The 220615-nt window shown below is 44.6% G+C and overlaps 3 protein-coding genes, 2 non-coding genes and 2 pseudogenes across 32 annotated transcripts; 3 read left to right on the top strand and 4 right to left on the bottom strand.

Annotated features, from left to right (window-relative positions):
* Nucleotides 1-41605: 41605 nt before the first annotated feature.
* On the bottom strand, nucleotides 41606-81785 carry LOC134729774 (uncharacterized). Its single transcript, XM_063601588.1, has 4 exons — nucleotides 81485-81785; nucleotides 64865-65111; nucleotides 64316-64770; nucleotides 41606-44721 (listed from the first exon to the last, which is right to left on the bottom strand). The coding sequence occupies exons 1-4, from the start codon at nucleotides 81783-81785 to the stop codon at nucleotides 44522-44524; spliced, it is 1203 nt and encodes a 400-aa protein (XP_063457658.1). The 3' UTR covers nucleotides 41606-44521.
* On the top strand, nucleotides 64404-102597 carry ZNF41 (zinc finger protein 41). Of its 24 annotated transcripts, none has more exons than XM_055106190.2 (6): nucleotides 64442-64542; nucleotides 79749-79846; nucleotides 81595-81855; nucleotides 92862-93028; nucleotides 93284-93379; nucleotides 99815-102597. In XM_055106190.2, the coding sequence occupies exons 3-6, from the start codon at nucleotides 81794-81796 to the stop codon at nucleotides 101857-101859; spliced, it is 2370 nt and encodes a 789-aa protein (XP_054962165.1). In that variant the 5' UTR covers nucleotides 64442-64542; nucleotides 79749-79846; nucleotides 81595-81793; the 3' UTR covers nucleotides 101860-102597. The 24 variants fall into 24 exon arrangements, with proteins under 24 accessions (XP_008962794.1, XP_034805265.1, XP_057157039.1 ...); XM_057301055.2 differs by having other exon boundaries at nucleotides 81505-81855; nucleotides 92902-93028; XM_063601690.1 differs by having other exon boundaries at nucleotides 81505-81855; nucleotides 92886-93028.
* Nucleotides 71894-72065, bottom strand: LOC112438589 (small nucleolar RNA SNORA51; annotated as a pseudogene).
* Nucleotides 102598-106402: 3805 nt separating the features above from the next.
* On the top strand, nucleotides 106403-120234 carry LOC129395219 (nucleophosmin-like; annotated as a pseudogene).
* Nucleotides 120235-126088: 5854 nt separating this feature from the next.
* Nucleotides 126089-183658, bottom strand: ZNF157 (zinc finger protein 157). Of its 5 annotated transcripts, none has more exons than XM_003812139.5 (5): nucleotides 182796-183658; nucleotides 178548-178734; nucleotides 139027-139153; nucleotides 138654-138749; nucleotides 126089-137049 (listed from the first exon to the last, which is right to left on the bottom strand). In XM_003812139.5, the coding sequence occupies exons 2-5, from the start codon at nucleotides 178617-178619 to the stop codon at nucleotides 135824-135826; spliced, it is 1521 nt and encodes a 506-aa protein (XP_003812187.1). In that variant the 5' UTR covers nucleotides 178620-178734; nucleotides 182796-183658; the 3' UTR covers nucleotides 126089-135823. The 5 variants fall into 5 exon arrangements, 4 of the variants coding, with proteins under 4 accessions (XP_003812187.1, XP_008962780.1, XP_063457758.1 ...); XM_008964532.5 differs by lacking the exon at nucleotides 182796-183658 and adding an exon at nucleotides 182619-182787; XM_063601688.1 differs by lacking the exon at nucleotides 182796-183658 and having other exon boundaries at nucleotides 178548-182066.
* On the bottom strand, nucleotides 160677-160805 carry LOC112438602 (small nucleolar RNA SNORA11). The gene has a single exon (XR_003027006.1). It is a non-coding gene; the product is annotated as a small nucleolar RNA SNORA11 (small nucleolar RNA).
* Nucleotides 183659-197508: 13850 nt separating the features above from the next.
* Nucleotides 197509-197615, top strand: LOC112438510 (U6 spliceosomal RNA). The gene has a single exon (XR_003026926.2). It is a non-coding gene; the product is annotated as a U6 spliceosomal RNA (small nuclear RNA).
* The last annotated feature ends 23000 nt before the right edge of the window (nucleotides 197616-220615 follow it).

The raw sequence follows: 220615 nt of genomic DNA, 5'->3' as shown, positions 1-220615 counted from the left end.
GTACTATGCTATAGAATTTCATCCTCAGCTTTAATATCTAATGAAATGTTACCAATATATTTATGGGGAACAGGTGTGTCTAGTACATTTAGCTTGTTATTTATGGTAGAGAATGAAGGCACCTTAACCATGTTATGGACTCAATGTTTGAGTCCCAAAACTCATATGTGGGAAACTCTAACCCCTAGTGTGGCTATATTTGGAGATAGGGCCTCTAAAGAAGCAATTAAGGTTTAATGAGGTCATAAGAGTGGGATGCCGATCTGAGGGACTGGTGTCCTCATAAAAAAAGACACCAAGACCTCGTCCCCTCTCATGCCCAAAGAAGAGGTCACCTGAGCACACAGCGAGAGAGCAGCCACCTACAAACCCAGACAAGTAGCCTCAGAATAAATCTACCTTGCCTGTACCTGCCTCCAGAACTATGAGAAAATAAATGTCTATTGTTTAAGCCCCCAAGTCTCTGTGTATTTTGTCATGGCAGCCCAAGCAAGTAATACACCATATTTCTTGTTCAAGGATGGGATCTTGTTTAAGGTGGCTCACACCTGTAAACCCAGCACTGTGGGAGGCCAAGGCAGGAGGACTGCTTGAGCCCAGGAGTTCAAGACCAGTCTGGGCAACAAAGTGAAACCCCATCTCTACAAGAAATCAAAAAATTAGCTGGGCATGGTGGCACACACCTGTAGTCCTAGCTACTTGGGAGGCTGAGGCCTGAGGATTGCTTCAGCATGGGAGATTGAGGCTAGAGTGGGCTATGATCAGGCCACTGCACCCCAGCCTGGTGAAAGAGCAAGACCCTGTCTCAAAAACAAAACAAAACAAAACAAAAAAACTGATCTGGGAACGTTTCTTTCCTCTAGATTACACAACATTTTTTGTCTCAGATTCAAGTTCTCAATAACTCCATGATCAAAGATGATGTTATCCAGGGGCATGGAAGGAAAATATTCAAATGTCTTTTATGTTTCCTTGGGAAATCACTAAAAAACAATGTTATTGATATCCGCAAATGCACTCACCTGACAACCTTTGACATTTTATAGGCGATGCCTAATTTTCAAGTCTAAAATTTTTTTTTTTTTGAGATGGAGTTTCGCTCTTATCACCCAGGCTAGAGTGCAGTGGTGCGATCTCGGCTCACTGCAACCTCTGCCTCCCAGGTTCAAGTGATTCTCCTGCCTCAGCCTCCCAAGTAGCTGAGATTACAGGCACCCACCACCACACCCGGCTAATTTTTGTATTTTTGTAGAGACGGGGTTTCACCATGTTGGCCAGGCTGGTCTCGAACTCCTGACCTCAGGTGATCCACTCACCTCGGCCTCCCAAAGTGCTGGGATTACAGGTGTGAGCCACTGCCCCTGGCCTAAGTCTAAACATTACTCTATCTCATGAGCACTCTTTTTCAATACAGAAGGAAAAAGAGATGTCTTGTGGCATAAATGTAGAGTGGGGTGTCTGAAGTTGGGATCAGTCCAGGCAAAAGCTGACAAAAGTCGAGGTTCAGCAGATATGGAAAATAAGATCCTCTTTTCTCCCTCCCTGGTCCCAAGGATGAGAAGGCTGAACTCGGTAGGGACAGAATGAGGGGTCCTAGATCTGTCTTTCACAGCAGGCCTACCCTAGCTCCTCTAAATCTGTGTTTACTCTTTTATCCCAATCTTGTTCCTGAAACAATGTCATTTGTATTATAATATTAGAATGATTTTGATTGATGCTAAAAACATGGTACTGAAGCTATTGAGAATGCCACAGAAGAGTGAGTTTCACTTAAACTTCCTGTTTAAAAAGTGGAGCTCTTGTGAGAAATGACATCTTTTTTTTTTTTTTTTTTTTTGAGACGAAGTCTGGCTCTGTTGCCCAGGCTAGAGTACAGTGGCACAATCTCGGCTCACTGCAACCTCTACCTCCTGGGTTCAAGCAATTCTTCTGCCTCTGCCTCCCAAGTAGCTGGGACTACAGGTGCCTACCACCACTCCCAGCTAATTTTTGTATTTTCAGTAGAGATGGAGTTTCACCATATTGGCCAGGCTGGTCTCGAACTCCTGACGTCAGGTGATCCACCTGCCTTGGCCTCCCAAAGTGCTGGGATTACAGGCGTGAGCCACCGTGCCTGGCCCATGCCTGGCTCTTAATACGAAGTTCTAATTCAGATACAATTCTCAATTTCTAGAGCAATATATATATATTTTTACAACTAGAGGGCAGGTTTTCATGTTTTATCCAACAGTCTGAGTGACTTTGTATTTGTACAAACTAATAGAAAACCAAGCTGAGTTAAATAACTTTTTCCATTTGTATCTTCATTCAAAATGCACACATTTCACAGTAGGCCGAAAGTTTGCAACTTGAGGTGTAATTTAGATATATAATATTAACTTTATATTATATACATAAGTTTGTTGAAACCATGTACTTTTTGAGACAGCGTCTTGCTCTGTCACCCAGGCTGGAGTGTAGTGGCATGATCACGGCTCACTGCAGCCTCAGACTGCTGGGCTCAAGGGATCCTCCCAACTCAGCCTCTGGAGTCTCAGTAGCTGGGACTACAGGCGTGCACAACCAGGCCCAGTTAATTTTTTAATTTTCTGTACAGACGGGGTCTCACTGTGTTGCTCAGGCTGGTCTCAAATTCCTGGGCTCAAGTGATCCTCCCACCTCAGCTTCCCCAAGCGCTGGGATTTCAGGCATGAGCCACCACGCCCAGCTCTGAAACCATGTACCTTGAAGCCAAAGACTCATCCATCTAATCAGGTAGTCACAATGTTTATCATTTCCTTTAAAACCTTACAGCATAGGCAGCAAGATAAAAAGGAGATATTGCAGGTTGGTTTTTCTTTTTTTTTTTTTTTTGAGATGGAGTCTCGCTCTGTCACCCAGGCTGGAGTGCAGTAGCATGATCTCAGCTCACTGAAACCTCTGCTTCCTGGGTTCAAGTGATTCTCCTGCCTCAGCCTCCTGAGTAGCTGAGATTACAGGCACTCAACACCACACGCAGCTAATTTTTGTATTTTTAGTAGAGACGGGGTTTCACCCTGTTGGCCAGGCTGGTCTCGAACTCCTGACCTCAAGTGATCCGCCCGCCTCGGCCTTCCAAAGTGCTGGGAGGTTGGTTTTTCTAACCAGCCGGCTCTGAGATAGAGTTGAGCGCACAGACTGTTTACTTGCTATCAATGCATGTGAAGGAAAGCGGAAGAGGTAGGATTGGACAGAGGGACCATACAGCTATGATACAGTCCCTAGCACAGCCTTGGATGATCCTGCAGGAAAGTTCTGGAGCTACGTTGGTCCATCAGAGATTTCTCGAGCTGGCTGAAGATGACCAGGCCTTCGTATCCCCTCATTGATCAATTGTGGATGTGGACTGCCCTGGGAAGGGTATGCCCTTGCACAAGGAGGCTTTCCGCAGCTGAGGCCACTCCTGAAGGGGCTGGCAATTGAGTGCTATCTGCTCACAGCACTGCCAGTGCTGGGAAAACAAGCCCCTGCTTGAAGTGGGATCCAGGAGGCACATCAGAGTGTCTGCCTCAGGTAGGTTGGTCTTAATTGACACCTGAGGACAACAAGTCATTCTAATTGGGAGTTCCTAACCATGCACAGTGAGCTGACATTTGATTAGAAAGGTCTCACTGTGGGCTGGGCGCAGTGGCTCATGCCTGTAATCCCAGCACTTTGGGAGGCCCAGGCGGGTGGATCACTTGAAGCCAGGAGTTCGAGACCAGCCTGGCCAACGTGGTGAAACCGTCTCTAATAAAAATACAAAAATTAGCCGGGTGTGGTGGCCCATGCTTGTAATCCCAGCTACTCAGGAGGCTGAGGCATGAGAATCACTTGAACCCGGGAGGCAGAGGTTGCAGTGAGCCGAGATCATGCCACTGCACTCCAGCCTGGGTGACAGAGTGAGACTCAGTCTCAAAAAAAAAAGAAAGGTGTCACTGTGGAAGGCTACTAATAGTTGTTTATCTACCATGCAACACTGGAGGCTTTGATAATTTGTAAAATGAGCATTTTAAATGTCTTTTCATTTGCAACATTAGTTTTTGTTATTAGCTTGTGGATGTTAGAAATGGGCTCCCACGGGTCAAATCACTGGGGTTTAAGATCTGTGCACCAACTGAAATATTTAGAGAAATCCTGCACTGGCATGACCCACATAGTAAAGAGATGCCTCCTTAGGCTCTGTGGACATGTGTTTGCATCTCTGGCTGATAGAGAGTGTGTATCCTTAAAGTTAGTAGATACCGCCAAGCTATTTCCAATGACAATACACCTATTGACAGTTCCATCAGACTTTTACATGTTTGACAATCTTTTTTTTTTTGAGACGGAGTCTGGCTCTGTCACCAAGCTAGAGTGCAGTGGTGCGATCTTGGCTCACTGCAACCTCTGACCCCCTGGTTCAAGCTATTCTCCTGCCTCAGCCTCCCGAGTAGCTGGGATTACAGGCGCCTACCACCACGCCCAGCTAATTTTTGTATTTTTAGTAGAGACGGGGTTTTACCATGTTGGCCAGGATGGTCTCAATCTCCTGACATCCTGATCCGCCAGCCTCGGCCTCCCAAAGTGCTAGGATTATGGGCGTGAGCCACCGCGCCTGGCCATGTTTGACAATCTTATTGTGGTTTTAATGTGCAATTTCCTTGTTTCTAGTGAGACAGAGCCCTTTTTCACATGTTTAGATGTCATCTGAACTTCCTTCACTGTGAGTTGCTGATAGTTATTCTTTTCCATTGTGTTTCTTCTTTTTATATTGATTTACAAAACTCCATTATTTACTAAAGGCTTTACAGTTAGTTCTGCCTTTCTTTCTTTCTCTTTTTTTTTTTTTTTTCTGAGACACTGTCTCACTCTGTCATCCAGGTTGGAGTGCAGTGGCGCAGCCATGGTTCACTGCAACCTCTGCCTTACAGGTTCAAGTGATTCTGGTGCCTCAGCCTCCCAAGTAGCTGGGACTACAGGTGCATGCCACTAGGCCCAACTGATTTTTAAATTTTCAGTTGAGATGAGGTCTCACTATGTTGCCCAGGCTGGTCTTGAACTCCTGAGCTCAAGTGATCCCCCCATCTCAGCCTCCCTAAGTGCTGGGATTACAGGCATGAGCCACCATACTGGGCCTAGTTCTGCCTTTCATGTTCAGATCTGTAATATCCTGTGAGTTGATGTTTGGTGGATAGTGTGCAATAGGGAACCAATTTTATTTATTTATTTTTCCCTATAGATATGCAATTGGGCTCAGATTTTTTTTTAGACAGGGTCTCACTCTGTCACCCAGGCTGGAGTGCAGTAGTGCAGTCATAGCTCACTATAACCTTGAACAACTGGGCTCAAGTGACCCTCCCACCTCAGCATCCTGAGTAGCTGGGACTACAGGTACACGCCACCACATCCAGGTAATTTTCTTATTGTTTGTAGAGACAGGGTTTCACCATGTTGCCAAGGCTGGTCTTGAGCTCCTGGCCTCAAACAATCCTCCTGCCCCAGCCTCCCAAAGCACTGGGATTCCAGGCATAAGCCACCTCACCCAGCTCAGAACCACTGTTTTGAAAGGTCTGCCCTTCCCCATTGATCTGTAATAACACCTTGATCATAGACCAAGGGTCCATGCTGGGCATGCTGCTGTGCTTTCCATCCACCTTCATTTATCTGCTTGTCTATCCCTGCAGCAGTACCATGCTGTGCTAAGTTATATGTGCTCTGACATCTGGTGGAACAAGTTCTTCCAAATTTGCTTTTCTTTAAGAAGAACATCTATACAGTGTTCTTTTTTTTGAGACAGAGTCTCGCTCTGTCGCCCAGGCTGGAGTGCAGTAGCGTGATCTTGGCTCACCACAACCTCCGCCTCCTGGGTTCAAGCGATTCTCCTGCCTCAGCCTCCCAAGTAGCTGGGACTACAGGCGCCCACCACCATGCCCGGCTAATTTTTTTTGTGTTTTTGTATTTGTATTATTTTGTATTTGTAGAGATGAGGTTTCACTATGTTGGCCAGGCTGGTCTTGAACTCCTGACCTCATGATCCGTCCACCTCGGCCTCTCAAAGTGCTGGGATTACAGGCATGAGCCACCGCACCCAGCCTTATTTTATTTTATTTTATTTTATTTTTATTTTTTTGAGACAAAGTCTCGCTCTGTCGCTCAGGCTGGAGTGCAGTGGTGCGATCTTGGCTTACTGCAACCTCCGCCATCTGGGTTTAAGAGATCCTTGTGCCTCAGCCTCCCGAGTAGCTGGGACTACAGGCGCCTGCCACCATGCCTGGCTAATTTTTGTATTTTTAGTAGAGACGGGGTTTCACCATGTTGGCCAGGCTGGTCTCAAACTCCTGACCTCAAGTGATCCACCCGCCTCAGCCTCCCAAAGTGCTGGGATTACAGGCGTGAGCCACCGCGCTTAGCACAAAATAAGCATTTTAAAATGCAAAATAAAATATGGTGGAAAAGAGAAGAAATCCCCTATCTTGGAACTAAAGAATGCCTACAAACATACTTATTCTGTATGTCTACATATATGTACATAGGACTTCCATGTCAGCAGGTTTGGCTCAAGGGTTTCCTGGCCCTTCCTTGTACTCACAGTTTAGAGAAGCCCTCCGTGTCTGCAATGGGTTTGATGACTGGGCCCATCCACGGGTACTGAGGAAGGCAATGCCCAGAGGGCAGAGGCCAGTTAAGGTCCAAGGAGATGAGGTCTCCCTGAAGAATAGTTGGAGGACTAAAGAATGAGTGGGGCTTAGCCAAGTGACAGCTGGGGTTGGAGTGATAGTAACAGTTCCAGTTTCCTAAGAAGAGGGGCTTGTGATCTAGATGAGGTTCCTTTTTCTTCGGAGGGTTGGGGAGTTCATGGTATGAAAAGTATCTGAATCTCTAAATATTTGTGGAATAAATGGGTAAATGATCCTTTCATTCAAAATATACTTTAATGACAGAAAGTCATCAGACAGGGTCTTCTCTTCCTTGAAATCAAGATAAAAATAACGGCACTTCATGGTGCAGTGTTTTTCATTTCTTTCTGGAAAAGATATCTGTACCCTCTGCACATAAGTGGGTGCTTCTACTTTTTGGCTACAAGGGTTAAAATGATCAGTTATATACAGGCTAAATAAATTACTTTCTTGTATATTATTTTACACATAAGCACCCACTTATGTTCTAAAAATTCTTTTAATACAGATTTTTAAAAATTGCTCCAAGTGTTTTTAATCTTTTTGATGGACATATATTTACTTCCTGTCTCTTGCCTTTTTGTTGTTGTTTGTTTGTTTTGAGACAGACTGGAGTGCAGTGGCGCGATCTCGGATCACTGCAACCACCGCCTCCCGGGTTCAAGCAATTTTCGTTCCTCAGCCTCCCGAGTAGCTGGGATTACAGGCGCCCGACACCACGCCCAGCTAAGTTTCGTATTTTTGTAGAGAGAGGGTTTCACCATGTTGGCCAGGCTGGTCCCGAACTCCTGACCTCAAATAATCTACCCACCTTGGCCTCCCAAAGTGCTGGGATTAAAGGCATGAGCCACCACACCCAGCCGCTTTTTCAAACTATATTTTCTCTTTCTGAAAAGAGAATATTCAAAATAAAAGAAACACGATAATGGTGTAAAATCTGGGAAATTAAAGAATGGAGCGAAATAAGCCATAATCTCTTTAGTAATAATCATGGTTTACCATTGTGATATATTCCTTTTTAATGCATTTTCCTCTGAAGCCTTTATATGTCTCTATATCTTTTAAATACATTTTAAAATGAGAATAGGAATCTGAGGGGAATAAAAGCTGTAATATAAAATACGCGCAGGCTCATTCACATGATGGAAATGTTTTCCAGAGCCACTGGGTATTCTTAGAAACCATTTCTACCGCCGCCTAGACTAAAAGGAAGTGCAGACACCGTCAGTTGTTAGCTGACCGGCTGCAACTGGAACCTGAGAGCCCTTTGGCTGGAGTGTGGGAGGAGAGGAATTCTCGTTCCTGATTTGCTGATTGGTGTCTGCAGTGTCTTCTGTGTATGCCTGACTGTGGCTCAGAATACAGGGCCCTCTGCTGGGCTATGTGGAAAATTCCATCCAGGGAATTTTCTGGAAAGAACCGAGCCATGGAGAATGTAGGGGAAATATTCTAAGAACTAAAGAAAACAACTAAGTACTCATTTGACTTGATACAAGTTGGAAACTGCTTGGCAGATACAATATTGACGTGGTCAAATTAGAAAGCTCACCCCCCACACACACATCCACCCTCCTTTTTGTTATAAACATCTGAGATGTACTGCTGTGTGAAGTTTATTTTTAAAAGTTAATGACTAAAATGGGCCGGGCACAGTGGCTCACGCCTGTAATCCCAGCACTTTGTGAGGCTGAGGTGGGTGGTGGTGCACACCAGTCATACCAGCTACTCGAGAGGTTGAGAGGTAAGAGAATTGCTTGAACCCTGGAGGCGGAGGTTTCAGTGAGCTGAGATCGTGCCACTGCACTGCATCCTGCTAGACAGAGCGAGACTCTCTTAAAAAGAAAAAAAAGAGTTAATGACTCAAATGGTACAGTTTTATCATCACTCTGGAAAGCAAAACTGTGTAATTTTAAATATTCATACGTTTATTATCTTCAAAATCTAAATGAACTTTTGTTTTTTATTTGTTTTTATTATTATTATTATTATTATTATTATTATTATTATTATTATTTTGGGACAAGATCTCGCTCTGTCACCTAGACTGGAGTGCAGTGGCGCTATCATAGCTCACTGCAGGCTTGAACTCACAGGCTCAAGCCATCCTCTCACCTCATCATCCCCCCCACCAACTGCAGCCCCACCACCACCTCAGCTCCCCCACCAGTAGCTGGGACTACAGGCGTGCACCACCATGCCTGGCTAATATTTTTTATTATCTTTGTAAAGGCGAGGATCTCCCTATGTTGCCCAGGCTGGTCCCAGACTCCTGGGCTCAAGTCATCTTCTGTCCTTGGTCTCCCAAAGTGCTGGGATACACCCATGAGCCACCGCACCCAGCCTGTTTTTTTTTTTAAATATTAAACTTCCTATCCACCTGGAGTAGTGTAAACTTGTTCTGTGATTCGGCAGTTTTCTTCTCAGAATCACTTGTCTCTAGCCACATGTTGGAGCAGAGAATGTCATGAAACCATTGGTTTAGGTGCTGGGTGTAGGCTCATTCTTTGCTCCTCATATAACCTAGTTAGTTAAGATATTAACAAAAGAGAAGAGGGTAATATCTAAATATAGACTTTTATATAATGAGATACTAATACATCCATTAAAACAAATGCACTCACTTGGAAAGATGCCATTATTTTACTGCCAAGTGAATAAAAATAGCTTGCAGAGCAGTAAGTACTCACTGATCTCATTTTCCTTAAAAAAATTATCTTGGTATAAGATCAGCAAAATGTTCCAAAGCACATGCAAAGAATTAAAATTTTGGGGGGCTTAATTCATTGATTTTTTTTCGTGACTTCTAATTTGTCAATTATAAAAATATTTTCCCTGGCTGGGCGTGGTGGCTCATGCCTGTAATCCTGGCACTTTGGGAGGCCAAGGCAGGTGGATTGCCTGAGCTCAGGAGTTTGAGACCATCCTGGGCGACATGGTGAAACCACATCTCTACTAAAAATACAAAAAAAAAAAAATTAGTCAGGCGTGGTGGTGGGCACCTGTAGTCCCAGCTACTTGGGAGGCTGAGGCAGGAGAATTGCTTGAACTCAAGAGGCCAAAGTTGCAGTGAGCCGAGCTTGAGCCACTGCACTCCAGCCTGGGCGACAGAGCGAGACTCCGTTTCCAAATATATATATATATTTTTTTTTCCCCTTGTTTTAACGTAATACTCCCAAGTTTGTTGATTGGTTTTATTTTTTATTTATTTATTTTTTTGTTTTACATTTAAAGCTTCTATCCAGATGAAATTTATTTTGGCATGAGGAGTAAGATAGATATTGAATTTTCTTTTTTATTTCCCCAAGTAACTGCTAGGGGACCCTAGAAATAATTGAAAGTTATTTGAATTTCTCAGGAAAATAGCACTTTGAAGTTCTCAGTTAGTGAAAGCTTTCAAAGGAAGAAAAATTTCAGAACCCTTTAAATATTGCACTTAACTGGGCATGGTGGCTAGCACCTGTAATCTCAGCTACTCCAGAGGCTGAGGTAGGAGGACTGCTTGAACCTGGGAGGCAGAGGTTGCAATGAGCCGAGATCAAGCCACTACGCCAGCCTGGGCAACAGAGGGAGACCCTGTCCGTGAATTAGGTCAGTCTTGCATTGCTATAAAGAAATACCTGAGACTGGGTAATTTATAAAGAAAAGAGGCTTAATTGGCTCACAGTTTTATACAGGACTGTACAGGAAGGAGCCTGGGGAGGCCTCAAGGAGCTTTTACTCATGACGGAAGCCGAAGTGGGAACAGGTATCTCACATGGCAGAGCGAGAGCAAAGGGTGGGGAGGTGCCACACACTTTAAACAACCAAATATCTCGTGAAGTGAACCCACTCACTATAGCGAGGACAGCACCAAGCCATGAAGGATCCGCCCCCATGACCCAATCACCTCCCACCAGGCCCCACCTCAAACATTGAGGATTACAATTCAACATGAGCTTTGGCAAGGACATATATTCAAACTATATCACCCCATCTCTAAAGAAAAATTTGTAAGTAAATAAGTAAAAATAAATATTTGCACTTTTTTTTTAAAGATGCCCAGGCTGGAGTGCAATGGCGTGATCTCGGCTCACTGTAACCTCCGCCTCCCAGGTTCAAGCGATTCTCCTGCCTCAGCCTCCCGAGTAGCTGAGACTAGACTACAGGTGCCCGCCACCACACCCAGCTAATGTTTATACTTTTAATAGAGACGGGGTTTCACCATGTTGGCCAGGATGGTCTCGATCTCTTAACCTCATGATCCGCCCGCCTTGGCCTCCCAAAGTACTGGGATTACAGGCATGAGCCACAGCACCTGGCCGGTTTTTTTTTTGTAGTTTTAGTAGAGACAGGATTTCACCATGTTGGTCAGGCCAGTCTCAAACTCCTGACCTCAGGTGATCCGCCTGCCTCGGCCTCCCAAAGTGCTGGGATTACACATGTGAGCCACTGCGCCCAGCCTTATCTCAACTTTTTATATTGATTACATGGTGAAATGATAACATTTTGGATATAATGGATTAAATAAAATATATTAAATTATTTTTAAAAATCAGTAGTTTGCGGAAAGGCACTTTGAGATCTTGTAAACATTCTGTTCCTCATCAAATTTTCAATGTATTCATTTATTTATATCAGTATGGACTCATGGTTCCCTATTTTATTCTATGAGTTATAGGTTATTTTTTATTTTAAAAAATTTATATTCTTTTCATCACATAAATTGGGATAGCGATGGAGAAGAATGAAGTACTGCAGCAGATCTGAATAGTCATACAAGTGAGTATGTAGAATATATGTTAGTTACCCCAGAGCATGAAGAGTGAAATTCTCATGAGCTAAACATTCACATCATGGATTTTACGGTGTTACTGTAAGTCCACCTAGCATTTCCAGTTGAGCACATCCTTCCTAGGTGAAATGATAGAAAGAATAACAAACCCTTGAGTGCTAGCTCTGTATCAAGTGCTGCCCTAAGCGACTCCACATATGAACTCACCTACATTTCACAGATAAGGAGACAGGCTTGGAGGAAGGCAGTAACTTAGCCAGGAACACAGCACGAGTGTGAGCCAGAGCCAAGATTCTAACCCAGGCAGCGTGGCTCCCACCACCACGTTCTTGCTTGCTGTTCTCTTCTGTGTCCAGAAGATTCCTTCCTGCCCCACCTTGTTCTCACCACTCTCTGGTTAATTCTATGTAGCCATGGTCTAAACCAGTTATACAATCATCCTAGGTGAGCTGCACATTTTTAAAAATTAAACTTTGATTTTGAGATCAGTGTCAATTCCCATGCAATTGCAAGAATAATACAGAGAGATCCTATGTGCCCTTCACCCAGTTTCCTCCAATGGTGACACCTTCCAGAATAACAGCACAATATCACAACCAGGATGTGGCCATTGACACAACCCCGGGATGTCTCCTGCTGCCCTTTCGCAACCACAGCTGCTACACTAGTGCTTGCCGTGTATCCCCTCCAGGTTCCTAATCCCTGACACTAATCTGTTCTCTCTCTAGAATGTTGTCATTTCACGACTGTTATAGAACTTGAATTATACAACATGTGACCTGTTGGATTTGACTTTTTTCACTCAGCATAGTTCCCTGGAGATTCATCCAAGTTGCTGCATGTATCAACATCTTGTACCTTTTTTTTTCTTCTTTTTTTGAAACAGGGTCTCACTCTGTCACTCAGGCTGGAGTGTAGTGGCGCGATCACGGCTCACTGCAACCTCCCCCTCCCGGGCTCAAGTGATCCTCCCACCTCAATCAACCTCCCAGATAGCTGGGACTACAGGTGCAAACCACCACACCAGGGTAATTTTTGTATTTTTTGTAGAGACGGGGTTTTGCCATGTTGCCCAGGCTGGTCTCGAACTCCTGGGCTCAAGTGATCCACCTACCTCAGCCTCCCAAGGTGCTGAGATAACAGGCATGAGCCACTGCACCCAGCCCATCTTATTCCTTTTTCTTGTTGAATAGTATTCCACAGTATGGATGTACCATGGTTTGTTTAACCATCCACCTATTGAAGAATGTCTGGGTTGTTTCCAGTCTTTCATTATTTCTAACATAGCTGCTATGAACATTAATGTACAGGTTTTTATGTGAATATAGGTTTTCATTTCTCTAGGATAACTGCCCAAGAGTGCAATTGCTAGGTTATATGGTAATTGCATGTTTAGTTTGTAAGAAGCTACCAGACTGTCTGGATCATTTTACATTCCCACCTGCCATGCATGAGTGATCCGTTTTCTCTGCATCCTGGCCAGCATCTCGTATTGTCACTGTTTTTTTTTTTAATTTTAGCCATTCTGATATTCATGACTGATAGCTGATTGTGGTTTTAATTTGCATTTTCTTTTCTTTTTCTTTCTTTCTTTTTTTTTTTGAGATGGAGTCTCACCTTGTCACCCAGGCTGGAGTGCAGTGGCGCGATCTCGGCTCACTACAACCTCTGCCTGTTGGGCTCAAGCAATTCTCCTGCCCCAGCTTCCCCAGTAGCTGGGACTACAGGTGCGCACCACCACGCCGGGCTAATTTTTCTATTTTTAGTATAAAAAAAATACAGGGTTTTACTATGTTGGCCAGACTGGTCTCGAACTCCTGAGCTCAGGTGATCTGCCCACGTCAGCCTCCCAAAGTGATGGGATTACAGGCTTGAGCCACCACTCCTGGCCTAATTTGCATTTTCTTAATGGCCAGTGATATTGAACATCTTTTCATGTGGATATTTGCCATCTGTACATCCCATTCAGTGAAATGTCTCTTCGCATCTTTTGCCAATTTTCTAAAGGGATTGTTTGCTTCTTTACTGTTGAGTTTTGAGAGTTCTTTTTATATTGTAGATACTAGCCTTTTGTCGAATATGTCATTTACAAATATTTTCTCGCAGCCTATAGCTTGTCTTTTCACAGAGCAAAAGTTTCTAATGATCAAATTTCCCATTTATGAATTGTGGTTTTTATCTTCTGAATTCTTTTTGCCTAGTCTTAATCCCAAATATATAGTCCTAGGTTTTTCCCTAGAAGCATTATAGTTTTACACTTCACATTTAAGTCAATGATCCATCCATTTGGAGTTAATTTTTGTACTAAGTGTGATTTAGGTCCAGGCTCCTTTTTTGGTTTTTGTTTGTTTGTTTTTGCTATTTGATGTCCTATGGCTCCAGCATTATTTGTTCCACTGAACTGCTTTTGCCCCTTTGTAAAGAATCGGTTGGCAGCCCAGCCCGGGCAACATGGCAAAACCCTGTCTCTACAATAAATACAAAAATTAGCCAGGCACGGTCGTGTGTGCATGTAGTACCAGCAACTTGGGAGGCTGAGGTGGGAGGATCACCTGAGTCCTGGAGGTCGAGGCTGCAGTGAGCCGTGATCATGTCACTGCACTCCAGGCTGGACGACAGAGTGAGACTCAGTTGGTAACCTGGACAACATAGCAAGACCCCATCTCTACCAAAAATTTTTAAAAAATAGCCAGGTGTGCTGCTGAACGCCTGTAGTCCCAGCTATTTGGGAGGATGAGGTGGGAGGATCATCTGAGTCCAGGAGGTCAAGGCTACAGTGAGTTGTGATCATGCCACTGCACTCCAGCCTAGGTGACAGAGTGAGACCCTGTGTCTAACAAAAAAATAAATAAATTAAAAATAAAAATTAAAAAATCAGTTGGACACATTGGTATGGGTCTATTTCTGGGTTCTCTATTCTGTTCCATTGGTCTATGTGTCTATCCCTTCTCCAATACCACACTGTCTTGATTACTGTGGTTTGGGTTTGGTTTGGACAAATGTATAACGCATGTTTCCACCATTATAGTATCATACAGAAGAGTTCCACTGCCCTAGAAGTCCTCCATGCTCTGTTTATTAATCCCTCCCTCCCTCCAGCCCCTAACAACCACTGATCTTTTTTTTTTCTTTTTGAGGCAGGGTCTGACTCTGTCGCCCAGGCTGGAGCACAGTGGCATGATCACAGCTCACTGCAGCCTCCAACTCCTGGGTGCAGGCAGTTCTCCTGCCTTGACCTCCAAAGCTGGGACCACAGGTGTGTGCCACCATACCCAGCTAATTTTTGTATTTTTTTGTAGAGATGGGGTTTCACCATGTTGCCCAGGCTGGTCTGGAACTCCTGTGCTCAAGCAATCCTCCTGCCTTGGCCTCCCAAACTGCTAGGATTACAGGCGTGTGCCACTGTTCCCAGCCTCAACTATATTTTCTAAATGTTTATTTCTAGTGTATAGGAATGCAATGGATTTTGAGATATCTAGTCTGTATTACAGCAACTTTGCTGAAGTCTCTTATTTCTAAAACTTTCTCTGTAGAGTCTTTGATTTTTCTGTATAGACAATCATAACTTCTGAAAATCACAGTATTTTTTCCTTTTTTCCTATCGTTACACCTATTATATCCCCCTTTTTTATTCCTGCCCTAGTTAAGACCTCCAGTAAAATATTGGACAGAATAGGTGATAATGGTTACCCACATGCTTGTCAATTTCTTGGTCTTCATCTTCCTTTCGTCTCCAACCTTTCTTGTGGTATAACTGTCACTCTGCCTCAAGTACACCATTTAGAAGTTAGTTTAGTGATAGTCTGTTGGTAATAAGCTTGCTCTGACTATATTTTCTGAAATGTATTTTGCCTGCATCTTTTGTTGGGTAAATGCATTTTAAAAATCATCTTTATTGGGGTATAATTGACATATGATAAACTATATATATTTAAAGGTTACTCTTTGATAAGTTTGATGTACACATCAGTGAAACCATCACCATAGTCAAGATAGTGAACATGGCCAGGCGTGGTGGCTCATGCCTGTAATCCTAGCACTTTGGGAGGCCAAAGCGGGTGGATCACCTGAGGTCGGGAGTTCAAGACCAGCCTGGCCAACATGGTGAAACCCCATCTCTACTAAAAATACAAAATTAGCCAGGTGTGGTGGCACATGCCTGTAATCCCAGCTACTTGGGAGGCTGAGGCAGGAGAATTGCTTGAACCTGGGAGGCGGAGGTTGCAGTGAGCCAAGATCGCGCCATTGCACTCCAGCCTGGGCAACAAGAACAAAACTCCGTCTCAAAAAAAAAAAAAGAAAAAAAGAAAAGATACCGAGCATATCCTTCACCTCCAAAAGTTTCCTTGGTTCTGTGTAATCCGTTCTGCCCCTTTCTGTCCCCGCTGTCTGCCAGGCAGCCACCAATCTGCTTTCTGTCACCACAGATTCACTGGCACTTTCTAGAATTCTGTATAAATGGAATCATACAGTATGTGCACTTTCTTGTGTGGCTTCTTTCATGCAGCATTACTATTTTGAGATTCATCAATGTCATTGTGTATGTCAATATTCATTCTTTTTTATTGCTTAGTAGTATTTCATTGTATGGCTGTTCCACAGTTTATCCATTCACTTGTTGATGGACATTTGGATCATTTCCCGTTTTCATCTATTACAAATAAAGCTGCTATGAACAATTCATGTAAAGCAGTATATAGTAATTTTATTTATCTGATCATTTTTGTGGATTAACATGTAAGACTACATTTGAAGAACAGTATCTAATATATTAATAACATCTATTCCAACACCATGCACAAATATTTTTTGTTGAATTTTTTTTGTCTTTTTTTTGAAACAGGGTCTCTCCCTGTTGCCTAGGCTAGAGTGCAGTGGTGGGATCATTGCTCACTGTGGCCTCCAACTCCTGGGTTCAAGCAATCCTCCTGCCTCGGCCTCCTGAGTAGCTGGGACTACAGGCCTGTGCCACCATGTCCGGCTTTTATTTTATTTTTTCTTTAGTAGAGACAGAGTCTAATTCTGTCATCCTGGCTGGAGTGCAATGGTGCAATCATAGCTCACTGCAGCCTCAAACTCCTGGGTTCAAGTGATCCTCCCATCTTGGCCTCCCAAGTAGCTGGGACTATAGGTGCACACCACCATGCCCAGCTAATTTTTCAAAACTTTTTGTGGAGACAGGGTTTAACTATGTTGCCTGGGCTTTTTGCTGAAGTTTTTATGATGATGTTACAAAGCAAGTTTAAAAAAAACCTTTTAGGAGTAGCTGATTTTAAAGTCACTAAAATCAGTAACATAAAATGATATTTTTGAAGTGAGGCATGATAGAGGTGATAATATCACTTCCATGGCTCCCAGGACACTGAACTCCTGATTTTTCATACACCTCTCTCTGAGTAGTTCATTCAACATTTTATTCATCAAATAATTATGGAATTGGCCAGGTGCAGTGGCTCAGGCCTGTAATCCCAGCACTTTGGGAGGCCAAGGTGGGAGGATCACTTGAACTCAGGAGTTCAAGACCAGCCTGGGCAACATGGTGGAACCCCATTTCTACAAAAAATTTAAAAATTAGCCTGGCGTGGTGGTGCATACCTGTAGTCCTAGCTACTTGGGAGACTGAGGCTGGAGGATTGCTTGAACCTAGGAGTTGGAGGCTGCAGTGAGCCGTGATTGCATCACTGCATTCCAGCGTGGGTGACAGCGAGACCCCCATCTTAAATAATAATTACAATTATTATTATCATAGAACTATTACTCTGTGCCAGGCACTGTTCTAGGTAGTTGAGTACTTAGCAGTGAACAAATCAGACAGCATTCATGTTCTCACAGATCTAACATTCCTATGGAAAGTTGGCTCCTCTTTGGAATTTTTTTTTTTTTTAAGACAGAGTCTTACTCTGTCGCCCAGGTTGGAATGCAGTGGCATCATCTTGGCTCACTGCAACCTCTGCCGCCTGGGTTCAAGTGACTCTCCTGCCTCAGTCTCCCAAGTAGCTGGGATTATAGGCGCCTGCCACCATGCTTGGCTAATTTTTGTAGTTTTAGTAGAGATGGGTTTCACCATCTTGGCCAGGCTGGTCTTGAACTCCTGACCTCATGATCCACTCACCTTGGCCTCCCAAAGTGCTGAGATTACAGGTGTGAGCCACTGCCATGCCCGGCCTTTTTTTTTTTTTTTTTTTTTTTTTTTTGAGACAGAGTTTCACTCTTGTTGCCCAGGCTGAAGTGCAATGGCGAAATCTCAGCTCACTGCAACCTCCGCCTCCCGGGTTCAAGTGATTCTCCCACCTCAGCCTCCCGAGTAGCTGGGATTACAGGCACATCCCACCATGCCCAACTAATTTTTGTATTTCTAGCAGAGATGCGGTTTCACCGTGTTGGCCAGGCTAGTCTCGAACTCCTGACCTCAAATGACCCGCCCGCCTCAGCCTCCCAAAGTGCTGGGATTACAGGCATGAGCCACTGTGCCTGGCTTGGAATTTTTAAGTAAACTTCTGATACTAAGCACAGCCCTGATACCTGAGGGTTCCCTGGCCTTTGTTTCTTGAGCCTCTGCCTTCTCTCTGCGTGCTTTCATTGGGCAATTACCTCCTTGCTCATTATTTTATTTTATTTTATTTATGAGACAGGGTCTCACTCTGTCATCCAGGCTGAAGTGCAGTGGCACGATCTTGGCTCACTGCAGCCTCGACCTGCCGGGCTCAGGTGATCCTCTCACCTCAGCCTTCCAAGTAGCTGGGACCACAGGCATGCACCACCATGCCCAGCTAAATTTTTGTTATTTTTGTAGAGACACGGTTTTACCATGTTGCCCAGGCTGGTCTCAAACTCCTAGGCTCAAGCGATCCACCTGCCTTGGCCTCCCAAAGTGCTGGGATTAGAGGCGTGAGCCACTGTGTCCAGTGCTTGCTCATTGTTTTAAACTTCTATCTACACACTTCTCACTACCGAACATGTCTTAGGGTTCTGATCTCTCTCCTGTTTCATCCATGGGAATGTCCCACAGATATTTCAAGCTCGATATATCTAGAATGATCTGTCCCCTCTACCTTCCTCTCTCATTTTCCTCCTCTGGTCCTAACACTTAAATAACTCTGAAATGCAAGTACTCCAAACCTAGAAGTTGAACTCTCCTTCCCCCACATTTCATGAAATAACAAGACTTGTGGATTTTACATCCTCAAATGATTCTGTTCTAGTCCCTCTTTTTTTTTTTTTTTTTTTTTGGACGGAGTCTCACTCTGTTGCCTAGGCTGGAGTGCAGTGGCAAGATCTTGGCTCACTGCAACCTCCGCCTCCCGGGTTCAAGTGATTCTCCCACCTCAGCTTCCCAAGTAGCTGGGATTACAGGCACATGCCATCATGCCCGGCTAATTTTTGTATTTTTAGTAGAGACAGGGTTTCACCATGTTGGCCTAGCTGGTCTGGAACTCCTGGGCTCAAGTGATCCACCCACCTAGGCCTCCCAAAGTGCTGGGAGTACAGGCGTGAGCCACCGCGCCTGACCTAGGCCCTCTATTTTGTCCGTCTTTCGTGGCTGTAGTTCAAGTCATATACTCCTAATCTATTCTCCCCCTTTGTTGTGGGTTGAATTGTGTCCCTCCCCCCGCCAAATTCACATGCTGAAGTCCTAATACCCAGTGCCTCAGAATGTGACCTTATTTGGAGATAAGGTCTTTACAGAGGTAACCAAGTTAAAATGAGGTCAGTGGTGTGTGGGCCCTAAACCAATCTGAGTGGTGTCCTTGTAAAAAGGGGAACTTTGTTTTTTCATTTTTTGCCTTTTTTTTTTTGGTGACAGTCTGGCTCTGTCATCCAGGCTGGAGTGCAGTGGCATGATCTCAGCTCACTGCAACCTCTGCCTCCCGGATTCAAGCGATTCTCCTGCCTCAGCCTCCTGAGTAGCTGGGATTACAGGCGTGCGCCACCATGCCTGGCTACTTTTTGTATTTTTAGTAGAGATGGGGTTTCTCCATATTGGCCAGGCTGGTCTCGAACTCCTGACCTCGAGTGATCTGCCCACCTCAACCTCCCAAAGTGCTGGGATTACAGGTGTGAGCCACCACACCTGGCCATAAAAAGGGGAACTTTGGACTCAGAGACACGGACACAGGGAGAATGCCATGCAAAGATGAAGGCAGAGATGGGGTGATGCTTTTATAGGCCACAGAAGGCCAAAGATCGACAGCAACCACCAGCAGCTGGAGGAGAGGCCTGGAACAGCTTCTCCCTCACAGCCCCCAGAAGGAACCAACCCTGCCAACACCTTGATCTCAGACTTGCAGCCTCTAGAACTGTGAGACAGTACATTTTTGTCATGGAAGCCCCAGTTTGTGGTAGGTTGTTATGGCAGCCTGAGCAGATTAATCCATCCTTCTCTGCTGGCTTGTCTCCCAGTCACTCAACACTGTAGCCAGGGAAATCAGATCCAAAGAGAAATATTCCCCTGTTCTCCTGCTGAAACCCACTCAGTGGTTCTTCCTCACCTCCAAAAAGTGGCCCATGCACCTTCAAGTGGAGTCAAAGTGGTTCCTATCCTGGTCCGTCCTAACTGTCCCATCTTTCAAGCCCCCTCCCATTTCAGCCTTTTCACTGATCTGCTTATGGTCTCTTCACCACCTGGTGCTGGTTTATGTCCCTGGGTCTTGATTCCTGCTGGTCTCTCTGTTTGTAAAATTCCTCTGTGTTTCCTTCAATTGGTTCATCCTTATTCCTTCAATGCAACTTTTTAAAAATTTATTTGTAGTAGAGACAGGTTGCTCTGTAGCCCAGGCTGGAGTGCAGTGGTACAATCATAGTTCACTGAAGCCTCAAACTCCTGGGCTAAAGCAATCCTCCCACCTCAGCCCTCAGCCTCCCCAGTAGCTGGGCCCATAGGCATGCACCATCGTGCCCAGCTAAGTTTATATATATAATTTTTTTTCTAGATATGAAGTCTCCCTATGTTGCCCAGGCCGGTCTTGAATGCCTGGGCTCAAGCAATCCTCCCACCTCAGCCTCTCAGAGTGATGGGATTACAGGTATGAGCCACTGAATCTGGCCTCAGTGCTAGTCTCTTTTAGAAATAATGATACGTGGCCAGGTGTGGTGGCTCATGCCTATAATCCCAATACTTTGGGAGGCCGAGGTGGGAGGATCGCTTGAGCCCAGGAGTTTGAGACCAGCCTGAGCAATATGGCGAAGCCCCATCTCTACCAAAAACCAACCAACAAACAAACAAAAAACAAAAAATTAGCCAGGCATGGTGGCGCTTGTATTCCCAGCTACTCAGGAGGCTGAGGTAGGAGGACCACTTGAGCTGGGGGAGGCTGAGGCTGCAGTGAGCCAAGATTGTGCCACTGTGCTCTAGCCTGTGTGACAGGCTGAGACCCTGTCTCAATAAAAAGAAAGGAAATAATGATACTCAATGCTAAAATGGAGTATAATGTAGGATTTTTAGAATAAAACAACTCATTTGGAAAGCAAAACCTCAAGGAGGGTTATGCCCTTATGCCCAGGAATCCTGCTGTGGCCAGATAGTTAAAGGGAAAAATGGAGAAACAAGTCAATGTTTCCAGATGAAATGATGAGCCTTTACTCTTAGCTGCAGCATGAGTGTTCATGTCGTGGCCTGGCCCTGGGCCACTGTGACATGGGGACCTCCAGCACAGAGAAGCCCGCTGTTTCTTTCCTGTGATTCCAGAGCCTCACAAGACAGGCATGGGACTGAGCCCCAGAACAGTGAAACCCCAGACCTGGTGGCAAAGGAGCAGCAGGAGCTGAAAGTGCCCGCTGCAGAGCTGATGGTATGGCACCAACTCAGGGTGTGGGGGGACTGTCTTTCCGTGGGGGTCACACCGAGTGTTACCACCTCCTTCCCTATCAAACACTGGGACAGGCAATATATGTGGGGTGGGACCTTTCTCTTCCTTTCTTGTTGGTTGGGGTGGTGGTGAGTAGGGAAGAACCAAGGAGAGAAGACAAGGATGGAGTGCTTATGTGGCCACATAGGCCCAACTTTGGGCCTACTCTCCACAAGTGAGAGGAGGGGAGAGGCCCCAAGTACCAGCCTGTGACGGGGCTGTGGTCGCTCACACTGTGGTCAAGAAGGCCCAAGGCAGTTAAAATGGAGGCACTTCTGCCAGGCATGTGGGGTCAGACCCACAGGTCTCCGAGGAGCTGGAACAAGGCCTTCATCCTGGCTTCTCTCTGCAGAGAACACCCCTGGGCCTGCTTTCTGACAGAACTTGCCTCAAGGAGGGGGTGGGTGGCAACCCAGCACTTATTTGATGCCTACTGTATGCTAGGCACCATGCCAGCTGCTTTTCTGCAGCTTATCGAATTCGATGTTCACAAGAAGCTTGCAAAAGAGTATATGGCATCTGCCTCCCACGCCTCCTGCCTTGATTCAAGTCTTCATCCCCTCTCACCTGGATTATAATTTTCATTTCCTAACTGTTTTCTTTGCTTCCAGATCTTGGTTTTGTCTATTTGTCTTTATAGACAAAGTTACAGAATTTTTAACTGTATTCAAACACACAAATGGTAGCAAACTGCACTGGCAAGCATGGTACCTGACGGTTGGACCAAAGGCCATGAGGGAAGCTTTGAGGGCCTTTGGCACTGCTAGTCCTTCCTCCTCTGCCCCTTGTTGCCACCTTCAATATCAGTTAAACATGTGTGGGAACAATGTCACTTTTAAGGAGGTTGGGCTCTACCTCATTACCAAGAAGTACCTCAGATTCTGAGGAAAAGCAGAAACTCTCGAGGTGCCAACCTGCTTCATGGGCCTGGCCGGCTCCAGCCTCAGCCCCACAGTTACCTGGATGCTGCCTGGGCCCGGGGCAGGGGAAAAGACAGGAAGACTCTTTCCACTCAGCAGTGCTGGGGAGCTGGAGAGATTGTGGGTCACTGAGATGAGACCTCGAAACTGACAGGCAGAACTCTGGGTAGCTATCAGCCTCTCCTGGGGGTATAACAATCCATAAAGAAAGAGCACCAACTTAGCCTGGCACAGGGGCTCACACCTGCAATCCCGAGGCAGGAGGACCACTTGAAGTCAGGAGTTCAAGACCAGTCTGGTGGCCAAGCATGGTGGCTCATGCCTGCAATCCCAACACTTTGGGAGGCTGAGGCAGGAGGATTGCTTGAGCCTGGGAGTTCAAGACTAGCCTGGGCAACATGGCGAGACCCCATCTAACTTTTTATTTTACAAAAAATAAAAAATTAGTCAGGCATGGTGGTGAATGCCTGTAGTCTCAGCTACTCAAGAGGCTGAGATGGGAGGATCACTTAAGCCTAGGAAGTTCAGGCTGCCGTGAACCATGGTTGTGCCACTGCACTCCAGCCTGGGCAACAGAGCAAGACTCTGTCTCAAAAAAAAAGACCATCCTGGGCAGCATAGCAAGATCTCATCTCTACAAAAGATAAAAAAATTAGCTGGGCATGGTGGCGCACACCTGTAATCCTAGCTATTCAGGAGGCTGAGCTAGGAGGATTGCTTGAGTCCAGGAGTTCCAGGCTGCAGTGAGCTCTGATTGTATCACTGCACTCCAGCCTGAGCAACAAATCAAGACAGAAGAAGGAAGGAAGGAAGAGGAAGGAAGGAGGGGGGAGAGAGGGAGGGAGGGAAGGAAGGAAGGAAGGATCAACTTGATTCACAAATGGATCGAATCAAATACTTTTGCAGAAATCCTAACAAATGACTCACCCAGAATATTTAAACATTGTCATTGGGTTGCAGTGAGGGTGGAAACTTGGTGAAAACTAGCCCTCTAAAGGCAGAAAGATCATAGATGTCCATGTTAGGGCTCCACACCAGTCTGAGCTCCCCCTTAACCCACCTTCGCTCCCTGAGGTCCCCCCTTGCATACACACTGCCAGTGGCCAACCTTCCCAAACACCAGTCTGACCAAACATTTCCTCCGCTCCTCCTGTTGTCCTCTGTGATCCAGCTACTGCCCCCCACCCACCTCCCCTGCTCCCAGGCAGCCTTCTTTGTCTACTTGGCAAATCCCTTCTCACCTCCCACAGCTTAATTCTTTTTTCTCTTTTTCTTTCTTTCTTTTTTTTTTTTTTTGAGACAGAGTATCAGTCTGTCACCCAGGCTGGAGTGCAGTGGCAAGATCTCAGCTCACTGCAACCTCCGCCTCCTTGGTTCAAGCAATTCTCCTGCCTCAGTCTCCCTAGTAGCTGGGATTACAGGTGCCCACCACCACACCCGGCTAATTTTGTATTTTTAGTGGACACGGGGTTTCACCATGTTGACCAGGCTGGTCTCGAACTCCTGAACTCAAGTGATCTGCCCGCCTCAGCCTCCCAAAGTGCTGGGATTACAGGCGTGAACCACAGCACCCAGCCCCACAGCCTAATTCTAAGGTGACTTCTTGGCAGCAGCGTTCCTGGCCCCCTTCTGCCCCTCAGGTGGAGTTGAGCAACTCGCCCCAGCGCTCCCAGCTTTTCTGCATGTGCTGTTGGCAGGCCTCCCAAGGTCCCTGACTGCACTCGGCTGTAATGCCAGCTTCTTTCTTTCCTGCCCTGAACGCCCTCTCACTCCCCTTTCATCCCAAATACCAGGACCAACATCCAGTCCACCCTATGCCTGGTTTTGCATCCTCAGATTCAACCAACCAAAGATAGAAAATATTCAGAAAAAAAATAAAATAAAAATAATACAAATAATACAGTATAACAACTATTTACATAGTATGAGGTATTATAAGTTATCTAGAGATGGTTTAAAGTGTACAAGAGGATATGTGTACATTACATGCAACCACTACACCATTTAATATCTGGGGTGTGAGTATCCGTGGGTTTTGGTATCCGTGGGGGTCCTGGAACCAATTTCTCCTGGATACTGAGGGATGACTGTACTTGGCGAATGTGTGGATAGAAGAATAAATGGAGGCTGGGCTGGTGGCTCACGTCTGTAATCCTAGCACTTCGGGAGGCCGAGGCGGGTGGATTGCCTGAGCTCAGGAGTTTGAGACCAGCCTGGGCAACACGGTGAAACTCCGTCTCTACTAAAATACAAAAAATTAGCCAGGTGTGGCGGCAGGCGCCTGTAATCCCAGCTACTCAGGAGGCTGAGGCAGGAGAATTGCTGGAACCCGGGAGGTGGAGGTTGCAGTGAGCCGAGATCGCACCACTGCACTCCAGCCTGGGTGACAGAGCAAGACTCCGTCTAAAAAATAAAATAAAATAAGAAGAATAAATGGAAAATGTGTATGGATCCTGAGACTTTGTGAAGTTCAGTCATGTGTCCAAGATCTGAGATCTAAGCTTCGTGAATGAATCAGTAGAAACCCCTGGGCTCCAGTGTTGGCAGGTCTCCTCCTCCATGCAGCCCTCCCAGGGAACTGGCTCTGCTTGGGAAGTCTGTGGGGTCCCTGGGGCAGCAGCTGGGTGAGTCCTGGAATCAATCCTCATGTCTGGCTGCCGAGGGGCATCTCCTTCCTTAAAATCATTTGCGGGAGGCTTGGGTCGGGCCGTCCAGTCCTTCCTTAGTCTGGGACTGCAGGAGAAATGGTGGGGACCAAGCACACAGAGGCAGGTAGAGGTGTGGTAAGTGGCGATTCTGGGTGAGACAGGATGCTAATTGGATCCCACTTGGGGTGACTTGATAACGGGTTTGTGGAGGGTCACTGAGGACCCTCCTGGCACCACGAGGATTCACTCAGCCTGGTGGTTGGACTAAGAGAAGGCCCTGTGGCCAGGAGCCCGGTTGGGTTTTGAGGTTATTCTGAAGAGGGGGTGCTGGGTGAGTTGGGGTATTGATGCCCGGCAGCCCAAGCAAAGGGTTCGAAGGACGCGGGGAGGTGGCTGCCTCCCGTCCCCCACAGGCTCCTCTGCCGCCTCCTGAACAGTTTTCCTGCCACGTCGAGGTGCCATGCTCGGGCATTCCCGGGGTCCTGGGCCAGGAAATGGCAGGTCCCTGGATCAGGAGGCCCGAGAGCTCTGGTCCTCGAGTCTCACTTCCTTTGCCCGCAGGAGGGGACTGGAGGGGTGGGGTTGTGCGCCACCCCGATTGCACCCAGATTCGGTCGTTTCCAGAACCTCTTGCCAGGAGCGGGAGACCGGGAACCCCAAAGAGGAGCTCTGGGTCCGGCGAGTCCGGGTGGCGACTCGAGCTGAGCCCCCTCTCCCGCCGCAGCGCTGGGAGGGGCTCCGTCGCCAGCCGTGCCCTCTCGTCCTGCTCACTCACCCGGGCCTAACGACAGCAGCTGGCTCTGCGAGGGGTTCCCCGGGTTGGGGCCCCTAAATTAACACGCGGAGGGCCAGGGGGAGGCAGGGGAAGGGGGGCGGGGCAAAAGCTGCAGGGAAGCAAAACGGAGGAGGAGGTGCAGACAGGAGCGAGGAACGGCGGGCAGCGGGCTCGGCCCAGCTTCACGATGCGAACGGGAGGGGGCGCCAGAGACCGCCAGAGGTCAAGGCCCAGCGCTACTGCGGCACAGGCGCCGCCGCGTAGTCCGCAGTCAGAGGGCGGGGCCCGCCTTCGCAGCCACGGTCACGGTCGTGTTCACCCAGGCTCCGCAACCACCCGCAGCGCTCACGACGTGAAGGAGCAGCCCTTCTCCTTTCCTCTTCCCTCACCTCCTCCATCTTCTCCATCCTCCTCTTCTTTTGACAGATTGATGGATCAGAGATGGATGTGTGTGTGCGCGTACGCGTGTAAAGATACTTATCAAAGCATTATCCTTAAAAAAGGAAACATCTGAAGCCACAGGGAATATGAAATTAAAGAAACTCAGGTAGACAGTCTCTTTAAAAATATTATGGAACCATTTGAAAAATTGTTTATCAATACTATGTAACATCATGGGAAATTATTTTCATGTACTATTAAAGCAAAAAAGGCAGGATACACACACAGAAATCTCCATGTAAAAATGTGAACTATACACAGAACAGGAATGATCATCAAAACTCCCTCCAAGTACGAACAATGGTTTTCTACAGGTGTGGTAATGCCTTTGTAGAATGTGCATAAATTCATATTAAAATAAATGGAAGCCTTTCCTTTTTATAGATAAAGGGAAGCCAGGTACATCCCAGGCTGTGGCCAGGCAGGAAAAGGAGCTGGGCAGGGCTTGAGGAGGGCACGGGGGCTCCTTGGTAAGGCGGTGTCCAGATGTCACCCAGGCCTGTGGGTCTGTCCTACATATCTGTGCTCCCCTTCCCCTAATACCCAGATATCCCTTTTCCTTAACAATCCCCACCCTGATATACACCACAGACCTAAAATCTTAGTCCATATGCCTCTGGAAATAAACTCCTGTCAACATTTGTCTGTTCAAAACAGTTAAGAATCTCTCAATTGATCTAATGAATTGAAGAAATCTATCCCCACATTAGAAACATGCACATGTTGGCCCTGATTTAATTTCCCAGTAACTACAATTTCCCAGTAACTACATATGCATATGTACCGGACAAACAAGGCAGCTTTCCATTCCCAACTCCTCTTCCCTGGCTGATGGTTCTCAGGAGAATCTAGGCATCTGAGCCCTGGCCCCAGCACCCTAATGGAGAGTGCAGGGCACCTGGATAGTGGAGGCAGGCCTAGAAGCTTTTGGTGTAAAAGATGGAATTGAAATAAAAAGACCCACAGGTAACCATGTGTCAAGCACACATCTGGTACCCAATACATCTTTATGGAATAAAATAGACATTAAAATGCTACAGGTATAAGTTAAAATATTGGCAAACTGACTAGCAAGGTTTAGAAATCCACATTTAAGACTGGTCTAGTGGTGATAAATTCCGTCAGCTTTTTCTTGTCGGGGAAAAACTTTAATTTCTCTTTCATTTTTGAAGGATAGCTTTGCTTAAGACACAGGCAGAAAAATATTTCATGACTTCACTTATATGTAGAATATTTTTAAAAGAGCTCAGGCTGGGTACAGTGGCTCACACCTGTAATCCCCACACCTTGGGAGGCCAAGGCAAGAAGATCACTTGAGCCTGAGAGTTTGAGGCTGCAGTGAGCTATGATCACACCATTGCACTCCAGCTTGAGAAAAAAATAATGCTGCTCTGAATGTGGGTGTGCAAATATCACTTCAAGGCCCTGCTTTCAATTCTTTTTTATATATACTCAGAAGTAAAATGGCTGAGTTATATGGTAGTTCTATTTTTAATTTTTTGAGGAAACTCCAAACTATTTCCTATTGGTTGCACATTTTATTTTATGTTTTTAGAGATAGAGTCTGGCTCTGTCGCCCAGGCTGGAGTGCAGTAGCACAATCTTCGCTCACTGCAACCTCTGCCTCCCAGGTTCAAGTGATTCTCCTGCCTCAGCCTCCCGAGTAGTTGGGCTTACAGGCACCCACCACCATGCCTGGCTAGTTTTATGTATTTTTAGCAGAGATGGGGTTTCACCATATTGATCAGGCTGGTCTCAAGCTCCTAACCTCAAATGATCCACCCACCTCAGCCTCCCAAAGTACTGGGATTACAGGCATGACCCACTGCGCCAGCCTGGTTGCACCATTTTACAATCCCACCAACAGTGCACCAGAGTTCCAATTTCTCCATATTCTCGTCAACACTTTATTTTGGGAAAGTTGTTTTCTATGACTTGTCTCCCGCCCCTCTGCCAGTAACAGGAAGTACTAGAGACAGAGGCCCAGCTCTCTCTTCTAGCTCCTTGATCAATGCCAGGCCCTGACTCATCCCTCCATTTATTCCAGTCACAGGGACAAGATGAAAGAGAAAGGACACGTCAGGTGCAGAAAATACAGGAAAAGAGGTCCTAACTGGGGAGAAGAGTGAGGGGAATCAAATGGGGGGAGCTTCCATTTCTCACCTCTATTCCCTCAGTCTCACTTTGAGACAGAATGAGACACTGTCTTGTAAAAAAGTGAGGGAGGGCCAGGCACAGTGGCTCGTACCAGTAATCCCAACACTTTGGGAGCTCTAGGTGGGAGGATCACTTGAACCCAGGAGTTCGAGACCAGCCTGGGCAACATAGTAAGACTTTTTGTCTCTACAAAAAATTTAAAAATTAGTCTGATGTGGTGGTGTGTGGCTGTGGTCTCAGCTACTCAGGAGGCTGAGGTGAAAGGATTCCTTAAGCCCAGAAGGTCAAGGTAGCAGTGAGCCAAGATTGCGCTACTGCACTCCAGCGTGGGCAATAGAACAAGACCCTGTCTCAAATAAAAATAACGCTATGAGCACGGGTGTACAAATATCTCTTCAAGACCCTGCTTTCAATTCTTTTTCTTTTTCTTCTTTTTTTTTTTTTTTTAGACAGGGTTTTACTGTTGCCCAGGCTGGAGTGCAGTAGCAAAATCTTGGCTCACTGCAGCCTCAATCTCCTGAGCTCAAGAGATCCTCCCAAGGCGGGGCGCGGTGGCTCACGCCTATAATCCTAGCACTTTGGGAGGCTGAGGTGGGCGGATCACCTCAGGTCGGGAGTTTGAGACCAGCCTGGCCAACATGGTGAAACCCCGTCTCTACTAAAAATATAAAAATTAGCCAGGTGTGTGGCGCGCACCTGTAATCCCAGCTACTAGGGAGGCTGAGGCACAAGAATCACTTGAACTCAAGAGGCGAGGTTGCGGTGAGCCGAGAGCATGCCACTTCACTCCAGCCTGGGCAACAGAGTGAGACTCTGTCTCAAAAAAAAAAAAAAAAAAAGAGAGAGATCCTCCTGCTTTAGCCTCTGAAGTAGCTGGGACTACAGGCACATACCACCACTCCTGCCAAACTTTTTAATTTTTTTTTGGTAGAGACAGGGTTTCACCATGTTGCCTAGGCTGGTCTTGAATTCCTGGGCTCAAGCGATCCACCCACCGCCTCAGCCTTCCAGGGCACTGGGATTACAGGCATGAGCCACCATGCCAGGCACAATTCTTTTGATGTATACTCAGAAATGAAATTGTTGGATTATATGGTGGTTCTAGTTTTAAGTTTTTGAGGAACCTCTAAACTATTTCATATCAGTTGCACCATTTTACAATCACACCAACAGTGCAGTGCACCAGGGTTCCAATTTCTCTACGTTCTCACCAACACTTGTTATTTTCTATGTTTTTTTTAAATTATAGACATCCTAATGGGTAGACACGTTTTCATGTCAGATCTACCAGCTTGTTGGGTCAGATTGTAAAATATTTCATTAATATTTTTATATTGATTACATGCTGAAATGATGCAATTTAGGAGCTATTGAGTTAAATAAAATATATGATTAAAATTAATTTCACTTGTTTCTTTTTACTTTTTATAAAGTGGTTTCAAGAAAATTTAAAATTACATAGGTGGCTCACGTTATATTTCTATTGGACACTGCTGAGCCTGGCAGTGAAAAATGAAGCAGGTTAAACATAATTATGAGGCCAGGAGCAGTGGCTCATGCCTGTAATCCCAGCACTTTGGGAGGCCAAAGTGGGAGGATCGCTTGAGCCCAGGAATTCAAGACAAAGCTGAGCAACAGAGTGAGACCCCGTCTCTTAAAACAAAAACAAAAACAAAACAAAAACATAATTATGGTTTAAAAATTATGCCTTCAGGCCAGGCGCGGTGGCTCACGCCTGTAATCCCAGCACTTCAGGAGGCCAAGGCGGGCAGATCACTTGAGGCCAGGAGTTCGAAACCAGCCTGGCCAACATGAGGAAACCCCATCTCTACTAAAAATACAAAAATTAGCTGGGCGTGGTGGCACAGGCCTGTAGTCCCAGCTACTCAGTAGGTTGAGGCAAGAGAATCGCTTGAACCCGGGAGGCGGATGTTGCAGTGAGCCGAGATCTCGCCACTGCACTCCAACCTGGGCAAAAGAGTGAGACCCTGTCTCAAAAAAAAAAAAAAAATATATATATATATATATATCCATCCAGTTATAAAACTGTAACCTTTGGTCAACATATGACCAAAGGATTATTGTCGTTGCTGTTGTTGTTATTTTTAGACAGGGTCTCTCCCTCTGTCACCCAGGCTAGGGTGCAGTGGTGTGATCTTGGCTCACCACAACCTCTGCCTCCGGGGCTCAAGTGATCCTCCCACCTCAGCCTCTTGAGTAGCTGGGACTATAGACACACACCACTGCACCCAGCTAATTTTTATATTTGTTTGTGGAGATGGAGTTTCACCATGTTGCCCAGGCTGAACCAAAAGATTATTATATAAAACAGTATATTGATAACTATATGAATCCCAAATTCTACATTATCTTAACAAGGATCAAGAAATGGAGATGGGGAAGGGCAGAGCCACAGTCAGCTGTAGATTAGATTCTTTCTCTCAAATAGATGAACCTCAAGAATGTCATTTCTATCTTAACCATGGCAATTAGAGATCGAAGATCAACAACACATGGGGTTTCACATCCTAATATATTCTGGATCAGAATTTGCTGTACAATGGATGGGTGGGGATACAAGTCCTGGAGGGGACTGGGGCAGCAGGGCTGAATGTCAGGGCAGCCTAGGACATAGGGTGGAAATGTGAGCCAAAGAAAGCTGGAGGCAGGAGAGAAAATGACAAATGTCACTTCTTGGTCCCTTCAGTGACTTCCTCTCAGCCACCTCTCTAGCAGCTGAATGCAGGGGTCTGACTTATCTCCCGCCTTGCTGCCAATAACAGGAAGTACTAGAGACAGAGGCCCAGACCCTCCCTCCCAGCTCCTTGATCAATGCCAGGCCCTGACTCATCCCTCCATTTATTCCGGTCACATTGACAAGCTGGAAGAGAAGGGACACGTCAGGTGCAGAGAACACAGGAAGAGAGGTCCTGACTGGGGAGGAGAGTGAGGGGAATCAAATGGGGGGAGCTTCTATTTCTCACCTCTACTCCCTCCATTTATTTTACCGCCACTTCTGCCCCATCCCCCAGGGAGCCCAGGTCCCCATGGTCCCCGGGCCAGGCAGGCAGGTGGGTTCTGGGGGGAAAAGGCGGCTCTCCCAGCACCTCTGTTATGAGATATGTCTCAGGCCTATGGTAGCTAGAGCTGTAAATCACTCTTCCTACCCTAGTCAGTTAGAAGGATGAAGACAGAGTTGTCTCCACATTGGGCCGGAAGATGCCAAGTCTTCATCCAGTGGTGCTGCCTGACAAATTTGTCCTCCTGCACCCATGTGGGGAGCACATGGTCAGGGCTGAATGCAAATTCCTCACCATCCTGGGTCCAATATAACCAAGTGGAAGTGACTTTTAGCCTAGGCAGTGCCTGGAAGTGACTACAAAGTATATTACACACTTTGAAATTAAATGTATATTTTATTTTTATTTTTATTTATTTATTTTTGAAACAGAGTCTTACTTTGTCATCCAGGCTGGAGTGCAGTGGCACCATCTTGGTTCACTGCAACCTCTGCTTTCTGGGCTCAAGCAATTCTCCTGCCTCAGCCTCCCAAGTAGCTGGGATTACAGGCGCCCGCCACCACGCCCAGCTAATTTTTGTATTTTTAGTAGAGATGGGGTTTCACCATGTTGGCCAGGCTGGTCTCGAACTCCTGGCCTTAAGTGATCTGTCCACCTCAACCTCCCAAAGTGGTGGAATTACAGGCATGAGCCACAGAGCCCAGCCTATTTTTATTTTATTTTTAAATAAATGCTATTGTGTATAGTTGAGGTTTGCAACATAATGTCATGGGATACGTACATGACTAGATACATGTAGATAGTACAATGATTACTATAGCGAAGCAGATTAGCATAGTATCTATCATCTCACAGTTACTTTCTGTGAGGAGAGCAGCTGAAATCCACTTATTTAGCAAAAATCCCTAATACAATTGTATCAACTTTAGTCCTCATGTTCTACATTGGCCTCCAGACTTGTTCATCGTAGGTATCTGCTATTTTGTATCCTCAGACCTTCATCTCCCCTCCAACCCCTACCCATTGTAACCATTTTTCAACCTCTGTCTCAGTTTATTTGAGCTCTTTTAATTTTTATTTATTTATTTATTTGAGACAAGGCCTTGCTCTGTTGCTCAGGATGGAGTGCAGTGGCACAATCACAGCTCACTGCAGCATTGACCTCCTGGGCTCAAGCGATCCTCCCACCTCAGCCTCCTGAGTAGCTGGGACCACAGGTGCATGCTACCACACTCGGATAATTTTTTTAATTCTTTGTAGAGACAGGGTCTCACTATGTTACCCAGGCTGGCTTTGAACTCCTAGGCTCAAGTGATCCTTCCAGCTAGGCCTCCCAAAGTTCTGGGATTACAGGCATGAGCCATCATGCCCGCCCCCGCCTGTTTTTTGTTTGTTTGTTTGTTTTTGTTTTGTTTTGTTTTTAAGACAGGGTTTTACTCTGTCTCACAGTGAACCTGAGAGAGTAGAGGTGAGAAATGGAAGCTCCCCCAATTCAATTCCCCTCACTGTCCTCCCCAGTCAGGACCTCTCTTCCTGTGTTCTCCACACCTGATGTGTCCTTTCTCCTTCATCTTGTCACTGTGACTGGAATAAATGGAGGGATGAGTCAGGGCCTGGCATTGACTAAGGTGCTAGTCAATGGCTGGGCCTCTGTCTCTAGTATTTCCTGTTGCTTGCGGAGGGGCAGGAGACAAGCCACAGAAAATAACAAGTGTTGGTGAGAATGTGGAGAAATTGGAACTCTGGTGCACTTTTGGTGGGACTGTAAAATTGTGCAACTGATAGGAAACAGTTTGGAGCTTCTTCAAAAAAATAAAAATAGATCTACAATATAATTCATCAATTTCACCTCTGAGCATATATCAAAAACATTGAAAGCCGAGTCTTGAAGAGATATTTGCACACTCATGTTCATAGCCGCAGTTTTTTTTCCCAGGCTGAAGTACAATAGCATGATCATGGCTCATTGCAGCCTCAAACTCCCAGGCTCAAGCAATCCTCCAACCTCAGCTTCCCTAGTAGCTGGGACCACAGGCATGCACCAGTGCACTTGACTAATTCTTTCATTTTTCATAGAGACTGAGTCTCGCTATGTTGCCCGGGCGGGTCTCAAACTCCTGGCCTCAAGCAATCCTCCTGCCTTGGTCTTCCAAACTACTAGGATTACAGGCATGAGCCACTGCACCCAGCCTTATAGCAGCATTATCCACAATAGCCATGAGATGGAAGCAATGTCCATCAATGAATGAATAGATAAATAAAAAATGGTTTATCCATACAATGGAATATTCTTCAGCCTTAAAAAGGAGCTATTCTGATGCATGCTACAACATGGATCAACCTTGAGGACATTATGCTAAGTGAAATAAATCAGTCACAAAAAGATAAACACTGGACCGGGCCTGGGAGGCGGGCGGATCACCTAAGGTCAGGAGTTTGAGACCAGCCTGGCCAACATGGTGAAACCCTGTCTCTAAAAAAATACAAAAATTAGCCAGGCTGGTGGCGTGTGCCTGTAGTCTCTGCTACTTGGGAGGCTGAGGCAGGAGAATCACTTGAACCCAGGAGGCGGAGGTTGCAGTGAGCCGAGATCACACCATTGCACTCCAACCTGGGCAACAAGAGCAAAATTCCATCTCAAAAAAAAAAAAAAAAAGCTAAACACTGTATGATTATGATTTCACGTATATAAGGTATCTAAAGTAGTCAAACTCATAGAAGCAGAAAGTAGAATGGTGATTACCAGGGGCCTAGAGGAGGGGAAAGGAGAGTTGTTTAATGGGTGTAGTTTTAGATTTGCAAGATGAAAAAAATACAGATCTGTCACACAACAGTTTGAACATAATAAACATTACTGAACTGTACACTTAAAAATGGCTAAGATAGTAAATTTTATCTTATGTAGTTTTGAGCACAGTAAAAAAGAAAAAAGAAAAAATGATATGATATCTGGGTCTTACTTTTGAATATTTCATTGGGGAAATTGAAGTACAGATAAAACTATTTTAGATATATATTGATAATTATTGAAGCTAAGCGATAAATACATGAGAGGCTATTTTACTAATATTTCTTCTTTCATATAAGTTTGAAAATATTTATAATAAAAATAATAAACACTTTTTAAGGTAGGTTTCAAAATAATACCAGAGATTTTTAGAATAATGTTGGCGAGTTTAGGCATCACTGGAAAGATACACACAAAAACATTAACAATGATGAAGTCTAGGAGGTCAAATTATAAATTATGTTTTTGTATTCTAATTATTTTCAATGACTGGATATTACGTTTTATCATTAGAATTATCGGAGAAAGTAAATGAAGATATATGTCCAAGGATATTTAGTGCAGCTCTTTGAAATAGTAAATAGGGGGAAAATTCAATAGGGGAATGATTCAGTGAATCATGGTGCAGACTTCATGTGCCACGATGGGATAGTATGCAGCTATTTAAATGGGTGGGTCTTGGCTGGGTGCAGTGGCTCAGGCCTGTAATCCCAGCACTTTGGTAGGCTTGAGCCCGGGAGTTCAAGACCAGCCGCATTCCTGAAAAAACAAAAAAAAAGGATGGAGGATGGTTCTTGATACATTTCCCTCCTGAATATTTTTACCAATCTCATTTCTTGCAAGAGTGAGAGGGAGTATTTTCTGACACCCTTGTCAATGTTGTATATTATTGATCTGTCCTAATGGGGAAAAAATACACTTTTGTCTTCTATATAGGATTTTTAAAGGAATCGTTATTGAGCGTGAGCATGATATCAGGTGGAGAAGATAGCCCTACAGCAGGTTGGGCAAAGAGACTGCTGGTGTTTGTGGGGCAGGGAATGGTGTGGTCTTAGGTCTGGGGAGCTCAGTACAGAGAAGTTGCTCTGGTCCCGTCTTCAGGGCCACAGGAAATCAGACTCATTGCAATTTAGGTAAGGATCTGGGGAAACTGAGTAGTTCCTAGATGCACCCCCATTCCTGAGTGTATCATCCAACCTGAGGATGGGCCTAGAGGGGTGATGGTGTCTCTTTTCTCACAGCAGAACCAACCTCCACTGTGCCTCTACTCTGAGCATATGCCATGCTACAAGCCTAACAGTCTCTCCACAAGGGAGGAATTTACTGTTGTCATCAAGCGAAAAGTGACTTTATTGGGGTCACCCTATAGGGTTGCACTATAGGGTGTTGAGCCCCTATACATGTCTTTAATGTATACTGCACACAATCAAACCAAACTTATATTTTTTAAAGCCCTGCTTAGGTGTGGCGAAGAAGGACTTCTTAAAGAAAATTACAAATACACAATGTATAAGGCAAAAATATGACACATATCATTACATCACAGTAGGATTTCTGCTCAGTTAAGGAAATGATAAAGTTAATTGATATACGAAAAATTAGGAGATCTTTTAAGTGTCTAACACCAACCAAGAACAATATTTAGTATGTACAAGGAACTCCTGCAAATCAGCTGCCACAGCAAAAAGCTAGGAACTTCAATAGAAAAATAGGCAAAGCATGCGACATGCGGTTCACAGAGAGATGCTAAGAAACATCTTAGCGGCCGGGTGCAGTGGCTCATGCCTGTAATCCCAGGACTTTGGGAGGCAGTAGTGGGTGGATCACCTGAGGTCAGGAGTTTGAGACCAGCCTGGCCAACATGGTGAAACCCTGTCTCTACTAAAAATATAAAAATTAGCCAGGCATGGTAGTGGGTGCCTGTAATCCCAGCTACTTGGGAGGCTGAGGCAGAAGAATCCCTTGAACCAGGGAGGTGGAGGTTGCAGTGAGCCAAGATCGCGCCACTGCACTGCAGCCTGGGCAACAGAGCAAGACTCTGTCTCAAAAAAACAAATAAATAAAAGGAAACATGATGTAATCAACTTATTTACACCTGCCCCATTACACCTGCCATAAATTGGAGAGCTGGATCATGCCATGTTTTGGCAGGGATGAGGGGACAGAGGAACTTCATGTCCAGTAGTTGAGAGCAGCTCAGACTCCAATAGTTGATCTGTTGGTTTACCTTTTCCTACTCATGCCTGCTCCTGATAAGCTGTGATTCTCTGTATTGCTGTCTTTCCACTTTTTCAGGGCATCAGTTTGCCCTGTGCCCTCAATTCTCTGACAAATCTGGGAAGAGTTGTTTTGTTTCCGTTTGTTCAGCTCTTTTTCTTGTGAGGATGGGAGTGACAACTTCCAAGCTACAAGATAGTGACTGGTGGGCTTCTGGGATATGGGTGCTCTAGGGGTCAGTGGTTAGAGGCCATATGACTAGTGCCTGTGGGGGTAGATTTTGTTCCATGTGGTCTGGGTGGGGCCTTAGTCTTATGAAATCTATGCTTCTTAGTGATTAAGTGTTTGTAATTAAGGGGTTTGGGGATGAAGCAAGTGAGTTTTTGGGGGACAGTAGATGGAAGTGATTATGGATCAGTGTTTGTTAATCAACACCAGATCCTGGGGTCAGTGTTGCTGAGCGTGTGAAGCAGTGATTAGGAGCCTTTGGAAGTCAGAAAACAGGGTGTTCTATGGAGGTGATTTATAGCGTGTGTACTGGGCCAGTGATTCACAGTCCAGAAATGTCAACAATTGCATCTCTAGGAGATAATTATTAAGAAATAGAATATATGACTCTTGAACATCTATAACAACTCCTTCGTGGTGGGTGGAGCAGACTGCGCATTGTAGGATGTTTAGCAGCATCTCTGGCTTCTACAAACTAGATGCTGATAGCACCACCACTCCCTCATTGTGAAAATCAAAACAAACGTCTGCAGATATTCCTGAATGTCCCTTGGGGGGCAAGACCACCCCCTGTTAAGACTCACTGCTAGACTCTCGGCTCAGCCTGGCATGGTGGCTCACACCTGTAATCTCAGCACTTTGGGAGACTGAGGCGGGCAGATCACCTGAGGTCAGGAGTTGGAGACCAGCCTGGCCAACATGGTGAAACCCCGTCTCTACTAAAAATACAAAAATTAGCCAGGTGTGGTGGTGCATGCCTGTAATCCCAGCTACTCGGGAGGCTGATGCAGGAGAATCACTTGAACCCAGGAGGTGGAGGTTGCAGTGAGCCAAGACCGCGCCCCACTGTACTCCAGCCTGAGCAACAGAGCGAGACTTTATCCCATTAAAAAAAAAAAAAAAAGACTCACTGCTTTAGAGAGAAGGCCAAAAGCTCACACTGAATATAAATTATTTAACTCACCTAATAATGAAAGAGGATCTCAGATTGGATATATGAATGAAATAGAGCTATATCCAAGCTTAAGGATGGGAATACTTGTAATGGAGAGGTTGAAAATGAAAAAGTGGGAGACGTTTTCGTAAGCATGTTAGGTCCGGTTATGCAGTTCACTGCTGCCCTACACATTCCAATTTGGGGAAGTGACTGGAGGTTAAAGGTCATGAGAATTCAGTTCTGGAATATAGAGGAAGATAACGGTGGAGTGATGTATTCCAGGAGAGCGTGTGGTTGATGGGAAAGTTTGGAGTCTTCATCATGCTGTTAGCAGGCAGCAGATGTTTCATTTTGAGGATGTCTGTGAAAAGACAAGCATCCTTAGCCATGTGGACTGACTTGATTTTAAAGTGAAGTTTGGGGCTGGTGGCAGGTAAGCTGCTTTCTTCTATTCTTTTTGCTTGTATAAAATAGAAGGCATGGCCGGGCGCGGTGGCTCATGCCTGTAATCCCAGCACTTTAGGAGGCTGAGGCAGGTGGATCGCTTCAGCCCGGTCCAGCCTGGGCAACATAGTGAGACCCCGCCCCGAACCAAATTTTTTTTAATAAAAAGAAAAGAAAAAACATAAGGCAGATTGTGCTCCTGGCATGAGGGAGTAAGGAGGTTGGCAAGTCCTCTCCCTGGAAAGCAACTCTAAAAGCTGGGGAAAAGTGTCAAAAGCAACCCTTTCAGTATTCTGGAATTCAGCTGAACACATAAGTACAAGCTGAGAGGTGTTTTATTCATCAAAACGACTCAACTTTGGCTCAGAACAGTGAGTCTATGGTGGGCTTTTTCCCAGTGTGGCTCCTATCCTTCCTCCAGCTTTGTCAGTGCCATGGTTCAACCAGGACAAGGGAGGCCATGAAAACAACAGGCTTCACTGCCGCTGCTGGAGATGGCTAACCGGATTTGGAGCATGGTCATTTTAAGTAACTGTCTCCACAGCAAGCAAATGGAGAGGGCCAGCAGCACCCTTAGATTCACCTTACAGCCTTTTTGGGGCAAGCAATGGACTGATCTGCTGGGAATTGAACATGGAGATCTGGAATGTAAGCAATCCATGGGGGACTTGACGAAGTCTCCCTCTATTTTGGGCAGACTGGAGACCATGCACATGGGTAGCAGGGATCACAGCAGACCCAAACCACCCCCATATCCGTGACCTTCTGAGCCTGTGGACGCACAGAGGAGACATGAGCAAGCCTGTCAGAAAGTAAAAGCCAGGTCTGGCTTGTAAAAGGCCTGAGGTTTGAATGTGCTCCCCGGGGCAAAGCAAGTCAAAGATGGCTTGACATGATTGAACACAACCTCTGATCAACCTTTGGTTGAACACCAAGCTGTACAGACAGGGGATGACCCCTAGAAAGCCAGCCTTATGGATACAAAACAAGAAAAAATAACTGAGCAGAGACATCAGCAGCTGTACCTTGCAGGGGAGACAGACTTCACAGATTTCATTCAGCTGTAGAATCTGGACAAAATACCAGAACCAGCTATTTCAGGGCTCAGAAAAGTAAATAGCAGGAGGACTGAGGAAGAAGATCAACATTTGCAGTAGCACTGAAATGTAGTATTCATCCTTTTTTCCCCCTCCAGTATTCTCCAGCCTGAACTTAAGGCAGATTGAAGCCCAGAAGTGAGCACTATGGTGCAGACAGAGATCTAGGGAAGCCCTCTAGCTCTGGCTTGAGAAATAGGAAAGAGAACTCCTAGAGCTCAGAGACAGTATGAAAATCCTCCACTATTTTATTTTCTCTTGTCTCCTGTGTCCAGGCCCCTAAGCAATCTCATGGTAGCCTTGGCAGTGGCCAAATGGCACCTCATAGGAGCCACAACTCTGAGGGAGGGGAGCCCTCCTCTGCCATCTGTGGAGCTGTGGTTCCAGGAAGGTGGGGCCTCTTTCCCTCCCAGAAGGGAAGAACTTGGTAAAGTGGCCCCATAAAATTGTTTGTGGCCAGGCATGGTGGCTCATGCCTGTAATTCCAATGACTTGAGAGACTGAGGCAGGAGGATCACTTGAGGCCAGGAGTTGGAGACTAGCCTGGGAAACATAGTGAGACTATCTCTAAAAAAAAGAAAACTGTGGCCAGGCGAGGTGGCTCACGCCTGTAATCCCAGCACTTTGGGAGGCCAAGGCGGGCGGATCACTTGAGGTCAAGAGTTCGAGACTAGCCTGGCCAACATGGTGAAACCCCATCTCTACTAAAAATACAAAAATTAGCCGGGTGTGGTGGCGGATGCCTGTAATCCTAACTACTTGGGAGGCTGAGGCAGAATGGCTTGAACTGGGGAGGCAGAGGTTGCAGTGGGCCAAGATCCTGCCATTGCACTCCAGCCTGGGTGACAGAGTGAGACTGCATCTCAAAAAAATAAAATAAATAAATAAATAAAATAAAAGTTGTACTGGGATGAACCTTTAGGACATTATGCTAAAAGAAATAAGCCAGTCACAGAAAGACAACTACTGTATGATTCTGCTTATACGAAGTACCTAAAGTAGTCAAATTTATGGAGACAGAAAGTAGAATGGTGGTTACCAGGGGCTGGGGAGGGGATATGAATAGTTGTTGTTTAAGGGGTACAGAGTTTCAGTTTTGCAAGATGAAAAAGTTCTGGAGATTGGTTGCACAACAATGTGAACATACTTCATACTACTTAACTGTATACTTAAAAATGGTTAAGATGGTAAATTTTATGTTGTGTATATTTTACCACAATTAAAATGTTTAAAAGATATATTTGCCTGGTAAATTTGATATAGGCCACTATGCTACATACAATACAGTATACAAAGTTCAGTGAGAATTAACTCTAGATTTTAGTCATGATGGAATACTGGAAATACCAATGACAATCTGGGTAGAATTAATGACAGTTTCAATTCCAGCTCTTCCTCTTTCTAGGCATGAGAATATTAAAAAGTTGCTTCATTTTCACTTCATCTTAAAAATAAGTATGAAAATTCTTGTCAGTCAATGCAAAGATATTTTTCGACAAAGAATACTGTATAGAGAAGTTACCAGTAATGTTCTAGACTTAAGGCAAATAATCAACAAAGTTCTCTCACTTTAGAAGAGAAATCTCAAACTAGTAATAAAATAATATCAAGCAGTGACTCCTGCAACATATGCATAAAATTGAATCTAAACGGATGATGACTGGGCATTTGGGTTTGTTGTTGTTGTTTTTTGAGACGGAGTCTTGCTTTGTTGCCCAGGCTGGAGCACAATGGTGCGATCTCTGCTCACTGCAACCTCTGCCTCCCGGGCTCAAGCAATTCTCCTGCCTCAGTCTCCTGAGTAGCTGGGATTACAGGCACCCACCACCACACCCAGCTAATTTTTGTATTTTTAGTAGAGACAGGGTTTCACCATGTTGGCCAGGCTGGTCTCAGACTCCTGACCTCAAATGATCCTCCCGCCTCGGCCTCCCAAAGTGCTGGGATTACAGGCGTGAGCCACTGCGCCTAGCCATGACTGGGCATTTGAAATAAATATTTTCTACCATAAGGAAAAAAACAGTAATAGCTCAGGACTTTATTTTTATTAAAGTAAAATAAAATATAGCTACATAAAGCCGTGTAACACCAAAGTGTAGCTTAACTGGTTCTTACAAGGCAAACACCTTTGTAACAACCACCAAATTCAAGAAAGAACTCTGCCAGCCAACCCAGAAGCCCCATCCAATTTCAACTCACCAACCTTGACCTTGACTTTATAGTAATTACTTCCTTGCATTTCTTTATATCACCCAAGTGTACATCCTCAAACATTATATGTTAGTCTTGCTCATGAAAAAAAAATGATTCGTTTTTTAAGTCTCTTTTACTTTCAAGGTCCTCACTCAAATCTGGATTTTTCACAGCCTGGATTTGGGTGATTGCATGTGCATGGCAATATATTTCTCTGTACTCCATGTTTCCTGCAAATTGGCAGGTCAATGCAGGGGCCAGATCTGGTTCAAGCTTAATTCCTTTAGCAAGACTACATGTGCTCTCATCAGGGGGCACAGAATGTCTGGTTGTCACTCTTGTGATGTTAGCAGCTGAGATGCTTCAATGCCTAGAAGATCCATGAAATTGATTGGTGGTTGCAAAATGGTGATATACAAATTCCAACCAACAATTCTTTTTCATTTATTAATTGCAACACTTTTATAGAGATGCTTTTGTTCATTTATCATTTGGTTACTGATACTACAGTTTATTTAGGAAAGGCAACATAAATGCTTTATTCTTTGTCCCTTTATCAGTTTTCAAGAAAATGATTTGGTTCCCTATCATTCCCCAAAGGTAACTATTTTTAAAAAGATCATTGTGAACTCATGAATTTAAGCGTATTAGGCAGGTTTCAGTCAAATTGCATTTATTAACTTCTTGAAGCTCAAATTATCTCATCTGCGGCCCGTGAGAGACTCCTGGAGTTGGCTCCCACACCCTTTTGACTTGACCCTAATAGATATTAACAGCTTTCTCACTATCTGCTCTTATGACAAGATTCCAGGATTATCTTGTACATTTCCAGTACCAGATCTGGTACTGATTCCTTTTCATGGGAAATGGAATGTCAAGGCCACAATTTGGGTGCCAGGGTTGCTCATTACTGCTGTGTTGGTCGTTGTTTGTAGGCCTCTTCAGCAGACAGAGCTATGAAGTGTGTGTGTGTGTGTGTGTGTGTATGCGCACATTCTTTTTAAAAATAAACTGTTGTGAGATCATATTGATATGTCCAACTCAAATTCAGGAATATAGGTTTTTTTTTCCTTAAGCTCTCTTTTATATTGTATCTGTATTCCATTTCTTTTTTTTTTTTTTTTTTTTTTTGAGACGGAGTCTCGCTCTGTCACTCAGGCTGGAGTGCAGTGGCGTGATCTCAGCTAACTGTAACCTCCGCCTCCCGGGCTCAAGCGATTCTCCTGCCTCAGCCTCCCGAGTAGCTGGGATTACAGGCAGCTGCCACCATGCCTGACTAATTTTTTGTATTTTTAGTTGAGATGGGGTTTCATCATGTTGGCCAGGCTGGTCTCAAACTCCTGACCTCAGGTGATCCACCCGCCTCAGCCTCCCAAAGTACAGGGATTATAGGCATGAGCCACCATACCCGGCCTGCATTCCATTTCTCTCACAACAAAATTACAGGTTCTCAAAGACGCAGGGATGATAGAATTGGAATATCTCATAATTATTAATTTATCCCATTCTGTTGGGGGGTCCCAGGGCCACCCCCCATGTTCAGTGACTTGCTGGAAGAACTCATAGCACTGAGCATAGCATATAATTGTCCTCACAGCTAAGGTTTATGACAGCAAAAGGATATGTGACAGAATCGTCAAGGTAAAAAGACACAGGCAGAATGTGAAGGATGCTGTACACAGGCCTCCTCATGCTGTCTCCCCCTCGCAGGAGGCTTGCACAGAGCTATCCTTCTAGCAACAAAAATCCAGGAACACATGTATAATGCTTCTCCCCAGGGAAGCCCATTAGAGGTTTGGTGCCCAAAGGTTTCACTGGGGGCTGGTCACTAGGCACCCTCTACCTAGTGCTTACCAAAATTCCAGGCTCCCAGAATGAAAGCCGGTGATCAGCAGAAACCACTGTTTGCACAAACAGGTTGGGAAGAGTAAGCCATCCTTATCAGTTAAGGAATTCTGGGAATACTCCCAAAATCCAAGTTCCTAGTTGCCAGCCAAGGGCCAAGCTTGTAAGCAGGACTTTCAAAGGACAATAGTTACAGGACTGCTATGTTAACCCCCTTCTGCTTAGTCCACCCCTTGGTCCTGGCATCTTCACAGCAAAATTATCAGTAGGACCCCATGCAGCCAGTGAGACCACCCTGCAGATTTAACCTCACTTATACCCTCCAGGGGTCCTGGATTTAGCCAGTTAAAACAAATTCCAGGTGGGGCACAGTGGCTCACACCTGTAATCCCAGCACTCTGGGAGGCCAAGGCAGCAGGATTGCTTGAACCCAGGGGTTGGAGGGCAGCCTGGCCAACATAGTGAGACCCCCTGTGATGGTTAATACTGAGTTGTCAACTTGATTGGATTGAGGGATACAAAATATTAATCCTGGGTGTGTCTGTGTGGGTGTTGCCCAAAACAGATTAACATTTGAGTCAGTGGGCTGGAAAAGGCAGATCCACCCTTAATCTGGTGGGCACAATCTAATCAGCTTCCATCAAATATGAAGCGGGCAGAAAAATGAGAAAAGAACAACATGGGCCTAGCCTCCTAGCCTCCATCTTTCTCCTGTGCTGGATGCTTCCTTCCCTTGAACATCGGACTCTAAGTTCTTCAGTTTTGGGATTGAGACTGGCTTTCCTTGTTCCTCAGCTTGCAGACAGCCTATATATATATACATATATCCTATTAGTTCCGTCCCTCTAAGGGAACCCTAATACACCCCCCATCTCTACAAAAAAATAATTTTTTTTTAATTTAGCTGGGCATGGTGGCATGCGCCTGTAGTCCCAGCTACTTGGGAGGCTGAGGTGGGAGGATCACTTGAGCCCAGGAGTTTGAGGCTGCAGTGAGCTGATCACACCACTACACTAAAGCCTGGGCAACAGAGTGAGACACTGTCTCAAAATACACACACACACACACACACACACACACACACACACACACACAGAAAAAAAAATCCATTAACCACAAAAGTTCATCTTTGAAACTCAGGGGGCTTCTTCCTTAAATTTCTGTATTAACCCCTTTTTGCCCAGCCTGCCACATCAATTCAGGCTCAGCACCACTCTGGCCAGTAAACTGAAGCTGATGTCAATGTCTTCCAGGCTGAGGCAGTGTCAGGACAGTTAGGGTGCACATGCAAGTACAATCCCAGAGGGAACACGTGATAGCCCTGGAAACCAAGAGTTTACAATTGTTCAGGTACCCCGAGCAGGGCATACATTAGTCAGACAGGGCAGGTTAACAGGGTTCCCAGTGTGGCCTCCCATGGGGAAAACTCCCACCGAGTCTAATCCAAATAACTCAGTTTGGTCCTTGGTTTCAGCAGGACTGCCCAGAGGTAGTCAGGTTCCCTCAGTTTTGCTTATCCGTGACATCAGTTCATCCCTCTCATGTGTGTGGATGGCATCTGCAGGTGTTCTGCCGGCAAATCACAGGAGCAGGTGCCACCCCTGCTGTGTCATAGTCAGTGCTGTCAGGGGTGATCAGAGGCTCAGCAGCCAATTTACATTCAAAGCACTCACAGCAGCTTGGAAATGAAACATGGGGCATTCTTCTACAGAAAGAGGGGAAAGCTGCCAGGAGCAGTTCTGAAAAAACAAAGATCATTAATACACTCTCTACACCCCGGCACCTCCATAGGCTTTTCTTTTTTCTCCATTGTTACAAAATCAGTGAGTCTCATTCAGTAAGACTTCATGACTTACTGAAGAAATATGACTTCATATTTCCCAATCATTTTACTCTCATCCAGACCATTTGTCTGGAAGGGTTATATGCTAGAAGGAAAGAAACATTTTTCCAGGAAAATATTTTTATGCAATTTAACCAGAAAGACATATCATGCCTAGAAATTGGTCAGGAAGAATCCGGAACTTTCCAATTTTTTCAAAATGGGTTTCCATTAACTTCCCATTCCTTTCCTCCTCATCATTTACCCAGTGAGCAGCCTAGGGAAAAAAAAAATCAATCTCTTGCTGGGGACAGCGGCACTGAATAATCAAACTGTTTCACTAAGATGTGTGCACTAGGAGAAAGGTGAGGGTAGTAGGCTGGGCTCAGTGGCTCACGCCTGTAATTCCAGCACTTTGGGAGGCCAAGGTGGGTGGACTGCTTGAGCTCAGGAGTTCGAGACCAGCCTGGGAAACATGGCGAAACCCCATCTCTTAAAAAAAAAAAAATTATCTGGGTGGCAGGAGCCTGTAGTCCCAGCTACTTGGGAGGCTGAGGTAGGAGGATCACCTGAGCCCGGGAGGTCAAGGCTGCAGTGAGCCATGATCGTGCCACTGCACTCCATCCTGGGTGACAGAGTGAGACCCTGTCTAAAAAAAAAAAAAGAAAAGAAAAAAAGAAAGAAAGAAAGAAAAGAAAGGTGAGGGAAATAGAGTCAGGCTATCAGTCCATTGGCACAAACTGCATCTAATCCTGAAAGCTGAATGATGCAACAAGTCAACAGCAATGAGACATCTCAAAGAGGGGCACCAGTCCAATCTGTGTGAAGTAGGTGAAGGGGTCACATTCTCTGTTATGTGTCCGTCCCCAACCTGAAGCTTTCAAGAGAAATCACAAGTTAAGAATGCATTAGTCTCTGTATCAGAAATCTAGAGCCATTCAGCCACCCAATTTTAGATGGTCTCATGAGAACACACCCTTTCCTGTTGGCATTTTTATGTGACCCAGACAGTCCGGTCAGCATCTGTATTTTCGTCATTTATAGCCCCACAGAGGCTGTCTTAAATGGGCAACAATTCAGAATCTGAGTCCTGTTCTTTGAGATGAGCCTTCAGTTCCGCACAGCTCACCGCAAGGCTGAAACAGCTGCAGAAGACAGCATCAAGTTTCAGCTCAGAGGCAGGCACAGGCAATTAGGATCTGTGAATCTGGGATTTTTAAAAAGCCCCTGGCTTTCCTTCAGTAGCAGCAAAGCTGATACAAGGAAGAGCCAGACAGCTGTATACCAAGCCCAAGTGACAAACAAGACTTTTCTAAAAGTCCTTTTTATCTTGTTCATTTTAGAGGCCAAATAGACCTACTCAAATATATGCACAGCAGGCTGAAAACCATTAGCCTCCATGGGTCAGGCAGTTCATGGCAGCAAGAGCACATTAGCAAACTAAAAGCTGTTTTTGAAAACTCCCAAAGCATGTTTCTACCCGGAGATTGCCTCTCTTTTTATGTTCTCTCCCTTTTTCCAGAGGCTCCAATGGGCAAAAATCAGTGGTTATGGAGACTTGTTCTGTTTCCAACCCTCAAAGAGTTTAAATTGCAATCCACCCACAGGCAGCAAAAAGCAAGGGAGCTCTGATTCCACAAACACTGTTTTTTTTTCTTTGCAGCTTTCCCTATTAGGATGATTTGTCTAACGTTGATGAAATAAAGCAGATAACATTTTACATCAAATTTTATCATACACCCAGATGCGACAGCCACAAAATACAAAGCCTTTGAATAAACATTCCCCTCTGTTTTCCCCAAACCCCTAGCTGTAAAATCAGCATGTTCCACAGTGAGCAGGTCTATACAAAACTACCCCCAAAGTCCCAGGAAGCTGAGAGGCCAAAGAAAGAGGCTGACATATCCAATTTCTTAGAAGGAAACATTTAATAGGGACTTGCAAACAGAAGCCATGTCTGCGTCTCAGGCAGCGGTAAGAGGAGAAAGTGGATCCCTGTGCCATCACCCCCAGACTCAGGGCTTATATACCATAGGGAAGGGGTGATTCAGAAGTGATGTGTAGAATTGAAGAACGATCACATTGAGGTTATTTAGACCTAAGGGCAGGATTTATGGTAAGTATGTGCTCTTACACAAGGAAAGATAGCTAGACTGGAAATCTGAGAGGCCTTCCTGGCACTGGAGTTAATCTGAAGTCAACATCGTGGATTAGCATCCAAGATGGAGTTGCTTTAGTTTCCACACCGCATTTACAAGGTTAACATTACAGCTGCTGGAGATGAAGGTTGCAGTGTAAGGAGGGCTTTGAGTTGCAGAGGCAGCTACTAAGCTGTAGAAAAGGCTAGAGTGGTTTTCTTGTTTGGGGGGAATGTTTTTTACTCTTTCTCCACCTCTGGTTTATCTAAAGCCTTGCTCCAGCCCTGGGAACTGATTTAACTATTTTTCTTCCACTTGGAGGAGCGAGCAATGCAAACTTTGAACGTTCTTGATTCACCCAAAACCTGCCTTCAGAAATTTTCTGACCCTTCCCCCTCCCACCTAGAAGAGAGAGCAACTCCAATGAACTGTTATTGTCTTTTCGTTGGTTTTGTTTTGTTTTGTTTTGTTTTGTTTTGTTTTGTTGAGACAGAATCTCGCTCTGTCGCCCAGGCTGGAGTGCAGTGGCATGATCTCAGCTCACTGCAACCTCCACCTCCTCGGTTCAAGCCATTATCCTGCCTCAGCCTCCTGAGTAGCTGAGACTGCAGGTGCATGCCACCACACCTGGCTAATTTTTGTATTTTTAGTAGAGACAGGATTTCACCACGGTGGCCAGGCTGTTCTCAAACTTGTGACCTCAAGCAATCTGCCTACCTTGGCCTCCCAAAGTGCTGGGATTACAGGCGTGAGCCACTGCACCTGGCCTGTCTTTAGTGCATAGGAAGCTCACTGGGGGGAATGTCTGGGCCCTTTTTCCTCCCAATTGGAGGAGAGAACAAAAACCAAAGTCATCCTTTGAGCTGCACTTCTTCCTATCTTTAGCCAGCATGGCCAAAAGCAGCCAGGAGATCCAGCAAGCCAACTGTCTATGACTGGATTTATCATTTTCAAATGCCACGGGTAACTTCTACCTCTCATAAGAGATAGCAAGCAGGTCAGCTGCTGTTTTACACCATAGGTAACTCCATAGTGACCCAGGCATGATTTACTCATCCATCTTCCCTCTTCTTCCCTCCCAGGAAGGCTCCCACATAGTGCACCCTCCCCCAGCATCAAAAATGCAGCAACAAGCGTGTCATGTTTCTGCTCAGAAAAGCCCATTAGAGACTCAGTGTCAAAGGTTTTTATTGGGAGTTAGGCACTAGGTGCCCTCTGCCTAGCACGCACGCACGAATATTCCAGACTCCTAGAAGAGAGGCAGATGGCCAGCATAAACCAGATTGTCAGCACAACGTAGACACAGTGAGACACCCTTATCAGTTAGGGAAAAGTGGGAACCCTCCAGAAATCCAAGTTCCCAGACACCAGCCAAGGGCAAACCTTGAGAACAAGCTTTTCTCAGCATAACAGTCTCAGGCCTGCTCTGTTAATCCCTTTCTAGGCACCCACGTTATCCAGTCTCTGAATAACAATACTGAAATGCCCTTGCAAAAATTATAACTGAAAAAAATATGACAGTGAAAGAGATCTGAGCTAACCGACCCCATCTTGCCCTTAACCTCCAAACTGCCCTTGTTCATTCCCGGGCATAGGCCAAGCTAACTATAGGAAAAATTTAGTGTATATATATATATTAATTTTTTTTTTTTTGAGACAGGGTCTCACTCTGTCGCCCAGGCTGGAGTGCAATGGTGCGATCTTGGCTCACTGCAACCTCTGCCTCCCGGGTTCAAGCAATTCTCCTGCCTCAGCCTCCTGAGTGGTTGGGATTACAGGCGTGTGCCAACATGCCTGTCTAATTTTTTAATTTTTTGGTAGAGACGGGGTTTCACCATGTTGGCCAGGCTGGTCTCAAACCCCTGACCTCAAGTGATCCACCCACCTCGACCCCTAAAGTGCTGGGATTACAGACATGAGCCACTGTGCCCAGCCTTAGTTTATAGTTCAACTTTGAAACAAAGATGGTAACAGCCCTTTCCCAAAACAAACCCCCTTTTTGCCTGGGGACCAAACAGCCTTTGTAAAACCAACAAATTAGCCACAAGAGTAGAAATTCTGGTTTAGAAGTCATGTGGCCGGAGGTCATAAAATTCCTAACCTCCACAATTGCTCCTTTTGATAACATCACTATTGTAAAACCTAAGATTGGTGCTTGAGATATTTTTCAGACCTGCATTCTTTTCTTTTTTTTTTTTTTAATTCTTTTTTTCGAGACAGGCTCTCACTCTGTCACCCAGGCTGGAATGCAGTGGTGCAATCTCGGCTCACTGCAACCTCGGCTCACTGCAACCTCCGCTTCCTGGGTTCAAGGAGTTCTTATGCCTCAGCCTCCCGAGTAGCTGGGACTACAGGTGTGTACCACCTTGCCCAGCTATTTTTTGTATTTTTAGCAGAGATGGTGTTTTGCCATGTGCCAGGATGGTCTCAAACTTCTGGCCTCAAGTGATCTGCCCGCCTTGGCCTCCCAAAGTGCTGGGATTACAGGCATGCGCCACCACGGCCGGCCCCATTGTTTCATATATTTTATCATTTTTGTAGTTGTTTCAAGTGGAAGAGTAAATCTGGTTCCTGTAACTCTATCTTGGCCAGAAGGAAAAGGAAGTCTGATGTGCTCTTTCAATATGTAGTTTCAATTCTTTTTTAATTCCAGGAAGTTTTCTTGAATTATAGTTTTTAGTATTTGTTTTCATCCTTTTGCCCTTGTTTTCTTCAAGGACTCCTAGGGTATATGAATTGGATCTTCTTTTTATAACTTTGATATTTGCCATTTGTCCTCAAATACTATTCTTTTGCTTTTTAAAAAATGTGTTCATCCTTTCCACCTTCTATTTCTTTTAAGCCATCATGTGTTATGTTTATTTGCTCTGTGTTCCTTGCAGTTTAATTTTCTATTCTGAAAGATTTTTTCTTTTATTTCCAAATATTTTCTGAGATCTATCATAAATTGAGTTTTTCTAGTTCTTATTTATGTTATTCTTTCATTGTCTTGCATCATTTTCTTAATGTTGTTTAGCTTGTTCAAAATAGTTGGCTATAATTTTGATCCATTCTGTGAGCATGTGTTTTCGGCATTCTTTCATTGTGTCCAAGAATGGTATTCTACCCCTTATTCTTTTATTCTTACAGCAATATTGTATGGGATTTGTCCTCTGTATATTCTTCTTTATATCAAATTAGTTTTCCTGAACTTTCAGAAGGAGGTGGGGGTTCAGGGTAGCTTTTCAAATGTCAGAGCTCCCTCTTCTGTTGTTTTTGCATAGTGCTAAAAATTATGGAAGCTTGTTTCTGAGATTCTTGGCTCTGTTTCCCCACTTTTATTTAGACAGTCTCTTCCCTTATCGAGGTAGGCCGAATAATGACTCCCCAAGAGAAATCTCTGGAACCTGTGTATGTTACCATATGATAAAAGGACTTTTGGGGTGTGATTAAGTTGAAGATCTTGAGATGGAGAGATTATTCTAGATTATTAACATAGGCCCTAAATGCAATCACAGGTGTCGTTATAAGAGGGAGGCAGAGGAAGATGACACAAATAGGAGAAGAAAATATGAATACAGAGGCATAGATTCGAGTGTTGTGGTCACAAGCCAAGGAATGCCAGCGGCCACCAGCAGCTGAAAGAGCCAAGGAATGAAGAGAGTACGGCCTTGCCAACACCTTGATCTTGGCCCAGCCATACTGATTTTAGATTTCTGGCCTCTAGAATTGTGAACAAATAAATTTCTGTTGTTTTAAGTCACCAAGTTTGTGGTAATTTGTTACACTAGCAATAGGAAACGTTTGGTAGCGAAAGTGGGGTGTTGCTGTAAAAAATACCCAAAAATGTGGAAGTGGCTTTGGAATAGAGTAATTAGATAATAGGTAGAGTCTGGAAGAATGTTGAGAAACATTATAGAAAACTCCTAGATTACCCAAAACACCCTGTTGGTAGAAATATGGATGTTGAAAGCACTGCTGGTGAGGACTCAGAAGAAGTAAAGAAGATGGTAGAGAAAGTCTATATCATCTTAGAGAAGACATGTATCATCATAAGCATGTTAGTATAAATATGACCATTAAAAGTGCTGCTGGTGAGGGCTAAGAAGGAAAATCTTATTGGAAACTATAGGAAAGGTGATCTTCATTATAAAGTGACAGAAAACTTAGCAATTAAGTTAATTGTGTCCTACAGTTATGCTGAAAGCAGACTTATAAGCAGTGAACTTGCTTATTTAGCTAAGGGGATTTCCAAGCAAAGTGTTGAAGTGCAGCCTGGTTTTTTCTTGCTGCTTATGGTAAAATGTGATGAGAGGAAAGTGATAAACTGAGAGAAGAACTGCTAAGCAAAAATGAATCAGGGCCAGGCGCGGTGGCTCCCGCCTGTAATCCTGACACTTTGGGTGGCCAAGGAGGGAGAATCACTTGAGGTCAGGAGTTCAAGACCAGCCTGGCCATCATGGCAAAACCCCATCTCTAATAAAGATATAAAAATCAGCCGGGTGTGGTGGCACGCACCTGTAATTCCAGTTGCTCTGGAGGCTGAGAATTGCGTGAACCCCGGAGGCAGAGATTGCAGTGAGCCAAGATTGCACCACTGCACTCCAGCCTGGGTGACAGAGTGAGACTCCGTCTCAAAAAAAAAAAAAAAAAAAGGAAAAGAAAAGAAAAGAAGAAAGAAAAAGAAAGAATCAGGAGTTGATAATATGGGAAATTCTTAGCCTATCCAGGTTGCCAAAGCTACTAAAATTAGGACATTTGCTTTTAGGAAAGCATGCTCTGGAGAGAACAAAGGTATGGCTGGGTAACTTTTTGCTACTACCGAAGAGATTAGGCATGTAATTCATGGATCCTCTCAATCTTCACAGCAGAAGCCAGGAGTAGAGATGAGATTAACGAGGAAAAGCCTGTGGCCCTCTTGCCTGATGGTGTGAATCCCTGTGACATATACAGGAGATCCACAAGGTTTTCAAAGAATGTTATGCCAGCAGAAACATTGCCAGCTTATACTGAGAGACAGAGATGGAATGAAATGAAGGAAGGCTTCCAGATTCCAAAAATTCTGCAGGCAATAAAACTACTAAGCTTCAAACCTGAGCTACCCTTCAATAAAAGGGATGGAGTTTTGGGCCCATAGTGTCAATTCATGAACTACTGAGGATTATTTCAAGGCCTTGAACCCTAATGGAATCTCCCCTGCTGGGTTTCAAAGTGGCTTGGTAACTATGACTTCTTAATTCCTTCAATTTTTCTCCCTTTTAGAATGAGAATGTCTATAACTGTTATCTGATGCCTGTCCCATGCTTACATTTTGGGAATAGATAACTCATTTTCTTGTTTCACAAGGTCCACAAATGAAGGGGAATTGTCCCCTGGGTTGCCATAGAGTCTCACTGAAACCTGATTTACATGATAAGATTTGAGACTTCTGAGCTGATGATATTTAGCTAAGATTTTGAACTTGAGTCGATGCTGTAATGAGTTGACACTTTTGAGGGTGTTGGGATAGGGTGAATGTACTTTGTAGGTGGGATGAACATCAATGTTTGGGAACCACAGAGTGGATTGTGTAGGTTGAATAATGACTCCCTAAAAGATATAGTATTTGGCCATAATTTGGCATATTTGGCTATATTATTTGGCCAAAAAAAGGACTTTGCAGATGTGATTAAGTTAAGGAACTTGCCATGAGGAGATCACCTGAATTATCTAGATGAGCCCTAAATGCAATCATAAATGTTCCTATTAGAGAGAGGTAGAAGGAGATGGCACAAAAGAGAAGACAATGTGACTACAGAAGCGGAGGCTGGAGTGATGTGGCCATAAGCCAAGGAATCCTGGCAGCCTCTGGTGGGAGCAGAGCCCTGCTGATACTTGATTTTGGCCCAGTGATATTGATTTCAGACTTCTGGCCTTTATAACCATGAGAAAATAAACTTCTGTTGTTTCAAGCCACCAAGTTTAAGGTATTTTGTTACAGTAGCCAAAGGAAATGTATATGCAAGTTCAAGAGATCTATTGTACAACATGGTGACTATAGTTAATAACAATTGATATGGTTAAGCTTTGTGCCCCCACCTAAATCTCATCTTGAATTGTAATCCCCATAATCCCTATGTGTCAAGGGAGACACCAAGTGGAAGTAATTGAATCATGGGGGCAGTTTCCTCCATGCTGTTCTCATGATAGTGAGTGAGTTCTCACAAGAGCTGATGGTTTTATTATGGGTTCTTCCCACTTCGCTCAGCACTTCTTCTCCCTACCGCCTTGTGAGGAAGGTGCCTTGCTTCCCCTTCACCTTCTGCCATGATTGTAAGTTTTCTGAGGCCTCCCCAGCCATGCGGAACTGTGAGTCAATTAAACCTCTTTCCTTTATAAATTACCCAGTCTCAGGCAGTTCTTTATAGCAGTATGAAAACAGGCTAATATACAATGTATTGTATACATGAAAACTGCTGACAATAGATTTTAAGGGCTCTCACCACAGATAAATATTTGAGGTTATGTATATGTTAATCAGCTTGATTTGGCCATTCTACAATGTATACATATTTCATAACATCATGTTGTGCTCCTGTGATATTATGATTTATAATAAGATATATATATATTTGGTCTTCATCACCTGATATGGTTTGGATCTGTGTCCCTGCCCAAATATCATGTTGAATTGTAATCCTCAGTATTGGAAGAGGGCCCTGGTGGAAGGTGACTGGATCATGGAGACAGTTTCTTATGAATGGCTTAGCACCATCCCCTTGGTGCTAAGTTCTCAAAAGATCTGGTTGTTTAAGTGTGTGGAACCTCCACCCTCTCTCCCTCATGCGCTGGCCATGTAAGACATGCCTGCTTCCCCTTTGACTTCTGCCGTGGTTGTAAGTTTCCTGAGGCCTCCCCAGAAGCAGAAGCCGCTATGCTTCCTGTACAGCCTGTGGAACTGTGAGCCAATTAAACCTCTTTTCTTTATAAATCACCCAGTCTCAGGTATTTCTTTATAGCAGTACAAGAACAGTCTAATACATTCCCCATTTCCTGGCACAGAGTTCCTAAAAGCCTTGGAATCTCCAGAGTGATGAGTGACTTTTTACACTAATGAGATGATGATGACTGGTGGCCCCCAGATAGCCTCAGGATGGTGGATGGTCACCAGAAAGACCAAGGCATGATTACAGGATTGAGACTTGCAGACTCACCATAAACTCTGGGGAGGGGAGAAGGGCAAAATGTTGACTTGATCACCAATGGCCAATTATATAACCAATCATGCCTACATAATGAAGTTTCCATAAAAGCCCAAAAGAACTGGCTTTGGATGAGCTTCCAGATAGTTGAACACAGTGAGATTCCTAGAGGGTGGCATGACTAGAGAGGGCATGGAAGCTCTGCACCCCTTCCCCCCATTCCTCACTCTATGCATCTCTTCCATCTGCTATTCATCTGCATCCTTTGTAATACCCTTGATAATAAATAGGTAAATGTAAGTAATGTTTCCCTAAATTCTAGGAGCTGCTCTAGCAAATTAATTGAACCCAAAGAGGGGGTCATTGATTTATAGCTGGTTGGTCAGACGTGTAGGTCACAACCTGGGACTTACAATTGGCATCTGAAGTGGGGGCAGTCTTGTGGTATTGAGCCCTCTAATGGCAGTATTTTCAGGTAGCGTCAGAATTGAATTGGAGGACACCCAGGTGGTATCCACTGGAGAATCTAATGTCAGAAGTGTTGTGTTGGCTGTGTTAGGGTAAGAGAGACACTGTTTTGGCCAGGCGTGGTGGCTCATGCCTGTAATCCCAGCACTTTGGGAGGCTGAGGTGGGCAGATCATCCGAGGTCAAGAGTTCAAGACTAGCCTGGCCAACATGGTAAAAACCCGTCTCTACAAAAATACAAAAATTAGCCGGGCATGATGGCGGGTGCCTGTAATCCCAGCTACTCAGGAGGCTGAGGCAGGAGAATCGCTTGAACCCAGGAGGTGGAGGTTGTAGTGAGCCAAGATCACGCCACTGCACTCCAGCCTGGGAGACAGAGCAAGACCCCATCTCAAAAAACAAAAAAAAAGAAAAGAAAGAAAGACTGTTTTTTCCCTCTTTATTACCTCTATTAATACCATAAATATATACAATTTTTCTTTGTCAATTAAATAATAATAAAAACAAAACAAAACAAACATGAGAGGCTGGGTGCAGTGGCGAATGCCTATAATCCCAGTAATTTCAAAGGCCCAGGTGGGTGGACTGCTTGAGCCCAGGAGTTTGAGACCAGCCTGGGCAACACAGTGAAACCCCATCTCTACAAAAAAAATACAAAAAATTAGCCAGCTGTGATGGCATGTACCCGTTGTCTCAGCTACTCAGGAAGCTGAGGTGGGAGTATCACTTCAGCCTGGGGAGGATGAGGCTGCAGTGAGCTATGATCGCACCACTGCACTCCAGCCTGGGCAACAGAGCAAGACCATCTCAGAAAACAAAACAAAACAAAAAAAATTACATTTACTATTGCCCTATCTTGCTTAATTTTTGTTTCACTCCCAGCAGTTTCTTAGTGTGGTCTGCTGTCCTAGAAGACAGCCCTGGTATGTCATCATACAGTAAAGAATTAACTTAGGAGGTCTGGGTTGTTTAAACCTTGTGCATTCCAAGGAAAGGTTTGGCCCTTGCCCCAGCTCCTGGGATATAACCTGTAAGTCAGGGGTCCCCAACTGCCAGTCCACAGACCAGTATGAGTCCAAGGCCTGTTAGGAACTGGGCCGCACAGCAGGAGGTGAGAAGCAGGCAAGGGAGCGATACTGCTTGAGCTCCACCTCCTGTCAGATCAGTGGCAGCATTAGATTCTCATAGGAGCACAAACTCTATTGTGAACTGCGCATGCAAGGGATCTAGGTTGCACACTCCTTATGAGAATCTAATGCCTGGCGATCTGAGATGGAACAGTTTCATCCCAAAACCATCCCCCTCCACCCGGCTCCATGTCCATGGAAAGATTGTCTTCCACAAAACTGGTCCCTGGTGCCAAAAAGGTTGGGGACCACTGCTCTAAACCCTTGGAATATACTGCCTGTTAAGAAATCTTTGTTTACTTGAGTGCATGAGCCATGCCAGATAGCTGTGATTTTTGGTGAGTCTTGGGCTGTGCAGTATCAGCATGAACCTTGGAAGGACTGAGTAAGGTCAACCACACAGGTAGTTGGCCATGCCTGAAACTGACTCCAAATAAAAACCACAGACACCGAGGCTAAAGTGAGAGCCCATGGTTGGTAACATTTCATGTATGTTACCCCACATCTTGCTAGGAGAATTAAGCACTGGCCGTATGACTCCACCAAGAAGGGCGAACCCAAAGCTTGATCCTTGTTTCCCCTGGACTCTGCCCTATGTGCCCTTTCCCATTGCTGAATTCTGAGTCCTTCATAGTCAATCAGTGAACCTGAGGTTGGTCCTGGGAACCCCCAAGCACAGTCCGTCTTAAGAGTTCATAGAAGGCTGGGCATGGTGGCTCATACCTGTAATCCTGGCATTTTGGGAAGTTGAGGCAGGAGGATCACTTGAGCTCAGGAGTTCAAGACCAGCCTGGGCAACATAGCTAGACCTTGTCTCCACTAAAAATTTAAGAAATGAGCTCAGTGTGATGGCATGTGCCTGTAGTCTCAGCTATTCGGGAGGCTGCGGGGAGAGGATTGCTTGAGCCTGGGAGGTTGAGGCTTAGGTGAGCCAAGATCATGGCACTGCACTCCGGCCATGATCCAAGAAAAGAAAAGAAAAGAAAAGAAAAGAAAGAAAGAAAAAAGAGTTCCTAGGAATTATTATAGTCTGCTCCAACCCCTTCCAACCTTCCTGCAGACCCCTCTCACTCGTTGCTGAATTTTGCAAAATTCCTCCCAGTTTCAGCTGCTGAATTCAAGTTGGTCTGCCATGCCCATTGGCTGTTTTGGTATTGTGTTCTCAGGTCTGGCAAATACTGCTTACTTCCCCCTGCTTTTTCCTATACAGATAATTGTACCATGAAGTTGTTGTGGCTGTTGGTGACTTGTGCTTACTCATGTGTATTTTGATATTCATGGATATTTCAGCTATCTATTGCTGTGTAAATAAACCACACCAAAACTTAGTGGATTAATAACTATTTTATTGCTCACGAATCTGGGCATGGCTCAGTGGGGATGGCTCGTTTCTTCTTCTTCTTTTTTTTAAGAGGTGGGATCTTGTTCTGTTGACCATTGGAGTACAGTAGTGCGATCATAGCTCACTGCAGCCTCAAAATCCTGGGCACAGCAATCCTCCCACCTCAGCCTCCTGAGTAGCTGGGACTACCAGCATGTGCCACTGTGCCTGACTAATATATTTTAGTAGAGATGAGGTCTTGCTTTGCTACCCAGGCTGGTCTCAAACTCCTTGCTTCACTGCTTCAGATGATCTGCCTGCTTCGGCCTACCAAAGTGCTGGGATTACAGGTGTGAACCACCACGCCCAGACTTGTTTCTTCTCTATATGATGCCTGAAGAAGCTGGAATGGTACTGGAGGATGCAAGATAATTTCATCATACGACTGAGACCTCAGTGCTAGCTGCCAGCTGGGGCCTCAGTTATGTACATGGCCTATATTTAAGAGTCTCATGCTCTACCAACTGAGCTAGCTGGGTGGCTGCCACAGCGCTGCATGACCTATTTTTAAAAAGTGTCTCATCTTCCAGGACCTCTGTCTTCAGAAGGACAGCACGGACCTCTTTACAGGGTATCTTGATTCCCCTCTCACTAAAGCAAAAGTTCAATGTCTTTTAAGGTTGGGCTCAGAAGTCCCAGAATGCCATTTCTACCATACCTTATTGGTCAAATGGAACACAAGGTCAGCCCAGACACAAAGGATGAAAAAATAGGCACCATGTCTTGATGGGAGGGTGGCAAACACATACAGGGTTGGAAATACAGCTGGCAGCCCTATCTGCAGAAAATCTGCCACACTGGGGACACTGTGTCTACTGGCCTCACCGTAAATATTACCCATGGGTTTTGATTTTGTCATCTGGTTGCTCTGTCTGTATGCTGGCATAACAAGAGAGTGAAAACTACGCTGTTGCCATCATGCTTCCAGCGTCTCTTCTAATTAAAAAAAAAAAAATCTCAGAAAAAAAAAGATCTGTTCTTTTCTAAGAACAGAAATTTTGGGTGAGGGCAGAATGAAGAGGTAAAAACATTCTAAATGGTTCATTCTCCTGAGAAATTAGGAGTAAAGGCCAGTAACACACGTGTGTGTGTGTGTGTGTGTGTGTGTGTGTGTGTATGTGCACCCATGTGTGTGCTTAATCTACCAATAGAGAAAATGTGAATTATGCTTATAAGGAATGGAAAGATAATCATCAGAAGAATTGATAAGCAGAGTAGAACTTCCAAATTACTAAGGGAGGGAGAAGGGGAATAAACAGAAGCTTGAGAGAGCCAACAAATGTAAGAAAATTGAAAAGGTGGAAACAATAACAAAATCGAAAAAAGGAAACAAAGTCCGATGGAACACACAAAAACAGGCATATCACTGATAAACTGAATGGATTGGGTTCTCCTATAAGAGAGGGACTGTAACATTGGGTTATAAAACAAAAGTTATGTGTTATTTACTAGAAGCACTTTTTTTTTTTTTTGAGATGGAGTTTTGTTCTTGTTGCCTGGGCTGGAGTGCAATGGCGTGATCTCGGCTCACTGCAACCTCCGCCTCCTGGGTTCAAGCAATTCTCCTGCCTCAGCCTCCCAAATAGCTGGGATTACAGGCATCCGCCACCACGCCCGGCTAATTTTGTATTTTTAGTAGAGACAGGGTTTCTCTATGTTGGTCAGGCTGGTCTCGAACTCCTGACCTCAGGTGATCCACCCACCTCGGCCTCCCAAAGTGCTGGGATTACAGGCATGGGCCACCACGCCCAGCCTAGAAGCACATTTAAAATAAAGAGACTGGGGCTGGGTGTGGTGGCTCATGCCTGTAATCCCAGCACTCTGGGAGGCTGAGGCAGGTGAATCACCTGAGGTCAGGAGTTCGAGACTAGCCTGGCCAACATGGTGAAACCCTGTCTCTACTAGAAATACAAAAATGAGCTGGGCATGGTAGCAGGCACCTGTAATCCCAGCTACTTGGGAGGCTGAGGCAGGAGAATCACTTGAACCCAGGAGGCGGAGGTTGTAGTGAGCTGAGATCACGCCACTGCACTCTAGCCTGGGCAATAGAGTGAGACTCAGTCTAAAAATAACAATAATAATAAAATAAAGAGACTGGAGGGGCAGGGTGGCTCACGCCTGTAATCGCAGGACTTTGAGAGGCCAAGATGGGAGGATCACTTGAAGCCGGGAGTTTGAGACCAGACTGGGACCTCATCTCTATAAAAATAAAAATTAGCCTGGCATGGTGATGTATATCTGTAGTCCCAGCTTCTCAGGAGGCTGAAGCACGAGAATCACTTGAACCCGGGAGGTGGAGGCTGCAGTGAGCTGAGATGTCACCACTGCACTCCAGCCTGGGTGACAGAGCGAGACTCTGTCTCAAAAAAAAAAAAAAAAAAAAAAGAAAACTACTTAAAATGGACAACACTATTTTCCAAAATTTGCCAGAAAACTTTATACTAAACGGTAAAATGTTTACACCATTTCCATGAACACTGGCAACAAGATAGGGATGTTTTCTATCACATCTATTACTCAACATTATTTTGAAGGATTTATCTCAGCATTGTCCAATACAACTGAGGCTCTATTTCAGCATTGTCCAATACAGCATTGTCCATCATTCTGCAATGATGGAAATGTTTCTATATTTAGCATCATCCAGTACAGTAGCCACTAGCCATATGTGGGTACTGAGCACTTGAAATGTGGCTAGGCAACTGACAAACCGAATTTTAAGTTTTATTTAACTTAAATTTAAACAGCAGGCCAGGTGTGGTGGCTCATGCCTGTAATCCCAGCACTTTGGGAGGCCAAGGCAGGTGGATCCCTTAAGGTCAAGAGTCTGAGATCAGTCTGGGCAACATGGTGAAATCAAGTCTCTACAAATACAAAAATTAGCTGGGCGTGGTGGTACATGCCTGTAGTCCCAGCTACTTGGAGGGCTGAGGTGAGGGGATCACCTGAGCCTGGGAGGTAGAGGCTGCAGTGAGTAGAGATCGTGCCACTACACTCCAGCCTAGGTGACAGAGTGAGACCCTGTCTCAAAAAATAATAATAATAAAATAAAATAAATAGCCAATGAGCTTAGACGCTACCTTATTAGACAGCTAATACAGTGAAAAAAGAAGAAATAATCATATCAAATGTCAGATAGGAAATATTATCTATATCTGATACGACTGTACAATTAGAAAACCTAGGAAAAAACTGTAATAAGAAGCTACCAGAATAGGTAGATAGTTTTGATAAGGAGTTGGATACAAGATAAAATTATCACCTGTAGTCCCAGCCATTAGGGAGGCTGAGGTGGGAGGATCACTTGAGTCCAGGAGTTTGACACCAGCCTGGGCAACATAGGGAGAACCTATCTCTACGGAAAAATTTAAAAATTAGCTGGGTCTGGTAGTGCACACCTGTAGTCCCAGCTACTTGGGAGGCTGAGGAAGGAGGATCATTTGAGCCTGGAAGGTTAAGGCTACAGTGAGCTGTGATCATGCCAGTGAACTTCAAGGCAAAATCCTATCTCAAAAAATAAAAATAAAAGAGAAAAGTATAAAAATAGGTTATTCCTATACTAGCAGTAAGCAGATGGGACTAGCAAAAATAAGTCTTAATGACAACAAAAATATAAATATGCAAAAAATAAATTTAACCAAAAAAGATAAAAAGATGATGGATTTATAAGAAAAATTATAAATATCATTGCAGCATATAAGACGTAATCAAACATACACATAAAATCCCTAGATACAAAGAAAGGCTTAATGTAATAAAAACATTAAATCTCCCCAACTATTATATTAATATAAATATAATTCCAATCAAAATAATAATAGTTTATTTTTTTTTTTGAGACAGAGTCTTGCTCTGTCACCCAGGCTGGAGTGCAGTGGCACAATCTTAGCTCATTGCAACCTCTGCCTCCCGGGTTCAAGCAATTCTCCTGCCTTAGCCTCCCGAGTAGCTGGGATTACAGGCGTGCGTCACTGTGCCAATTTTTGTATTATTAGTAGAGATGGGGTTTCACCATGTTGGCCAGGCTGGTCTTAAACTCCTGACCTCAAGTGATCTGCCTGCCTGGGCCTCCCAAAGTGCTGGGATTACAGGTGTGAGCCACCTCACCCAGCAATAGTTGAGGGTTTGCTTTTTTTTTTTTTTTTTTTTGAGAGAGTCTCACTCTGTTGCCCAGGCTGGAGTGCAGTGGCGTGATCTCTACTCATTGCAACCTCCACCTCCTGGGTTCAAGCAATTCTCCTGCCTCAGCCTCCCAAGTAGCTGGGATTACAGGTGCCTGCCACCACGGGTGGCTAATTTTTTTATTTTTTAGTAAAGACAGGGTTTCGCCATGTTGGCCAGGCTGGTCTCCAACTCCTGGCCTCAAGTTATTTGCCCACCTTGGGCTCCCAAAATGCTGGGATTATAGGCATGAGCCACCTCGCCCAGTCACAACAATTTAGTTTTGTTGTGTTTTTGTTTTTTTTTTTTACGGGGGGTGGGGGACGGGTTGGTAGCATTCATTTTGAAACTTGATTAAATGATTTTAAACTTCAGAGAATTCCTAGAAAATAAATTTGCAAGAACAAAAATCCCTTGAAATCAAATAGACTACAGACACAAAATAGAGTTCAGGTCAAGCTAAGCATATTTGTGAACTTATATGACAGAAGCAATATTTAATTCAGTGGTTACAAGGTGGTGTGTTTCATAAATGGTGCCAACTGGCAATACTGAATTTTACCTCATCCTGGTGAGCAGTGCAGGTCAAGAAATCCCCTTACTCCAAAGGGAAAATGGCTTTTCTGGAAAATGGCTTACTGCAAAGAACCATCCTTCCCCATATGACTTAGAAGTCACGGATGTCCCCGTTTACCTATGAGAAGGCCAGACACCCACTCTCCAAATTCCCATTCTAAGCCTAACTGCTTGTCTCCACTGATCAATTGGAACAAAATGCTCTTTAGCCAAACTTGAACCAGGCTTCTTTCCTACAAGCTCCTAACTCTGCTTGCCCCCGAGCCTGGGCAAGCATCAAAAAAAGTCGAAATTCCTCCCCTCCCAATGGACCCTGCTTCTCAGCTTCTCCTGGGAATGGGCGCACCACTGTGGGACAATTTCCTGGCAGACCCCACTGGCCATTCCCCCTTGTTTGTGCAGCTTCCTTTCCACAGGTTCTGCTTATCTCTGCCTGCCTCCTTACCCTCTACAAGAAAAGCCTTTTTCTGTTTGGTTTCAAGATGCTCTCAGGTTTCTGAGATGGGAGCATTCTCCCTTTTGCAATAGTCTGTCTTTCTAATTAAAGTCTCTTTTTATTTGACACAGAAAAAAGTGTGACACAGGCTTCTTGTTCAAGCTTGATCTTGATTTCATACCATATACCAGAGTAAATTCCAACTAGATTAAAGTAGAAAAAATTAAAGCAATAAAAACACTGAAATACATGTTAAGATTATCTTTCTATCTGGAATAGGGAAGTGAAACTAGGCAAGATGGGATATACAAAAGCCATAAAAGAAAGTTTAGACATATCTGATCAGAGGCTACATTTCACTAGTTACATATTACACATAAAATTTTTCTTTCTTTTTTTTTTGAGATGAAGTCTTGCTCTATCACCCAGGCTGGAGTGCAGTGGCCCGAGCTCAGCTCACTGCAATCTCCACTTCCCAAGTTCAAGCGATTCTCCTGCCTCAACCTCCCGAGTAGCTGGGATTACAAGCGCCCAACACCATGCCCGGCAATTTTTTTTTTTTTTTTTTTTTTTTTTTAGTAGAGATACGACGCCCGGCTATTTTTTTTTTTTTTTTTTAGTTGAGATGGGTGCTGGGATTACTGTGCCCAGCCCATATAAAATTTTTCTAATTGCACATTTAAAAAAACATAAAATGCAAAAGACAAAAAGAGTTTAGGGAAAAATACTGCAATGTAACTGACAGATGGTTAATATCCTTAATGGACAAAGATGTTAATATCTCTAATGTAATATCCCTAATGTACAGTGTAACTGACAGACTGTTAATATCCCTAATGTACAATGTAATTTGTACACTGTTTACAAATTGATACGAAAAGGAAAAATCACCCTAAAGAAAACTGGACAAAGGATATGAACATTTGCAAAAGAGAAAAGCCAAATGGCCAATAGACCAAAACAATCCTCAATTGCACAAGTAGTCAGAAAAATACAAAATTAAAGACAGCATCAACATCCAGCGCTGGAGGGGATTTGCCTTAATGAACTTAATGATTTTGCTGGTAGGACTAGGAAACTTTATAATCTTTTGGGGGAAGGAATTTGGCTATATCTATTCAGTAATGAAACCTGCAGTTAATAATAAAACTTCAAAACATAGGAAGCAAAAATTGAATAGCACAAGGAAAACCTGCCAGTACAGTCTCTCTCTCTCCTCTCTCTCTTTCTCCCTGCCACATCACCCCCAGTTGACAAGCTGAAGGGAATTATCAGGAAACACACATTTTAAAAGGCCCAACGCACAAGCTTGAACCAATAGAGCCGCAGAGTACGATAAATCCAACAACTAGAAGATACAGTGTTTTCAATCAAGGCACAGAACCATTTTTGAAAGCTGGCCTCGCACTTGAGCCTTAAGGCAAGTTTCATCAAATTTCAAACTCAACATTCTTGGGCCACAAGGCAAATGGGCTGAGAAATCACTAACACAGGGATTAACTTCTTGTTCGTTTGCGGAAATGCAAAATGGTGTTAAGACCTGTAACATTTTCTGCAGTCCCTCTAAATTCCTTCTTTGAATAATCGATTCCTAGAACAGGACGCGACGGACCAAGCTGGGTCAAACTGCCGACAGCTCCATTGGGCAGCATGTCCACCCCTGATGACCAAATCCCACCAAACGTGCAGCTGGCACTCGGCCGCCTTTGTTTCCTTCCCCTAGAATAAAACTCCGCTGCTTTCCCACGTTCCTGGAGCAGCAGCCGGAATAAAGCGCCCATGGCCTTGCCCTTTGAGTCTCGGAGGATGTTTGCCACTCCGACAATGGACTTTTAAATAATTCAGGGGTCAAAAGGCGTGTGGGGGGGGGGGGAGAAGAGTTACAAATCAGCACTTGAAACCGAACACAAACAAAAATCAAACAAATCCGAACTAATATAACAAATCAAAACTTTGATCTTTAGAAGAAAACTTCAACCTTAATGCTTCCAGGAGGAAAGCAGAAAGGATAATGACTGAATTGTGAAAACGAGCCAAAATGCTCCACCACTGATGTCACACACACCTATGACTCCCTGCCCAGATCCACGGTCCCGGGCGCTGAATCCCCGCAACCCTCTGCGCCCACAGAGGTTAAACTCTCGCTGCCGGCGACTTCCGCTTCCTGGCCTAAATCTGACACGCACGACTCCCCCCGCGGCAACTGCACAGGTTCGGTGACAGCCGAGACGCCGAGTGTTTCCCGCAGCCGGCCGGGGCCCAGGTCGGAGATGTAGCCAGTGGGGCCGCCAGGTGGGCTCCAGACGCGGTGGGCGCGGGGTCCCGGCCGCCGCGGGAGAGGGGTCGCCGCGTCCCACAGAGCAGTGCGGCGGCAGGGGCGGGGGCGGGTGCGTCTCGCGACCTGCTCCTGGGGGTGGGGGCTGGGCGATATTTAAAGAGGCGGAGGCTCCCCGGTAGGGACGGCCTGAGGCCGAGGGCACCCTGAGGGCGGAAGAGGCAAAGCGCCTCGCCCGCCGGGGCCTCGGAGGTGACTAACTACTAGAGGCTGCGGCGGAGGGGAGAAGCCTGGTGGTACATTCCATGGCCCAGTGCCTCGGCCACTGGAAAATCCCACAGGGGTATATCGAGTAGGGGACCGCGGGCTCCGCGGCAGAAATGACCGCCCTTCCAAGATGGCGGCTCCCGTAGAGACACTCCCAAGGAGACAGCCATGTTCCTTGCCTGAGAGTCACTGAAGGAAATTGGAAAGCCCGCCTCTCCTTCGACGCACACGCGCACGCGCACGCGCACGCACGCACCGGCGCGGTGTAAGGGCACCCACCAGGTGTAATTGTGAGCGAGCGGCCGTTTCGGAGCTGACACTAAGCATGTGCAGATCAAGTCCAGAAGCGCCAGGGTTCCTCGAAGCAGTTTTCAGGACTTAAGGCTCTGGGAGTGAGTTTAACAGACGGACTTAGGGCCACTTAAGCATTGAGATAAATATGGAGATGTTATGACATGGATCAAGCATTGAGATAATTATGGGGATGTTATGACATGGATTTTGTACTCGATGATGCTCAGTAGGATGAGTAAGGAGGCTTCTCTGGGGTCATTTATAGGGAGGTGCAGAATGAGTGATTGGGGTTTGTGGGTGAGTGATGGGTCACTAGAGAAAGTTGATGGGTAGCCTGTGGGATGAGTGTTGGGGACACCGGAGTGAATAATAAGGGGGTCTGTGGGGTGAGTGATACAGGGTCTCTAGGGTGAGTGATAAGGTATATGTGAGATGAGTGATGAGAAGTCTGTGGGGGTAAGAAAGGGCTGTGCGGGGTGACTACTGGAGGTCTGTGAGGTGTGGGATGGGGTTTATTGGGTGATTGACCAAGGTTCCTGCTGGGTGAGTGATGCGTTTCTTTGGGACTAGTGATGGGGGGCTGTGGAATCAGATATGCAGCTTCCTGGGGTCAGTGATAGGTGGTCTTTAGGTCTGAGATGAGGTTATTTCAAAAACCTGCTTTTGACTTTGTTGGTCCTCCTGTATCTTTGTTTCTCTGTCATTAATATCTGCCCTTAACTTCGTTATTTCTTTTCTGTTTTTTAATTTTGTTCTCATTTTTAAAGTCCTGAATTTAATGCTTATCTCTTACTATCCAGTCATTTTATTTTATAATATAAACATTCAGTTTATAAATTTTTCTCTAAGAACACTTTAGCTCCGTGTCACATGTTTTGTTGTGGTTGCTGCTGTTCGGTTTTATTTTGTTTTGAGACAGGGTCTCACTCTGTCGCCCAGAGATGGAGTGCAGTGGCACGATCATGGCTCACTGCAGCCTCAACCTCCTGTGCTCAGTCGATCCTCCCAACTTAGCCTCCCAAGTAGCTGGAACTATAGGCATGTGCTGCCACACCCACTAATTTTTTATTTTGTGTAGACACGGGGTCTCACTATGTTGCCCAGGCTGATTTTTGTTTTAAAGATACAAGAATCTCTCTCTGTTGCCTAGGCTGGAGTGCAGTGAAACCATCATGGCTCATTGCAGCCTCAACCTCCTAGGCTCAAGTGACCCTCCCACCTCAGCCTCCCAAGTTGCTAGGACTACAGGCAGGCTTGCCCAGCTAATTTTTAAATTTTTTGTAGAGATTGGGGTCTTGCTATGTTGCCCAGGCTGGTCTTGAACTCCTTGGCCTCAAGCAATCCTCAAGTAGTCCTCCCACCTCATCCTCCCAAAGTGCTGGAACTACAGGCGTGAGCATCCGACCCACAAGTTTTGATATGTAGCATCTCCACTATAGTTTCCTTCTAATGTTTTCTAATTGCAGTTGCAATGTTCACTCTTACCACTGGGTTATTTAGATATGAGATTTTGATTTCCCAAAACGTTGACATTTTTGTTATTGATTTCTAAATTGTGGTTAGAGGCTGTCACCTGAGTGATCATTACGTGCAGGAATGATGCTTTTAAGTTCAATACATACCACCAAACTACTTTCCAAAACTTTTGTAAAATTGGAACTCCCACCAGCAACATATGAAAAGGCTTCTTCCAAAATCCTGTTCCACATTGGATTTTTTTTTAATTTACCCCATTCTGAGGGCCAAACACAAGGGTATCTAGTTTGCCTTGATGTGCATTTTCCTGACAACTAGTGACTGAACATTATTTCATTCTTATTGGCCATTGAAATATGTATTTAAACTTTTTCATATCCTTTGCCCTTTTTTTCCTTTAGGTGGTTTGTCTTTCTTACTAATTTGTGAATATTAACCTATATTGTAACTATATTTCCTCTATCTCTATATTTTGACTTTGAAAGGTGTCTTCACATTTGATTTTTAAAAAATCATCTATTAAGATATATCTGCCTTTTTCCTTTACAGGTTCTGAGTGTCTTGTCTTGCCTAGTGACTTCCTCATTTCATGTTCAAACAAATACGCCTTAAATTTATTTTTAATATATTTATTTCAATTTTTTAAAGTTAAATTTTAATCTAACTGGAATTTATTTTGGTGTATGGTATGAGATGGAATCAGTTCGTATATTCCATTTGGATAGCTAATTTTCCAGCACCAGTCGTTAAATGAATACCCTTTTCTAATTCAATTAAATGTCACTTTTGTCACATAAGTTCCCAAATGTGTATTGTTTTATTTCTGAACTCTGTTTAGTTCTTCTGATATATGTATCTACTCCTTTTTAAAAAATCATATTGACTTTAGAAATAGTTTTAACATCATGTAGAACTAGTCCCCCTTGCTTTCTTTTTGGTTGCTTTAATTAATTTTCTTGTGCGTTTATTATTCTTCTTTTTTTTTTGAGATGGAGTCTTGCTCTGCTGTCACCTAGCCTGGAGTGCAGTGGCGCAATCTTGGCTCACTGCGACCTCCACCTCCCGTGTTCAAGCAATTCTCCTGCCTCAGCCTCCCAAGTAGCTGGGACTATAGGCGCGTGCCACCCTGCCCAGCTAATTTTTGTATTTTTAGTAGAGACGAGGTTTCACCATATTGACCAGACTGGTCTCAAACTCCTGACCTCGTGATCTGCCTGCCTCGGCCTCCCAAAGTGCTGGGATTACAGGCATGAGCCACCGCACCCAGCCTTATTCTTCCATGTAAATGTTAAAACTATTTTATCTAGTTTCAAAAATAACCACTAAAACTATAATTTTTATAGTTTTCTTATGGGTCCAACACCTTTTTTTTTTTTAACAGTTCATTCTTAGATATTTTACCTTTGTTTTTATCATCATTGTGAATAGCATATTTTTTTTCTATTTCCATAGGGAAAATCTATTTTTATAATTTTATTTCATATTCAATCCAATTACCAAATTATCATATGAATGTAGTTGCTTTTTACAGTCTCTTACTTTTCCTAGCTATCGTATTCCATCCAATTAAAAATGATACTGTCTCTTCCTTTCAAATATTTATTCTGATCACCTCATCTTCTGTTGCACTAGTTAGAGCTTTCAGAACAATGTTGAGTGACATTTAATAGAGGGTATTTGCTATCTTGTTGCTAATGTTAATGAAAATAACTTGGGCATTTTTTATTTGAATGTGAAAGGTGTTTATTCATTAATCTATTCAATAAACATTTATTGAATACCTACCCCTTGCCAGACATTGGCTTTGCAACCCTGCTTGGCACTTACTAGCTATGATTTTTTTTTCTAACAGCTTTATTGTATCATTCATCTACCATAAAATTCACCCATTTAAAGCTTACAGTTCAGCAGTTCTTAGCATATTCACTGAATTGTGCAACCATCATCACAATCTAATTTTAGAGTATTTTATCATCCCAAAAGGAAACATCGTACCCATTAGCAATCATTCCTCATTCCCAACCCTCACCCCTAGCCACAGGCAACCACTAATTTACTTCCTGTCTCTATAGATTGGTCTATTCTAGACATTTTATATAAATGGAATCATAAAACGTGGTCTTTTATGATTGTCTTATTTATTTATTTTAGACAGAGTCTCACTCTGTCGCCCAGGCTGGAGTGCAGTGGCCGGATCTCAGTTCACCGCAGCTGCCGCCTCCCGGGTTCAAGCAATTCTCCCTGCCTCAGCCTCCCAAGTAGCTGCGATTACAGGCGCCTGCCACCACGCCCGGCTAGCTTTTGTATTTTTAGTAGAGACATTGGCCAGGCTGGTCTTGAACTCCTGACCTCAGGTGATCCGCCCACCTCAGCCTCCCAAAGTACTGGGACTACAGGCATGATCCACTGTGTGCGGCCATGATTGTTTTCTTTAACTTAGCCTAATGTTTTCAAAGCTCATCCGTGTTATAGTATGTATTAGGACCTTATTCCTTTTATTATTTTGTTTGTTGTGGTACGAACACTTAACATGAAAGCTACCCTCTTAAATTTGGTTTGTTAGTTTGTTTTGTTTTGTTTTGTTTTGTTTTGTTGTGACAGAGTCTCGCTCTGTCACCCAGGCCGGAGTGCAGTGGCATGATCTCGGCTCACTGCAACCTCCACCTCCCAGGTTCAAGCAATTCTCCTGCCTCAGCCTCCCACGTAGCTGGGACTATAGGTGCGTGCCACCACACCTGGCTAATTTTTTGTATTTTTAGTAGAGACAGGATTTCAACATATTGGTCAGGCTTGTCTCGAACTCCTGACCTCAGGTAATCTACCTGCCTCGGCCTCCCAAAGTGCTGGGATTACTGGTGTGAGCCACCGCATGTGGCGTATTCTCTTAAATTTTTAAGTGCACAATACAGTACCGTTAACTATAGGTGCAATATACAGCCAATCTCTAGAACTTCCCTCTTGTATACCTGAAATTTTATACCCATTGAATAGCAACTTCTTATTACCCCCTCCTCTCAGCCCCTGGCAACCACCATTCTACTATCTGTTTCTATCAGTTTATTTTAGAAGTACTTCATGTCTTTTTATTCCTGAATGATATTTCATTGTATGGATACACCACATTTTGTTTATCCATTCATCAGTCGATGGACATTTGGGTTGTTTCCACTTTTTAGCTATTATGAATAATGCTGCTATGAGCATTTGCGTACAAGTTTTTGTATGGACATATGTTTTCATTTCTCTTGGGTGGATACCCAGGAGTGGAATGACTGGTATAAGGAGTGAGGTAGAAATTTACCTCTTCCCTTTTAGGATTTCTTTTTGTCTGGGCCTGAAAGTTAAATTGACATACGACAGATCAACAGAGAAAAGTGTACAGATTTATTTAATACAAGTTTTATGTGGCACAGGAGCCTTCATAAAGAAATGAAGACCCAAAGTAGTAGTTAGAGTCAATCACTTATATACTGGATTGGACAAAGAATACTTAAGTTGTGAAAAAGCAACTCAGTTATAGGGGGAGGCTTAAAACATAAGAGTTTTAAAAAATTTTTTTGGCTTATTTCTCCAAGAAAAAAAGTTATTTTTCATAAGATCTGTACACAATTCTCTTGCTCTCAATTTCCTGGCCTTGATAGTAAGAATGTGGCATTCCAGCTGGGCACGGTGGCTCACGCCTGTAATCCCAGCACTTTGGGAGGCTGAGGTGGGTGGATCACCTGAGGTCAGGAGTTTGAGACCAGCCTGGCCAACATGGTGAAACACCATCTCTATTAAAAATACAAAAACTAGCTGGGCGAGGCGGCGGGCGCCAGTAATCCCAGCTACTTGGGAGGCTGAGGCAGGAGAATCGCTTGAGCCCGGAAGGCAGAGGTTGCAGTGAGCAGAGATCGTGCCACTGCACTCCAGCCTGGGTGACAGAGCGAGACTCAGTCTCCAAAACAAGGCCGGGTGCTGTGGCTCACGCCTGTAATCCCAACACTTTGGGAGGCCGAGGCGTGCGGATCATGAGGTCAGGAGATCGAGACCAGCCTAGCCAACATGGTGAAACCCCATCTCTACTAAAAATACAAAAATTAGCTGGGCGTGGTGGCGCGTGCCTGTAGTCCCAGCTACTCAGGAGGCTGAGGATTCTTCTGCCTCAGTCTCCCAAGTAGCTAGGATTACAGGCACCCACCACCATGCCCAGCTAATTTTTGTACTTTTAGTAGAGACGGGGTTTCACCATGTTGGCCAGGCTGGTCTCGATCTCCTGACCTCAAGCGATCCACCCGCCTCAGCCTCCCAAAGTGCTAGGATTACAGGCATAAGCCACTGCGCCCAGCCTTCTATGTTTAACATTTTGAAGAATTGCCAAACCATTTTCCAAAACGGCTGCACCACTTTATGTCCCAGCAGCAATGTATGAGGGTTCCAGTTTATCACATCCTTGCTAATGCTTATTGTCTTTTTAATTCTAGCCTTCCTAGTAGGTGTGAAGTGGTATCTTGTGGTTTTGATTTCCATTTCTCTAGTGGCCACTGATGTTGAGCATCTTTTCCTGTACTTATTGCCCATCTGTATATCTTCTTTGAAGAAATATCTATTCAAATCCTTGGCCTATTTTTAAATTGAATTGTCTTTGTATTATCAAGTTGTAAGAGTTCTCTAGATAATCTCGATAGAAGTCCCTTGTCACATATGCGATTTGCTGTATTTCCTCTCTTTCTGTGGGTGTTTGTTGTTGTTGTTGTTGTTGTTGTTTGTTTGTTTTTCTGAGACAGAGTCTCGCTCTGTTGCCTAGGCTGGAGCGTAGTGGTGCCATCTCGGCTCACTGCAATCTCTGCCTCCCGGGTTCAAGCAATTCTCGTGCCTCAGCCTCCCAAGTAGCTGGGATTACAGGTGCGCATCACCACACCCAGCTAATTTTTGTATTTTTAGTAGAGACAGGGTTTCGCCACTTCAGCCAGGCTGGTCTCGAGCTCCTGGCCTCAAGTGATCCGCCTGCCTCGACCTCCCAAAGTACTGGGATTACAGATGTGAGCCACTGTGCCCAGCCCAGCCTCTGTGTCCTTTCACTTTCCTGATGGTGTCCTTATAGTTTTCATATGTTCCTATCTTGATTTGTATTTTTCTTAGGAATGGCTCTTGAATTATGTCAGATGCCTTTTTGATGTAATAGCCTAATGGTGTTATTTTCCTAAATTGGTTGTTGTAATGAATGATATTGATATATAATGTGGATCCATCCTTGCCTTCCTGGGATAATTCTGTTGGTCAAAGGCAATTTTCCTTATGAGTCATGGTCAGATTTGAGTTAGTAATGTATTTTTTTCTTTTTCCTCAACTCCATGTCCCCCCATTCACAATTCAGACCAGGACTAGAGCCTGAGCAGAGGTGTATATAGGGTAGGAGCTCTTCTCTTTCTATACAGTCAGTACAAGAACAGAGAAGGCAGGCCCACTTCTTTTTCTATATAGTCAGTGTAAGAACACAGCCTGTGGTAAGCACCAGGAGGCCTGAGTTAGTAATATTTTATTTAGAATTTTTGCCACTATAAAAAATTTGCTTATAGTTTTCTTGTTTTTACTATATTTAACAAGTGTTGGTATTAAGGTTATGCCAGTTATTAAAAGGAAATCAGGAGATTTCCATTTTTTATGTGTTAAAATAGCATAGACATTCTCTTAAGTTCGACTATATACACATTTAGAACTGATGCCTTTTTTAAAATGGCAAATTTTAACTATTTTATTTTCTCTGATTATTGCTCTACAGATTTCTGGTGGGGGGGATTAATTTTGGTAGTGTATGTTTGCTAGAGATGTTATGTTTTTGTGCATCTGTGCATAATGCTTCATTAATTTACCTTGATCATTTCCATACCTGTGGCAATAGCTTCTTTTTTCACTCCTAAAACTGTGTGCATGCTTGTGAGGTGTGTGGGTGTATATATACATATATATATATATTTTTTTTTTTTCCTTTCTCTTTTACCTTGATCAGGGTTCTCATGAATATTTTGTTGTCTTCTTTTAATTTCTTTTTTTTTTTCAACCTCCCGAGTAGCTGGGATTACAGGCGCACACCACCACACTCGGCTAATTTTTTGTATTTTTAGTAGAGACGGGGTTTCACTATGTTGGCCAGACTGGTCTCGAACTTCTGACCTCGTGATCTGCCCGCCTTGGCCTCCCAAAGTGCTGGGATTACAGGCATGAGCTACTGCACCCTGACTTTTTTTTCCCTTTTTTTGAGACAAGGTCTCCCTCTGTCATCCAGGCTGGAATGCAGTGGTGCGATCTCGGCTCACTGCAGCCGGCACCTCCTGGGCTCAAGCAATCCAGCTAATTTTTGTTATTGTTGTCTGTTTGTTTGTTTGTTTGTTTTTTGAGATGGAGTCTCGCTCTGTTGCCCAGGCTAGAATGCAGTGGTGCGATCTCGGCTCACCTCAACCTCTGCCTCCCAGTTTCAAGCAATTCTTCCACCTTAGCCTCCCGAGTAGCTGAGATTACAGGTGTGTGCCACCATGCCTGGCTAATTTTTGTATTTTTAGTAGAGATGGGGTTTCACCATGTTGGCCAGGCTGGTCTGGAACTCTTGACCTCAGATTATCCATCCACCTCAGCCTCCCAAAGTGCTGGGATTACAAGCGTGAGCTACTGCACCTGGCCTTTTTTTTTTTTTTTTTTAATTTCTTGGATTGAACAGCTAGTTCATTTACCTTTAGCTTTTATTTTTAAACATTAAAAATAATTAGGCCAAAATATTCTTTTTTTCCTCTGCAACTCTAGTCAAAGATAAAATATTCTTTAAATATAGCTTTAGCTATGTCTCCAAATTTGTTATGAAGTCTAAAATTGTGTTATCAAATGCCATCTTCAATCCGTATATGTTTAGAGAATGTTTCTTAATTGAAATCTGGATTTGCTAGTTTATCTTTTTATTATCTATTTATGATTTTACAGGATTATAGTCAATATAGCCTGCCAAAACTGTAATTTTTAAATGTATCAAGATTTTTTCTTTGAGTCCAAGTTACATAATTTTTAAAAATTTTTGTAAACTATGCCATGGGTCTAAGAGAAGAGAGTATATTCATTGGGTATAGTTAAGTTATGTGTCTTAAGCCTAGCTTGTTGATTATATTTCTCAAATCTGCTTTACTTGTTTTTTGTTTGTTTGTTTACTTGATCCATTATATCATAGAAGAGATACAATAAAATCTCCTGGCATAATTATGATTTTTCTTAAACTTTTTATTTTAAAATAATTATAAATTCATAGGAAGTTGCAAACATAGCACAGAGCCCTGTATACGCTCACCCAGTTTTCTCCAATGATTACATCTTATAAAATCACAATACAATATAAAAATGTAGAATTTGACATTGGTACAAGGTGTGTGCATAGTTCTTTTTTGTTTTTTGTGGTTTTTTGTTTGTTTGTTTTTTGAGACAGTCTTGCTCTGTTACCCAGGCTGGAGTGCAATGGCGCAATCTCCGCTCACTGCAACCTCCGCTCACTGCAACCTCTGCCTCCTGGGTTCAAGCAATTCTCCTGTCTCGGCCTCCCAAATAGCTGGAATTACAAGCATGGGCCACCATGCCCAGCTAATTTTTGTATTTTTAGTAGAGACGGGGTTTCACCATGTTGGCCAGGCTGGTCTCGAACTCCTGACCTCATGATCCACCTGCTTCGGCCTCCCAAAGTGCTGGGATTACAGGTGTGAGTCACCGCACCCGGCCTAGGGTGTGCATAGTTAGTTCTATGTCGTTTTGTCATGTGCATAGATTCATGTAACAGCCACCACAATCAAGATACAGAACTACTACTCCTTTATAGTCTTTTTTTTTTTTTTCTGTGAGACGGAGTCTCGCTCTGTCGCCCAGGCTGGAGTGCAGTGGCACGATCTCGGCTCACTGCAAGCTCCACCTCCCGGGTTCACACCATTCTCCTGCCACAGCCTCCCGAGTAGCTGGGACTACAGGTACCTGCCACCACCACACCCGGCTAAATTTTTGTATTTTTAGTAGAGACGGGGTTTCACTGTGTTAGCCAGGATGGTCTCAATCTCCTGACCTCGTGATCCACCCGCCTTGGCCTCCCAAAGTGCTGGGATTACAGGCATGAGCAACCGTGCCCGGCCTACTCTTTTTTTTTTTTTTTAGACAGGTTCTCACTGTGTTGCTCAGGCTGAAGTACAGTAGGGCCATCATCACTCACTGCAGCCTCCAACTCTTGGGTTCAAGTGATCCTCCCGCCTTGGCCTCCTGAGTAGCTGAGACTACAGGCGCATGCCACCATGCCTGGCTACTTTCTAAATTTTTTGTAGAGATGGGGGTCTCACCATGTTGCCCAGGCTGGTCTCAAACTCCTGGCCTCAAGCGATCCACCCACCTTGGCCTCCCAAAGTGCTGGGATTACAGGCACAAACCACTGTACCCAGACCTTTTATAGTCTTTACTCCCACTGCCATCCCTAACCCCTGGCAACCAACCATCTGTTTCTCATTTCTCCAGTTTTGCCATTTTGAGAATGTTATATAAATGGAACCATACAGTCTGTGATTTTTTTTTTTTTTGAGATGGAGTTTCACTCTGTCACCCAGGCTAGAGTGCGGTGGCACAATCTTGGCTCACTGCAACCTCCTCCTGGGTTCAAGTGGTTCTCCCGCCTCAGCGTCCTGAGTAGCTGGGATTACAGGTGCCTGCCACCATGCCCAGCTAATTTTTGTATTTTTAGTAGAGATGGGGTTTCACCATGTTGGCCAGGCTGGTCTCAAACTCCTGATCTCAGGTGATCCACACACCTTGGCCTCCCAAAGTGCTGGGATTACAGGCGTGAGCCACCGCGCCTGGCCCAATGTGTGTGATCTTTTCAGGTTGGTTTTTTCACTCAGCATAATGTCCTTGAAAACCATCCAAACTTTTGCTAGAACGATAATTCATTTCTTTTTGTTGCTGAGTAGTATTCCATATTATAGATTTACTACAGTTTGTTTAGCCATTCACCTATTGAGGGCCATTTTGCTGGTTTCCAGTCTGAGGCTATTACATATCAAGCTGTAATGAACAGTCTTGTACAGGTTTTTGTATACACATAAGATTTCCTTTCTCTGGGATGAATGCCCAGAATTGCAATTGCTGGATCAAGTGATAAGTATTTTAGTTTTTAAAGAAGCTGCCAAACTATTTTCCAGAGTGGCTGTACCACTTTACATTCCTGCTGGCAATATGTTAGAGATCTAGTTTATCTGCATCCTCTCCAACATTTGGTAAAGACCAAAATTCAAAGAAAGGAAAATAGTTAAAATGTACCATTTTTAAAAGGTACCAGTTCTAAATGTGTTTATAGCTGAACTTTAAAGAAGATAATATCTATGCCATTTTAACACATAAAAATAAATTTCCTGAGTTCCTTTTGAAAACTGGCATAACCTTAATAGCAACACTTGTTAAATATAATACAAAAACAATTATGATTTTTAAGACTTCATGTGGTTTAATGCATTTGTGCTGGCTTTATTTGTATGCGTTGAATGATCCTGAAGGTTTACGCCAGTTAGTACTTCTTTATTGTTTCTTTTATTATTAAAAGATATTCCCCTTTTTTGTTAATCTGTTGAGTGCTTTGGACCTTAATTTCCCCCACGATAATTGTATTTTCAGACCTCCTTTCATTTTCTTGGTATTTGCCTAGTAAATTGTATAGTTTTAAATCCTCATTGAAATATAACATAATACAGAAAAGTACACACATTGTGCATATTTAGCTTGATGATTTTTTAACAGACCAGACAAACCTGCATAGCCACCACCTAGATGAAGAAATGTTACTAGCTCTCAAGAAGTCATGTTTTTTAGCTGGGTGTGGTGGCATGCACCTGTAGTCCCAGCGACTTAGGAGGCTGAGGCAGGACGATTACTTGAGCTTAGGAGTTTGAGGCTGCAGTGAGCTGTGATCATGCGACTGCACTCCTGGCTGGGTGACAGAGCAGGACCCTGTCTCTAAAAAAAAATTTTTTTTGTAGGCCAGGCGCAGTGGCTTATGCTTGTAATCCCAGCACTTTGGGGGGCCGAGGCGGATGGATCACGAGGTCAGGAGTTCGAGACCAGCCTGACCAATATGGTGAAACCCCGTCTCTACTAAAAATGTAAAAATTAGCCAGGCGTGGTGGCAGACGCCTGTAATCCCAGCTACTCGGGAGGCTGAGGCAGGAGAATTGCCTGAACTCGGGAGGCAGATGTTGCAGTAAGCCAAGATCATGCCACTGCACTCCAGCCTGGGTGACAGGGCAAGATGCCATCTCAAAAAAAACAAAAAAAGTTTTAAAGAAGCCATGTTTCTTTCTTTGGGAGGCTGAGGCAGTCAGATCATGGGGTCAGGAGACTGAGACCATCCTGCCCAACATGGCGAAACCCCATCTCTGCTAAAAATGCAAACATTAGCTGGGCATGGTGGCACACGCCTGTAGTCCCACCTACTTGGGAGGTTGAGGCAGGAGAATCGCTTGAACCCTGGAGGTGGAGGTTGCAGTGAGCCAAGATCTCACCACTGCACACCAGGCTGGAGACAGAGTGAGACTCTGTCTCAAAAAAAAAAAAAAAAAAAAGAAGCCACGTTTTTAAACATAATCATATGGCATTGCTTCATTGCTTTTTTGAGTCTGGCTTCTTTAGTTTAACAGAGTGTTCATGGGATGAGACTTATGCGTGTTGAGTATGGCAATTTATTCTTTCTCACTGCTGTGTAGTATTTCCTTGTATAAATATAACACAACTTGTCTATCCATTCTGATGTTGATGGGCATTTACATAATTTTTAGTTTTGAATAAAGCTACCATGAGCATTATCATCTCTTTTAGTAAACATATATTTGCATTTCTCTTGAGTGAGAGAGAACTGAAGTCAAATAGCAGGGTCATAGGATGTTGCATGTATTCATTAATAGATACTACCAAACAGTTTTTCAAAGTGTATGTACTAGTTTATGATCCTAACAAGCAATCTATGAGTTTTGGCTGCTCCACATCCTTGCCCACTCTTGTTTATTTCCCATCTTTTTCATTTTGGCAATTTCTGGTGGGATTATCTTATTGTAGATATGGAGGATTATGTGGAGGATTATCTTATTGTAGTTTAACTTCTATTTCCTTGCCAACTGGTGAAGTCGAGCATCTTTTTATAAACTTATTTGCTGTTTGGATATTTTCTTTGTGAAATGCCTGTTCCTTTTGCCCTTTTTCTGTGGCTCTTAGTGATTTCTAGACATTCTTGATATATTTGAGATATTAATCATTTGTCAAATATAGGTATTACAATTACCTTCTGCCACTGTAGGATTTGCCTTTACATTTTTAATTTTATCTTCTGATGAACAGAAGTCCTTAATTTTAATGTAGTCCAATTTAGGTATCCTTTATCAGGACTTAATATAAAGCACATTAATTAAGACTATAACACTGGTCCCAGAATAGACAAATAAACCAATGGAAATACAGAGTTCAGGAATGGCCCCCACATATATGATCACAAGGAGACACTACAGAGCAGTGGAGAAAGGATAGTCTTTTCTTTTTTTTTTTTTTCTTTTTTGGAGACAGAGTCTCACTCTATCCCCCCAGGCTGGAGTGCAGTGGTGAGATCTCAGCTCACTGTAACCCCCGCCTCCTGGGTTCAAGCAATTCTCCTGCCTCAGCCTCCCGAGTAGCTACAATTACAGGCGTCTGCCACCATGCCTGGCTAATTTTTGTATTTTCAGTAGAGATAGGGTTTTACCATATTGGCCGGGCTGACCTCGAACTCCTGAGCTCAGGTGATCCACCCACCTCAGTCTCCCAAAGTGTTGGGATTACAGACATGAGCCACTGTGCCCGGCCATGGGTAGGCTTTTCAATAAATGGTGCTGGATCATCTTGCTTCCATATGAAAGAAATGAATCTTGACTCTAACACATACCACATGCTAAAATCCTTCCCAGATGGACTGTGGACCTAAATGTGAAAGCTAAAATGATAAAACTTTTACATGACCCTGAGGTAGGTGAAGGTTTCCTAACAAGCCAACCATTAAGGAAAGAATGATCAACGATATGGTGTGTTTCTATCAAATGCTTCATTTCACATCTTCATCATTTTGTTTTAGACATGTTGCAACTATATTTTGTTTTTTAGCCCAGTCCCATAATCTTTGTCTTTTGTAGCAGAATTCAACTCATTTCAATTTCTTTGCATTATAACATACTTGATTTTATGCCTCCTATTATTTTTTTTCCTTTTTTTCTCCTATTATTTTTTGTTTACTATTTTTTTTTTTTTGAAATAGAGTCTCACTCTGTCCCCCCAGGCTGGAGTGCAGTGGCACGATCTCGGCTCACTGCAACCTCCGCCTCCTGGGTTCAAGCGATTCTCACGCCTTAGCCTCCCGAGTAGCTGGGATTACAGGCGCCTGCCACCACGCCCGGCTAATTTTTGTATTTTTAGTAGAGATAGGGTTTCACCATGTTGACCAGGCTGGTGTCAAACTCCTGACCTCAGGTAATCTGCCTGCCTCAGCCTCCCAAAGTGCTGGGATTACAAGTGTGAGTCACTGTGCCTGGCTGGTCGTGTTTCTCTTTTTTCTTTTTTTTTTTGAGACGGAGTCTCGCTCTGTCACCCAGGCTGGAGTGCAGTGGCACAATCTCAGCTCACTGCAACCTCCGCCTCCTGGGTTCAAGCAATTCCCCTGCCTCAACCTCCTGAGTAGCTGGGATTACAGGCACACACCACCACACGCAGCTAATTTTTGTAATTTTAGTAGAGACGGGGTTTCACCATTTTGGCCAGGATGGGCTTGAACTCCTGACCTCGTGATTCGCCTGCCTCGGCCTCCCAAAGTGCTAGGATTGCAGGTGTGAGCCACTGCGCCCGGCCTCGGTCATGTTTCTCTTTCCTTTTAGGTTTTTATTACTTTTGAATTTTGATTGTTTGGAATTTTGATTATTTTTTAATCAATTTCTGCTAGTAGTTGCGTTTACCTTCCTTACAAATATGATTGTATATATTTTCTATATTACTAAATCCAAATAATATGGTACCAATATCTGCCCATGGAAATTTGTAATTTGCCTTCTCCTCATTTCACTCAGTAAATTTTCCAGGGAATTTGTTTGTTCGTTTGTTTGTGTTTTTTTGAGACAGTCTCTCTCTCTCTCTCACTCAGGCTGGAGTGCAGTGGCACGATCTCAGCTCACTGCAACCTCCGCCTCCCAGGTTCAAGTGATTCTCCTGCCTCAGCCTCCCGAGTAGCTGGGACTACAGGTGCGTGCCACCACGCCTGGCTAATTTTTTATATTTTTAGTGTTTCACAGTGTTAGCCAGGATGGTCTTGATCTCCTGACTTCGTGATCCGCTCGCCTTGGCCTCCCAAAGTGCTGGAATTACAGGCGTGAGTCATGGCACCCGGCCAGGGAATTTTTAAATTTCCACATAGTTAATAGTAACAGCCTTATTTACTACAAATGCCCAATTACATTGTTTTTCTTTATCCAGATATAATTATATATCAATTGCAAGAATCCTTTCTCAAAACTGCTTTCCTGTTTTGACATTTCTGTTTCTATTCCATTTACCATTGTTTAGACTATTCCCTTGAGTGTTCTCCTGAGATTGGAATATTGGCATAAAATGCTAGAAATGCTTTTATATCTAAAATTGTCTTTCTTTTGCTCTGACAAAAGAATGGTATCTAGCTAGGGCAGGTTTAGAATTCTTGGATCTCAGTCCTTCTGTCTCAATGATTTGTAGAGTTTTCTTCTAACATGGCTTCTGTTGTTGCAAATAAATCTAGTGCCATTGTGATCCCTTTTCCTTGTAAATGACGTGTTGGTTCTGCCTGGAAGTGTTGGAAATGTCAGTATCTGAGGTCATCGATTCAGTCCATGAGAGTTTATTGATTGGGGTGCTAAGGTGGTGAATGATTGCAAGTCTGGGATTCACAGGGATTACAAGTCAGTTTTGGGGGGCCTGTAGCAGTCCTGGATTGGGACCTATGGACATTGGTTATTATAGTACTGTGTGAGTTGCTTTGTAATGGACTAGAACTTCTATTACTGAGGGTTTTATGGGAGTCATTGATCCTATTGATGGTGTGCTGCCTGGGTTGGTGATAATTTGAGGAGCCTGTGGAAACCAGTTGATGACACCATTTGGGACACAGTTTTTTGTCAACGGTGTGGGCTATAGGGATTTGGGAGCCTGTGCAGACCTGCAGGTTTTCAGGGCCTGATGGGAAGGGATAAGTATGAGTTTTCATCTTTGACAGAAGAAGATGGGCTCTATCCTTTGCATAGAATGTACACTGAATTACACAGAAGCTCAGTTTATGCTCAAGTGGCATGGTCACCCCTCAGCCAGAGCACTTTGAAGGTAGCAGGAACCACAGTGTTTATTGTGATTCTGCCATGTATAGAGTACCAAATGGCTCAGTAGTTAAGAAAGTATGCTTTGGAGCCAGGCATACCTGGGTTTGAATCCTTGTCCTTCCCCCTTATCTGAGTGATCCTGGGGCAAATTTCTTAATATTTCTGAACAGCTCTATCTGATGGTAAATGGGATTAGTAATAATAGTAATGCCTAGTCCACAGGATGAGTGTGAAAATTAAATGAGGTACCTAATAAAACATGCCTCGCACCTTGTAATAATAGCACTATTTAATATGAGTTGAGCATGTTCCAGGTACCAAGTAGGTGTGCGTAGAAGCATCATTTCATTTAATTCTAACAACCCTATGAGATAGGTATTTTCATCCTGTTATAAGATGAAGAAACTTCACACAAAGTGACTTCCCCAAATTCTAGCTAGAACATAGAAGAGCTTAAATACAAACCTCATTCATTTTACACCAGATCTTGTGAATTTTCCCCATGTTTTGCTTTAATACTTGGTGTGGGTTTTACCGAACTTTTCTCTTCCGCAGCATCCAGCACAGTGAGCGGCCCCTGGGCACCACCAGAAAACATTTGTGGGTGAACGTGGAGTGATGACCATGTGGACACTGTCTTTCCAGGGTTTCTTGGAGCCTCTGCAGAGTCTGGGGGCCAGGCTTCTTAGTGGAAACTGCAGGATCTTCCTTCTGACCCCTGCTTGCCTCGCCCCAGCAGCTCCGGTTGAGTCCACAGATGCCAGCTCAGCTTCCAGCTTGGGGAAGAGTGGGGTTGTCAGCAGGAGAGCCTGAGGGCTGAGGCCCAGCGTGAACATGGCAGCTAATGGGGACTCTCCCCCATGGTCCCCGGCCCTGGCTGCAGAGGGACGTGGCAGCTCATGTGAGGTGAGGAGGGAGAGGACCCCAGAGGCAAGAATTCATTCAGTGAAGAGATACCCTGACCTGTCCCCAGGGCCTAAGGGCAGAAGCAGGTGAGTCAGAGGAAGTGGCAGATTCCGGACCTGCCACCCTGGAGACAGATCAGGGTCCTCTTGCTGAGAGTGAGCACCACTTGGCTGATGAGGCCACATCCAAAGCCCCGTGTGTTTCAGTGGACAGTGTAATGTGGCTGATTACACTAGAGGAGAGGGAGAATGTGGAAGGTGAGCCCTACAGCCTAGGGAGTGGGGGCAGCTCCCTGCAGGGCAAATGAGGGTGAGGTCCAGGTAGAAGCAGCCACTATCCATAGCCAGGGAGCCTCCATCCCCCACCCCAGCACCAACCCTTCCCTCTCCATCGGCTCTTTACAGATGTTGGCTGATCCCCACCAGTGCCCCTTTCCCCCAGGTCTCTGGGGATCTGGCGATTTCTCCTCTATCCTGATTTAGGTAGAGAAAAATCCTTTTTCTTTGGAACTTAGAGACTGGCAGGGTAGTAGGGCCACCACAGTCTCTGGGGCCGTTCTGGCTGTCCCTTCTTTCAAAGATGAATAAAATGGCCGGGCACGGTGGCTCATGCCTGTAATCCCAGCACCTTTGGGAGGCCGAGGTGGGTGGATTGCTTGAGGTCAGGAGTTCAAGACCAGCCTGACCAACATGGCGAACCCCCATCTCTACTAAAAATACAAAAAGTTAGCTGAATGTGGTGGCACATGCCTGTAATCCCAGCTACTTGGGAGGCTGAGGCAGGAGGAGAATGGCTTGAACCTGGGAGGTGGAGGTTGCAGTGAGCTGAGATCATGCCACTGCATTCCAGCCTGAGTGAGACTCAAAAAAAAAAAAAAGATGAATAAAATGCCCCAGAAGACACATGACTCGCCCAGGCCTCTCAAGTTGGCGGTGACAACACTAGACTGGAGCCAGGTCTCCTGACTGTGTCTTCCACCCTCACCGCACCACAGCTGAGATCAGGTTTCCCGCTCAGAGCTCCCTTTCAGATCAGAGTTCCCATTGAGATTCTATAAGCCGAGGAGGACCACGAGCGAGCCAGACCCTGCCCGACAGCTCCCTCCTTTCAGACCTACCTGTGGATGCTGTTGGCTCTGGAAGGGTTCATTATCTCAGGGACTCAGGGTCATGCAGTCATTAGGATAATATTAAACTTTTAAATATTATTTTTTTGGTCATTTTATAACTTCATAATAAAATATTAGAAAGTATACGTTAGCAAATAGAAGAAACTAAAAAGTTACTTGTCGTTCCAACATTACCCAAAGTTAACCAGTGTTAACATTTAGCTGTATTTCCTTTCAGTTGTTTTTTCCTTTGTATGTGCATGTGTGCATGTGTGTGAGTATACGTGTGGGGCCAGAGTGTGCATACATACTATACACATACACATATATAGCTAAAGTTTTAAAACAGAATCATACTCTTTGGTTACCTCATTTTTAACTGGGCAGTTTAACATAATTTGCTAAGCAGCAAGTATTTTTCTTCATACACTTATGATGTCCATAATTTAGCCAGTTCACTATTTTTTAAATTTTATTTATTTATTTTAATGTTTTTTCTCTGAGGCAGTCTCCCTCTGTTGCCCAGGCTAGAGTGCAGTGGTGCAATCTCAGCTTACTGCAGCCTCAACCTCCTGGGCTCAGGCGATCCTCCCACCTTAGCCTCCCAAGTAGCTGGGACTACAGGCACATGGGACCACACCCAGCTGGGCTCAAACTCCTGGGGTCAAGTGATCTTCCTGCCTTGGCCTCCCCGAGTGCTGGAATTACAGGCTTGAGTCACCACCATGCCCTGCATATTTTATTTTTAATTGACGAATAATAATTATGTATATTTATGGTGTACAATGTGATGTTTTGATATTTGTATACATTGTAGAATATTTAAATCAACCTAATTAACATATCCATTACCTCAAAGACTTATTTCTTTGGTGATGTGAACATTTAAAATCTGCTCCCTTTGCAATTTTGAAATAACATTACATCATTATTAACTATAGCCACCAAACTGCAATAGATCTCAAAAACTTATTCCCTCTAACAAAACTTTGTATACTTTGACCAATGTCTCCCCATCCCCCCACAACCAGTCCACTAATAATGTGCATTTAGGGTATTTCAAGTTTTCTATTGTGATTAAAACTGCTATGATAAAATTCCTACATTTAAATCTTTCTGCCAGCTGGGCATGGTGGCTCATGCCTATAATCCCAGCACTTTGGGAGGCCAAGGCGGGCAGATCACTTGAGCTCAGGAGTTTGAGACCAGCTTGGGCAACATAGTAAGACCCTATCTCAACAAAAATACAAAAATTAGCCAGGTGTGGTGGTGTGCACCTGTAGTCGCAGCTACCTGGGAGGCTGAGGTCGGAGAATCATTTGAGCCCAGGAGGTTGAGGCTACAGTGAGCCGAGATCACACCACTGCACTCCAGCCTGGGTGACAGAGCGAGACTCCATCTCAAAATAAATAAATAAGTAAATAAATAAATACATCTTTCTGCCAAGTCATTGAAATTATGTTTTTGAGTCAAAGGTATAGGGGCATTAAATAGCAAGGGAATCAATGCTTGACAGTAGTACACTTCCACCTTGTCTAAGCTCTGCTCAATCATGTCAGTCATGGACCCACAGGTTAGGGCCATGACAATGTGGTCCTCCCCACTCCTGCACATGGCCTCTTGCCCAGCCAATAGTGGGGATTTCTAGACGAATGATTCTGGGCTCTGCAAGGCACATTTCTCCATTCATCTCTTCTTTCCCAACCACAGATCTCTGACCCACCTCAAGAGATGGAAATGACCGAGACCCTGGGGGGAATATTATTTATTGACTTATTTATTGGTTAGGTTCTTGGTTTTTTCATTAAACATCAGGGAGCGGGGTATAGGCAGAGATACCTAGGAACCAATAAAAATATCCCCAGGGTTTGAGGAGCAGCCAGTTGTACCAAGAAACAGTGGCTGAAGATGGAGAAGAAGCAGAGGGATCAGTAAGGTAAAGAGGGCTGGGAGGAGTCACAACGGAATAAGGAACAGGTACCATGGTGCACTTACTAGAGATGAATAGCCAAGGGGTCCAGGGTATAGGTGGAAGAATAATGAAGCAAACAGGACATGAGTCAGACGCTGGAGCCAGAGACCAAGAAACAGTTTCTGAGGCTGGAGAAGTTGTGATCACTGAGGAGCAGGGAAGAGCCGAGGGTTAAAGAACAGTGAGAAGGATCATGAAATAGGAGGAGGTACCAGGAAATAGAGGAACCAAATAGCAGCCAGACAGAGCAGTCAGTATCCAGAGGGGTGAGGAAGCAGAAGAATCAGATAAAATGGAAAAGGCAAACATATCCAAGGAACTGGGTATGAGCCTGAGGGACAAGCAACTTCCCGAGGAACCAGGAAGCAGTTCCTTGGTTTAGAAGAGAGCTTGAGGGCATAGGCAAAAGACAGCGATACCAGGGAACAAGAAATGTGAAATACGACCCAGAGAATGGATTGCAGCCAGAGGAACCGGGAGACAATTGCTGAGGCTGTAGAATGGGCAGAGGGATCAGGGAAGGGACAGAGCCCATGGAACAGGTGGAAAGATGAGAGAAGAGCCTCTGAAGCTGCAGAATGGCCTAGAGTACTGTGGAACACCTGGAGCAAGGAACAGTCACTGAGGCTGGGGGGCAGCCAGAGGGAGCAGCCAAAATGTGCTTGGGGCTGAGGGTCCACCAGAGGCCCCGGGAAGTAACCAGAGGAACTAGGGAACAAGTCAAGTGAGCATTAAACATGTATCCAGTGTGGGTAGCAGCCTGATTGACCAGTGGCCAGCTAGAGAGACTAGAGGAGAGCCAGAAAGAATGGTATAACTGAAGCGAGTTAACAGCCCGAGGGCCCATGCAGTAGTTACTGGGGTGAAGGCACAGTTGGAGAGTCTGGGAAACAGCCAGAGTTCCCAGGACCGTCCTGGTTTGCCTGTGACTGAGGGGACATGGGACTTCCAGTGCTAAAACAGGAACATTCCTGGGCAAACTGAGACACTTGGTCACCCTACCCAGGAAGCAATCAGAGGAACCAGCCAATAGTTAGATGTAATGTTGAGTAATGGAGGCAGTGGAAGTACAGAATCCAGCTGTGGCATAGAACACGCAATAGTGCACTTTAGTGGGTAAGGGCATAAGCTAGCTAGTTAGGTACTACTCAAAGTGTGGTCCACAGACCAGATGCATGAACATCACGGGAGAGCATAGTAGAAATGTATTCGATGGCCAGGCACGGTGGTTCGCACCTGTAATCCCAACACTTTGGGAGGCCAAAGCGGGAGGATTGTTTGAGGCCAGGAGTTCAAGACCAGCCTGGGCAACATGGTGAAACCCCATGTCTACAAAATAAATAAATATATGTGTGTGTATGTGTGTGTGTGTGTGTACACATATATATGTGTGTGTGTGTGTGTGTATATATATATGTGTGTGATATATATATATATATACACATACAAAAAAAAAAATCAGCCGGGTAGGGTGGTACTGAGGTGGGAGGATCATCTGAGCCTGGGAGGTGGAGGCTGCAGTGAGCCGTGATTGTGCCACTGCACTCCAGCCTGGGTGGCAGAGTGACGCCCTGTCTCAGAAACAGGAAGGGAGGAAGAAAAGGAAGGAAAGAATGGAAAGAAAGAAATGTGCTCAAGGAACTGTCCAAGGACAGGGAAGAATCAGGAGACTAGAGATTAGTCAGCAGAATCCAACAGCAGTCAGTCTGTGTGAGCCAGGAACAGCTGGAAGGAACAAGAAAGGCCCTTAGGGACCAGGGAACAGTCAGGTAGACTAGCACACAATCAGAATGGTGCCACAGAACAGGATCAGCTGGAGGGACAACAAAGGGAACACAGGACAGTCAGAACAGGAAACAGGAGGCATGAATAGTTAGAGGGATCCAGGTAGAGTCAAAGAAAGCGATAAAAGAACGGGGGTACTCGGAAGGAACAAGAGACATTTAGAGGGAATAGGAAACAGAGGGACCAAGGAAAAGTCAGAGGGAACAAGAACCAGCAAAGGGAGCAGGGACAGATCTGGGCAGGCAGCAAACAGCTGTACAGGAAGCAGCAAGGGAAGCGGGGAAAGCCAGAGGGAGGGAAGAGCAGTTGCAGGGCCACAGAGAACAGTCCCGGGGAACAGGAAACACTCAGATGGACAGGGAGGAGTAAAAGTAAAAATACAATTTAAAAATTTAAAAATTAGCTGGGCATGGTGGGGTGCACCTGTAGTCTCAGCTATTCAGGAGGCTGAGGCTGGAAGGATCCCTTGAGCCCGGGAGTTTGAGGCTGCAGTGAGCCATGATTGCACCACTGCCCTCCAGCCTGGGCAAAAGTTTTTACAGCTGGGTGCTGTGGCTCATGCCTGTAATCCCAACTACTTAAGAGGTGAAAGGGTTGCTTGAGCCCAGGAGTTTGAGGCCAGCCTGAGCAACACTGTGAGACACCCTCCTGCACCACCATCTCTACAAAAAAGTAAAAATAAAATTTAAAAATTAGCTGGGCATGGTGGTGTGCACCTGTAGTCTCAGCTACTAAGGAGGCTGAGGTGGGAAGGATCCCTTGAGCCCAGGAGTTTGAGGCTGCAGTGAGCCATGATTGCACCACTGCATTCCAGCCTGGGCAACAGAGCAAGATCCTATCTCAAAAAAGTAAAAAAAGAGGCCAGGCACAGTGGCTCACACCTGTAATCCCAGAACTTTGGGAGGCCGACTGGGCAGATCACTTGAGGCCAGGAATTCTAGATGAGCCTGACCAACATGGTGAAACCCCATCTCTACTAAAAATACAAAATTAGCCAGGCACTGTGGCAGGCATCTATAATCCCAGCTACTCAGGAGGCTGAGGCACTAGAATTGCTTGAACCCGGGAGGCAGAGGTTGCAGTGAGCCAAGATTGCACCACTGCACTCCAGCCTGGGCGACAGAGTGAGATTCTGTCTCAAAAAAACAAAGGAAAAAAAGAAAATATCCTGGCCAGGCACGGTGGCTCAAGCCTGTAATCCCAGCACTTTGGGAGGCCGAGCCGGGTGGATCACCTGAGGTCAGGAGTTCGAGACCAGCCTGGCCAACATGGTGAAACCCTGTCTCTACTAAAAATACAAAAATTGGTTAGGCGTGATGGTGGGTGCCTGTAATCCCAGCTACTAGGGAGGCTGAGGCAGGAGGATCACTTGAACCCGGGAGGTAGAGGTTGCAGTGAGCCAAGATCAAGCTACTGCACTCCAGCCTGGGCGACAGAGTTAAGATCCTGTCTCAAAAAAAAAAAAGAAAAGAAAAGATCCTTAATTTTTTTTTACGAAGACAGTTGATACTGTACATATATTGAATACTGATTTTTTTGAATACTGATTTTTTAAAATCACTGTTTTTAAACCTTTTTATCATGAAATATTATACGTATTTTGAATAATGCCACTATAAATATTCTTGAATGCATCTCCTGTTGTACATGTGCACATATTCCACGTGGGCATATATATTTCCATGAGTGGACTCACTGTGTCATATTGCCTGCATGTCTTCAACATTACCAGTTAGGGCCAAAATACTTTCCAGCACAGTTGTAGCAATTCCCACCTCCTCCATCAGCAGTATGAGAGTTCTTGCACCATATTCTCTTCAACACTTGGTATTATCAGTCTTTTTCATTTAAGACTTTCTAGGGGTTGTGTAATGCTATCCTTTGTGGTTTTAATTTGTATTCCCTGGCTACTAAGAAGGTTAAACCTTTTTTTATGTTTATTAAAGCCTTGGATTTCCTCTTTTGTAAAATGAATGCTTCACCCATTTTTCTACTAGGTGGTCTCTTTTTTTCTTATTGGTTTGTACAAGTTCTCTACATCTTCTAGCTGAGCCCTTTGTTGATAATGTATGTTGGAGATATCTTCTACTCTGTGACTTTCCCTTTGTTCTCTTTTAATGCTGTGTTTTAAATGAATAGTAGTTCTAAGCTTTGTTGTAGAAAGACTTATCAATTTTCATGGTTCATGTTTGAGAACTATTTTCCTAATTCAAGGTCATGAAGATAGCCATCTGTATTATCTTCTAAAGGCTTTATAGTTTTTGCCTTTCACATTTAAGTCTATAATACATCTGGAATTTATATATACTTTTGAAATGGGATCTCACTCTGTCACCCAGACTGGAGTACAGTGACACAAACATGGTTCACTGCAGCCTCCACCTTCCAGGCTCAAGAGATCTTCCAGCCTAGCCTCCTGAGTATCTGAGACTGCAGGTGCTTGCCACCCCACTCAGCTAATTTTTATATGTGTGCTATATATTTTATTTTTTTGTAGAGACCGAATCTCGCCATATTGCCCAGGCTGGTTTTAAACCTGGACTCAAGCAATCCTCCTGCCTTGGCCTCCCAAAGTGCTGGGATTACAGGCATGAGCCACTGCACCTGGCCTTGGAATTGATTTTTTTTTTTTTTTTGAGATGGAGTCTCGCTTTTGTCACCCAGGCTGGAGTACAATGGCGTGATCTCAGCTTACTGCAACCTCCGCCTCCCAGGTTCAAACGATGTTATTGTTTTGGCATGTAATGTGAAATAGAGCTCAGATTTTACTTTATTTTTTCTATACACAACCTTGTCTTCTTTTCTTTCTTTCTTTCTTTTTTTTTTTTTTTTTTTTAGATAGGGTCTTGCTTCGTCACCCAGGCTGGAGTGCAGTGGCACAGTCATGGCTCACTGCAGCCTCAGCTTCCCAGGTTCAGGTGATTCTCCCACCTCAGCCTCCTGAGTAGCTGGGACTACAGGCACACGCAACCATGCCTGGCTAATTTTTTGTGTTTTTTGTAGAGATGGGGTTTTGCCATGTTGTCCAGGCTGGTCTCAAACTCCTGAGCTCAAGTGATCCACCTGCCTCAGCCTCCCAAAGTGCTGGGGTTACAGGTGTGAGCCTCCACGCCCAGGCCCTGGCAACATTTGTTGAAAATATTTTTCCTCACTATCTGCCTGGACACCTTTGGCATAAATCAGGTGACTGTATATGTGGGTCTGTTTCTGTACTCTTTTTTTTTTTTTTTTGAGACTGAGTCTCACTCTGTTGTCCAAGCTGGAGTGCAGTGGCCCAGTCTTGGCTCACTGCAACCTCCGCCTTCCAGGTTCTAGTGATCCTCCTGCTTCAGCCTCCCAAGTAACTGAGACTACAGTCACGTGCCACCATGCCCATGTAATTTCTGTATTTCTAGAAGAGACGAGATTTCTCCATGTTGGCCAGGCTGGTCACGAACTCCTGACCTCAAGTGATCCACCTGCCTCAGCCTCCCAAAGTGCTGGGATTACAGGCCTGATCCACTGCACCCGGACTGTACTCTATATTCTGTTGCAATGGATTATTTGTCTATCCTAGCACCAGGACAACAATGTCTTAAATTTCCATTGCTTTGTAAGTCTTGAGGTCTTGTAAAGCATGTCCTCCCACATTGCTTTAACTATTCAAGAGTGTCTTGGCAGGCCGGGCACAGTGGCTCACGCCTACAATCCCAGTGCTTTAGGAGGCTGAGGCAGGTGGATCACTTGAGGCCAGGAGTTCTAGACCAGCCTAGGCAACATAGGGAGACCCCTGTCTCTACAAAATACAAAAAAAAAAACAACAACAACAAAAAACGAAGCAGCGTATGGTGACGTATGCCTGTGGTTGAGGCTGCAGTGGGCTGTGGTTGCGCCACTGCACCCTAGCCTGGGTGACAAAGCGAGACCATGTCTCTGAAAACAAGATACAAAATAATTTTTTTTAAATGCCTTAGCTATTCCTGGCCATTTGCACTTCCACGGAAATTTTAGAATTGGTTTGTCAGATTTTACAAAAATCCTGTTGTGATTTCAATTGGTGGGATGGCATTGAATGTATTGATTTCTGCTTTTTAAAGATTTTTTCTCTTGGGCTTTACTCTATTGTTATTTTTATAATGTCTTTATTTCGATGCTTAATGCATGGAATTTTGGACTTTATTCTTTTGTAATATGAGCACTGGAGACCCTAATTTCCACTTTAGTTACCATTTCTTAATCCAATAAATTCTTACATGTACTGATTACATTGATATTTAGTGTATCTTCTTAGACGATCAGTTATTTTGAACTGTATTTTTAAACTTTAAAATGATGATTTCAGAAAAGTTTCGTCTTATTACTGATTTCTGACTTAAATACACTTGGGTTAGAGATGGTCTGTAAGAGATGGTTTCTGTATCGTCTCTATCTGTGTGCCCTTCCTGGTTCGTCTCATCTGTTTCCCAGCTCTATATGAGAACTCCCAAATCTTACCTCTATAATAGCCCAAAAGCTTATTGTATAACTCCCTGCATGTTTTACCACCTTTATTTCAACATGGACAAAATGTAACATTATGTTTCATTCTCTTCCCCACTCCCTTCCTAATCTACTAGCCCCTCTCAGTATATAACACCACTGTCTGCATGGTTGTACAAAACCGATAACTGAGAATTGCCCTAGAATTCTTTCTTTTTCTCACTCCCATAATTCAGACTCTTTAAAACAGCATGAACACCTTCTTTTTGTTTGTTTGTTTGTTTTTGAGATGGAGTCTCGTTCTGTCGCCCAGGCTGGAGTGCAGTGGCGTGATCTCAGCTCACTGCAACCTCCGCCTCCTGAGTTCAAGCAATTCTCCTGCCTCAGCTTCCCGAGTAGCTGGGATTACAGACACCCGCCGTGCCCAGCTAATTTTTGTATTTTTGGTAGAGACGGGGTTTTTGCCATGTTGGCCGGGCTGGTCTCGAACTCCTGACCTCAGGCGATCCGCCTGCCTCAGCCTCCCAAAGTGGTGGGATTACAGGCATGAGCCACTGCGCCCAGCCAACACCTTCTTTTACTTGCCCATGACAACCACTGCCTTAAGTCCAGATTGTCTTATTCTCTCACATAAACTCTGTAGTGCATCTCCAGACTGATCTGGACTCACCCATTTCAAACATTCCTCGTGATCAATCCTTTTTTTTTTTTAGACGGAGTCTCACTCTGTATCACCCAGGCTGAAGTGCAATGATACAATCTCGGCTCACTGCAACCTCCACCTCCTGGGTTCAAGCAATTCTCCTGTCTCAGCCTCTCAAGTAGCTGGGATTACGGGCGTGCGCCACCACGCCCAGCTAACTTTTGTATTTTTAGTAGAGACGGGGCTTTACCATATTGGTCAGGCTGGTCTCGAACTCCTGACCTCAGGTGATCCACCTGCCTCGGCCTCCCAAAGGGCTGAGATTACAGGAGTGAGCCACCGTGCCCAGCCTGATGTATGTTGAATACTGTTTGAAATCACACAATTACCATCATGTCTTTTCCTGCATATAAATTGCAGTCCATTCTCTATTAGAAAAAAAGACTTGTTCCTTTTTCTGATGCTAGTATATCTCTACTGGATTTTCCTCATAGTCACCTTCTCAATATACTATACAGACTCCTTTCCTTTATATGGTACTACTTGCAGTTCCCAGAATCCACCATGTATTTTTCTATTTTCCTTTCTCCACACTGTTGCTCATGCTTCTCCCTTCTAGATAACTCTCGCCCCACTGTCTCTATGAAATCTAACCTTATACCGCCTATACTTTTCTTCCAAATGCCTAAAGCTCCCTTTGTGTCTTCTGTTGGTTATCCAAGTCTTTAAGTTGCTTTATATTTTACTCAACTCTTTATCACCATTGCCTAGCACATCATCTGACACATAATCGGCCAGTATCTTGTTTTTAAGTTAGCTGGAGGGCTTAAAGAGAGCCCATTTAAAATCCTCATTTTGAAAAGAGAATGAATGAATACATGAATTAATGTAGTACACAACAAATGTCAAGATACTTTAATAAGTTTTTTAGCTCTCACAAAATAAAATACAAAACTAAGTACTTAGTGAAAACCCAATATGATACATTATGGTAAAAAGCATTAAAAACAACTTGCTATCTACCTTCTTCCATCCCCCAGTGCTGACCATGCTGCCTTGAACAGCATTGTGTCGTTACAGGCTTCAGTGTCATTTGAGGACGTGACTGTGGACTTCAGCAGGGAGGAGTGGCAGCACTTGGACCCTGCCCAGAGACGCCTGTACTGGGATGTGACACTAGAGAACTACAGCCACCTGCTCTCAGTGGGTAAGCACGGCCGCCCTATGCATCTGCTAATGAGGGTATTTCCATTCTTGGCTGCTGAATGCTGCCCGACACCTAACCTATGTGATGGTGTCATCCTGGATTTGTCTGGGATTCAGTTCCTTTTCACCTCTGTGATTATTACTCTGTTCCCAGTGAAATGTGTTTACTTTTCTGAAAAGCAAAGGGAAAGTGTCACTGAAAGGCCCCTGAAACCCAATCAGCTGGACCCAATCGTGTATCATGTCCTGTTAACAGGGTACCAAGTTCCCAAGTCAGAGGCTGCCTTCAAGTTGGAGCAAGGAGAGGGGCCATGGATGCTGGAGGGGGAAGCCCCACATCAGAGCTGTTCAGGTGAGTGAGCATGACCCAGACAGATGGGGACATGGAAGTCAGTATCACTTTCCCTAGGAAAGCCCGATGCCTTTGAAACACTCTGAAGATAACCCATCTTGAAAGTTCTAAACTTTTGGAGTCAATTGGAGATAGTTGACAATAGCGCTCAAATACCTAAATGCCATTTCCATGTATGACCCTTGCCACATTATTGTCTTCTTTGATTGGCCTTTTGGCAAGAGAGCTGTCTCTAGTCTCTGTACTCTGTATCACATACCACCCTGTCTTATCTAGGACCTTTTTATTCTTCCTACTCTACCCCTGCCCCCCATCTTAGTCTTTTCTTATACATCCAAGTGTTTTAAAATTTCTGTGGCCCAGGCTGGAGTGCAGTGACATGATCTTGGCTCAATGCAACCTCCACCTCCCAGGTTCAAGCGATCCTCCCACCTCAGCCTCCCAAGTAGTGGGGACTACATGCACATGCCACCTTGCCCAGCTAATGTTTGTATTTTTTGTAGAGACGTGATTTCACCATGTTGGCCAGGCTGGACTCGAACTCCTGGGCTCAACTGATCTGCCTGACTCGGCCTCCCAGAGTGCTGGGATTACAGGTCTTTGCTGGGATTATGGGTCTTTTTTTTTAATTTTAATTTTTATTTTTATTTTTATTTATTTATTTATTTTTTGAGACGGAGTTTCGCTCTTGTTGCCCAGGCTGGAGTGCAATGGCGCGATCTCGTTTCACTGCAACTTCCGCCTCCCAGGTTCAAGCGATTCTCCTGCCTCAGCCTCCCTAGTAGCTGAGATTACAGGCATGCGCCACCACACCCAGCTAATTTTGTATTTTTAGTAGAGATGGGGTTTCTCCATGTTGGTCAGGCTGGTCTCGAACTCCCAACCTCAGGTGATCTGCCCACCTCAGCCTCCCAAAGTGCTGGGATTACAAGCATGAGCCACCGTGCCTGGCCAGGTCTTTTCTTTTATTCCAATTCTCCATATCCATTCTTTATGCCTCCTCCCATGGGCAGCTGATCTAATGTGTTTGAACCTTGAAATTGTGTGATATTCTCTTAAAGCCTGAAGTATTGGTTTATGAGTATGTATTTTTATTATATATTAAACATATTGTACTATGTTTCTCAATTCTGTTCCTTTTCTTTTCACTCATTCCTATGGTCTCTCCATATTTTAGTGTGTTTGTCTGGCTTTGTTCTTCAAATTGCTACATAGTATTTCACGATGTCCCCAGCACCACATCATACTTAACCACTCACCTAGTCATGGAGGCTGAGCATTGTGTCCAAGTCCCATCTAATACAAACAATTCTGCAATCAACTTCTACATAAATGTTTCCTTACAGGGTATGAGAATTTCTCAGGGATGTGTAGAGAAGAGAGGATTTGCGCCTAATCATGGAGTATCTCATCCAGAATAGGACTGAGTACCACCATATTATTCTCAGATTAGCTGCACTGTACAAGTGTTCTGGCTTCCCCAGTGTTTCTGCTAACAATTAGTAGTACCAGAGTTTCTCATTTTTTGGTCAATAGTGGGTATAAAGGGGTAGCTCTCTGTTTTTTTTTTAACCTCGTGATGCAACAGTAGGGTATCTCATTTTTAATTTGGACATTTCATGATTTACCTGATACCTCTTTGAGCTTCCCTCCTATGAATTACCTTGTTCATAACATTGCCCTGGTTTCAATTGTGCCTCCTCAATTGTCTGTTTCTTACTGATCTGCATCCCATTTATTATTTGCCCCTTTTTCAGCCTTCTCTTCCTCATTTTCCCCATAAGCAAGGTTTCCCTAGGGACCTTTTCTCCTGTTCAGTCTTTTTCTTTTCTTTTTTTGTTTTTTGAGACAGAGTCTCACTCTGCCACCCAGGCTGGAATGCAGTGGTGCCATTTCGGCTTACTGCAGCCTGTGCCTCCTGGGTTCAAGCGATTCTCCTGCCTCAGCCTCCTGAGTAGCTGGGATTACAGATGTGCACCACCATACTCTGCTAATTCTTGTATATTTAGTAGAGATGGGGTTTTGCCATGTTGGCCAGGCTGGTCTCAATCTCCTGACCTCAAGTGATCTGCCTGCCTCAGCCTCCCAAAGTGCTGGGATTATAGGTGTGACCCACCGCGCCCGGCCAGCTCCATATTTTCTGCTGCCTGAATTGTAATTATTCTATTCCTGATTTGATTTGCTGATTCCATTGTTTTTACTAGTTCATATTAAATGCTAATGACAGATATCTTTACCTAAAACATTCTATTTCTCTTGTCATGAGCATTATGAAACAAACCTACAATTATTCTCCATTACCTAGTATATGACAATTAAACTCTTCTTTCAAAGAAATAAACAACATGGCCACATATTTCCAGTTCAACTCGTATCTGTATATTTTCTGTAACCTCTGCTCAACTCCATTTTTAATATTTTCTTAATGTTGACCATATCTGATAGTCCTCCCTGAATCTGAGTGTTTATTCTGTGCTCTGTCTATTCAGATGAGACATTTTCCACCTTGTGATCAGTTCTCACCTGTCTCACAAAATGGCTTTTAATTATTCTAGCCTGTATGGCTCTTTCCTTTTTCTCATCCTCCATCCCACAAGAATTCTGAGAAAATCACAGGATTTTAGTGTATAGGGTAACTGAGGCTTTTACCTCTATGTTTTTAGAAAGTCTCCGGAATTAAGAGCCTGTTTCAGGCTGAGTGTGGTAGCTCATGTCTGTAAACCCAGAACTTTGGGAGGCCGAGGCGGGAGGATCACTTGAGGCCAGGAGTTCAAGACCAGCCTGGGCAACACAACAAGATTCCATCTCTATTTCAAAAAAAGAATTTAAGAAAAAAGAGCCTATTTCTTTTTATAGAAAAATCTATTAATTTGACAAATAAGAATTGTATGTATTTATCATGTACAACATGATGTTTTGAAATATGTATACATGAAGAGCCTATTTCTTGTAGTATAACTCAGGGTCTTACCGAGGGAGAAACCACAGACTACTGTGAACAGAGAATGGTTAACATAAAGATTCTTTGCAGCCAGGCGTGGTGGCTCACACCTATAATCCCAGCACTTTGGGAGGACAAGGCAGGTGGATCACCTGAGATCAAGAGTTCAAGACCATCCTGGCCAACATGGTGAAACCCCGTCTCTACTAAAAATACAAAAATTAGCTAGGTGTGGTGGCCCACGCCTGTAATCCCAGTTACTCAGGTGGCTGAAGCAGGAGAATCGCTTGAACCCAGGAGGCAGAGGTTGCAGTGAGCCATGGGACTGGAATAATGAGGGATTTGCTAGCAAAAAAAGAAACTCTGAAGAATAAAGGAATAGCAGATAGAAAGCACAGCAGGTTCTTCTAGGGTTGTGAGCAAGCATCCAAGGAAGAGGCTCCCTACTTCCCAGGGATGAAATTCAGACCTTGTAGGGAGGGCACAACCATGGCTCGAGGCAGGTAGAATACTTGCTGTGGTGCTGTGCTGGTGGAACTTGCTGGAAACCTGCCCTCTAGGATTCCAGGGAAAGCTATTGATGCGGAGGTGACTCACTGGAGCTATTCCACTACAAATCGTCTGAGAGTAAACTGGGGGGTGTTGGGTGCTGCTGACTGTACAGCACTGCGGGGGCCTGCAGGAACTAGGTGCTTGGGAAGCCATATGAGCTGCAGGAGCTGGGTGCTGGAGAAGTCACCCACACTGCAGGAGCCGAGCTCTAGAGAAGACCGTGAGACCTGGGTACTGGGGACACTACATGTGTGTCAGGAGCCAGATGTTGGCAAAGATGCCCACACTACATGAGCCTGGTGCTAGACAGCCTGCCCCTGCTGGATGAGCCTGCTGAGTGAGCCCCCTAGAACCAGGAAGCAAACCCTCCTCATCCTGCAGTGTCTCTCTAGCATCTTACACTGACAAAGTTTAATATCGTGCCAGCTGGCAGAAGAAAAAAATATTTAAAGAGATCGAGATCCACTTTTTAAATTTTTAATTTTTATGGGTACATAGGTATATATATTTATGGGGTACATGGGATATTTGGGAGTTTTGGAGTTTTTTATTTTTGAGACAGAGTCTCGCTGTCACCTAGGCTGGAGTGCAGTGGTACAATCTTGGCTCACTGCAACCTCCACCTCCCGGATTCAAGCAATTCTCCTGCCTCAGCCTCCCGAGTGGCTGGGATTACAGGTGCATGCCACCATGCCTGGCTAATTTTTGTATTTTTAGTAGAGACAGAGTTTTGCCATGTTGGCCAGGCTGGTCTCTAACTCCTGACCTCAGGTGATCCGCCTGCCTTGGCCTCCCAAAGTGCTGGGATTACAGGCACATGCCAACATGCCCAGCTAATTTTTGTATCTTTAGTAGAGACGGGATTTTGCCATGTCTCAAACTCCTGGCCTCAAGTGATCCACCCACCTCAGCCTCCCAAAGTGCTAGGATTACAGACATGAGCCACCGCACCCAGCCTGCATGGGATATTTTGATACAGCATACGATGTGTAATAATCACATCAGGGTAACTGGGGCCAGATCGTTTTTGTTGAGCAGGCAAGGAAGGGTGAATTTGGAACTGAGAGGCAAAACATTGATAACCAGCATACTTATTCTTCAGTTTCCTGAAGTGGAGCATGTAGAAAATATTTAGTAAATGAATTTATTGAATTTGGGGATATAGGCAGAGGAGGAGATTTTTCCTCTTTCAGATGAAATTTTCAAGTGTCTGCTCAGAGGAATTCAAAGGAACATACATTATATTTGGAAAGGGAAGATGACTGCATGAAATGTTAACACTCTCACCCTTTGTGTATTTGTCCTTTCTGTTATAAAACTGTGCCAAACTGAGTATCAATATGAATGGTACAGTGTCTGCTTTACAAATTCATAGCAAACATAAGCTCCCTAGAGGTATACCAAAATTAGAGCTAATATTTAGAAGGACAATACATTTTGGATATGCACAGAGGAACAAAACAAGAGGCTAAATATAGATGTATGTCTTCCCCTACATGATAATTCTGAGGTGAATGGGTCCAGTTCAACAAGTCAACTCTAATCCTGATGGGTCATTCAGGGACCATGTTCTAAGTCACTCCTCTGGCATCTCCTGGGGCATTGTTGTCACCTGCCTGGTTAATGATGGGTCACTGTGGAGTCCAGTGGGAAGAGGGAAGAGGAAATAGAGGACATTTGCCCACTGTCTTAAGGCTGGCCTGCAAGTAGCATATATCACTTCTGCTCATATTCCACTGGTGAGAACATAGCAAGGCCAGTGGATGTAAGGCCCAGCTACATTCTATTCCTGTAAAAGAAGGGGAGAATAGATCTCAGGGGAGGGCCTGCAGATTCTGCCACAGATAGCTTTCCCTTTCCTCTTTTACACGCCTTGTTATAAGCATGTATTCCTGGAACCAATAGAAACTGCAGCTGGGGCCGGCACGGTGGCTCACACCTGTAATTCCAGCACTTTGGGAGCCCGAGGTGGGCAGATCACTTGAGGTCAGGAGTTCAAGACCAGCCTGGCCAACATGGTGAAACCCCGTCTCTACTAAAAATACAAAAATTAGCTGGGCGTGGTGGTGCATGCCTGTAATCCCAGCTACTCGGGAGGCTGAAGCAGGCGAACCACTTGAACCCGGGAGGCGGAGGTTGCAGTGAGCCGAGATCGCACCACCGCACTCCAGCCTAGGTGACAGAGCAAGACTCCATTTCAAAAAAAAGAAAGAAAGAAAGAAAGAAACTTGCAGCTGGTTATAAAGTTGGAGTGCAAATGTCTATTTACTGTTTGTCTACGTCAGGATGGCATGTTGCAACTAGTTTTCCTATAGATATAAAGGAATTGGTGTTTGAGGCATATAGATTTAATGTTCAAATTAACATTAAATTTGAAGGGCTCCACTCATAATGGTATAGAGGGAAAAGCAAGAAGAAGCAGAGAGCTTAGTAAAGTGGTGGAGCTGATATGTATTAAGAACATAAATTCTGAAATATTTCTTCCATGCCAAGCTTCCCCTCACAGGCTGCAGTTTCTTCTGGTTACTCTACTCACAATCCAGGCCTCTTACATAGTGGAGCTGGACTCCCAGAGTTCAAATCCCATCTCTCCCACTTATTTAGCTATTCGATATTCAGCAAGTTGCATGACTTCTCTGTGCCTCTGTTTTCTCAATTGTAAAACAAATGATAATCGTAGCTACCTCATAGGGTTTAGTGAGGATTAAATGAGCTGTTTCATGTAAAGCACTTGTAACAGTCTCTGTGCATCATAAATGGTATACAGTTGTTTTGCATTTATTAAGTGTTCTATAAGAATGTTGTGTTGCTACATTATTACTACTATATTGTCCTATGGGCTCTTCCATTTATCTGTGTTCATCCTGTCTGAACTACATGTCCCCTCTAGCCTCTGCTGATTGTTCTTTGTGTCGTTTTCATTTCTTTCATTTTCTTTTTAGGTGAGGCTATTGGGAAAATGCAGCAACAGGGAATTCCTGGAGGAATTTTCTTCCACTGTGAGAGATTTGATCAACCCATAGGAGAAGATTCATTGTGTTCTATTTTAGAAGAACTGTGGCAAGATAATGACCAGCTAGAGCAACGTCAGGAAAACCAGAATAACCTTTTAAGTCATGTGAAAGTATTGATTAAGGAGAGGGGCTATGAACATAAAAACATTGAAAAAATAATTCATGTGACTACCAAGCTTGTTCCTTCAATTAAAAGACTCCATAACTGTGACACAATTTTGAAGCATACTTTAAACTCACATAATCATAATAGAAACAGTGCAACAAAGAACCTTGGCAAGATTTTTGGAAATGGTAACAATTTCCCCCATAGCCCTTCCTCTACTAAGAATGAGAATGCTAAAACAGGAGCAAATTCCTGTGAACATGATCACTATGAAAAACATCTCAGCCACAAACAAGCTCCCACCCACCATCAGAAAATTCATCCTGAGGAGAAGCTTTATGTGTGTACTGAATGTGTAATGGGCTTCACTCAGAAGTCACATCTGTTTGAGCATCAGAGAATTCATGCTGGAGAAAAGTCCCGTGAATGTGACGAAAGCAACAAAGTCTTCCCCCAGAAACCCCAGGTTGATGTACATCCAAGTGTTTATACAGGAGAAAAACCCTATCTGTGTACTCAATGTGGGAAAGTCTTTACCCTCAAATCAAACCTCATTACACATCAAAAAATTCATACCGGGCAGAAACCCTACAAATGCAGTGAATGTGGAAAAGCCTTTTTCCAGAGATCAGACCTCTTTAGACATCTGAGAATTCATACAGGAGAAAAACCTTATGAATGCAGTGAATGTGGAAAAGGCTTCTCCCAGAACTCAGACCTCAGTATACATCAGAAAACTCATACCGGAGAGAAACACTATGAATGCAATGAATGTGGGAAGGCTTTCACAAGAAAATCAGCACTCAGGATGCATCAGAGAATCCACACGGGAGAGAAACCTTATGTATGCGCTGACTGTGGGAAGGCCTTCATCCAGAAATCACATTTCAACACACATCAGAGAATTCATACTGGAGAAAAGCCGTATGAATGCAGTGACTGTGGGAAATCCTTCACTAAGAAGTCACAACTCCATGTGCATCAAAGAATTCACACCGGAGAGAAACCCTATATATGTACAGAATGTGGAAAGGTCTTCACTCACAGGACAAACCTCACCACACATCAGAAAACTCATACTGGGGAAAAACCCTATATGTGTGCTGAATGTGGAAAGGCTTTTACTGACCAGTCAAATCTCATTAAACACCAGAAAACTCACACTGGAGAGAAACCCTATAAGTGCAACGGCTGTGGAAAAGCCTTCATATGGAAGTCGCGCCTCAAAATACATCAGAAATCTCATATTGGAGAGAGACACTATGAATGCAAGGACTGCGGGAAAGCCTTCATCCAGAAATCAACACTAAGCGTGCATCAGAGAATCCATACAGGAGAGAAACCGTACGTTTGTCCTGAATGCGGGAAGGCCTTTATCCAGAAATCGCACTTCATTGCGCATCATAGAATCCATACTGGAGAGAAGCCTTATGAATGCAGCGACTGTGGGAAATGCTTCACTAAGAAGTCACAACTCCGTGTGCATCAGAAAATCCACACAGGTGAGAAGCCCAATATATGTGCTGAATGTGGAAAGGCCTTCACTGACCGATCAAATCTCATAACACATCAGAAAATCCACACTAGGGAGAAACCCTATGAATGTGGTGACTGCGGGAAAACCTTCACCTGGAAGTCACGCCTCAATATACATCAGAAGTCTCATACTGGAGAAAGACACTATGAATGTAGTAAATGTGGGAAAGCTTTCATCCAGAAAGCCACACTAAGTATGCATCAGATAATTCATACAGGAAAGAAACCTTATGCTTGTACAGAATGTCAGAAGGCCTTTACTGACAGATCGAATCTCATTAAACACCAGAAAACGCATAGTGGAGAAAAACGCTATAAAGCCAGTGACTGAGAAAGTCTTCACCTGGAAATCACAACTGGGTATGCATCAGGTATCTAATAGTAGGGAGGAGGAAGGCCTGTTGCTGCAATCATTGTACAGGGGCAAATGGGTATGAGAGACTGAGGCTTGAGTGAACTGAAGGCAAACAGAGCCAAGTATCCTTCAGTCCACTGGAAAGACAAGTTCCTGCATCACCACAGTGTATATGCAATTCTATGCATAGGAAGAGCCTTTAGAGAAAGCATTTGAGCGAAAGTCATGTTTGGTGACATGATTCATACAGACCTCTTGAGCTCCTGGAAATAGTAGAATTAAGACCTGAGGAGATGACTCGTCATCTCTTATGCTTCACTTTTTGGATAAAGAACTTTTTAAATTCAGTACTGATTGGTTCAGCATATCCTGGGACATAAAAGTACTCACTACTGGGAAAAACTTTTTCAAATTTCTAGGTTGAGGAGAAGAGTTTTCATTGTCCAAACACTGGCAGGGCACTGACATCAAGGCAGAAAACCTACTTGGGAATGCAGATATCTGTTTTTGTGATCATTGGCACTTAAGACATAGAAAAGATTCCCATGAAAAACTTTTTTCTTTTCTCTTCCCTTGGGAAGTCCTCATGGTATATATATTTTAAGTGCAATGGAATTTTTAAATTTAAAGATATAACTTTATGAATTGAGAAATTAGGCCTAGCTCTAGCCTATGTTACAGAAATATAGTCATTGAATGATACAGACATATAAAGGTAGTAGTTGTCTCATTATTAATTCCCTGCTGGGAGAGCAGGTGAGTCATACCCTATAAGAAGTATGCATGCCTTCTAACCTATGTCCCCAAAGCTGTCATTTGCATAAGCTGCAGGCCATAGATTCCTGATTCCCTCAGTAACTGACCCTACGACAATGGAACTGATCCACGGCACTCTAGATTTTCAGGCTAACCCACCAACACCCCTGCTTTCCTTGGGATTTCCTGAAAAAGAATGGTTGAAAAATTGAGTTTCACTTCCTAATATTTTGTTTTTCTTCCTATTTGGTTAAGGTATATTCATTTCCTACATGCACATTAAGGGTAGTTTTGTGTAGACTGCTATGTGATAAAGTCATGTTGCATTGCAATTAGTTATTCTAAGACATAATTACAGTTTATCATAGTTGAATAACTGGAAGACTTCTCAAGAAAGAGCACTGCTCTTTTTTAACACTGATATATAGACACGTTCTCATTTTCCCTTAAACATTTTTTACAATACTCATAAAAAGGAACTTTCTTTCTAGCATGCAATTGTATTTTTATTTTATTTTAAAATCTTTTTATTAAACTATAATGTATACAGAAAATGCATATATCATAAACATACAGCTCAGTGCATTCTCAAAAACTGAACATACTCAGATCAAGAAACAGAACATGACCAGCACCCCAGAAGCCTTCCCCACTTTCCCTTCCAGGCAAGCCCCCAAGGGTATACACTATCCTGGCTTCTCACAGCATAGATTCATTTTGCCTGTTTTGTATTTTATATAAATTGAGTCAATTATATATCATATAATTGAGCCATATACTCTTTAGCATCTGTCTTCTGTCATTCACATTATGTATGTGAGAGTCATCCATATGTTGCATATAGTTGTAGATAATTCATTTTCATTGTCATGTTGTATCCCGTTCTGTGAATATGCTGCAATATAATTTATCCATTCTACTGTTTGTAGACATTTGGGTTGTTTGCAGCTTGGGCTATTAGGAATTGTGTTGCTGTGTATTGGTGAACATATGTATGTATTCCTGTTAGGTATGTACCTAAGTGTATCCATATGTTCAGCTATATGTTATAAAACCAGTTTTCAAGTGGTTGTACCAATGTACACTCCCACCAACCCAGTATGCGAGTTCTAGTGCTCCACATACTTGCCAACATTTGGCATTTTCCATCTTTTTTACTATAGCCATTAGTGGTGGGCACATAGTGATATGTCAGTTTTAGTTTTTGGTTTTATTTTCTTGTCCTCCAAACCATTGTAGTATCTCCCCAGGATAGATGAGTGATGGCTGAGACCTGAGACCTAGGCCTGTTCCTCACATGACTGCACCATTTTACATTCTATCAATGTATGAGGGTTCCGGTTTCTCCACATCCTTACCAACTCTTATTATTATTAGTCTTTTTTATTATAGCTATCCTAGTACATGTGAAGTGATATTGTGATATTAATTTACACTGCCCTAATGATTAATAATATTGATCATCTTTTATTGAGAATCTTTGATGAAGTGTCTGTTTAAATCTTTTGCCCATTATCAGTTGGATTATTTGGGTTTTTTTATTGTTGAGCACTGATAGTTTTTAAAAATATATTCTGGGTGTAACTTCACTATCAGTCCATTATCCTTGCAAAGGTTTTCTCCCAGTCTCTGGATTGTCTTTTCATTCTCTTAAGAGTGTCTTTTGAAGAACAGAACTGCTTATTTTGATGAAGTCCGTTCTTTCCATTTGTTCATTTCTGGGTTGTGCTTTGAGTGCTGTATCTAAGAAATCCTTGCCTAACCAAAGATTACAATGATTTTTTCCTGTGTTTTCTTCTAAAGGTTTAAGTTTTACATCTAGATCTAGCATGTATTTTGAGTTATATGGTGTGAAATATGGATCCAAGTTCTTTTATGTTTTTGTTTTGTTTTGTTTTGTTTTTGCTTATGGATATTCAAATGTTTCCACACCATTTGTTTAAAAATACTACCCTTTCTCAATATTTTGACTTTTGTCAAAAGTCACTTGTCCAGGCCAGACATGGTGGCTCATGCCCTGTAATCCCAGTGTTTTGCAAGGCTGACATGGGGGGATCACTTGAGGCCAGGAGTTCAAGACCAGCTTGGGCAACATGGCAAGATCCTGTCTCTAAAAAAATTTTTTTTTACATTAGCCAGGTGTAGTGGTGCATGCCTATAGTCCCAGTTACTCAGAAGGCTGGGGTGGGAGGATTGCTTGAGCCCAGGAGCTAGAGGCTGCAGGGAGCTATGATCCACACCACTGCACTCCAGCCTGGGTAACAGAGTGAGACCCAGTCTCTTAAAAAAGAAAAACCATCACTTGTCCAGAGGTGGAGCTTCTGGAATGGTAGGGTAAGGAGCTCATCAAAACCCCTCCCCCAAAAGCTTTTTTTAAATGGTCAAAAACTACCAAACCTTGATAAGAATAGTGGGGTCTATGGCATTTAGACTTGGAGCTGCTCCCATCCACAGCTCTGTGGGCATGGTAGCCATGAGGAATGGAAGCCTCACTGTAAATGGAGGGAGCTGACCTGACTCTGAGCTCCAGAGAAAAGCTCCATGCCTAGGGGTATTGTCAAAAACAACAGCAATGTTGGTAGCAAGTAATTGGGGAAGGCCAACCTCACAGCTGCCTGAGGCTGCAACATTGTTTGAGTGAGCAGCAGACCAGACAAAAAATTAAAGGGATATGGAAAATAAGACAGCAGTAGTGGGAATTGATAAGTCCATGCATATGCATGAGGATGTGGAAGGCTGTGTACATGACCACAAAATATCAGGTACCTAGATGAATGTGAGACCCTATACAAGCCGAAATGAATGCCAGCACAGACTTACAAGCAGACCGAACTTAATATGCGTACTCAAACTCACACAGTTATCCCCTTAGTGGAAGCCATACTGGTTTGAGGTGTATAATCACAACTTCTAAGCAATCATTGGATAAAAATAAGCAATGCAGACCCACAGGTGACCCCAAGGAAGCCAGGCATAAAAACGGAAAGAATTATTTAAAAACTAAACAGCCAGGGTGTGGCGGCTCACACCTGTAATCCCAGCACTTTGGGAGGCTGAGGCAGGAGGATCATCTGAGGTCAGGAGTTCAAGACCAGCCTGGCCAACATGGTAAAACCCCATCTCTACTAAAAATATAAAATTAGCCAGGTGTGGTAGCGCATGCCTGTAATTCTAGCTACTTGGGAGGCTGAGGCAGGAGAATCGCTTGAACCTGGGAGGTGGAGGTTGCAGTGAGCTGAAATCGCACCACTGCACTCCAGCCTGGGCAACAAGAGTGAAACTCCGTCTCAAAAAAAAAAAAAAACTAAGCAGAGACATCAGTAACTGCACACTGAGGGATGAAAAACTCTACAGAATTAGTCCCCACGAGTCCCTAAACAAACAAAAAACAACAGCAACCATAATAACTGTGGAGGGTGGGGTCATAATCCAGAATTACTAAAATATCTACAGTGTCAACTTTTTAACAATTATGAGACATGCAAAACAAACAAACTGCACACACAGAGAATTCTGGTCCATACACAGGGGAAAAAAAAATACCAGTCCACTAGAAACTGTCTCTGAGGATGTCCACATGTTGCATTTAATAGTTAAAGACTTGGTGTCTTTATATATTAAATAGCCACGTGTGGTGGTACATGCCTGTGGTCCCAGCTAATCAGGAGGCTGAAGCAAAAGGATCGCTTGAGCCCAGGAATTGGAGACTGCAGTAAGCCATGATAGTGTCACTGCACTCTAGCCTGTGCTACAGAGCAAGACACTGTCTCAAAAATAAAAAATAAAATAAATAAAATATCTAGTTCACCAAAAAAAAAAAGACAGAGAAAGAGAAAGAACAAAAAAGATATGAGAGCTAAGGAAAACAAATCTCAAAATGGCAGATGTAAATCTATCCATATCAATAATTATATTCGAAATAAATGGACTAAATTCCCCAATCAAAAGGCAGAGACTGTCATATTAGGATGAAGACAGGATCCAACCATATGCTACCTGTAAAAGCCACACTTTAGATTCAAAGTTACAAATACGCTGAAAGTAAAATGATGGAAAAATATCTAACATGCAAAGAGTAACATAAATGAGCTGGAGTGGCTATACTGATTTCTGGCAAAATAGAAATTTAGTTGGAAAATGTTACTAAACACAAAAGGGTCATTTTATAATGATACTATGGTCAATTCATCAGAAAAATATTTTTTTAATTTTATATAAATTTATAAAATTGTATATCAATGTATATTTTATTAAAAATATATATTTAATAATATATATTTATAAAACTATATATATATATCTAACAAAGGAGGCTCGAAACACACGGAGCAAAAAACTGACAGAAACAAAGGGAAAAATAGACAATTCAGAAATAGCAGTTGGAGAATTCAATAACCCATTCTCAGGAATTAATAGAACAACTAGAAATAAAATCATCAAGGATATGGAAGACTTGAACAACACTATAAATCTGATGTGACCTAATTGACACCAATAGAACACTGCACTCAACGACAGCAGAATACACATTATTTTCAAATACATATGGAACACGCTCCAGGATAGATCTATGCTAGACCATAAAACATGTTTCAAAACATTTTAAAGGGCTTAAATTCTACAAAATATGTTTTCTGACTATAACAACTAGAAATCCACAAGAGAAGGAAATTGGACAAACCCACAAATATTTAGAAATTAACACGTTTTGTTTTGTTTTGTTTTTTGTTTTTGAGACAGAGTGTCGCTCCATCGGCCAGGCTGGAGTGCAGTGGCATGATCCCAGCTCACTGCAACCTCCGCCACCTGGGCTCAAGCAATTCTCCTGCCCAGCCTCCTGAGTAACCGGGATTACAGGCGCCTGCCACCACACCTGGCTTATTTTTGTATTTTTATTAGAGACGAGTTTTCACCATGTTGGCCAGGCTGGTCTCGAACTCCAGATCTCAGGTGATCCACCCGCCTCGGCCTCCCAAGTAGCTGGGATTACAGGCAGCCACCGGGCCCGGCCAGAAATTAACACATTTCTAAATAAGCCATGAATGGGAAATTAGAAAGTAATGCATGAAAATGAAAACACAACATACCACAATTTATGGGATGCGACTAAAGCAGTACTTAAAGGGAAATGTATAGCTTTAAATGCCTATATTAGAAAAGGAGAGGGTGGCACGGTAGCTCGTGCCTGTAATCCCAGGACTTTGGGAGGTCAAGGCGGGCAGATTGCTTAGGAGTTCGAGATGAGCCTGGCAAGAATGGCAAAACCCCATCTCTATAAAAATTAGCCAGGTGTGGTGGCACGTGCCTGTAGTCCCAGCTACTTGGGATGCTGAAGCGGGAGGATCGCTAGAGCCCAGGAGGCAGAAGTTGCAGTGAGCTGAGATTGTGCCACTGCACTCTAGCCTGGGTGACAGAGCGAGACTCCATCTCAAAAAGAAAGAAAAGAAAAACGGAGAAAGATTTCAAACCAATAGTCTAAGCTCCCACCTTAAAAATGTAGAAATGTAGCAATCTACACTTAAAGCAAGCAGAGGTAAGGAAATGATAAAGATTTGGATGGAAATCATTGCAACGGATAAATTTAAAAAACAATAAAGAAAATTCGTGAAACCAAAAGTTGATTCTTTGAAAAGATCAACACAATTGACAAATATTTAGATGGACCAAGAAGAGAGAAGACACATCACCAAAATTAGGAGGCAAGACCACTGACCCTACAGAAAGGAAAAGGATGACAAGATACTTCTATAAAAACTTTATGCTAATAAATTAGACAACTTGGACAAAATGGGCAAATTTGTAAAAGTGCACCAATTATCAAAACTGACTCAAGAAGTCATAGAAAATATGAATAGAGCCAGGCACGGTGGCTCATGCCTGTAATCCCAGCACTTTGGGAGGCTGAGGTGGGCAGATCACAAGGTCAGGAGATTGAAACCATCCTGGCCAACATGGTGAAACCCCGTCTCTACTAAAAATTAGCTGGGCGTGGTGGCGGGCGCCTGTAATCCCCACTACTCGGGAGGCTGAGGCAGGAGAATCGCTTGAACCTGGGAGGCAGAGGTTGCAGTGAGCCGAGATCTCGCCACTGCACACCAGCCTAGCAACAGACCGAGACTCCATCTCAGAAAATAAAAAAAAAAGACAGAAAGAAAGAAAATATGAAAAGAGTTGTAATAAGTAAGTTAAAATCTGTTCACACAAGAAAAACCCAAAGCCAGATAGTTTAACTGATTAATTTTATTAAACATTTACAGGAGAAATAATACCAACACTCTACAAAATCTTTCAGAAGATAGAGGAGGCGTGAACACTCTCCAACCCTATGAAGCCAGTATTGAGACCTAAGAGACCTCTGAGATGTAAGCCAAACAAACACATCACGAGAAAACTATATAGCAAATTAAATTTAGCAACCTATCAAGAATTATACATCATGACCAAGTGGGGTTTACTCCAGTGATTCAAGGCTGTTTGAATTTTTTTTTTTTTTTTGAGACAGGATCTCCTTCTGTTGCTCAGGCTGGAGTGCAGTGGGGTGATCACTAGGCTTACTGCAGCCTCAACCTCCTGGGTTCAAGTAATCCACCTCAGCCTCCCAAGTAGCTGGGACCACAGGCGCATGCAACCACACTCAGCTGATTTTCGTATTTTTTGTAGAGACAGGGTTTCACCATGTTGTCCAGGCTGGTCTGAATTCCTGAGCTCAAGCAATCCACCTGTTTCAGCCTCCCAAAGTGCTGGAATTACAGGTGTGTGCACCCGGCCAACCTTCAAAATTGAATCAAAGTAGCTTGCACCAATGTGATTCTGTGTGACTGTTCTCTGGAACAGTAGTCGTTTAGCTCCATCCACCTTCCCTCCTATCTAAGTGCATGCCACCACCCCATGGAAGATTCAGTGGACATGGATATGAGCCCCCTGAGCTCCCAGAAGTATCTTTTTGGTTGCAAACTAAAGGCAGACAAAGATTGATCACTTTAAAGTGGATAATGATGAAAATGAGCACCAGTTATCTTTCAGAAAGGACAGTTTAGGGGCGGGTGCAAAGGGTGAATTGCACGTTGCTGAAGCAGAGGCAATGGATATGAAAGCAGTCCAATTAAAAGTAACACTGGTTGGCCAGGCACAATGGCTCACGCCTGTAATCCCAGCACTTTGGAAGGCCGAGGCAGATGGATCCCCTGAGGTGAGGAGTTCAAGACCAGCCTGGCCAACATGGTGAAACCCATCTCTACTAATAATACAAAAATTAGCCAGGCATAGTGGCGGGTGACTGTAATCCCAGCTACTCGGGAGGCTGAGGCGGGAGAATCGCTTGAACCTGGGAGTCAGAGGTTGTAGTGAGCCAAGGTCACGCCACTGCAGTGAGCCAAGGTCACGCCACTGCACTCCAGTCTGTGCGGCAGAGCAAGACTGTCTCTAAAAAAAAAAAAAAGTAACACTGGCAACTTTGCAAATGTTTGTACAGCCAAAAGCTTCTCTTGTGGGCGTGGAAATAACACTGGCTATTGTCTTACAATTGAAGTGTGGTTTAGGGCCTATGCATATTAGTAGCACTTAGAAGCTGTGGAGGAGTCAGATGAAGAGGAGGATGCCAAATCCCTAAGTCTATCTGGAAAGCAATCTGCCCCTGGAAGCAGCAGCAAGTATCCACATAAACTAAAACTTGCTACTGATGAAGATGAATATGATGAGGAAGATGATGAAGATGGTGAACATAATGAGGAAACTGAAGAAAAAGCCCCAGTGGAGAAATCTATACGAGGCACTCCAGCCAAAAATACACAAAAATCAAACGAGATGAAAATGACTCACTACCATCAACACCAAGATCAAAAGTCAAGAATCCTTTCAAAAACAGGAAAAAACCTCCTAAAACATTGAAAGGACCTAGTTCTATAGAAGACATTAAAGCAAAATGTGGCCAGGTGTGGTGGCTCACACCTGTAATCCCAGCACTCGGGGAAGCCAAGACGGGAGGATCGCTTGAGCCCAGGAGTTCAAGGCTGCATTAAGCTATGATCACACCACTGCACTCCAGCCTGGGTGACAGAGTGAGACTTTGTCTCAAAAAAAAAAAAAAATGCAGACTGGGAGAAAACACTGGCAAATCATGTATCTGATAAAGGACTTGTATCCAGAATCTATAAAGAACACAACTCAGGCTGGGCACCGTGGCTCACGCTGTAATCCCAGCACTTTGGGAGGCCAAGGCAGGAGAATCACTTGAGCCCAGGAGATGGAGACCAGCCTGGGCAACATTAGGGAGACCTCATCTCTAATTAAAAGAATTCAAAAAGAAGACAAACAACCCAGTTTAAAAATGGGCAAAAGAGGTTGGGTGTAGGTGTCAGTGTCCCCATGCTGAAGCCAAAGGGATTGCATAGGGTAGGGAAGTGCCAGGTTGCCCCCGCACCCCTCACGGCCACTCTGTCCCAGGCAGATGCTCCTGCTGGCCCCTGCCTGCCTCGCCACCCGCTCAGCTCCAAGCAGGCATGTCTCTGGCCGGGTCAGGTTCCTGCCTGCTAGGGTTCTGCTGAGCGACCCTGGTCTGTCCTACTCCTCTCTGAGCCGAGACTCCTCCTTGGTCACTAGAAGATGAGAATGGTGTGGCATACCTTATACCAGAAGAATAAGAAAATAAAGTGTTTAGTGTGTAGTAGAGAAGAACCAGAAACATACTGAATGCATAAGTTGGGTATTGGTTGAGAAACTGGGGCACATCCATACGGCAGGGGCGCACGGTGACACTAATGAAGAAACATTGCCGGGAGGAAAAACCAAATTACAGAATAGTATGCACAGCAAGACCTCATTTATGTAAAAACACACAGCAAACACAGTTTTTGATGTTTGTTTCTATAAATGCACAGTGAAAGGTCTGGAAGGTCATGTCAGACTGTTAATGGGAAGAGTATGCAAGTGCACTGAGGAAGGAAGTGCTTCTCTTTATATGGTTTTATACTGTTTTATTTTATTTTATTTATTTATTTATTTATTTGTTTATTTATTTATTTTGAGACAGAGTCTCGCTCTGTCACCCAGGTTGGAGTGCAGTGGTGTGATCTCAGCTTACTGCAACCTCCGCCTCCTGGGTTCAAGCAATTCTCCTGCCTCAGCCTCCCAAGTAGCTGGGATTACAGGCATGCACGATAAGGCCCAGCTAATTCTGGTATTTTTAGTAGAGACGGGGTTTCACCATGTTGGCCAGGCTGGTCTCGAACTCCTGACCTCAGATGATCCATCTGCCTCAGCCTCCCAAAGTGCCAGAATTACAGACGTGAGCCACCGCACTTGGCCAATTTCTATACTATTTAAATCCCCCTTTTTGTTACAATGGTTTGTATTTTATTGTTGAAACAAAAAAAAATTAAGAAAATTCCAAAATGTTTTTAAATGGACAAAAATATTGAAAAGACATTTCACCAAAGACAATATACAAATAAACAGATGATACTTTGGGAGGCTGACGCGGGAGGATTGCTCAAGCCCAGGAGTTCGAGACCAGCCTGGGCAACAAAGCGAGACCCTGGCTCTACACAAACTAATTTAAAAATTAGCTGGGCTCGATGGCACAAGCCTGTAGTCCCAGCTACTTGGGAGACTGAGGCAAAAGGATCCCTTGAGCCCAGGAGATCGAGGCTGCAGTAAGCTGTGATGGAGCCACTGCACTCCAGCCTGGGTGACAGAGTGAGACCTCGTTTCAAAACAACAACAACCTATAACACATGAAGAGATGCATAGCATCATAAGTCATTAGGGAAATGCCAATTAAAACCACAATGAGATACCACTTGATATACACTAAAGTAGCTTTAATTAAAAAGTCAGTTATAAGAAATGTTGGCAAGGATGTGGAGAATAAGAAACCTTCATACATTTCTGCTGTGAATGTAAAGTGTAATAGCCACTTTGGAAAAGTTTGGCAGCTTCGTAGAAAATTGATCAAAAATTTGACCAGGCCCAGTGGCTCACACCTGTAATCCCAGCACTTTGGGAGGCCAAGGTGGGTGGATCACCTGAGGTCAGGAGTTCAACACCAGCCTGACCAACATGCTGAAACCCCATCTCTACTAAAAAATACAAAAATTAGCTGAGCGTGGTGGCAGGTGCCTGTAATCCCAGCTACTTGGGAGGCTGAGGCATGAGAATCGCTTGAGCCCAGGAGGCAGAGGTTGCAGTGAGCCAAGATCATGCCACTGCACTCCAGCCTGGGTGACAGAGCGAGACTCTGTCTCAAAAAGCAAAGAAAGTTGATCAAAAATTTACCATATATACAACCCAGCAGTGCTACTCCAAGGTATCTATCCAAAAGAAATGTGACAAATGTTCACACAAACACTTGCACTTGAATCTTCGGAACAGCATTATTCAAACTAGCTAAAAGGAGACAATCCAAAAGCCTGTCAACTGGCAAATGGATAAACAAAATGTGGTACATTTACCAAGAAAAAGGAATAAAATGTTGAGAAATACAACAGGGATGAACCTCAAAAACATACTAAGCAACTAAAAATACAAAAATTAGCCGGGCATGGTAGCGTGCGCCTGTAATCCCAGCTACTCAGGAGGCTGAGGCAGGAAAATTGCTTCAACCTGGGAGGTGGAGGTTGCAGTGAGCCGAGATCGTGCCACTGCACTCCAGCCTGGGTGACAGAGCAAGACTGTCTAAGAAAAAAAAAATCTATAGAGATCTGTAGATTACTGGTTGTCTGAAGGTGGGAATTACAATTAATGGATATTAACTGTAAATTAGCACAAGGTGCCAGGCACAGTAGTTAACGCCTAAAATCTCAGAGTTTGGGAGGCTGAGGTGGGAGGATTACTGGAGCCCAGGTCTTTAAGACCAGACTGGGCAACAAAGCAAGACCCTGTCTCTATAAAAAAAAAAATGTTTTTTAATTAGCTGGGCATGGTGATACATACACGGCTGCTGTCCTGGCTACTCGGGAGGCTGAGGTGGGAGGACTGCTGGAGCCCAGGAGGTTGAGGCTGCAGTGAATCGTGATTGTGCCACTGCACTCCAGCCTGGGTGAGAGACCGAGACCCTGTCTCAAAAAAAAAAAAAAAAAAAAAAAAAAAAAAAAAAAACACACACACACACAAGGGATCTTACTGGGACTATATAAATGTTTTAGAACTTGAATGTAGTGATGGTTGCACAAGTAGGTAAATTTAATAAAGTCAGAGCTGTGTTGGCTGTTGTAGGTCCTTTACATTTCCATATGAATTGTAAAATAAGTTTATCCAATTCTGCAAAAAAAAAAAAAAAAAAAAGGCTGTTGTGATTTTTATTGGGATTGGTTTGAATCCATAGATCAATTGGAGAGATTTGAAATCTTTTTTTGTTTTTGAGACAGGGTCTTGCTCTGTCGCCCAGGCTGGAGTGCAGTGACTTGATCTCAGCTCACTGCAGCCTCAACCTCCTCGGGCTCAGAGGATCTTCCCACCACAGCCTCCTGAGTAGCTGGGATTATAGGCGCAAACCACCATGCCCAGCTAACTTTTGTATTTTTTGTAGAGATGGGGTTTCGCCATGTCGCCCAGGTTGGTCTCAAACTCCTGGGTTCAAGTGATTCACCCACCTCGGCCTTCCAAAATGCTAGGATTACAGGCCACCGCACCTGACCAGAATTGAAATCTTAACAATATTGAGTTTTCTTTTTTATTTTTTTATTTTTTTGAGACGGAGTTTCACTCTTGTTGCCCAGCCTGGAGTGCAATGGTGCAATCTCAGCTCACTGCAACCTCCGCCTCCCGGGATGGAGCAATTCTCATGCCTCGGCCTCCCGAGTAGCTGGGATTACAGGCGCACATGACCACATCCAGCTATTTTTTTTTTTAATTTTTAGTAGAGATGGGGTTTCACTATGTTGGCCAGGCTGGTTTCGAACTCCTGACCTCAGGTGATCCACCCGCCTCGACCTCCCAAAGTGCTGGGATTACAGGCGTGAGCCACTGCACCTGGCCAATATTGAGTTTTCTGACTCATAAATCAGGATACCTCTCCATGTCTTTCTTTTCTGTTTCTGGTTTTTTGTGTGTTTGTTTGTTTGTTTGTTTGTTTGTTTTTGAGACAGTTTCACTCTGTCATTCAGGCTGGAGTACAGTGGCATGATCATAGCTCACTGCAGCCTCCAACTCCTGGGCTCAAGCAATTCTCCTGCCTCAGCCTTGAGAGTAGCTGGGACTACAGGCATGTGCCACTACACCTGGCTAATTTTTTAAAAATTATTTTTTGTGGAGATGGGCATCTCACTATATTGCCCAGGCTGGTCTCAAAATCCTGGCCTCAAGCAATCCTCCCACCTCAGCCTTCCAAAGCACTGGGCTTACAGGTGAGAGCCACTATGCCCAGCCCCCTCTCCATTTCTTTAATTTCTCTCAGTAATACTTTGTATTTTTCAGTGTACACATCTTTCACATATTTTGACAAATTATCCCCTAAATATTTCATATTTTTTATGCTGTTTTACTTGATATTGTTCTATTTCCACTTTATTGTGTGGTATTCATTTTTAAGTTCAATTTCTTATTGTTAATTGCTAGTCTATGGACAATAAATGGATGTTTGTAGTTTATCTTGTGCAAAAGTTAGAGGGAATAATCACCATACAAGACTGTATCCACCTCTGACACCAATTGCAAACTCAAAGGTCTCCAAGACCCTCATATTCAACAATTCACTAGAGGCTAGGCTGGTGGCTCATGCCTGTAATCCCAGCACTTTGGGAGGCCGAGGCTGGTGAATCACCTGAGGTCAGGAGTTCGAGACCAGCCTGGCCAACATGGTGAAACTCCATGTCTACTAAAAATACAAAAATTAGCTGGCGTGGTGGCAGGCGCCTCTAATCCCAGCTACTCAGGAGGTTGGGGCACAAGAATTGCTTGAGCCCGGGAGGCAGAAGTGCGATGAGCTGAGATTGTGCCACTGCACTCCCGCCTGAGCGACAGAGGGGAGACTCTCTCTCTAAAAAAATAAATAAATAAATAAAAAATAAAAAAAACAATGATTCACTAGAAGGACTCACAGAACTCACTGAAAGCCATTATACCCATGGTTTCACTTTATTACAGTGAAAAGATACAGATTAAAATCAGCCAAGGGGTGAAATACACAGGGCAGAGTCCAGGAAGGTAATAAATGCAGAGCCTCCAGTTGTCCTCTTCCGTGGAATCAGAACAGCAATACTGTCTCAGCATTGTTGTGTGACAATAGCATGGAGTGTTACCAATCAGGGAAACTCACTCAAGCCTTGGTGTCCAGGGCTCCATCATGTAGGAAAAATTGACTGTCCACGTGGTTGATTTCAGTTTCCAGCCCTCAGGAGGTCAAGCCCCTACCCTAAATCACATAGCTATTATCTGGCTGGGCTAAATCCCCTACCCTAAATCACATTGCTTCAATCCGACTGGCCCAAGACCCCCAAGCAAACAAAGAGACAGACTCCTATCAAACACAACAGTCCAAGGGCTTAGAGATTACCAACTGGAATCTGATGGCAAAGGCCAGACCTCTCTTCAGATAAAGTTAAATTCCTTAATACACAGGTGACCCCTGGCCTTTGGCCAAGACTCATTCACAGCAAAATGATCGTATTTGTCTGGGCATCTACTTTTGGTATAGCATTTATGTGACATATAATAATAGTAAAAAACTAATTCATCCTATCAAACCATTATATACATCTTCATATTTTTGTACTAATTTTATTTTTTGTTCGTTTTTTGGGTTTTTTTTAATTTCTTTTTTTTTTTTTTTTTTTTTGAGACAGTGTCTCTGTCACCCAGGCTGGAGTGCAGTGGTGCAGCCACGGCTCACTGCAACCTCCGTCTCCCGGGCTCAAGTGATCCTCCCATTTCAGCCTCCAGAGTAGCTGGGACTATAGGTGCATGCTACCACACCCAGCTAATTCTTTGTATTTTTAGTAGAGACAGGGTTGTGCCATGTTGCCCAGGCTGGCCTCAAATTCTTGGATTCAAGCAATCTGCCCGCCTCAGCCTTCCAAAATGCTGGGATTACAGGCGTGAGCCACCAAGCCCGGCTTTTTGAACTAATTTGATTATTCTTCCTCTTTGATCTCCCTCTATTTGTATCTTATGTAAACTTGTACAAAACTATTTAGCAGGCTGGGCGTGGTGGCTCACGCCTGTAATCTCAGCACTTTGGGAGGCCAAGGTGGGCAGATTACCCGAGATCAGGAGTTTGAGACCAGTCTGGTCAACATGGTGAAATTCTACTAAAACACAAAATTAGCCGGGCATGGTGGCATGTGCCTGTAATCCCAGCTACTTGGGAGCCTGAGGTTTGAGAATCGCTTGAACCCAGGAGGTGGAGGTTGCAGTGAGCCAAGATCATGCCGTTGCACTCCAGGCTGAGCGACAGAGCGAGACTCCATCTTAAAAAACAAACAAACAAACAAACAAAAACTGTTTAGCATAGAAATTAGCTGATGGTTAGCCAAAACCAGTTTTTCCACAAGGCAGTCATTTTCTATTAGTATTATATCTTGAAAGGCTTTAACTCAATTTACCAATATGTTTGACCATCAATATAGATATTATAATCTTAGCAACAATGCCAGTGTTACATTATATCATGCTATGGTAGTAAATGTAACCTGCAGAGTAAGAGTCAAAAGATACTGGCACATTACTGGAGTTCCCTTAACAATTGGTCCAGTTCATCTCCCAGAGCAATGCCACTGAGGTTTACAGGCATCGACCTTGTTAGGTTCTAAATGTTGAGGTTAGTTTTCGCAACATACAGTTTCATTGTGGTTTCATTCTTTTTCTTTCTTTCTTTTCTTTTCTTTTTTTTTTTTTTTGAGACGGAGTCTCGCTCTGTCACCCAGGCTGGAGTGCAGTGGCGCAATCTCAGCTCACTGCAAGCTCTGCCTCCCGGGTTCCCGCCATTCTCCTGCCTCAGCCTCCCAAGTAGCTGGGACTACAGGTGCCCGCCACCACGCCCGGCTATTTTTTGTATTTTTAGTAGAGACAGGGTTTCACCGTGTTAGTCAGGATGGTCTTGATCTCCTGACCTTGTGATCCACCCACCTCCGCCTCCCAAAGTGCTGGGATTACAGGCGTGAGCCACTGCGCCCGGCCTTTTTTTTTTTTTTTGAGATGGAGTTTTGCTCTGTTGCCCAGGCTGGAGTGCAGTGGACTCAATCTCAGCTCACTGCAGCCTCGACCTCCTGGGCTCAAGCAATCCTCCCACCTCAGCCTCCTGAGTAACCGGGACTACAGGCATGCACCACCATGCTTGGCTAATTTTCGTAATTTTTGTAAGCAATGGGGTTTTGCCAGGTTTCCCAGACTGGTCTTGAACTCCTGACCTCAAGCAATCCTCCCACCTCAGCCTCCCAAAGTGCTGGGAGTACAGGCTTGAGCCACCGCGCCTGGCCACTTCATTCTTTCAGATATCCGGTATAATTGAGCCAATAAATAAAGTCACCTCTTGTTCTCGGCCTCTTTCAGAGCATCAGTGTAATGACTTTTCCTTATTGCACAACACATTTCTTCATTCTTTTACTCTCAGGTACCATTCCTCTTTCTCTCCATTTATGGCTGAATTTGACCCAACTTTTCCACCTTTGGAAGGGACATTAGGTTCAGCCTCTGTGCTAGTCTAGATTATCAGCAGCAATACCAGTCTAGCAAATGCTTCTGCCTCGGTCTACCCCCATCCATGTAGGGTATAGTTACATAGGTGTGGAACCAGCGGGCTACCTCAATCACTGGGTAACACAGCTGCATGCATTCACTGTTTACCCTAATTTGCCAGATGAGGTGAAGGCGCAGTCTATCATGTTAGGCCCTGTGTTAGGCTGTTCTTGCATTGCTATAAAGAAATACATGAGACTGGGTAATTTATAAAGAAGGGAGGTTTAATTGGCTCACAATTCTGCGGGCTTTTGTTTTGTTTTGACACAAGGTCTCACTCTGTCACCCAGGCTGGAGGGCAGTGGTGAAATCTCGGCTCACTGCAACCTCCAATCCCCGGGTTCAAGCGATCCTCCCACCTCAGCTTCTCAAATACCTGGGACCCAGACGCACACCACCACACCTGGCTATTTTTTTGTATTTTTAATACAGATGGGATCTCACCATGTTGTCCAGGTTGGTTGCGAACTCCTGAGTTCAGGGAATCTGCCCAACCTTGGCTTCCCAAAGTACTGGGATTACAGATGTGAGCCACCGCGCCCAGTCTAGTTCTACAGGCTTTACAGGAAGCATGGTGTTGATGTCTGCTCAGCTTCTGGGGAGGCCTCAGGAAGCTTCCAATCATGGCAGAAGGCAAAGAGGGAGCAGGCGTCTCATCTGGTGGGAGCAGGAGAGCAAGAGACAGCATGGCAGGGGGAGGTGCCACACACTTACCAACCAGATCTCAGGGGAACTCACTCACTATGGTGAGGACAGCACCAAGCCACAAGGAATCCACCTCCATGGTCCAAACACCCCCCACCAGGCCCCACCTCCAATACTGGCAATTACATTTCAACATGAGATTTGAGGCCTGGTGTGGTGGCTCATGCCTGTAATCCCAGCACTTTGAGAGGCCGAGGCGGGTGGATCACTTAAGCCCAAGAGTTCCAGACCAGCCTGGCCAACATAGCAAAACTGCGTCTCTACTGAAAAAACAAAACAAAACAAAACAAAAAACAGATTTGGGCAGGGACAAATATTCAAACTATATCAAGCCCTTAGGAATTCTGACATAAACATGTAAAAGTACAGTTAAAGTTTCTTGCTTAAGGCTCATCCCTGCTTCTGGAAGCTACAGTCGCAGTTCTGGTCCTGAGACTACTGCGTCAGGTAGGGAAAAACAGAAAGATGAGATGGTGTGGGAGGAAACTGTATATTGTACCAGCATCCACTCTGACTTCCTCTTCCCCAGATCCTTCTATAAAGTGAATGAATCCATCTGGTGGAGACCCTCCCTTGGCCCTCCTCATTTTGATGGTGAGCACACAATTGTGAAGGTGTGTACATTAGCCCTTCATGCCTTTATTGCCCCCAGTTTTTTTGTTTGTGTTTTTCTTTTGTTTTTTTTTGTTGTTGTTGTGTTGTTTTGTTTTGTTTTGTTTTTGAGACGGAGTTTGGCTCTGTCACCCAGGCTGGAGTGCAACAGCGTGATATTGTCTTACCACAAACTCTGCCTCCCGGGTTCAAGCGATTCTCCTTTCTCAGCCTCCCAAGTAGCTGGGGGTACAGGCATGTGCCACCATGATCGGCTAATTTTTGTATTTTTAGTAGAGACGGGGTTTCACCCTGTTGGCCAGGCTGGTCTTCAGCTCCTGACCTCAAGCAATCCACCTGCCTTGGCCTCCCAAAGTGCTGGGATTACAGGCGTGAGCCATCACACACAGCCGAGGGTTGTTGATACAGACTGAATTGTGCCCTCCCAAATTCATATGTTGAAGCCCTAACCCTCAATGTGACTGAAAGAGATAGGGTCTTTAAGGAGATAATTAGGGTTAAATTAGGTTAAAAGGGTGGAGCCCTAATCCAATAGGACTGATGTCCTTATAAGACGAAGATTGTGGCAAGCATTCACTTAATTAAACATATATGTACACACGTATATATACATATATACACACATATATACATATATACACACATATATACATATATACATATATACACACATATATACATATATATATACATGTATACACATATATACTATATATACACATATAGATATACATATATACATATATACACATATACATATACATATATACATATATATACACACATATACATATACATATATACATATATATATACACACATATATATTATTTTTTTAAAAGATAGAAAGAAGAGGAAGGCCAGGTGCAGTGTCTCATGCCTGTAATCCCAACACTTTGGGAGACCAAGGTGGGTGGATCACTTGAGGTCAGGAGTTTGAGACCAGCCTGACAAACATGGTGAAACCCGGTGTCTACTAAAAATACAAAATTAGCACCAGGCACGGTGGCTCACGCCTGTAATCCCAGCACTTTGGGAGGCCAAGGCGGGTGGATCACGAGGTCAGGAGTTCAAGACCGGCCTGGCCAAGATGGTGAAACCCCGTCTAACAAAAATTAGCTGGGCATGGTGGCAGGTGCCTGTAATCCCAGCTACTCGGGAGGCTGAGGCAGAGAATTGCTTGAACCTGGGAGGCAGAGGTTGCAGTGAGCTGAGGTCATGCCACTGCACTCCAGCCTGGGCAACAGAGCAAGACTCCATCTCAAAAATAATAATAATAATAATAATAATAATAATACAGAATTAGCTGGATGTGGTGGCACATACCTGTAATCTCAGCTACTCGGGAGACTGAGGCAGGAGAATCGCTTGAACCCGGGGGGTGGAGGTTCCAGTGAGCCAAGATTGTGCTATTGCACTCCAGCATGGGCAACAAGAGTGAAACTCCATCTCAAAAAAAAAAGGAGGAAGATACCACCCCCAAGAGTCTGTGTGTTAGGCCTTTCTTGCATTGCTATAAGGAAACACCTGAGACTGGGTAATTGATAAAGAAAAGAAGTTTAAGCTGGGCATGGTGGCTCATGCCTGTAATCCCAGCACTTTGGAAAGCCAAGGCTGGCAGATTGCTTGAGCTCAGGAGTTCAAGACCAGCCTGGGCAACATGGCAAAACCCTGTCTCTACAAAAAAACACAAACATTAGCCAGGTCGTGCTGGTGCATGCCTGTAATCCCAGCTACTTGACAGGCTGAGGCAGGAGGATTCCTTGAGCCCAAGAGATTGAGGCTGGAGTAAGCTGTGTCCATACCACAGCACTCCAGCCTTGGTGACAGAGCAAGACCCCATCAAAAAAAAAAAAAAAGGAAAGAAGTTTAATTGGCTCACAGTTCTGCAAGCTGTACAGGAAGCATGGTGCTGGCATCTGCTCAGCTTCTGGGGAGGCCTCAGGAAACTTACAATCATGCCAGAAGGTGAAGGGGGAGCAGGTGCAACACAGAGCCAGAGCAGGAGCCAGGTAGGGGGGAAATGCCACACTTTTATTTTTATTTTACTTTATTCTTTTTGAGATGGATTCTCACTCCATTGCCCAAGCTGGAGTGCAGTGGTATGATCTTGGCTCACTGCAACCTCCACCTCCCGGGTTCAAGCGATTCTCCCTGTCTCAGCCTCCTAAGTATCTGGGATTACAGGCACCTGCCACCACACCTGGCTAATTTTTGTATATTTAGTAGAGATGGGGTTTTGCCATGTTGGCCAGGCTGGTCTCAAACTCCTGACCCCAGGTGATCCACCTGCCTCAGCCTCCCAAAGTGCAGGGATTACAGGCGTGAGCCACTGCGCTCAGCCCAGAATCTTCTGTTTGTTTTAGAAACATCAATCCAGGATTTTTAGTTATACTTAGTGGGAGGAACAGGGAAAAACACATCTACCTCATTTTCCCAGAAGTAGAAGTCTTATAAAGTTGATTTGGGTCTTTTACAAACATTTCCCATGTCTCTACTAACTTTGTGAGCATATGCAATAGGTACAATAACTTTTAATATCCTTGTCTGCTAATTTTAACATTTGTGTCAGCTCTGGGTCAGTTTATTGGTTGATAGATTATTCTCAATTGTGTCCTGTTTTCTACTAGGAGGATGAGGCGGGAGGATCACTTGAGTTCGGGAGGTCAAGGCTGCAGTGAGCTGTGATTATGCCACTGCACTCCAGCCTAGGTGACAGACTGAGACTGCATCTCAAAGGAAGGGAAGGGGGAAGGGGGATGGGGGAAGGGGGAAGGGGGAAGGGGGAAGGGGGAAGAGGGAAGGGGGAAGGGAGAAAGAACGAAAGAAAGAAAGAAAGAAAGAAAGAAAGAAAGAAAGAAAGAAACAAAGAAACAAAGAAATTACAAATAAGAAATATGCCAGTGGGTGTTTATTAACAAGAGTTTTCAGTGGAAGTCATCTATGGGCGATATGTCAATGTGTTTATTTCTAAATGGGGAGATTTGTTAGGAGGGGTCATGAATGGGACATTTTGATAGATGTTTTTGAATGGGGTGATTTTTTTTTTCCGCAACAGGTTCATGAATGAAAGATTTGCCAATGGGTAGATATCTCTGAAAGGGGAGATTTGCCAGTCAGGGGGTCATCAATGGGGATATGTCGGTGGGATATTCGTGAAAAGGAAAGGCTCAGAAGCGGCCACAGTAGGCAGAATTCTAAGAATGTGCCCCCCATATCCCTCACCCCTGTATAAACTCCTTGATTGTAGGTAGAATCTGTGAATATGATGAGATCTCACTTGTGGTTATATTACATTATATAAAAAAGGGATCTTGCAGATATAACTAAGGTTGCTCATCAGTTGACCTTAAAATAGGGAGACTATTCAGATGAGCCTAATCTAAGCACATTAGCCCATCATAAAAGCAGAATTTTCTCCTGCTGGTGGCAGAAGAGGAAATCAGAGAGATTGGAAACATGAGAAGCATTTGACACGTCCTAGCTGGCTTTGAAGATGAAGAGGCCCACACGGTAAGAAATTCAGTCACCCTCTAGGAGCAGAAAACAGCCACTGGCTGACAGCCAGCGAGGAAATGGGGACATCAGTCCTACATACTGCAAGGAGCTGAAGTCTGCCAATAACCTGAACAAGGTTAAAAGTGTGTCCTTTCTGAGAACCTCCAGATAAGAGTCCAGCATAGCAAATACTTCGACCTTGGCCTTGTGAGACCATTAGGGAGAGAACCCAATACAACCTGCCAGGACTTCTGACCTACAGAACTGTGAGATAATAAATGGGTATTGTTTTAAGCTGCTAAGTTTGTGGTAATTTGTTATACATCAATAGAAAACTAATACAGCTGGTCAGGCAAGGTGGCTTATGCCTGTAATCCTAGCACTTTGGGAGGCCAAGGAGGGCGGATCACTTGAGGCCAGGAGTTTGAGACCAGCCTGGTCAACATGGCAAAACCCCATATCTACTAAAAATACAAAAATTAGCCAGGCGTGGTGGCGCACCTGTAATCCCAGCTACTGGGGAGGCTGAGACATGAGAATCGCTTGAACCTGGGAGGCAGAGGTGGCAGTGAGCCGAGATTGTGCCACCGCACTCCAGCCTGGGTGACAGAATGAGACTCTGTCTCAAAAAAAAAAAAAAAAAGAAGGAAGGAAAGAAAGAGAAAGAAAGAAGAAAGAAAGAAAGAGAGAAAAAAAGGAAGAAAAGAAAAGAAAGAAAAAGAAAAGATAAGGAAAACTAATACAGTTAGTATTTGCCAGTTGGGTATTTGTAAAAGAGGACATATGTCACACTGAGGAGAGGGGGCTCTTTAAGAGAAATGTTTACCAAGGGCTTAGGGATTTGCAAGTTATCGTCTTGGCAATAGTTGGCAATAGTACAGATCTTTATTTATTTACTTTTTGTAGAGATGGGTATCTCCCTATTGCCCAGGCTGGTTTCCAACTCCTCGCCTCAAGCAATCTTCCCACCTTGGCCTCCCAAAGTGGTGGCATTAGACTGTGCCCAGCCCAGTAGAGATTTTTAAACCTGGAGATTTATCAAGTGAGGACTGCATACTGAGGAACTGTTATGGGTTGAATTGTGTCTCCCCAAAAGATGCATTGAAGTCCTAACCCCCAATACTTTAGAATGTGAAAACAGGCACATTATCATCGGGAGAAACTGTGCTCAGAAGTCTTTGAAATGTCGCAACTTGTCAGTGGGGAGATGTTCATACTAAAAATTAGCGTACAAGCATCATAATAAGAATGAAAACATTACAGGCCGGGCCTGGTGGCTCACGCCTGTAATCCCAGAATTTTGGGAGGCCAAAGCGGGCAGATCACTTGAGGCCAGGAGTCCAACACCAACCTGGACAACATGGCAAAACCCCATCTCTACTAAAAATACAAAAATTAGGCCAGGCGTGGTGACTCACGCCTGTAATCCCAACACTTTGGGAGGCTGAAGTGGGCGGATCACCTGAGGTCAGGAGTTCGAGACCAGCCTGACCAACATGGAGAAACCCCGTCTCTACTAAAAATACAAAATCAGCCAGGCGTGGTGGTGCATGCCTGTAATCCCAGCTACTTGGGAGGCTGAGGCAGGAGAATCACTTGAACCCAGGAGGCTGAAGTTGCAGTGAGCCGAGATTGCGCCATTGCACTCCAGCCTAGGCAACAAGAGCGAAACTCTGTCTCAAAAAATTAAAAAAAAAAAATACAATAATTAGCCGGGCATGGTGGCATATGCCTGTAATCCCAGCTACTCAGGAGGTGAAGGTTGCAGTGAGCCAAGATCGCGCTACTGCACTCCAGCCTGGACGACAGAGCCAGACTCTGTCTCAAAAAAAAAAAAAAAAGAAAGAAAAAGAAAACATTACAAATGAACATATTATATTTGTGACATCTTTGGGAGAGATTCTCAAAATCATTGAGTTAAAGTTGTCAGTGTGAATAAAATTATTGCTACAAATATCATAAGTTGCCATTACTAAAATGTATCACTACTAAGTCATAAATTAAATTATATTTGCCATTACTACTACTAATATAACTAATACAGAGAGCTGGATATGTGCCTAGCATTATTCTAAGCACTGTACATTTATGACTTCATTGTCCCTCAGATTTAGGCATTATTTTTATCCCCATTTTACAGATGCAGAAACTGAGGCATAGAGAGGTAAATATGATTTCCCCAGGGACACATAGCTAAGACAAGGCAGAAACAGAAATGTTTTTCCCTAAAGTTTTATGCAGGCACTAATTAAATTTTTTCTTTTCTTTTCTTTTTTTTGAGACGGAGTCTCGCTCTGTCGCCAGGCTGGAGTACAGTGGCGTGATCTCGGCTCACTGCAACCTCTGCCTCCCGGGTTCAAGCGATTCTCCTGCCTCAGCCTCTTGAGTACCTGGGATTACAGGCATATGCCACCATGCCTGGCTAATTATTGTATTTTTTTTTCTGAGATGGAGTTTCACCCGGCTAATTATGTACTCTTAGTAGAGACGGGGTTGCACCATGTTAGCCAGGATGGTCTCGATCTCTTGACCTCGTGATCCGCCCACCTTGGCCTCCCAAAGTGCTGGGATTACAGGCATGAGCCACCACGCCCTAAATTTTTTTCTTAATGAGGTGGGGTGTGGTGGCTCACACCTGAAATCCCAGCACTTTGGGAGGCCGAGGCAGATGGATCAACTGAGGTCAGGAGTTGGAGACCAGCCTAGCCAACATGGCGAAACCCCGTCTCTACTAAAAAAATACAAAAATTAGCAAGGAGTGGTGGCGTGTGCCTGTAATCCCAGCTACTAGGGAGGCTGAGACAGAATCACTTGAATCCAGGAGGCGGAGGTTGCAGTGGGCCGAGATCCAGCCTGAGCGACAGAGCAAGACTTTATCCCAAAAATTAAAAATAAAAGTAAACAAATAAATAAATAAATTTTTTTCTTAAAGATAATATTACAAAGACTCAACTTTAAAAAATACTGACCTAGTTCAAATCTTTATTTTTATAATTTCCTATTTTTTAAACTTTATTGAGATGTAATTCACACACGTACAATACAATTCATCCATTTAACATCACAATTAAATTAGCTTTAGTACATTCAGAGTTGTGCAACCATTACAATAGAATTTTAGAATATTTTCATCACCCCCAAGAGAAACCCAGTACCTGTGAGCAGTCACTCCATTTCTACCACCTACCCCCACCCGAGTCCTAGACAACCACTAATCTACTTTTTGTTTCCCCAGTTTTGCCTACTCTGGACATTTCATATAAATGGAATTATACAATATGTGTTCTTTCCCAACAGGCTTCTTCATTTAACATGTTTTCAAAATTCATCCACATTGGCAGAATGTATCAGCACCTCGTTTCTTTTTATTACTGATTAATATTTCATTTTATGAACATACCACATTTTGTGTATCATTTCATCAGTTGATGGACATTTGGGTTGTTTCCACTTTTTGGCAAGTAGGAATAGCACTGCTGTGAACATCTGTATTCAGGTTTTTGTGTGGACATATGTTGGCATTTCTCCCACATAGATACCTAAGGATGGAATTGCTGGATCACATGGTACATTTATTTTTAACATTTTCAGAAATTGTCAAGCTGTTTTACAAAACAGCCGCACTATTTTACATCCTACCAGCAATGTAGAAGGTTCCAATTTGTCCACATCCTCTCCAACACTTGTTGTTATCTGTCTTTTGGATTCTAGCCACCTTATGGGTGTGTAGTGTTATTGTGGTTTTGATTTCCATTTACCTGATGGCTAATTACGTTGAGCAGTTTTTTTGTGGGCTTATTGGGCATTTGTATATCATCCATGGAGAAATGTCTATTTGAGTCCTTTGTCCATTTTTATTTATAGTTATTTATTTATTTGAGATGGAGTCTCACTCTGTCAGCCAGGCTGGAGTGCAGTGGCACGATCTCAGCTCACTGCAATCTCTGTCTCCTGGGTTCAATTGATTCTCCTGCCTCAGTCTCCCGAGTAGCTGGGATTACAGGTCCATGCCACCACGCCTGTCTAATTTTTGTATTTTTAATAGAGACGGGGTTTCACCATGTTGGCCAGTCTGGTCTCGAACTCCTGACCTCAAGTTCCACCCACCTTGGCCTCCCAGAGTGCTGGGATTACAGGGATGAGCCACTCCGCCCAGCCTTTGCCCATTTTTTAGTTGGGTTATTTATGGTTTTTTTTTTTAAGCAAAGTTCTTTATGTGTGCTTTTTGTCCCATACCTAAGAAACCATTAAGGCACAGGATTTGAATGCATATCTGGCTCCAGCATTCATGTTCTTAGCCATTACACTACACTGCCTGTCTAGAAACTAAAGGCTGTTAGTAATATTGCACATTACTAACATAAGTTATTATAAGGGTTTCATGTTGTGAACTAAAAAACACCCATGGGGCAGACACCCTATATTCATCCTCCAACATCAGCATGGACTTCTGAAGGATTCTGGGCTGGAACTGTGATGCCATGTATTAGGGAGAAGGAATGAGGCTCGGGCAAGAGCAGGACTGGTCCCCATGCTGCACACCACACACCACTGTGATCTCCATGTGCTTCCTCTCGGCCGTCACGGTCTCTCCCAAACAGAGATTCACACACAGACACCCCTAATGCTGGGAGGTGTTCACTTTAATGAATTTTCTAGCAGGGTGATGGAAGCAAATCTAGTGACTCTTGGGCTATAGATATCCTGCCAGGAGGCCACACCAGGGCTCTAAAGCAGGCAGCGTCTCTGCAGGGACTGTTTCCCCAGGGCATCCACAGCTAAAGAGGTCTACCTGGAAGGAAGGTGCTCCCCCTGCAGCCTGCCATTCCCACTTGCTGTTTAATGCCCCCCCAGCTGCATCCAGGGTATGCAACAATCCTTGGGATGGAGAAACAGTAGGAGACCAGAAAAGAGGCAAGAGGAAGTATGAACATACCCAGGATTGAGGTAGCAAGAGGGAGGGTAAGGTAGCCTATTCCAGGCATTGGGGAGTCACTAGAAGCAGCTCGAACAGTCTGGTTCCAGACAATAGCCAAGGGCTGAGTGAACATGCCAGGACACTAGAAAACAGCCACGGGGACTGAGAAAGAGTCTTGCAGTGACATGAACAGCCAGAGTATAGTCCTTGTAGTTGGGACAGGCAAAGACTCTACAATAGTCAAACAGAAGAGGAAATTGTCACCACATGTCATGCAACAGTGAGAACTACCTTGGAAACAGCCAGAGAAATAAACAAACAGCCGGAGGCTTAAAGGAAAAGTGTCTGGCCTTGAGGAACAGCAGGATTGTTGAACATCTGGAGACCACAAACAGTCCTTGCATTTGGAAGACAGAGGAAAAGGGGATAAGACTCCACAGCCAAAAAGACCAAGGGACAATCCCTGATGCTAAATAAACAGTCAGAAAAATAAGAAAACAGCCTGAAGGCCTGGGGAACTGCCAGAGTTGAAGGAAACATTGCTGAGATTGAAGGAAACATTGCCGAGATTGAAAGAACAGTCAACAAACCAGTGTACGGAGATCAGGGAACAATAACTGCACCTCATAGAGGGTAATCAGAAACTGTATGGTGTCATCACAGAGATCAAAGCCACTATATTGATGACCAATGAGGATTCAACAGACACAGTGTTGGGAGCTATGATAGCATCAGCAGACATGGCTGTGGGAACTCATGAAGGTTAAAGACACTGTACCGGTAGCTAATACAGGATCATCTGAAACCATGTTATACTTTCATGAAGGGTAGGCTCTAATGAACCCCAGGCATTATGCCAGGGCTCATGAGGTCAGCACACTGTACTAAGGGACAATGACACATCAGTGTGGCAGGGATGGGGCTAATACCGCGATGGAGACAAAACCACTTTAGTGGTGGCTAATCAGCAGAGTGACTAAGGGCTAATGTGGGGAGAGCAGACAGGCTGATTTTTTATGAAGATTGAGGACACTGTACTTGTGACCAAGATTAGCAGACACATAGCTGGGCATGATGGCGGGTGCCTGTAATCCCAGCTACTAGGGAGGCTGAGGCAGGAAAACTGCTTGAATCCGGGAGGTGGAGATTGGAGTGAGCCGAGATTGCACCATTGCCCTCTAGCCTGGGCAACAAGAGTGAAATTCCATCTAAAAAAAAAGATTAGCAGACACAGTGGTGACACTAATATAGGGTTGGCAGATACTGTGATTGAGAAACATGAGGCAGACTCCATAGTGGTGTCTAGTAGTCGGCAGACACAGTGTTGAGGCTCATATAATCAGATTAGCAGACATAGTGATGGGCTCCAATGCAGGACAGCGTGTGCTGTGATGGGGCATCATTGCATTCAAAGACATTCTATGCATGGTTGATGGAGGATCACCAGGCAGTGATGGCAGTCAATACAGGGTCAGCAAACACTGTGATTGGGTCTTATGAGAGCCAAAACCACTGTATTCATGGCCAATGGGTGACCAGAAAGCCAAAGCTAATGTGGAATCAGCAGACACTGTACTGGGAGTTCATGGAGGTTAAAGTCTCTGTTCTTATGACTAAGTGGGGATCAGTAGAGTGAGAGTTGCTAAAGTTGGGTCAGCAAAGACATTGTTGGGGCCTCATGGGTGCTGAGGAAACTGTACTGTTGGCTAATGGAGGAGCAACAAACAGTGATAAGGGCTAATCTGGGGTCAGCAGACTCCACCAAGGCCTCAATGGGCCAATGACACAATACTAGTGGCTAATGGGGGGATTCAGCAGACACAATGATTGAACTATGGTAAGGACAAAAATATGGTGATGGGTCCAAAAGCAGGGCATCTGTGCTGTTGGCAAGTAAATCAGAAGACATTCATGTATGGTCAGCAGATATACTCATGGGCTGTAATACATGGGCAGTTGATACACCATTAGGGGCTATTTTTGGGGAAGCAGACACCACTGGGTCCTCAAGCTTAAAAATCTTGCAACCTGGTAATGGGGGATCAAAAGACAGTGACATGGTCATGCGAGTTCTGGAGACATTGTGCTGAGGCCCAAGAGGACCAAAGTCATCATATTGGTAGCTAATTGGGGAACAGCCATTGGGTGCCATTGTGCTGTGCTGAGCCCACTGTGCTGTGCGCTCATGTGGCAAAGACACTGTACCCACAGCTAATAAAAAAATCAGCAGACAGGCCCAGCATGGTGGTTCACACTTGTAATCCCAACACTTTGAGTGGCTGAGGCAGGAGGATCTCGAGTCCAGGAATTTGAGACCAGCCTGGGCAACATAGCAAGATCCTGTCTCTACAAAGAAATTTAAAAATTAGCCAGGCCTGGTGGCGCATGCCTGTAGTCCCAGCTACTTGGGAGGCTGTAGCCAATGGGGAATTAGCAAACAAAATGGTGAAGCTAACATGGAGTCAACAGACACTACATTAGGTCAACAGGAAGACAAAACACAGGGCTGTGAGCTAATCGGAGTCAGCTGTCACCATGCTAAGTCTAAAGGAGGGAAGTAAGACATGATACTGACTTAATGGAAGATCATCAGACACTAAGCTGGGGTTGAAGGTGGGTGATAAGATATGATGTGAGCTAATGGGTGATCACACATCATGCTCTGGCTTAAAGGGGTGGTAAGAACTGCTGTGAATTAATGGAGTGGTTAGTAGACACTGGACTGCTGACTGATGGGGGTAAAAACTACTATGATGGTGGCTACTGGAGGATTGGCAGAGACTATCCTTAGGCTCTTGGGAGTCAAATCTACAGTGCAGTGTTGGCAAGTGAGGGAGCACCACGGATGGTGACGTTAGCTAATGAAAGTCAGTATACCCCAGACTGGGGCCTCAGAACATGTCATTTTCATGGAGCAAGACAATTTCTAAAGCCTTAGGAGGACCAAGTTGCCCACTGCCAAGAGTCTTTTATTTGCTCTAGCGATCAGTATTCCTGTTGTCCTCCCAGGCAGCCCAGACATGACTCCTGAAATGGGAACAGGGGATGTTTTATTGCTTTGTTTTCACATTTCAGTTGAGATATAATTTATATACAATAAAACAAATAAACCTTAAGTTTACCCACTTGATGACTATTGCATTCACACTCCAGTGAAGATATGGAGTATTTCCATCGCCCCAGTAAGTTCCCTCCTACCCCTTACAAGTCAATTTTCACCCCAGAGGCAACAACTATTCTGTTTTGTGTCACTATAAATTATCTTATTTATGGTTGGCATATTCCATAATAAAAATTTAAAAACATCAGCTGGGCGCGGTGGCTCACGCCTGTGATCCTGGCACTTTGGGAGGCCGACGCGGGCGGATCATCTGAGGTCAGGAGTTCGAGACCAGCCTGACCAACATGGTGAAACTCTGTCTTTACTTAAAAGACAAAACATTAGCTGGGTGTGGTGGCACATGCCTGTAATCCCAGCTACTCAGGAGGCTGAGACAGGAGAATCACCTGAACCTGAGAGGCAGAGGTTGCAGTGAGCAGAGATCATGCCATTGCACTCCAACCAGGGCAACAAGAGCAAAACTCCATCTCAAAAAGAAAAAAAAGGCGGGGGGTGGTGAGCTACAGATCGGAAGTATTGATGAAATGGCATCTTGATATACTTAATTAATACTTAATAGAGTGAGGGCATACTGCACAGAAAACACAAAGTGTATTTTATATATATTCAAATATATGCTGTATTGTGGGGTATCTGATGAGTAATTCAAATACCTTGGATCACGATAATCATTAAAGGACACTCAGGAAAAAAGTAAAAAAGTACTTAATTTTTTAATTTTTTTTTGAGATGGAGTCTTGCTGTGTCGCCCAGGTTGGAGTGCAGTGGCACCATCCCAGCTCACTGCAACCTCCGCCTCCCGGGTTCAAGTGATCCTCCTGCCTCAGCCTCCCGAGTAGCTGGCATTACAGGCATGCACCACCAAACCCAGCTAATTTTTACTAGAGACGGGGTTTTACCATGGTGGCCAGACTGGCCTCAAACTCCTGATCTCAAGTGATCCACCCGCCTTGGCCTCCCAAAGTGCTGGGATTACAGGTGTGAGCCACTGTGCCCAGTCAAGTACTTAATTTTTTATCAGTTTACTGTGACATAGTGCTACCAAATATTTAAGGTAAAGGATTCACTTTTACTTGTAAAAAAGTGTGGAGTCCCGATGAGATAAATAAGCAAGAAGGTGGGGAAGAACCATTGTTCTGAGAGACGACTAATCGCAAACAACCTGCTGGCACAACAACCTGTTCCCAAATACCTTGTTCTGTGCAAAGCCCCAGCAGCACAAACTCATTCCTCACATAGTCCCTCCAGCACAACCCTATACAACTTCCCTCCAGCTCTTGCCTCTTTGCAGACAGCCCCTTTCTCTGCTGTGCTGCCCATTGCCTCCTTGCAACCTACTTTCCCTCTAATAGACTTGGTTTCTTTAATTCATGACTGTCTTGGTAAATTCTTTTACCACCCGCGATGCCGGCCCCAGCCAGTGACAAAAGGTACAATGAAAAACATTTTTAGACAAAACTGAGAGGCTCACCAGCAACAGACTCTTACTAAAGGATACTCTATGGAGTATTTTTCAGGCAAAGAAGAAAATGATCCTGGATGAAACGCAGACAGTAATGAAGTGCAACCAAGGTGGTAAATATTTGGGTAAAATGAAATTAAAACTGCCCACATCAAACAAAAATGTTGTGTGGGGAGATGTGTGTGTATGAGAGAGAGACACAAATATTATATGTAAGTATATATATAAACCCCACAACATCATTATATTTTGAAATATATATATGTATACCTGTATAAATGCAAAACTGCTATTAAAAAATTAACTTTCATAGACAATTTCTTGGAGAAAACCACAAAATACTATTGAAGGATAGGAAAGATGAGTTAAAAAATAAAGACAGGCCAGGTGCAGTGGCTCACTCCTGCAATCCCAACACTTTGGGAAGCCGAGGCAGGCGGATCACTTGAGGTCAGGAGTTCGAGACCAGCCTGGCCAACATAGCAAAACCCTATCTCTATTAAAAATACAAAAATTAGGTGGTCGTGGTTGTGTGCACCTATAGTCCCAGCTACTCGGAAGGCTGAGGTACGAGAATCACTTGAACCAGGAGGGAGAGGTTGCAGTGAGCCAAGATTGCACAACTGCACTCCAGCATGGGTGATGGAGTGAGACTCTGTCTCAAATAAATAAATAGGCCAGGCGCAGTAGCTCACGCCTGTAATCCCAGCACTTTGGGAGGCTGAGGTGGGCAGATCACCTGAGGTCAGGAGTTTGAGACCAGCCTGGCCAACATGGTGAAACCCCGTCTCTACTAAAAGTACAAAAATTAGCTGGGTGTGGTCATGCGTGTCTGTAATCCCAGCTACTCGGGAGGCTGAGGCATGAGAATTGCTCCATCCCGGGAGGCGGAGGTTGCAGTGAGCCGAGATCACGCCATTGCACTCCAGCCTGGGCAACAAGAGTGAAACTCCATCTCAAAAAATAAAAATAAAAAAGAAAAGAAAAGAGAGAGAGAGAGAAAGAAAAGAAAAGAAAAGAACAAAAGAAAGAAAGACAAACCACATTCATGGAAGCCAAGGCTCAAAGCCATTTCAGACCTTACAGATTGGCAATAATTTAAAGGACTGATAATAAGTGCTGCTGAATGGCAAAATGAAAACTTTCTCAAACTGCTCATGGGAGTATAAATTAATACAATTTGGAAGGGAAATGTCAATACTTAATAAAGTTAAAAAACCTTCTGTATCAATCAGAGCCCAACTAGGAGACAAAAACCACACTAGTTATTTTAACAGAGAGAACTTATACATAATTTTAACTAGTTATGAGGTTGTAAACCAAATAACTGAAGAGACAGAGAACATTCAAGTTATCAGGGAGGTAGCAACTGCAGAAAACAGCTGGGCTGGCATAACAAAGGGAAGAAGTTGACAATTTTTTGGGAGACAGGGTCTTGCTCTGTTGCCCAGGCTGGAGTGCAGTGGCACAATCATGGCTTACTGCAGCTTCAACCTCCAGTCTCAGACTCCCAAGTACCTGGGACCACAGGTGTGGTCCCATGCCTAGCTGATTTTTGAATTTTTTTTGTAGAGGTAGAGTTTCACCATATTTCCCAGGCTGGTCTTGACTCCTGGGCTCCAGCAATCCACCCACCTTGGCCTCCCAAAGTGTTGGGATTACAGGCATGATCCACTGCACCCAACCATAAATTGAAATTACTAAAACTTAGAAGGGGGAGGAGGGGTCCCATGTGACTAGAATTCACATCTCTAAGGAGGTGACACCAGCCAGCTGATGCTTGTGTCTCAGAGGGGATGGGCTACCATCTGTGAGTGCTGGAAAGCTGAAAACTAGATTAAACTGCTGCTATGACAAGGAACTGCTGGTGTCTGAGTGAAGAAGCAATGCTTAGCGGACACTCCAATGACCAGGAAGCTAATAGGAATAGAAAAAAAAGGAGCAAGTCCCTTCTTCCCTCTCCAGCCCCAAAGTTTATATCTAGTATCTCTTATTGGCAAGGCCCAACAGGGAGCAGTTGACAAAGCCAAAATGTGGTTTGTAAAGTCACAAAGCACAGTCAAGAAGGGTGGGTTTGGAGCTCGGACACAATAGCTTAATAACCAGCACATTGCCTAAATCCTATGACCCATCAGTTCCACTTCTAGATTTAGACACTAAACTCGAAAAAGATACAAATGTCTTTTACTAGGGGAACGGAGAGATAAATGACTAGCCAGACCTATACTTATCAACAAGGACAGATCTTGGAAAGGTAACATTACATGAAAAAAGCAAGCTGCAGAACTTTAAATACAGTGTGAGCCCATTTATGTAAAATTATATAAAGACAATATAGTAGTATGTATTGCACACTTCATGCTATAACAAAAAAATCTCACAGGAGATTGAAATTCTAAATGTTGAAAGGAAAACCTTTAGAGGAAAGTATAGGTGAATATTATCACCTTGAAACTGATAATATTAAAATATAAAACTTTAGCCGGGCACGGTGGCTCACACCTGTAATCCCAACACTTCTGGAGGCCGAGGCGGGTGGATCACCTGAGGTCAGGAGTTAGAGACCAGCCTGGCCAACATGGTGAAACCCCGTCTTTACTAAAAATACAAAAATTAGCCAGGCATGGTGGTGCACACCTGTAATCCCAGCTACTTGGGAGACTGAGGCAGGAGAATCGCTTGAACCTGGGAGGCGAAGGTTGAAATGAGCTGAGGTCATGCCATTGCACTCCAGCCCGGGCCACAGAGTGAGACTCCATCTCAAAAAAATAAAAAATAAATAAATAAAATATAAAACTTCAGCAGAAGAAAACAGATGACAAAATTTAAAAAACCAACGACAGTCTGGGAGAAGATATTTGCAACACATATGACTGAAAAAAAAAGGATTTTTATATTCTCATATGTTAAAAAACAACAACATTTAAACCAAAAAGCAAGAGATGAACAGCCCATTTGAAAACAATGAGCAGAGGACATGAACAGTCAATGCACAGAAGAAAAAACCCAAATAGCCAATCAACAGATAAGATGTTCACACACCACTAATTAGGGAAATCCGAATAAAAACAATGAGCTATCCCCTAAGGGGATCAGGACATATTTTGATACAAATGTAGGTGCCAAATTTTCACAGGCACACTGTGTGCCCTGGTGATCATATGCCCCAAGGAGCTTGATCCAATGGTGAGGGAAGTCTTCAGGGAGAGGCTTTCTTCATTGTACAACGCCAGGACCAGCCTATGTGAGTTCTCTGATGTTCTGTGAGGTGTGCTTTCCGGCAGAAAGCTTTCCCACATTCTTGACACTCAAAGGGTCTCTCTCCTGTGTGAATTCGCTGATGTTCAATGAGGCGTACTTTCACATAGAAGGCATTTCCACATTCATTACATTCATAAGGTTTCTCTCCTGTGTGAGTTCTCCGGTGTTGACAAAGGGATTTCTTCATACTGAAGATTTTCCCACATTCACTGCATTCGTAGGGTTTCTCTCCTGAATGCATCCTCTGATGTTCAATTAGGCGTGCTTTCACATAGAAAGCATTACCACACTCATTACATTCGTAAGGTTTCTCTCCTGTGTGAATTCTCTGATGGATCCCAAGAGATGAGTGCACCCTGAAAGATTTCCCACATTCATTACACTGATAGGGCTTTTCACCTGTGTGAGTTCTTTGATGATTATTGAGAGTCATCTTCATTCGGAAGAATTTCCCACATTCACCACACTCATAGGGTTTCTCACCTGTGTGAATTCTTTGATGCTGATTTAGGGATTTCTTTGCACGGAAGTTTTTCCCACACTCCCCACATTCATAAGGTTTCTCCCCTGTGTGAGTTCTGTGGTGTTGGGTAAGGGATATCTTTACACGAAATGTTTTCCCACATTCACTACATTCATAGGGTTTCTCCCCTGTGTGAGTTCTCTGATGAATTGTGAGGGTTGCCTTCTCAGAAAAGGTTTTCCCACATTCAGTACATTCATAGGGTCTCTCTCCAGTGTGTGTTCTTGTATGTAGGATGAGTTGTGACTTCCTGCCAAAAGATTTCCCACATTCATTACATTCAAAGGGCCTCTCCCCTGTGTGAGTTTTCTGATGAGCAATGAGGTATGATCTTGCACTGAAGGTTTTTGCACATTCACCGCATTCATAGGGTCTCTCTCCTGTGTGTATTCTCAGATGTTCAACAAGGTTTGATTTCCTACAGTAAGCTTTCCCACATTCATGACATTCAAAGTTTTTATCTCCTCTGGGTGTTCTTTTACATCTAACAAAGCCTGTTTTCTCATGGAAGCCTTTCCTGCATCCATTATATTCAACATTTTGATCCAATGTTTGAATCTTCTGATGGTGAAGAAGGTCATTATCATGCCTGAGGGCATTATCCCCAACAGAACCATTGCCACACAGCAGTGAGAGAGATCCTTTAAAAATAAATCACAGCATGTCACTCTTTTATGTAAAATCCCAAACTGGCTTCTCTTGTCACAGTATAAAATTAAACTCCTTAACACAACCTTTAAAACTCTATTCCAGCCAGGCACAGTGGCTCACGCTTGTAATCCCAGCACTTTGGGAGGCCAAGGCGGGCAGATCACTTGAGGTCAGGAGTTTGAGATCAGCCTGCCCAACATGGCAAAACTCCATCTCTACTAAAAATACAAAAATTAGCTGGCCATAATGGTGCCCGCCTGTAATCCCAGCTACTCGGGAGGCTGAGGCAAGAGAATCACTTGAACCCAGGAGGTGGAGGTTACAGTGAGCTGAGATCGCACCACTGTACTCCAGTCTGGGCGACAGAGTGAAACTCCATCAAAAAACAAACAAACAAACAAACAAAAAACCCTCTATTTCCTAAAAATCAGTATCTATCCTTCTTACCTTGCACTGATTTTCTTTTCACCATCAAACATATGATGTATTTGTTTGTTTCTGGTCACTTTCCCCCACTATATTGTAAGCTCCAAGAGAACAGAGATATTATTTTATTCACTACCAGTTTCCCACACCTAGAACATACCCAGCATATAACTGATACTCATTTAAAGTTTCATGGATGACTAAATGAATATATGAATGAATGCCTGATAACAGAAAGCATCCAAGGCAATGGAGGGAAGAAAGAATAAATGTTGCCAGGTGTGGTGGCTCATACCTCTGACCCTAGCACTTCGGGAGGCCATGGCAGGTGGATCACTTGAGCCCAGGAGTTCAAGACCAGCCTGGGCAACATAGTGAGATTCTGTCTCTACAAAAAAAAAAATAATAATAATACAAAAATCAGCCAGGTATGGTGGTGCGCGCCTGTAGTCCCAGCTACTAGGGAGGTTGCCCTGGAAAGGTCGTTTAAACCGGGCAGGTGAGGTTTTAAGTTGAGGTTGAGCCATGATTGCACCACTGCACTCGAGCCTGAGCAACAGAGAGACACTCTGTCTCAAAAAAATAAAAGAATAAATGTTTAAGATGAGGCAGAGATAAATAAGAGTGGTAAATAACTTAAAAATCAAGATAAAGGCTAGGTGCGGTGGCTCACACCTGTAATCCCAGCACTTTGAGAGGCCAAGGCAGGTGGATCACTTGAGGTCAGGAGTTCGTGACCAACCTGGCCAACATGGTGAAACCCTGTCTCTACTAAAAGTACAAAAATTAGCCAGGCGTGGTGGCACGCACCTGTAATCCCAGCTGCTCAGGATGCTGAGGCAGGAGAATCGCTTGAGCCCGGGAGGTGGAGGTTGTGGTGAGCTGAGATCGCACCACTGCACTCCAGCCTGGATGACAGAGTGAGACTCCATCAAAAAAAAAAAAAAAATCAAGATAAAACAGGAGAAAGCACTGAAGTTTAAGTTTGATATTAAGATGTGTGACTTTGGTATCTGAAGCATGTAGACCTTCCGTCCTTATTTTCAAAGAGCTAGGAACTCTAAAAAGAGATTCCTAGAAAGTGTTACACAAGCATACCCTTTGACCTGAATTCCTGGGCTCTTATTTCCCCTATTTTCCATATGTCCAGTTCTTGCCCAGTACTTACCTGAGTAACCATGGCCTGAGGATTCCTCCTCTAATATCCACAGCTCTTCTCCTCGCTCCAACTTGAAGATCATCTCTGGTTTGGCCACGCAGAGGCCTGTTAATGGGAAATGGCACAGGACGTGGGCCAAGTTGTCTGAGCTCTAGGGCCTCTGATGGAGGAGGAAGGTGCATCTTCATGAGCTGCACAAGGAAGGGGGCCCATTTAAACCTTTCATTGGGGAAGTAAGAACGCACACATTTTTTCTGGTGCCCTAAACTGATTACTCATCTGTGACTCTTAATATCATTAAACCCTCGCAAGGCTGCACATGTTACAGCAACCAAGAAAGGAAACACATGCTCTCAGGAGTTACACGGACAATCATCCTCACCCACAGATGCCAGGTTGCTGTAGGTCTCCAGCATCACATCCTTGTGCATGGTCCTCTGAGCAGGGTCCAGTCTGTGCCACTCCTGTCGGGTGAAATCCACAGCCACATCCTCGAATGACACGGACCCCTGTAATAACAATCTCCAATGATCAGAATGGGATGCATGAAAAAGATGTGCAGGAACTAATCTTCTCAATGGAGCCCTGTTGAAAGTTGACTAAATAGAGCTACACTGGATACCTGATTTTGTGTCTCGCTTGATATACTTTTGGGGTGGGGGGTACCCAGAACAGCTCTATTACTGTGTTAATTTATTAATGCATGAAAAAAAGATCACTGCACTCCTGAGTTAACACTATGTGCCTCAGTAAGCATATTTCTGGAAAACCAATGAAAAAACAAACACTATGTGCCTGGACGTGTGCAAGTTGCTGGGTTAAAAAATGAAGAAGGAGGCTGGGCGCAGTGGCTCACGCCTGTAATCCCAGCACTTTGGGAGGCCAAGCTGGGTGGATTGCCTGAGGTCAGGAGTTCAAGACCAGACTGGCCAACAGAGATGGAGTGAAACCCCATCTCTACTAAAAATACAAAAATTAGCTGGGTGTGGTGGTGCACATCTGTAGTCCCAGCTACTCAGGAGGCGGAGGCAGGAGAATCACTTGAACCCAGGAGGCGGAGGTTGCAGTGAGCCAAGATCACACCACTGCACTCCAGCTCGGGCAACAGAGCAAGACTCCGTCTCAAAAAAAAAAAAAGAAGCTGGCTGGGCATGGTGGCTCATGCCTATGATCGTAGCACTTTGGGAGGCCGAGGCAGGCGGATCACTTGAGGTGAGGAGTTCGAGACCAGCCTGGCCAACATGGTGAAACCCTATCTCTACTAAAAATACAAAAAAAAAAAAAAATTAGCCGGGCATGGTGGCAGGTGCCTGCAATCCCAGCTACTTGGGAGCCTGAGGCAGGAGAATCACTTGAACCCGGGAGGTGGAGGTTGCAGTGAGCTGAGATTGCGTCACTGCACTCCAGCCTGGGCGACAGAGAGACCCTGTCTCAAAACAAAGAAACAAAATATATTTATACTTATAAATGATACAGAAGTGCTGTTCTGTGGGAGAAAGGGAGACAGTATTGCTCCCAGGATAACTGCATGAACAGCTGGGATGAGGCTGGAGCCATGTATAGACATTAGCAAAACAGGAGAGACAATGAGTTCATGGAAGAAAAACTGAGATAGACTTTGGAGTGTTTATGGAACATACTGACAGAGATGTCCAGCTGGAGCTCAAGAGAGAAGGCTAGCAGAGCCCAAGGTTTGGGGGGTAAGATCATTCCAGTACTAGCTGAAACCACCAGAATAAATTGGATAGCTAAGAAGGAGCACAGTTTGAGAGAAGCACCAAGTACAGAGTTTGAGGGAACACCAATATGCTATGAAGGTTGCAGAGTAAATTCCTGATATGGTTTGGATCTGTGTCTCCACCCAAATCTCATGTTGAATTGTAATCCCCAGTGTTGGAGGTGGGGCCTGGTGGGAGGGGATTGGATCATGGGGGTGGTTTCTCATGATTTAACACCATCCTCCCTTGGTGCTGTCATCGCCATAGTGAGTTCTCATGAGATCTGGTTGTTTAAGAGTGTGTGGCACCTGTGCCCCAATTCCTACTGCTCTGGCCATGTAAGATGTGCCTGCTGTCCGGGCGCGGTGGCTCATGCCTGTAATCCCAGCACTTTGGGAAGCTGAAGCAGGTGGACAGCTTGAGCCCAGGAATTTGAGCAGACTGGGCAACATGGTGAAATCCTGTCTCTACAAACAAACAAACAAAAATTAGCTGGGCATGGTGGTGCATGCCTATAATCCCAGCTACTTGAGGGGCTGAGGCAGGAGGATCACTTGAGCCCAGGAGGTCGAGACTGCAGTGAGCCAAGATCACACCACTGCACTCCAGCCTGTGTGACAGAGCGAGATCCTATCTTACACACACACACACAAAGATGTGCCTCCGGGCACGGTGGCTCACGCCTGTAATCCCAGCACTTTGGGAGACTGAGGTGGGTGGATCACCTGAGGTCAGGAGTTTCAGACCAGCCTGGCCAACATGGTGAAACCCCATTTCTACTAAAATACAAAAATTAGCGGGGCATGGTGGTGCACACCTGTAATCCCAGCTACTCAGGAGGCTGAGGCAGGAGAATCAGGAATCACTTGAACCCAGGAGGCGGAGGTTGCAATGAGCCGAGATCGTGCCCTTGCACTCTAGCCTGGGTGACAAGAGTGAAACTCCGTCTAAAAAAAAAAAAAAAATTTCTTCCTTCTTCCTCTTTGCCTTCTGCCATGGATTGGAAGTTTCCTGAGGCCTCCCCAGAAGCCGTTATGCTTTTTGTACAGCCTGCAGAACCATGAGCCAATTAAATCTCTTTTCTTTATAAATTACCCAGTCTCAGGTATTTCTTTATAGCAATGCAAGAACAGACTAATACAATTATTAGATGGTAGAAATAGAACCAGGAAAGTGTGGGGTGTTGGAAGGTAGGAGGGGAGACAGTTTCAAGTAACAGTGCCATTTCCAGTTTAAAGTGATAGGTAAGAAATGAGCTGGGTATGGTGGTGCAGGCCTGTAATCCCAGCTACTTGGGAGGCTGAGGCAGGAGAATTGCTTGAACCCGGGAGGTGGAGGTTGCAGTGAGCCAAGCTCCATCTCAAAAAAAAAGAAAAAAAGAAAAGAAAACAAAGAGATATTACTATATACCTCTAACGACATTAAAATGAGAGTAAGAGAATGCCACGAACATTTTTATTCACATAAATTCACCAACTTAGATGAAATGGACCAATTCCATGAAATATACAAAACACCAAAACTTACCCAAAGAGAAACAGACAACTGAATGGAATATCAATTAAAGAAACTGAACTTGTGGTTTAAAACCTTCCAAAAAAGAAATTCCCAGGCCTTGATAGTTTCACTAGTAAATTCTACCAAATATTTAAGGAATACATCAATTCTATACAGTCTTTCCTCTTCCATTTTCTAGACAAGGACACTTCTCATTTTATGAGGCCATCATTATCCTGATTACAAAATCAGACAAAGACATGACAAGAAAAGAAAATTGCAGTCCAATATCCCTTATAAACATAGAAGTAAAAAGCCTCAACAAATATTAGCAAATCAAATCAAGCAACATATGTAAACACATAGCATGATCAGTTGGTGTTTATCCAGAGAACGTGAGGCTGGCTGAACATTTTTAAATCAATCAATATAATCCACCATATTAAGAAACTAAAACAGAAAAACCACACAATCATCAATTGATACAGAAAAGTCATTTGACAAAATTCAACATTCATTCCTGACAAAACCTCTCATCAAAGTAGGAATAGAAGGAAACTTCTTTAACCTGATAAAGATCATCTACCAAAAACCTACAGCTAACATCATATGTAATGAAAAAGACTGAATGCTTTCCCTAGAAGATCAGGAAAAAGGCAAGAGACGTCCACTTTTACGAATCCTATTCGAAATCAAAATCCTATTCAAAGTCCTACTTTAGTGAAATCAGGCAAGAAAAAGGAAATAAAAGGCATATAACTGGTTGGAAAGAATAAATAAAACTGTCTCTGTTCTCACACAATATGATTGTCTATGTAGAAAATCCTAAGGAATCTACAAAGAAGCTCTTAGCAAGACTGCAGGACACAAAGTCAACTCATCGAAGTCAATCATGTTTCGGCCGGGCATAGTGGCTCACGCCTGTAATCCCAGCACTTTGGGAGGCCCAGGCAGGCATATCAGCTGAGGTCAGGAGTTCAAGACCAGCCTAGCCAACATGGCGAAACCCTGTCTCTACTAAAAATTTTTAAAATTAGCCAGGTGTAGTGGTGCGTGCCTGTAATCCCAGCTACTCAGGAGGCTGAGGCAGGAGAATCGCTTCAACTGGGGAGGCCAAAGTTGCATTGAGCCAAGATCACGCCACTGCACTCCAGTCTGGGTGACAGAGTGAGACTCTGTCTCAAAAAAAGAAAAAAAGAGAGAGAGAGAGAGAAAGAAATACAGTAAATATAATATATACCACAGTGATTATAACATAAAATAAAATGAGAGAATTGAGACCAAGCTTAACAGTAACGCGAATAAATACAAATGGGCTTAATTCGCTTATTAAAGGAAAAAGGGAGCCAAATGTGGTGGCTCACACCTATAATCCTAGCACTTTGGGAGGCTGATGTGGGAGGATTGCTTGAGGCCAGGAGTTCAAGACCATCCTGGCCAACGTAGGAAGATACCAACTCTATCTATTTAAAATAATAATAATAATAATATTTTTAATAAAACATTAAAGCAAAGCTATGAGGACACAAAGGCATAAGAATGATACAATGGACTTTGGGGACTGAGAAGAAAGGGTAGGGGGGTAGGGATAAAAGACTACACATTGGGTATACTGCTTGTGTGATGGGTGCACCAAAATCTTTGAAGTCACCACTACAGAACTTCTTCATGTAACCAAACACCAACCATTCCCCAAAACCTATTGAAATAAAAAAGAAACTGAAAAATAAAAATGAAAAAAACCTAAAAATATGTAAAAGCTATGTTTTCCATGTAAAAGCAAAGTACAAAGACAAATGCATTTGATTACTATTACGTATGTCTGGCTGGGCTGTTCTATTGATGGGTCAGCAATATTTAGGTGAGTAATAAAATAAAAACATATACAATCAAAAAAATAAATAAAATAAAAAGGGTTTAATATTGCCTCATAAAGCAAAGCCCAGCACTATGCTGCATACAAGAGACATGATTAAAACACAGTCATGCAAAAGGCTAAAATTAAAGGGTTGGACAAAAATTTACCAAATGCCTAATAAACTTGCACATGTTCCTGATGTGGTTTGGCTCTGTGACCCCATGCAAATCTCATGTTGAATTATGATCTTCAGCGTTGGAGGAGGGGCCTGCTGGGAAGTGATTGGAACATGGGGGTGGATTTCCCCCTTGTTCATTTTTTTTTTTCAAGACAGAGTTTTGCTCTTGTTGCTGAGGCTGGAGTGCAATGGTGCAATCTTGGCTCACTGCAACCTCCACCTCTGAGGTTCAAGCGATTCTCCTGCCTCAGCCTCCTGAGTAGCTGGGATTACAGGCGCATGCCACCATGCCCAGCTAATTTTTTGTATTTTTAGTAGAAATGGGGTTTCACCATGTTGGCCAGGCTGGTCTTGAACTCCTGACCTCAGGTGATCTACCCGCCTCAGCTTCCCAAAGTGCTGGGATTACAGATGTGAGCCACCACGTCCGGCCTCCCCCTTCTTCTTGTGATAGTGATTGAGTTCTCACAAGATCTGGTTGTTTAGTGTGTGGCACTTCCCCCTTTGCTCTCTCTCTCCTGCTGCCATGTGAGACATGCCTTGCTTCCCCTTCACTTTCCACCATAATTGTAAGTTTCCTGAGTCCTCCCCAAAAGCAGAAGCCTGTCCAGCCTGTGGAACCATAAGTCAATTAAACCTCTATTCTTTATAAACTACCCAGGTCGTTCTTTATAGGAGTGTGAGAACAGACTAATACAGTACCCGAAACCTAAAATAAAAGTTAAAAAAAATTTTAAAAAAATAAATAATAAATAAACAAAGTCAAGACAATAGAGAATAAGAATAATATCCAGGGCACTTGGTTAGGAATTAGAGAAAGCCATACCTGAAACCCAAGTCTAGATATCTAGACTGGCGTTATGGTTCACAACATCATATTCAGTCACTCATTTATATATAGATAATGCAGGCTTTTTTCTATGCTTAAGTTCATTGATTCCTTTTTCATCTGCATTCTGCTGTCGAGTCCATTTCTGAGTTTCCATTTTGATTATTGTATTTTTAATTTCTAAAATTTCCATTTGGTTACTTTTTATGGCTGTTTGTTTCAGACAGATTCTCCCTCTGTCTGCCAGGTGCGGTGGCTCAAGCCTGTAATCCCAGCATTTTGGGAGGCCGAGGCAGGCAGATCACCTGAGGTCAGGGGTCTGAGACCAGCCTGGCCAACATGGTGAAATCCCATCTTTACTAAAAATACAAAAATTAGCAGGGCATGGTGGTGCGCGCCTGTAATCCCAGCTACAGGGAGGCCGAGGGGGCAGAATCGATTGAACCTGAGAGATGGAGGTTGCAGTGAGCCGATATCAAGCCACTGCACTCCAGCCTGGGCAACAGAGTGAGACTCTATCTCAAAACAAACAAACAAACAGTCTGGCTCTGCCGCACAGGCTGCAGTGCAGTGGCTCCATCTCAGCTCACTGCAACCTCCACCTCCCAGGTTCAAGCAATTCTCATGCCTCAGCCTCCCAAGTAGCTGGGATTACAGGCGCTTACCACCACACCCAGCTAATTTTTGTATTTTTAGTAGAGACAGGGTTTCACCATGTTGGCCATGCTGGTCTCCAACTCCTGACCTCAAGTGATCTGCCTGCCTCGGCCTCCCAAACTGCTGGGATTATAGGCGTGAGCCTCTGTGCCTGGCAACTTTTTATGTCTTTTATTTCTTTGCTGGGGATTTCTATTTTTTTATGAAAACTTTCTAAAAAAGTTTGTTTTGAGTGTGTTCATAATTGTTGAAGTATTTTTATGATGGCTGCTTTAAAATCCTTGTCAAGTAATTCTAAACTCTGTATCATCTCAGTGCTGGCACCCATTGATTTTTTTCTCATTCAAATTGAAATGTTCCTGGTTCTTGATATAACTTTTGGATTTTTGTATAATGAGTAAACAATATCTTGGTCAGGTGAGGTAGCTCATGCCTGTATCCCAGCACTTTGGGAGGCTGAGGCAGGCAGATCAATTGAGCCCAGGAGTTCGAGACAAGCCTAAGCAACAGAGCAAAACCCAGTCTCTACTAAAAATACAATAAATTAGCCAGGTGTGGTGGTGCACACTTGTAGTCTCAGCTACTTATGAGGCTGACGTGGGAGAATCACCTGAGCCCAGGCAGTCGAGGTTCCAGTGAGCCGAGATCCTGCCACTGCACTCTAACCTGGGTGACAAGAGTGAGACCCCGTGTCAAAAAATAATAATAACTAGATACTGGGGTGTTATAGTACAAGACTCTGGAGCTTATTTTTTTGTTTGTTTTTCGAGACAGAATTTCACTCTTGTTGCCCAGGCTGGAGTGCAGTAGCGTGATCTCGGCTCACTGCAACCTCTGTTTCCTGGGTTCAAGTGAGTCTCCTGCCTCAGCCTCTCTAGTAGCTGGGATTACAGGTGTCTGCCACCACACCCAGCTAATTTTTGTGTGTGTGTGTATTTTCAGTAGAGACAGGGTTTCACCATGTTGGCCAGGCTGGTCTCGAACTCCTGATTTCAGGTGATCCACCTGCCTCGGCCTCCCAAAGTGCTAGGATTACAGGCATGAGCCACTGTGCCCAGTCTGGAGCTTATTTAATCATCCGATTTAATGTACCCTATTCAGGTGATGGTGACACTAAAAGCCCAGACTTCATCACTCTGCAATATACGCATGTAACAAAGCTGTACTTGTATCCTCTAAATCCATACAAAATCTTTAGGCCAGGCACGGTGGCTCATGCCTGTAATCCCAGCACTTTGGGAGGCCGAGACAGGCGGATCACAAGGTCAGGAGATGGAGACCATCCTGGGTAACACGGTGAAACCCCATGTCTACTAAAACTACAAACAAAAATTAGCCGGGCGTGGTGGCGGGCGCCTGTAGACCCAGCTACTCGGGAGGCTGAGGCAAGAGAATGGCGTGAACCCAGGAGGCGGAGCTTGCAGTGAGCTGAGATCACACCACTGCACTCCAGCCTGGGCGACAGAGCGAGATTCCGACTCCAAAAAAAAAAAAAAAATTAAAAAATGTATCAAATGCAAACAATAAAGTAACAGCAACAGCCTATATAAGCTGAAAACTACAAGAATGAAAGAAGAAATAGAAATATTCTCTAATGGGAGACTTTTAACATACCATTCACAGAATGAGACAGATTAAATAGACAAAATATAAGTAATAATATAAAAGACCTAAACCACATAATCAGTAAGGTTGATCTTTTGGATGTATATATATTGAACACCACACCCTGATCATATAGAATATACTTTTTCTCACGTGCACATAAAATATTCACAAAATTTGGTCAAATACTAGGGCACAAAGAAAACAACTTCGGTAGGTTCCTTAAGATACATATGTTACAAACAACATTGATCACAATCAATAAAACAAAATTAATAATTAGAAATTGACAAGCTGCTTCTAAAATTCATATGGAAATTAAAAGGGCCTCGAACAGCCAAAGCAATTTTGAAAAGGAAGAAAAAAGCTAGAGGATTTATATACCTAATTTCAACACTTACTATAAAGCTACCGTTCTCGGTCAGGCATGGTGGCTCTTGCCTGTAATCCCAGCACTTTGAGAGGCCGAAGCGGGAGGACTGCTTGAGCCCAGGAGTTCAAGACCAGCCTGGGCAACATAGTGAGACCCTGTCTCTCCAAATATAAAAAATTAGTGGGTGTGATGGCACACACCTGTGGTCCTAGCTACCTGGGAGGCTGAGGTGGGAGGTTTGCTTGGGGCAGGGAGGTGGAGGCCGCAGTGAACTGTGATTGTGCCACTGCACTCTGGCCTGGGCAACATAGTGAGACCTTGTCTCAAAAAACAAAAAACTGAAGAGCAAGCTAGGACTGACTTAAATACAATAGTGACATACATGACCAACAGAGGTGGTTGATAAATGTGACAAAAATCCAAAGGCCCACTCAAATGGTGAAATTCTTAGGAATAAACTGGGCAGGATCCACCCCTAACATTCCCCAAGCAAGAAAAAAATGAACTGCTGTCACTGCCTACTACCCCTGGTACTACGCGAGAAACACAGTACCTAATCAGGTTACTTGTCATTTGCAGGATGCATGTTCCACATCTGAGAATATTGCTAGCTTCCCTCCATTAAACAGCACAAAAGAAGGCCATATTTACGCAGGCTATGTCTGAATTGCAAAGAGCAGACACTCTCTTGATGCTTTTGAGCCCTTATATAAGATCCACAGGCAGACATGATTTTGAAAATGTCTGCAACTTGTATTTATAGAGACTGGAGATTGTGGCAAAAGCCTGTGAGTGCTACCCAACAGCAATGGCTGAGGTTTTGGATCAGAGAATTTCCAGATGTGGTGGTATGGTGATTTTTTTGTGAATGAAAGATAAAATAATCTTGAAACCTGAAATACCCATAATGTCCTAGGTGATGTCAGAGAAACATTCTAATAAGGAAGGCAATGCCCAGAAGAGTTCCATAATATAATGCAAACAGTTTATACGAGGACATGCTACTGGAGGATTGCAAGGCAGTACTCATCGTATTCAGCATTTCCTCTAAGACCAACTTTGAAACCACCAGAGGAACTGACAGCTCCTACTGCCACATGGATGGCACCCTATGAACAGCTCTCATGACTGAGCACAGGGTCTCATGCCTATAGTCCCAGTACTTTGGGAGGCCGAGATGGGAGGACTGCTTTAGGCCAGGAGTTCAAGACCAGCCTGGAGAACACAGGGAGAACACATCTCTACAAAAAATATAAAAAATTAGCCAGGCACGGTGGCACATGCCTGTAGTTCCAGCTACTCAGGTGGCTGAGGCGGGAGGATCGCCTGAGCCCAGGAGGTCGAGGCTGCAGTGAGCCCTGATAGCACCACTGCTCTCCACCTTGGTTACAGAGCAAGGCTCTGTCTTGAAAAAGAAAGAAGAGAAAAGAAAAGAAACAGAAGATACTACACCAATTTAGACTGCCATGTTACATCTCTTCAGATCAAGGAACACACCTTACAGCGCATAGTATCCAACAATGGGCAAAAAGATAAAACACCAAATGGACATATTATGTTGCATATAATCCTCAGAGTTGTAGTTTTGCACAGAATTGGAATGGACAATTAAAACATCTGTCAAACGCTGGGTGCAGTAGCTCATGCCTATAATCCCAGCACTTTGGGAGGCCGACTTGGGAGGATCCCTTGAGCCCAAGAGTTTGAGACGAGCCTTGGCAACATAGCTAGACCCTGTCTCTAAAATAATAATAATAATAAGAGAGATAGGAAAGGCTGGGCACAGTGGCTCACGCCTGTAATCCCAGCACTTTGGGAGGCCAAGGCAGGCAGGCAGATCACCTGAGGTCAGGAGTTCAAGACCAGCCTGACCAACATGATGAAACACCGTCTCTACTAAAAATATAAAAATTAGCTGGGTGTGGTGGTGCGCGCCTGTAGTCCCAGCTACTTGGGAGGCTGAGGCACGAGAATCACTGAAATCCGGGAGGCAGAGGTTGTGGTGAGCCGAAATTGCGCCACTGCACTCCCGCCTGGGTGACAGAGCAAGACTCTGTCTCAAAAAAAAAAAAGAGAGAACAGAAACTGGGCAATGTGGCTCATGCCTGTAATACCAACACTTTGGGAGGCTGAGGCAGGAGGATCACTTGAGCTCAAGAATCTGAGGCCAGCCTGGGCAACATAGGGAGACCACATCTCTACCAAAAAATACAAAAATTAACTAGGCATGATGGTGTATGCCTGTAATCCTAGCTACTCAGGAGGCTGAAGTGGGAGGATTGCTTCAGCCCTGGAGGCTGAGGTTGCAGTGAGCCAAGGTTACACCACTGCACTGCAGCCTGGGCAACAGACCCAAACCCTGTCTCAAAAAAGAGACAGAGAGAGAGAGAAAGAGAGAGGAGACATGGGCTTAAAGAGCTGGCTTACACACCTTCCCAAGTTTGTGCTCACAGTCAACATGAGCAGAATCAATGGAACGTTCTTGCTAGATAGATTCTGAGATTCCTCCACTTTTCTGAGAGATGAGGTGTAAAGGTGACGGGGGAGGATGCTAATATGACTATACAATTCTCCCCTATATTACCTAAACTTTCTTTCTTACTGCTTGTTGCAATGGTTCCAGGACCAGGGCTACAACTGTGGGTGCTGGAAGCAGAGATGATCCTTAGCAAGAATCTGTAACTATACTTTAAAAATATATATATGCCAAAATTCCTATGGGCCTAATGAGATAGATTGTGCCTTCACCCCATCTGACAAAATTGGGGTTGACAGTGAATCCAGATGCACTGTCTAGTGGTTGAGATACCCCATGAGTTTGGTACCAATATAACCATATGCTATATGAATGGGAAAAGACCAACGGGGAGGCATTTGCTAGACCAATATTGTTGCCAGCAACCTGGACCAGAACAGTGTGTGGGTAGAAATCAGTGACAAATAGAGAGAAATAGAAAGAATAGGCTGGACACGGTGGCTCACACCTGTAATCCCAGCACTTTGGGAGGCCAAGGCGGGCGGATTACCTGAGCTCATGAGTTCGAGACCAGCCTGGCCAACATGGCGAAACCCCGTCTCTACTAAAAAATACAGGCCGGGTGCAGTGGCTCACTCCTGTAATCCCAGCACTTTGAGAGGCTGAGGCGGGCAGATTGCCTGAGGTCAGGAGTTCGAGACCAGCCTGGCCAACATGGTGAAACCCTGTCTCTACTAAAAATACTGGGCATGGTGGCAGGCGCCTGTAATCCCAGCTACTCAGGAGGCTGAGGCAGAAGAATCGCTTGGGCCTGGGAGGCAGGGGTTGCAGTGAACCAAGATCGCACCATTGCATTCCAGCCTGAGTGACAAGAGTGAGACTTCATCTAAAAAAACACACACACACACAAAAATTAGCTGGGTGTGGTGGCATGAGCCTGTAATCCCAGCTACTCGGGAGGCAAAGGCAGGAGAATCGCTTGAACCCAGGAGGTGGAGGTTGCATTGAGACGAGATTGTGCCACTATACTCCAGCCTCCAGCCTGAGAGACAAAGCAAGACTCTCTCTCAAAAAAAAAGAAAAAGAAACAGAAATAAAAAAAGAAATAATAGCTGAAAGTAAAGGAATGAATACATGGGTTATGCAACAAAGGAAATCCACCATCATGGTATTCCACAAAGCATTGCTTCTGACCAAGGAACTTATTTCACAGCAAAAGGAGTGGGGCAATGGGACCATGCTCATGGAATTCACAAGTCTCACCATGTTCCTCACCATGCTTTTTGAAGACTCAGTTACAGTGCCAGCTAGGTGGCAATACCTTGCTGGGCTGGGGCAATGTCCTGCAGGAGTCTGAATATTCTCTGAATCCGCATTTAATATATGGTGTGATTTCTCCCATAGCCAGGATTCACAGGCCCAGGAATCAAGGAGGTAAAAATGCAAATGGCTCCCAGCTACTCAGGAGGCTGAGGCAGGAGAGTCACTTGAACCCAGGTGGAGGAGGTTGCAGTGAGCTGAGATCACGCCAGTGCACTCCAGCCTGGGCAACAGAGCAAGACTCCGTCTCAAAAAAACCACAAAAACAAACAGAAATGCAAATGGCACTACTCACTATTACCCCTAGTAACCTACTAGCAAAATTTTTATTTCCTACCTTCATGATATTATGCTCCACTGGTGTAGGGGTCTCTGTTCCAAAAGGAGGAAAGCTTCCACCAAGAGATACAACAGTGATTTCATTGAACTGGAAGCTAAGACTGCCACACGGCCACTTAAGGCTTCTCATGCCTCTGAAGCAACAGGAAAAGAAGGGAGTTGCTGTATTGGCTGGAGCATCTGATCCTAACTACCAAGATGAAATTGGCTTGCAGCAGGGCACGGTGGCTCACGCCTGTAATCCCAGCAATTTGGGAGGCCAAGGCGGGCAGATCATTTGAGGTCAGGAGTTCTAGGCTACCCTGGCCAACATGGTGAAACTCTGTCTCTACTAAAAATACAAAAATTAGCTGGGCATGGTGGCAGGCACCTGTAGTCCCAGCTACTTGGAAGGCTGAGGCAGGAGAATCGCTTGAACCCAGGAGGCGGAGGTTGCAGTGAGCCGAGATTGTGCCGCTGCACTCCCAGCCTGGGTGACAACAAGACTCCATCTCAAAAAAATAAATAAATAAATAAATAAATAAATAAATAAATAAATAAGGCAGGCATGGTGTCGCATGCCTGTAATCCCAGCTACTTGGGAGGCTGAGGCAGGAGAATCACTTGAACCTGGGAGGCGGAGGTTGTGGTTAACTAAGATCACATCACTGCACTCCAGCCTGGGCAACAGAGTGAGACTCCATCTCAAAAAAAAAAAAAAAAGAAAGAAAAAAAGAAACTGGGTTGCTATTAAACAATGAAGATAAAGAAGAGTAGGCCTGGAACACAGAAGACCCCTTAAAGCACACTACAATGCCCTGTGATTAAAGTCAATTGAAAACTACAACAACCCAATTCAGGCAGGACTAACAGTAGCTGGCTGATAGGGTTTGGCTGTGTCCCCACCCAAATCTCATCTTGAATTGTTGCTCCCACAATTCCCATGTGTTGTGGAAGGGACCCAGTGGGAGGTAATTGAATCATGGAGGCAGGTCTTTCCTGTGCTGTTCTCATGATAGTGAATAAGTCTCACAAGAATGGATGATTTTATAAAGGGGAGTTCCCCTGCACATGCTCTCTTGCCTGCCACCATGTAAGATGTGACTTTGCTCCTCTTTCGCCTTCTGCCATGATTGTGAGGCCTCCTCAGCCATGTGGAACCATGAGCCAACTAAACCTCTTTCCTTTACAAATTACCAAGTCTTGGGTATGTCTTTATTAGCAGCATGAGAACAGACTAATACACCCAGACTCTGCAATAATAAAAGTTTGGGTCACCCCATCGGGTAAAGAAGCAGCTCAGGTGTCTGCTGAGGGCAAAGGGATCTGGAATGGGTAGAAGAAGGCAGTTATAAATACCAGCTATGACCATGTGACCAGCTGCATAAATTACGACTATATATAAATATATAACTTTTTTTTTTTTGAGACGGAGTTTCGCTCTTGTTGCCCAGGTTGGAGTGCAATGGCGCGATCTTGGCTCACTGCAACCTCCGCCTCCTGGGTTCAAGCGATTCTCCTGTCTCAGCCTCCTGAGTAGCTGGGATTACAGGGATGCACCACCACGTGCTGCTAATTTTTTTCTTTTCAGTAGAGACAAGGTTTCACCATGTTGGTCAGATTGCTCTGGAACTCCTGACCTCAGATGATCTGCCCACCTTGGCCTCCCAAAATGCTGGGATTACAGGCATGAGCTACTGCACCCGGCCAATATATCATTTTTTTTAGAGGTAAGGTCTTGCTACGTTACCCAGGCTGGACTGGATCCTCTTCCCTCAGTCGCCCAAGTAGCTGGGACTACAGGCGTGCACCACTGCCCCTGGCTACAGGACTGTAATTTTTATGAGTATTTCTTCCTTATTTTGTTAGGCATATGTGTGTGGATATATAAATATATATGCATATACATCACAAGTATTTGTTTTGTTCCCTCTCTTATCCTCTTATCATCTAACATGAAAACTATTAATACTTAACATTATAGTACAATATTCATTTTTTGAGACAAGGTCTCGCTCTCTCACCCAGGCTGGAGTGCAGTGGCTCAATCACAGCTCACTGCAGCCTCGACCTCCAAAGGCTCAGGCAGTCCTCCCACCTCAGCCTCCTGAGTAGCTGGGACCACAGGCACACGCCACCACACCTGGCTAATTTTTGCACTTTTTGTAGAGATGGGTTTTCACCATGTTGCCCAGGCTAGTCTCAAACTCCTGACCTCAAGTGACCCTCCCACCTCAGCCTCCCAAAGTGCTGGGATTACAGGTGTGAGCCACCACTCCTGGACCTCAATATTTATTTATTTAAGTTACAGGACATCAGGGGAAAGTGTGAGCATCACCCACTGACTTTGTCTCCTCTTCTGAGGAAAAGAAGGTGTTTTTAGTTGTATACTTGAGAATTGCATCATGTTAGGCAGAAGTATGAGCTTGTTATCTTTATTTAGAGATTAAGTATGATTTAAAGAGATATGTATAGGTGCCAAGATAATGAGGGGTGGATTGCAATAATCAATTTGATGTGTCAGTTGGACTGGATATATGCCCCAGTTATTCAATCAAACACTAATCTAGGTGTTGCTGTGAAGGTATTTTGTAGATGTGATTAACATCTACAATTAAGCCAGGCATGGTGACACACACCTGTAGCCCCAGCTATTCAAGACGCCAAGGCAGAAGGATAGCTTGAGCTCAGGAGTTCAAAACCAGCCTGGGCAACATAGCAAGACGCCCATCTCTTGAATAAAAAAATCTAGCCAGGAGCAGTGGCTCGTGCCTATATTCCCAACACTTTGAGAGGCTGAGGCAGGAGGATCTCCTGAGCCAAGGAGTGTGAGCAATGCCTGGGCAACATGGTGATGCCTCCACACCTGTAACCCCAGCACTTTGGGAGGCCAAGGTGGATGGATAGGTTGAGCCCAGGAGTTCAAGACCAGCCTGGGCAACATGGTGAGACCCCGTCTCTACCAACAAAAATACAAAAAATTAGCTGGACATGGTGGTGTGCTCCTGTAGACCCAGCTACGTGGGAGGCTGAGGTGGGAGGATCACTTGAGCCTGGGAAGTCAAGGCTGCAGTGAGCTGAGATCACACCACTGTACTCCATCCAGCCTGAGCAATAGAATGAGATCCTGCCAAAAAAAAGAACAAAACAAAACAAAAAAAACACTGCTGAGGAGGGCTCAGAAGGAGGAAGTAACACAACTAAGAAAGCTTCTATCGTCTTACAGAATACAAACATCATCCTGCACAAAATGTTGGAAATATGAATGTTAAAGGTGCTTCTAGTTTTGACTCAGAAGGAAATGAGGAACATGATATTGGAAACTAGATGAAAAACCATCCTTGTTATATAATGGCAGAAAACTTAACAGAATTTTATTCTGGAAATACCCAGAGGTACTTTCCACACAAATACTTCGGTATTTATTTAGCTGAGAGATTTTCGAGCAACGTGTTTGAAGGGACGGCCTGGTTTTTTCTTACAGCTTTCAGGAAAATGTGAGACATAAGAGATACATTGAGTAAGAAACTGTTAAGCCGAAAGGAACCAGTACTTGATGATTTGGGAGATTCTCAGCCTATCCAGATTGTAAAAGATGCTAAAATTAGAAAATTCACTGTTGGCCAGGTGCAGTGGCTCATGCCTATAATCCCAGCACTGTAGGAGGCCAAGGTAGGAGGATCACTTGAGCTCAAGAGTTCGAGGGGCCAGGCGCGGTGGCTCACGCGTGTAATCCCAGCACTTTGGGAGGTCGAGGTGGGCGGATCACGAGGTCATGAGATCGAGACCATCCTGGCTAACACGGTGAAACCCTGTCTCTACTAAAAATACAAAAAAATTAGCCGGGCGTGGTGGCGGGTGCCTGTAGTCCCAGCTACTCGGGAGGCTGAGGCGGAGAATGGCGTGATTCTGGGAGGCAGAGCTTGCAGTGAGCTGAGATCGTGCCACTGCCCTTCAGCCTGGGCAACAGTGCAAGACCCCATCTCAAAAAAAAAAAAAAAAGAGTTCGAGACCAGCCTGGGCAACAAAGTGAGACCCCGTCTCTACAAAAAATAAACAGAATTAGTTAAGTGCCTGATTGGGGTTGGAACTTTGAGCCCCATACTCAACCTCCTGGGAGGGGAGAGTGGCTGAAGGTTGACTTGATCACCAGTGGTCAGTGGTTTAATGGTTTAATCACTCCAGCCTGGGCGACAGAGCAAGACTTTGTCTAAAAAAAAAAAAAGGGGGGGGGGTGGCGGGGATGGTAGCTCAATCCGGTAGTCCCAGCTATTCGGGAGGCTGAGACAGGAGGACAGCTGGGTTGGAGCCCAGGAGGTTAAGGCTGCAGTGAACGGTGATCATGCCACTGCACTGCAGCCTGGATGACAGAGTGAGACCTTGTCTCAAAAAGAAAAAAAAGAAAGAAAATTCACTGTTGGGAAAGCATGCTCTTTGTGATACTCAAGGATCCGATGACCCATTTCAGCAGAATCAGGAATAGAGATGGGATTATCCAAGAAAGCTCTGTGGACGGCCTTCTTCTCTAATAGGAACACATACAGGAGAGTGACAAGGCTTTTGGGAATGTTATACCAGTACAAACACTGCCAGCTTAAACAGAAAGAAACAGAGAAAAGACAAAATGACAGAAGGCTGTCAGACTTCCAAAACTTTATAGGCAGGAAATGGGCTGATCGAACTATCTGGTTATAAGCATGTGCTACCTGCAACACAAAGGAAGAATGACTCCAAGGGCAGAACCGCAGGTGCAGAGGCATGGGCGAGGCAGAGGCCAAGAGAGCAGAGCAACAGGAGATTTTTTTTTTTTTTTGAGACAGTCTCACTCTATCCCCCAGGCTGCAGTGCAGTGGCAGGATCTCGGCTCACTGCAACTTCCGCCTCCCAGGTTCAAGAGATTCTCCTGCCTCAGCCTCCTGAGAAGCTGGGATTACAGGCGTGCGCCACCATGCCTGGCTAATTTTTGTATTTTTCGTAGAGATGGGGTTTCACCATGTTGGCCAGGCTGGTCTCGAACTCCTGACCTCAGGGATCCACCTGCCTCGGCCTCCCAAAGTGCTAGAATTACAGGCATGAGCCACCATGCCCGGCCTCAACAGGGGATACTTTTCAGGCCTTAATCTAACGATATTTTCCCTACTGGGTTTCAAACTTGATTGGGACCAGTGAACCCTTTATGACTTCCAATTTCTGCCTTTTGGAATGGGAATATCTGTCCTATGCCTGTCCCACCATTGTAGTTTTGGAAACAGATAACTTGTTTTCCAGTTTCACAGATCCACAGGCAGAAACTGATGCCGTAATGCATTAAGACTTTTGGGTATGTTGGGATGGGATGAATGTATTTTGCATGTGGGATGGACATAAATTTGGAGGCTAGAGAACAAACTATAGTGGGTTGAATGGTGCACTCCCCCAAAAGATATATCCACATCCTAACACCCAGGCACGGTGAATGTTACCTGGGTGTTATTTGGAAAAAGGATCTCTGCAGATGTAGTTAAGGATCTGAGTTGAGATCATTCTGGATTAACTGGGTAGCCCCTAAATTCAATGACAAGTGTCTTTTTCCAGAAGAGGAGAGGGGAATGATGCTACACTTCCAGGAAACCATTCAGGTCGCCATCACAGTGGCCAAGAGTAACATCACAGTTGTCATAGTGTCATGGCAGCTGATGATAAACAGCCTACACAGATGGCTGCAGGTTAGGAAGATGACAAAGTGACAGAAGCATCCTCAAACAGTTCTGTTGCTATTAACAGCAATGCAGGTTCAGGGCTGGGCACGGTGGCTCACGCCTGTAATCCCAGCACTTTGGGAGGCCCAGGCAGGTGGATCACGAGCTCAGGAGATCGAGACCATCCTGGCTAACACGGTGAAACCCCGTCTCTACTAAAAATACAAAAAATTAGCTGGGCATGGTGGCGGGTGCCTGTATTCCCAGCTACTTAGGAGGCTGAGGCAGGAGAATGGCGTGAACCTGGGAAGTGGAGCTTGCGGTGAGCTGAGATTGCACCACTGCATTCCAGCCTGGGCGACAGAGCGAGACTCCCTCTCAAAAAAAAAAAAAAAAAAAAAAAAAAAAAAAAATCAATACAGGTTCAGTATCCACAGTCCAAAAATCCAAAATCTTGGCCAGGCGCAGTGGCTCATGCCTGTAATCCCAGCACTTTGGGAGGCCAAGGCGAGTGGATCACCTGAGGTCAGGAGTTCAAGACCAGCCTGGCCAACATGGTGAAACCCAGTCTCTACTAAAAATACAAAATTAGCCGGGTGTGGTGGCACATGCCTGTAGTGCCAGCTACTCAGGAGACTGAGACAGGAGAATTGCTTGAACCCAGGAGGCGGAGGTTGCAGTGAGCCGAGATCGTGCCACTGCACTCCAGCCTGGGCAAGACAGAACAAGACTCTGTCTTTTTCCAGAAGAGGAGAGGGGAAAAAAAATCCAAAATCTGAAATGCTCCAAAATACAAAACCTTTCGAGCACCAACATCATGCTCAAGGGAAATGCTCATTAAAGCATTTTGGATTCAGATTTTCAGATTAGGGATCCCGAATCAGTGAATATAACTCAAACGTTCCAAAATAAGAAAAAAAATCCAAAACACTTCTGGTGCCAAGTATTTCAGATAAGAGAGTAAACCAAAAGATGCAGTAACTAAAAACTGAAACATGAGTTGCAAATGGGAGCCAGTCAGAAAGTTTAGTCACTGTTTCATCCCTCATTTGAACCCAGTAACACTTGTAACACTTTGGAAAACTTTCAGTGCAGAAATGTTGAGTTTTGTGATACACCACCTACCTCTCCTGACACAAAGTCATATATATTAAACAAGAGGAAACAGATCAGGGCATGTCATTGCCTCAAAGGGAGCTTAGAGGAAGGTCAAATCAAAGACCTACCAAGAACCTCACTGTCAGAGTGAACAGACTAAGACTAACCAAAATACTTGAAAAGGTAAGTGGAAGAACAAAGAGATCAAGAGGGAAATTGAGAAGGAAAACTGAAAGAGAAATGCTGTATATCAAAAGAAACAAGAACAATTGACAAAAAGAATGTAAGAACAAAGAAACAGGAAAGGCAGAATATAGGGCAGCTGAAAGACATATGAAACAGACAACTGCATGGAATCACGCAGAGTGCTGCTCATTTCACAAAGACCAGATGAGAGAGAGAGAGAGACAGAGACAGAGAGACAGAGAGAGAAGCTGCCAAAGCTGCTGCTCTGCTAAAAACAGGCAGAAATGGAATTCAAAAGGAAAACTTTTTTTCTTTTGAGACGGAGTTTTGCTCTTGTTGCCCAGGCTGGCGTGCAATGGCGCAATCTGGGCTCACTGCAACCTCCACCTCCCAGATTCAAGTGATTCTCCTGCCTCAGCCTCCCGAGTAGCTGGGATTACAGGCATGCACCACCACACCCAGCTAATTTTGTATTTTTAGTAGAGGGGGTTTCTCCATGTTGGTGAGGCTGGTCTCGAACTCCCGACCTCAGGTGATCCGCCCGCCTCGGCCTCCCAAAGTGCTGGGCATTTTGTGCAGGCATGAGCCACTGTGCACAGCCCAAGAGGAAATCTTATACAAGACAAAGAAGCACTACTGCAGTCATTCAATTCTGTCTTTTTGATGGTTCTCCCTTCACAAATCAGCTTCCCTTTGGAAGCTCCTTAAGAAGCAGCACAGCAGTTTGAGGCACAGATAGGAAGACTGACTATATCCAAGGTATGCTCATCCCGTGGGGACACTGGATCCCTGTTGGGAACAATACTTTATCCATTCCTAGTCATCTGGATATTGACTAGCACTTCCTTATTTAGTAATGCTCCTCCCACACAGGCTTCTTTGAGAATAAAATCATCAGAAAACTCAAATTGTGCACCATCTACCAACTCAGAAAAAAATAGAACCAGCCAGAAAAAGAGTGCTGGAAAAGCATGAAGACATCAAACAGGAAGGGAAGATAGACTGAAGATTCAAGAGGATGGTAAAGATGAAAATACGTGGAATGCAAATTCTACTCAGTGGTAGCGAGACAAATACAGTACAATATGCAATAACCACTGCTTCCTTTTATTTTTCTTTGAGACAGGGTCTCGCTCTGTTGCCCAGGCTGGAGTGCAGTGGCATGATCTTGGGTCACTGCAGCCCCAACCTTCTGGACTCAAGCAATACTCTCACCTCAACCTCCCAAGTAGCTGGTACTACAGGCATGTGCCACTACACCCAGATAATTTTTGTATTTTTAGTAGAGACGGGGTTTTGCCAAGTTGGCCAGGCTGGTCTCAAACTCCTGACCTCAAGTGATCCACCCACCTCGGCCTCCCAAAGTGCTGGGATTACAGGCATGAGCCACTGTGCCCGCCCTTCATCCTGTAGTTTTTAAAATCTTACTTAAAAACTGAATGAGACCAAGGAGGGAGACTGGGGAACATAGGGAGACCTCCTATCTACAAGAAATTAAAAAATTAGCCAGGCATGGCGACGTGCGCCTGTAGTCTCAGCTAGTCAAGAGGCTGAGGTGGGAAGATCTGCTTGAGCTTCGGAGATTGAGGCTGCAGTGAGCTGTGATCAGGCCACTGCACTTGAGCCTGACCAGCAGAGCAACACTCTGTCTTGGAAAAAAAAAAAAATTAATGGCTCCCAGCTACTTGGAAGGCTGAGGCAGGAGAATCGCTAGAACCCAGGAGTCAGACGTCACAGTGAACTGAGATCTGCCATTGCACTCCAGCCTGGGCGACAGAGCAAGACTCTGTCTCAAAAAAAAGAAAAAAGAAAAAAAATTAATGAAAAAGTCTTTTCAAAAAGACAAATAGCCACAGAAGACCTGTAATATCACTTATGACAAGGTTGTAATTGAAAATATTGTTTCCGGCCGGGTGTGGTGGTTCACACCTGTACTCCCAGCACTTTGGGAGGCCAAGGGCGGATGGATCACTTGAGGTCAGGAGTTCGAGACCAGCCCAGCCAACATGGTAAAACCCTGTCTCTACTAAAAATACAAAAATTAGCCAGGCATGATGGTGCTACTCGAGAGGCTGAGGCAAGAGAATTGCTTGAACCTGGGAGGTAGAGGTTGCAGTGAGCTGAGATCGCACCACTGCACTCCAGGCTGGACAAAAGAGCGAGACTCCATCTCAAAAAAAAGAAAAGAAAATATTGTTTCCATCATCCGTATGAAGATTTAACAAAATATTTCTTTTTTTCACATGTGGGGCATTTGTTCATAGAGAGGTCACAAGTTTTGTGCCCCCCGTCACAATGACCCCAGATTCCTATTGGGTGTGTTGTAAACAGAAGAAGCATTCTTCAGGCCCCCTGCTCTGAGCACACCCCAGAGGATTTCTTGACACTCAAGTATTAGGAACTGCTGCATGCAGTGGCTCACACCTGTAATCCCACCAACTCAGGAGGCTGAGGCAGGAGGAGTGCTTGAGGCCAGGAGTTCGAGACTAGCCTGGACAACATAATGAGACTCTGTCTCTACAAAAATAAAAATTAAAAAATTAGCCAGGCATGTTGGTGTGCGCCTGTGGTCCCAGCTATTCGGGAGACTCAGGTGGAAGACTCTGACTCAAAAAAAAAAAAAAAAAAAAACACATAGCCAGGCACAGTGGCTCAGGCCTGGAATCCCAGCACTTTGGGAGGCTGAGGCGGGAGGATGACTTGAGCTCAGGAGTTCAGGACCAGCCAGGGCAACATAGACCTCATCTCTACTAAAAATCAAAAAAATTAGCTGGGCGTGATGACAAGCACCTGTAGTCACTGCTACTCAGGAGGCTTAGGTGGGAGGATCACTTGAGTGCAGTAGTTCGAGGCTGCAATGAGCTATGATTGTGCCACTGCACTCCAGCCTGGGAGATGAAGCAAGACCCTGTCTCTAAGAAAATAATAATAATAAAGTAATAAAAAAATTTAAGTATCAGGAACTCTCCACTATAAAGGAATTACTGATTTCTCTGTAGAAGCATTGTAATTCTCTAAGAAAATAATAATAAAGTAATAAAAAAATTTAAATATCAGGAACTCTCCACTATAAATGAATTATTGATTTCTCCGTAGAAGCATTGTAATTCTTTTTTTGTTTGTTTGTTTTTTTGAGACAGAGTCTTGCTCTGTCACCCAGGCTGGAGTGCAGTGGCACAATCTCAGCCTCCTGTGTTCAGGTGATTCTCCTGCCTCAACCTTCCAAGTAGCTGGGATTACAGGCATGTGCCACCATGCCTGGCTAATTTTTGTATTTTTAGTAGAGATGGGGGTTTCACTACATTGGCCAGGCTGGTCTCGAACTCCTGAGAACACCTTAGCCTCCCAAAGTGCTGGGATTACAAGTGTGAGCCACCGCGCCCGACTGAGGCATTGTAATTCTTGATTGCAGCTCCTGCTCTGCTGTGTCTTCCTAGAATATACAGATTAAGCAAAACTTCAGGACCAGGCATGGTGGCTCATGCCTGTAATCCCAGCACTTTGGGAGGGTGGGATGGGCGGATCACTTGAGCTCAGGAGTTCAAGACCACCCTGACCAACATGGTGAAACCCCGTCTACTAAAACTACAAAAATCAGGCTGGGCATGGTGGCTCATGCCTGTAATCCCAACACTTTGGGAGGCTGAGGCAGGTGGATCACTGCCTGAGTGGATCACTCAGTCGGGAGTTCGAGACTAGCCTGACCAACATGGAGAAACCCCGTCTCTACTAAAAATACAAAACTAGCCGGGCATGGTGGTGCATGCCTGTAATTCCAGGCTACTCGGGAGGCTGAGGCAGGAGAATCACTTGAATCCGGGAGGCGGAGGTTGCAGTGAGCTGAGTTCGTGCCACTGCACTCCAGCCTGGGCAACAAGAGCGAAACTCTGACTCAAAAAAAAAAAAAAATTAGCAGGGCATGGTGGTGCACGCCTGTAGTCCCAGCTACTTGGGACGCTGAGGGACGAAATCGCTTGAAGAGAGGTTTCAGTGAGCCAAGATCACACCACTGCACTCCAGCCTGGGCAACAGAGTGAGACTCCATCTCAAAAAAAACAAAAACAAAAAAAAGACTGCAAAGTTTTCTTGTTCAGTAGGCTCAGTAGGATTGCTGACAGGCATGCTTACTTTCTAAAACTTGTATTGATATTTTCTTCTTTTTTTTCTTCCTTTTATTCTAATACGTATTTATTTATACTTAGAAGCATCCTAAAATACACAGGAAACAAAGGCAACAAGCAAATAAATAACAAATAAATAAAGGGCAAATTGGGAGCCGGGTGGCGTGGCTCATGCCTATAATCCCAGCACTTTGGGAGGCTGAAATGGGCAGATCACTTGAGGTCCAGAGTTCAAGACCAGCCCGGCCAACATGGTGAAACTCCATCTCTACTAAAAATACAAAAATTAGCCGGGTGTGATGGTGCACGCCTCTGGTCCCAGCTACTTGGGAGGCTGAGGCAGGAGAATTGCTTGAACCTGGGAGGCAAAGGTTGCAGCAAGCCGAGATCGCACCACTGCACTCCAACCTGACGACAGAGCAAGACTCCATCTCAAAAAAAAAAAAAAAGTCACATACTGTATACTTTCATTTATATAACACTCGTGAAATGACAACATTCTAGAGATAGAGAACAGATTAGTGTCAGGGTTAGGAACCTCGAGGGGATAGATGGCAGGAACAAGGGTAGCAGGTGTGGTTGTGAAAGGGCAGCAGGAGACATCCTGGGGTTGTGTCAATGGCCACATCCTGGTTGTGATATTGTGCTATTGTTCTGGAAGGTGTTACCATTGGAGGAAACTGGATAAAGCGCACATAGGATCTCTCTGTATTATTCCTATAATTGCATGGGAATCGATACTGATCTCAAAATCAAAGTTTAATTTTTAAAAATGCATAGCTCACCTAGGATGGTTGTATAACTGCTTTAGACTGTGGCTATGCAGAAGTAACCAGAGAGTGTCGAGAACAAGGTCAGGTAGGAAGGAATCTCCTGGACACAGAAGAGAACAAGCAAGAACGTGGTGGTGGGAGCCACGCTGCCTGGGTTCAAATCTTGGCTCTGACTCACACTCGTGCTATTACTCTGGCTAAGTTACTACCTTCCTCTGAGCCTCAGTCTTGTCATCTGTGAAATTTGGGTGAATCATACGTGGAATCATGGCCGGGTGCAGTGGCTCACACCTGTAATCCCAGCACTTTGGGAGGCCGAGGCAGGTGGATCACCTGAGGTCAGCAGTTTGAGACCAGCCTGGCCAACATGGTGAAATCCTGTCTCTACCAAAAATACAAAAATTAGCTGGGCGTGGTGGCACGCACCTGTAATCCCAGCTACTCAGGAGGCTGAAGCAGGAGAACGGCTTGAACCCGGGAGGCAGAGGTTGCAGTGAGCCAAGATCGTGCCACTGCAGTCCAGCCTAGGCAACATGAGCAAGACTCTGTCTCAAACACACACACACACACACACACACGGAATCGCTTAGGGCAGCACTGATACAGAGCTAGCACTCAAGAGTTTGTTATTCTTTCTATCATTTCACCTAGGAAGGGTGTGCTCAACTGGAAATGCTAGGTGGACTTAGAGTAACACCGTAAAATCCATCATGTGAATATTTAGCTCATGGGAATTTCACTCTTCATGCTCTGGGGTAACTAATATATATTCTATATACTCACTTGTATGACTATTCAGATCTGCTTCAGTAATCATTATTCCAATTTATATGATGAGAAGAATATAAATTTGTAAATACTTAAATACTATTATTTAATTAAATCGTCAAAGAGTTATGAGAGGCAAAGAAGGAACCTTCTCAACTGAATAACACTAAAGTGATGACACGTAAATGCTAAACATAATCCTAAATTGGATCCTTTTGCTATAATGGACGCCATTGGGACATCCAAACACGATGCAGTCCATTCGCCTTGGAACTGCCATCCACAAACCAAGCATCTTTTTGTTGGTCAGTTCAGAGCTGGAGCATTCTCCAATCGATGACAGAACCGACCAGCTCCTCCTCCATCAGTCCTGGCGGAAAGGAGTCTACCTGGTTGTGAAAACCACTAATTCCGCACTCCCCTGGCAGCATATTCTTGTACGAACCATTTCCATGTAATTATGGAACTACTCTGGGCACTGCACTCCCTATTGGAGCGTTACACCATCACCTGAGACATCATGGATATTTTAGGTTTCAAAATTATTTTATGTCCTTCAATCATAAGGGCACTTTCAATTAATGTCTAATCCAAGCTCAACTGGAAATTCTCTAGTCCAAAGTCCCAGGTTACCACTAGGAGGCGCTCTTAGGCTTTTGCCATAAGCGCCGGTCTCTGCTCCACAAAGGGCTATTGTACAGATAATCTGTCTGTGCGGCACCCCAGGTTCTATTCTATACTTCGTGGGCTTCGGCAATCTTACTGGTTCCCGTTTAGCATGTTCAAGTAATACTGGTTGAAGGGTGAATTTACAATACTAGAGAGGGGAAACATTCCACAGTCAGATACAATTTCAATCTCCATAATACATTGAGGTAAAAGAGATGCAACCATTTCAAATAAAGCCTGTTCAAATCTACAAATTTTCCAAACTTTCACCTTAATCCCATCAACCCTTATATTCCTCCATTGGGATTTCATCAACAGGTTTGAGTGTCACAATACTAGTTAGGGGAAGTGTTCCCTGTCAGTCATAATATCCATTCCCATAAAACATTCAGCTAAAACCTGTTTATTTTTATTTTTTTAAAAAAACATTTATTTATTTGAGACTTTGTCTCGCTCTGTCACCTAGACTGGAGTGCAGTGGCGCGATCTCGGCTCACTGCAGCCTCCCCGTCCCAGGCTCAAGCGATTCTCCTGCCTCAGCCTCCTGAGAAGCTGGGAGTACAGGCACGTGTCACCACACCCAGCTAACTTTTTTTTTTTAAATTTTCAGTAGAGACAGGGTTTCACCATGTTAGCCAGGCTGGTCTCGAACTCCTGACCTCAAGTGATCCACCCGCCTCGGCCTCCCAAAGTGGTGGGATTACAGGGGTGAGCAACCGCACCCAGCCACAAAGCCTGTTTAAACACATTCCAATTTTCACCCAAATGTACACCTTAATCCTATCAACTGTTACATTTCTATATTCTCCCAGTCTAGTTGTAGCCCATGTTACAGCTTCACTAATGGATTTTGGTACCTCCGTGTATGAGGCTTCCATATAAAGGAGTCCCAGAAAGTTCTCTTTTCCTCCCATTTTACCCAGAAACTTCTCTTCACCACCCATTTCATGTGCACAAAGCTTTGGGTCCCCATCCCGGGGTGGAGCCAAAGAACCTTTGCCCTTGGTCTTTTTTTTTTTTTTTTTTTCTGAGACAGAGTGCAGTGGTGCGATCATGGCTTACTGCAGGCTTGACCTCCCCAGCTCAAGTGATCCTCCCACCTCAGCTTCACAAGCAGCTGGAATTACAGGCGTGCACCACCATGCTCAGCTAATTTTTTTTATTTATTATTTTTTTTTTGTAGAGATGGGATTTCGCTATGTTGCCCAGGCTGGTTTTGAATTCCTGGGCTCAAACGATCCACCTGTCTCAGCCTCCCAAAGTGCTGGAATTACAGGTGTGAGCCACCAAACAAAGCCCAACCATCCCATTTCTTTTTTTTTTTTTTTTTTTTTTTGAGACTGAGTCCCTCTCTGTCACCCAGGCTGGAGTGCAGTGGTGCGATCTCAGCTCACTGCAACCTCTGCCTCCCGGGTTCAAGCAATTCTCCTGCCTCAGCCTCCCGAGCAGCTGGGACTACAGGTGCCCGCCACCACGCCTGGCTAATTTTTTTGTATTTTTTAGTAGAGATGGGGTTTCACCATATTGGCCAGGCTGGTCTCAAACTCCTGACCTTGTGATCCGCCCACCTCGGCCTCCCAAAGTGCTGGGATTACAGGCATAAGCCACTGCGCCCGGCCATCCCATTTCTTAATAGCCACTGAGAGATTTCCACTTTGCTGGTAGACTTGACCCTTCCCTAGGCTTCTCCCCATTTTCACGTTAATGTTTTCATTAGCAGCTGTGGGATCCCTGAAGGGAAGCTGAGGCAGCAAATTCAATGAGGCTTTTGGGTCTATTGCTGTATTTTGCAGCTGTAAGTTTACATGGGGTGCCTATGCAAAAAGACCCCTTAACCATAGCTGAATATGGCCTGGGTAATGGGCATATTCAGCGGGTGAATATCATAGGCACCATAAAGCCAGTCCCACATGGCCTGCATATGAAGCCTATCAGCTGCTTCATCAGGGGTGCTCCTCTTGGCATATGTTACACAGTCCTGTACTTAGGGTTGTGAAGGAAAATAAATCTCAGGACTCCAAAATCATTAAGCCAAAGGGTGTTAGGCAAACCTGCTTCACATTTTATTCCCAAATAAGATAGCTACAAAGATTAAAAAAAAAAAAAAAAGGCTACATGCCTCCCTCACAATTTGCCCACAAGAAAAGACCTTGTGGGCCTCAAGACCTTTACCTTAAGATGTTCTGGGCCGGGTGCGGTGGCTCATGCCTGTAATCCCAGCACTTTGGGAGGCCGAGGTGGGCGGATCACGAGGTCAGGAGTCCGAGACAAGCCTGTAATCCCAGCTACTCGGAGGCTGAGGCAGGAGAATCGCTTGAACCCGGGAGGCAGAGGTTGCAGTGAGCCGAGATCACGCCACTGCACTCCAGCCTGGGCAACAGAGCGAGACTGCGTCTCAGAAAAAAAAAAAAAAAAAAAAGTTCTGTTGAATTTCACCCTGGCAACGTAAATTGATAGCTTATCTTCACAGGTGCAGGATGACAAAGGACAGACAGAACTCAATGTCCTCCCTCTGCTCACCTGAGACAAATGGATATCTGATTGCTTCCTCTGCCCTGTTGTTTCATTAGGCAGACTATTCTATCCCCTCTCACATGTAAATTATGTATTCAGTGAAAAGCTGATCAAAGACCCAAGAGAATGCAACCTTTTGTCTCTTATCTACCTGTTACCTGGAAGCCCCCACTTCAAGTTGTCCCGCCTTTCCGAACCGAATCAGTGGACATCTAACACATACCTTGGGCACCTGTTCTCAGTATCTCCTGAGTGCTGGTTTGGAATAAGTCTCTTCAAATATTTTACAGAATTTGACTCTTTCCGCTGACAGGGTAAACACACTTTACAGTGGCTTTGAGCAAGTCTGGCATGCTAGGTCTTCCCTCATGAATAACTTCTTGTGTTTTTGTGTGTCTGGCTCAAGTACAGCCATCTGATTGGTCACTATGAGCTGTGGGTCCTGCATCAACCCAGACATGCTCTTCCACTCTACAGCATTCAAAATCAAACATACTACCCCTATCATTTAGCTACTCTCACAATCCATTTCACTAAAGGATTTTCTGGCACTATTAAGTGATTATAGTAAAGTCACAGGATACAGGCTTAATAAAAGTCAATTGTTTTCCTATATACCCGAAATGAACAATTGATATTTAAAATTAAAAACATAATACCATTTACGTTAGCACCAAAAAGATAAAATATACATAAACCTAACAAAATATGTAGAAGACATACATGAGGAAAATCAAACAAAATTTGACATGAAATATATCAGAATATATAAGTAAACAGAGAGATATTGCATGTTTATTGACAGAAATGTTAGAATAATTAGGTAGTTAGGTAGTTAGACAAGAGCAGAGCAGGAGAGCACCCCCCCTCAAACCCCACCAGGAGGTGATGGTCAGGCAGTTGTTAAAACTGTCTCTCTAAAATAATAATTGCTCCCTGCTCCTCCTCCTGCTCCTCTTCCTCCTGCTGCTCCTCCTCCTGCTGCTTCTCCTCCTCCTGCTCTTTCTCCTTCTGCTCTTCCTCCTTCTCTTTCTCCTCCTCCTGCTCCTCTTCCTCCTCCTCCTCCTTCTCTTTCTCCTCCTCCTCCTGCTCCTCCTTTTTTCTCCTGCTCCTCCTGTTCCTCCTCCTTCTCTTTCTCCTCCTCCTGCTCCTCCTTCTCTTTCTCCTCCTCCTGCTCCTCCTTCTCTTTCTCCTCCTCCTGCTCCTCTTCCTCCTCATCCTCCTCCTGCTTCTCCTGTTCCTCCTAAAAAAAAAGAATAATAATAAAAAAAATAAAAATAATAATTGGTTGCAGCTGGCGCCAGGGAAAGGCAGTCTCTCAACAGATACCAAAAAACCTGAAACTGGTGATCAGCAGCTTCCCAATAAGATCTCAGGAGTTGGGCCAGTGGGCTCAAGACATGTGCACTACGATGCAAAATGGCCGAGTTTAACTGGTATATAACCTTCCTTTAGGAACACTCCGCTGGTAAGGGAAAAACTCCTCAAGTGAGCATGCGTAGAACTTCAGTAACCACAATGCGCATGCGGCCCCTTCTCAAGCGCTGACAAGCCACAGCACATGCGGACAGCCCACCCCAAGGTAAGAATCAAAGGAGGGGTAATATAGACCCAGGAAGCATAAAACCCCAAGTCAAAGTCAAACCGCACATTTGATCTCTGAAGTCGCCTGCTTGGCCCTCTTCCAAGTGTAGTTTGCTTCCTTTCATCCTTGCTCTAAAGCTTTTTAATAAACTTTCACTACTGCTCTAAAACTTGCCCTGGTCTCTCACTCTGTCTTATGCCCCTCAAATTCTTTTTTCTGAGGAGGCAAGAATTGAGGTTGCTGCAGACCCGTATGGATTCTCTGCTGCTAAAGGGAAGACTCAATACTGTTAACATGTCAATAATTGTCCCCACCTTGATCAGGAGATTCAACATAATCCCAATCAAATTCCCACCAAATTATTTTGTGGCTATCAACAAACTGATTCTAAAGTTTATATGGAAAGGCAAAAATCCAAAGTAGTCAACATAGTACTAAACAAGAACAAAGTCAGAGGACTGAGACTACCCAACTTCATGACTTACTATAAAACTAGACTAATCAAGACAGAGGTATTGGTGAAAGAATAGGCAAATAGATCAAGGGAATAGAATAGAGAACCTAGAAATATATATACACACAAAAACAGCCAACTGATCATTGACAAAGGAGCAAAAGAAATTCGGTGAAGAAATAAGTCTTTTCAACAAATGGTGCTGGAACAACTGGACATCCATACGCAAAAAAAAAAAAAGCATCTAGACACAGTCCTTATATGTTTCACAAAAATTAACTCAAAACTGGGAGGCCAAGGCAGTGCATCACTTGAGGTCAAGAGTTCGATACCAGCCTGGCCAACATGGTGAAACCCCATCTCTACTAAAAATACAAAAATTAGTCGGTTGTGGTGGTGTGCACCTGTAGTCCCATCTGCTCCAGGGGCTGAGGCAGAATTGCTTGAACCCAGGAGGCAGAGGTTGCAGTGAGCCGAGATCGCACCACCGCACTCCAGCCTGGGTGACAAAGGCTGGAGTGCAGACCCTGTCTCAAAAAAAAAAAAAAAATTAACTCAAAATGGATTATAGATCTCTATGTAAAATGAAAAACTATAAAATTTCTATAAGATAACAAAGAAGAAAATCCAAGTAACCTTGGGTTTGGTGATGAGTTTTTAAATACAACACCAGCCAAGTGCAGTGGCTCATGCCTGTAATCACAGCACTTTGGGAGGCTGAGGTAGGTGGATCGCTTGAGCCCAGGCGTTCAAGACCAGCCTGGGCAACCTAGTGAGACCCCATCTCTATAAAAATATATATGTATATGAATACAACACCAAAAGTATGACCTGTGAAAGAAAAAAAAAACAGTACGTTGTGCATTATTAAAATTAGAAACTTCTCTTCTGTGAAAGACGCTGATGACAGAATAGACAAGCCACAGACTGGGAGAAAATATTTGCAAAACACTTATCTCATAAAGGACTTGTATTGAAACCACCGTTGTAAAATTATAATGAGAAAATTATTACAGTGAAAGAGATCCAACCTAAACCAACTCCGTCTTGCTTCTAACCTCCAAACTACCCTTGTTCATTCCTGGGCACAGACCAAACTAACTTTGAGAGGAACTTAGTTTTTTTTTTGAGACAGAGTCTGGCACTGTCGCCCAGGCTGGAGTGCAGTGGCACGATCTCGGCTCACTGCTACCTCCGCTTCCTGGGTTCAAGCGATTCTCCTGCCTCAGCCTCCCGAGTAGCTGGGATTACAGGTGCAGGCCACCACGCCCAGCTAATTTTTATAATTTTGTAGAGACGAGGTTTCACCATGTTGGCCAGGCTGGTCTCAAACTTCTGACCTCAGGTGATCTGCCTGCGTCGGCCTAAGTGCTGGGATTACAGGCATGAGCCACCGCGCCCAGCGTGAGAGGAACTTGGCTTATAGTTTAACGTTGAAACAAAGAGGATAACAGCCCTTTCCCAAAACAAACCCCCTTCCTGCCTGGGGATTAGACTGCCTTTGTAGGACTAAGAAATTAGCCACAAGATTAGAAGTAATGATTCAGGAGTCATGCAACTAGAGACTACAAGATTCTGACTCTAGCCAAATTGTTCCTGGGAATAACATCACAATTGTAAAACCTAAGATTAGTGCTTGAGATATTTTGCAGACTCTGCACTTAATTGATCAGTTGGGACCACCCAGATCCATAAACTGGCTCGATCTGGTCTTGTGGCCCCCACCCAGGCACTGACTCAGCACAAGAGGACAGCTTCAACTCCTATGATTTGATCCATGACCTGACCAATCAGCACTTCTAACTCACTGGTCCCTACCCACCAAATTATCGTTAAAAACTCCGATCCCCAACTTTTCAGGGAGACTGATTTGAGTAATAATAAAAATTCCAGTCTCCCGTACAGCTGGCTCTGCGTGAATTATTCTTTCTCTAGTGCAGTTCCCCTGTCTTAATATCAGCTCTGTCTAGGCAGCGGGCAAGGGGAACCCATTGGGAGGTTATAGTATCCGAAACATACAAAGAACTATTAAACTCAACAATAAGAAAACAAACTACTCAATTAAAAAGTGGGCAAAAGATCTGAAAAGATGACCTCATCAAAGACATTCAGATGGTAAATAAGCATATAAAAAGGTCCTCAACATCATGTCACTAGAGAATTGCAAATTAAAACAAGGAGATAGGATCACACACCTATTAGAATGTTTTTTTTTTTTTTTTTAAAAAGGCTGGGCATGGTGGCTCACACCTGTAATCCCAGCACTTTGGGAGGCTGAGGCGGGAGGATCATTTGAAGCCAGGAGTTCAAGACCAGCCTGGGCAACATGGTGAAACCCCATCTCTACTAAAAATACAAAAATTAGCCAGGCATGGTGGCACATGCTTGTAGTCCCAGCTACTCTTGGGAGGTTGAGGTGGGAGGATCACCTGAACCCGGGGAGGTTGAGGCTCCAGCGAGCTGTGATCATACCACTGCACTGTCTCAAAATAATTAATTAATTAATTAAAAAGCTGACAATACCAAATGCTGGTGTAACTGCCCAATGGCTTCACCTTGCCTGTTACCCAGACAGAGCAGATTTATTAAGACAGAGAAACTGCAATAGAGAAAGAGTAATTCACACAGAGTAATTCACAAAGACCCAGAATTGTATTAATACTCAAATCAGTCTCCCCGAGCATTTGGGGATCAGAGTTTTTAAAGGATAATTTGGTGGGGCGGGGGGCAGGGGTAGGGGAGAGCCAGTGTAAGCCGGGAGTGCTGATTGGTCAGGTCAAAGATGAATCCGTAGGGAATGGAAGCTGTCTTCCTGTGCTGAGTCAGTTCCTGGGTGGGGGCCACAAGATCAGATGAGCCAATTTATCGATCTGGGTGTTGCCAGCTGATCCATTAGGTCCAGGGTCTGCAAAATATCTCAAGCACTGATCTTAGGAGCAGTTTAGAGAGAGTCAGAATCTTGTAGTCTCCGGCTGCATGACTCCTAAACCATAATTTCTATCTGGTTATTCCTACAAAGGCAACTTGTTATTCCTACAAAGGCAATCTAGTCCCCAGGCAAGCAGGGGATTTGCCTTGGGAAAAGCCTGTTACCATCTTTGTTTTAAACTATAAACTAAGTTCCTCCCTAAGTTAGTTCAGCCTATGCTCGGGAATGAACAAGGACAGCTCGGAGGTTTGAAGAAAGATGGGGTTGATCAGATTAGATCTCTTTCACTGTCTCAGTTACAATTTTGCAATGGTGGTTTCATTGGTGAAGATGAGGAGTAACAGTAATACTCATTCATTGCTGGTGGGAATGCAAAATGGTGAAAAACTTGGGAAGACAGTTGGTAAGTTTCCCTTTTTTTTTTTTTTTTTTTTGAGACGGAGTTTCACTCTTGTTGCCCAAGCTGGAGTACAATGACGCGATCGTGGCTCACTGCAACCTCTGCCTCTCAGGTTCAAGCCATTCTCCTGCCTCAGCCTCTCAAGTAGCTGGGATTACAGATACCTGCCATCACACCCAGCTAATTTTTTGTATTTATAGTAGAGACGGGATTTCACCATGTTGGCCAGGCTGGTCTCGAACTCCTGACTTCAGGTGATCCACCTGCCTCAGCCTCCCAAAGTGCTGGGATTATAGGTGTGAGCCATTACGCCCTGCCTGGGCAGTTTCTTATAAAGTTTATAAAGCTTATATGACATAGCAGTTATGCTCCTAGTTATTTAGCCAATTGAGTTCAAAACATGTTCACACAAAAATCCGCACATGAATGTTCATAGTAGCTTTTTTCATCATTGCTAAAACCTACAAACAATGAAAGTGCCCTTCGGTAGGTGAAGGAATAAGCAAACTGTGGTACTTCCAATTCTTGGAACTATCAAACCACAAAAAAACATGGAGGAACCTTAAATACAAATTGCTAAGTGAAAGAAGCCAGTTTGAAAAGACTACATACTGCATGATTCCAACTACATGACATTTTAGAAAAGGCAAAACTAGACCTGGCATAATAGCTCACATCTGTAAATCCCAGCACTTTGGGAGGCTGAGGTGGGCAAATTGCTTGAGCCCGAGTTCAAGACCACACTGGGCAACATGGTAAAACCGTGTCTCTATAAAAAATACTGAAAATTAGCCAGACATGGTGGCATGTGCCTGTGGTCCTAACTACCCAGGAGGCTGAGATGGGAGGATCACCTGAGCCTGGGAGGTAGAGGCTGCAGTGAGCAGTGATCACACCACGGCACTCCTGCCTGGGCAACAGAGTGAGGCACAGTGTCAAAAAAAAAAAAAAAGGCAAAACTACAAAGACAGTAAAAAATGAGTGGTTGATAGAGGTTCGGGCAGAGGGAAAGGCAGGATGAATCGCTGAAGCACAGGTGAAATGGAATGAAACTGTATGAAGCTGCACTGGTGGATATATGTCATGATCTATTTGCCAAAACCCCTATGTACAACACAAAGCAGTGAGCCTTGCTATAAACTGTAGGCTAAAATTAATAGTAATATATCACTATCAGTTCATTAATTTTTACAAATGTACCACACTAATGCAAGATGTGAATAATAGGGAAAACTGCACCAGTTGTGGGGGGGGGGGGGTGAGGAGGTGACAGCATATGGAATTATAGGTACTATCTTAACTTTTCTGTACCTCTAAAACTGTATTAAAAATGATTGTCGGCCAGGCACCGTGGCTCATGCCTATAATCCCAGCACTTTGGGAGGCCGAGATGGGTGGATCACGAGGTCAGGAGTTCAAGGCCAGCCTGGCCAACATGGTGAAACCCTGTCTCTACTAAAAATACAAAAATTAGCCAGGCATGGTGGTGCACACCTGTAATCCCAGCTACTCGGGAGGCTGAGGCAGGAGAATTACTTGAACCCGGGAGGCAGAGGTTGCAGTGAGCCAAGATCGTGCCACTGCACTCCAGCCTGGGTGACAGAGCAAGACTCTGAAAAAAAAAAAAGATTGTCAGCCGGGCTCAGGGCTCACGCCTGTAATCCCAGAACTTTGGGAGGCTGAGGTCAGGAGCTTGAGACCAACCTGGCCAACATGGTGAAACCCCATGTCTACTAAAAATACAAAAAAATTAGCCAGGCATCATGGCGGGTGCCTGCAATCCCAGCTACTTGGGAGGCTGAGGCAGGAGAATAGCTTGAACCTGGGACACAGAGGTGGCAGTGAGCCGAGATTGCATCACTGCACTCCAGCCTGGGTGACAGATCGAGACTCCATCTCACAAAAAAAAAAAAAAAAAAAAAAAGATTGCTGGGCGTGGTGGCTCACACCTGTAATCCCAGCATTTTGGGAGGCCAAGGCGGGTGGATCACCTGAGGTCAGGAGTTGGAGACCAGTCTGGCCAACATGGTGAAACCCTGTCTGTACTAAAAATACAAAAAATTAGCAGGGTATGGTGTTGGGTGCCTGTAATCCCAGCTACTCAGGAGGCTAAGGCATGAGAATCGCTTGGGCCGGGGAGGCAGAGGTTGCAGTGAGCCAAGATCACATCACTGCACTCCAGCCTGGGCGATAGAGTGAGACTCTGTCTCAAAAAAAAAAAAAAAAAAAAAAAAAAAAGATTGTCTATTAATTCTGTTCTATATGCACTTGGCATACAATCCCACAATTGTTCTCGCATGCATTTACCCCACTGTGTAGGAGTAGAAATACAAACACAGTTTCTCCTACTAGACTCTCATAACAGGCTGTGACAACAGATGAGTGAGGGATTTTCCTCACACATCAAGCAAGAGGTCAATTCTGCAGTAGACAACAGCTGGGTGTCCTCCAATTCAATTCCATTCTGACACTATCTGCCAGGATATAGCATCAGGTCCCACAGGTTGAGGGCTCAGTTCTGAAGACTACCCCCACTTCAGACTCCAGAGCTTCGTACTGACCAGCTACAAGTCAAGCTTCCCACAATCCCCTCCTAGGGTTCAATTAATTTGCTAGAGTTGCTCATAGAACTCAAGGAAAGGCTGGGAGTAGTGGCTCATGCCTGTAATGCCAGCACTTTGGGAGGCTAAGGAGAGAGGATTGATTGAGGCCAGGAGTTCAAGACCAGCCTGGGAAACAAAGTGACACCTCATCTGTAAAAAAAAAAAAAAAAAATTTTTTTTAATTAGCCGGGCGTGGTGGCACACACCTGTGGTCCTAGCTACTTGGAAGGATCACTTGAACCCGGGAGGCTGAGGCTGCAGTAAGCAAGCTGTCACTGCACTCCAGCCTGGGCGACAGAGAGACCCTGCATTTAAAAAAAAAAAAAAAAACTCAGGGAAATGTGGAGTCCTAATTAGGGAAAAGGAGTTGCTCCAGGACATATAAACAAAAAGAAGATGCAGATAAGTTTAAGTTATAGGTCTGTCTTTCTTTATGGCCCAGGACATATAGTCCTCTTGAGCAAATAATGTACATAACTCACAAACTTCCTGCTTATCATCAAACACTCCAATTAATCATCAAACACCTTGGCTGACAGAAGAATGCAAGTTAGCTCCCTGCTACCTTGGCGTTATCAAACAGCCCAAGAACCATCCTATAAAATCTCCAGCAAGCCTTCATTTCCTCGAAGTCAGTTCCTCTTTTGCTGATTCTACCTGTTGCTCTCTTGCAATGTATTTTCCTCCTTTCTCTAATAAATCTGCCTTTCTTTACCTACAACTGTCGTGGTAAATTCTTTTACCTGTGAGCCACCGGCCCAGACAGTGGCCGCTCACCCTCAACAGGAAACACAAAACTGACTATGTTTACTGGTTTATTATAAAGGATTTTTTTTTTTAAGACAGAGTCTCGCTCTTTTGCCCAGGCTAGAGTGCAGTGGTGCGACCTCGGCTCACTGCAACCTCCGCCTCACAGGTTCAAGTGATTCTCCTACCTCAGCCTCCCGAGTAGCTGGGATTACAGGTGCCCGCCACCACACCCAGCTAAGTTTTGTATTTTTAGTAGAGATGAGGTTTTATCATGTTGGTCAGGCTAGTCTCGAACTCCTGACCTCAAGCGATCCTCCCACCTCGGCCTCCCAAAGTGCTGGGATTACAGGCATGAGCCACCGTGCCCCACCTGAGCTTTATTTTTTGTAGTAATGAGGTCTCACTTTGTCGCCCAGGCTGGTCTTGAATTCCTGAACTCAAGCAATTCTCCGGCCTCTCCCACCAATAAAGGATATTTTAAAGAATACAAATTCAGGCCGGGCATGGTGGCTCACACCAGTAATCCCAGCACTTTTGGAGGCCAAGGCGGGTGGATCACCTGAGGTCGGGAGTTTGAGACCAGCCTGACCAACATGGAGAAACCTCATCTCTACTAAAAATACAAAATTAGCTGGGCGTGGTGGCATATGCCTGTGATCCCAGCTACTCGGGAGGCTGAGGCAGGAGAATCACTTGAATCCAGGAGGTGGAGGTTGCAGTGAGCCAAGATCACGCCATTGCACTCCAGCCTGTGCAACAAGAGCGAAACTCCATCACAAAAAAAAAAAAAAGAATACAAATAAATCACAGCCAAATAAAGAGATACATAGGGCAAGGCATGTGGGAAGGGGCCTGGAGTCTTCATGCCCTCTCTGGGTGCACCACCCTCCAGGAACCCCCATGTGTTCGGCTACCCAGAAGCTCTCCAGACTTTATCCTTTTGGGGTTTTAGGGGGGCTTCATTATGTAGGCATGATTGATTAAATCATTTGCCCTTGTGGATCGACTTGACTCTCAGCACCCTCTCTCCTCCCAGGTGGTTGGAGGGTCCCAACCCTCTAAACCTACCTTAGTCTTTCTGGTGACCAGCCCCATTCGGAAGCTGCCTAGGGACTGCCAGGCATCAGTCAACTCATTAGCATACAAAAAGACACTTTAGTACTTTAGAGATTCCGAGGATATTAGGAGTTGTTTGCCAGGAAAGACCAATTATATATTTCACAGTATCACACCCCTACAAAAACCTTACACAAACTATTATAGGATCTTTATTCATAATATCCAACAACTAGAAACAACCAAGATGTCTTTCAACCAGTGAATGGTTATACTGTTTGGTACATCCATGCCATGGAAAAGTATCAGCAATAAAAGGAATGGGCAGGGCACGGTGGCTCACGCCTGTAATCCCAGCACTTTGGGAGGCTGAGGCAGGTGGATCACGAGGTCAGGAGTTCAAGACCAGCCTGGCCAACATGGTGAAACCCCGTCTCTACTAAAGATACAAAAAATTAGCCAGGTGTGGTGGCATGCACTTGTAATACCAGCTACTTGGGAGGCTGAGGCAGGAGAATAGCTTGAACCCGGGAAGCAGAGGTTGCAGTGAGCCAAGATCACGCCATTGCAATCCAGCCTGGGTGACAGGGCGAGACTCTGTCTCAAAAAAAATGAATGAACTATTGATATACTGTTAGCTATTGATATCTCCACAGAATTTTGCTGAATGACGAAAGCCAGTCCCAAAAGGTACATACTGTACAATCCGATTAATATAACAGTCTCTCTTTTTTGTCCTTTTTTTTCCTTTTTGTGGAGAACAGGGTCTCACTATATTGCCCAGGCAGGTCTCAAACTCCTAGGCTCAAACTATCCTCCTGCTTCTGCCTCCCTAAGAGCTGGGATTACAGGCATGAGCTGCCATGCCCGGCAAATAAAACTTTTTTTTTTTTTTGAGACAGGGTCTCACTCTGTCACCCAGGCAGAGTGCAGTGGCGTGATCTTGGCTTACTGCAACCTCCGCCTCCAGGTTCAAGCGATTTTTCGGTCTCAACCTCCCGAGTAGCTGGGAGTACAGGTGCGTGCCACAACACCTGGTTAATTTTTGTATTTTTAGTACAAACAGGGTTTCACTATGTTGGCCAGGCTGGTCTCAAACTCCTGGCCGCAAGTGATCCACCGGCCTCAGCCTCCCAAAGTGCTGGGATTACAGGTGACAGGCGTGAGCCACCACGTCCAGCCACAACATTCTTGAAATGAAAAAATTATAGTATTGGAGAACAGATTGGTGGTGCCCCAGGGTTAAGAGGGAAGTGATGGAGGAAATGAAGTGGTTGTGTCTATTTAATGACAACATGGGGGATCCTTGTGGGGATGGAAATGCTCTGCATGTCAATATCCTGGGTATTACGAGATGTTACTACTGGGGACAAAAACTAGGTAAATGGTACATTGCATTTGAATCTACAATTATCTCAAAATATAAATTTAACTAAAAATAAATAAAAAAATAAAGAACATATAGAAAAAAATAGGATCCTCCTCCTTACCTCAAAAGATCTGCCAGGTTCTCCCGGAATCAGGGCAGGGAATCTCTGGGGTGATGTCCCATTAGCTGGCATGTTCACCCTGGGCCTCAGCCCACCTTCCGTGCTGGACAGCTGTCTGTGTGTAGAGGGTCCTGCAGCCTCCAGTAAGGGGTAAGGCTCAATGGCTCCACAGAGACACCAAGAAATCCTAAAAGGACAGTATCCGTATCATCAGTGTCATCCCACATTCATGCCACAATGTTCAGCATCCCCAGAGCATGAGTCAAGGTGGATTACAAAATGATCAAATTTGGGGCCAAATTAATGAGCTTGGGGTCCCTTCTTGAGTGGCTCTACCAGGTGCTTCACTCACTACTCAGCCAGCCTACACCTCAGTTCAAGTTCAAGGCAGATCTGGGTTTAGGAGAAGTAGAACTGGGGCAGTGCTTAAGGGTTCTTAAGGCCCATGGGGTGGGCAGGTTCAAGGGGACCTGGTGGGTGACTGTGAGGGCAGGAAACCTGGAAAGCTGATAATCTAAATGAAAGGAAATCGGCTGGTCCTTTCTTCTGCCGTCTTTTGTTTTTTTCCACTCTTAGATGAAATATCCCTCTTAAATTCTTTTACTGGGAAGCTTTTAGCCTCTTCTTTCCAGAAAAAAAATGGTTCAATCTTAATAATGTTATGTATTTTTTCTTTCTTTTTTTTTTTTTTTTTTTTGAGATGGAGTTTCACTCTTGTCACCCAGGCTGCAGTGGAATGGTGCGATCTCGGCTCACAGCAACCTCCGCCTCCCAGGTTCAAGGGAGTCTCCTGCCTCAGCCTCCCTAGTGGCTGGGATTACAGGCGCCCACCACCACGCCCAGCTAATGTTTGTATTTTTAGTAGAGACGGGTTTTCACTATGTTGGTCAGGCTGGTCTCGAACTCCTGACCTCAAGTGATCCTCCCGCCTCGGCCTCCCAAAGTGCTGGGATTACAGGTGTGAGCCACTCCACCAGGCCTAATGTTATGTATTACATCAACAAATTACAGAGGGAAACACTCTGCTGTTAACTTACACCAAAAAAGCATCCAACGCAATTCAGCAGCCATTACTAATATAAGCTCAAACTAAAATCATGGAAAAAGTAAATAACTTAAGTGCCACAAAAATCAATTATGAAACATAACTCTGAAACACCATGCTAAAAGGTAAAATGATGAAGCTATTGCCGCAAAATTAGTACTGTCTGCTATAACCCAAAATTGTTTTGTGGGCTCTAGCTCACACAAGAGAAGATGAAATAGAGTGGGTTGGGCACAGTGGCTCATGCCTGTAATCTCGGAACTTTGGGAGGCCAAGACAGGAGGGTTGCTTGAGTCCAGGAGTTCGAAACCAGCCTTGGCAACAAAGTGAGACGCTGTCTTTACAAGAAATAAAATAATCCGAGTGTGGTGGTCCACATCTGTAGTGCCAGCTACTAAGGAAGCTGAAGCAGAAGGATAGCTTAAGCCTGAGAGGTGGAGGCTGCAGTGACCTCTGATGGAGCCACTGCACTCCAGCCTGGGTGACAGAGCAAGACTTTGTCTCTAAAAGAGAAAGAAAAAGAAAGAAAGAAAGAAAGAAAGAAAGAAAGAAAGAAAGAAAGAAAGAAAGAAAGAAAGAAAGAAAGAAAGAAAGAAAGAGAGGAAGGAAGGATGGAAGGAAGGAAGGAAGGAAGGAAAGAAGGAAGGAAGGAGGGAAGAAAGGAAGGAGAAAAGAAGAGAAAAGAAATAAATAATCAGGCTAGGTGCAGTGGCTCACGGCTTTAATCCCAACACTTTGGGAGGCCAAAACAAGAGGATCCCTTGAGCCCAGGTGTTCAAAACTAACCTGGACAACATGGCAAAACCCAGTATCCTTAAAAAACAAACAAACAAACAAAAACACACACACAGCGTTGCAGTGCGTTGAGATCACTCCACTACACTCCAGCCTGGATGACAGAGTGACACTTTGTTTCTATTAAAGAAAAAAAAAAGAGGCCAGAGGAGGTGGCTCACGCCTGTAATCCCAGCACTTTGGTAGGCCAAGGCAGGCTGATCACCTGAGGTCAGCAGGTCAGGAGTTCAAGACCATGGTGAAACCCCGTGTCTACTAAAAACACAAAAATTAGCTGGACATGGTGGCACACACCTGTAATCCCAGCTACTCAGGAGGCTGAGGCAGGAAAATTGCTTGAACTCGGGAGGCAGAGACTGCAGTGAGCCGAGATCACGCCACTGCACTTCAGCCTGGGTGACAGAGCAAGACTCCACCCCAAAAACAAAACAAAACAAAACAAAACAAAAGAAAAAGAAAAAGAAAAAAAGGCAGAAAGAAAAAAGAAAATAATAATTAGGGTGAACATGAACATTGGGAAGAAATGAAAATGAAAATGTAGCTTTCTATCCAATAAGATGATTTTATACATGGAAAACCTACCAGACTGCTAAAAGACTACTAAAATTAATAGGGTATAATATAATGTAAGGGGCTGGATACAAGGTAAAATTACAAAAGCAGATAGTTTCTTTTCTTTCTTTTTTTTTTTTTTTTTGAGACGGAGTCTCACTCTGCCGCCCAGGCTGGAGTGCAGTGGCATGATCTCGGCTCACTGCAACCTCTGCCTGGGCTCAAGCGCTTCTGCGATTCTGCTGCCTCAGCCTCCTGAGTAGCTGGAATTACAGGTATGCACCACCACACCCAGCTAATATTTGTATTTTTAGTAGAGATGGGGTTTCACCATGTTGGTCAGGCTGATCTCAGACTCCAGACCCCGTGATCCTCTGACCTCGGCCTCCCAAAGTGCAGGGATTACAGGCATGAGCCGCCGCGCCTGGCCAAAAGCAGATAGTTTCTCTCTATAATAACAATGAGGCAATGGAAACAAAATTGCATAAATAATGATAGCAAAAACTATATAAAATACGTAAGTGTAAGTATAACTTTTTTTTTTTTTTTGAGACAAGGTCTCCCTCTGTCACCCAGGCTGGAGTGCAGTGGTGCAATCACGGCTTTCGGAATCAGGCAATCCTCCCACCTCAGCTTCTGGAGTAGCTGGGACTACAGGAACGCTCCACCACGCCCAGCTAATTTTTCTTTCTTTATTTCTTTTTTCTTTTTTTTGTACAGACGGGGTTCTCCCTGCGTTGCCCAGGCTGGTCTCGACTCCTGGACTCAACCGATCGCCATCCTCGGCCTTCCAAAGTGCTGGGATTACAGGAGTAAGCCACCGCGCCCAGCCAGAATAAACATTTTAAGGAGGTGGGCCTATACGATTACAAAAAGAAAAAAATTTTGACTAATATAAAATAGTCGGCCTGGGGCAGTGGTTCACGCCTGTAATCCCAGCACTTTGGGAGGCCGAGGCGAGTGGATCGTTTGAATCCAGGAGTTCAAGACCAGCCTGGGCAACATGGCAAGACCGCCATCTCCACTAAAAATATAAAAATTAGCTGGGCGTGGTGGCGTGCGCCAGTAATCCCAGCGACTCCGGAGGCCGAGGCACGAGAATCGCTGGAAACGGAGGCGGAGGTTGTAGTGAGCGGAGATCGCGCCACTGCCCTCCAGTCTGGGCGACAGAGCGAGACTCCGTCAAAAAAGAAAGAAAGAAAGAAAGAAAAGATGGTGTATACAAAATATTCTTGATTGCAGCTAAAGAGATTCTTAAGGAAAAACGCATGCTCTTAAAATTTTTTTTAACAAAGAAAGGCTGAGCATTAATGAATTAACATCCAATTTAAGAAGTTAGAGAAAACAGTACAGATAAGAGCAGAAATTAAAGAAATAGGAAACGAAGGTACATCAGAAGAGATCTGTGATCAGAGGAGCAACAAGGTCAAAAGTTGTTTTTTTGGAAAGGCTAATAAAATTAGCAAACCTCTGGGAATACTGATAAAGGAAAAACCTAAAGCGCACACTATTAAGGCTGGACATCAAGACACAGCAGGGAATCTAAAACCTGACTACTCCAGAGGCCCTCATCCCTGACACTCATAGATTCCCATTCATTAGGTTCTTTATTTCCCCACCAATTGACACCACAACTGCCAATGCATCATCCCCCGAAGCCAACAAAACCTCAAAATCACCTGAGCGACTATCACGCCATAAAACCTCGTGCACTGCATTTAGCATCGCGCGCCAAGAAGACTTAAACGGCCTCTGAGGGGGATTTCCGTTTCCTGTCCTCACCCCTGACACTGCACCTTCTAGGGCTGTTGATTTTGCACACGATCATTAGGACTGAGAGATTGTAGTCTACTCACTGAACACAGCGCTGTTACGGATCGGCGGAGACTTGGTCCATGAGTGGCGTTGTCAGGCGAGGAATATGGCTGCGCTATGTCGTGTCTCCTGGGAGCCGCCATCTTAGCATCCATTCCGTACAGTGGGCTGTTCCACAGAAGGCGGGGGCGAGAGGGCGTTCACGGGTAGAATCCCTCTAAGGGCAAGATTCTGGGAGAAGCTGGTCTTTGGAACTCGGTTCTATAAGTTTGGGCAAAGTTTAAAGAAGCAGAGGTGCGCCTCCTACCCAGGGAGGAGGGGGGCGTGTTCTGATGCTCAAGGGAGACACCACTGGGCAAGAGGGGGAAGAAGTCAGGGTGGTACAATCCCCCCCTTGGCGATACCACTGGGAAGAGGGGGAGAAATCAGGTTAACACAGGTGCCCGTCGTGGGCGATACCACTGGAGAAGAGGGGAAAGGAGTCAGGGTGTACAATCTCTCGATGTGCTGCAGTTACCATGGAGAAGACTTGAATTCCCCCCATCTCCGTTACCCTCCTTGCCCCACTACAATGATAGTAGTTAGGAATAATAATAATAGCCTTTGATATGGACAACCAATGGTTTGTTTGTTTTTCTTTTCTTTTTTTGAGTTTCACTCTTGTTGCCCAGGCTGGAGTGCAATGGCACGATCTCGGCTCTCCACAACCTCCGCCTCCCGGGTTCAAGCGATTCTCCTGCCTCAGCCTCCCGAGTAGCTGGGATTATAGGCATGCTCCACCACGCCCGGCTAATTTTGTATTTTTAGTAGAGACGGGGTTTCTCCATGTTGGTCAGGCTGGTCTTGAACTCCCGACCTCAGGTGATCCGCCTGCCTCAGCCTCCCAAAGTGCTGGGGTTATAGGCGTGAGCCACCGTGCCCGGCCATGGGCAACTAATGTTTTTTTAGCAAATTATCAATAGAAAAATGCTTAGAGGCCTGGCGCGGTGGTTCATACCTCTAATCCCAGCACTTTGGGAGGCTGAGGTGGGCGGATCACTTGAGATCCAGAGTTCGAGACTAGCCTGGGCAACATGATGAAACTCGTCTCTACTAAAAATACAAAAATTAGCCGGGTGTGGTGGCACACGCCTGTAGTCCTAGCTACTCAAGAGGCTGAGGTGGGAGGTTCGCTTCAGCCCAGGAGTTAGAGGCTGCAGTGAGTTATGATTGCACCACTGCACTCCAGCCTGGGTGACAGAGTGAGACCCCATTTCAATTTATTTTAAAAAAAGAAAAATGCTTAGAAAACAGCCAGGCGCGGCCAGGCGCGGCAGCTCATGCCTGTAATCCCAACACTTTGGGAAGGGGGTGCAGGAGGATCGCTTGAGGTCAGGAGTTCAGGACCAGCCTCAGCAAAATGGCAAAACCCTTCTCTACCAAAAATACAAAACTTAACGGGTGTGGTGGTGTGCATCTGTAGTCTCAGCTACTCAGGACGCTGAGGTGGGAAGATGGCTTGAACCCAGGAGGCAGTGGCTGCAAGTGAGCAGAGATCGCACCACAGCACTCCATCCTGGTCAACAGAGTGATACCCTGTCTAAAAAAGAAAGGAAAGGAGAGGAGAGGGGAGGGGAGGGGAGGAGGCCTGGCGCCATGGCTCACACCTGTAATCCCAATACTTTGGGAGGCCAAAGTGGGTGGATCACCTGAGGTCAGGAGTTCGAGACCAACCTGGCTAACATGGTGAAACTCCATCTCTTGTATTAGTAAAATACAAAAATTAGTCGGGCATAGTGGTGCGTGCCTGTAGTCCCAGTGACTCAGGAGTCTGAGACAGAATAGCTTGAACCCGGGAGGTGGAGGTTGCAGTTAGCCAAGATCACATCACTGCACTCCAGCCTGGGTGAAAGAGCGAGACTCCATCTCAAACAAACAAAAAATGTTATTGATCTTGGCTGGGCGCGATAGTCCACGCCTGTAATCCCAGAATTTGGGGGAAGGCCGAGGTGGGCAGATCACTTGAGACCAGCCTGGGCAACATAGTGAGACCTTGTCTCTGCAAAAAATAAACAAAATTAGTTGCGCATGGTGACGCGCACCTGTAGTCCCAGCTACTCAGGAGGTGAGGAGGTGGGAGGATCTCTTGAGCCTGGGAGGTCCAGACTGCAGTGAGCCATGATCGCACCACTGCACTGCAGCCTGAGGGACAGAGCGAAACACTGTCTCAATCAGTCAAATGGTATTGATCTTGATTACTGAGTTTTTTTGATACCCCCTTACATTTTACACTTAAGGCGAATGCCTCCCTCACCTTACCCTAGTCCTAGCCCTGCAGAGAAACCTTGTTCTCTAAAATCATAGACTATCGGAAAATTTCCTGTTTGAAATAATATCAATAAGAATAAAACCTCCTACTCTTCCCTGGAGGATCTAAGTTACTTTGACACAGAGAAACAGCCTTGATTTCTGACCCAGGTGCAGAGCTTCAGATAATGGGTATCTGAAGCCAAAACTTCACATCTATGTTTAGTGTTTTTTTTTTCTTTTCTTTTTTTCTTTTCTTTTTTTTCTGAGATAGGGTCTCACTCTGTCACTCAGGCTGAAGTGCAGTGGCATGATCACAGCTCACTGCAGCCTCAACCTCCTAGGCTCAAGTGATCCTCCCACCTTAGCCTCCCAAGTAGCTGACAGACTACAGGCACACGCCACAACGCCCGGCTACCTTTGTTCATTTTTTGTAAAGACAAGATATTACTGTGTTGCCCAGGCTGGTCTTAAACTCTTGGGCTCAAGGGATTCACCCACCTCAAGTGCTAGGATTACAGGCCTGAGCCACTGCACGCAGCCTATCTTTTGTGGTTTTTTTTGAGACAGAGTCTCGCTCTGTTGCCCAGGCTGGAGTGCAGTGTGTGATCTCCACTCACTGTGACCTCTGCCTCCCGGGTTCATGCGATTCTCCTGCCTCAGCCTCCCGAGTAGCTGGGATTACAGGCATGTGCCACCACACTCAGCTAATTTTTGTATTTTTAGTAGAGACGGTTTCATCAAGTTGGCCAGGCTGGTCTCGAACTGCTAACCTCAGGTGATCCAACTGCCTCAGCCTCCCAAAGTGCTGGGATTACAGGCGTGAGCCACTGCGCCCAGCTTCTTTTGTGTTTCTAAAGAAAAAGGACCCTAGGTCTGCTTCACAGTCTGAACCTAATGTTAATCCTTTTCCATACCAACCTCCTTTGCTTTGGGCTTGTCAAAACACTGCTTCATTTAAACTTTACCTAAACTCCACTCCTATATCCTATACTAATCCCATTTCTTCCTTTGTTCATTGACACTAAGGTGATCAACCAACTCTGTTTGCCCAGGAATAGGGTTTACTGGGACAAGGGCATTCAGTACTAAAAGCAGGAAAGTCCTGGGCAAACTGGAACAAGTTAAGTTACCTTAGGTGAGACATCCCCACAGTTCCCGTGGGGCGTGGTCTTCCTTGCCGCAGCAGGTTAATAAACCCATCTCTTTTGCGACTATGGATGTGACCTTGGTAGTCTTTATCAAGGTCATTAATGTTGGAAGAGTTCACAGAGGTGAAGTTTGAGATCAGTCCTAGTATGTATTGACGGTGGAAAAATGAATAGGCCTGATTCAGGCTCCAGGTCAGCGGGGCATTGCTGGGGGAATAGTTAAAGGCTGAATGCTAAGATATACCAGAAAGGCATTGATGGTGGAAGAGTTATCAGAGCACTAGATTGAGGTCAGACTAAATACTGCTGGGAAGCCGAGCGTGGTGGCTCACGCCTGTAATCCCAGCACTTTGGGAGGCCGAGGCGGGCAGCCTGGCCAACATGGTGAAACCTTGTCTCTACCAAAAAAACAAAAATTAGCTGGGTGTGGTGGCTCACGCCTGTAATCTCAGCTACTCGGGAAGCTGAGACAGGAGAATCGCTTGAACCCGGGAGGCAGAGGTTGCAGTGAGCCGAGATCGCGCCACTGCACACCAGCCTGGGCGATAGAGCGAGACTGTCTCACAAAAAAAAAAAAAAAAAAAAAAAAAAAAAAAAAAAGATGGGGTTTAAAGTTGGTCCAGAAGTGGTGAAAATGTTAACAGGGGCCCAGATTTTAGATTTTGACAAGGGAGTTATTGACGGTGGATTAGATAACAAATGACCAAGTTCGAGGTCCAGCCAGATGAGCAGTGGTGGCAGCAGAGTTCATAGAAACCAGCAGTTTGAGATTTCTTGTCTAGACCAAATCTGGGGAGTTGTAGACAGATGGTGCAGCTGACCAGTGGCTGCATCGGGGAGGTGGGATCTGGTTCCTGGTGGCCAATGGGATGAAGTAGCAGCCTGTTCTAGGGAGAAGCCCCTGTTGCTATGTGCAGGGTGAAAGGGACCTGAGTTGCTATAAATAGTTAGCCAATGAATGCACGAGAAGATGGGCTTTAGTCTCTTCAGCCTATGGCAGTCATGGTAAACTGTTACTAGGTAGTAACTAACCCCGTTGCCATGTGAAGCGAGGCAGCCAAAGCCTAGCTTGAGAAGCTGTGGACAGAAGGCGCAGTTAGCTAATGGCTGAATATAAGAAACAGGCTCTGGTCTCCCAGGTCAATATGAGGCTGCCTGATCTGTAAATCAGCAGAAGTCCCCATTGTCCAGTGCAAGGAAGGGGCAGGACGGACATAGCCTGACGGGGAGGGTGCAGGTAAATAGCACAGCTGGAGGTAGTTGAAGTGGGTCGGGGCACAGCCCGAGGTTGCTTTGGAGAGATGGTGCAGCTAGCCAATGGCTCTGTGTGGGAGGCAAGCTTTAGTCTCCATGGCCAATGAAATGCGAACATCCTTGTCACTAGGCGAAATAATTTTGCGGTTCAAATTACATCATTAAGAATGAAGCATCTTAATGCCTGAGAGACTAAATCACTTTGACACAGAACAGGAGCCTCAATTTCCAACCCAAGTGGAAGACAGGGAGGAGATGTAACATGAGAGGTTGCAGACAGATGACACAAAAAGGAAAAGAAATAAGTTAAATTAACTTTAATAACACACTTTGTTTGAACTACATTAACCAAACATTCTTATTTCAACAGGTAATAAATTTTTAAAATTACCTAGATATTTGGCATTCTTTTTGTGGTAATAACACTGTGAAATCAGATGTGTATTTTACACTGACAGCACATCTCAATTTTGAAAGCTAAATTTTCATCAGAAATACTTGATTTGTACTTAGATTTCACAAAATTTAGTTGAAAACATAGGTTAACATTCCTGGCGTGGTGGCACACCCCTGGAATCCCAGCACTTTGGAAGGCCGAGGCGGGTGGATCACCTGAGGTCAGGAGTTTGAGACCAGCCTGGCCAACATGGAGAAACCCCGTGTCTACTAAAAATACAAAAAATTAGCCGGGTGTGGTGGCATGTGCCTGGGAGGTTAAGGCAGGACAATCGCTTAAATCCGGGAGGTGGAGGTTGCGGTGAGCCAAGATCATGCCATTGTACTCTGGCCTGGCAACAAGAGCGAAACTCTCTCAAAAAACAAAAACAAAAATATTCACAAGTGGCCAGGCACAGTGGCTTATGCCTGTAATCCCAGTACTTTGGGAGGCCAAGGAGGGAGGATTGCTTAAGGCCAGCAGTTCCAGACTAGCCTGGGCAACACAGTGAGACCCTGTCTCTACAAAAACTAAACAAAATTAGCTAGTCATCGTGGTGCTCCCCTGTGGTCCCAGCTACTCAGGAGGCTGAGGAGGGGAGATGGCTTATGGCCAGAGGTTCCAGGCTGCAGTGAGCTATGATTGTGCCACCATACTCCAGCCTGGGCAACAAAGAAAGATCCTGTCTCTAGAAATAAATAAACAAACAACAACAAATTCACAAGTCATTCCAAATATACTTTAAAAGTTTTCCAATAATTTAATTATCTATTTTATTGTGTGTGTGTTAATTTTTTTTTTATTTTTTACTTTTGTGGGTACATAGTGGGTGTGTGAGTATCTAATTTAAATGTTAAATTAACTAAAATGAATAAATTTAAAAATTCAGTTCCTCAATCTGATTAGCCTCACAGTTTTTTGTTTTGTTTTGTTTTGTTTTGTTTTGTTTTGTTTTGTTGGAAACAAGGTGTTGCTCTGTCGCCCAGGCTGGAGGGCAGTGGTACAATCATAGCTCACTGCAGCCTCGATCTCCTGGGTTCAAACAATCCTTCTGCTTCAGCCTCCCAAAATGCTGAGATTACAGGCATGACCACTGCACCTGGCCTCATTAGCCTCAAGTGCTCAATAACCATGTGGCTATTTCGGCCTTATCTGATGGCACAATTCTAGATAACATGACTTTTTTTTGAGACAGGGTTTCATTCTGTCACCCAGGCTGGAGTGCAGTGGCATGACCACAGCTCACTGCAGCCTTGACCTCCCAGGCTCAGGTGATCCTCCCATCTCAGCCTCCTGAGTAGCTGCTACTACAGGTGCAAGTCACCACACCCCAGCTAATTTTTGTAGAGACAGAGTTTTGCCACGTTGCCCAGGCTTGTCTCAAACTCCTGGGCTCAAGTGATCCTCCCATATTGGCCTCCCAAAGTGCCAGGATTACAGGGGTGAGGCACCGCACCCAGCCTCAATAACATGCCATTGATGGTGATGGAGCTGAGTGATATTGTGGCATATATATTTGGTTTTGTCCCAGTTTCCGGACAAATGGCTCCAAAAACCCTTGGAATATCCAGAATGATAAGAGTGTCTTTTGCTTGTTAATAAGATGACTGGTGGCTGGGGGCCTCTAGATAGCTTCAGGTTGGGGGCTGAGCAACTAAATAGGGAGTTGGGACTTTGAGCCCCACCCCCAACCTCCTGGGAGGGGAGAGTGGCTGAAGATTGACTTGATCACCAATGGCCAATTGTTTAACCAATCATGTCTAGGTAATGAAGCCTCCATAAAAAACCAAAAGCATCAGCGGTGGCTCATGCCTGTAATCCAAACACTTTGCGAGGTCGAGGTGGGAGGATTGCTTGAGCCCAGGAATTCAAGACTAGCCTGGGGCCGGGCATGGTGGCTCACACCTATAATCCCAGCACTTTGGGAGGCTGAGGTAGATGGATCACTTAAGGTCAGGAGTCAAGACCAGCCAGGCCAACAGAGTGAAACTCCATCTCTACTAAAAATACAAAAATTAACCAGGTGAGGTGGCTCATGCCTGTAGTTCCAGCTACTCAGGAGGCTGAGGCAGGAGGATCGCTTGAACCTGGGAGGTGGAGGCTGCAGTGAGCCGAGATAGCGCCACTGCACTCCAGTCTGGGAAACAGAGAGAGACTCCATCAAAAAAAAAAGAAGAAGAAGAAGAAGAAGAAGCATAGGTCACAACCTGTGCTTGCCATTGGCATCTGAAGTTGGGGGAGGTTTTGTGGTACTGAGCCTATGATACTGAGACCATCACCTGATGGTCACCTGACATTGCTGGTCCTAGGTGTGGGAGGAAAGCCTTCTCCTGCCCTGCTAATGCCTAACTAGCTGCCTACTATAACTCTAGGGGATCTGACTTCCAGATAGGTAATGTTGGAATGGAATTGAATTAGAGGACACCGAACTGGTGTTTGCTGGAGAATGTGCCAGAAATTTGCTGGGGGGCGGGGGGCACTGGGGAACCTCCACACATCTGGTATCAGAAGTGCTGAGTGAGAGTGGAGTGTAGGAAAAGGAGACCAGTCACAGTGGCTGACTCCTGTAATCCCAGCACTTTGGGAAGCTGAAACAGGAGGATCACTTGAGGCCAGGAGTTTGAGACCAGCCTGGGCAACGTAGTGAGACCCCCATCTGATATGGTTTGGATCTGTGTCCTCTCCCAAATCTCATGTTGAATTGTAATCCCCAAAGTAGGAGGTGGAGCCTGGTGGGAGTTGATTGGATCATAGGGGTGTTCCTTCATGAGTGGTTTAACATCATCCTCTTGGTGCTGTTCTCTCGATAGTGAGTGAGTGAGTTATCAAAAGATCTGGTTATTTAAAAGTATGTAGCACCTCCCCCTCTCTCTTCCTGTTGCAGCCATGTAAGTCGTGCCTGCTTCCTCTTCACCTTCTGTCATGATCGTAATTTTCCTGAGCCCTCCTCAGAAGCTGAGCAGATGCCAGCACCATGCTTCCTGTATAGCCTGTGGAACCATGAGCCAATTAAACCTCTTTTCTTTGCCCAGTCTCAGGTATTTCTTTATTTTTACTGTTATTTTTTATTTTTAGATGGAGTCTCTTGCTCTGTTGCCCAGGCTGGAATGCAGTGGCAAGATCTCGGCTCACTGCAAGCTCCGCCTCCCTGATTCACACCATTCTCCTGCCTCAGCCTCCCGAGTAGCTGGGAGTACAGGCGCCTGCCACCACGCCCGGCTAATTTCTTTGTATTTTTTTTAGTAGAGATGGGGTTTCACTGTGTTAGCCAGGATGGCCTCGATCTCCTGACCTCGTGATCCGCCCGCCTCGGCCTCCCAAAGTGCTGGGATTACAGCGTGAGCCACCGTGCCCAGCTTTTTTTTTTTTTTTTTTTTTTTTTTTTTGAGATGGAATCTCGCCCTGTCGCCAGGCTGGGGTGCAGTGGTGCAATCTCAGCTCACTGCAACCTCTGCCTCCCAGGTTCAAGTGATTCTCCTGCCTCAGCCTCCCGAGTAGCTGGGACTACAGGTGCGCTCCACCATGCCTGGCTAATTTTTGTATTTTTAGTAGAGACGGGGTTTTACTATGTTGATCAGGATGGTCTCCATCTATTGACCTCGTGATCTGCCCGCCTCGGCCTCCCAAAGTGCTGGGATTACAGGCATGAGCCACTGCACATGGCCCCAGGTATTTCTTTAGAGCTGTGCAAGAACAGCCTAATGTAACATTTCTTTCTTTCTTTCTTTCTTTTTTTTTTTTTTTGAGACAGAGTCTTGCTCTGTCACCCAGGCTGGAGTGCAGTGGCGCAATCTCGGCTCACTGCAAACTCCGCCTCCCAGGTTCACGCCATTCTCCTGCCTCAGCCTCCCCAGCAGGTGGGACTACAGGTGCCCGCCACCACGCCCGGATAATTTTTTTTGTATTTTTAGTAGAGACAGGGTTTCACCGTGTTAGCCAGGATGGTCTCGATCTCCTGAACTCGTGATCTGCCCGCCTCGGCCTCCCAAAGTGCTGGGATTACAGGCGTGAGCCACCGTGCCCGGCCCTAATGTACCGTTTCTTAAAAAAAAAATTAGCGGCTGGGCGTGGTGGCTCACGCCTGTAATCCTAGCACTTTGGGAGGCCGGGGCAGGTGGATCACCTGAGGTCAAGAGTTCAGGACCAGCCTGGCCAATATGGTGAAACCCCGTCTCTACTAAAAATACAAAAATTAGCCAGGCACGGTGGCACGTGCCTGTAATCCCAGCTACTCGGGAGGCTGAGGCAGGAGAATCGCTTGAACTTGGGGGGCGGAGGTTGCAGTGAGCCGAGATCATGCCATTTCACTGCAGCCTGGGCGAAAAAGCGAAATACTGTCTCAAAAAAAAAAAATTAGCTGGGCGTGGTGGCATGTGCCTGTAATCCCAGCTACCGGGAGACTGAGGCAAGAGAATCCCTTGAACCAGGGAGTTGGAGGTTGCAGTGAGCCGAGATTGCGCCACTGCACTCCAGCCTGGGACAGAGCGAGACTCGGTCAAAAAAAAAAAAAAATTAGCTGAGTGGCTGTAGTCCCAGCTACTCAGGAAGCTGAGGTAGGAGGATCACTTGAGCTGGCAGCTGGGATGTTGAGGCTGCAATGAGCCATGATGGCACCACTGCACTCCAGCCTGGGTGACAGAGAGAACCTGTTACAAAAAAAAAAGAAAAAAAAGGAGTAGGAAAAGTACTTTTGGTTTTTCCTAAATCACATCAAGCTGAGAGAGACATGATTTTGTATTGTAGACCAGAGGACCATGAATGATAAGAGTTAATAGAGGCCAGAGTTAAAGATGTATGAAAGATGGGTGAATTGCTGACAGAAGCCCATATTCAAGGACAGACAACAGTAGCATTGTAGGCTGGGTATGGTGGCTCACACCTGTAATCCCAGCACTTTCAGAGGCCAAGGCAGGAGGATTGCTTGAGGCCAGGAGTTTGAGATTACCCTGGCCAACATAGCAAGACCTTGTCTCTAAAAAAAAAAAAAAAAAAAAAAAGAGGCAGGGAGCGGTGGCTCATGCCTGTAATCCCAGCACTTTGGGAGGCCGAGGCGGGCAGATCATGAGGTCAGGAGATGGAGACCATCGTGGCTAACATGGTGAAACCCCGTCTCTACTAAAAATACAAAAAAAAATTAGCCAGGCGTGGTGGCGGGCGCCTGTAGTCCCAGCTACTCGGGAGGCTGAGGCAGGAGAATGGCGTGAACCCGGGAGGCGGAGCTTGCAGTGAGCTGAGATCATGCCACTGCACTCCAGCCTGGGTGAAAGAGTGAGACTCCGACTCCAAAAAAAAAAAAAAAAAAAAAGAGAGGCCGGGTGTGGTGGCTCAAGCCTGTAAACCTAGCACTTGGGGAGGCTGAGGCAGGTGGATCACTTGAGGTCAGGAGTTTGAGATCAGCCTGGGCAACATGGTAAAACTGCATCTCTACTAAAAATACAAAAATTAGCTCGGCATGGTAACGCATGCCTGTAATCTCAGCTACTCAGGAGGCTGAGGCAGGAGAATGGCTTGAACCTGAGAGGCAGAGGTTACAGTGAGCTGAGATCATGCCACTGCACTCCAGCCTGGGGGACAAGAGCAAAACTCCATCTTAAAAAAAAAAAAAAAAAGGCCAGGTGCGGTGGCTCATGCCTGTAATCCCAGCACTTTGGGAAGCCAAGGCGGGCAGATCACAAGGTCAGGAGATCAAGACCATCCTGGCTAACACAGTGAAACCCCTTCTCTACTAAAAATACAAAAATAAAATAAAATAAAATAAAATAAAACTAGCCGGACGTGGTGGTGAGCCCCTGTAGTCCTAGCTACTGGGGAGGCTGAGGCAGGAGAATGGCGTGAATCCAGAAGGCGGAGCTTGCAGTGAGCCGAGATCGCGCCAGTGCACTCCAGCCTGGGCAACAGAGTGAGACTCAGTCTTAAAAAAAAAAAAAAAAGAATAGGCATTGTTGATGGAATAATTAACAGAGGGTTTAAGGTCAGACCTGAGAGGCATTGGTGGTTAAAAAATAGAGATTTCCAGTCTGGACAAGATAACATAGACCTATTTCTCCCTGCTCCTTCCTGCTGAGCACAACTATCAACCCTGGAAATAGTACAAGAGACAACCAAAGGGAAACTATGCATGGCGGCAAGAAGAAACTGAACTCCTTGGCCAGGTGCAGTGGCTTACCCCTGTAATCCCAGCACTTTGGGAGGCTGAGGCAGGCGGATCACCTAAGGTCGGGAATTTGAGATCAGCCTGACCAACATGGAGAAACCCCATCTCTACTAAAAATACAAAATTAGCCAGAAATAGTGGCGCATGCCTGTAATCCCAGCTACTCGGGAGGCTGAGGCAGGAGAATCGCTTGAACCTGGGAGGTGGAGGTTGCGGTAAGCCAAGGTCGTGCCATTGCACTCCAGCCTGGGCAACGAGAGTGAAACTCCATCTCAAAAAAAAAAAAAAAAGAAAAAGAAAGTGAACTCATTTAGGATTCCAAGACTGGAGAAACAGCACTACTACAGGGCATCTTATGTCCCCCCACCCACCAGAAGAAGGCAACTCAAGCCCAGCATTTCCTGACCCTGATCCAAGCCATGGAAGGCAGCCCCAATAGGCTAGTTCCTCCCCTGGATGAAAGGGAAGTCCCTCTGATAACGTGAGGTAAACCCAACACCAACAGTGAGGGGGTGGATCGGGAACCCACTAACAATAAGTGGTTATGAAAAGTGCTGTCCTTCTCCACAGGGCCAGGGATAAGCCTCCCCAACAAGGGACCTCCCCCCGACCCCATCCTGCCCAGGCGGATAGAGACAACCTGTACTGCATCAAAAAGACACAGCCATAGCAAGAGGCCAGGCCTGGACAATCCCTTACCTTAGGTGCCTTGAAGACCCGAGACTCCCTTCTCCCAACAGGAAGCCTGGGACTAGTAGGTGAAACTGGCAGAAATGATATAACCACAGCAGGTGACCAGACTCAGAAAATCCCTCTCCTGCTCAGAGGCACCGGGGCAAACAGGCATCACCAGCAAGGGGACCCAACTACAACAAGCATCCTGGCCCAGGAAGCCCCACTGGCTTTGCAGGCCTGGGATTCTGCTTCCCTGCAGAGACACCTGGGCAGCCAGAAGGCACTGGTAGGGGGACCTCATCACATCGCCCCATCATCAAGAAACACCCAGAGGCCGGGCGCAGTGGCTCCTTCCTGTAATCCTACCACTTTGGGAGGCTGAGGCGGGACTATTGCTTGAGCCCAGGAGTTCGAGACCAGCCTGGGCAACATGAGGAGACCTTGCCTCTATCAAAAATTAAAAATTAGCCAGGCGTGACATCACATGCCTGTGATCCCAGCTACTCGAGAGGCTGAGGCAGGAGGATCACTTGAGCCCAGGAGGTCGAGCCTGCAGTGAGCCATTATCACGCCACTCTCCTTCATCCCAGGTGACAGAGTGAGACTCTGAGAAAGAAAGAAAAGAAAAGAAAGAAAGAAAGAGAAAGAAAGAAAGAAAAGAAAGAGAAAGACGTGGAGATCTGGCCTGAAAGAAAGAAAGAAAGAAAAGAAAGAGAAAGACGTGGAGATCTGGCCTGAAAGAAAGAAAGAAAGAGAAAGAAAGAAAGAGAAAGAAAGAAAGAAAAGAAAGAGAAAGACGTGGAGATCTGGCCTGAAAGAAAGAAAGAAAGAAAGAAAGAAAGAAAGAAAGAAAGAAAGAAAGAAAGAAAAGAAAGAGAAAGACGTGGAGATCTGGCCAGAAAGAAAGAAAGAAAGAAAGAAAGAAAGAAAGAAAGAAAAGAAAGAGAAAGACGTGGAGATCTGGCCTGAAAGAAAGAAAGAAAGACGTGGAGACCTGGCCTGTAGAAATTTCCCCTGCTTCCTCAGGCAGCACCAGCAGAGACAAGTGGGAGCCTCAGAGGTACCAGATAGACCAAACAGACAAAAATAACACCACAAAGGCTCTGAAGACTAAACCGCCATTAGAAACACAGCAGAAAAACTAGGCCAAAACCTACATGATAAACCTAAATAGAGTGACTGCCTGCTAAAATAAGACTTAAATAGGACTCCGAGTCTCCTAACATAATAGACCAGGATGCACCTCAAAAAATTAAAAATAGGCCAGGCACAGTAGCTCACACCTGTAATCCCAGGACTTTGGGAGGCCAAGGAGGGAGTATCACTTGAGCCCAGGAGGTAGAGACCAGCCTGGGCAACATAGCAAGACCCTGTCTCTACAAAAAATACAAATATTAGCTGGGTGTGGTGGCACACGCCTGTAATCCCAGTTACTTGGGAGGCTGAGGCAAGAGGATCACTTGACCCCAAGAGGTGGAGGCTATAGTGAGCTGCGATTGATTGTGCCACTGCACTCCCGCCTGGGGGAGAGGGCAATATCCTATCTCACACACACACAAAAAATTTAAATAGAATTACCATATGATCCAGCAATCTCCCTACTAGATACATAACCAAAGGAAATTATATAATGAACCTGGAGGACAGTATGATAAGGAAATAAGCCAGGCACAGAAAGACAAATATCACATGGTCTCACTTATGTGTGGAATCTAAAAAAGTTGAACTCATAGAAGCAGAGAGTAGAATGGTGGTTACTAGGGGCTGGGGGTGAAGGGGGTTGGAGAGATGTTGGTGAAGGATACAATATTTCAGTTAGGAATAAGTGAGATCTATTGTACAACACAGTGACTATAGTTAAGAGTAATGTATTGTACTCTTTTTTTTTTTAAATAGATACAGGGTCTCCCTGTGTCTTTGGAGTGTAGTGGCGTAATCACGGCTCACTACAGCCTCGGTCTCCTGGGCTCAAGTGATCCTCCTGCCTCAGCTTCCTGAGTAGCTGGGAACACAGGTGTGCACCACCACGCCCAGCTAATTTTTTATTTGTAGAGACGAGTTCTTGCTATGTTGCCCAGCCTGGTCTCAAGCTCCTGGGCTCAAGTGATCTTTCTGCTTTGGCCTCCCAATGTGCTGGGATTACAGCCATGAGCCACCGTGTGCCTGGTGGTGTTGTATTCTTGAAAATTGCTGGTCGGGTGTGGTGGCTCATGCCTGTAATCCTAGCACTTTGGGAGGCCGAGGCGGGAGGACCACTTGAGCCCAGGACTTCAAGACCAGCCTGGACAACATGGAGAAACCCTGTCTCCACAAAAAATACAAAAATTAGCCGGGCATGGTGGCAGGTGCCTGTAGTCCCAGCTACTCAGGAGGATGAAGTGGGAGGATCACCTGAGCCCGGGAGGTCAAGGCTGAGATGAACCCAGATTGCACCACTGCACACCAGCTTGTGCAACAAAGTGAGACCCTGTCTCAAAATAAATAAATTAATTAATTAAATAAAATAAATTGCTAAGGGAATAGATTTCAAGTATTCTCACAAAAACATGATAAATATGTGAGGTAATGCATGTTAATTAGCTCAATTTAGCCATTCCGCAGTGTATATATATTTCAAAACATTATGTTGTACTATAGATATATATATATATACACAATTTTTGGCCATTTTAAAATTTTAATTAAAAACAAATCGCCAGAATACAATAGAAAATTACACATTATACTAAGAACCAAGAAAATCACAACTTGAATACGAAAAGATAACCAACTCACGCCAACATCAAGATGACTCAGATGTGCTCACTTTGGCAGCACATACGCTAAAACTGGAATGATACAGAGAAGATTAGCATGGCCCCTGTGCAAGGATGACATGCAAATTAAAAAAAAATTTTTTTTGTTTAAAGATGACTCAGATGATGGAATTATCTGACAAGGGTTTTAAAGCAGCCATCATAAAAAGTTTCAGCAATCAACTACAAATTCTACAAATTCTCTTGGAACAAATAAGGAAACAGAAAAATCCCAGCAAATAAATAGAAATTATTAATACAAAAAAATGGAAATATAGAACTGAAAAGTGCAATAACAGAAATAAAAACCACGGCCAGGGGCAGTAGGTCACACCTGTAATCCCAGCATTGGGAGGCCAAGGTGGGGAGCCCAGGTGTTAGAGACTAGCCTGAGGAAAATGGTGAGACCCCATTTCTATTAACAACAACAAAATTTAAAAAAAATTTTTTTAAATCTCACTGGGGCCTGGTGTGGTGGCTCACACCTGTAATCCCAGCACTTTGGCAGGCCGAAGTGGGCAGATTACTTGAGGTCAGGAGTTCGAGACCAGCCTGGCCAACATGGTGAAACCCTGTCTCTACTAGAAATACAAAAACTAGCCAGGTGTAGCGGAACATGCCTGTAATTCCAGCTACTTGGGAGGCTGAGGCAGGAGAATCACTTGAACCTGGGAGGCAGAGGTTGCAGTGAGCCAAGACTGCACCATTACACTCCAGCTTGGGCAACAAGAATGAAAATCCGTCTCAAAAAAAAAAAATCTCACTGGATGGGCTCAATAGTAGAATGGAGAAGACAGAAGATAGAATCAGTTAACTTTTGAAGGCAGATCAGTAAAATTCACCCAATATGAATAAAGGAGTGAAAACTGACAGAAAACATTGAACAGAGCTTCGAAAACCTATGAGACAACAACAAAAGACCCAGTGCATTCGTTCGTTTTCTTTTTCTTTTCTTTCTTTTCTTTTCTTTTTTTTTTTGAGACAGTGTTTCGTTCTTGTTGCCTAGACTGGAGTGCAATGGCGTGATCTCGGCTCACCGCAACCTCTGCCTCCCAGGTTCAAGTGATTCCCCTGCCTCAGCCTCCCAAGTAGCTGGGATTACAGGCATGCGCCATGATGCCTGGCTAATTTTGTTTTTTTATTATTTATTTATTTATTTATATTTTTATTTATTTATTTATTTTTTGACTCTTGCTCTTTCACCCAGGCTGGAGTGCAGTGGCGTGATCTCGGCTCACTGCAAGCTCTGCCTCCCAGGTTCATGCCATTCTCCTGCCTCAGCCTCCTGAGTAGCTGGGACTACAGGCACCCACCACCATGCCCGGCTAATTTTTTTGTATTTTTAATTTTGTATTTTCAGTAGAGACATGGTTTCTCCATGTTGGTCAGGCTGGTGTCAAACTCCTGACCTCAGGTGATCCACCCGCCTTGGCCTCCCAAAGTGCTGGGATTAAAGGCATGAGTCACCACGCCCAGCCTTATTTTCACACTGCTGTAAAGAGCAACCTGAGACTAGGTAATTTATAAAGAAAAGAGGTGTAATTGACTCACAGTTCCAAATGACTGGGGAAGCCTCAGGAAACTTACAATTCAATCATGGTGGAAGGGGAAGGAGAAGCAAGGCACGTCTTACATGGTGGCAGGAGAGAGAGAGAGCACGCAAAGAGGGGAAGTGCTACACTTTTTAACCATCAGATCTTGTGAGAACTCACTCGTTATCAAGAGAACAGCATAGGGAAAATCTGCCCACGTGATCCAATCACCTCCCACTAGGTCCTTCCCCTGAAATGTGAGGATTACAATTCTACATGAAAATTGGATGAGGACACAGAGCCAAACCATATCACCCAGTATTCATACCATGGAAGTCCCACAACAAAAGAAAGGCAATGAGGCCAAAAGAGAATTTGAAGAAATAATGAATGAAATGTCCCAAATTTGGCAAAGGACACAAACCTACAAATCCAAGAAGCAGAGGGAATCTCAAAGAGGATAAACTCAAAGAAGTCCATGTCTAGATATATTATAATAAAACTTTTGCCGGGCGTGGTGGCTCATGCCTGTAATCCCAGCACTTTGGGAGGCTGAGGTGGGCAGATCACCTGAGGTCGGGAGTTCAAGACCAGCCTGACCAATGTGGTGAAACCCTGTCTATACAAAAAATGCAAAATTATCCAGGTGTGGTGGTGCATGCCTGTAATCCCAGCTACTCGGGAGGCTGAGGCAGGAGAATCGCTTGAACCTGGGAGGCGGAGGTTGCGGTGAGCCAAGATGACGCCACTGCACTCCAGCCTAGGCAACGAGAGCGAAACGCCATCTCAAAAAACAAAAACAAACAAACAAAAAAAAACTTTTGAAAGCTAAAGAAAATGAAAATAACATGAAAGCAGCCAGAGAGAAACAAGCATTACTCATAGCAGAACATCAATTTAAATGTCAGCATTCTTCCTTTCCTGAGCAGGAAAAAAAACGAAAAAAAAAGACAGGAGATTTCTCATCTGGAGGTCAGGAGGAAGTAGCATAACATTTTTCAAAGTGCTGGAAAGAAAAGAGCTGTCAACTACAAATTCTATATCTGGTGAAACTGTCAGGTAAAAAGGGAAATAAAGACATAGACAGGAAAACTTAATAATCTGTTGCTAGCAGGCCTACCCTTAACAACTGACTAAGGAAGTTCTTCAAAAAAAAAAAAGAAAAGAAAAGAAAAAGAAAATGAGAAAAGAAAGATTCAGCTAGGTGCAGTGGCTCACACCTGTAATCCCAGCACTTTGGGAGGCTGAGGCTGAAGGATTGCTTGAGGATAGGAGTTTGAGACTAGCCTGAGCAACATAGCAAGACCCCCATCTCTACAAAAAAATTCAAAATTAGCTAGGCATGGTGGTGCACTCCTGTAGTCTCAGTAACTCCAGAGGCTGAGGCAGGAGGACCACCTGGGCCCAGGAGTTCAAGGTTACAGAGAATTATAATGGCACCACTGCACTCCAGCCTGGACAACAGAGTGAGACCCTGTCTCAAAAAAAAAAAAAAGAAAAAGAAAAAGAAACAAACAAACAAAGGAAAAGAAGAAAAATTCTTGGAGCATCAGGAAGGAAAAACGCTCAATTAAAAGAGCAGAAATATGAGTGCATAAAATAGACTCTCCTTTGCCTCATGAGTTTTATATACCATATTTGATGATTGAAACAAAAATTATAATACCATTTGATACTAAAGCAATGATATTTAAAAGTGGGTTAGGTAAAGAACCTAAATGAAAGTGAGGTTTCCACATTTCACAGAAAGTGAGAAATTATTAGTACCTATAGGTTTAAAATATGAGGCCAGGTGTGGTGGCTCACGCCTGTAATCCCAGCACTTTGGGAGGCTGAGGTGGGTGGAACACTTGAGCTCAGGAGTTCAAGACCACCTTGACCAACATGATGAAACCCCATCTCTACTAAAAATACAAAAATTAGCTGGGCGTGGTGGTGCATGCCTGTAATCCCAGCTACTCGGGAGGCTGAGGCAGGAGAATTGCTTGAACCCAGGAGGCGGAGGTAGCAGTGAGCCGAGATTGCACCACTGCACTCCAGCCTGGGAGACAGAGTGAGATTCTGTCTCAAAAAACAAAAAAAGAAAGAAAGAAACAAATATATATATATATATATATATTCTGAATTCATACAAAACTCATACAGTAAATCTTAATCTCCAGAGCAATAGTATTAAGAGTTGGGCCTGTAGGAGGTGAATAGATTATAAAGGCTCTGCACTCATAAGTAGGATTTAGTGATGTGACCTTATAAAAGAGGCCTGAAGGAGCTTGTTGTCCCCTTCTGCCTTGCGAGAAGACATAGAAGGCACCATCCATGAGGAATGAGTCCTCATTAGACACTGAATCTGCCGCCTCCTTGATCTTGGATTTCCCAGCCTCCAGAATTGTAAGCAGTACATTTCTGTTGTTTACAAATTACCCAGTCTATGATATTTTGAGAGAGCAGCCTAAACAAAGGAAGACAATAGGTGTTTCTTATTCAGGTACCATAAGGCCAACAGGTCAGTAGATAACTGCCATTGAAAAGATAGTTTGGCTGGTCACGGTGGCTCACACCTGTAATCACAGCACTTTGGGATGCCAAGGTGGGCAAATTGCTTGAGCCCAGGAGTTCAAGACCAGCCTGAGCAACATGGTGAAACCTCCACATCTACCAAAAAAAAAAAAAAAATACAAAAATTAGCCAGGCATGGTGGCATGCACCTATAGTCTCAGCTACTCAGGAAGCTGAGGTGGGAGGATCGCTTGAGCCCAGTAGGCGGAGGATGCAGTGAGCGGGAATTGCGCCACTGCACTCCAGCCTGGGAGACAGAGCCAGACCCTTAGAAAGAAGGAAAGAAGAAAGAAGGAAGGAAGGAAGGATGGAAGGAAGGAAGGAAGGAAAGAAAGAAGGGAGGGAGGGAGGGAAAAAAGAAAGAGAGAGAGAGAAGGAAGGAAGGAAAGGAAGGAAGGAAAGAAAGAAAGAAAGAGAAAGAAAGGAAGGGAAAAAGAGAAAGAAGGAAAGAAAAAAGAAGGAAGAGTGGGGAGGGAAGGAAGGAAGGGAGGGAAGGGAGGGAAGGGAGGGAAGGAATCCTGGCTAACACGGTGAAACCCCATCTCTACTAAAAATGCAAAAAATTAGCTGGGCATGGTGGCAGGCGCCTGTAATCCCAGATACTCAGGAGTCTGAGGCAGGATAATCGCTTGAACCCCAGAGGCAGAGGTGGCAGTGAGCCAAGATCACGCCATTGCACTCCAGCCTGGGCACAAGAACGAAACTCCATCTCCACAAAAAAAAAAAAAAAAAGAGAGAGAGACACCAGGCCAGGCACGGTGGCTCACGCCTGTGATCCCAGCACTTTGGGAGGCCAAGGCAGGTGGATCACTTGAGATCAGAAGTTCAAGACCAGCCTGGCCAACATGGTGAAACCCTGTCTCTACTAAAAAGTACAAAAAATTAGCTGGGCATGGTGGCACACACCTGTAATCCCTACTAGAGAGGCTGAGGCGGGAGAACTGCTTGAACCTGGGAGGCACAAGTTGTAGTAAGCTGAGATCATGTCACTGCACTCCAGCCGGGGCAATAGAGTGAGACCCTGCCTCAAAAAAAAAAAAAGAAAGAAAAAAGGCCAGGCATGGTGGCTCACGCCTGTAATCCCAGCACTTTGGGAGGCCGAGGCGGGTGGATCACAAGGTCAGGAGTTCAACAATAACCTGGCAAACATGGTGAAACCTCATCTCTACTAAAAATACAAAAAATCAGCCAGACGTAGTGTCACATGCCTGTAATCCTAGCTACTCAGGAGGCTGAAGCAGGAGAATTGCTTGAACCCGGGAGGTGGAGGTTGCAGCGAGCCGAGATCGCACCACTGCACTCCAGCTGGGGCAACAGTGCGAGACTCTGTTTCAAAAAAAAAAAAAAAAGACACCATAACATGCATCTCCATCTCTCTGTCTCTGGCAATGCAGGGTAAGAAGGTTTAGGATTAGCTTGTTTGAATAATTTCAGCATATGGGGCATAGAGACAGTTTCTAGTTGCCTGCCCCTGGCATGGTTAGGACAGGGGGATAGTGGCCAAGAATGTGACAGCCCCATAGAAGAGATGGTTGGGGTTACGGACTCTGGATTGGCTGGTTTGCATTTGAAAGGTACACCCAGGGACAAGTTGCCTGCTATCTCTAGGAATTGGTGAAGCCTGGAAGGGACAGCCCCTCCATAGTCAGCAAAGCTCCAGATGGTAAAGGATCAGAAAACAGAAAGTAAAAGACACGGTTAATAGCAGGAAGATTACCACTATTTAAAAAAAAAAAAAAGACACCGTTATTGACACAGTAGACTGAGCTGGGAGTGGTGGCTCACGCCTGTAAACCTTGCATTTTGGGAGGCTGAGATGGGTGGATTGCCTGAGGTCAGGAGTTCGAGACCAGCCTGGCCAACATAATGAAACCCTGTCTCTACTAAAAATACAAAAAATTAGCTGGGCGTGGTGGTGGGCACCTGTAATCCCAGCTACTAGGGAGGCTGAGGCAGGAGAATCACTTAAACCCGAGGAGGCGGAGGTTGCATGAGCCGAGATCGCTCCATTGCACTCCAGCCTGGGCAACAAGAGCAAAACTCCTTCTAAAAAAAAAAAAAAAACACAGTAGACTGTGACAAGAGACTAAGAGACACATGCGTATTTTAATACCCAGAACAATCACTATGAAAACTATGCAAGGAAGAAGATACACTCGAAAACATTAAATAAATCAAAATAGAATTCTAAAAAGTATTCAAGTAACCTACAGTAAGACAAGAAAAACAAAGGACCAAGAACCAAAGAAAACAAACAGAAAACAAATAATAAAATGAAAAACACAAGTGTTAACATAGCAATAACTGCCTCAAATGTAAATGGTCTAAACACGCCAATTCAAAGACAGACATTTAGCCGGGCTGGGTGGCTCATACCTGTAATCTCAGCACTTTGGGAGGCTGAGGCAAGAGGATTGCTTGTGTCCAGGAGTTCAAGACCAGCCCAGATAACATAGCCAGACCTCATCTCTACAAAAAAATCAAAAAATTAGCCGGGTGTGGTGGTGCATACCTGTGGTCCCAGCTACTCAGGTGGCTGAGGTGGGAGGATCATTTGAGCCCAGGAGGTCGAAGCAGCAGTGAGCCATAATCACATCACGGCACTCCAGCCTGGGCAACAGAGCAAGACCTTGCCTCAAAAAAGAAAAAAAAAAAAAAAAAAAAAAGCTATACCATGCAAATATTAATGAAAAATAATGAAGTGGCTTTATTAAAACCTGATAAGGTAGACTTCAGAGAAAAGAAAATTACTAGAGAAAAAGAGAAATATTGCATAATGATAGAAGTACCAATCAATCCACCAGCAAATCATAAATATCCTAATTATTTATGCACTAAACAACAGAGCCTCAAAATACATTAAGCAAAAAATGATAGAGCTAAAAGGAGAAATTCTTATATCCACAATTATAGTTGGAAACATCAATACCCACTGCTCCCCATCTTATACAACTACTAGACATAAATCAGCAAGGTTATAGAAGATGTTCAAAACACAATCAGGTTGAGCTCATGCCTGTAATCCCAGCACTTTTGGAGGCCAAGGTGGGAGGATCCCTTGAGGTCAGGAGTTTGACCATCCTGGTCAACATAGTAAGACCCTGTCTCTACAGAAAAATTAAAAAATTAGCTGGGTGTGGTGGTGCACACCTGTAGTCCCAGCTACTCAGGAGGCTGAGGTGGGAGGATCACTTGAGTCTGGGAGGTCGAGGCTGCAGCAAGCCAGATTTCGCCACTGCACTCCAGCCTGGGCGACAAAGTGAGACCCTGACTCAAATAAAAAAAAAAGCATAAATAAACTGGTAATTCAAAAAGTTCGCTCATGCCTGTAATCCCAGCACTTTGGGAGGCCAACATGAGCAGATCACCTGAGGTCAGGAGTTCAAGACCAGCCTGACCAACATGGTGAAACCCCGTCTCTACTAAAAATACAAAAATTAGCTGGGCATGGTGGCGGGCACCTGTAATCTCAGCTACTTGGAAGGCTGAGGCAGAAGAATCATTTGAACCTGGGAGGCGGAGGTTGCAGTGAGCCGAGATTGCGCCACTGCACTCCAGCCTGGGCGACTGAGTAAGACTCTGTCTCAAAAAAAAAAGAAGTTCAATAACATTTATAATCCTCTAGGAAGACTGACAAATATTAAAAGACACAAATCACAAATATCAGAAATAAAATAGGGCTTATCATTGCTGATTCTGAAGACATTACAAAGATAATAAGGGAATAATACTACAAAACACGTTCTGCTCATAAACTTGATGACTTAGACAAAATGGACCAATTCCTCAGATATCCCAAACTACCAAAACTTAACTAAGATGAAGTAAATAATCTGAATGACCATTAAATAAATTTAAATGAATTTATAATTTAAAAGCTCAAGGAAATGAAATCTCCAAATCTAGATGGTTTCACTGGAGGTTTCTACCAAACATTTAAAGAAGAATTAACAGCACTTTTACGTAATCGCTTATAGAAAACAGAAGAGAACATTTCTCAACACTTTTTATGACATTAGAATTACCCCGAGACAAAAACAGGCAATGCCAACTTTTTTTTTTTTTTTTGAGACGGAGTTGCGCTCTGTCGCCCAGGCTGGAGTGCAATGGCAAGATCTTGGCTCATTGCAACCTCCGCCTCCCCAGTTCAAGCAATTCTCCTGCCTCAGCCTTCCGAGTAACTGGGACTACAGGTACCTGCCACCACACCCGGCTAATTTTTGTATTTTTAGCAGAGACGGGGTTTCACCATGTTGGTCAGGCTGGTCTCAAGCTCCTGACCTTGTGATCCGCCTGCCTCGGCCTCCCAAAGTGCTGGGATTACAGGCATGAGCCACTGCACTCAGCCAATGCCAACATTAAACAATAAATCTGGCCGGGAGCGGTGACTCACACCTGTAATCCCGGTAGTTTGGGAGGCTGAGGTGGGCAGATCACCTGAGGTCGGGAGTTCGAGACCAGCCTGACCAACATGGTGAAACCCCGTCTCTACTAAAAATACAAAAATTAGTTGGGCGTGGTGGTGCACACCTGTAATCCCAGCTACTCGGGAGGCTGAGGCAGGAGAATCACTTCAAACCCGGGAGGTGGACATTGCAGTGAGCCGAGATCGCGCCACTGCACTCCAGCCCGGGTGATAGAGTGAGACTTCATCTCAAAAAAGAAAAAAAGAAAGAAAGAAAGAAAGAGAGAGAGACAGAAAGAAAGAAAGAAAGAAAGAAAGAAAGAAAGAAATCTGCAAACCAATATCCTTTATGAACCTAGACACAAAAATCCTCAACAAAATATTAGCAAACCAAATACAACAATGTATTAAAAGAGCTATAAACCATGACCAAGTGAGATTAATTCAAGATATGCAATATTGGTTTAATATTGCATATTGGTTCAATATTGACAATCAATCAATATCATCCACCATATTAACAACCTAAGAAGAAAAATTATACAATCACATTAGTAGATGTAGAGAAGACATCTGAAAAAATCCAACACAAATTCTTGTTTTTTAAAAAATAGTCTCAGCAGCTGGGCGCAGTGGCTCATGCCTGTAATCCCAGCACTTTGTAAGGCCAAAGTGGGTGGATCACCTGAGGTCAGGAGTTCGAGACCAGCCTGACCAATGTGGTGAAACCCCGTCTCTATTAAAAATACAAAAATTAGCCAGGTGTGGTGGTGGGCACCTGTAGTCCCAGCTACTCAGGAGGCTGAGACAGGAGAATTGCTCAAACCCAGGAGGCGGAGGTTGCAGTGAGCTGAGATTGAGCCACTGCACTCCAGTCTGGGTGACAGAGCGAGACTCCATCTCAAAAAAAAAAAAAAAGTCTCAGCAAGTTAGAAATAGAGGAGAATGCCCTCAACTTGATAAAGAGCATCTACAAAAAACCTACAGCTAACATCACATTATTGGTGAAAGACTGAATTATTCCCCCTAAGATAGGGAGCAAGAATATCTTCTCTCACCATTCTTTTTCTTTTCTTCTTTTTTTTTATTTTTTATTTTTATTATTTATTTATTATTATTTTTTGACAGGATCTCACTCTGTCACCTAGGCTGGAATGCAGTGGCGAGATTATAGTTCACTGCAGTCTTGACCTCTCAAGCTCAAGCGATCCTCCCACCTCAGCCTTCCCAAGTAGCTGGGGCCACAGGTGTGTGCCACCATGCCCAGCTGATTTTTGTGTTTTTTGTAGGGACAGGGTTTCACCATATTGCCCAGGCTGGTCTCCAACTCCTGGACTCAAGTGATCCTCCTCCTTGGCCTCCCAAAGTGCTGGGATTACAGGCATGAGCCATCACACCCGGCCTTCTCTCACCATTCTTATTCAACATAGTACTAAAAGTTCTAGTCACCATAACACAAGGAAGGGAATACAAGCATACCAATTGTAAAGGGAAAAATAAAACTGTCCCTATTTGTAAATGATATGATTATCTATGTAAAATATCCCAAGAAATCTACAGAAAAAAAAAAGCCAACTAGAATTCATCAGGGAGCTCAGTGAGATTGCTGAATACAAAATCAACAAGCAAAAACAAGAAAGAGCTGGGTGTGGTGGCTTGCACCTGTAATCCTGGCTATTCCAGAGGCTAAGGCAGGAGGCTTGCTTGAGGCCAGGAGTTTGAGACCAGCCTGGGCAACATAGCAAGACCCCATCTTTACCGAAACAGAGTTGGCCAAGGATGGTGGCATGCATCTGTCGTCCCAGCTACGTGGGAGGGTCCCTTGAGCCCAGGAGTTCAAAGTTGCAGTAAGCTATGACTGTGTCACTGTACTCCAGCCTGGGTAACAGAGGGAGACCCCATCTCTAAAAAAAAAAAAGATCAACAAGCAAAACAATCACACTGTATACTAACAATAAACATATAGAAACTGACATTTAAAATACAATACAACTTACAATTAGTCCTAAGAAAAGGAAATATGTGGGTGCACACCTAACAAAACTTACACAGGATCTATATGATGAAATTACGAAATCCTGATAAAATAAAAAAAGACTAAATAAATGGAGAGGCATGCTGTGTTCATGGATTGGAAAGCTCAACACAGTAAATATGCCCATTTTCAGGCTGGGCATGGTGGCTCACGCCTGTAATCCCAGCACTTTGGGAGGCCAAGGTGGCTGGAACTCCTGAGCTCAGGAGTTCAAGACCAGCCTGGAAAACATGGCAAAACCCCATCTCTACCAAAAAAAAAAAATTAGCTGGGCATGGTGGCACATGCCTGTAGTCCCAGCTACTCAGAGGCTGAGGTGGGATGATTACTTGAGCCTGGGAGGTGGAGGCAGTGAATCGAGATTGCCCCACTACACTCCAACCCAGGTGACAGAGTGAGACCCCATCTCAAAAAAAAAAAATGCCCATTTTCCCCAAAATTGGTACCTAAGTTTAATGCAATTCCTATCAAAATCCCAACAAAGATTTTTCACAGACATAGACAATAATTGTTTCAAATTAATACAGAATGACAAAGGAACTAGAATAGCTAAGGCAATTTTAAGATAGAAGAACAAAGTAGAAGGAATCATTCTATTCAGTATTAAAGCTTACGATATAGCCACATTAATCATGACAGTGCGGTATTGGTGGAGGAATTGGCACATGAATCAATGAAACAGAATAGAAAACCCAGAAGAAGCCCCACACAAGTATGGTTACACAAGCAATATAATGGAGAAGGATAGACTTTTCAACAACTGGTGCTGGAGCAAGTGGAGATCCATAGGGAAAAACTGAGCCTCAAACTCAGTCACATCTTACACGAAAGTTAGTGCAAAATGTAAAACTATAAAACTTGTAGGAAAAAGGCATAGGAAAAAATTTTTTGGAATTTTGAGATGGGCAGAGTTCTTGGTTTTTGTTTTGAGATGGAGTTTTGCTATTGTCACCCAGGCTGGAGTGCAGTGGTGAGATCTTGGCTCACTGCAACCTCCGCCTCCCAGGTTCAAGCGATTCTCCTGCCTCAGCCTCCCGAGTAGCTGGGACTACAGGCGTACAACAGCCCACCCAGCTAATTTTTGTATTTTTAATAGAGACGAGGTTTCACCATGTTGGCCCGGCTGGTCTCGAACTCCTGATCTCAAGTGATCTGCCCGCCTCGGCCTCCCAAAGTGTTGGGATTACAGGCGTGAGCCACCGCACCCAGCGGAGATGGGCAGAGTTCTTTTTTTTTTTTTTTTTTGAGACGGAGTCTTGCTCTGTCGCCAGGCTGGAGTGCAGTGGCACGATCTCGGCTCGCTGCAACCTCCGCCTCCTGGGTTCAAGCGATTCTCCTGCCTCAGCCTCCCGAGTAGCTAGGACTACAGACACACGCCACCACACCCAGCTAATTTTTTCTATTTTTAGTAGAGACGGTGTTTCACCATGTTGGCCAGGATGGTCTTGATCTCTTGACCTCATGATCCACCCGCCTCAGCTTCCCAAAGTGCTGGGATTACAGGCATGAGCCACTGCGCCCGGCCCAGAGTTCTTAAACTTGACACCAAAAGCATGATCTATTAAAGGAAAACTTGATCAACTGTCCCTCATCAAAAATGTAAAACTTTTATTCTATAAAATCTCATGTGAAGATGGAAGGTGAAAAGACAAGTTACAGACCAGGAGAAAATATTGGCAAACTATACATCTTACAAAGTCATTACAAAGATAATAAGGAAATAATGCTATAAAACCCGTTAGGCTCATAAACGTGTTTTGAGATATATACTTTGTGAGATATATTGCATAGATCTAATCACAGATATAGACATACAAATTTTAAAATGCCTATCATTTACCTGAACAAACTGTATTGGCAAACTATATATCTCACAAAGGACCACTTTCTAGAATATTTAAGGAGCTCTCAAAACTCAGTCGGATAAAAACAAATAATCCAATTGGAAAATGGCCAAAAGACATGAAGAGATATTTCACTAAAGAGGGTATACAGGTGGCAAATAAGTACATGAAAAGATGTTCAACATCACTGGCCATTAGTGAAATACAAATTTTGACTACAATGAGATATCGGTATACATATACCGAAGCACCTGAAATAAAATATAGTGACACCAAATGGTGGCTAGGATATGGAGAAACTTGATCATTCTTAGATTGCTAGTGCTAATGCAGAAAGGTACAACCGCCCTGGAAAATGGTTTGGTAAGTTTCTTATAAAATTAAACATACAATGTAGCAGTTGCATTCTTGGGCATTTATCCTAGAGAAATGAAAATTGGCCAGGCGAGGTGGGTCATGCCTGTAATCCCAGCACTTTGGGAGGTTGAAGCAGGCAGATCACTTGAGCCCAGGAGTTCAAGACCAGCCTGGGCAGCACGTGAAACCCCGCCTCTACAAAAAAACTAAAAAATTAGCCAGGCATCGTGGCACGTGCCTGTGGTCCCAGCTACTCAGGAGGCTGAGGTGGGAGGATTGCTTGAGCCCAGGAGGTCAAGGATGCAGTAAGCCATGATGGAGCCACTCCTGTCACTCACTGCCCCAACGCTGCATACCTAACCCCAGAGAGTCCATCACTCAGCCTACAGGATGCCAGAACCCCCAGCACTCAGGCCACAGACTTCCCCATCATTGTATTCATAGACTATATCATTACTTACCAAACAGACCCCACCACTCACCCCACAAACCCCCTTCAGGTCTCTCAGAGTCATAAGGACTTTCCTTATTTCTGGTACCTCAGTGTTAACGTGGCTTTGTCAGTGGGTGGCTTCTAGGTGATGGGTGCCATCTCAGGTGGTTTCCATTTGGTACAAGAGAAGCACTCCCTCTGCCAACATGGTCAGGGGTAATCTGTTATACAGCAATACATGAGTAGGATACACACACACACCACATACACACACACACACACACACACTACACATACATATATATAAGGAAATGCAATCACAGATGCAGAAGGATATAAGGTCAATACTACATGTAACCAGGCAGTGGTTCATACTTGTAATCCCACCACTTTGGGAGGCTGAGGTGGGCAGGTTGCTTGAGCCCAGGAGTTCCAGACCAGCCTGGACAATATAGGGAGAACCCTGTCTCTACAAAAAATACAAAAACTAGTTGAGCTGGTACTCAGGAGGCTGAGGTGGGAGGATTGCTTGAGCTGGGGAGGTGAAGGCTGTAATGAGCCGAAATTGCGCCACTACACTCCAGCCTGGGTGACACAATGGGACCCTATCTCAAAAATAAATAAGAAGGGCCAGGCGCAGTGGCTCACGCCTGTAATCTCAGCACTTTGGGAGGCTGAGGCAGGTGGATCACCTGAGGGCCAGGAGTTCGAGACCAGCCTGACCAACATGGTGAAACCCCGTCTCTACTAAAAATACAAAAATAGGGCCGGGCGCAGTGGCTCAAGCCTGTAATCCCAGCACTTTGGGAGGTCGAGACAGGCGAATCACGAGGTCAGGAATTTGAGACCAGCCTGGCCAACATGGTGAAACTCCGTCTCTACTAAAAATACAAAAAATTAGCCAGACGCGGTGGCAGGCGCCTGTAATCCCAGCTACCTGGGAGGCTGAAGCAGGAGAATCGCTTGAACCCGGGAGGCAGAGGTTGCAGTGAGCCGAGATCGCGCCACTGCACTCCAGCCCGGGTGACAGAGTGAGACTCTGTCTAAAAAAATAAAATAAAATAAAATAAAATTAGCCAGGCATGGTGGTGCATGCCTGTAATCCCAGCTACTTGGGAGGCTGAGGCAGGAGAATTGCTTGAACCCAGGAGGCAGAGGTTGCAGTAAGCTGAGATCACACCATTGCACTTCAGCCTTTTAAAAAGTTCTTATTATGGAAACTTAAAGCACATGAACCAAAGGTAATAAAAAGTATAACGAACTGGCTTGTAACTGTTACAAGTTTCAATAATTTTTATGAAAATGATCTTAAAATCCAACATATATCACGTATGTGTATAGACTTTTTATATCTCTATAATTGACTTTATGTGTTTTTAGAGTTTTATGTCTTTGAGTTCTCCAGACGTCACATTGTGAGACACAGTTCCAACACTCCAACCTCTGTCTACCCAACTCCATGCCCAACTCCACGCCCAACCCCACCCCACCCCACCCCTGGCTGCCACCTGCACTGCCCCCACACCTGAGCCCCACTTGCTGGAGAAGCTGCGCCTTGGGAGGCGTCACTGCGGACAGACGGACAGCCCCCAAGCACCCGAAGGAGCAAGACCCTCAAGGCCACCAAGGCCATATTGGCTGTGGACAAACTGAGACTTCACAGCTGCTAAGGAGGATGCGAAAGGCAGCAATTATATAAGCCAGGAGTGAGAGACAGGGCCAGATGTAAGGCAGAAGTGGTCTTTGGACAGCGAATCACCTAGACACTGGCTTGTGTCAGGAATGACGACTTCGCTCAGGTATAGGGGCAGGGGAAAGCCAAGTTGTGTCTATCTATGGGGTCACTAATAGAGAGTCTGCGGGGTGAGGAATGATGGGCGACTGGGGTGAGTGAGTGGGTGTGTGTCAGTTCCGTGTTTTGAAAAGCTTATTTCCTGAATTATTTTCCTGCGTTATATTACAAATGATATGTTGAGATATGGCTTTCTTTTCTTTTCCTTTATTTATTTAGGTGAGACAGGGTCTCACTCTGTCGCCCAGGCTGCAATGCAGTGATGTAATCTCAGCTCACTGCAACTTCTGCCTCCCGGGTTCAAGCAATTCTCCTGCCTCAGGAGAACCATTTTTAAAATTTTTTAATTTTAATTTTTTTTTTGAGACGAAGTATTACTCTTGTTGCCCAGGCTGAAGTGCAGTGGCACGATCTCGGCTCACTGCAACCTCTGCCTCCCGGGTTCAAGCAATTCTCCTGCCTCAGCCTCCTGAGTAGCTGGGATTACAGGCACCTGCCACCACACACACTCAGCTAATTTTTTGTATTTTTAGTAGAGATGGAGTTTCATCATGTTGGCCAGGTTGGTCTCGAACTCCTGATCTCAGGTGATCCACCCTCCTCAGCCTCCCAAAGTACAGGGATTACAGGAGTGAGCCACAGCGCCTGGCCTTTTTTTTTTTTTTTTTTTTAGACGTAGTCTCACTTTGTCGCCCAGGCTGGAGTGCAGTGGCACAATCTCAGCTCACTGCAACCTCCCCCTCCTGGGTTCAAGCGATTCCATGTTTCAGCCTCCCATGTAGCTGGAACCACAGGCACACCACCATGGCCAGCTAATTTTTTTTTCATTTTTTGTACTTTTAGTAGAGACAGGTTTTGCCATGTTGGCAGGGCTGGTCTTGAACTCCTGGCCTGAAGTGATCCACCCACCTTGGCCTCTCAAAGTGCTGAGATTACAGGCATGAGCCACTGCACCCAGCCTCTTCGAAAAAATTTTTAAAATTAGCTGGGCTTGGTGTCAAGCACCTGTAGTCCCAGCTGCTCACCAGGCTGAGGTGGGAGGATTGCTTGAACCCAGGATGTTGAGGCCACAGTGAACCATCATTGCACCACTGCTCTCCAGCCTGGAGACAGAGCTAGACCCTGTCTCAAAAAAACATTAAAAAATAAAATTTGGCCGGGAGCGGTGGCTCACGCCTGTAATCCCAGCACTTTGGGAGGCTGAGGGGGGCGGATCACCAAGTCAGTAGTTCGAGACCAGTCTGGCCAACATAGTGAAACCCTGCCTCTACTAAAAATACAAAAAATTAGCTGGGTGTGGTGATGTGCACCTGTAATCCCAACTACTCGGGAGGCTGAGGCAGGAGAATTGCTTGAACCCGGGAGGCGGAGGTTGCAGTGAACTGAGATTGCACCATTGCATTCCAGCCCGGGTGACAGTGGGAGACTCTGTCTCAAAAACAAACAAACAAAAAGCAATAATAATAATAATAAGTACAATTCAACTACTATTCCTACTGTATTAATACCTTTTTTTTTCTCCTGACCTCAGGTGATCCGCCCGCCTTGGCCTCCCAAGGTACAGGCGTGAGCCACCGCATCTGGCCCTTCTCTTGTACTCCTTACTACCTGTATTTGTTCAAATTAATTCACTAATGACTTATCCATATTTATTGTCCAAAGGAAAATTATTTGAAATTATATATTTGGGCTATTGCTTTTTCAATTTTATAATTTAATCTCTTCTTTTATCTATTTATTCCTTCTGCTTCTTTTTTTTTTTTTCGACAAGGAGTCTCACTTTGTCGCCTAGGCTGGAGTGCAGTGGCTCGATCTCGGCTCACTACAAACTCCACCTCCTGGGTTTGAAGTGATTCCCCTGCCTCAGCTTCCTGAGTAGCTGGGATTACAGGCATGCACCACCACGCCCGGCTAACTTTTGTATTTTTAGTAGAGACGGGGTTTCACCAAGTTGGCCAGGCTCGTCTTGAACTCCTGACCTCAGGTGATCTGCCCGCCTCGGCCTGCCAAAGTGCTGGGATTACAGGCGTGAGCCATCGCGCCCCGTCCCCTCTTCCTTCTTGAATTGGATAGTCAATTCATTCATCATCACTTTTTTCTTGTTAAGGTAAGTTTTTGAGGCAATGATTTTTCTTGTTTCAATTTAGCTGTATCTTACAGATTCCACTAGGTAGTTTTTGTTTGTTTTTGTTTTTAAATTAGAGGCAGAGTCTCACTCAGTTGCCTAGGCTGAAGTGCAGTGGCTGGATTATAGCTCACTGCAGCCTCTACCTCCCAGTCTCAGGCCTTCCTCCCACCTCACCCTCCTCAGTAGCTAGGACTACAGGCATGCACCACCACGCCCAGCTAATTTTTAAATTTTTTGTAGAGACAGGGTCTTGCTATCAATATAGCAAGCGTATGAAGTGGCATAGCTGGTCTCAAACTGTTGGCCTCAAGCAATCCTCCCACCTCAGCCTCTCAAAGTACTGGGATTACAGGCTTGAGCCATCAAGCCTAGCCTTTCTTTTTTAGTTTAAAAAAATAAAAAGTGCCAGGTGTGGTGGCTCATGCTTGTAATCCCAGCACTTTGAGAGACCAAGGTGGGAGGATCACTTAAGGTCAAGAGTTCGAGACCAGCCTAGGCAACATGGTGAAACCCAGTCTCTACCAAAAATACAAAACTTAGGCAGGCGAGGTGGCACACGCCTGTAGTACCAGCTGCTGGGGAGGCTGAGACACGAGAATCGCTTGAACCCAGGAGGCAGAAGCTGCAGTGAGCTGAGATAGTGCTACTGCACTCCAGCCTGGGCAACAGAGCGAGATCCTGTCTCAAAAACAAAGCAAAACAAAAAGCAAAAACAAAAAAACAGGCCTGGCGCAGTGGCTCATTCCTGTAATCCCAGCACTTTGGGAGGCCAAGGTAGGTGGATCACCTGAGGTCAGGAGTTCAAGACCAGCCTGGCCAACACGGCAAAACCCCATCTCTACTAAAAATACAAAAATTAGTCCGGTGTGGTGGTACATGCCTGTAATCCCAGCTACTCGGGAGGCTGAGGCAGGAAAATTGCTTGAACCCAGGAAGCAGAGGTTGCAATGAGCCGAGATCGTGCCATTGCACTCCAGCCTGGGCAACAAGAATGAAACTCTGTCTCAAAAAAAAAAAAAAAAAATTGTGCAGATAACCTTGGTTGATGTTTTAAACAATATATTGCTTTGAAAAAATCCCAAGCTTACAGAAAAGTCACAGGTATAGTACACATAACTTTTCTTTTTGAACTACTTAAAATTAAAGTGCTTGGTCACATACTTGGGTTAGAAAAAAAAAATTAAAGGCCGTGCATGGTGGCTCACGCCTGTAATGCCAGCACTTTGGGAGGCCAAGGGCGGGGAGGGGTGGATCACGAGGTCAGGAGTTCAAGACCAGCCTGGCCAATATAGTGAAACCCCATCTCTACTAAAAATAACAAAAAATTAGCTGGGCGTGGTGGCGGGCGCCTGTAATCCCAGCTACTCGGGAGGCTGAGGCAGGAAAATCGCTTGAACCCGGGAGGCAGAGGTTGCAGTGAGCCAAGATCGTGTCATTGCCCTCCAGCCCAGGCAACGGTGCAAGACTCCATCTCAAAAAAAAAAAAAAAAAAAAATTAAGTTGCTAACCTGATGCCTCATCAGCCCTGAATGCTTTAATGTGTATTTCCTACAAATGAGAACGTGGTCTTATATAACCAAAATACAGCCATCAAAATCAGGAAATGATGTAATATGTTGCTACCATCTAATCCTCAAACTCCATTCAAGTTTTACCACTTGTCTCAATAATATCCTTTCTAGTCGGGCACAGTGGCTCATGCCTGTCATTCTAGCACTTTAGGTGGCTGAGGTGGACAGATTGCTTGAGCCCAGGAGTTCCAGACCAGCTTGGGCAACATAGGGAGTCCCTGGCTCTACAAAATATATAAAAACTAGCTGAGCCTGTTGGTGTGAGCCTGCAGTCCCCGCTACTCAGGAGGCTGAGGTGGGAGGACCGCTTGAACCCAAGAGGTCAAGGCTGCAGTGAGCTGTGATTGTGCGACTGCACTCCAGCCTGGGCAACCGACGGAGAACCTGTCTTGGAAAAAAAAAAAAGTGAAGGCCAGGCCTGGTGGCTCACGCCTGTAATCCCAGCACTTTGAAAGGCTGAGGTGGGTGGATCCCCTGAGGTCAGGGGTTTGAGACCAGCCTGGGCAACATGGGGAAACCCTGTCTCTACTAAAAATACAAAACTTAGCCGGTTGTGGTGGTACACCCCTGTAATCCCAGCTACTTGGGAGGCTGAGGCACACGAATCACTTGAACCCAGGAAGGGGAGGTTGCAGTGAGCCCAGATCATGCCACTGTACTCCTGCCTGGGCGACAGAGCGAGACCTCGTTTCAAAATAATAATAATAATAATAATAATAATGTTATTATTATTATGATAAATTCACATGCAGTGGTAACAAAAATTATATAGGGAGGACCCATGCACTCTTCACTCAATTCCCCAAATGGTAACATCCGGCATAACTATAGTACCATGTCAAAACCAGGATATTAACATTGGTGCAATCCAGAGCGTATTCAGATTTCACCAGTTTTGTGTGCACTTATGTGTGTGAGTTTAATTCCATTCAGTTATTTCACATGTAACCACTACCACATTCAACAGAGAAGGCTTCCATCCCCACAAAGCTCTCTTGTGCTACCCCTTTATAAATGGAACAGACACCTACCTTCTCCACCACCCTAATCCCTCGCAGCACCTAATCTCTATTTTCTTATTTCAAGGTTATTGTATAAAAGAAATCATACAATATGCAATTTTTTCAGATTGGCTTTTTCACTCAGCATAATCTCGTGGAAATCCATCCAAATCGTTGCATGTATCAAGGGTTTGCTCCTTTGTATTGCTGAGCACTGTTCCATAGTATGGATATATCACAGAGATAAACATTCATCCCTATTGTTGAAAAGGCATTTGGGCTGTTTCACTTTGTGGCTATTACAAATAAAGCTGCTATGAACATTCATGTACAGGGTTGTATTTTTTGTGATCCTCCCACCTCAGCCTCCAGAGTAGCTGGGACCACAGGCGCACAACACCATGTCTGGCTAATTTTCTTTCTTTTTTTTTTTTAATAGAGACAGCATCTCGCCATATTGCCTACACTGGCCTCGAACTCCTAGGATCAAGTGATACTCCCACCTTGGCCTCCCAAAGTGCTGGGATTATAAGGGTGAGCCAGCACACACAGCCCTTAAAATATATTTTCATGTGAATATTTTTCATCTGTATATCCTTTTGGGAATTGTCTGTTCATCTCTTGTAGAGATTTTTTCATTGGATTTTTTGTTTACTATTGAATTTTGAAAGTTATTTATATATTCAAAATCCTAGTCATTCATAGGGTATGTAGTTTGCAGATGTTTTTCATCCTCTTAATGGGGTCCTCAGCAGAGCAAAAGTTTTTTAGTTTTTGTTTGTTTCTTTGTTTTGTAGAAACGGGGTCTCACTATGTTGCTCAGGCTGCTCTCAAACTCCTGGTCTCAAGCAGTTCTTCCTGGGCCTCCCAGTGTGCTACAATTACAGACATGAGCCACACCACACCTGGCCAAAAGTTTCAAATTTTGATGACGTCCAGTTAATCCAATTTTTTTATGGATCATGCTTTTGGTGTCAAGTCTAAGAAGTCTGCCTAGCTTGTGACCCCAAAGATTTTCTGCTACATTTTTTTTTCTAAAAGTTTGCAGGTTGACATTTTGCATTTAACTCTGATTCACTTTGAGGTAGTTTTTCTATAAAGTGTGCCCAAGGTTTTTTTTTTTTCTTTGCCCGTGGATGTCCAATAGCTCCAGCTCCGTTTGTTGAAAAGACTGTATTTCCTCCATTGAATTGCTTTTACACCTTTGGTCAAAAATCTGGTGGCTAGGCTGGGTGTGGTGGCTCATGTCTGTAATCCCAGCATTTTGGGAGGCTGAGGCCAGCGGATCACTGAGGTCAGGAGTTCGAGACCAGCCTGGCCAACATGGTGAAACCCCATCTCTACTAAAAGTACAAAAATTAGCTGGGTGTGGTGGCACACGCTTGTGTAATCCCAGCTACTTGGGATACTCAGGTGGGAGGATTGCTTGAACCCAAGAGGAGGCAGTTGCAGTGAGCCGAGATTGTACCACTGCACTCCAGCCTGGGAGACAGAGTAAGACTCCATCACACACACACAAAAAATAAATAAAATAAAATTTGTGTGTGTATCTATTTTCTGAGCTCTCTATTCCATTCCACTGATCTAGATGTTTATTCCTTCACGAATACCACACCACCCAAATTACTATAGCTATACAGTAAGCCCTAACATCAAGTGGAGTGAGCCCACTCATTTTATTCTTCTTTTCCAAATTGTGTTAGCCATTCTAGTTCTTTTGCTTTCCATATTAATTCTACAGTAAGCTTGCTTGTGCCTACAAAAAAACCTTGCTGAGACTTTGGTAGGAATTGCATTAAGCCTGTAGATCCTCTTAGGAGGACTGACATCTTTATTGTATTGACTTTACTAACTCCTGGACATGGTATATCTCTACATTGATTTTGTCCTTTGATTTCTTGCATTGGCATTTTGTAATTATTATCATAAAAATTCTGTACAAACAAAAAATAATAATAAATAATACATTTTTAAAAAATTCTATACATGGGCTGGGCACAGTGGCTCATGCCAGTAATCTCAGCACTTTGGGAGGCCAAGGTGGGAGCATCGATTGAGTTCAAGACCATCCTGGGCAACATAGCAAGACCCCATCTCTACCAAAAAGTAAAAAAAAAAAAAAGTTAGCCACACCTATAATCCCAGCATTTTGAGAGGCCAAGGATGGACGGATCACTTGAGCCCAGGAGTTCGAGAACAACCTGGGCATCATGGCAAAACCCAGTTTCTACTAAAAACAAAACAAAACAAAAATTAGCGATGATCCACGCCTGTAGTTTCAGATACTTGGGAGGCTGAGGTAGGGAGAATTACTTAAGGCTGGGAAGTCAAGGCTGCAATGAGCCATGATTTTGCCGTTCAACAGCCTGGGTGACAGAGTGATACCCTGTCTCAAAAAAAAAAAAACTGTACACATTTTGTTAAAAATCTGTACATATTTTGTGCATACCAAAATATATATTTTTTCTTTTGTTTTTCTGTGAGACAGAGTCTTGCTCTGTCACTCAGGCTGGAGCATACCCAGGCAGGAGTAAGTGCAGTGGCACAATGTACAGATTATTATTATTATTATTTTGAGACAGGGTGTCCCTCTGTCACCCAGCCTGGATGCAGTGGCATGATCATGGCCCATTGCAGCCTCAACACCCCAGCCTCAAGTAAGTCTCCACACTTCATGGCTCACTGCAGCCCAGGCTAATTACCATTATTATTATTATTATTATTTAATTTTTTGTAGAGATGGGGTCTTGCTATGTTGCCCAGGCTGGTCTTGAACAGGGGATCCTTACACCTTGACCTCCCAAAGTGCTAGGATTACAGGCATGAGCCACTGTACCCTGCCACCTTCTGTATTTAAGTAAGTCTGGGGGAAATTTTTTGGTGAGACACTGGGTTGTCTTATGCTTGTTGGAGACAACTCTTTAAGGGCCTCAATTGCTAATGTCTCATCATGGGAATTTAAGAACTGCTAAGAAACATCTTCATCAGCCCCACGAAACCAGATGGCCACACAGGCCCTAACATGGCAAATCTGAGGCTTCCTGGGGTCATAACTGGGATAGTGAGTTACAGATTCAGACCATGACTGGGTGTTGTGGCTTACAACTGTAATCCTAATGATTTGGAAGGCCTAGATGGGAGAATCCCTTGAGGCCGGGAGTTCAAGACCAGCCTGGGTAACATAGTGAGACCCTGTCTCTACAAAAAATTAAAAAATTAGCCAGCCATGGTGACATGTGCCTGTAGTCCCAGCTACTCTGGAGGCTGAGGTGGGAGAATTATTGCCTGAGCCCAGGAGGTCGAGGCTGCAGTGAGCCAAGGTCACACCACTGTGCCCCAGCCTGGGCAACATAGCCAGACCATGTCTCTTAAAAAAAAAAAAAAAAAGGGCCGGCGCAGTGCCTCAGCCTGTAATCCCAGCACTTTGGGAGGCTGAGGCGGGCGGATCAGGAGGTC

This window comes from Pan paniscus, chromosome X (assembly GCF_029289425.2).
Source record: "Pan paniscus chromosome X, NHGRI_mPanPan1-v2.0_pri, whole genome shotgun sequence".
NCBI lineage: Eukaryota > Metazoa > Chordata > Mammalia > Primates > Hominidae > Pan > Pan paniscus.
This window is presented reverse-complemented; position numbering and strand designations above follow the sequence as displayed.

What these genes read in the sequence shown, in the direction of transcription:
- LOC134729774 (XM_063601588.1), bottom strand. Translation starts at nt 81,785, where the DNA reads ATGTTCACGCTGGGCCTCAGCCCTCAGGCTCTCCTGCTGACAACCCCA. An exon ending in CCCCTACTCGATATACCCCT is followed by an intron (nt 64,771 to 64,864) that starts GTGGGATTTTCC and finishes GTCACCTCCGAG; the next exon opens with GCCCCGGCGGGCGAGGCGCT. An exon ending in ATCTGGGCAGGGAGTCATAG is followed by an intron (nt 44,722 to 64,315) that starts GTGTGTGTGACA and finishes TTGTTTTTTCAG; the next exon opens with AACTGCTCCTGGCAGCTTTC.
- ZNF41 (XM_008964536.6), top strand. Translation starts at nt 81,794, where the DNA reads ATGGGGACTCTCCCCCATGGTCCCCGGCCCTGGCTGCAGAGGGACGTG. An exon ending in GACGTGGCAGCTCATGTGAG is followed by an intron (nt 81,856 to 92,861) that starts GTGAGGAGGGAG and finishes TCCATCCCCCAG; the next exon opens with TGCTGACCATGCTGCCTTGA. An exon ending in CAGCCACCTGCTCTCAGTGG is followed by an intron (nt 93,029 to 93,283) that starts GTAAGCACGGCC and finishes TCCTGTTAACAG; the next exon opens with GGTACCAAGTTCCCAAGTCA.
- ZNF157 (XM_003812139.5), bottom strand. Translation starts at nt 178,619, where the DNA reads ATGCCAGCTAATGGGACATCACCCCAGAGATTCCCTGCCCTGATTCCG. An exon ending in AACCTGGCAGATCTTTTGAG is followed by an intron (nt 139,154 to 178,547) that starts GTAAGGAGGAGG and finishes TTGTTATTACAG; the next exon opens with GGGTCCGTGTCATTCGAGGA. An exon ending in CAGCAACCTGGCATCTGTGG is followed by an intron (nt 138,750 to 139,026) that starts GTGAGGATGATT and finishes TCCCATTAACAG; the next exon opens with GCCTCTGCGTGGCCAAACCA.